Here is a 288,358-nt window from a genome sequence, read left to right as displayed (position 1 = left end):
CATGATCATCCATGGATCTAAGTGTCTCAATACTGGATCCCCATCCATGTCATACACCTATGTCCAAACTAAGATACCAAAAGAGAAAACATCGATAATATGCACTTAACCAAAATCAGTCTTTATCATAAACATGTAGCAACAGTGTGACCTAAACCAGGTCTATATCATATAAAAATATACATAAGTCTAACATACCAAAATCAGTCTTTATCATAAACATGTAGCAACCATGTGACCTAAACCAGGTCTATAACATACAATGTTAGACTTGTGTACATGTTTGTATGTTATAGACCTGGTTTAGGTCACACGGTTGCTACATGTTTATGATAAAGATTAATTTTGGTTAAGTGCATATTATCGATGTTTTCTCTTTTGGTATCTTAGTTTGGACATAGGTGTATGACATGGATGGTGATCTAGTATTGAGACACATAGATCCATGGATGATCATGGTTATGTGGAACATATGGTTACTTGTGATTTATGGATGATGCATGATTTGTATGATTATATATGCTTAATCTTGTATTGAGCAAGATGTGGCAAGGGGCCTGGTTATTTGCAAACATGGATGCTCAATTTATAAATGATTGTAGAAGTCATGTGGAAGTAATGATACATGATTTGTATGATTATATATGCTCAATATTGTATTGAGGAGGATGTGGCAGGGGACATGGTTATTTGCAAACAAGGATGCTCAAATTATAAATGATTGTGGAAGTCATTTCTTCAAAACCAAAATGACTACGAAAGTCATGCACAATTCTTGGTCTTGGAACAAGACCTTATCAACGAACCATTAGGTGGGTATGAGCACATAATTAATACCTTAAGGTGAAGCATAGAGTTTCAAAGCAGAGTTTATGAGAAGCCCTGGAAATTAGGGTGCAGAGTCCTAAAGCCATGAAAGATAAAGATGTGGAGTCTTGGATCTATAATAAAAGGATTAGGGTGGAGAGTCTTGAATATTTAAATGATCAAGATGTGAAATCTTGGATCCTTGGAGTAGATCAGGGCGCAGAGTCCTCAATCTACTAAGGCATGAAGAGGCATGCGATAAGCATGTGGAATCACTATTCTTTGGAATAAAAATATCACTCATGGGCAGCTCGGGGATGAATTTCCTTAATAAAATAGCATTTCTGACAATTCTGGAGTGACTTTCTAAAAATAGAGAGTCATGTCTAACATATCAAGTATGACTTTCCAAAAATAGTAAATCACCTTGCATAAATTGTAATTAAGTGTAATTGAAGGAAAATCACTTAACTTATCATTAATCAATCCTAATATTTCAATCTCGACTTAATCCTCAATATTATTATTATTATTGTTATCTTTTATGGGACTATGATATTATTATTAAAACAGGGAATTATAAGTCATCTTCATCTCCTCAATCACTTCACACCTCTCTCCTTGATGATTCTCATGGCTCTATGTAACTCTCTCTCTCTTTTAATAATACATCGCACTCTCTTTTATGCACTCATCAAAGAATGGCATATTCCTCTTACACTCATTAAAGACATGTCATAAAAGATTCCTCTTACATTGTCTTTAATGCATATGTTACACTCTCCTTAACTAAGGCATGCATACCTCTCGTTAATGGCACGAGTTACACTCCTCTAAATGGAGTAAAAGGCATGCATAATACTCCTCCTTTATGACAAGAATTGGTTGCTCCTCCTATATATGTGTCTCATGTATTCTCACTTGGGAAGGAGGTGCATTATGATACCAAGAGTTGGAAAAAAAAAAAAAAAATATATATATATATATATATATATATATATATATATATATATATGAGAGGGAGATACTTGGAGAGTAGTCAATTGCTTTCGAAATGAGTTTGAAATTCCTAAACTAAATTACTAAGTAGCTCTACCTAGTGGAGCTTACCATGACTGGTAATGGGAGAAAGTGAAATTTATCTTCCTCGACTTTCCTTGTATATCTCTCTACTACTATATTTTGGTACTTCTTATGAGCTTATAGAACTCATGGGTTCCAAGGGAAGAAGTTCTTCTTGGATATGGTTGGGAGGAAAACCGAATGGTTCAAATGAGTTGGTTAAAGAATCAGACATGGATCATATTATCAGCGATTGGAGTTGAATATCTTATCAGGTATAATTTTAATTATTCTAAAACTGTGGTATAGCATTAGCATAAAATAAAAAATTTAAATTTAAATTGTTGTAAGCATCTAATTTTGGTTTAAGCTTATGTTATCTAAAATCTTATTGGCTAGTTGAAAATGAAGACTAAGAGCAGTCTATATGTATGGATGTTTAGATCTCAAGTTTGGAATTATTATTGGTGTAGTTTATGGTACTAACCTTGTATTGTAGCATTTGGGAAAGGAAAACCAAATATCGCTAAATTAATTATAATGAAGAATTGCGAAATAGGTTTGGTAAGACTTTCATGACTTATGGTTTTGTGTTGTTTTAATTGAAATAGGTAATTAGATGCATTTTAGAAAATATTTCAGGGTATGTTTGCAAAGTGTTTGACAAAATCCCTAAATGATTAATGCTATCAATTTATTTATGCATGAATAAGTGCTAACTTGTAGCTTGCAAGAGAAGTAAGAAAATGGGCATGCACCCAAAATATACCTGGAGGAATTACGGAATCAACCCTTAAAAGAAAATGCAAAAATAATGGTAGCTAAAATATGGTTTGGAAGATCAAAGGATTAAGGTAGGTTTGAAGTAAATTTGAGTTAAGGATTATGTTTGATATTCTTATCAATAATTCAATGTTTTGTGATTCAAGATTTTGTTGTAGTACTATTAGAATTTTGACAGAAAGCCTAAATGGATGTAGCATTCAGGGTTGCCATGTGTTTTTCAAATTGTAGCAATGGCTGCAATAAGCTTGTCAAATTATGTCAAAGGAATTAGCTTGCGGGTTGTAAAATGTTTCAATAACTCATATGGTGGATTTAGAAATGTGTGAATTCAATTAACATATCTTAGTAGCATAACTCTAGGTTGTCTTTCCTCATGTAGAGTTGTAGATAAAAGTTTGTATTCCATGTGTTTGACAAAAGTGGTAAATGAGACATTAAGGATCTAAATTTTGTTGTGTTAAAGAATCACATCCCTGGGCAGTTTGGATATGATTCAGCCCAACATCCGGGGGTATCCTTGCCGTTTGGACCCGTAACCCCCCATTTGATTCTAAAAAACCACCTTCCATAATCCAGATCGTAAATCTGGGCGATTTTGTTAATTACTGCTACCAACTTTGTGTGTATGTTCTTGAGTTTTTGGTGAAGGATTAAGATGATTTAGTTTCTGTTGTAATATGTCAATATTTGAAGTTTTAATTTATGAATTTTATGAGTTAAATAGGTTGAGTAATAATCTTATATTCATGTTGCTAATTGTTGTCAAAATTGTCTTAAGACATGATGGTTGCCAAGTGTTTGACAAAATGCCTCAATGGTTGTATATTGTCTGCTTACAAATTGTTTGTCATAATGCGTCAATGGTTATAGCTATTTACATTTATGAATTGTCTATCAAAAATGCCTAAGTGAAATTAGGATTTGTAACCAAGATGTTTCTAGAATGTCTTAATGAATATCCGTGATAATCTCATTGAGTTAAAAATTCATGCTGATAAAGTCAAATTTGGGTAAGTGAATTTTTGTAATGTCAGATGACATATGAATTCATAATTATTGGATATCACTCCTATCGAATCTGAATTCTCCTAAATCAAATCAAATCATTCACTCTTGAACACATTTAATTGCAACAGGAGTAACAATTAGCTTGTTGGAAATTGTGGCTCGTAAAGTTTGATATTTATTCATCCCACTAACTACTCATTCTTTTAAATATATTTTTTTAAGCTTGAGGATCAAGTGATGGTTTCCGTTTGGTAGTTTGGCTTTGGGGTTTGAGTGAGACGTTAGCTTTGGGCTTGTCTTGGGATTTGGAAACAAAAACAAACAAACAAAAATATCACATTTTGAGTCTTAGTGTTCAATATTTCTCTATAATATTGATGGTTGGTAAGGTGGGACCTTACATATGGTATCAGAGCTAGCTACAACACCAGGACCTAATGGGCCAACGTGCTTGCTTATAGGTTAATGATGTATGAATATTGATTTTGCATGCATGCTAAATTATTGTGTATGTTGACTTGGAAGCATATTGGTTGCATAAGGGATATAATAATTGTTATGTCATTTAGAAACTCGTGAAAGAAAAAAATGCTTTCTTATATTCCTTTATATTTTTGTTAAGAAAAATTATTGGAAATACCTTAAAGGACTTAAATACATGTTGGGAAAGGATGAGCTTGAGAAGTTGGGGTTAATTTGGATATTTTTTATTCAGATCATCCACATTATTACGAGCATCTTGTCGACGTTTCGAATCCCAAAGGGGGTTTAACCCAAGCATGTGAATGGCTTGATTTCCAATGGGTGAGTGAGATATTTGGAGTGCATGCATGGTTGCATATATGTTTAATGCATCATTATCAATGTGATATGGACCTACTAGCCATCTTTACTAGCTGAAATTGTATCTACCAAGAAATTATTTTGCCTAATCGAAACTATAGTATGATGACCTTGGTGTGTATGCTTTGGGAATGTGTAACAAGTGTAAAGCTGAGATTCAATTAACGTGATGATAGAGTTCATCATGTTAATTTTGACTCTTTTCTTATCTACATTAATGGAAACTTAACAAAAGCGACCTTGAAGGATGTCACTTTTAACTGTGAATGTAGATTCACAATTAATGTATGTGCATTAATTTGATGTGTTAAAACATGATTTGGGAATACATTCTTAACGATCGAGAATGGAATTCCTATGATTTCCTTGACACAATTTTGTGTAGTTTGGGTTGACATTATGCATCAAATAACTTGAAATCACTCAAATATCGGGTTGTGGTATGACCTTCCTAATAAACAAAAGGCTTAAATGACTGCTGCATGTAGGGTTGTGGAAGCCATTTTAAGGAACACTTGAAGGTTATGTTTTCATTAAGTTATGTATGGGTGTGGAATCCATACTATCTTATATCTATGAGCTAATGTATGGGTGTGGAATCCATACTATCATATATCTATCAGGTAAGTTATGGGTGTGGAATTCATACTAACATATATCTATGAGCTAAATAATTCTTTTGGCTAGAATGAACAAATTATTTTGTTGAAATATCATAGACATGATTAAGGAGGATTGATTATGAGTAATTAAAGTTAAATGGATAGAGGTTCGTAACATGAATTTGTTTGAGATTTAAATCCATTATTTTCATATTATTACAAATGAAGATACCAATATTGGTATAGTGAACACCATTAGGTGGTTTAGGATGTTTGGAATAATTGATTTTGATATATGTAGTCAAGTGTGAACTAGGTATCTATCCTCTAGTATTGTAATTCTTTTGTATGTGTTGGATTTAAGTAGAATTAAATTGATTTTCAAATTCTTGAAATGTAGAAAAAGATTATTGTGATAATTTGATGAAATATCTTTTCTATTGGCTTAAGATAAACTAGATCTAGGAAACCCATTTAATAGTCACCTTAATGATTTTATCAATTGCATATTGGTTTAATTATATCTAAACTAAATTAGTTAGAGAAATTATGAGGATTGAACTCATGAACTACTCTAAACTATTGTTAGTTAGGCGATCGAGTCAAAATTCATATTGTTTATGAACTTGACAAACTTCTTTCTTGAAATTTGACTAACTTGTAAATTGTTAAGAGAATAAAATGTTTATAAGATAAACATGTTTCGTGGTGAGAACTTTGTTTTATTTGAACTTAAAGGAAAAAGGTATGTGATTAATGAAAACCTTATTTAAGTTCTTGTTTTACAAGAATATGTGTTTGTGTCATTTTTTTAGGGAGAAATTGAAGGAGAGTGAGATCACATTTTGATGCTTTGGAATTGTTGCATGATTTAAAAACCTAAGATGATTGTATTGTATGTGGAATGGAAGAGATTATTGGAATTAGTAATTTGTGCTTGGATGTATAGTTGTATGAGTAGTTATTAGTCCTAAAAAAGGTTATAATCTTTTGAGAGGGTGGTAATTCTCCTTAAAAAAAAAAAGGCTCGACTTTAGGCTAGAAATTCCCTTGTGATAGTCTAAATCTTATTTAAATTCAACAAGATTCTTCATGTGTTTAAGAAATGTATGGTTTTCATAGCTTGTTTTTGCATATGTATTAATAGTAAGGAATAAGACCCAAAACCAAATGAATTGATTAATTAATGAATAGAAATCATGAGTGATTTTATAGTTGGAAAATAAATTGACTTACAGTTATCAAGGTAGATTCAACCGTATTTGCATAATTACGGGAGTTGTTCTTGATTACAAGCTGCTTTCAAAAAAAATCCTTAATTTGGTTTCAGAATGAAGATATTCTAATATAATCATTCATAATTGATTCTCAAGTAAGAGAAGTGAATAATAATGAATATTATGGGAACTAAAGGAATGGTCTATAATACATAAGTGGGTCAATGAGGATTGTATGGAACCTTAGCTTGTTAGTAAAAAAAAAAAGAAAAAGAAAAATGGCATATTGAACCTCAAATTGTGATTTTTCCTAAAGAGTAAACATTTAGTAAAAGCTATAGGTAGATCCTAAATATTTTGATTGCAAGGATGTATTATGGAGTGGAAAGGGGAAACTTGGATTGAGAAGACATAAATCAAGTGGGATGTAAGAGTGGATCTTATATATGACATCATGTTTTATTGTGTAGTTTCATTGGCAATTGCATGTGGATGATTTTATGCTTCTTGTATGCAAATTTGATTGTGAGATGGGATGGACCATCATGTTGTGTATACAACCAATGTATGAGCTATTTATAGCTTGGAAAGCTCAACATACTATAAAACCAAGAAGATGACACATGTATGATTCATGCAGACTATGAGAAAGAAAAACATGTAGAATATCAAAATATTTTAGATAACTTAAGTAGACGTCATATCAATTACATAAAATAGTATTTGGATATGGTACTATAAATTCTATGTCTGGTTTTGATATAGAAATCTTTGGCATTTTATATCAAATATGGCATGGATATATTTTCTACCTCATTAAGAATGGTATGTTTTGGTTTTCATGGAGTTGCTTCCAATTTAGCAAACATTAAAGTATGGATTGGCATGAAGAAAAATAAATTAAATAAATATACTTAATATTAACACCTTATTGATAAGAGAATCGAAAAGAACTAAGTATCTTATGACTGTAGGAAAAACTTCGGGGCAAGTTTAGCCCAAGAGGGTGAGTATGTAGTGCTCCTTCTTGGTGAGATAACTTTGATGACACTTGGAGATGATGATTTTGATGTAGTGATATAAAGATTATGCATGTTAGACTTATGTATATTCTTGTATGCTATAGACTTGGTTTAGGTCACACGCTTGCTACATGCTTATGATAAAGAATGACGTTGGTAAGACTGATTTTGGTTAAGTGCATATCATCAATGTTTTCTCTTTCGGTATCCTAGTTTGGACATAGGTGTATGACATGGATGGTGATCCAATATTGAGACACATAGATCCGTGGGTGATCATGGTTATGTGGAACATATGGTTAATTATGATTTATGGATGATACATGATTTGTATGATTATATATGCTTAATCTTGTACTAAGCAAGATGTGGCAGGGGGCCTAGTTATTTGCAAGCAGGGATGCTCAAATTATAAATGATTGTAGAAGTCATGTGGAAGTAATGATACATGATCTGTATGATTATATATGCTCAATCTTGTACTAAGTAGGATGTGGCATGGGACGTGATTATTTTCCAACAAGGATGTTCAAATTATAAATGATTGTGGAAGTCATTTATTCAAAACCAAAATGACTATGGAAATCATGCACAATTCTTGGTCTTGGAACAAGACCTTACCAACAGACCATTAGGTGGGTATGAGCTCACAATCAGTACCTGAAGGTGAAGCGCGAAGTTTCAAAGCAGAGTAGATGAGAAACCATGGAAATTAGGGCGTGGAGTCCTAAAGCCATGAAAGATAAAGAGGAGTCTTGGATCTATAATAAAAGGATTAGGGTGCAGAGTCCTGAATATTTAAATGATCAAGATGTGGAATCTTGGATCATTGGGGTAGATCAGGGCGCAGAGTCCTCAATCTACTAAGGCATGAAGATGCATGTGATAGCCATGTGGAATCCCTATTCTCCGGAAGAAAAATACCACTCATGGGCAACTCGGGGACGATTTTCCTTAATAAAATCACATTTCTGACAATTCTGGAGTGAATTTCTAAAAATAGAAAGTCATGTCTATCGTCTCAAGTATGACTTTCCAAAAATAGTAATTCACCTTGCATAAATTGGTAATTAAGTGTAGTTGAAGGAAAACCACTTATCATTAATCAATCCTAATAGTTCAATCTCGACTTAATCCTCAATATTATTATTATTATTATTTATGAAACTATGATATTATTATTAAAAATGGAATTATAAGTCATCTTCATCTCCTTAATCAATTCACACTTCTCTCCTCGATGATTCTCATGGCTCTATGTAACTCTCTCTCTCTCTTAATAATACATTACACTCTCTTTTATGCACTCATCAAAGAATGACATATTCATCTTACACTCATTAAAGACATGTCATAAAAGATTCCTCTTATGCTCTCTTTAATGCATATGTTACACTCCCCTTAACTAAGGCATGCATACCTCTTGTTAATGGCATGAGTTACACTCCTCTAAATGGAATACAAGGCATGCATATTACTCCTCCTATATATGTGTCTCATGTATTCTTACTTGGGAGGAAGGTGCATTGTGATACCAGGAGTTGGAGAGATTTAAAAAAAGAAAAAAGAAAAAAAATATTATGAGAGGGAGATACTTGGAGAGTAGCCAATTGCTTTCGAAATGAATTTGAAATTCCTAAACTAAATTATTAAGTAACTCTACCTGGTGGAGCTGACCATGAGAAGTACTGGGAGGAAGTGAAACTTATCTTCCTCATCTTTCCTTGTATATCTCTCTACTAATATATTTTGGTACTACTTGTGAGCTTATACAACTCAAGGGTTCCAGGGGGAGAAGTTCTTCCTGGATATGGTTGGGAGGAAAATCGGATGGTTCAAATGAGTTGGTTAAAGAATCAGAGATGGATCATATTCTCAACTATTGGAGTTGAATATCTTATCAGGTATAATTTTAATTATTCTAAAATTGTAGTATAGCATTAGCATAAAAGAAAAAGTAGAAATTTAAATTGTTGTAAGCATCTAATTTTGGTTTAAGCTTATGTTATCTAAAATCTTATTGGCTAGTTGAAAATGAAGACTAAGAGCAGTCTATATGTATGGATGTTTAGATCTCAAGATTGGAATTATTATTGGTGTAGTTTATGGTACTAACCTTGGTATTGTAGCATTTGAGAAAGGAAAGTCAAATATTGCTAAATGTAATTATAATGAAGAATCACGAAAGAGGTTGGGTAAGAGTTTCATGACTATGGTTTTGTGTTGTTTTAATTGAAATAGATAATTAGATGCATTTTAGAAAAGATTTCAGGTTATGTTTGCAAAGTGTTTGACAAAATCCCTGATTGAGTAATGATATCAATTTACTTATGCATGAATAAGTGCTAACTTGCAGCTTGCAAGAGAAGTAAGAAAATGGGCATGCACCCAAAATATACCTGGAGGAATTGCAAAATCAACTCTTAAAAGAAAATGCAAAAATAATGGCAATTAAAATATGGTTTGGAAGATCAAAGGCTTGAGGTAAGTTTGAGGTAAATTTCAGTTATGGCTTATGTTTGCTATTCTTATCAATATTTCAATGTTTTGTGATTCAAATTTTTGGTATAGTACTATTAGAATTTTGACAGAAAGCCTTAATGGTTGTAGCATTCATGGTTGCCATGTGTTTGCCAAATTGTAGCAATGGCTGCAATAAATTTGTCAAATTATGTCAAAGGAATTAGCTTGCAGTTGTAAAATGTTTCAAGAACTCATATGGTGGATTTAGAAATGTGTGAATTGAATTAACATATCTTAGTAGCATAGCTCTCAGTTGTCTTTCCTCATGTAGAGTTGTAGATGAAAGTTTGTATTCCATGTGTTTGACAAAAGTGGTAAATGAGACATTAAGGATCTAAATTTTGTTGTGTTAAATAATCGCATCCCTGGAAGTTTTGGATATGATTCAGCGCAACATCCGGGGGTATCCGTGCCAAATGGTCCTGTAACCCCTTTTGATTCTAAAAAACCACTTTTCATATTCCAGATCGTAAATCTGGGTGATTTTGCAAATTACTGTTGCCAACTATGTGTATGTTCTCGAGTTTTTGGTGAAGGATTAAGATGATTTAATTTATGTTTTAATATGCCAATACTTGAAGTTTTAATTTATGAATTTTATGAGTTAAATAGGTTGAGTAATAATCTTATATTCATGTTGCTAATTGTTGTCAAAATTGTCTTAAGAGATGATGGCCGCCAAGTGTTTGACAAAATGCCTCAATGATTGTATATTGTATGCTTGCAAATTGTTTGTCATAATACTTCAATGGTTGTAGCTATTTACATTTATGAATTGTCTATCAAAAATGCCTAAGCGAAATTAGGGTTTGTAACCAAGACGTTTTTGGAATGTCTTAATGAATATGCGTGATAATCCCATTGAGTTAAAAATTCATGCTAGTAAAGACAAATTTGGGTAAGTGAATTGTTGTAATGTCAGATTACATATGAATTCATAATTATTGGTTACCACTCCTATAGAAGTTGAATTCTCCTTTTAAGTAAAGAATTCATAAGCATGTTATTTAAAATAAAATTAATCAGTCACTCTTGAACACATTTAATTGCAACAGAAGTAACAATTAACTTGTTGGAAATTGTGGCTCGTAAAGTTTGATATTTATTCATCCCACTAACGACTCTTTATTTTAAATATGATTTTTGAGCTTGAGGATCAAGTGATGGTTTCCGTTTGGTAGTTTGGCTTTGGGGTTTGAGTGAGACATTAGCTTTGGGCTTGTCTCAGGATTTGGAAAAAAAAAAAAAAAATAGATATATATATATATATAGATAACGCATTTTGAGTCTTAGTGTTCAATATTTCTCTATAATACTAATGGTTGGTAAGGTGGGACCTTAACATGTACAACATTTTATTACTCAAATTAAAATAGTTTTTTTTTATTATTAATATATTTTTAAGTATATGTCAATATTAATTGATATTAAAATATAACTCTCAGTTGTCTTTCCTCATGTAGAGTTATAGATGAAAGTTTGCATTCCATGTGTTTGACAAAAGTGGTAAATGAGACTTTAAGGATCTAAATTTTGTTGTGTTAAAGAATCACATCCCTGAGAGTTTTGGACATGATTCATCCCAACATCAGGGGTATCCGTGCCATATGAGCATGTAGCCCCCCATTTGATTCCAAAAAAACCACTTTTCAAAATCTAGATTGTAAATCTGGGCGATTTTTCAAATTACTGCTGCCAATTGTGTGTGTTTGTTCTCCAGTTTTTGGTGAAGGATTAAGATGGTATAATTTCAGTTTTAATATGCCAATATTTGAAGTTTTAATTTATGAATTTTATTAGTTAAATAGGTTGAGTAATAATATCATATTCATGTTGCTAATTGTTGTCAAAATTGTCTTAAGAGATGATGGCCGCCAAGTGTTTGAAAAAATGCCTCAATGATTGTATATTGTATGCTTGCAAATTGTTTGTCATAATGCTTCAATGGTTGTAGCTATTTACATTTATGAATTGTCTATCAAAAATGCCTAAGTGAAATTATGATTTGTAACCAAGATGCTTCTGGAATGCCTTAATGAATATGCGTGATAATTCCATTGAGTTAAAAATTCATGCTAATAAATTCAAATTTGGGTAAGTGAATTGTTATAATGTCAGATTACATATGAATTCATAATTATTGGATATCACTCCTATAGAAGTTGAATTCTCCTTTTAAGTAAAGAATTCATAAGCATGTTATTTAAAATAAAATAAAATCAGTCACTCTTGAACACATTTAATTCCAACAGAAGTAACAATTAACTTGTTGGAAATTGTGTCTCGTAAAGTTTGATATTTATTCATCCCACTAACGACTCTTTATTTTAAATATGATTTTTGAGCTTGATGATCAAGTGATGGTTTCCGTTTGGTAGTATGGCTTTGGAGTTTGAGTGAGACGTTGGCTTTGGGCTTATCTTGGGATTTGGAAATATATATATATATATCACATTTGAGTCTTAATGTTCAATATTTCTCTATAATACTAATGGTTGGTAAGGTGGGACCTTAACATGTACAACATTTTATGACTCAAATTAAATGGTTTTAATTATTATTAATATATTTTTAAGTGTATGTCAATATTAACTGATATTAAAATATAGCTCTCGGTTGTATTTCCTCACATAGAGTTGTAGATGAAAGTTTGTATTCCGTGTGTTTGACAAAAGTGGTAAATGAGACATTAAGGATCTAAATTTTGTTGTGTTAAAGAATCACATCCCTGGTCGTTTTGGATATGATGCAGCCCAACATCTGGGGGTATCCGTGCCATATGGCCCTGTAACCCCCCATTTGATTCCAAAAACCACTTTTCAGAATCCATGTCGTAAATCTGGGTGATTTTGCAAATTACTGCTGCCAATTGTGTGTCTTTGTTGTCGAGTTTTTGGTGAAGGATTAAGATGATTTAATTTTTGTTTTAATATGCGAATATTTGGAGTTTTAATTTATGAATTTTATGAATTAAATAGGTTGAGTAATAATCTTATATTCATGTTGCTAATTGTTGTCAAAATTGTCTTAAGAGATGATGGCCGCCAAGTGTTTGACAAAATGCCTCAATGGTTGTATATTGTATGCTTGCAAATTGTTTCTCATAATACTTCAATGGTTGTAGCTATTTACATTTATGATTTGTCTGTCAAAAATGCCTAAGTGAAATTAGGATTTGTAACAAAGATGTTTCTCGAATGTCTTAATGAATATGTGTGATAATCCCATTGAGTTAAAAATTCATGATGATAAATTCAAATTTGGGTAAGTGAATTGTTGTAATGTCAGATTACATATTAATTCATAATTATTGGATACCACTCTTATAGAAGCTGAATTCTCCTTTAAAGTAAAGAATCCATAAGCATGTTATTTAAAATAAACTAAAATCAGTCACTCTTGAACACATTTAATTGCAACAGAAGTAACATTTAACTTGTTGGAAATTGTGGCTCGTAAAGTTTGATATTTATTCATCCCACTAACAACTCTTTCTTTATGAGTGATTGGAGACTTCCACAATGAATCATATTGTTAGGGATTTCCCGACTAACATTGTGTAATGAGTGTAATATGTCCAACGTTTCAAATGGTGGCTCCATCCAACCACATATATGATTTTTGAGCTTGAGGATCAAGTGATGGTTTCCATTTGGTAGTTTGGCTTTGGGGTTTAAGTGAGACGTTGGCTTTGGGCTTGTCTTGGGATTTGGAAAAAAAATAATATTGCATTTTGAGTCTTAGTGTTCAATATTTCTTTATAATATTGATGGTTGGGAAGGTGAGGCCTTAACATGTACAACATTTTATGACTCAAATTAAAATGGTTTTTTTATTATGAATGTATTTTTAAGTATATGTCAATATTAATTGATATTAAAATATTTTATTTAAACAATTTTTTTCTATATATAGATATATACGAAGTTCATGTGGACATAAATTAGTTAACATAGATCTTCAAATACTTTATTTAAATATTTTTTGAAAAGTATAAGATTTTAACATCTTACTCATACATTTTTTTACTTCTAATTAATTTAGAACATATTCAATTTTTTATTATAATGAACATTTTTTTTTCTATTTAGAACATAATTATAAATTTTTATTTTTATTTTAAAGGGGAACGGACAGACTTACACCACCCCCTTCATACTGGGTTGTAGAATGAGCCTCTAGGCTCAATAACCAATGAATGTAACAATTTAATAAATAGATAAAAAAATATTACTTTGTTATTGTGCCGAGAGGCACTCTAAAGCTCAGTATGGGTGTAGATACGTAAAAACGTAAACGTGAATGTAATGTTTAGCATTTAACATTTATAACTTAATGTCAGCCCTGTTTAAAAATCAATCTAATTATTGTTATGTATAAACGCTATAAATTTAAAATATAAAGAGTTTTACGAACACTCAAAGGGAGGTATGGTAAATAAATAAAAATATAAATAAACAAGAGGTATGGTATATATATATATATATATATATATATATTCTCTAGAGATATGGTAAATAAATAAAAATATATCAAATAGGATTAGAAATCAACATCTAATTATATACTATTCTAGATCCATCTTAACTCTGGATCTATTAAGCGCTGAGAGGGATCAAGTCTCTCGAGGTGCAAACCTATTTTTTGAGTGCAAAACTTGAGGAAAGGTTTGCACCTCGAGAGATTTGATCCCTCTCGGTGCTTAATAGATTTAGAGTTAAGATGGATCTAGGCTGGTTCCAGTGGTGCAAAGTCACACAAAATTTGTTGAATATCTAAGTAATATGATCATTTTTCATTTTATTTTAAGATGAATTAGTTACCTTAGTATATTAAGAAAATATAGAGTATTAATAAGTAAAATGATGAAAAATGATGAAATAAAAATTTTCAATGGAAAGAACCATGTAACAATTTTGATTAATAGAAATCATGAATAATAAGAATGTAATCAATTACAAATAGTTTACATTGTGATCAATCTCAATCTATCTTCTTCTGCTTTTCTTATAGCTACGCCTGATACTTTTGCCATCTTTTCATATCGGTCATATGAAAAGGGAGGTTGAAATCGTAGATCGTTCAAATCTTTAACTCGAGATATTGTAGTAAACATCATACCCTGTCTCTCTTGCTTCCCAATATTAATAGTAGCTTTCTGCAATGTCAATCCTTGTGACTTATGGATTGTTAAGCCCCAAGCAAGTTTCAAAGGAAGTTGTTTTATGTTACCTTTTTCAATATGTGTAATAGGAACTGTTTGAGGGAATGAATCATCCCATGGAACTCCCACATAATTATCAAATCGTACTAAAACATATGTAGGTGGTTTTGGAGGTAAAATTCCAGGGTTATACACAATTTTTTCTATAACTCCAAGAGCACCATTAACGAGTCCTACATTATTCCATATGTTTGATGTAAGCATGACCCGAGCTCCAACTGAAATAAGTAACTCAAGTTCCATGTCTTCCTCATATTCTTCCATGGATTTGTTGTCTTTTCCTCTTCTCGCAACACTATTTGCAATGAGGCCGTTCAAGTTTTGTAAACAACGCTTATTATGATTTTTTACATCATCATTTGTTGCAAACAAATGTATTTCCTTATCAAAAGACTCTTTTGTGGAAGAATCCAAGGAACTATTTGTATGAGCCATGAGTAACTTCCAATCTTCCATATTTGGATTTGCATCTCTAACATTCATCAACAAATTACGAAAACATTTTTGCTCATTGCTCTGTCCATCTTGTCGAAACATAGTGTCAAGGAATAAATTCCATAATTCTTTTGCGAGACCTTCAAATTCATATACAGGTTTATCTATAACAAGTGGTAACTGTCCCAAATCACCAACCAATATAATTGACCTCCCACCAAAAAAAGTGTTAGCATTTTCTAGGAAAGCTTGGCGAAGACTAGAGTCAATGTTTGTTAGCAAATTTCTTCCAATGAAACTCATTTCATCTATTAGGATATATTTGACATGCTTCAATTCATCTTGCAAGGTCATTAAATGTGGTCCTCGAAGACGTGTTACCTCTTTGATTGGGATTTGAAGTGCAAAATGAATTGTTGTTCCAGATATGTTAAAAGTTGCAACCCCTGTAGGAGCTAAAAGAAGCAGTGGGCTCTTCTCGGGAAGAGCCTCAATCTCAAGGGCCTTTTTAATAGCTCCAATCAAATAAGACTTTCTTGTACCTGCAGTTCCTTGGATTATCATAAGTAAAGGATCAACCCCTGATCTATAATGGTCAAGGATAATATCAAATGCTATTCTTTGTTTAACTCCCAAACATTCAAAGGAATAAGACTTCGAATGTTGGTTAGTATGAATCATATTCGACTTTTTATTTTGAGATATGAAATGAATAGCACAATTAGAAGTTTCCTCATCCACAAAATTTTCACTCTAGTTATGCATAACATCACGATCCTTATGTCCAAGCATCTCAATCTCATTATAATTTATAAATTTATTCTTATATAATCCACAAATGATCTCCCACTCATTTTGCCTAGAATCTGTAGGTGGATTTGGAACTTCTTCTTCATCAAATTCAACTATTTGAACTGGAGGTAATGGATTACGATCAACATACCATGGATTGTATCGAAAGTTTTCCCAGTTATGCACTATTTCATCACTTGTGACCTATATCTCTACGGAGATCACGAAAGGTCTTTTATAATATCAACTTCGACCAACAAAATTCTACAAACTTGTCATCTTCATGATTAGGAATCGAATTATAACGAGGAAACACTTGTACAATAGCTGCATTCTTTCGTTCTCTCCATTTATCCCCACGTCGACGTTTGTCGTATGACTAGGATTTTGCCACATCTATCAATGGAAGGTGCTCAATATGGGTAGCTCGTTTAGTATATGCATCAATAAGAGAATTATCATTGTCAGTGTATCAACACACACTTGTTTGAAAACCTTCAAATGAACATTCAGAACCACAAATTGACGACTACATTCAGAAAGAGGAAGCTCTAAAAGCAAATGACATGTCTCCTGTGCACCTATATCTCTGTCAACAATGGATTCACATAACAAACTCCTATATGCACATGTTGCTGGTTCATTTGGATTTTGAATAGAGGAAACACACATCAACATATCATGAAATGTTTTTGATCCTTTTTCAGACTTTGCAGCATATTTTTCTATGTAATTAATGACCACACACTTTGAAAGAACAGGTTGCCAATCTATATTAGCCCTCCACATCATTAATGTTTCACGATTATGTGTATTCAATCTATCATCATTTCTTCTTGGTTCATACTTTTTTTCTCCATTCTCATCAACATAAAGTTTTGAATGATCGCATAAATCCCATGGTGCCTTATATCGACACACCAATCTTCTTGCCTTCTTGTGTAGGCAAGATTTCTCATTGCAAGTGATGTGACGCTCAACACAATTCAGAAGTTCTTCATAATCAATCATAGGATCATATTGAAATATTTGTTGTGTGTCCTTTAAGCAAGGGTGGTCATCAACATTGAGCCTAACCTGAATATTTCTTTGATGTCGATCACGTGGATTCATTACATGTACACATCTATCAAAATATTCTTTAGCAAGCCTAACCTGTGTAGGATCATCCCAATTCAAAGTGTCCATGTTAGGAGCATTTTTTAACCATAGAAATCCATGCACGTGTGGAGATCCATGATGTTGCCATTCATAGCGACACCAAAAATTTGTAGCTTGATGAAAACGCTCAAAAATTTCATCTCAGAACATTGTATCCCTTAAATGCATATATTGTGCTACAATATGAGGATTATCAATGAAATTTTGACGTCTCCATTTCCTTGCTTCCCCTGGATCTACAAGACTTTTACGGGCATTAATTTATGCAAATATGGCCATTGCATATCTGTTGCACTTAATGTGAAGAATATTGTTGGACATCTAATCTGTTGAATCAAGTCAAATAGATCAGCATAACATTTGCTCCAATATGAACGTGTACCTCTTAGTACAGTTCCAAATCGCATTAACCTTTCTACAAGTCGTGATTCTAGAAGATTTTGTAGATGCTCTCGTAACTCCTCCATTGTTGTCAGTAGATCTATCATATTCTTCTTTACAAAAACTGCAGAAGAAGCTTGAGCACGATGTCTCATAATGATATTAAGTAAGAAGTATCTAAAGCATGGGTCCTTCCAAACCTATTGTAGTGATATATAAGAAGATGTTTTGCATACTCGTGAAGATGGACATTTCTCCTTCATGGTTGCAACCAATCTGCCTCACCTGTTGGGAACAATGTTGGAAATGCCATGTCAAATAATCCTTCGGTGTTATACTCATTGATTGGTGATGAGCCAATTCTAGGCCAATTAAGAACTTCAGGAAATCCACCATTCGTGTCATGTTCCTCTACATTAGGGTTATTTTCCCAAGCTCGAATAAGTTCAATCTCTCATGGTAGATTCAGAAGCTTTGTTGCAAAAGAAGATGTATTTAAGCCTTCTAATACATCATCAATCCCAGATGTTCCCTCCAACACTGCAAATTCAGTGTCATTGTCTATCTTTGGTAAAGTAACAAAATTAATCATATTTGATACATTTGTTGCAATTTCAGGTAACTCATCCAGAGCATTATAATCAACTTGAACATCGCGATAATATGGATCATTTTTAATCTTATATAATAATGCATCCAATACTCTTTGTTTTCTAACTGTAAAATCATAACTTGATCCTTGTTGACCTTTTTTCTGCACAACAATCATTAAATCTAATTCTTGAATATGTCGAGGTAATGTGTGGGCAACATCTTTAATTTATTGTGGGAAAATAATGGTGTGTCCTCTATATTTGCATTGTCCACCTATTAAATGAATAACTTGCAAAATTGGACTTGCATGTGCTATTAACATCTCTTCAACTTGTGTGGGCACTTTAAGGAATTGAGGTTGCTCTCCTGGATCCATATGATTCTCAAATGAAAATCTATGATGGTTTCCCTCTCTTCGGCATCACATACATATTTGACTTGTATTTGTATTGAACACTTGAATTCCATCATATGGCTCCTCACACACATGACAAATTTTAACATCATCCAATCAATCAATACTATCACGAAATATTGATATCTTCAAATGTATCAGATGTATCATGCATTTGAATTTCTTCAGGTGGCTCTATGTCCATATTTATTGCATCATTTTTTTTCACTTAGAGCTACTCTTCTTTTCTTCACAGGAATTTCTCTCTTTGCATCATTTTTATTCATCAGAGATAGACTTATTTTTCTCACTGAGTTTTCTTTTTCGTCAAGTTCCAAATTTTGTTTTCCTTGTTCTTAATGTTGCTCAGTTATCATCTACTGTTCCTTTGTTTCTCGACATACCCTTTGTCGTGCAGAATTTTGATTTTTTTGTTCTTGATGTTGTGCATTTGTCATATGTTGTGTCTTTCTTTGTTGATACGCTCTTTGTCGTTCAACATTTTTTTGTCTTTGTATTTGTTGTTGTGCAATTGTCACTTGTTGTGACATTCTTTGTCGATATGCTCTTTGTCGTTCAACATTTTTTTGTCCATATTCCTTTAGTTGGTCAAGTGGCACCTTCACCAATTGTATTTCTCATCGCGCTCTTTGTTCTCCAATATTATGTTTTGTCCCATTTTCCATTATGCCCATATATAACAAAATTAAATGCAATCCATTGATATATATTCAAATCATAGCAATCCAATAGTATTCACTGAAATCAATGCAAACAATTAATTCGTTCACGCTTAAACTAATGCATCCAATAATATACACTGAAATCAATGTAAATAGTTAATTAAAACATGATTTAACTAATGCCTATAATAGTATTCATTGAAATCAATGCAATCAATTAATTCAATCGCACTTAAACTAATACAATCCAATAGTATTCACTAAAATCAATGCAATGAATTAATTTTCCAAAAACAACAACAAATACATATTGTGAGAAAAATTCTTTCTATAATTATCATAGAAAAAAATACAAATACCTATATATATAATATAAGTATAAATAAATATAATATGAATATACTTATTTCAAAAAAAAACAAACAAACAAACCACTTTATAACTTTGAATTTTAAAATGGAAAATTTAAATTTATTTGAAAAAAAATTAACTAAAACTAATTCAAATTTTAAAATTTAAAATATAATTATTTGCTATATTATATATTATTATAATATATAATATAATCAACTCTTTAAGAAAAGAATTTATAATTATGTCGCTTTTAAATTTATTCAAAAAAAATTAACTAAAAACTAATTCAAATTTTAAAACTATAAATATAACTATTTATTATATTATATATTATTATAATATATAATATAATAAACTCTTTATGAAATATACTCAACTCTTAAATAATCGTAGTAAATTATATTCAATTACAATAATAAAGGGTGATCAATGAACGATTATTAATTGGATATAGTATGAATATACATTTATATCCATAAAGTATTAATAAGTAAAATATACTCAACTCTTAAATCTATTTTCAATCTCTCAACTCTTCTCTTTTCTTAGGAAAAAAACGTAATTTTCATTAAATAAGTTTAAGAAAATTACATGTTGCAAACCAGCGTGTATGAAATGCTTTCACTACTAAAGAAAACAGTGTAAGACCATAAAAAATTTACATAACACGCTGATCAAACAAATAAACAGAGGTTGCAGAAGCCATAAAGTCCAAAAATCAGTCCATCTCATAAACTAGAAACTGCAAAAAGCAAAAAAGAATGATCCTCATGATCATTCTAAGAGGTTTTCCTCCCCTTCTATGAAAGGGCGATGAAAAAACTGGAAGAAAGCCCCTTCCCTGTACTCCTGAATCAACTAGTGACCTCTAATCAACTGTGCAGCCTCTTTGGATAGAAGATCAACGACTTCATTCCTTTCCCTGTATATATGAGAGCAGACAAAAACTCAAACTGAGATTTTAAAGATAAAGCATCCTCCAGTAAGTCCCTGAGTGTGTGCAAGTGACAGAGATAAACCCCATTTATCCAATTTATGATAAGCTGTGAGTCCCCGAAAATCTGAATCCTATGGCAATTTTGTTCCCGGGCGAAAAAGAGGAGGTGTCTAAGGTTGTTTAACTCTGCAAAGTTGTTTGTGCCTCTCCCTAAACCCACTTTAATTTTGAAACAAATAGAGTCATTTATATGAAGGACTACCCCCCCCCCCCAAAACATCCTTCTACTTGCACCGAGCCATCGAAATAAGCCCAAGGAAAGCTTTTGTCTATAACTTCAGGACTGATGACCCTAATACTTTGCCGAACCAGTTCCTCAGGAATCAAGTTGTAAATAGCCAGCATGTGATTACAAGAGATAGCCCATTGAATTGGCAACTCCAGAAAAATCAAGTGATTTCTAAACAGCCAAATACCCCAGCAAACAATGAGGGGCAGATTTCTGACTTTCTGGGAGGCTGTAGCCAACCACCACCGATGTCAGACATCATTTACGTTTTAGCCTTCCCATTGATTATCAATATTGAGAGTTGTTGTAATGAAATACCAAACCTCAGTCGAAACCGGGCAATGTAGAAATAGGTGATCCGTATCCTCAGCTTCCGCTTTACAAAGATAGCAGCGGGAGGGATCCTGAACCATACGCTTGCTCAACTTTGCTTAAGTAGGAAATTTATTAGTGAGGATGCACCACATGAAGAGCCGAGACTTGTGGGGGGATTTCAATTTCCATAAATGATGCCACCACCAACAACCCTCGCCCAAGACCCGAGCCTCCATGATCGCAACGAAGCCTTCTTTTGGGGTGTACCTACCAGATGGGGCCTTTGCCCAAATGAACTCATCTACCCTATCATAAATTTTGATGTTGGCTTCCTCCAAAGCCCCCACAAAATCAAACGAGACCCTGCTCCATCTTTCCTCTAAACCCAAGTTCTCGAAATCCAACCATTGCATCCTCGGCCAATCAGGACGACCCACTACCGAAATGTGAGCTAACTGAGTGAATCCTATCGCTAACAAGTCCTGGCGCATTTCCCTTGGAAGGATATGCGCATTCCCACTACTAGCCCAAGCATCCGTGCCAATTCTATCCTCACCCCACCGCCAATCCTCCAGGCCAATCCATTCTTGATAATGCTAAAGGATTGAGCTATGGCTTTTCATATGATCGAGGCACCTAGAATATTTTGACAGGGGCTCCTAATCTATTCAATGCCAGATAGGGGGTAGATGTACTTGTTGTAAATCACCTCCTTCTAGAGGTTGTCTGAGTTTATAATTTGCCACCCCATCTTTGCCCCCAGAGCTTTTGCAAAATCTTGGGGTTCCTTCAGTCCCCACCCACCCCACTTTTTTGGTTTTGCAATTTTGTCCCAGCTGACCCATGCAAAGGTGCACCCCAAATTTTGTCCCCTCCAAAGGAAACGACAACAAATCTGTTGAATCTTGCGAATAATTCCTTTTGGGATCTAGGCTAGGGACATCCAATATACTGGGATAGCCTCCAGCACAGTTTTAATCAGAGTGAGCCTACCCGCTCTTGAGAGCCATCTTTGTTGCTAGATGTTGATGCGAATTTCAATTTTTTCTACCAGCCACGACCAATCAGCAATACGGTATCCATTCGGCTTCAACCTGAATCCTAAATACTTGAGACCAGAATCCAGCTCCTGCCTGACGAAAGAAAAATGTTGGGCAACAAATCTTTGCTCATTTTGCAAACATGAATTGAATATGATGGTAGATTTGTCATAATTCGGCTCCATACCTGTCACTTTACAAAACAAAGATAGGATGGTCTTGAAACAAGAGGAATCACGGTATGAGCCATTTAAGAAAATAAGTACATCATCTACAAACAAAAGATGTGAGAGGACAATCCTGTCTGTGATCGAGACCCCTCCCAGATCTCCAGCTGAGCGAGCATTTTTTAACAACCTACTTAAACCTTCCATTATTAGAAGAAAAAGCAAAGGGGAAAGAGGGAAGCCCTGTCTTATCCCTCTTTCAGCATGGAAGAACCCCGATGCCTCCCCATTAATTAGGACACTAAACAAAACTGAGGTGAAACAACACATAATCCAATTGATAAAAGTATGAGGGAAACCAATGTGAGTAAGAATGAGCTGAATGTAGGACCAACTCACCCAATCAAATGCTTTGGACAGGTCAATCTTGAGGATAACAACCTTTTTGGAAAGGGATTTGATCAAGTGAAGGCCTTCTTGAACAGTAACTATGGCTTCATGGATCTGCTAGTGTCGGAGGAAGGAAAATTGTTCCTTTGAAATCATCCTGGATAGAATAGGCTTAATACGAAGAGCTATGATTTTTGAAATGATCTTGTAGACACAATTGCAGAGGGATATGGGCCTAAAATCATCAAAAGTTAGGGGCTTGTCAACCTTTGGGATGAGGGCCAGGAAAGTTGAGTTGAAACCTTCAAACATCCTTCCTGAAGTTCTGCACTCCTCAATGGCCAACAGAAGGTCTTGTCCGATGAGGTCAAAGAAGAAAATGTAGAATTCCATGGGCCAACCATCCAGCCCCGGGATCTTATCCTTGTTGAAGCATTTCAAAGCAGCTTCCAATTCCCCCATTGAAACCGGCAAGTTTAAAGCCTCCACTTCATCCTCCTCAACAAAACTAGGCATGACCTCTGCAACACGGAGAATCTCAATGATGGAGGTCCCCCTCGGAGCCTTGTAAATGTTAGATAAATGTCAAATTCCCATGTCAGCAAGTTGAATGAAAGAATTGGCCTCCCTACCCGAATGATCCTTTAGCTCCCAGATCGTATTAATAGATTTTCTACCTCTGGAAAACTACTGGAAAAATTTTGTGTTCTCGTCACTCGCCTTTAACCATAGCACTCTGCTTTTCAAACACCAAGATTCCTCCTTTTGACGCAACAGCCTGATCTTCTCTCTCACCAATTTTATTAATTGGTCCTTTTCTTCCAGAGATGCATAGTTAGTCAGCCATGAATCTTCTAACTGTTTGAAGATCCCTTCAATCCCTTTTAACTCCTCTCCATCATTTTCCTGCTTTGACATAGCCCACCTAATTGTTTGCACTTTTAAGTGGGCTAGGTTGTTTGCTATAACCACCACCGGTGAGGGACCAATATCCATGCTGCAGTGAATCCAATTATTCCTGACGATATCATGGAAATCAACCTCATCCAACCAAGTTGCATTGAATTTGAATGACGAGCTTGGTTTGACATTATAATCCTCAATTTCTAAGAAAATCGGGGAATGATCAGAGTAGCCCCCCGAACCCACCCATTGTTGAATTCGGTCTAAACGGGTCAGCAGGGGAGCCTTGATTAGGAATCGATCCAACCTTCTAGCCAATGCATCCACCCTCGTCCTGCGATTCCTCCATGTCGGCAAGATTCGTGCCATGTCAATGTTAATCAGGTTGTGATCATCCAATAGACCTTCAAAGAAACCTGTTAAACTTTCTATCTGTGCTCTGTGCCCCCAAGATTCTACTAGCCCAAGAGAGAAATTGAGGTCACCACCAATAATTAGATTCTCATCTTTCATAAAATCAGTTTGGAGTAGGTTCTCCCAATAAATCTCCCTATTTTGACGAGGCCCATAGATATTTATGATCCGCATAGGGATATTAAGAACAAAATAGGAGATGTCCACCCCCAAAAAACCTTCTCCACCCCAAGCATTTGCTACCTTTATCGTTCTCATGTTAAAACCCATTGCACAACCCCCCGATCTCCCTCTTACATCCAGAAAAAAGAAATCCCAATCCAGCAGGAACTTCTTGAGGACTTTGTTGATAAGGTACCCATCACCTAGGGTTTCTTGCAGAAAAAGGACATCCAATCTCTCCGACAAGCACAATCTATGAAGCGCCAATTTCTTGTCCAAGATGGCCACGCCCCTATAATTAAAGGATATGCACTTCATGGGACAACCTTTGCAGGGCTCCCCTTTGCTCTAAGGACCTGATCTATAGGAGACTGAATATCGGAAGCAACTTTAATGCTATCCCTTTTAATAGCTTTTGACAAGTGGGATTGTCTACCCCGGGGGCCTTTGCAGGTAAGGATGGATGAGGATCCTCATCCAAGCTGAAAGAGTGCAGGGAGGGGGGTAATGAATGCAGGTTATACCCATGAGAAGCGCTAGAGGCCGAGGTTTCCCTGGAATCCAGAGAGTGAACCTCCTGTTCACAGGCGATAGGAGTACAAAGGGAGGGCGAAGGAGCAGAAGCCATAAGACAGATCAAGGGACTTAGCTTGTTGACCTCTAAAACGAGACCCGACAAACACACAGATGATGAAGCAACAGAAAACTTACAATCGTTTGTAAACAGAGGAGGGGGAGGAGAAGTACCCGAAAAAAGGTTGAATCTTTGGAGCATGCTTTGGTGATTGGTGCAGTAGAGGTCCAGGTGCCCGTCCTGGGCCGTGCCTCTCCAACAAACCCCTGATATTGCACTGCTTCGATCGAGTGAGCAACTTGCACAAAATCCACCATCTTCTCAGTTTGGGTGCTCGCTGTGGCAAAGGATTTCGATGGACTCGACCTCCTACTGATTATCAAAGGGCAAGTTTTGTACAGGTGGCCAACCTCATGGCAACGCCGACATCTGAAAGGGATACCTTCGTAGTCCAACTCCTTCCATCTGATAATCTCCCCCATTTGAAAATGGTAGCTCTCCACAAGACCTTCACGAGTATCCAAATGCACAAGAATTCTAGCCATTGCCAGGCAATCGGTGTCCTGGTAAGATCTATCATGGTCCAGGTAAATCCCCAAGTCATCCCCAATGCATCTGAAGATGTCCTCTGCCCAGAACTGAAGCAGAAGCCCCAGGAGGCGAACCCAAATCGGCCCAGCCCCCAAATTTTCCTTTTCTGGATCAAAGAGAGGCAACCAGTGCTTTAGCAAGACGGGAGTCATTTCTAAATGCCAATATTGCGTCAACACCCAGTCCACCTACTCTGGCTCCGAAAAAATAAGGGCAAACCAACCCCTAGACATTGTTAAAACAGCTGGAAGTTGCTCCATAACATTACCCCACACCTCCACTGTCCATTTTTTCAACCGCCCCAGGGAGTAATTCCTACCATGGACCCTACCCACCAGCACCGTGCTCTCTGTCAGGGCCGCTTTGTCCATACCTATTCCTTCCCCAAAGACCAACAAATGACCCCTCTCTCTTGTTTTCCACAATTTTGATTTCTTGCCGACCTTAGCACTTGAACCCTGGGTTGCACTTTTCTGAGGTTCGTCCCCCTGCGGATTTTCATCCGAGTCTGAGGCTCTTGTCTCTTTTGCCTCTGACTCCGTTCTCGTAATTCTGTCAAAGAAACCCGAGGGATGAGGATTCCTTGTAGAAACCATGGTTGGAAAGCCTTCTGTGAAATACTCCTGACCGCTGTCAGGAATGTTCACTGGGTCATTTAGGCCGTGCACCATACCACTTGATCCTTCCAACGAAACCCCCACACTTCGCAAAAACTCCTTGGCACGCTGATTTTGGGGTTTCCAAGTCTGAAGATCCAACGATGATGGGGTAGAAAGGAAAGGCGAGCTCATGCCCTCTCCCAAATGTACAAACCCTTCAAACATCGCCTCAGCCAATTGAGAAAGACCCAAACCCTGCAAAGACACCTCCATGTCATCCATTACTGACTCAATAGTATCCACTTGTGCTTCTGGTAAGGGCGGTGTCTCCAGTTTTTGCCTAGCGCTCGACATGGGTCGGTCTTCCACCCAGATGTCCAAAGGGGTTAAAATATCTGAGGAATAATCTAATAATTCCTCCTCCATACATCAACACACTAAACTGCAAACGATGTTAAGGTCTTGGGAGGTTCCAATAAAATTGGGTTTCTTGAATAATAACTTTGAACCACTGCAATGTTAGGATATTCCGACACATAGGATATAGTTAAGTTCAACTTGGTCTAGCATAGAGTTAGGTTAGAGTTAGGTAAAGTGTGTTTCTTTACCGTTGTACATTTTGTAACTTACAATCCGACGGTCACGATATGTAGTGATCCGACGGTTCACTCTCACCTCGGTATTACCGACACTTGATCCGTGGCTTGACACCCGATTGGTCCATGAGTTCTATTTAAAGCGCATGGAGGGTCATTGTTCGGGTAATCCGTGCATGAGAGAAGCTTATGTAAATTTTCATTCTTTGATTAATAAATTGTCTGTACCCACGTTGGGACAGGCCGTGGACTGTTTCCCTCCTTGCACTCTGAGGGTTTTAACCACGTCAAAAATACTGGTGTATTGATTTGAGATCTGGTTGTGAGCGGTGTCCTTTTGGTATTCTTTCTGAGGAACTTACCCTGTAAATTCCTACATGGTATCAGAGCTATTTGAGGGCCGCGTCCGTTGGTGATCCAAATCTGAAGCCGGTAGAACTGCATGCGGCTGTCGTTTCCTAGATCTGCTGTTTCTGACTGCTTTCGGGCCGAGAGGACTGCTCTGTTGCGTTCGGAGCATCTGTTTCAGTGAGGAACCCCTTTCGTTTCACGTGAAAAGGTTTCCGGTAGCCCTAGCTGCGTCATTTTTCAGATCGGGAGGTATACAGTGTTTTTTTTTGCAGTTTACTGTCATTTTCTCTCTGCTTATTTCGGTTTCGGTTTATTTAGCCTTTTTTTTTCCCCGGATCTATACCTTTCATTTCTGCGTATGCTCTTTGCCCTGCGACTCTGTGCGATCTGGGCAAATCAGAAACAGAAAGAAAGGATTTTTCTCATGCGTATGCTCTTTTCCCTGCACCTTAGTGTGATCTTGGAAAATCAGAAACATTGAGAAAAATATTTAGTTTTTCGGTTAAAAGCTAACTTTGAGATTTTTTTTAAAATTCTAGTTTTTTGGCTAAAGCTAACTTTGAGCCGTAAGGTTCGTTTTTCTTTGCATATTCGTGTTGGGTTTTGTGTTTTGTGTTTTGTAGGGGAAAAGAGCCTTCCCAAGGCAAGCACGCAAATCGAGGCCCCCCCCTCTCTCTCTCTCTCTCTCTCTCTCTCTCTCTCTCTCTCTCTCTCAAATATTTTGTATAGATCAATTGGTTCAAAGACTTTTTAAGAGAGTAGAGGTCTTGGGTTCAAGTCTCCATTTTGTGGGGGCGGATTTTTTCATTCCCGCACATTCGCGCACTTTGCCGGCAACGTCAACAATTTTTTTTTCAAAAAGCCATAACTTCTTCATCCGGAAGCCTTTTTCAGAGCCGTTTTTTTTAAAACCGCCTATTTTTTCGAGATCTATCCATTGGACCACTTACTCTCAGCATCTTCAGCTTCAGTTTTTTTTTCAAAAAATGGAAAGTCCATGCCAAGTCATTCTTGACAGCACTAACTACTTCCAATGGGTAGCCTACATGGGAGATTTACTTAGAAGTAAAGGTCTCTTCAGAATAGCCACAGACCAAGAGAAGAAACCCAAAGATGAAGACAAGGCCGAAAAATGGGAAAATAGACAAGATCAAGCACGTGGTTTGATAGGAATGTCTGTTTCTCCTGATCTTAGATTCCACATTGCAGAAATTGAAACTCCTCATGAAGCATTAGAAAAACTTGCTAAAGTTTTTGGGATTAAAAATGAAATTAGAACCCATCAACTTGAGAATGAGTTGCTTACTTTGGATCCTAATAATTTTTCTTGCATTGAAGATTTCTTGTCCAAATTCAAGACCCTTAGATATCTCTTGGAAGGTGTTAAAGTTAAGAAAGAAGATGGTAACCTTATTTATTCCATCCTTACTAAGTTGGGACCAGCCTACTCTGTATTTGTTTCCACTTTCCATTCTACAAGGGAAGCTTTCATTTGTCAAGGCAAAGACTACAAACCCCCTTCCTTTGACTCCTTTTGTGATTCCTTAATAAGAGAACAAGAAAAACTCTTACACCTTGGTCTTCTTAATCTTGGAAACTCTTCCTCGAAAGCGTTAGCCGCCCAGCAGCAACCAAATTCAAAGAATCCTAAGAAGTCTTATCCTCAAAGGAATGGTCCTAAACCAACTCAGCCTCAAGATGAAAGATCTTTTCAGCAAAATGACAAGACCAATAAAAACAAATGGAAGAGGACTGACAGACATTGTAACTTTTGTAATCGAGATGGCCACTTAGAATCTAAATGCTTTAAGAAGATGGAAGCCTTGGAAGCCGCAATGAAGAAACATAACATCCATCTGGAGCCTACTTCAACTTCAACTTCCGGAACGGCACTTTCTGCATGTCATCGTCAATCATCTCAGTCTGGTTATGCATTAAATGTATCTTCTTCTTCTTCTCATTCTCATGAGTGGCTCATTGATTCTGGAGCCTCTTGTCACATGGCCAAAAACCAAGCCATGTTTTCTTCTTTAAATGATTGTAACACCAAAAATATATATGTTGGTGATGATAGATCTCTTAATGTTGTAGGGACTGGAACTGTTCATCTAGACAATGGTCAGTTCAATGATGTATTATGTGTTCCAAACTTATCCTGCAACCTTCTATCTGTCTATCAGATAACTCATTCAGGTGAAGGTAAAATTGTTGAATTTTCACCTCATGATGTTGTAATCAAGGATCTAAAAGATCCTAAACAGATTCTAGCTACTGGTCTTGCTGATGATTCCAAAAGGTTGTATAAGTTTCACAACTTTGGGTCATCCCATCTTCCCTCAGTGTTTGTTGCTCATAATGATGAAGTGAGCAAACTTTGGCATGAGCGGTTTGGTCACTTAAACTATCGCTCCCTTCAGCATCTATGTAAAGAAAATATGGTGACAGGTCTTCCTATGGTATCTTGCAAAGATGGTGTTTGTTCCGGATGTGTACTCGGAAAACATCATCGGGACAGTTTTGACAAACGTGCCTCTTGGCACGCCTCAGCCCCTTTACAGCTTGTGCACAGTGATTTATGTGGTCCTCTTCCTGTTGCTTCATTCTCTGGCTGCAAGTACTTCTTAACTTTCATTGATGATTTCTCTAGACGCACTTGGGTATACTTCTTAAAACTCAAGAGCGAAGTATTTAGCACTTTTTTGGCCTTCAAAGCATTTGTTGAAAAACAATCTGGACATCAAATTCTTAAGCTAAGAACTGATAATGGTGGAGAATATGTTAAAAACGCATTCATCAACTTTTGCACCGAAAATGGAATTCAAATGCAACATACTGTTCCATACACTCCACAACAAAATGGTGTAGCTGAAAGGAAAAATCGCACCTTAAAGGAAATGGCTAATTGTATGCTGCAATCTAAAGGACTCAGTCTTAGTTTTTGGGCCGAAGCAATTAATTGTGCAAATTATATAATCAATCGCACTCCTACTAAGGTTCTAGAGAATATCACTCCAGAAGAAGCTTGGAGTTCCATTAAACCAGATGTAAGTCACTTTCGTGTGTTTGGAAGTGAAGCATGGGCCCATATTCCAGATGAAAAGCATAAAGCTTTAGAACCTAAGAGTGAGAAATGTACTTTTGTTGGATATTCTGAAGATGTAAAAGGTTATAGACTTATTCCATTTAAGTCCAAAAATGTTATCATTAGAAGAGATGTAAAATTTGATGAAAATAAATCGGCCTGCGAGCCTAGTCCGGCGGATGTGCCACCTCTTCCTATCTCTTCTATCTTTGAAAACATTTCTTCTTCTGATGATGAAAGCGAGGATGATAATCCTCCCCCACCTTCTCAGGATCCTCAACTTCCAAGATGGGTCCGTGCTACTCGGGATGCAGCAGGTGATCTTGCCGGTGATCCTACAGATCAGCGACGTACACGTTCTCAGTTTGAAAGAGCCTCTTCTTTACTGGCTCAAGCTCCAGTAAATCCTGATCCTGACACTTTTGCAGAAGCTTCAGGCCATCCACATTGGGAAGCAGCTATGAATGAAGAATATCATTCATTAATGACAAATGATACATGGGATCTTGTTCCTCTACCAAAGGGACGCAAACTTGTTAGATGCAAATGGGTTTACAGAACCAAGTATGGACCAGATGGGAAAGTTGATAAACATAAGGCTCGTCTAGTTGCTAAGGGCTTTTCACAGGTTGAAGGCATTGACTACACTGAAACCTTCTCTCCAGTTGCCAAAATGAACTCTATCTGCCTTGTTCTTTCCCTTGCTGCCTCTTTAAAATGGGAAGTCCATCAAATGGATGTTAAATCTGCCTTCTTGCATGGGGACTTGCAGGAAGAAATCTATATGGAACAACCCATTGGCTTCATACAAACAGACTCCAGCCTCGTTTGTCGACTTAAGAAATCCCTTTATGGCCTCAAACAAGCTCCTCGGGCTTGGTATGCCAAAATGGATAGCTTTCTTTTAGAATCTGGCTTTTCTAGGTGTCATTCTGACAATACTGTCTACACCAAGAAAGTGGGCAACTCTCTTATCATCCTTGTTCTTTATGTTGATGATCTTATTCTTACTGGTAGTGATCCCAACCTTATAAACCATGTGAAGTCCAGCCTTAAAAAGAAATTTGAAATGACAGACTTAGGACACTTACACTATTTTCTCGGTCTTCAAGTCTTGCAATCCCAAGAAGGTATTTTCCTTTCCCAGTCCAAGTATGCTTGTGATATTCTTCGTCATTTTCACATGGAAGACTGTAAGCCAGCCCCCTCTCCCTTTCAGTCTGGAGTCAAACTTTCAGTCTCTTGTACTTCTCCTGAAGTTGATGCTACCTTATACCGTCAACTTGTCGGAAAACTCTTGTATTTAACCCATACTCGTCCTGATCTTTCCTTTGCTGTTGGCCTTGTTGCTCGTTTTATGCAAAACCCCCGTGAAAGTCATTGGAAAGCAGCTAAAAGAATACTTCGTTATGTTCGAGGTACAGTACAGTTTGGGATTCATTACAGTGCCAAAGCAGCTCCTCTGTTAGTTGGTTTCACTGATTCTGATTGGGCTGGTGACCTTGATGATCGGAAGTCTACTGCCGGTTATGTCTTCACTCTTGGTTCAGGACCTATTACATGGGCTTGTAAGAAACAGGCTGCCATTTCTCTTTCGTCAGCAGAAGCAGAGTATCGTGGTGCCGTGGAAGCTAGTAAGGAAGCCTTGTGGCTTCGTCAGATCCTATCAGAATTTGGCTTTGAGCAGCAGCATCCAACCACACTTTGGTGTGATAATCAAAGTGCCATTCAGCTATGCAAAGATCCAGTCCAGCATCAGCGCAGCAAACACATTGAACTACACATGCACTTCATCAGAAATCTCATTCATGACCATGTTCTTGAAGTGCAATATTGTCCAACGGATGATCAGGTTGCAGACATCTTCACAAAGGCTCTCACAGAGGCGAAGTTCACTAAACTTCGATATATGCTTGGAGTTCAGGAAGTTGTCACTAAGGGGGGATAGGCTCTAGTGCCTCCTTCCTTCTCCTATTGTGTCATATTTGTAAATCCTTCAATCCTATCCCAAGTTGTTCTTAAGGGGGGATGTTAGGATATTCCGACACATAGGATATAGTTAAGTTCAACTTGGTCTAGCATAGAGTTAGGTTAGAGTTAGGTAAAGTGTGTTTCTTTACCGTTGTACATTTTGTAACTTACAATCCGACGGTCACGATATGTAGTGATCCGACGGTTCACTCTCACCTCGGTATTACCGACACTTGATCCGTGGCTTGACACCCGATTGGTCCATGAGTTCTATTTAAAGCGCATGGAGGGTCATTGTTCGGGTAATCCGTGCATGAGAGAAGCTTATGTAAATTTTCATTCTTTGATTAATAAATTGTCTGTACCCACGTTGGGACAGGCCGTGGACTGTTTCCCTCCTTTCACTCTGAGGGTTTTAACCACGTCAAAAATACTGGTGTATTGATTTGAGATCTGGTTGTGAGCGGTGTCCTTTTGGTATTCTTTCTGAGGAACTTACCCTGTAAATTCCTACATGCAACACCTCCATTACATCCATCGAAACCGCCACCGGAAAACATGGAGACCCCAAGACAATGTGATGAGGTTCGCGCCAACCGTTACCAAAGCCAAGACTAGAAATAAACAATGCCAACTGCCATTCGCAATAAACAAGTTTGGACTATAATTTAATACGCCTCACGGCTGCCTCAAGAGACCCCATGTGAGCGCAGAGACCATGGCCTTCTCCCCATGGAGACCCCTAGCCCAGGCGTTAAACTGTTAAGCTAAAGTTGGAAACCCTAGTTCCGACATTGAAACCCTTTGCCTAATTTAAAAAAAAAAATCGTCGGAGCAGGTTTTCCCAGTCGCTCTTCATAATGTCCAATCTCTTAACTCTTAAATTAAAGTAATTAGAGTTTATCAATTTTTCGCTCTTAAATTCGTTTCATTAATGGGTTGGATAATTTATAATATGTTCACTTCTAACAAAGCAAAACTAAAAAAAGCACATAAAACTATGCCTTTTAAATAATATTTACCATCATATTACAAATAAATTAAATATTTAATGAATATGAATATCCATACTTAATTTTACCAATATAAAATGTATATAGCGAATTATAATTATAACTAGATGATAATCACTTTGTTACAACTCACACATAAAAATAATACTCCCTAAAAGTGCATTTAAACATTACATTTTTCACAAGTAAAAATAAAACTGACTTTATTTATGAGACGACAGAAAGCAAGTGATGAAATCTACAGTTTGTATGTATGGCCCATGGGTAATATAAGCCTATAATATAATGCGTAAGGATAAGTAAATAGGTGAACACAGTAGAGATACGTGCATGCAGGATGATCTGAGAAGAAAAAAAGGCGATAAAGACCGGTTTTCTAAAGCTTTTTGGTGTAGTTTGTGATAAATGGATATAGTGAATTAACGTTGTATTATAGTTGCATAACCGGTATAGTAAAAAGTAAATAATTTTAAAATTAAACAGAAATCACACAATTGAAAATCTAAATGCAATGAAATATAATTTTACCTGATTATTATTATTACAGAAATCACACAATCGAAAACATGAAAGCCACAAAATATAAATTTACCGGGTTATTATTATTACAGAAATCACACAACCAAAAACCTAAACGCCACGAAATTTACCTGGTTATTATTACAGGAAATGCCCAATTGAATTCTCTGCTTCCTTTACTTCGACAAATAAGTTAATCGATCTCTTTTTAAATTCTGTATATATCATTTTCAAAATTGAGTTTGTTAATATTAGCCAACACACTTTTTTCATTTTAATTAATTTATTTAATTTTTGCTTTTAAGTAATGTTACACATATCTTCAGCATATACAATATATATTAGAGAACACATATATATTTTTTTAATATTTTTTAATGTAACGTTGCGTGACAACATCTCCCTCATACACCGTGTTGTAGAGCGGCGCAACCAAGCCTATGGGCCAAATACCATGGTAAATAAAAGATATATGATAAATAAAAATATAAATGAACCATGGTAAATAAATAAAACCTCTTTTTATATTTACTCCATGAACCTATTTATACTTACTAACACTCAAAAAAGAGGTTTTATTTAGGTGAAACCTATGGGCGAAATTATTATCAATACCATGCAAAAAAATTATTGATCCTAATATTAATATTAGAAGATTACTATTATTATTATTATTAAATCTAATATTCATATTAATATATTATAATATCAATATTATTAAAATTAATAAATTTGGATTAATATAATATTAAATTTGTTATATTATAATATATATTAATATATCATGATATATATTAACTCTAGATATATATGAGAGGGAAGAACAAAGACATAGAGTGATAGAGGTGGAGAGATATGGGGAGTGACAAAGGAGAGATGGACATACACTGAAGGAGAGGGGAGAGGAGGAATGAAGAGAGAGAGAGGGAGAGGGAGAGGAGTGAGAGAGGTAGAGAAGGGTAAGAGAGGGAGAGGGAGACACAAAGATGGAGGGGGGGAGAGTTAAGTAGAGAGGGAGGGAGATAGTGAGAGGATTGGAGGGCGGAGAGAGAAAGAGAGAGATGGGAGAAGAAAGAGGAAGGTAGGACAGAAAGGGGGAGGGAGGAAGGATGAGAGAGAGGACTTGCAAGAGAGGAGGAGTTAGGGAGGGATAAAGAGATGGAGTTGGAGGGGGAGAGAGGGAGAGAAGAAGAAAGACAGAGAGATTGAGAAGTTGAGAGAGAGAGGGAGTGACAAAGGAGAGATAAAGATAGAGTGTGTATGTTTAGGGGTGGAATAATGAGACAAAGAATGAGAGATAGAGAGAAGGGGGGAGAGAAGGAGAGAGGGAGGGATATAGTAACATAATTGGAGACAGAGAGAGAGGATCAGAGGGAAGAGAGAGAGAGAGTGATGGGGGAAGAGAGAGGGGGGTAGGAGAGAAAGGGGGAGAGAGGAATAATGAGAGACGAGATTTGAGAGAGAGGAGGAGAGTGATGGGGAAGAGAGAGGATTGGAGGGTAGAGAGAGAGAGATAGAGAGAGAAGGTATGAGAGAGCGGACTTGAGAGAGATGAGGAGAGAGGGAGGCAAGAATAAATACATAGAGAGTGAGAAGTGGAGAGAGAGAGGGAGTGGAAAGGGAGAGATGGAGAGAGAGTGTGTATCTTTGGGGGTGAGAAAAATACACAAAGAAGGAGAGAGGAGAGATAGAGGGATATAATAACAAAGTTGGAGGGTGAAGAGAGAGAGAGAGAGAGAGAGAGATAGGTGAGAGAGAAATGGAGAGAGAAGAAGGAAGAGAGAGAAGGTGTGAGAGAGCAGAGAGGCGGAGTTGGAGGGGGAGAGAGAGGAAGATAAGAAGAAATAAAGAGAGAGGGGGGGGAGTGATAAGGAAGATGGAGAGAGAGGGAGAGAGGACAATAGGAGGGAAGAGAGATAGAAGTGGGGGAGAGGGATAGAGAGAGAGAGGAGGACAGAGGGATAGATAGATAGATTGGAGAAAGAGAGTGTATGTTTTGGGGACGATATAGAGAGACAAAGGGAGATAGAGATATAGATGGAAAGTGAAGAGAGGGAAGAAGAGAGAGATGGCGAGTAGAAGGGAGGGACAGAGAGATTGATAGATATGGAGTGAGAGACCGTGTGTGTTTGGGGGATTGAGATAGAGAGACAAAGAATGAGAGACGGAGTGTGATATGGATATAGATGGAGGGGGAGATAGGGAAGAAGATTTCTTGCACTAGATCATTGATTTCAATGTAGATGGTGATTTATAATCCTATTTGATTACTTGCACTAGATGCATTTATTTTAGTGTAGATGTTGATTTATAATGATATTTGATTGCTTGCACTAAATGCATTGATTTCGTTGTAGATGGTGATTTCTAATCCTATTTGATTGCTTGCACTAAATGCATTGATTTCAATGTAGATGATTTCTAATCCCATTTGATTGTTTGCACTAAATGCATTGATTTCAGTGTAGATGGTGATTTTTAATCTTATTGCTTGCACTAGATGCATTGGTTTCAATGTAGATGTTGGTTTATAATCCTATTTTCTTACTTGCACTAGATGCATTGATTTTAGTGTAAATGTTGATTTATAATCCTATTTGCTTACTTGCACTAGATGCATTGATTTTAGTGTAAATATTGATTTATAATCCTATTTGATTGCTTGCATTAGATGCATTGATTCGAGTGTAAATGTTGTTTTCTAATCTTATTTGATTGCTTGCATTAGATGCATTGATTTTAGTGTAGATGTTGATTTCTGATTTGATGTAATTGGATGTATGATGGTACATTAATTTTAAAGTGATTGGATTAACATTGTGCATTAATTTTAGTGTAAGCACAAAAAATTCTTGACAATGTACATTGATTTTTGTGTTATAGTAATTCAACCTATTAATATTGGAGAGAGAGACACAAGGTGTGATGTTTACTACAATAGCTCGAGCTAAAGATTTAAATGGTTTACGATTTAACCTCTCCTTTTCATATAATCGATATGAAAAGATGACAATCGATATGAAAAGATGACAAAAGTTACAAGGGTGGCAATAAGAATAGCAGAAGAAAATAGTTTGAGGTTAATCACAATGAAGACTACTTGTAATTGATATTCTTATCATTCACATTTTCTATCATTCAACACTTTTACATTCGCACTTTACATTCAAAATTTGTATTTCATCATTAAAGTTATTAACAATATTTATCATCTCAACAAACTGAGTTCTAAGCAAATTTAAAATTAAAATGACCAGATTAATCCGAGACATATTTAGCATATTTAAAATGATTATATTAATATTAGACGAATTTACATATTATTGATAAAATTAATCATATGTTCATTAGATTTTCTTTGGTGGCACACGACTGAAATCGGCCTAGATCCATCTTAACTCCGGATATATCAAGCACCGAGAGGGATCAAATCTCTCGAGGTACAAACGTTTCCTCAAGTTTTGCACTCAAAAAAGAGGTTTGCGCCTCGAGAGATTTAATCCCTCTCGGCGCTTGATAGATCCAGAGTTAAGATGGATCTAGGTTGGTTAAAAAGAAACAAATATCACCTTGTTAAACACTTTTTGTGTTAAGAGGCACTCTCCATTTTAGTATGGTAGAGATATTGTAATGTAAATGTAATGTCGTGTAAACATTTTTATTAGGTTAACGTAAAATACAACATAACCCTACCTTAGATGTTTTTACTTGGTCAAAATAAAATAAAATTAAAAATAACACTACATTAAAATAAAATTAACTTTAAACTAAAATAATGAGGAACCCATGATATTCATGTACTATAGCCTATTTAAAGGATGAAATTAAACAAGTCTAGATCTATCTTAACTCCGGATCTACCAAGTGCTGAGAGGGGTCAAGAGATTTGATCCTTCTTAGCTCTTGGTAAATCTGGATTTAAGATGGATCTAGGCTGGTTTATTATATAGTGAACGATCACTAAGTATTAATATACCAACTTAGATCCATCTTAACTTCAAATCTACCAAGAGTAGAGAGGGATCAAATTTCTTGAGATGAAAACCTCTTTTAGAGTGAAAATATATTTGATCTCTCAGGGTTGGTAGATTCAGAGTTAAGATGGATCTAGGATGATTTAATTATTATCTTTTAAACAAACTACGTTAGAGAAGAATACCATGGGAAAAACCATGGGTTGGAGTTGAAAAATGTTAAACAAGAAATTACAACATCTCTACCATATTGGGTTGGAGAATTTTATGTTTTTTGTTTTATTTTATTTTGACCAAGTCAAAATGTTAAACCTTACGACACCTCTACCATACTAAACTAGATAACGCCTCTAGACCTAAAAATATGTAATAAGTATTTTAACTTTTATTTTATTATTCTAAAATATAAGTTCACATTTATGTTTTTCTATTTTTTAATTAATTAAAAAAAAAATATGATATTAAACAAATATTGCATGTCTCGTTAGTTTGGAGAATTTAAAATATATATAATGAATACTTAAATTTATTGGGGCTATGTACACAATCATGTTCTTTGTTAAAAAATAATTAAAAATATAAAATAAATAAATTTATTTTTTCATAGAATCTGTTTTTTAAGGAAAACAAAAAAGGTTGGAGTTATATATTCATATGATTTAGAAAGAAAAAATAAATATTCTATCTTAAAAGCGAAAAATATATATATATTCTAAAAAGCAATTTCAATGAGTGATAATTGTAAATTAGGTATCAATACCATCATAACATAATATATTCATACCCTATCATATATTAGTTTTTAATAGTATGTATACTAGCATTTGCACCAGATGTTGCAAAGGAAACGCCGTAAGGCATAAATTGAAGAACACAAATACAACAAAAGAATACTTTGATAAAGAATACAAATATATTGAACGCTCAAATCAATGCCCCATTAACTGGAACCACTTAGTAGACATATCTATCAACATTAGGATTATACACAATGATCAAGAAATTTCCCATATACAAACAACACCTTCCACAACAACCTTTTGTCACATCCACATTTTAAAAAATGCCTTGGAATGTGATTGGAATCTCCCATATTGCCTTTTTCTTTATGCAGATAAATCTTCCATATTGCTATTTTCATCATGAATATTGTTAGTTCATTGTTGTAAAGTGTTAGTGTGTTAAATTCAATAATATAAGTTCGACAAGCGAAAAACATTCCTCAATTAGCATAATATGCATTTTTCTCTCACCGTGTATTTTTCAGTCAAAGAGCACAAGTAACAGATTAACATGTATTTTCCCTTCATTATTTTCATAGAGCCAAGCAATCTATGCCTTATCTATAAAGTAACAAAAACATTTTGGAATAAGTTTAATATTTCAAGCCAGTGTGTAACCTATAAAGTAACAAAAACTTTTTGAAACAAATTTAATATTTTAAGCAATTGACTAACCTAATTTGATAATTGAAAAATTCTCAAAGATGAATTATACTCTATAATAAGAGAGCCAACATTGGAGCCCATACTTTCACTAAAACCATAAGAAACACAACCACTTGTTAAGAAGAAATTCAAGCAATAATAATAAAACAAAAATAATAAACATTAAAGTATAAAATGGTAGTTCCAACACACAGGTATAAATATACATGCTCTATGTCCATTCTTAGATTAAATGGGTGTGGAGAAAATTAGTAGAGAACCCATAATTGTATTTCTAATTAGGAGGGGTGGAGAAATGCTTTAAATGCAGGTTGTTGTATAAAATGGTATTTCCAACGCACAGGTATAAATATACATGTTCTATGTCCATTGTTAGATTAAATGGGTGTGGAGAAAATTAGTAGAGAACCCAAAATTGTATTTCTAATTAGGAGAGGGGTGGAGAAATGCTTTAAATGCGGGTTGTTGTCATTCTAATTATGAGACAGATAAACATGAAGGCCAACACCACTACATTACAGTTCTAACTTGATAGTGCCATAATACTTCAAGTCTACTTTCTTGCTGCATTATTCCTATTACCAAAATTAGCAGCAGCTTTGGCTGCCCTGTCAAGAACCCCAACAACCATCAGTGCTCCTGTTGCAAAATAACTGTTGTTGACAGGTGTTGTTCCTGCGTTGCAAGCTGCATGCCCAGCTGTAATCAAAGTTGCTTTTGATATCTCTCCAAAGAATTTGCCAAAATTTGCCACCTTTGTTGCAGCAGTGTCCATCACTTGATACTTCTCGTCTAACTCTTTGGCTTTGCTTAAAGTATCTTTTCCTAGGGTATAACCTTTTGAAAGCATTGTTGTAACCACTTTTACTGCCTGGTCAGCAAAATGGAACAAAAAATCTCAGTTGCTTATCAAGGACTTCAAACTGTCCAATAACAACAATGTTAATATCCTCAGAATATCATAGGCTAATTGAGAAAATCATTTTTCAGTCTAAGAAGTATGACTTTCTAAATTTTGATGTAATATCTAAATTTTACTTTTCTCCATTGGTAAGGTAGGTGGCCTTTTTAAGCTACTTCTATTCTACAAAACTACAGGAATAAGTAGAATTTAAAGGGTAGGATCTTCCTTCTCTGCAAATAGTTATTTATAGACAGTTTGTAAAGCAAGATTACATTTAAGACTTTTTCTTACAAAATAGTCAAAATAAATGAAATTTGTTTTTCATTATTTTCCTTTCTTTTCACAAGTAAAATCTTATTCTAGGTTACTCTGAATATCCTTGACCAAAATGGCCTTTGAGGTAATCTACATGATCCAATCTTGATCTTGGAACTATACAACAGGAAAAAAGTATTGTCGTTTACCCATGAATGGTACTCATTTATCAAAGACCTTGAAACAAAATTGAAAGATCAGACATTTAAACACATACGCAGAGACCACAAAATTGATTTGATACAAGAACGACTATGGCAGGGTAAGCAAGGTCTAGATCTAAGTGCAGTATTAATGCTATTTTGAGGAAATAGGTTTCTTCTTAAATTTATTTGAACATTGTTCCTCCACATATAAAAATAAATAAAAAATATAAAAGAGTAAAAATAAGTAAATTAAAATACTCCTAATGCGTTGCCCTCTTCATGAAATTTTATCATTTGCTTTTCCCATTGATTAACTGCCTCCTCTGATCCTCCCCATGGCACTATATACACCTCCTAATTTAGGATTGTTGCTCCCTGGTTCAAAAACGCCAAAAACATCAGAAACCTACAATTTTTTTCACTTTTTGTATTTTTACCAAAAAACCAAAACTATATTCAGAATGCCATGTCAATCTGAATGTGACTATCAGTAAAGTTACATCTTGAATTCCATCTCTTTATAGCAAATTCAAATCCCAACCAAAATCCACTTGTAACAAAATCACAACAGAGAATTTACCCTTTAAACCTTACAATTGCAAACACTGATAAACTAAGAAAATCATACTTACACTAAGAAGGATAGTAGTTTCTAAAGCATAGGGCTCCTTGATAGTCACTAAAGCAACTTGTGTCCACTGCCCCGTCCTATCACCACCCAAAAAATATAATCAGGCACTGGTTTTGGCCAGTTAAGGTCTGCTGTTACATAGACCTTAAGTATGTATATCAATGCAAATCCTCTAGTTTATCAGGAAAAATATACACCAGGGCTACTGCCTGGCTTGATATTTCCTGACTCATTGATGTCAAGTCTTACTACATCCAACAAGTTCTCCATGAATCACTTCTCTAATTTTGATAACACAAAAATAATATTGTGACTACACTCTATTTCTCAACCAATTCTTAATAGAACACTTCTCTGCAACTCTGATAAAACACAAGTTGACAACTATTATGCTCGATAGATATTACAACACAAAAATTATATTGTGACTGCACTCTATTTCTCAACATATTCTTAATAGAACACTTCTCTGCAACTCTGATAATACACAAGTTGACAACTATTATGCTCAATAGATATTGCAGAAATTGGAAATCAACACTTTTGCATAAAACTCAGTCAAGAAACACATATACAGAGACCATAAAATTGATTTGATACAAGAACGACTATGGCAAGGTAAGCAAGGTCTAGATCTAAGTGCAATATTAATGCCATTTTGAGGAAACAAATTTCTTCTTAAATTTATTTGAACATTGTTCCTCCACATATAAAACTAAATAAAAAAAATATAAAAGAGTAAAAATAAGTAAATGAAAATACTCCTAATGCGTTGCCCTCTTCATGAAATTTTATCATTTGCTTTTCCCATTGATTAACTGCCTCCTCTGATCCTCCCCATGGCACTATATACACCTCCTAATTTAGGATTGTTGCTCCCTGGTTCAAAAACGCCAAAAACATCAGAAACCTACAATTTTTTTCACTTTTTGTATTTTTACCAGAAAACCAAAACTATATTCAGAATGCCATGTCAATCTGAATTTTTTCACGGAAACCGTTTTGTTCACCTTCGAGCATTGTCTGTCGGACCCGCTTGGTCAGATTCTCACCAACGATTTCCCAGAAGGAATGTTGCACCATATTGAAAACGAGGGCGTCAAACGATATCCCTATCAGAACGAAGCAGTATTTCTTGATTTCATTTTTTATGTATAATGGATCAGGGTTGTAATAGATGCTCATCACAGCACTCAGGATGTAAGCTAAGAGTGCGCTTATGGAACCGCAGACCATGGACCCTACGGATCCTAGTAGGGCATAGGCCCATTCTAGGGAATTCATCTTGACTAGTCTCCAGAATGACCCTGCCTGCTCTATGAAGGGTACTTTCTCTGTTTTGTGTGTTGAGTTGACATCGACAAATGTGCTGAAATCAGAAGTTGAGAAGTCTGAAAGCCTTCTGGAATAGGGAGATCAGCCATAAGAAGAATTTCTTCCAATTATGGGCGAGCTCACAGAATTCCTTGCACTAGAGGGCCTGGAAATGGGCAAGCAAACAAAAAATCAAAACGAGAATACAAATCTATGTTCATTCTACTTCCCCTTTCTTCCCGGGATCATTCAGACTAATAAATACTGAGAATTTATGGAAGGTACAGAACAAGTTTCCTTTCTATCTTGGTGATGAATGAGTGGGTCATTCAGAATGTGACAAAATGTAAAAGTCCATAAACTTCTACAGAGCAACATCTAAAGTACCAATAAACACTATAAGGGTTAATGGGAGGAGCAAAACAACTAGAATTTAAGAAAAAAGATTTATCTCTAGACCAAACAAAACCATTATAATTTGAGGAAAAAAAAAATGAAGGATTGTATGAGAAGGCATCCAAACAATTTGGTGGAAAATCTTTCACTGTAATAAAACCAGAAAAACTTGGCAACTGCTAAATAATTTTCCAAAGAAAACCCCAAGGATCTATAGACAAACAAAATAATTATAATTTCACAAACTGCTAATCTAAGGACGAACAAAACAAGTATAATTTTATGAAGAAGAAGTTGAGGATAAGCATTATAATTACAGTTTTACAGAGAAGGCCCCAAGGATTTATGGGACTACAAAAAAATTACAATTTTATGAAGAAGGCGAGAGGATTTATGGGAGAAACAAAACAATTCCAATTCTATAGACTTTCAGTGAGAAAACTATTGCATAGGTTAACCACAATGTGCCATTATTGAATTAACATAGTGGGATAAAACCTTTACCTGGCACTATTCTTTCTTGCATTGTTACCAAGCGCATGGGCAGTTTCTTGGAGTTTGATCAATGTTGAATAAGCCCCGTCATCCCCTTTTCAGATAAGGTCATCGTGAGTCCCCATCTCCAAAATGCTCCCCTGCTGAACAACTGCCACCAGATCAGCCTTCCTAATGGTTGAGAGATGATGTGCCACAACTACTATTGTTCTTCCTATCATGAACTTGTTAAGGGCTTCCTGAAAAAGTTTTTATGATTCAGAGTCAAGAGCATTGGTTGCTTCATCCAAAAGTAGTATGGCCGGGTTCTTCAACATCGCTTTGGCTATTGCAATGCGTTGCTTTTGTCCGCCTGATAGTTGGCCACCTCTTTCACCAACATGGAGTTGCAAACCCAACTTAGTACAAATCATAACCATGGCTACTATCAACTCTGACATATAGAAAAGGAACAATGAGATGGAAGAAAAATGTTATAAACCATAGATATATAGTTCAACTCCTGGGGATTTGGGTTAGAAGGGGAAGGGAAGGAGACTTGATAGTGGGAGAAGGTATTCCAGGATGACAAGGTAAACATATTAGATTGTTGTTATTCACACACACAAGTCATAAAGAGCGAATGGAAGACTGAGCAAGGAAACAAGCATAATCACCAAACAACTAATCAACCATCTCTGCAACAAACAATCAACTGACAACTAATCAATTATCTCTGCAACAAAGAATTTTCAGTTATTACAGCTAGTAGCACATACCTGAGTTTCATATCCTTCGGGGAGCTTTGTGATAAAAGAGTGTGCATTTGCAACTCTGGCTGCCTCCTCCATTTCCAACTGGGTTGCATCCTCTCTTCCCAATAGCATGTTTTCCTTAATGCTTGTTGCAAACAATGCCGGTTCCTGACTCACAAGCCCTATCTGCTGTCTAAGCCATTTCAACTGTAGAGTTTTGATGTTAAACCCATCAAGTAGCACTTGACCTTCATTCACAGAAATTAAAAACAGTACTTTTGAGAAGCAATTCATTAAACTAAAAACCGGAGTTCAGGGTATGAAAATGCCATGTAAAATCATGTATTGGATACCTTCAATGGGGTCATAGAAGCGCTCGACCAGAGCAACTACAGTACTCTTTCCCGACCCACTTCGACCAACCATAGCTACAGTTTTTCCTGCGGGAATGTTCAATGAGAAACAACTGAGAACGGGTATCTCTGGTCTACAGGGATATGAAAAACTCACATTTCGCAGCTGGACATGGCCTGTGACTGCAGGCAGAGTAATTCCATCAGAGTAGTTTCGATCAATCTTGGGCCTGTGATCAATAGTTCGAAATATATTCACAGCAGCAGATTTTGCCTTTGCAAATGCTGTCATGCTGGGAGTTGCTTGCCCCAATGTTCTGCAACAACAGATTCAAATTGTAAAATCACTTCCTACAAATCAAATTGTGGAGAAACAGGAGAAAACATGCAATTGGGTATACTACATACAATCCACCGATCATGACCGAAAACATAGTAGATATGGCCAATCCTCCATTTGTATCATGGTGCGTCACAAGCCATCCTCCATACCACAGAAGTAGAGCATAACAGCAAAATATCACACAATAAGTTGACCCCAGCCCAAATCGGTTTACCAGACCACTCTTATATCTAATCTTCTGAGCCACACTCAGAGACGCAGAATACGCTTTCAGCGCTTTCTCCTCGCCTACGAATGAGAAAACCATGCGAATTTGTGCCAAGGCCTACAAGTTGAATTGAATTAAATTTAGCCCCATTAAAAACAATTCAATTCCTCACTAGAAAAGGGAGTCGATTATATCAAACAATTCAGCACCTATTCTACAATGTTACCAGCCTCTGCATATGCATCCTGACTCTTAGAGGAAAGCTTGGTTATCGTTATGGTATGAACGACTCCAAACAAGGCTATCCATGGCACCACTGCAAGAGTCAGCAGAGCCAACTTCCACACTGTGATGAACCCCCCCACAAATCCAGCCACAAATGTCGCCATGTAATGGATGAAATTGCCTAGCTGCGAACCAAATTACATCAAAGTTAATGAAATTTCCAGAATCTAATCTCAAGAGGAGATTTATAAGCAATTTCAAAAGGCCCCAAAGAGAGGAGTAGCAGGGGAATGGAAGGGTGTTCATGAGTTCTTCAAGACCAGTCGTAGACTATAATGATAAAAGGAAAAGGTCAAGCAAACAAACATACACTGAGTAATCAATTAACCATTAATAAGACACACCAGTTCATTTTGGCTATCTCCATTGACATAAATTGAAACCGTTGAGAACATAGAAAAAGATTAATTGACCTTCTCACTGATAGCATCCTGAACAGCCACAATGTCGCTGCGGATAGTATTGATGATGTCGCCCGTCCGTGCATCAATGTCGAAGTATTCCACATCTTGATTCAGAGTGGCCTCCAGATACTTGATCCGGAGCCTGGTCGACTGCCTCTCCCCTTTCTTCCACCGGATAAGCGGAGATAAGGCCACTAGATTTTTGCTTCGAAAACATTACCAATGTAGGAATTTGGAAAGACCGCTGATGTTCCTCGACGTGAAAATATCTTCATTTAGGGTGCCATAAACTCCACGAACTCTCTCGGAAGCTTGGCACACAGTTGTCAAGTGGAGGGTAAAACGTTGGTGATGAGGACCAGATTGAAGTACGAATGACCATTAATGGTGAAATGAATTCCGCCCTTTCTTTGACAGGGTACCCTGAATCAAGAAACCAACACCAATTCAAACCCCATATCAAGAAACTCAAAACAACTTTTTAACAGAGCACCGCCTCTAGTTCAAAACCCACATCAAGAAACTCTAAACAACGCTAAAGCTAGCAGATACAGACAAAATCCACAAACCTTCTATATTGAACAGGGACGATTCCAGCCTGAAACTTAGCAATGTGCTCAAAAACGGGCTCCGAGAGATCAAAGTGCTCCAGAGGAGGATTGCACCAACCACTTCAATTGATGACCCGAAGCCGAAACCAGAAGCGAAGCAAAAACTGTTATGGAGGATCAAATTTGCGTTGGTCAGGGGATTAGGGAAGAAGATTTTGAATTCATTTGTGATGAGGTTAATTCCATTAAATGCCTATTGACGGATGCGAGAGCCACCAGAACTTCCAATTCTAGTTCAGTGACCAATTGGCTTAACAGACTTGAGGATTTTCTCACTGATGCTGTCGACATAGTGGAGGAATGCGAGCAGGGAAAGCTTATTTTCATCAACATAATTTTCCGCTATCGAATGGGCAGGAGCATTAGAAAACTGAAGGAAAGAATCACAAAGATACACACGGGTGCTAAATATCTCAAATATCTGACCTCCCTCAATGCTACTGTTGGTGTTCAAGCACTCAATGCATATATTGAATCTTCAGAAGAAGATAAAAGAAGAAAATCTTGTGCTCTTCTATCTCAATTTCAAGCGGTGGGATTAAAGGAAGATACTGAAAAGGTCAGTCGGTGGATATTGGAAAATGGATTCAGAGTGATTGCTATTGTGGGTATGGGAGGACAGGGCAAAACCCTTCTGGTGCAAGAGGTATTCAACAACCAAAAGGTTCGAGACAGTTTCGACCAATTTGTGTGGCTTACAGTATCAAATTTGCGCTGGTCCACGCGGTTAGGGAGTTGTAACTACCTCAGCATAATCGAATGACTCAACATGGCTCAATCGTCTAACATATCATCTAATGGTGCAAATTAATGACACGTAGGCAGAGAGCAAAGTTTATTTCAGAGGGAACGCCTTACGACGTAATTAGTTTTTTTTATTAGGTCAACACTTTTGATATGATTAAATATATTTTGACGTATAATATATATTTTGAACAATATTTCACTATGTAGATAAAGGATATAAGATGTGAACACTTTTGATTAATAAAAAAATGTTGTTTTTTTCTTTTTTTATGGAAACAAATATTGTATATGTGGTAGAAGGTAAAATAAATATATATCATATATTATACATTAATAATAAGTATATATAATATTATTATATTTTAGATTTTAGGCTCTTGTGATTCATATTGTTAAAGATATTATTTTTCAGATTAATCACATGATTGAGTTTTGGTCGACCTTTCGAACCAATTAATGTGGTTCATCCTCAAGATAAAGATGAAAAAATCAGTCTTCCCAACTGTTTAAATAGCAAAGATGCATCCTGGCATGAACTTAGCCGTTATGAGAAGATTAATATGAGCGAAAACCGGTACAACGGATGCATCTGTGGTTCGAAATGTTTACCAAAACTCAATAATGTGATTAATCTGAAAGACAATTTCTTTATTGCGCTGAGAGGCACTCTACAACCCAATGTATGAGGGAGATGTTGTCACGTAACATTACATTAAAAATTATTAAAAAAATGTAACGTTACATTTAAAAATATATGTGTCCGCTAATATATATTGTATATGCTGAAGATATGTGTAACGTTACTTAAAAAGAAAAATTAAAATAATTAATTAAAATAAAAAAATGTGTTGGCTAATATTAACAAACTCAATTTTGAAAACGATATATATACAATTTAAAAAGAGATCAATTAGCTTATTCATCGAATAACAAAGAAAATTAGGTAAAGGAAGCGGAGGACTCAATTAGGCATATCCTATAATAATAATCAGGTAAATTTCGTGGCATTTAGGTTTTTGGTTGTGTGATTTCTGTAATAATAATAACCCAATAAATTTATATTTCATGGCGTTCAGGTTTTCAGTTGTGTGATTTCCGTAATAATAATAATCAAGTAAATTTATATTTTGTTACATTCACATTTTCAATTGTGTGATTTCTGTTTAATTTTAAAATTATTTACTTTTTACTATGTCAATTATACAAGTATAATATAGTGTTAATTCACTATATCCATTTATCATAGACACACCAAAAAGCTTCAGAAAACCGATCTTTATCGCCTTTTTTTCTTCTCAGATCATCCTGCACGCACATATCTCTATTGTGTCCACCTATTTACTTATCCTTACGCATTATATTACAGGCTTATATTACCCATGGGCCATACATACAAACTTTAGATTTCATCACTTGTTTTCTGTCGTCTCAAAAATAAAGTCAATTTTATTTTTACTTGTGAAAAATGTAATGTTTAAATGCACTTTTAGGGAGTGTTATTTTTATGTGTGAGTTGTAAGAAAGTGATTATCATCCAGTTATAATTCGTTGTATACATTTTATAATATAAAATTAAGTATGGATATTTATATTCATTAAATATTTAATTTATTTATAATACGATGGTAAATATTATTTAAAAGGCATAGTTTTATGTGCTTTCTTTAGTTTTGTTTTGTTAAAAATAAACAAATTATAAATTATTCCAATCCATGAAAAGAATTCAAGAGCGAAAATTTTATAAACTCCAATTACTTTAATTTAAGAGTTAAGTATATTTTACTTATTAATATTTTATAGATATAAATGTATATTCAAGAGATTTTGTGAGAAGAGAATGGTGGAGAGAGCCGAGTGGAGAGCACCGTGGACCGACCTATCAGGTAAGTTTCTGTCCCTATAAGACAAAAGTGCAGTCTCGAGCTTCGTCTGAAACCTATAGTATTCCATGAGGGCAGACGGATGCATGTAAGATACGTGTCCGAAATCTTCACACATCCTTTTGGTCATAGAACATGTTGAAGGTTGGGCTTCCCTCCACAGTCATTTTCCACAACCTTTTAATCTATTAGTGCAACTATTGCCAGTTTCACTCTCATTTTTGCCATCGCGCTAGAGGACGGGTGATCTATGATGTTTGGAGTTTTCAGAACACTATGTCTGATCCTCTACCTCACCTGGGAACAGGTTGACGCCTGTTTCTCCTAAACTTTCTACCTCCCCAGAGGTATTTTGTACCTGTCTCCTCACTTTTGCGAACGCTCTGGGTTTTACTCTTAGTCCTACCTCATATACAGTAAGGTGGTAGCCTCTGACTTTAATTTCTTTAGTGGAGAAACCTTATATGCATGGGAGCTGGTCAATCTGCGGTGAAATCATACATTATGGTTAGTGAGGATCTCTGCAATCGGCCCCACGGTGCTCTTCGCTCGGAAAGGGCTCTTCTCTACAGAGGTCAGTTAATATTCTAACAAAGCCATTTTAGTTAAATATGTTTATTTTTTTCTGATAAAATCTAATGGCTAAAGTTTTTGATGAGGAATATTTTATCCATGTTTTGAGAAGAGAACAATGGCATTGTTGTTTTAAAAGTCTGAATATTGGTCTGCCTATAAACATCCCTCCCCGAAGTATTGCCTATGCCGCTTTCAAGCTTACATGTCAGGGTCTGTAATTTCCAGTGTTTTATGGGTATACTTTTACAAATTGAAGAATTACTTTGTTATATATAAACCATGCTCAAATATCCGCTTTAAAATAGGATCTTGGTGGTGTATTTATGAAATATACTGCTGTTGTATAGCATGCCCGGATGCATCATCTTGAAACACAATCTGTAGAACAAGGAATGACTCTGTGAGCTCCCTTTAGACGTCATTTATATGAGTCGAATTTTCTCTGTCTGATTAGGGTGGTCATATGATATGGACTACTTGCACAACCCTCTAGTCTACCCATGCTGATGGCGCTCATATTATCTGGAGGAACGGTAGTTTCTCCTAGCTATAGACTGTAGGATTTTCCTACAAAGCTTGCCTCTTGGCTTTTCCGGGCTGGAAAATTCAACCTCACAGGACTGGAAAATTTCAATTCCCGAGCCCGGCGTCTAAAAGCCTGCAGAGAAAGGAGATTCAAATCTCATAGGTTTTTGGGATGACAATACTTTAGGTGATGTGATCTGTACTTTTGGGAATATAGAATTTAGATCTACCCTTCACCCGTCCTATGATTCATTAGGCATGTCATTCACCTTTATTACCTCAGGGCAGCTAGCTACATGAGAACCCATTTCTCCCTCGAAAAGTGAGATCCTCTTTCTCGAGGCTTCCTTTTGCCAGTTCTCACGTCAGGAAAGTCTTATCTTCCCTCTTTTGGCCTTATTCTATCCGGGTAATATGTTCAGAGGAGGGCGGATTCTATTTATTACTTAATTAAATTCTCGATCCGGGAAATCCTGTCAGGACATCAAAGTACTTCAGCAAAGTCAGGGGGAGGGTTTCGGTGACTTATGGATTGTGCGTCAAACACATCGGTCACGGAGGCCATTATTCGTGCTGCAATACAGGCCGAAGCTGGACGAGAGGGCACCATATTATCATGTGGCTCACAGTCTACTCTAGATGACGTGGTAATCCAACCATCGCTGCCAGTTGCTAACATGGATGGTGAAGGCCAACAAAGAGTACAAACTTTTTGGGAGGACAACCAAAAAAATGCTTTTCAACATAAGGAAAAGTTAACTTGTGAACATGCGAATCGCTATAATAAGAACCAGAATCCTGTTAAAACCACTCCTCCGCCAATTGCGATAAATCTGGACAGTATCTACTTGACCGAGCGCATAGCAAACCTACAGGAACTCGCTCTGGTGGGCCGATGGCACTTTCCAGAGATGGATGATGCTATGATGTGAAAGTGGCTTGAGATTCAGTGGAAACCATTGATCGGATATATACCCATGATAGTTAAACTTATGAAAGAATGGTATTGCTTTCATTTTCTGAGTGCCAGTGATCTAGACACCATTCAGAAATGTCCATGGGTACATAGAAGGAGTTTCCTTGCCCTTTACAAGTGGTACATTGGGTACAACCCACTAAAGAACACCCCATCAAATAATTTAATATGGGTCAAACTCCCTGGCCTTCCTCTGGAGTTGTGGTCGAAGGAAACTCTAACTCAAATAGGAAACGCCATAGGAAGATGTGTCTATGTTGACCCAAGATGTCTCGAGGAAAAAGACAAACGAATAGCATGGATACTTATAGAAAAAGCTTAAAGGGGAGGGTTTCCTGACCACATAGAGATATCTTGGAGAGATTTAAAAATAAATCAGAGATTGGATTTTTGGGGAATACCCTTCAGATGCTCAGCATGTCATAGGACAGTACACTTAATCAAAAACTGCCCTCGGCGCCCTGTTCAAAAAAACAGATTGCAACAGGAAAAAATCCAGGCAGATACAAACAAATATAAGATGAAACTACAGTCTCTTGAAACGATGAAGAGATCTTCTACAATTAGTTTATCTCCGTCAGAACTTGATGTTTTGCAAGGAATTACAAATATGGAGAAAAACATTAGTCAATCTCCTTCTCCCCTTCAAAAGTATTATTCTCAGGATATTTCCCATCCATCAATATTGTCTCAGAGTCAGTGTACCCTGACTGAAAGCTCGAGAAGGTTAGCCACCACTCCTGATAAAAATACTCAAGCTCTTCTTTGTATGCCCCCCCCCAAGAACCAAATGATGAAAAAGAAGTCCTTCCTCCTCCACCGATCCTCTAGCCTTTCAAAGATTTTACTGTGGGCTCCCAAGATATTTTTATTTCATCATCCTCCCCATCACCAAAAAAGGGAATTACTCCATCTGTGAAAGGAAAAGAGCCTATGGTGTCAGCTACCCCTCTAAACTCCCCCCTCTCATCCCCAACTAATCCACTTGATAGTGACTTAGACTATCTTCTAAGCAAGAAATCACTCGAACTTAAGCCCCTAACCATTCATAAACCAAGAAAGCCATCACCTCCACTTATAAGCCCAAACTCTACAAGAAATATTACGGTGAGAAGAAAAAGCAACAGAGGCAGTAGACAGTTCAGGGGGAGGGGTGATGGAGCAGACAGAGGAGTAAGGAACCTTTCACTTATTGATGTACCCATCATCGATATGTCAGAGAACCGGCCCCTTAGAGCAAGCGCAACTGAAGAAACCCATAAATGACTTTCATCATATCTATGAACATAAGGGGTCTGGGAGCAGACCAAAAAATTTTGGCGCTAAAGAATCTTTTTTACTCAGCTTAGCCAAAAATCATCTTAATCCAAGAAACTATGCATAGCAATCCTGTATCCATCTCCTATTTTAGGAAAATGTTTCCTACTTGGCACTTGGTTGCTTCGAAAGCCAAAGGCCTTTCTGGGGGGCTGGCAGTTTTATGGGACCCTGTTTGGATTAGAGCAAAAGCATATAAATGTTTTGCGGGCATCCTCATCTCGACCTCCATCAGAGGAAAAGACTGTCCCATTAATATCTTGAATATCTATGCCCCTTACAAGAACAGGCTCCCGTTTTGGGAAAAATTATTTGCATCAGAAATTTTTGATATTGAATCTTTGATGATTGCAGGTGATCTAAATGTAACTCTAAATTCGGATGAAACATGGGGGAAATGCAGGAAAAAAGACTCGCTGGCAGACCGTATCAGATATGAGCTTCTGCACAGGAATCTTGTAGACATAAATCCTTCTAAAATGATGCCAACATGGGACAATGGAAGGACAGAAGAGGCTTATATTGCAAAAAGAATTGATCGATTTATTGTACATGTCAACATTATTGATAGAATGGGTATGCCTTTCTCCTCCATTGGAAATGCCTTCATATCAGACCATAGGCCGATATATCTTGTTATCACCCCAAGAAACTCTCCTAGGTTGTAGTTCGGAGATGCTCGGGAACATTACAAACTCAACTTAATGTTGGAAATGGATGAATATGCTTGTTCAAGCCAGATAACCACTTCTACTATGCTTAACTCTAGACATGCGTGAACACCCCCAGACTACAAGGCTTTAGACCACCAATTACTCATAGTTTAAGGATTGGGTGAATATGGAGAATACTGACCACACCAGTAGATGCACTGGACCCTGTGATGGCCGGCTGCAACCACTAAAGAGGTCTGCAAATCTAATTCCCTAGTGCACAGACAAGATGACAGCTCTCTGTCACTAAGTGAAAAGAAACCTGATTAACACATTCACTGATACATGCAAGATTCAAACACAGAGGTAGGATGACAACTCCTCTAATGCTATACATCAAGAATTCAGGAAGACTGCGTATCAGACACAGCCTGGAACATAATAGAAATGGAAAGTGAGCAACTAACTGTAAAAGAAGCTTGTATTAGCTGAAAATGAAGACGAGATGCTGCAAGTATCAAAGCAGTTACAGTCTCTAGAAGTTGAACCTTACATAAAAAAAACAACCATCAACCCTGATTACATCTTGTTTCTGGGCATATATAGAGTCTGAATACAAAGGCACTCAGTCATTCTAAGTATGAGGTGGTCATAATTGACCACCAACCGCTTTAACTGCCTAATGGAGTCTCTGGTGCAATTTGCTTGCTTCAGTGAACAAATCCGATCTTCTCAGGTGCTCTGTTGTCCTTCTCGGGCAGGTGGAGTGTCTTATGGGATGAAATCCCATAACTGCTAAATGCATTTACCTGATCGAGCTTTGTACCTTTTCTTCTCGGCCTTACTGTCTCTTGAATGCGGTTATTGAGGAGGAAATTCACCTGGTACTGAAAATTTGTCACCTTCGTCCTTTCAGGAGCATGGAACGGTTAAGGTACGTGGACTGTGCAGTGGGTGGAATAGTCGAATGGAGGAGCGAGACTGGTTGTCAGACTAAGGGGATAGACGGCGGGGATGAGCCCACGGGGATATCGGAAGAAGTGGGAGCGGAATGAGTGTGGGCCATTGGATCTTGGCGGAGCTAATTGGACAGCGAAGGGATGATTGGGCGAGTCGCTTTATTGGGCACGAAGGGAGTCGTCGAATCAAGTTTTTGGATCTCGGGCCTTTATGCATGGCGACGTGCGATTGCGATCGAATCGCATCGCAATATCGCATCAACAGAAGCAAAGGGGCGTAGCCTTTATACACACATGGATGCGATTTGCGATCAGATCGCATCGCAATATCGCATCGGCGGAAGCCAAAGGGGCGCAACCTTTATACATACACGAATGCGATTTGCGATAACGATTAAACCCGAACCTGATAAAGGAACTAATCATTTTTTGGGACTAATGAAGGGATTGAGCGGTGCAAGGGAAGGAGAAGATGACCATTGTGAGTCTCTTTTGAGCATGACCTAGGACCAAGCTCATTTCTGACCTTCAAAAACCGAAGCTATGTAGCGACGCTAACATATCTCACCTGGAGAGAAAAGGGTTTTAGGAAAGGATACCCGTTTAAATTCAACAGGTTATGGTTAGAGGAACCAGAATTTAATGAAGTCATAACAAGAACCTGGAAGGATCTATTAGCAAAAGATAAGATCCCCCCTTTTATGACCTTTAGGGACAAGCTATCGTCTATGAGAAAGGTTGTAAAAGAATGGCAGTTTAAGAAAAGACAATTGAACATAATGGCTCTTCGGGAAATACAAATGGAACTAGATAGTATCTCCGGAGTTTTGGCTGCTAATACACTTCCATTTAATATGAGATGCCGCATAAAAGAGCTTGAAAGGAAAAAACAAAAAATTATGAAGCAGGAAGAAGCTTTATGGAGACTAAAGAGCAGGGCGATTTGGCTCAAGGAAGGAGACAAAAACACAAAATTTTTCCATAGGTATGCAAATTCCAGGCATGAGAAAAATTCCATATGGAAAATAAGTGATGGTCAGGGGGGCTTCCTATTCTCTCAACAAGACATCTCGAAGGAAGCTGTGAGATATTTTGAAAACCAATATAAAAGAATGGATGTTTGCAGGTTTCAGGATATTTTATGGGGCATTGATCCATTCCCACAAATGTTTGATGATGAACAAAATGAATGCCTTTTCCAGCCCATAAGAGAGGAAGAACTGTTAGGAGTTATGAAGTATTTCAAGAAGGATAAATGCCTTGGCCCGGATGGCTGGACGATAGAATTCTTCATCCACTTCTTTGATCTCATTAAACAAGATTTGCTAAGGATGGTCGAAGCTGTGAGAATCTCAAGCAACATACATCAGATAACTTCCTCCACTCAAATAGCACTTATTCCAAAGAAAATGGAAGTTGAATCTTTTCAAGACTTTAGGCCGATTTCCCTCTGCAATATAGTTTTCAAAATCATTTCAAAAATTATTGCTGAAAGGATAAAAGCTACCTTATCTAGTTTTTTAACAAAGGATCATCATGCTTTTTTAAAGGGAAGGAATATATTGGATGTTGTCGCCAATACACAAGAAAGCTTGTTCTCCATGCTTTCTAAAAAAAGTGAAGCTGCCATATTTAAAATTGATCTACAAAAGGCATATGATTGTTTAGATTGGGGCTTTATTAGATGCTTACTTGCAAAGATCGGCCTAAAATCTAATATAATAAACTGGATCATGGCATGTGTGGAGAAAGTAAACTATGCCGTCATCATAAATGGCATTCCTTCCTCTTATTTTCTAGCAGAAAGAGGACTGCGTCAAGGCTATCCCCTATCTCCTCTTTTGTTTATCTTGGCAATGAATTCATTAAGTCTTCATATTAACAAAGCAGTTAGTGAAAACAGGTTTCGGCCTTTGAAGATATGCAGAAACAACTACATCTCACATAACTTATTTGTAGATGATGTGCTCATATTTGGAATGTTATGTAGACTCACTTGGATATGTTTTCATGACATCCTAAAAAGATTCCAAAATGCCACTGGATTTCAAAATCTATCCTTTTCCATAATGATGTCGATATCGAAACAGTTGAATGGATATCTGTGATGTTCGAGATAGAGGCGCGGTCCATCAAGAATGGAATAAAATACCTTGGATTTCAGCTAAAAGCAAAGGGATACACTAAAGTGGACTGGAAATGGATAATAGACAGGTACTATAAAAAGATATCAGCTTGGGAATATAAATGCCTATCATTGGCAGGAAGAATTGTTCTTACCCAAGCAGTATTAACACAACTTGTTATATACTGGGCACACTTATTCTACCTCCCTGCAAGTATCATCCAGAAAATGAACAAGATAACTGCAAACTTTATATGGGGCGGCCAATCAGAAAGAAGAAAATATCACCTTTCTAGAATGGCAAAGATCTCTATGCCGAAGGGTTCAGGTGGATGGGGACTATTGGACTTGAGGACTTTTGAGAAGGCACTCTTGTGCAAATCACTGTGGAGAGCGATTTATGGAGAGGGTCCTTGGAGCTCCACAATAAAGAAGAAATATAAGGGCGGCAAAGATATTGCACACTGGTACAGAGTAGGAAGGATCGGAGCCACGTATGGATCAGCAATATGGTTAAGCTTTCGTAAGATTGAACATTATTTTCTAAGGAATTTGTTATGGAGCTTCCAATCTGGCAGCAAAATTCTCATTGGAATAGACCCTTTCGTGTGCGGACGAGAGAAGATAATTCTACCTGAAAGACTCCTAAATTTCTTCCATAGGAAAGGTTTTTTCACCTGGGATAAACTCATAGAAGTATGGCAGGGCCCTATCCCTCTTTGGAAAGATGCTGACAGTATGGGGATGTCTGATTCATTGGCAAGGCAATGGAACATAATCAGAGATGGCTTGAGAAGCTGTGGCATACATCGTTCTATGGCAGAAGATGTTCTTATATGGAAAGTGTCAAAAGAAAGTGCTCAGGTACGTGTAAAAGACATTTACACAAACTTGATTGGATTAAAGACTGCTCAAACCAACCTAATTTTTCCATCAATTTATTGGAAAATTGGATGCCCTCCCAAATTGATATATTTCTCATGGTTAGTCTTCCACAATAAAAACCTGTCTTGGGAAAATCTGAAAAAGAGAAATTGGCACGGGCCGGGCTTCTGCTTAATGTGCGAATCAGCTGAGGAAAGCAACTATCACATGTTCTTCCACTGCCAAAAAACTCTACAACTATGGCATGAACTGGCAGTTTTATTTGGTTTCCCTCATGTGTCTCATGCATCCACACAAGAAGCTTTCATTTGGTGGAGTGGGCAAAAAGATTCATGGAGGCCAATAATTATCATAGTCCTTTGGTGCGTATGGAAATGGAGAAACAACATAATTTTCAAGGCTAGGAAAGAGCCTCTTATGGCAACTCTACAAAATATTGTATCCTTCTATGATACCTTGCCGGCAAAGCAACACAAACGGAAAAATGCTAATCGAAAAGAGCAAGAAGATAATCACTCAAGGTTTCCAAGAGCGTATTTTGACGGTGCTGCTCAGCAAAACTCTTGTGGTTGCGGGGTCCACATCATTTTGGACGAGAATCTTCAATATCTCATTTCATGGAATGGGGGAAAGGGCTCTAACTGCAAGGCTGAGGCGATGGACCTAGCGGGTCTTCTTGCCTTTTGCCTCTTCTTTGATATTCAGTTCGTTACAATTTTAGGGGATTCCAAAATCATGGTTGATCATGTTCTGGGAAAGTGCCACATCAGGAACCCTCACCTTGCAGGTTGGATGGACAGAATCATGTATCTTTGGGGACTCGTGAAAGGATGCTCCATTCAACACATTTATAGATCCCAGAACCAGCAAGCAGACTTTTTATCAAAGGAAGGTCTTCTATCAAAAACAGGTATCTGGAACATGAAGGTAATATCTGACGAGGAAACCTTCTCCATCCAGGAGTTCTCCATCCCTGGTACTTAATTTACTTTTTGCTACTCTCCAGGTATGCATTGTTATTTTGTCCTTTTGCTTTATCTCCTCGAATATGTATGGTTTATGAATGGTCGAACTATCTTTGGAACAAGATTATATTTCAGAAAATCCTATTTTCATGTGCTGTGTAAAAAGTTTTGTATATGTTAGCTGTGTGATAGCTCAAAACGCCATCACTCTGGATGGACAACTCATCTAGTCTAGTTTTTGTGTTTTGACTCAGATTTCTCCAGCTTTTTAAAGCTTTATGATGTACTATCTGTTTTTATTATATTGTCTCAATATAATACAATCATGCTTTTTTCGTTCTGAAAAAATATAAATGTATATTCATACTATATCCAATTAATAATCATTCATTTATCAGTCTTTATTATTGTAATGGGATATAATTTACTACAAGTATTTAAGAGTTAAGTATATTTCATAAAGAGTTTATTATATGATATATTATAATAATATATAATATAATAAATAGCTATATTTATAATTTTAAAATTTGAATTAGTTTTTAGTTAATTTTTTTAAAAATAAATTTAAAAGTGAAGGAATTTTAAATTCTTTTCGCAAAGAGTTTATTATATTATATATTATAATAATATATAATATAGCAAATAATTATATTTTAAATTTTAAAATTTGAATTAGTTTTAGTTAATTTCCTTTCAAATAAATTTAAATTTTCCATTTTAAAATTCAAAGTTATATAGTGGATTTTTTTTAGAAATAGGTATATTCATACTATATATATAGGTATTTGTATTTTTTTTTTCTATGATAATTATAGAAAGAATTTTTCCTGCAATATGTATTTGTTGTTGTTGAGGTATTTGTTTTCGTTTTTGGAAAATTAATTGATTGCATTGATTTCAATGAATATTATTATAGGCATTAGTTAAATCACGATTTAGTTAACTATTTGCATTGACTTGAGTGTATATTATTGGATGCGTTAGTTTAAGCGCGAATGAATTAATTGTTTGCATTGATTTCAGTGAATACTATTGGATTGATTTGATTTGAATATATATCAATGTATTGCATTTAATTTTGTTATATACGGGCATAATGGAAAATGAGACAAAACATAATATTGGAGAACAAAGAGCATGACCAGAAATACAATTGGTGAAAGTGCCACTTGATCAGCTAAAGGAATATGGACAAAAAAATGTTGAACGACAAAGAGCATATCAACAAAGAATGTCACAACAAATGACAATTGAACAACAACAAATACAAAGACAAAAAATTGTTGAACGACAAAGAGCATATCGACAAAGAAAGGCACAACAGATGATAAATGCACAACATCAAGAACAAAAAAATCAAAATTTTGCATGACAAAGGGCATGTCGAGAAACAAAGGAACAACAGATGATAACTGAGCAACATCAAGAACAAGGAAAACAAAATTTGGAACTTGACGAAAAAGAAAATTCTGTGAGAAAAAGAAGTCTATCTCCGATGAATAAAAATAATGCAAAGAGAGAAAATCCTATGAAGAAAAGAAGAGTAGCTCTAAGTGAAAAAAATGATGCAATAAATATGGACATAGAGCCACCTGAAGAAATTCAAATTGAGCATGATACATCTGATACATTTGAAGATATGAATATTGTACATCGAAGATTTCGTGATAGGATTGATCGATTGGATGATGTTCAAATTTGTCATGTGTGTGAGGAGTCATATGCTGGAATTCAAGTGTTCAATACAAATACAAGTCAAATATGTATGAGATGTAGAAGAGAGGGAAATCATCATAGATTTTCATTTGAGAATCATATGGATCCAGGAGAGCAACCTCAAGTCCTTAAAGTGCTCACACAAGTTGAAGAGATGTTAATAGCACGTGCAAGTCCAATTTTGCAAGTTATGCATTCAATAGGTGGACAATACAAATATAGAGGACACACCATTAGTTTCCCACAAGAAATTAAAGATGTTGCCCACACATTACCTCAACATATTCAAGACTTAGATTTAATGATTGTTGTGCTGAAAAAAGATCAACAAGGATCAAGTTATGATTTTACAGTCAGAAAACAGAGAGTATTGGATGCATTATTATATAAGATTCAAAATGATCCATATTATCGCGATGTTCAAGTTGATTATAATGCGCTAGATGAGTTACCTGAAATTGCAACAAATGTATCAAATATGATTAATTTTGTTACTTTACCAGAGATAGACATTGACACTGAATTTGCAGTGTTGGAGGGAACATTTGGGATTGATGATGTATTAGAAGGCTTAAATACATCTTATTTTGCGGCAAAGCTTCCGAATCTACCACGAGAGATTGAACTTATTCGAGCTTGGGCAAATAACCCTAATGTAGAGGAACATGACACGAATGGTGGATTTCATGAAGTTCTTAATTGGCCTAGAATTGGCTCATCACCAATCAATGAGTATAACACCGAAGGATTATTTGACATGGAATTTCCAACATTGTTCCTAACAGGTGAGGCAGATTGGTTGCAACCACGAAGGAGAAATGTCCATCTTCACGAGTATGCAAAACATCTTCTTAGATATCACGACAATAGGTTTGGAAGGCACCCACACTTTAGATACTTCTTACTTAATATCATTATGAGACATCGTGCTCAAGCTTCTTCTGCAGTTTTTGTAAAGAAGAATATGACAGATCTACCGACAACAATGGAGGAGTTACGAGAGCATCTACAAAATCTTCCAGAATCATGACTTGCAGAAAGGTTAATGCGATTTGGAACTGTACTAAGAGGTACACGTGCATATTGGAGAAAATGTCATGCTGAGCTATCTGACTTGATTCAACAGATTGGATGTCCAACAATATTCTTCACATTAAGTGTAGCAGATATGCAATGGCCAGATTTGCATAAATTAATGCCCGGTAAAAGTCCTGTAGATCTAGGGGAAGCAAGGAAATGGAGACGTCAAAATGTCATTGATAATCCTCATATTGTAGCACAATATATGCATTTAAGGCATACAATGTTCCGAGATGAAATTTTTGAGCATTTTCATCAAGCTACAAAGTTTTGGTGTTGCTATGAATGGCAACATCGTGAATCTCCACATGTGCATGAATTTCTATGGTTAAAAAATGCTTCTAACATGGACACTTTGAATTGGGATGATCCTACACAGGTTAGGCTTGCTAAAAAATATTTTGATAGATGTGTACATGCAATGAATCCACGTGATCGACATCAAAGAAATATTCAGGTTATGCTCAATGTTGATGAAAGACACACAACAAATATTTCAATATGATCCTATGATTAATTATGAAAATTTTATGAATTGTGTTGAGCGTCACATCACTTGCAATGAGAAATCTTGCCTACACAAGAAGGCGGGAAGATTGGTGTGTCGATATAAGGCACCATGGGATTTATGCGATCATTCAAAACTTTATGTTGATGAGAATGGAGAAAAAAAGTATGAACCAAGAAGGAATGATGATAGATTGAATACACATAATCGTGAAACATTAATGATGTGGAGGGCTAATATAGATTGGCAACCTGATCTTTCAAAGCATGTGGTCATTAATTACATAACAAAATATGTTGCAAAGTCTGAAAAAGGATCAGAAACATTTCATGATATGTTGATGCGTGTTTCCTCTATTCAAAATCCAAATGAACCAACAGCATGCGCATATAGGAGTTTGTTATGTGAATCCATTGTTGACAAAGATATAGGTGCACAAGGGACATGCCATTTGCTTTTAGAGCTTCCTCTTTCTAAATGTAGTCATCGATTTGTGGTTCTAAATGTTGGTTTGAAGGTTTTCAAACAAGTGTGTGTTGATACATATGACACTGACAATGATAATTCTCTTATTGATGCATATACTAAGGGACCTACCCATCTTGAACACCTTCCATTGATAGATGTGGCAAAATCCTGGTCATACGACAAACGTCGACGTGGGGATAAATGGAGAGAACGAAAGAATGCAGCTATTGTATGAGTGTTTCCTCGTTATAATTCAATTCCTAATCATGAAGATGACAAGTTTGTAGAATTTTGTTGGTCGAAGTTGGTATTATACAAAACCTTTCGTGATCTTCGTAGAGATATAGGTCACACAAGTGATGAAATAGTGCATAACTGGGAAAACTTTCGATACAATCCATGGCATGTTGATCGTAATCCATTACCTCCAATTCAAACAGTTGAATTTGATGAAGAAGAAGTTCCAAATCCACCTACAAATTCTAGGAAAAATGAGTGGGAGATCATTTGTGGATTATATAAGAATAAATTTATAAATTATAATGAGATTGAGATGCTTGGACATAAGGATCGTGATGTTATGCATAACTGGAGCGAAAAATTTGTGGATGAGGAAACTTCTAATCGTGCTATTCATTTCATATCTCAAAAGAAAAAGTTGAATACGATTCATACTAACCAACATTCGAAGTCTTATTCGTTTGAATGTTTGGGAGTTAAAAAAAGAATAGCATTTGATATTATCCTTGACCATTATAGATCAGGGGTTGATCCTTTACTTATGATAATCCAAGGAACTTCAGGTACATGAAAGTCTTATTTGATTGGAGCTATTAAAAAGGCCCTTGAGATTGAGGCTCTTCCCAAGAAGAGCCCACTGCTTCTTTTAGCTCCTACAGGGGTTGCAGCTTTTAACATATCTGGAACAACAATTCATTTTGCACTTCAAATCCCAATCAAAGAGGTAACACGTCTTCGGGGACCACATTTAATGACCTTGCAAGATGAATTGAAGCATGTCAAATATATCCTAATAAATGAAATGAGTTTCATTGGAAGAAATTTGCTAAAAAACATTGACTCTAGACTTCAGCAAGCTTTCCCAGAAAATGCTAACACTTTTTTTGGTGGGAGGTCAGTTATATTGGTTGGTGATTTGGGACAGTTACCACCTATTATTGATAAACCTATATATGCATCTGAAGGTCTCGTAAAAGAATTATGGAATTCATTCACAAAAGTTGTGACCCTTGACACTGTGTTTCGACAAGATGGACAGAGCAATGAGAAAAAATGTTTTCGTAATTTGTTGATGAATGTTAGAGATGCAAATCCAACTGTGGAAGATTGGAAGTTACTCATGACTCATACAAATAGTTCCTTGGATTCTTCCACAAAAGAGTCTTTTGATAAGGAAATACATTTGTTTGCAACAAATGATGATGTAAAAAATCATAATAAGCATTGTTTACAAAACTTGAATTGTCTCATTGCAACTAGTGTTGCGATAAGAGGAATAGACAACAAATCCATGGAAGAAGAGGAGGAAGACATGGAACTTGAGTTATTTCAGTTGGAGCTTGGGTCATGCTTACATCAAACATATGGATTGATGTAGGATTAATTAATGTTGTTGCTCTTGGAGTTATAGAAAAAATTGTATATAACCTTGGAATTTTACCTCCAAAACCACCTACATATGTTTTAGTACAATTTGATAATTATGTGGGAGTTCCATGGGATGATTCATTCCCTCAAATCGTTCCTATTACACCTATTGAAAAAGGTAACATAAAACAACTTCCTTTGAAACTTGCTTGGGGCTTAATAATCCACAAGTCACAAGGATTGACATTGCAGAAAGATACTATTAATATTAGGAAGCAAGAGAGATAGGGTATGATGTTTACTGCAATATCTCGAGTTAAAAATTTGAATGGTCGACGATTTCAACCTCCCTTTTCATATGACCGATATGAAAAGATGACAAAAGTATCAGGCGTAGCTATAAGAAAAGCAGAAGAAGATAGGTTGAGATTGATCACAATGTAAACTATTTGTAATTGATTACATTCTCATTATTAATGATTTCTATTAACCAAAATTGTTGCATGGTTTCTTTCCATTGAAAATTTTTATTTTATCATTTTTCATAATTTTACTTATTAATTCATCTTAAAATAAAATGAAAAATGATCATATTATTTAGATATTCAACAAATTTTGTGTGACTCCGCACAACTAGAACCAACCTAGATCCATCTTAACTCCGGATCTATTAAGCATCGAGAGGGATCAAATCTCTTGAGGTGCAAACCTTTCTTCAAGTTTTGCACTCAAAAAATAAGTTTGCACCTTTGCTTAATAGATCCAGAATTAAGATGGATCTAGGCTTTTATAAATAAATATATATATATATATATTATTTGATATATAATGTTAAACTTTTCATAAAATTATGAATTTCTAATAAAAAAACAATTAAAATAACTTTTTATCTTTTTCATTACACATAATTTGTTTTTGTCCTTTTCTTTTCAATTTATTATCTTTTAATTTTGACTTTTCTAATTTTACTATTTTTCTTTCCTAAGATTCCAATTCTTTTTACCAATAAAATAATAAAAAAAATTTAATATATTAAAATTTTATTAATATTTATAATCAACACATATTTAACACAAAATCAACAATAAATTCATTACTATAACTTTTATAATCAATAAAAAATGTTTTAATATATAATTATTACTTAAAAAAAAGGCGTCGTTTATTGAGGCTGAGGAATTCCCGGAAGGCCAGAGGTGATCGGAATTCGGGTAAAAAAATTTCAGAAAGTTTTACAGTAGCAATGTTTGAATCATGTTTTTGATAGTGGAAATAGATTCAACACCATCAAAAACTTCTAGGGCACCCAAAATCTTGAAGTTTGACAACATAACATGGATTTACAAAAATCCCTGCCGAATTTTATCAAAATATAGCCAAAATTTCCATGATTTTTAGTACAAAAAAACAGTATGATTAAACCAAGGGAAAAAATATAAATGTCTAACAATGCATTTTTATTTGGAGTTGTCTTTAATGCGACTTTTTGAAGTTTCCGGTGGATTTTCTGGGTGAAATCCGACGGAAAAATTGGAGGTGAAATCTTGATTTTTGTTATTTAAACTGGTTGTTTGACTACATATATGGATTCAGAAAAATCCCTAGAACACTTCGATTGTGTAAATTTTACTCATCAAACTTATAATTTCAATAAATTCCTAAAATAAATTAAATAATTTTTTTTTTTTTTTTAAATCACATTAAAAACAACTTATTTAAACTTATTTATTTTTATCTTGCTGCCATCAAGTAACAGATTTGTGTGAAATTAATAAATGAAAGCTAAAACGTCACGTTCATTATTGTTCTCATAAGGTGCACAATAAACAAGAAGGCAAGCTCCAAAGATTAAAATGTTCCGATTAAAATACTCTTTTGTGGTAATAATGACAAAATCTCACCGAGCTCATTCTTGAACTGGAACGTATCACATCATCATCTACACGAAAAGTACTGGGAGAACCGAGTAGGGTCGTTGGTCACACCAGGTCCACCATGGAACCTTGGCAGGGACGAGATAAAGAAGCCTCACAGAGTATACTTTCCCATTCCATTCCATGTGTAAACATATGGATATCAAGAGAAGCGGACTGTTCATACGACCATCCAACTTATAAACAGGTTCTTCGGTCCGTACAGCGTAGCAGATCGCTCAAGGGCTTCCTGTTCGCTGGTCCAAAGCACAGTTTCCTTCTTTTTGGTGAATACCACTCTTTAGGATTTTGCCCAATTCATACAAAAGTATCTCCATCATCTATCTTCCTACGGACAGGAAACTCAGCATAGGGAAGGAGATGATGGGGGAACAGGGTGCCAGACATGCCCTACAAAAGAATTCTGATTCTTTATCTGCAGACGAGAATGACATTGCTGCTCCAAGTAATTCCTCTGAACAGGTCATTACTTTTAGCCAAATCAAATATAAACGTTCTTCTGCTTCTTTTCGAATGTCTGTCAGAATTTTGCCTAATGGGGTCATTGAAGAAACCAGTAATAGGGACTTTAAGGATTCCAAAGATCACCACTTGCCAGAATTACAGAAATTAAGCTCATGTTTTTGTTGCTGCAGCTGCATCATCGCTCTGTAGCTTACTAGGGAGTGATACTGCCAGCATAACAGTTGCTTGAACGAAGTTTCTTAGATATACTGTGTTGATGGCTCTTTGTATGGTTGGTTGGTATATGTGTAGCTATGTGCAGAATGGTATTTGATATCATTGGTAGCATTTTCAATATGAGTTGAATCCTAACTGCTTAGCGGACCGGGACAGTTGAAAATATATACGTTATCAGTACACAGTGCACACCTCTTAAATCACAGTGAGAATGTGGTTGCCTGATAAGTATGGATTTACTCTTGTCCACTTCCAAATTAAAACTAAAAATATAATTGAGATCAAAACTAAAAACGTAATTCACAAACAGAATGTTGGACTAATATAAATCCATCTCTCTGGATAATAAAAGAAAAATGAGGTGCAAACTTTTGTTTTTTAAGTAGTATTAGTGAGTAGAGAGGCTTATTCTACCGTCATTATGAGAGATGTGTAAGTATGTCCGTGTTTAACTTGGAGTTGACATGTATCTTTAAAAAAATACAAAAACAAAACAAAGTATATATGTATTTGGTTTGTTTAATTAAAAGTATAATAAAACATCACTAATCTTACTCCTGTTGTCAAAATTTTGCACTCTTGACAAGTTTTCACCTCAAGATTTGATATCTCTCAACTGCTAGATCCATGATTAATTAAGATGAATCTATACTGGTTAGATAGCCCCATCTCTGACCATTTTGGTCGGAATCCAGTAAACAGGAAAAATCCTTCCATCTGATCCAAAATGCTATTCTGAGAATCTAAGTTGATTCAAAGACCATAAAAAATGCTTAGATTGCACTTTTGAGTTGATGAAGTTGCAGTTTTGTGATTATTGCCATTTATTTCAGCTGCTGGGTTGATTCAAAGACCATAAAAAATGCTTAGATTGCAGTTTTGAGTTGAAGTTGCAGTTTTGTCATTATTGCCATTTATTTCAGCAGCTGGATTTAGGCCAAAATCATGCCTGGAAAGAGCTGAAAATGAAGCAATTTAGGTAATGATTAGCCCACGCTTTTTTTTTGTCTTGACATGGGAATTAGGTCAGTCTAAGAGAAAGTGGAAGAGCCGTAGCAGCTCCTAGATCTAAGCTAACAACAGTGGGAGTGCTGTTGCTGTTCCTAGTAGAATGCTCTATTCAAATATGATATTACAAAGTTATATATATATATATAATTTTTATTTTTTAATTTTATAGATATTGTTTACGTAATATCTTTGACTAAGCTGCCTTGTATCTATGCCATCAAATTTATCAAAAACTTGCACATGGCCTCATTTGGGTCACCTTGCTGCTTTCCACTAGACCAAACTCCTGCGTATTCTTTCGTACAGGAATTTTCATGTTCATGCCTTTGCCTTTGGCTTGTGGATTTTGTTTTGTGTCCTTTGGATACCTTATCCCACCTTGGTATGCTCCCTCTCATGATGCGGCAATGTATTACTAATTCCACTCTACTCTTTCGTAGCGTGTAAGTGAATCTGTTTGGTTCGTGTCTTGCAATGCGGGTACATTTGTGCAGTTTGGGTATTCAATCCCTTATTGGAATGATCCCTTGCAGATTGTTGTTATTATGCTGCTATGTTTAAAATTATGCCACTATATTTTATTTGGGCGCATGTGCATCCCTTTTCTCGCAGGTTTGTGTGAATGTAATGCTTTGTGGATGTCCAATTCAACGTTTGGAATGATCATTACCATATGAAAAATTTACACTGCTTTATCTTATTCTACTGTTAAGTGGATCTCTTTGGTTCGTTATGTAGGATCTGCTTTGCAGTTTGGGTACCAGTATTCATTCTCAAAATTGTGGATCTCTTTGGTTCGTTATGTAGGATCTTTTTTGCAGTGTGGGTACCAGTATTCATTCTCAAAATTACCATGGTCTATTTAGTGCAATTGCAAAGAATATATATTTTTTCATTTGGGGCCACTTTTCTTTTTCATACCTAGGGCTCTTGTATCTTTTGGGGGTTTTGTTGATGGCCTGAACCATATCATACCAATAAGGGGAGCGAGGAACATTGGATGGTATACTACATGCATAGAGAAACTGCACCACTTTTGTATCTGCCTCATCTGTATCACCAATATTAAGGAATCTTCTATTGTTCTCTAGATCCATCCCATACATATCTTGAGATTCCACTAACATGAGGGGATATAGATGTGTTGCCACCAAATCTAGACGATATGTCAAATTAAACTTTTTTTAGAATGCATTCTTTGTGCAGCTTCATCTATCTTGATTCATTTTTGTCTACCTTCATTTGATACCTTAGGTACCTTAGGGCAAATTGAGATCCGAATGGCCCCTTTATTATGTCACTCTCCAACGCTCCATTAAGATGTCCTATCGCATGGCCATATTAACTAGTATAATTTTTTCCTCGATGACAATCATATTTACATAAAAATGTAGTGGTTCCACACCTTTCTCCCCTCAAGTTTTGTCACAAAATTCCACAAGTTTGTTAATGAAGTTTTTCCACCTTCGTTGCCACCTTCATCCCCTTCCAAATCTTCATCATTTTCTTCATATAATGGGTCACTATGAGAATGACCACTATCCTCTTCTTCCCTCACATGCCTATTCCTCACCAACGGCATGAGAAAAAAAGAAGAAGCATAAATCACAAGAAGGTCATTTTACTCAAGTCTTAGATGAACAACTTGCAACGAAATAAGGGAGAAGGAAAGGGATAGAACAGGAGAAGAGGAAAAATCTACAAACAAACAACATAAGGATTTATAAAAATATACAAAGAATGGGCTTTCCGATTCCCTCTTTTATCTCCCTAACTATTTGCAGCAGTAGATGGCAGCCTTCGTTCCCTCCTCCAGGCTTTCAGAAATTTACCTTACTCAAAACCAGCAAAAAGACCAACCTGCCCACTCCAAGTTCAAGCACACAAAGATGAATGTAATGAGGAAAATAGTGAGGAAGAAGTGCTTTTGTTTCTCTCTTGAGTTTGCCCTAAACCCTAAACCTCCCCGTCCCACCTTTAAGAGAAAAATTAAAAAAAAGGAAAACTCGTTTTTTCCTTTTTTTTTTTTTTTTTTTTGGTAGGGGTGCCTAGGTGAGCTAAGGAGTGTGTGGGGAGCATCTAGGGATCACGCTCTTGGGTCTGGAAGTGTCCAAGGGAGCACCATGGTCTTGACAGTGGTAGAAAGTGTGTCAAAGAGAGGCCCGGAGCATGAGCATGTTCCTAATTTTAAGGAGCATACTCCTGCATGCTCCCAGATCCAAGAGAGCACCATGCTCTTGACAGTGGTAGAGAGCGTGTCAAAGAGGCCCGGAGCATGCTCCCACTTTGAGCACGGTTTGGTGTGGGGGGCACATTCCACATACTCTTGCTTACCTGTCGGATCATCCATTTGTCCCAAACATGAACCCAGTGATTTCCAATGATTACTTTAGGCATATGCGGCTGTTGAGGAAATATGATAATCCATCTTTGTGCTTGACATGAAACATGTTTTTTTCTTTTAATGTAGGATTGTTATTTTAATATTTTGCATCGAGTTTCACATTAACGTTGTTCAAGGTGCATGCAGGCATATGAACAAAGTGCAACCTTTTTATACGAAGAAAACAGTTCTGTCTGTCATGTTGGAGTGAATCGGCCCAAGCTTTCAGTTGAAATACCTCCAAGATTCATGAGTAATGGCAGTACCAGCTCTGTCAAACCATACCTACTACCAACACCAAGTTCATTGAAGAACAAAACTCCTGTTAGAGGTTTTCCACCTCGGCCAAGCTTCAAGAACAGGGCATCTGCTTCAGAGGCTGAAAAGACTGTTTTGCTGACACATGGTGCATCATCAAAATCAATGCCATCTCCAGGAACAGAGGCCAAACTTTCTTTTTTAAAATCATATTCATTGAAGAAGGTACTGGCAACCTTTTCTGGGAACAAGAGTTCATCACTGCCAGTGACTCCCATTGCAAAATTGTCTCCTTCAACTTCTGAATCACCTTATGGAGTAAAAGTTGTGGACCAGTCTTCTCTTATTGTAAGTGTTCACTCCTTTTTTATTTTCTTTATCCTCTATTTGCTGATTTTCTTTATAAGATTGGAGTTCAATTTGGATAGGAATGGCAAAGACATAATTAACATAAACCCTTATGTTGCAAGAATATTAATATTTCTTCTTGAATATTCAAACATTTTGAAATGCTTCTAGAGTAGCTTCAACTAAAATCTTGAATGCAAATTGATATGCTTGAATTTGGCTTCTAGACATAACATGATTAGCCACGATTATGTTTTAACTATCAAGAGCTTAGAATTCTGCTTTAAACAAAATTGATAAGTTTGAATTTGGTTCCACAACCAGAAAGATGAAATTCTACGTGAATTCATTACTAGCCCTGATTTGTGCACGTGGCATTTAACCTGGGTGCATATGTGGCACATTAATTTGATATATGATACTGTCTGGATTCTGAACTTTGAAGTTCCTCATCGGCCTTGGTTCATGTATTGATTGCTGTCTCATTTTGATAGAGTACAACACTTTTAAGGCCCTGTAGATTGTCTGGATTCCGAATGCACTTATATTTTTTGGATTCTGTCTTTGGTGCTTTGGCATGCTTGCTCAGATACTGTACTCAGCTCTCCATGTACTCTTATGAACATTTTAGTAGAAGAGCGTTATAAAAATAAATTCGATTGAACATACCAAAACTATGCGAAGCATACGTTCTGATTGCAAAAAAAAAAAACTTAAATCAACATGCCAGATTATGCCATGTATGCATACGATGATAGGATCAAGTGATGAGACAAGAATTAACTCAATCTATATTGGATTTTATAATGGCAGATAAAACCAGAGTTCTTGAAGAGCAGGTTCCTCAAGTTTGGAATCATAGCTTGAATTTGGAGAGTTCAAGTTGAAATTAAGAGCATGCCATTTTCCAAAGTCATTGATTGTTTCTTATTGAAAGCCATTTATGAAAAAAGGAAATCCAAATGCGCAAGCTCTGTTGCTTCTACTATATCTGTGGCATTTTCAATCCATTTTATTTTTAAATTCAAATAAAACCCAAAGATCTTATTATCCAAGCTTAACAATAATGATATAATCTACGTATGGCTCCAATACAGAACAATGACCCTTGTGACTCTGGAAAAATTTAACTTATAACTCCTGTAAAAAATTGCTTATAACTAAAGTATTTTGCAGTGTATAACTTTCAGAGGATTTGTAAACAGAGTTGCCAGTTGTGGAACAGAATTTTCAGTTTGACAATAAAATATTTCAGTTTGCAAAGGTTTTAAAACAGTGTTTCAGTTTGCAGATAGTTTGAAACAAAGAGGAATCTCTTAGAAAAAACAAAATGCAAATCACTGACACTTCTTGTATCTTCATATATTTGTGATTTGAGAATTCAATACCAAAAATTGGTGTACCTTCTCGCTTTTCCTTTTGTATATGTCTCTTTCTCCAAACATGTGTATCAACTTTTGACTTCACATGATTCTCTGCAAATGCTCAATGCCACGTTCACTGGTGTGGCTCTGATACCATGTCAAACTAAAATATGGAGAATATGTAAAGAGATGAATGAGACAGAATTAGAGATATTGTATTATATCATTGTTCTTAGAAATGACATAGAGGGTTGTTGTACAATGTATATATATCGAACAAGTCTACTTATACTCATTAGGAACCCCTCATCTAATCTCATTAACATTAACTTAAATGTCATTTATTAATTAAGTTGCATGATCTCGGGAAATGATATGTATTTTAGAAATGGGTAGACAGTGGAAAGACGACCCCATAATTTTTGGAAATGGGAAAATGCGATATTATGTGTGTATGTGATGTGCTATCTTATAAATAGCACATCATATTGAAACTTTGTATAAGCATTATGAATAACAAATGAGCAAGAACATTTAAATTGCAGGCATATTAAAGACAAGTTACATTGACCAGCATAGGACAACAAGGTACAGGAGGTTTATGATAGACAAATAAGCCAATGATGGATGGGTATAGAAGGGTGAAGGTTTGCTTGGAGAATATTTGGAAAGGCATATTAGAGTTGAGTTACGCTAACCAACATGGGACAACAAGCTACAGGAGGTTTATGACAGACAAATAAACAAGTGGCAGGTGGGTACAGGAGCATAAAAGTTTCTTGGGAGAATTTTTGAAAAGGCATTTTAAAGATGAGTTTCACTCACCAGTACGGAACAAAAGCTACAGAAGGTTTATGATAGACAAATAAGCCAGTGACAGATGGGTATAGAAGGGAAAAGGTTCACTTGGAGAATTTATCTACTTTCCTTCAAAAATTCTCCATATGAACTTTTGCCCTCGTACCCATCTGTCACGGGCTTATTTGTCTGTCATAAACCTCCTGTAGCTTGCTGTCCCATGTTGGTTAGTGTAACTTGTCTTTAATATGTATCCACTGCTCGTCTTTAATTAGCCTTGTACTATGGTTTACATCAATGTTCTACCAAAGACTCTGGGACAGGTGAACACGGGTCCATGTGTGGAGACGCACAGGGGGGATGTGTGGGAGTACCCTCAAATTTTAGGGTAATTTAGGGGGGACGGGGAGATGTCAGGGTATATATATATACGCTTTATATTCAATAATGAAAGCGTAAATATATTGGTCCATACATAATTGAATTAAATAATGAAATACACTAATCCATATTCATCGTTCGTACTGATACATACATCATTCATCCATACACCACAAGATTCAATAATGAAATACATTAATTCATATTCATCATTCTAGAATCTACATTGATTTGAAAATTAAATTTATCATTCATCATTATAGAATGTAAATTGTTTTAAAATTTAAATTTATCATTCATCATTCTATAATCTAATTATTATTAAGCAAAATAGACTATAGTAGATACCAATGTTATCAAAGGACTAAACCGGTGATCAAATGGGAAAACCCTTTAAACGAGAACCGGTCGGAACTAGACCGGAATCAATAAAATAAAAATAAAAAACTGGTCAACCAAAAACACCTAAAATATTCAAATTTTAAAGAAAAACATATATATTCATGTGCATCCATATGAATCCAAACCATTTATACACAAATAAACAAAAATTCTCATTTATATAGCATGTAAGGGTGCACATAACCAAAATAGCACTGAGTGCAATCCATCTTTGAACCGAAAATACATCAACAAACAGGGTTTAGATGGCCTCTAGCATCTAAAAAAAATCATGCTACAACAAATACCTACATATCATCAAAATCATTACCTATATTGGGATCTTCATCATCAATATCACCCTCTAAGCATTAAAATAAGATAGAAAAAACATAGCATGTCAAGTCAAGATTTTGTTTGAGTGATGGGTACATTTTTAGTAGGGTCATGATAGAGGAGTTCGACAACCAATGCCACTAACATCAAGGTACATAGAGGGCTTGGTGCTCTTGATTAAATACCAGTGCTATACCATCGTACATGACAAAATCCAATGGGAAAGTTGCAATCCCCCTGATTATGAAATCCTGAAAAAATGTTAAGTCTACTGGATTTGAGTGAGATCTAAAATTCTACTTTCTCCATATGAAATCCAATGAGGTTGGAACCACTCTCAAACATCTTGAGGCATTTCATGGCAATGTTAAAAATTTAAGTAAAAGTGACATTTTCCTTTATCTTTCATTTTCTTTCTTTTACTTTAATAATTTAACATTACCATGAATTGCATAATAATAATAGAGCCACAAGCTTGAATATTAGACTTCCCCACACAAAAGTTCTTGAAACTCAAAAGGGGGGCTTTTGGGTGTCCTCCTTTTGAGGGGGTGTGCCCAGAAGCACCCCCTTTGGGGAGATGGAAACGTTTCCCCCTGCGCCTCCCCACGTCTCCCCAAAAGGGGGACATGGGGAAATGTTTCTCTAGGTGCCCCCCCCATCCCAGGTGCGTGGGAAGCGTGTGGTGCGTGCACCCCACCCTGGGGGACATGTCCTTGTGGAACACTACAAAATTTATCAGGTCTTGTGAGGGGAGCTCACAAGACAAAAAACAGACCAAGGAACAACAATGAGGTGTAACCCACTGTCACCGCAAACACTACCTTTTGCTCTTTTGTGGATTTTCACCAATAGGGAGGCTTCTCTATAATAGGTGACCTAAGAGAGATATGCTAAGTCCAGGGGATAATGTAACAAGATAGGCTTATAGAGGATAACTCTTCTTAAGGACAAGGCTCAACAAGCAAGATAGGACAATCTGCATCCTCCAACACATATTTTTTAGGGCACAGATGATCTAAGGCTTGATGAATAGCACGCCTAATGGATTGACCTAGAATCACAAAGACAAGAAAGGGATTCTAAGCAATGAATACTAACAAGCAATGGAACAAGAAGACTTCAACAAGCCCCAAGTTGAAGCCTAGGGCAAACTAGGGCTTTTCAAGGGTAGGATCTACCTTGAGAAGAATAATTTTTCTTGAGATGGATGGATTAGCCACTAAAAGGGGGTATTTTGAGGAAACCAACACTCCTTCCAATGTTGAATCCTTCCACAAACCAATGACTTGAACCGTAGGCCAATTTTGTGCCCTAGCCCTAGCTAGCGATTATCCTTAAAGGGTTGAAAATCAATTTAGGAGAGAGAAAGTGAAGTTTAAGTTAAATTTTGTGGGTGATCAACAAAGTGACAAGGCTAGTGCCTAGTCTTTGGGATGATGGAGTCTATGGGACTGTAAAATATGCTAAGTCTTGGCGAGGAGTAAGGGAATGATGAACCCTAGGTCTCAAAACCACAACACTAAAAGGGGGTATTTTGAGGAAACCAACACTCCTTCCAATGTTGAATCCTTCCACAAACCAATGACTTGAACCGTAGGCCAATTTTGTGCCCTAGCCCTAGCTAGCGATTATCCTTAAAGGGTTGAAAATCAATTTAGGAGAGAGAAAGTGAAGTTTAAGTTAAATTTTGTGGGTGATCAACAAAGTGACAAGGCTAGTGCCTAGTCTTTGGGATGATGGAGTCTATGGGACTGTAAAATATGCTAAGTCTTGGCAAGGAGTAAGGGAATGATGAACCCTAGGTCTCAAAACCACAACTATTAGTTTTGTGAGGGAGCAAAATCAATTGGGTGAGCTAGTTTAAAGGTTCACCAATGGGATTGCCATTCACATTCTACTAGTGAGTAATGCATACAGTGTTATCATCTAGATTCCAAACAATGATTTTCAACAATAACTAGCAAAATATAAAGCCTAGATAATTGACCATTCTATACATTAGACACAAAAATAGTGATTATCAAATCCAAGGCACACTTACAAGATAGAATGCATGTACAAACCTTTATTGCTACAAAGTAACATCTCCAAGACCAAAGAAATAGCTCCAACTAGCAAAGTACACCATAGAGTCACATCTCCACAGGAAAACAAGAAGGCACAAATTCTCCAAGAGGGCCGAAATAGTCACAAGTGATGATGATCCAAAACAATGAGTCTATCCTCTATTTATATGAGGATTAAGACTAATGATTTGTTGAAGAAAATGTAACTAGGTTCGGTCTTCATAATGCCATGATCTTTGTAAACGATGTAATAAAAGGAAATAAATTATTTTTGTATGCCTTGCTACATGGGTTTCATGAACAAGAAGTGTCACTAGGTGAAAGACTTATTCTTGATGTCTTTAGGATTTATTTATATGTCAAAAGAGTCATGTCATATGTATAGAAACTCTTTATGAGTTTATGGAAAGGTATTCAAGTCTACAAAGTTGTGAAAAAGCCCTCCAAAGACCAAGCATAATCCTTCAAGCAGTCTGCAAGCGAAAACAATGAAGAGGTCTTCATGTCAGCTCCAAATATGAATTAAAATGAATAAATATAAGTCATGTCGGCTCAAGGAATAGACACATCCGTTCATACTCATGTCGACTCAATATAGGTTGCTCAACACTATAAATACACCGTCAAGGGATCCTCCAAACGCAGATAAGAACTTCGCATTTTTCCTCTCTAAAATTTCGGGTGAAGGAGCCGCAGTCAAAGCATAAGGTATCCGCAGTTGAAGTGAATTGAACTTTGGTTTTATCTCTGAATCTTCGTGTGAACATGGGTACAGGGATCCACAATCAAAGATGATAGATTTGGCATTATCTCTCTCTGAATTTTTTCACATTAAGGAGCAGTAGATCCGCATTGAATTAAGGCCTTCTTGTCTAAGGGCTTGACTGCACCTCGGATAGGTATAAGGTGCAGTCAAGCTAGATCCCAGATTGATGGAGCAGCAAGGTCACCAAATAGATAGTCTTAGCATAGAGATTTCCCTGAGGTATAGTCGTGACCAGATCTCGGAGGTGTGATGAGGACGCAGTGTTGACCAAAGTTCTAGGCAAAATACACACTCGGCATACCTATGACTTGAAGTAGAGAAGAGCTCGGACGAGGGTACAGTATTGTCTTGGCATATAAACCTCGGTGGCATTCCTGTAGCAGCCCAGGCACAATGAACAACAGTGATAGATCTACTCTCTCGGCTCAAAGAAGATTCTGTTAGATGTTGTTTCAATCTCCTATATATATATATATTATAGTCTTGGCATAACTCTGATGACGAAATAAGTTTTGGTGATGATCAAGAGATCCTTGGCATACTTGTGAAAGGAGACAATATTCAGATCTAGTATGATGCAGTCTTGACGTGCTACTAGGAGCAATAATAATCATGATGATCACATCCTTGATACAATGATGATAACAAGGCGCAGACACAAGATATGATCTTGTACTTGAAGATCATGTTCTCGATGAAGGTATAGAGATTACATCGGTGGTAATCTCTGGAGCAGTCATGATGCAGTAATAATGCAGAAGCAGTAAGGGTCTCAATAATGCAGCAGTGAAGGATTTCGTGGTCTTAGAGAGGTAGAATGTGTCAAGGGTCTTGGTCTTGGTATTTGTTAATGGAATCTCTATAAGAAGAATTTTGCGTGGGTTTTCCTCTCCAGGAGGGAGAGGTTTTGGCCCTGGCAAAAAGCCAAATATTTGTGTTCTTGTCTCTTTTGTTTTGATAGCAGTTTGATGAAGCTAACATACACAATATAATAATGAAAGAAACATCTAGCTAAGAGAAATTGTATAAAATACTTCACAAACTGTTATCATGTAACGAAGAATCATTCTAATTTATGTGTGCCCTAGATTCTTCAACATGGTATAAGAGGGAATTGGTTCAGCAGTCAAGAAAAGGGGCAGAAAAGAGACATTCAGAGGTCAAGGCATCAAATTAGCTGAAGGATCTACAATCAAAGAACAAGACCTAGATCTAAGGGGCAATCTACATCATCAAGTCTACAACAAAGGGTTTTGAAAGACATCAATCAGAGGATGAAATAGTCAGATCTCAAGATGCATAGTAGCAGCCTTGGTGACTCCCACAATCCACATCATGGCATGACCTCAACATTACAATGATTGATCCTTTCAATAAAGAACAACTCGGATTCCTACTCAAAGAAGCAGATCATCTACAACATGAATTGTATGGACAGTACTCGATGTAGAATGAAGGTGTTCGTTGCCACAATCATAATAACACTAATTGATGGATCTCTACATCATGGCAAGCAACCTCAAGTCAATGCTGCAAGGATCAGATATTCAAGTCAATTAATTTGAAGACTTGAAGATAAGCCTCAACAAGGATCCTATCCGGAGGAAGCATCAAATGATCAAGGTGAAGATCTCATCTTCACATATCAAGTAAGTATCTTTTCATTCTATAATCAAGTTTGGTTCATTGACTTCATCATTGCAAGAAGATCTATGGGTTAGATGGGTCATCAAAAGTTCTTGCAGTAGGATTGACAGAATCCTTATAAAGAAGTGAAGTCAGTACATTAAGGTCTCCTTTGAAGTCATGAGAACTCTTAAGGTTCTATAAAGTAAGAAAGGAGACATAAGATATACTATCTACAATACAGTAAAGAAGAATGAAGATATATCTTCATGAGATCTCTGTTACGAGATCTGGGAAAAATGATGAGAAAATAAAATTGATATTGATATTGATAAGCAAAGTAACATATGTCTATGAACAAGAAGGTTACCTCGATCAATAGTTTATGGTCTCTATGTCAGATAGAGAAAGACAAGTGGATAAGACTCAAATAAGTGCAGGAAGGTTGACAAGACAAAATTGTACTATGGAAGAGGAGCTCATATCGTCAGAAGGGGGGAAGAAGCTGAAGAAAGGGATCAGGGAAAGAGGGAATAATAGATATCCATTATGATGGGGTCCCTCTCAAAAGAATCCTATCAGAAGTCCTTACAGATATGATCATGGTAAGAAGATGCATCGTGGCATCATGAAAACAAGAGCTCGTATGAATCATGAAGGATATAGCTCTTGGGAATCTCATTGTACATTGAAGGAAAGGAAGAAGTCATCCAGGTCAAAGGGAACATTTGCTAGATGGGGATATACTAGATTTTGAAGAGTCTCTCAGTGGAGGATCCCCTAGTTTGAGAAGGCATCAAGAGTTTCATTAGGATTTCCAACTTATGGAAATCATGAGATGAAGGACTAATGACATGATGAAGTAGATCAAGGGATTGAAGATCCGTTCAATCAAGAAAGCTGTTGAAAGTAGCCTGAAGGAAAAATGAGGCATGTATACTTGTATATGTATTTGTATTTGATATTGTAATGTCATGATATATGGTTGCAGGTAAAATGAATCGAGCATGATCAAAAGGGAAAGGATCTCCTCCTTTAAAAGGATGTAGAAAGACATAAGTCAAACTAGATGAATTCAACATAAATATGTCCTCATAATGAAGTATGAGGTAGTTGATTACAATTGAAGAACTCTGAGAGCTCCTGGGAATGAAAGACATGAGGATGGAAGAGATCGTGAAACATGCAACCATGATGAAGGCAATCAACATCTAGAGGATCAGGAAGACTTGACCAAGAAATTTCCCGGAAAGATGTGAAGACTCTAATGGAAGTCTGGAAAGATGAAGACCCTTGACAACTAATATTGTTGGGAGATATGTCGAAATGCATGCAGGATGTTGATACCTACAAAAAGATGTCACTGGTAAAAGGCCATCACCAAAAGGTAATATATGTGATTTGTTTTTAGTGTCTGACCTCTTGAAAAATTCTGGGTATTGTGCAGGGTCAAGGTAAGGAGAGTTGTGAAGGATGTCACAACTATGTACCTTGTGATCCAGAGCAATCACTGTTCAAGGAAAGTGAAGACAAATGAGCTTATGAAGGAAGCCCTAGATGTAAAGCCAAGGAGGATACTTTTCGGGAAAGAAGGAATGACATGATGGAGGAAAGTGATGGATGGCTGAACCGTACATGTGAAGAAATTGATGATATCAAAGTCTTGGATCATCAATTAACTAGAAGACCCTATAAAGCACTGATGATAGAGTCCCTGGGTGAGAGGGAGCTCTGGGAGGTTCCTATGATTTAAGGAACTCGAGTAAGTTTCTGAGGAAAGAGAAACTTGGAACTCGTCCCTGGTTAAGAGGGAGAGTTAGACACGACATTCTTGTCTTCAGTTTGGAAGAAAGAATGGAGGATTATGTAATCATCTGGCATCTGACACCCTTTGAGGATGTGGTAAGGCATCCAAGACAAGAGTGGGCAAGAGGACCAATATTTTTGAGGGTTGGGAACCCAAGATGAGAATAGTCCTAGTAGGGCATACTCGGAGAACACCCGGGTGGGTATGACCCTAAGAGAGACAATGATGATGTGTGTCTATCATTCATTGGTCTCGCCAACATTATGCTATGATCTAAGAGAGAGATGGAGTTGTTAGTCAAGGCCTTGCTAAACGGAAACAATGTTGGTTGAAATGATGCCATAACATATGGATTGCAAATCCGATTCTTCTTATGAGAAATTCTTCAGATTGAGAATGACCAAGTACCATTATGAATACCTCCCTAGTTAAGAGGGAGTGTTGAAGAAAATGTAACTAGGTTCAGTCTTCATAATGACATGATCTTTGTAAACGATGTAATAAAAGGAAATAAATTATTTTTGTATGCCTTGCTACATGGGTTTCATGAGCAAGAAGTGTCACTAGGTGAAAGACTTCTTCTTGATGTCTTTAGGATTTACTTATATGTCAAAAGAGTCATGTCATATGTATAGAAACTCTTTATGAGTTTATGTAAATGTATTCAAGTCTACAAAGTTGTGAAAAAGCCCTCCAAGGACCAAGCATAATCCTTCAAGAAGTCTGTAAGCGAAAACAACGAAGAGGTCTTCATGTCGGCTCAAGGAATAGACACATCCGTTCATACTCATGTAAGCTCAATATAGGTTGCTCACCACTATAAATACCTCATCAAGGTATCCTCCAAACACAGATAAGAACTTCGCATTTTTCCTCTCTGAAATTTCGGGTGAAGGAGTTGTAGTCAAAGCATAAGGTATCCGCAGTTGAAGTGAATTGAAATTGGGTTTTATCTCTGAATCTTCGCGTGAACATGGGTACAGGGATTCGCAATCAAAGATGATAGATCTCGCATTATCTCCCTCTGAATTTTTCGCATTAAGGAGCATTAGATCTGCATCGAATTAAGGCCTCCTTGTCTAAGGGCTTGACTGCATCTTGGATAGGTATAAGGTGCAGTCAAGCTGGATCCCAGATTGATGGAGCAGCAAGGTCACCAAATAGACAGTCTCAGCATAGAGATGTCTCTGAGGTACAGTCGTGACCAGATCTCGGAGGTGTGATGAGGACGCAGTGTTGACCAAAGTTCTGGGAAAAATACACTTTCGGCATGCCTATGACTTGAAGTAGAGAAGAGATCGGACGAGGGTACAATATTGTCTTGGCATATAAACCTCGGTGGCATTCCTGTGGCAGCCTAGACATAATGAACAACAGTGATAGATCTACTCTCTCGACTCAAAGAAGATTATGTTAGATGTTGTCTCAATCTCCTATATATATATATATATTACAGTCTTGGCATAACTTTGATGACGAAATAAGTTTTGGTGATGATCAAAAGATCCTTGGCATACTTGTGAAAGGAGACAATATTCAGATCTAGTATGATGCAGTCTTGACGTGCTACTAGGAGCAATAATAATCATGATGATCACATCCTTTGATACAATGATGATAACAAGGTGCAGACACAAGATATGATCTTGTACTTGAAGATCATGTTCTCGATGAAGGTATAGAGATTACATCGGTGGTAATCTCTGGAGCAGTCATGATGCAGTAATAATGCAGAAGCAGTAAGGGTCTCAATAATGCAGCAGTGAAGGATTGATGTCTTGGTCTTGGAGAGGCAGAATGTGTCAAGGGTCTTGGTCTTTGTATTCGCCAATGGAATCTCTATAAGAAGAATTTTGCGTGGGTTTTCCTCTCCAAGAGGGAGAGGTTTTGGCGGCCTTGGAAGAAAGCCAAATATTTGTGTTCTTGTCTCTTTTGTTTTGATAGCAGTTTGATGAAGCTAACATACACACTATAATAATGAAAGAAACATCTAGCTAAGAGAAATTGTATAAATACTTCACAAATTGTTATCATGTAAGGAAGAATCATTCTAATTTGTGTGCCCTAGATTCTTCAACATGATTCGCGTACAAAAGCCCCTAAAACAAGTTTGATGCAAAGATGTACTTGGGTTACAAGCCAACCCATTGTCTTTGTCATAATATGCTCTAATTAGCCCACATGTGTGAGCCGTAAGCTCTCTCACGCTGACGTCATCAATAATAAATGTTGCAAATTCCATGTCCAACAGTGATGAGGTGTCCAAAAAAGTGTAGATCCCTTTGAAGTCCATGATTTGAGGGTTGGCCCTCAAATTCACCTCATTATCTCATGTGGGGTCTCAAGATCTAGTCGAGGTGCCACAAAGTGGTCTCCATGGGTCTCTCATTGCTAAACAAGGCCTCCTTTACTCCAACATTAGGGGGTTCGTAGGTGCAACAAGCCCGCCCTAGTCTCTTAATTATGAGACCATCCCCATCTGGTCTTTGAATTAGTTGCTGCCCATCAAGTTGTGTCAAGGCCAACTTGGGGGCATGTTGGTTCCAAATGTGTCATCTTGAAGAACCATCAAATCTGGGTCGAAGTCAACCAACCTCCTAGGTGATGGAGGTGCTCCGAGACATGTGTCATCCAATGATGCTGTTGGGAGGCTCAGAACTCTCAACGCTTCACTTGTTTGTGCCAATGTACTTCTCTGAAGGGCTTGGGTACCTATGGAGTAGGTGCCCAAGAGTTGGGTTGTTAAATCACTTGACAAGAACAACATGGATTCTAGTGAAAGCAACCAATCATCAGGGGTCAAGATCAATAATGCATCTAAGTGAACCAAACTTGAATGTTAAGGGCAATTTAATACTTCAAACAAGGATCCCCTTCCAAAATCAAGACCCCAATCTCGCAAAGATGTTTTCCTAGGTAGGGGTGGCTAAAGGTCAACTCTATTAGGTGCGTCCAACGCCTAAGGGAGATTAACATTTCCCTGGTACATCCTTCAATTGATAGGTGATAATGAGTAGTAATGATGGTAATGGAGGGGAAAAGACTTCATGGCCAAGTGCCATGGTCAAAGGGACCAACGGATGGGGGTGTCCACATCCTGAGTGTATAAATGTGAGGAGGGAGCATTCATGGATGCATGAGATACTAGCTCGGCCTTTGTTTTTCCACCCTTGTTGTGCGCCCTTTACTTCTTGATTTTCCCTTATATTATTGCTTATAGCTCAAGTATTAAAGCTTGCTTTGTATGATGTAGCAATTTTATTACCCCTTTAGGATGAGTCAGTTTATTGGTCATTGCGGTTAGGAAATGCAAGGGTTCCTTCTTTTGATGTAATGGAGCAATATGTGCTCAATAACCGAGTGATGGCCATATGAGTGAGGTAGAGCTCATGCTAGGCTTTTGCTCACTTGCTAATCTTTATGTCATTGCCCATCTCATGCATTTTGACTTTATTTCTTTTATTTTGTTGTGGCCATGATATGCTCTTTTTGTTTCATTTAGCTGCATCAACCTCCTAGGGATAAGTTTTCGAGCCCTACTCAAGGCATGTGAACATATGAGTACCAAATCACTAAGAACCAATGGCAAGTTAACCTGAAGAATGGAGGTGAGATATGAGCTTGTAATATAAGATGGAACGTGTTAATTATGACATATGGGAAGATGGTAATACGCTATCTCAATCAAGGCTTCCCAAATAGTGCCCCTTGTTAGTTTTTTGTTGCTTAGACAAGTGTTCAGTCTCAGATGGTGTCTATGAGGCTAGGAGCATAGGTGTGTTGACCACTACGTGTCAACGACCCATAGCAGTACACCCCCTTTTTCGCAAAAGGGATAGCTCCTGATCGATGTGTTCCTGCCATCCGGCTATCATCATCAGCCTGAGGATTATCTTATAATGTAAACCCAGTCTGCATGTGTATAATGTAAATAATTTCAGCAGATCCGTGTCATGTATGTAATCACCTAGGTAAACCTACTTTTCTGGTGACGATCTACATTCCGGGAGGTTTTTTGTCTCACCGATCCATTCTCGGATGGTCGGCAGAGTGTTTCTTCAGCCTTACCCCAAAGCCGGAGTGGATTTTGTCACTGGGATTTTAGGGGAGTCCTAGTGTTCTAGATCGAGTCTATGTAAAAGTGATTTGCGAGTAATCCTAACTATTTGGTTAGGTTATTTTATTACAAATTGTTTGATCTGCTAGATTATATTTGTGTCACAGATCTAGGTAGTCTGTGAGGGTCCTTTTCAGATGGGTGTTCCCCTTTGAGATGTAAAAAATGTAAAATCATGATGTAAAGTGTCTTGAGGGTTAGAAAAATAATTTATCCCCTCATAGGTCCTAGGTCCTAGGTAAATTTAAATTTTCCAGAGGTTCTTTAAAAAATTAAATCTTAACAGGTCCAGGGACTAAGGTTAATTGATTATTTTGCTAAATTTTATGCCTTGGGTCCCTGGGGTTAAGTCAAAGTCAAAATTTTGAGGAAATTAATGCAAAATTTTAATTTTTGAATTTATTAAAATGCATTTAATTGAAAAATTCGAAATTTCCTCAATATTTAAAATTTCGACGGATGAGATTAAAAGAAATTTTGATCCTCATCAACAGTCGAGATCACTTTGACAAGGATCACTCGAACTAGCCGTTGGAAGATTTATCTTTAAATAGGAGGTCATTTGTCAGTTGAGATCATCCGATCTTTTGATCGTGTACTAAGCGAAAAGCTCTCTTGTAATCTTTTTTATGAGCAATAAAGAAAGACTTTGGGGTTAATTTCTGCTGGTGTTACTCTTCATGGAAATGCTGTAAGATGTATTATTTTCGTGCGTAATTTCTTTTTTTCCATTAATAATAGTTTCTGAAGAGCGATTTGAGTACAGGTATCTTGCTCAGTCGCTGGGGTTTGAATGATAATTTAAGTTTTGAATATAATAGCAGGTATCTCTATTAGATTTGAATTTTATTATTGTTTTCTCGCTCTATGTTGACGGCTGAATTGAGTTTTGCAGGAAATCTTTGATTATTAGATCATCGGGCGTTTGGGGAAGTTCTCGGCTGAACCAGCCAATTCCCGATCCGTGTTTTCTAAAGAGCTCAGTTTGAATTTGATCCCGGGCTTATCATAAGATATTTTTATGGGTGATGCATGAGGGTTTTGAGCTCAGTACCTCCTTTAAAAATTCAAAAATTATTTTTTTTTGTGCTAAATCATTAGATCTGGCTGTTGAGAGCCTCAGATCATCAGATTTGGGAGCGGAGTCGGACTCACACTCCTTAGATTTGATAGATCTGCCATTTATGTACATAGATCTGTAAATAATTTTAGTTTTCTGACTTTGGTTTTCAGCGTTTTAGTGTTTTTTGGGTCATTGTATATATCGTTTGGGTGTTTTTTTTGTATTGCAGCTACAAATCTGAAGCTGAAAGTTGTGCAGAGTCCAGATCTAGGCCCTGGAGGGTAAGATCTGGATTTCTGGTTTTCATCAGCATCATTTTTTGCAGGGAATTTATTTATTTTCAGATCTAGAAAATTTTGTGAGGGTTTCATTAGGCAAATCCGAAGTAGAAGGATTTAAAATCTTAATTAAGGATTCTGGGAATTTTTTTTTAAAAGGGGTTTCTGGGCTACCATTTTGCAGATTTGTTTGGGTTCAGTGTTCAAATTTCGAATTTTTTTTAGGGACCCTCTCGGACTACCCTCTGTTATATGCGTTTTCCATCTGCATTTAAAGCTTCTCACGCATCCATTCCTCACCGCAGCAAACCATTCCCCCTACGCTGCCTTTCTCCCTCAATCCGTAGCTGCCTTACAACGCCATCCGTTTGCTGCATGCATAACTATTGAACCCCATCTGCTCCCTTGACCTGCGTTTTCTACCCATTTCCATCTGCTGTCCCTTGCTACAGCTCCCCATCCGCACATCCAAACCAGCCATCCTCATCACCTGCACACTGCGAGCGCATTCTTTAAAACCCTTGGCCTCCTCTATGTTGCTATCAAACCCAGTGTTGATAATATCGGTATCGGGAAAATATCGGCGAGGCTCCAGAAAATATCTTATCGGCAATATCGGCGAAAATATCGGCAAGCATAAAAAATGCATAATATATTCATTTTTTCAGATTTTTAAACATATAAAGCAATAACAACATGAAATAAACACATTGGCACATAAATATGAAGAAAACACTGATATATATGATGTCAAATAGAAATGATACATCAAAGGCGATACCAATTCCTGTTGATCCCTGATAATTGTCCATTCACGGACTCAAATGTGGAGAACCAATACAAAATAACATCACATATATAAAAGTATCTCATCATCATGAGTTATATGTAGCATAACAAATAAAACTAGCAGCTATCTATCTGAAATCACTGCCCTCTCCCCCTTTTAGGGGAAAACATGATGGGCTGTTTGCCAGGCCTGCCCCTAGTAGTAGGAGGCCCTGACCCTGCCTCTGCACCTAATGTCAAATAATGAGTGCTAGGTATGGGGCTATGCTCTCCTATATCTATAGCAGATGGTGTTGATGCTGATGCTCCCATAGTGTCCTCCTCCTACTCCTCCTCTGAGTGCTGCTGCTCCTCTGACTCCGAGTCCTCCTCTTGCTGCCCCTGCTCTAATGGATCATCTGCCACTGGCTCTAACCATGAAGGTGAGTCCTCCAAGAGGGGCTCCTCAGACTCCACCCTCCACGGAGACAATACATCAATATTGTCTAAGCTAAGTCACATGACACGAGGACACGAGACACGGAGGACACGTAAATACGAGTATTCCATACGAAACGCAACGACCTGGAAACAAGACATGGGGGACACGTTTTATATATATTTATATATACCGAAATATAGTTTTTTATCCATATTAAATTGCAGGTTGCAGCTTATCTAATCAAATTAAAATATAATTACTTCTCAAAGTTCATAGTTCACTTTAAAAAAAAAAAAAAAATCAAAATTTACTATTTAGAAATTAGAATGTGATATGCTTGGTCTTGATTCTTGAATATTCAATGTTCATTGTTCATGTACAACTTACAAGCACATAAGAAAATAACTAAAGTTTAATCCTATTGATTTCCTCTGCCCCTCTTGCGAGAAAATGCCACAGCTTTCCCTTTCCCTCTAGATGTAGATGCTGGTGCTGGTGGAGTTGGCAGTGGAGTTTGCTATGCTCTAGAAGCTAAAGAACTAGAAGTAGGAGCTATAGGAGGTAGACCACGTCCTCTACTGGTGGCAGGGGTAGCCTGGGCAGGTGGTGTCACCTGGAAACATTACAATCTCCCAATCCTGAAATCCTAAAAAACTGATAAGTCTGCTGCATTTTGAATGAAATCTAAAATTCTACTTTCTCCATATGAAATCCAATGAGGCCGGAACCACTCTCAAACATCCTGAGTCATTTCATGGTAATGTTAAAAATTTAAGTAAAAGGATGAAAATGAAGATTAAGGAGAATGTCACTTTTACTTTAAGAATTTAACATTACCATGAATAGCATATCAATACTAGGGCCTAGAACGCTCAAACCCTCCTTGGCAGCAACCACATAGCTCTCCCCTTCCTTCGAAAATGATATGAAAAAAAACCAAAATCGGATTTTTATAGGCCATGCGGAAATTTTTTACAGTCACCGGGCGATATTTTCGATCATCGCGCGATATTTTCGGAAATATCGGCGATATTTCGGAAATATCGCGATATAAAATATCACCAAAAATATCGCGATATTTTGTCGGCGATATTTCGGCTCGCCGAAAATATCGCGATATTTCCGAATATCGCCGATATTTCGGCGATATTATCAACACTGATCAAACCTGCCTTGCTCCTTGTCCGCTGCCATACCTCTCCACCCTGCCAGAACATCGCTCCATCTCTGGTCTCGGCTATCCCTGTCCGTGCTTCCCTTCATCACTGTTATCATTTTCGCAACCTCCATCCGCGTGCTATCTCCTTGGCTGCGTGTCCATTCCCTGCCGTAGCCCTCAGCCCTCTCAAGCTGCTCCATTCTCACGTTTCTCTCTCCCACGTGCTGTCCCTAACCTGCATCCGCATTTCATCCTCACGTTTTTCTCCTCTCCCTTTGCACTACTCTACATCCTTCAACCTGCAATGAATATGCCCACAGATCCGCGGCTCCTCCAGCCTTCTCTGCCGGCGTCCATGCTCCTCATGCGAACCTGCAACTCAAAACCATAAGAACATTCGACTTCCTTTTTCATTGTATATATGCGTTGGTTTAGTTTTAACTAGGGTGTATTTTTATTTTATTTTCATTAAGTTTCAAAAAATGAAAAATTTCGATTTGGGTTTTTTATTTTGATATTTGATTTCATTCCCTTTTTTTTTTTTACTTTAATTTTGATTTGAAAAACTTCAATTTTTTTTTTAAACATTTAAAAATTTCTCAAATTCCTAAAAAAATTATAATTTTAAAACATTTCTAAAATCTTAAAAAATTAAAAATAAATAAATAGAAAAGTGAATTAGATTTGGATTTTATTTTATTTTTGTTTCCTTTATTTTGTTATATTTTGATTTAAAAAAAAAAAAATCTAAAAATATATATATATATATTTTACTTTTAATCTTTTACAAAATATTAAAAAAAAACATTAAAAAAGTTCTAAACATTAAAAAAAAAAAGAATTTCAAAAAGGGCTTTGGTGGCTAGGGAGTTTGAAGTAAAATAAGGGATTTGCGCTTTAAAGTTAAAAAATTTTAAATGTGGCCTATGGCCCATTAAATTTTTTTAAGCCTTTTGATTCATTTTTCCGTCAAAAGATTTTAATTTCTTCAGTTACCATAAAAAATTATTGCCTAAGGAATAATTAAAAAAATTTAACCTAAAGTTCCTTAGTGTCATTTGGTCATAAAATGCATTTTTTATGATGGTCAAAGTGCGATAAATGTTTTAAGTTATATTGACTGTTGGAGAAAACTAATTGAATCTAGATCTTGGTCATTAACGATAATCGTCTTAAATCTGGAATATCTTGCGTGATACAGTGTTGGGCATTTTTGTGGATTATTTATGATTGTCACTTTTCGTCACATATTGAAAATCGTTCTGGATAACTTGTTTTATTGATGGTTAATTCAAATATCGAAGGCACTGGTCTATAATTGTTTCTATCTTGTGGTCGTGTCTTGTTTACGTTGGCGTTTAATCTATTCATCTGATTTAATCGAGATTCATTTAGATTCATCAAGTTGTCTATCATTAAAATCTCCTAGAGTCTATTTTTCATAGGCTATCCTCATCCATTTACCTAGGGACTACCCCCCTTGACTTGTCTAGGAGAGAGTCTAAACGGAGTGAGTAAGGATTTAAGAGTGACAACCCTTACTCTGAGTGTTGTCGCGCTGCCTAGACACTTTGTGCGACAACATTTTTTGGCGCCGTTGCTGGGGATAGAGTTTTTCTGTCCTTGGTCCTCACGACATTCATCTTTCATCATTTCAATCATTTCATCTTTTCCGCCATTCATTAGCTGGTCAAGCGACACAACATTTCCTGGCGTCATTTGATCTTTTCATCACTCTATCTTTCGTCATCTCATTTATTATTTCATCTGCACTTTTAGCACCTACACATTTCGGTTCGTTTCTTGTTTGGGTGCCAACTCCACTTTTTCCATTTATTGTTTCTCAGATAAGAAGCTCTCCCTTATATCCAGTTGTTGTTTCCCTTTGGATCCTAGAGTTAGATTCATGTTCAAGTGGCGACTCCACTTCTTTCATTTCTACAAGAATTTCTACTAAAAGCTCCCTTCTTGTGGATCTCTTGATTTTCTTGAGCAAAGGTCTCTCTCTATCATCCATTTGGTCCGTCATCATTCATCATGGATTATTCGTTTACCCCGATGATATTCCGGAAGTGGCCATTCATAAATTGTCTTTGTTCTCGGGTGGTGATTAAGACGCTATTAGAAAGCATTTATGCAAGTTTACTTGTATAATGCTCATATATTGTAGTTCTCCCCAGTTTGATCATGAAGATGTCAAAATGCGTCTATTTGCCTTTTCTTTAGAGGGTGATGCTTTGAATTGGTTTAATAATTGTCCTGAAGATTCTTTCGCTTCTTTACAAGACATCGTCAATGCTTTTAAAGATAGATATGGTTATCAAGGTAGCTCGCCTTGTGCCCCTAAAATTATGCAACAGAATGAAAGTGATTTTGTGAAGGATCCAGCTATCGATGAAAGATTTCAAGACAATTCTCCATATCAGAATGTGCCATCCACATGTACCGTTGCAGATCAAATCCATGATAGTAGGAAACAAGGGACAAGTTATCAAAATGGTGTCAACAATGAAAGGGAAAATCATAAGCAAATTATAGAAGAACTAATGCGGTTGGTAAAAAATATGGAGCTTAATCAAGAAAAATTTGTAATTGATTACGTCAAGGATATTAGAACTTTATACACCCACCTAGAAAAGCGAGATAAGGAGATGGAAACCATGAAAGCTAATCATGACAGGGAAATTAATTCTATGCAAAACAAATTATTAACTATGGATGAAGAAATGACCATCATGACATTCGATTATAATAATCAGTTGGCTACCATGCAAGCAAATCATAAGAAAGAGATAAACTATATGCAAAATTGTTTCATGGGCATGAAAGAAGAGAATGAAAAAGTAACAAAAGATGTGGAAGCTGGTCAGATATGTTTTCAGAATAAGTTATTGACCATGGAGGAAAACCATGCCAAGGAAGTCAGTGCTATGAAGCTTGAACACTCTAGCCAGATGGATGCCATAACAATACAGGTACAGAAACTTTAGCATCAGTCAGAGGATGAAAAAAACAAGGAGACGTCAATAGATCATAAGTCTCCTTATTTGCTGCAGCAAACTCCATCTTATTATGAGGAGGTCATTTGCTCCATTGAAAAGTGGCTAATTGAAGGTGACTCGGATAAAACAGAAATTGATAAGAATCAAATGCAGAATGAAGAAAGACATGTCATGCATACCCTACATACTTCATCTGAGAGTTTTGAAACAGAATGTTCCACGTCATCAGTGATACACCCTGCCACAAAGAAAAGGCGCAAGAGAAATAGAATGAGAAAGCGATTTGATGCATCAGATGGCCGTGAGCAGCTTGATTTTCGGATAGGAAAAAGTCCTACCGTATGCAGGATTGGACATGGCACATCCGAGAAACAGTCGACAGATTTGCCTAAAAGCAAGCAAATGCTCAGTATGCACTATATTGAACACATCTGATGCCATGGGGCATCTTTGTATTGTATTTCTAACCTTATGCCCTGTTATTTCAGTATTTCATTTTGTAGTTAGATTTGTGTTTTTCATGTTATTAGACTAGTTAATAAATGAAGAGCTTATATATTTCATGTGCTTAACGTTACATGATGATTTTTGGATGGACGCTACTTATGTTTTGTTGTGTGTTGCATGGATGCAGATTCTGGATTCTCACATTCCTCCAATGTAGCAACGTGTCCCCAAGTAGAGCCAGATGTTGACCATTACGTGTCAACGACCCATAGCAGTACACCCTTTTTTTTCGCAAAAGGGATAGCGCCTGATCGATGTGTTCCTGCCATCCAGCTATCATCATCAACCTGAGGATCATCTTATAATGTAAACCCAGTCTGCATGTGTATAATGTAAATAATTTTAGCAAATCCATGTCGTGTATGTAATCACCTAGGTAAACCTACTTTTCTGGTGACGATCTACATTCCGAGAGGTTTTTTGTCTCACCGATCCATTCTCGGATAGTCGACAGAGTTTTCCTTCAGCCTTACCCCAAAGCCGGAGTGGATTTTGTCACTGAGATCTTAAGGGAGTCCTAGTGTTCTAGATCGAGTCTATGTAAAAGTGATTTGGAAATAATCCTAATTATTTGGTTAGGTTATTTTATTACAAATTGCTTGATCTGCTAGATTACATTTGTGTCGCAGATCTGGGTAGTCTGTGAGGGTCCTTTTCAGATGGGTGTTCTCCCTTGAGATGTAAAAAATGTAAATTTATGATGTAAAGTGTCTTGAGGGTTAGAAAAATAATTTATCCCCACATAGGTTCTAGGTCCTAGGTAAATTTAGATTTTCCAGAGGTAAAATTCGTGGGTTCTTTAAAAAATTAAATCTTAGCAGGTCCAGGGACTAGGGTTAATTGATTATTTTGCTAAATTTTATGCCTTGGGTCCCTGCGGTTAAGTCAAAGTCAAAATTTTGAGGAAATTAATGCAAAATTTTAATTTTTGAATTTATTAAAATGCATTTAATTGAAAAATTTGAAATTTCCTCAATATTTAAAATTTCGACGGATGAGATTAAAAGAAATTTTGATCCTCATCAACAGTCGAGATCACTTTGACAAGGATCACTCGAACTAGCCGTTGGAAGATTTATCTTTAAATAAGAGGTCATTTGTCAGTTGAGATCATCCGATCTTTTGATCGTGTACTAAGCGAAAAGCTCTCTTGTAATCTTTTTTATGAGCAATAAAGAAAGACTTTGGGGTTAATTTCTGCTGGTGTTACTCTTCATGGAAATGCTGTAAGATGTATTATTTTCGTGCGTAATTTCTTTTTTGCCATTAATAATAGCTTTTGAAAAGCGATTTGAGGACAGGTATCTTGCTTAGTCGCTGGGGTTTGAATGATAATTTAAGTTTTGAATATAATAGCACGTATCTCTATTTGATCTGAATTTTATTATTGTTTTCTCGCTCTATGTTGACGGCTGTATTCAGTTTTGCAGGAAAATCCTTGATTATTAGATCATCGGGCGTTCGGGGAAGTTCTCGGCTCAACCAACCAATTCCCGATCCGTGTTTTCTGAAGAGCTCAGTTTGAATTTGATCTCGGGCTTATCATAAGGTATTTTTATGGGTGATGCATGAGGGTTTTGAGCTCAGTACCTCCTTTAAAAATTCAAGAACTTAATTTTTTTTTTGTGCTAAATCGTTAGATCTCGCTGTTGAGAGCCTTGGATCATCAGATCTGGGAGCGGAGTTGGACTCACACTCCCTAGATCTGATAGATATGCCATTTATGTACATAGATCTGTAAATAATTTTAGTTTTCTGACTTTGGTTTTCAAGGTTTTAGTGTTTTTTAGGTCATTGTGTATATTGTTTGGGTGTTTTTTTTGTATTGCAGCTACAGATCTGAAGCTGAAAGTTGTGCAGAGTCCAGATCTAGGCCCTGGAGGGTAAGATCTGGATTTCTGGTTTTCATCAGCATCATTTTTGCAAGGAATTTATTTATTTTCAGATCTGGAAAATTTTGTGAGGGTTTCATTAGGCAAATCTGAAGCAGAAGGATTTAAAATCTTAATTAAGATTTCTGGGATTTTTTTTTTAAAAGGGGTTTCTGGGCTACCATTTTGCAGATTTGTTTGGGTTCAGTGTTCAAATTTCGAATTCTTTTTAGGGACTGTCTCAGACTACCCTCTATTATATGCGTTTTCCATCTGCATTTAAAGCCTCTCACACATCCATTCCTCACCGCAGCAAACCATTCCCCTTATGCTGCCTTTCTCCCTCAATTCGTAGCTGCCTTACAACGCCATCCGTTTGCTGCATCGCTAACTATCGAACCCCATCTGCTCCCTTGACCTGCGTCTTCTAACCATTTCCATTCACTGCCCCTTACTACAGCTCCCCATCCGCACATCCGAACCAGCCATCCTCATCACCTGCACGCTGCCAGTGCATTCTTTAAAACCCTTGGCCTCCTCTACGTTGCTATCAAACCTGCCTTGCTTCTTGTCCGCTGCCATACCTCTCCACCTTGCCAGAACATCTCTCCATATCTGCTTTCGGCTATCCCTGTCCGCGCTTCCCTTCATCGCTGTTATCATTTCCGCAGCCTCCATTCGCGTGCTATCTCCTTGGCTGCGTGTCCATTCCCTGCCGTAGCCCTCAGCCCTCTCACGTTTCTCTCTCCCATGCGTTGCCCCTAACCTGCATCCGCATTTCATCCTCACGTTTTTCTCCTCTCCCTTTGCACTACTCTACATCCTTCAACCTGCAACGAATATGCCCACAGATCCGCGGCTCCTCCAGCCTTCTCTGCCAGCGTCCATGCTCCTCACGCGACCCTGCAGCTCAAAACCATAAGAACATTCGACTTGCTTTTTCATTGTATATATGCATTGGTTTAGTTTTAGCTAGGGTGTATTTTTATTTATTTATTTATTTATTTTTTTAAAGTTTCAAAAAATGAAAAATTTCGATTTGGGTTTTTTATTTTGATATTTGATTTCATTCCCTTTTTTTTTACGTTAATTTTGATTCGAAAAACTTCGAAAAAAAAATAAAATTTAAAACATTAAATTTTTTCTCAAATTCTTAAAAAAATTAAAATTTTAAAACATTTCTAAAATCTTAAAAAACCTTAAAAAATTTAAAAATAAATAAATAGAAAAGGGAATTAAATTTGGATTTTATTTTATTTTTGTTTCCTTTATTTTTTTATATTTTGATTAAAAAATAAAAAATCTATTTTTTTTTTTTACCTTTAATCTTTTACAAAATATATAAAAAAAACATTAAAAAAGTTCTAAACATTTGAAAAAAAAAAAAAATTTTCAAAAAGGGCTTTGGTGGCTAGGGAGTTTGAAGTAAAATAAGGGATTTGTGCTTTAAAGTTAAAATTTTTAAATGTGGCCTATGGCTCATTAAATTTTTTTAAGCCTTTTGATTCATTTTTCCGTCAAAAGATTTTAATTTCTTCAGTTACCATAAAAAATTATTGCCTAAGGAATAATTAAAAAATTTTAACTTAAAGTTCCTTGGTGTCATTTGGTCATAAAATGCATTTTTTATGATGGTCAAAGTGCGATAAATGTTTTAAGTTATATTGATTAGCAGGTGGAGTTCTTCCTAGTTGAGAGGGAGTGTTAAAGTTGGCAACTAGGGCCAAACTCCACATGTGTCATCTTATTTATGACAGTTGATATTTTTCTTGGATTCCTCTCTCCGAGAGGTGTAGGATTGATCTAAAGATCATCCCATTCTAACATGTACAAATGAAGTTATGAATTTATTTTGATTATGGACAAATTGTCAAGGTCAGCCAACAAACTCATGTAGGCTCAGAAGCCCAATAGTCACGTCTATTCATCCTCAATGTTAGCCTATAAATACATGATGCCTCATCCTCATTTGGACACACACTCACTTCTCACGCATCTCTCTCCTCACATGATTGGGTACGAATTTCTGGGCAACTCTCCACATGTGCGAAGAAGGATTGTACTTTTCTGTTCTAGCCGTTGACCAACGTTGACCGAATTTGTAGGAGGTTGTTTTGACTGCATTGACTAAACATTGACCTGTTTTTGGTGCGATTTGGGTGGAGGAATTATGTCCTAGCAAACTGCAGATCTGGGCACAAGAACTAAGACAATCTAACCTCCTGTTTGACCAGCGTTGACTGTACTAGCACTGGCCGCAGGGTTGACTTTTGTTGACCAGTTTTGACTGGACTTTTTCGGATTGTTTTGGGCTTATTAGACTTGTTGTTGGAGGCCGAAGTTGACTAGGTTTGACCAAGCTGAATTGAGGAAGAAATCTGCCCTATTGACCAGCGTTGACTTTTCTGGTTAGGGCTCTTTTGCTGTTGTTATAAATTATCAGAATTTGTAAATTGTACTATCTCTCTCTGCTGAACTATTGAAGACTAAAAGAAGATTTGATCAAGGGTTTCCCCACATTAGGGTTTGTCCCTGGCTAGTGCCACATCTTGTTTCCTCTTGTCTTAGCTTGTCTTCTACTGTTTATGTTTATGTTTTAACAGCATTTTACTTACATGTTTATGTGATTGCTAAACTGAAATTGATATTGGGCTCATAAAGAAATTGAAGTAAAATTGCTCTAAAGCATAGAACATACCATTGTTGCCTAAAATTAACATTCTCTCAGTAGTGGTGGGTGGAGCATCATGCTCCTCTACCTGATGTTGCTGCTCCACCTAATGTGAACTCTCCTCTGCACCTGTACCTGCTCCTGTACTAGTCATTGTACTCGTACTAGTGCCCTAAAACTGAGAACCCTATTCATCCCTTGGAGCTTTTGTTAGCTCACTCTAATCAATGGCTGGCAACTCGCGAGATCTCCTGAAGGCTTCCTCCTCCTGGAAATTCAAATTCCATCTCACGATAATCTTCCTACTGCCTAGAATATAGATCCTATATGCCTTGGACATTTCCTTGTAGCCAACGAAATAGCCCTTCTTTGCAGTTGAATCCAACTTGGTGCGTTTGTCATTTGGAACTTGAAACTAAGCTATGATGCCAAAAACCCTAAAGTGTCTGACTTTTGGCTTCTTTCCTATAAATGCCTCCTTAGGTGTCATTTTCCCCAACACCTTGAGGAACCTTGTTATGAATGTATATTGTTGTACTGCATGCCATTGCCCAGAGATATCTAGGCATGTCTTGGTCATATAGCATCGCCCTCGCTGCTCCAACTATCATCTTATTCTTCCTCTCAGTGACCCCATTATATTGTGGGTTATATGGAGTTGTCCACTCCCTTTGGATGCCCTCTTTCGCACATAACTCCTTGAAGGTCTTCTCAACGTACTCTCCTCCATTATCTGCATGAAGCACCTTTATCTTCTTTCCTGTCATGTCCTCCACAAGAGCCTTAAACTCTTGGAAGCGACTAAAGACTCCGTCCCTTGTCTTCAAGAAGTATATCCAGGGCTTCCTGGCAAAGTCATTAATAAATGTTTCGAAATAATCATAACCCCTAAGAGATTTCGTAGACAATGGACCACATATCAGAATGTATACAATCTAGCACATCCTTGGCTCCATTGTCACTCCTTGTAAATGTTTCTTTTGCAAACTTCCCAAGCACACACCCTCTGCACACATCACCGTGTTCCGTGTTTATTTCTAGAACTCTTGTCATGGTCTCCCTGAGCAATTTGAGTGCTCCATGATGGATATGTCCCATCCTCCTATGCCATAATTCTCCCATGTCTCTACTACTACTACTGCTCACTAGTGCCTTTGGAGCGTCCAACTACAACCTGTATAACTTGTTGCTCCTTACCCCAATCCTTTTTGATGATTTCCAACTCTAGTGTTTTATATACACCTTCGACCCTCGAAAGTAGACATCATATCCCTTATCCTGAAGAGTTGAAACTAAAATCAAGTTCATACCTAAACTTGGCACATGTAGTACTTCTGTAACATTAGTGCTCCTACCTAACGCCCTCTAAAAGGTAAATTGTCGCTCTCCCAACTGGAGTACACTTGGACTTATTGCCCAACTGAATCCGAAAGCCCACTTCTTCCTGGTAACTGGAAAAATATTCTTTAACTCCTATCATATGACATGATGCTCCATTGTCAATATACCAAACACCTGTGGATGTGGAGCTAGAGAGGCAAGCTATGAGAGCGAACGCATCCTCTAGCCTAGAAGATAGCCCATCAATGTTTGTTGAAGTTGTTGTATGCTTTCCTTTCTTCTTCTTGTCGCCCTTCTTCCTGTTCAGACACTGATTGACATAGTGACCATTCTGACCGCAAGCAAAGCACTTGATTTTGTTGAAGTCATTTTTCTTCTCTCCTTCCTTGGACCCTTTGCTAGAGCCCTTCTTGGCCTTGCCTTTTCTTGGTAGGGCTACATTTTAATCATCCTCATGCTTCTGGGGCTTACTACTACTGCTGCAATTGACAAGACTTGGTCTAAGCTCCTCCTGAGTGAAATTGCTCCACAGTCGATCCCAACTCAGAAGTGTATCTCGTCCATTGATCACCTAAATGAACACATTCCACTGCTTTGAGAACCCATTCAAGGTCATTCTCACAAGTTCATCATCAGTTAATTGATCTCTGACAGCTACTAACTCGTCCTTGACAAGTCTAAGTCTGGTTCTTCACCCTTATTCATCCATGTATTTCACAGCTTCTCCCTGAGAATCAGCTTCTTGTTCACAGTAGCATTCTGGTACAAATTTAATACAACATCTCACATCTTCTTCACTATATCCAAATCTACAATATGATACTTGACCCCATCAATGATTATTCTTCTCTCCTTGGAATCTTCCTTCTTGTATGCAATGAGCTGTGTTGGATCTATTAGTATAGCTACAACACTAGTCACATATTCTTTGAGACTCTTCTAGCAACAAAGAAATTTTGGCTTTCCAAACACCAAAGTTTGAAGCTCCATCCAATCTGTCTTGATCTCTCAATCTAGTTGAAGCCATTTCTGAAAACCCTTGGAAAATAGACATAACCCAAATAAATATAGAGAAGTTCGAATTGGGTTTTATGAACCCTCAATTTCTCTTCTTGTGTCCTGTGTTGAGACTCTTCTGCCCTCAAATTTGCACTTCAATGAGTTGCTCTGATACCATGTGAAAATTCTATTGTTGTTACTGGTTATTAATCTTTATAACTTTGCAAATTATTTGGCTTTTGTAAATTACTTACGAAAAATACTAAATAAAAACACAATTGCAATTTCACAAATAAATAATCACAGGAATTGAGAAAATATCTCACATGTAAAAATTGACACCAGTGTTTTTGGACAAATTGTCTCTGGAAAAACCCTGAAGGGAAACCAGTTCTACATGAGGGTTTTATTATTTCTTCAGCGAATCAAGGATTACATCAACTGCTTTCCTAACACTGGCAAAGCTCCTGCAAATTATTTTCTCCACTTCCACTGACCAAATCGAACTAGGATATCAAGAGTTTCCCTTCGTAAACAAACTCAACCTCTCCTAAGCAATTCGCTCTTCCTCCTGCAACTCGCACTAGCTATCTAGAAAATACGATCTGACCTCCAGAAACTCGCACTATCTCTCGAACTACCTCGTGTGTAAATTATGCCTCCAGTAACTCGATAAGCCAACTCGCACTGCCTCTAGGGAACTCTACCAGCAACTGGCAACTAAAACGAGCCTTTGGTAATTCGCATTGGATATGTTGATTTGGGGTAGCATCGGGTGTGCTCTAGCCATGAAAATTGGTGGAGAGGCTAAAGCACATGAGATCTCCAAGGCCCAGAAATGGTTTGGGTAGGTTCTAACCGGTTTGGGAGATATTAATTTAATTAATTAATATTTTAATGGAGTCCTAAGTCTAAACTTAGGAAAAATAAAATATTAATGGGTATTAATATAAAACTAGGTTAGAATGTTCCAAAAGTCTTGGATCAAGCCAAATCTAATCTTAGCCGTTGATTAGAGATTTAATCTAAGTCATTGAAGGACCAACGAGAAAAGTATAAGAGGAGGCTTGAGGGTCAGTTGGAGAATACACCAGAGTGATCAATCATTCTATTCTCTAGAGCGGGGTTTGCTAAGAGAGATAGAATCAGTGATCAGCAGTGAGGGGCAGTGAATACATAGCAGAGAGGCAGAGTTGGTACCAGAGAGACAACGCAGAGCCCGGAGAGGTTGACGCAGAGGCAGCTGGGTGCTACGCAGAGGCAGCCAGGAGCTGCGTAGAGCCAGGAGAGGCCAGCGTGTGAGACGCAGAGGGTCTAGGGGCTGACGCAGAAGCTCCATACGCTGACGCAGAGGCTAGCAGAGTTGACCCAGGGCAAGAAGCAGCACTGGAAGGATTTCGTGGGACAGACTGGGTGTTGGTGAGCCGGATAGGGTGATGCAGTCCCTATCAAAGTGACGCAGTCCAGTGGGCGCTGCAATTGTTGTTGTGGGATCATCTGGTGATTATTCAGTCGGAATATATATCTCCGAGGAGAGGTACTACTGCCGAGGGCATTCTCTGTTGGGTGAGCCATTTCTAGCACCGTAGTTGTATTCTGACAACTGCATAATAATAAAACCCTTTGAATAGCTGCACCGGTTTTCCCGCATTGGGTTTTTTTGGGGACATTGGTCCAAAAATAACAGTGTCACTTGTGTGCTTGTTTTCTTTCAGTTGATGATCTGTAGATGTTGATACTGTACTTGTGTTTATTTTCAGTATTTACATGGTAAATAACTTGTTAAGTAATTAAACAAGTAGGAAGAAATAAACTAGATAGTACAGGAAGAATTTCTAACGAGTTAAACTTAGAAATTCCAACATGGTATCAGAGCGTGGTTGCAGATCACAGGATAACTGAAGGCATCAGCTAGCAGAGCAGTAGCAGCAGATTCAGCTGTCCCGAGTGACAAAGTTGATCCGTGCAGAAGGCGACAGAGGAAGGAGTGACGCAGAGAGACTGCATCATCATTCTGGGCCAGAGAAAGGCAGCGCAGAGGCTAAGGGAGGCAGAATCAGGCTCACGCAGAGCCACGCAGAGGCCAAGAGGGCTGACGCAGTTGGCTAGGGGAGCTGATTTGCCAGTGCCAGGATTGCGCAGAGCCAAGTGGCTCAATCCTTCAGTTGCTGGGGTATAGGAGGTTGCGGGTAATTTGCGGAGCGAAGCTGGTGGGGTACTGTGGTCAGAACAGTACCTTACAGGGCAATACCAAGGAGGAGGGATTTCTAGAAGGGAAATTGAGACTCAGAGGGAGTCAAACAGAGAACTTCTAGACGAGAAGTTGAGAGACTCAATAGGAGTCGAATAGAGGACTTCCAGGAGGGAAGTAGAAAGACTCGGAGGAGTCGGAAGAAGAACAGGATAATGGTTGTGAATGGACTGAGAGATCAGGATAGGTTGGACGAAGCATCCAACTTCATGGTCTGGAAGGCCAGGATCTTGTCCATTCTAGACAGATATCGCATCAAGGACTTCGCCTTGAAAACAATAGTGATCCCAGTTGACCCAGCTGAAAATGAGAAGTACGAGGAGGAAATGGCCAGGGCGAAGTGCATCATCCTTGATGGGGTCAAGGATCATGTGGTGTCACATATTGCCGAGAAGGACACGACAAATGAGATGTGGGATGCCCTGAAGAAATTGTACCAGCATACTTCTGTGCAGAGGAAGATGTTACTTGAAAATTAGTTGCGGTCATACCAGATGCAGAAGGGAGAGCAGATAGATGTCTTCCTCGGTCGATTGAAGGAGATCCGTGACCAGTTAACTTCCATAGGGGCCATGCCGGATCAGGAATTGATGGTGAGGACCGCATTGAACGCAGTGTTAGAGGATTGGGAGGTATTTGTTCGGAGCATACTTGATAGGTCGAGCCTTCCAGATTGGGAGGAACTATGGGCGGCTCTTCGTCAAGAAGAGATCATACAGGTGACCAAGGCGGGGAGCAGCGGAAAATGGGTCAGAATCTAGAAGGAGGAAGAAGAGGATGCGACTCTAGCATTTGCGAGAAAGCCGGAGAAGAGAAAGAAGAAGGACCTCTCCAAGGTCAAATGCTTCCATTGTGGGGAACTGGGTCATTTTGCGAACCAGTGTCCTAGGAAGAAGAGTAAAGAAGAGGCTTTTGAGACCAAGGCAGCGCCAGTGAGGAGGAGAAAGAAGTCGAGGAGGATGACGATTGTGCCATGAGTGCTCATGTGCCACTTGAGAAGAAGTGGGGAGACATTGAGCTGTAGTCAGACGGACTGCAAGCGATGAGGGGCAAGCTCCTCGAGGTACCCAACCTCTTGAATTATACCTTGCTACGGGAGCCCCAAAGAGGAGTAGCAGCACTGGCGGATGTCAGTAGAGATGGATGCGGATGGAGTGGCAGAGAGTGCTACAGTGCAGGAGTCCCGGGACAGCGCAAGGCTAGCGGGCTGCAACAGTGCGAGAGGCACAGGAGTGTTGCAACGGTGCAGGATGGCACAGAGAGGTTTGCAATGGTGCGAGATGTAAGGAGTTGTTGCAGCAGTGCAGAGGTCAGTAGAGGGAGCACTTGTTAGCGGCAAATGGAGCTTTAGCATCGGGAGTGTCTCTAGCCTGACAGGGATGTCAGAATTGGGTGGATCAGTTACTTAATTCTCAGTAACTGAGTTGCAGTGTAGCAGTTAGCAGTGACAGTGCTATGGGCAACATGATGCAACATAATGAGAGGGGATGCAGTGCAGATGCAGTGTTGGGAGGATGGATCAGCAGCAACACGGATGCAGAGGGAGTTTCCGTACAGATACAGTAGTGGCAGTGGTCGGGCCATGGGCAGCAATACAAGATGCAGCAGTGCAGAGGATGTTGGGCGGAGAGGCCTAGCATCACCACATGGACCGATGCTGGATAATCAGGGTGATGCTCAGTGTGGAGTATTATTAGAGCACAGTCCTCGCAAAGAGGGAGTGTTGATTTGGAGTAGCATCAGATGTGTTATAGCCATGAAAATTGGTTGAGAGGCTAAAGCACATGAGATCTTCAAGACCCAGAAATGGTTTGGGCAGATTCTCACTGGTTTGGGAGATATTAAAATAATTAATATTTTTAATGGAGTTCTTAAGTCTAAACTTAGGAAAAATAAAATATTAATGGGTATTAATATAAAATTGGGTTAGAATGTTCCAAAAGTCATGGATCAAGCCAAATCTAATCTTAACCGTTGATTAGAGATTTAATCTCGGCCATTGATGGACCAACGAGAAAAGTATAAGAGGAGGCTTGAGGGTTAGTTGGAGAATACACCAGAGCGATTAATCATTCTATTCTCTAGAGCGGGGTTTGCTAAGAGAGATAGAATCAGTGATCAGCAGCGAGGGGCAGTGAATACATAACAAAGAGACAAAGTTGGTACCAGAGAGACAGCGCAGAGCCCGGAGAGGTTGACTTAGAGGCAACTGGGTGCTACGCAGAGGCGGCCAGGAGTTGCACAGAGCCAAGAGAGGCTAGCGTGTGAGACACAGAGGGTCTAGGGGTTGACACATAAGCTCTAGAAGCTGACGCAAAGGCTAACAGAGTTGACGCAGGGCCAAGAGGCAGCGTTGGAAGGATTTTGTGGGACAAACTGGGTGCTGGTGAGCCGGATAGGGTGACACAGTCCCTATCAGAGTGACGCAGAGCAGTGGGAGCTGCAATTGTTGTTGTGGGATCGTTCATCCAATGATTATTTAGCCAGAATATCTGTCTCTGAGGAGAGGTACTACTGTCGAGGGCATTCTCTGTTGGGTGAGCCATTTCTAGCACCCTAATTGTATTCTGAAAATTGCATAATAATAAAACCCTCTGAATAGTTGCACCGGTTTTCCCACATTGGGTTTTTTCCGGGGACATTGGTCCAAAAATAACGGTGTCACTTGTGTGCTTGTTTTCTTTCAGTTGATGATCTTTAGATGTTGATACTGTACTTGTGTTTATTTTCAGTATTTACATGGTAAATAGCTTGTTAAGTAATTAAACAAGTAGGAAGAAATAAACCAAATAGTACAGGAAGAATTTCTAACGAGTTAAACTTAGAAATTCCAACAGGATAAACTAGCTACTCACACTACCTATTTCGGCCTTCCTTCTACAGAATAATTCAACCTATTCCTTGGTCTCGAAAAATTGGAATCACTGTGAAGAATTTATCCGGAAATTCTCTCCTCAATTTATCCTATTGAAACACTACTACTGGTGTCTTCCACGCTATCACTGCACCCTTATTGTTACTGCATCGAATGATCTCCAAAGGTCCCATCAATCTGCTCTTATAATCTTACATTGATGAATCAACAACCACGATCTAACTCCAATCGATGGCTAAGATCATATCAACTTGTAAAAATCACTTTTCTATAAGTCTCTAAAGTAAAATCGATTTGTCTCAATTAATCTCGACTAATTAACCTATTTCCCTAACTTAGACTTAGGAAAATAATTGAAACTGGCCAATTAATTTAATTAAGACAATTTCACTTAGAAACTTTTTTTTGGGTATTGGAGATAATTAATCCACCTTGTTGTCGCACAAAGTGTCTAGGCAGTGCGACAACGCTCAAAGTAAGGGTTGTCACTCTTAAATCCTTACTCACTCCGTTTAGACTCTCTCCTAGACAAGTCAAAGGGCGTAGCCCCTAGGTAAATGGATGAGGATAACCTGTGAAAAATGGACTCTAGGAGATTTTAATGATGGACAACTTGATGAATCTAAATGAATCTCAATTAAATCAGACGAATAGATTAAATGCCAACGTAAACAAGACACGACCACAAGATAGAAACAATTATAGACCAGTGCCTTCGATATTTGAATTAACCATCAATAAAACAAGTTACCCAGAACGATTTTCAATATGTGACGAAAAGTGACAATCATAAATAATCCACAAAAATGCCCAACACTGTATCACGCAAGATATTCCAGATTTAAGACGATTATCGTTAATGACCAAGATCTAGATTCAATTAGTTTTCTCCAACCCATCTGCCAATTTGTACCATCTCTGCCATCCATGCACTGCTCTGCACTGCTATGTTTTGCTCTGCTGAACTATGAAGAAGAAGAAGTGATCGAGAATGTATCATACCATTCTCTACTGACCCGAAGTCAGTTCCAATCAAAAGAGAGTATCTCATACCACTCTTACTGACCCAAAGTCAGTTCCCATTGATCTCAGATCAATATCGAACATCCTAGCATAGGGAGTACGGTAGTACATGATGCGTCCATCGGTAGTACTATGGTCCCTATCCTCATTTCCCTACTCATTGGCCAGATGAGAGGTACTTCCCATGAGTCTCAGACTGCATGGGTAGGATGTCTCGACAAGAGAAGGATGAACCACTCGTCCTGCTCACATGTCGCCAAGGGGTATCACAGGGGAAGGATGAACCACTCACCCTGTACACAACAAACCACTAGGGGAAGGTTGAACCACTCACCCTATGGTTGCTCATTGCTCCAAGAAGTACCCCAAGCCCGTCGGAGCTCCTAGAGCACAATCTCCATCTCATACAGGACCCTCATAGGAGAGTCTCTCCACGACTCCAAGTCATTCTCGAAAGGCCAAGAATTTGACCTTCCCCAGGGGCTTTGTCAGAATATCGGCGACCTGCTCATCAGTCCCAATGTGATGGAGCCTTATTGCTCCTCGTTGTACCATATCCCAGATAAAGTGGTACCTGATATCTATATGCTTGGAGCGATCATGAAACACGAGATTCTCTGATAATCGGATCCCACTCTGGTTGTCGCAGAAGATCACAGTGGTATCCAACACATGTCCAAATAGCTCATTGAAGAGCTTCCTCAACCAGATAGCGTCACAGGAGGCCATACTAGCAGCTATGTATTCGGCCTCGGCAGTGCTCAAGGCAACCGATTTCTGCTTCCTTCTCATCCAAGATATCGAAGCAGAACCCAAAGAAAAACAACATCCAGAAGTGCTCTTGCGATCCACCACACTGCCAACCCAATCAACATCAGAATAACCATGCAGCCTCACATTTCCGGCAGTGTATCTCAATCCATGAGTGATTGTGCCCCGAAGATATCTCAAAATATTCTTGGTGGCAATCCAATGTATATAATGAGGCTCAACCATGAATTGGCTCAATGTGTTAACGATAAAACATATGTTTGGACCAGAGTTCACCAAGAACATTAGTGTTCCTATGAGTTGACGATACTCAAAAGCATTTCCCAATTCAGGTCCAGCAGCACTACCGCTGAACTTCTTAAAGTTAAGTTCCATCAGAATAGTCACAGGCTTGCAGTCCACCATCCCAAATCTTTCCAATATCTTCACAACATATTTTCCTTGAGAGAGGAAAATTTCACCTGGCTTTTGCCAGACCTCCAACCCTAGGAAATAGTGCATCGGTCCTAGGTCCTTCATCTCAAATTCAGAAGCCAACTCCCTCTTACATTTGTGAATGAGAGGGTCTGCACTTGTCAGAAAGAGGTCATCCACATAAAGTACCAGAATGAGAGGTTTATCATTTTCAACCTTAAAGTAAAGGTTTGGATCGGCTTCACTTCTAGTGAATCCCAGCTTCATCAGATAGCTATCAATCCTCTCATACCAAGCCTGGGGTGCTTGCTTCAATCCATAGAGAGCTTTCTTCAACCTGCATACATGAGATTCCCGATCATGAACTTCAAACCCCTCGGGTTGTTCCACATAGACTTCCTCTTTGATTGAACCATGCAAGAAGGCGGTCTTGACATCCATTTGATGTAGGTTCCATCCTTGCGAGGCAACAAGGGCTATGATCGAGCGGATGGTGGTGTATCGGGCAACAGGTGCAAATATCTCATCATAATCTACACCTTCCTTTTGAGAGAAGCCTCGAGCAACAAAGCAAGCCTTGAACTTTTCTACACTTCCATCAGCTCCATTCTTGATTTTGTGGAGCCACTTAGAAGTGATGATCGAATTGCCTTGGGGTCTAGGGACCACATCCTAGACATCATTCTTCATGATTGACTCATATTCTTCATTCATAACATCCTTCCATACTTGTTGCTTCACAACTTCTTCGAATGATAAAGGCTCATTTTGAATGATAGTGTTCATGGTGGTCAAATGTCCTTGGTACCTGTTTGGCTTCTTGCTTTCACGGAAAGTCCCCCTTGGTGCAATGTGCCTCTCAGCATCTTCGAGAGTCTCCTCTTGGAGGAGAAAGGCTAATGAGGGAGTGGATCCATAGGTTCATCAACATCAGGGATCGTTTCGTCCTCTTTTTCACCCTGATTTCTAGTGTCAGCTTCTTTGTCTTTCCTTAGGATAGGAAGGTTGTTGATCTTCCTTGAGGGCCATATCTTCGTCGAAGGTGACATCATGACTTATCTCAACTTCCTTTTGACCAGCCACATAAATTCTATAACCTTTAGAATATTCACCATAGCCCACAAAGATTCCTTTCTTCCCAGATGCTGCACCCAATTTGTTTCTTTTCTCTTTCGGCACATGAAAATATACGGGGCTTCCATAAATTCTAAAATGAGAGACATTGGGTTTCTTACTAGTGAACATTTCTTCGGGAGCCTTGGAGTCCAATGCTTGATGAGGGCATCGGTTTTGAACATACATGACAATATTTGCAGCTTCACCCCATAGAAACTTTGGAAGGCCTTAATCATGAAGCATGGCACAAAAAACTTCTACAATAGAGCGATTCTTCCTTTCAGCGACACCATTCTGCTCGGCAGCTAATGCGTTGTAGTCACCCTCTTAATGCCAATTTCTCTGCAATAATCTTGGAATTCATTGGATTCATACTCGGTCCCATTATCAATCCTCAATATCTTGATTTTCTTCCCGGATTGGTTTTCGATCAAGGCTTTGAAATGTTAGAACTAGGTGAACACTTCATCCTTCTTCTTCAAGAAGTAGATCCAAGTCTTGCGAGAATAATCATCCACAAAGGTGAGATAATATAAGTTTCCTCCCAAGGAGTTTACGGGCATCATATCAGATATGTCGGAGTGGATCAATTGCAATATGTTTGTGGTCTTGCTATTACTTGAGGGGAATGGTCCCCTTGTAAGTTTTCCTTCGGTACATCCTGGACATACGCCTTCATGCTCTACTTTGAATTTGGGCAATACCTGTCACCATTTGTCTCACATCGGGTAGGGCCTTATAGTGAAGATGGGCAAACCTCTTGTGCCATAGTTCAGATTGTAGAGATGTGTCGCAAGACATGGCTCCCAATGGACTTCTTCCAACTTGATACAAAGTGTCAACCCTGAACCCAAGAGTAAAAGCATCCTTGAAATTTCTTTTCCAAACATGTACCTTTCCATCAATAAAAGCCACCTTGAATCCTTTATCTTCCATTGCTGAAATGGACACCAGGTTCTTCTTGAGATCGGGTACATATAGTACTTCTTGCAAATGAATAGTGTTACCTTGATTCAGTTGAAGGGTAACATTACCTACTCCCTTCACGGGATAGGTGGCTTCGTCTCCAAGGATGATCTCCAAGTTTGTCTCCTTTTCTAACAGATTAGAGAGGGCTTCCTTGTATTCAGTGAAGTGCCTTGAGGCACCACTATCAATAAACCAATTTCCCAAAGTGTCTGGAGGAGAGGCAATGGAGGGCTGATATAAGATAGTACTCTTTTTATTGTTAACAACATTGGATTCATCATACATGGAGTTCCTTGATTTCTTGGAGGGTTGACCATTTCCGTGATGTCCCGCATTCCTTTTTCCTTTGCCATTGGACTTGCCATTCCTTTGATCGTTGTTGTTGTTGTTGAAGTTGCCCCTGGAGTTGTTATGATAGTCATCATCTCGAGGTGTATCCCTTTTATTAGGACACTCCCTTGCATAGTGGCCAAACTTATTGCAAACAAAGCACCTGCCCTTCCTTCCTCCCTTAGATCGAGGCTTTCCATGGAAATGACCTTTAGACCCTGCATTATTCCTCCTTTTGGCATGAGTGGAGAATGTAGTGGGGTTGCTTCTATTTGAAGGCATTTCTTGCTCCACCATTCTTGTTTCTTCTTGAATGCATCTCAACATCAATCCTTCAAACCTTGGAATTCGATCATTGTTGGGTATGGTGGTTCTAAATACATACCACTCAGGTGGGAGTCCTCCAAGGGTGGTGAGAGTAAGTTCCTTGTTAAGAATGACTTCTCCAATCGAGAGTAGATCATTTTTGATCTCAATAATCCTTAAGAAATAGGATTGAATGTCCTCGTCCTTGCCCTTCTTAATATCCTTCAACTTATTCTTGAGAAAGAGAATTTGATTAGCATTACTAACCTTGAACATGCCAACCAACCTGTCGTATATCTCCTTGGAGGTCTTCAATTCGGAGATATAGGCCACCAGATGCTTGTCAATGGAATCCCTGATAATCTTCTTCGCTTTGACTTCAACCTTATTGTACTTGGTCTTCGCAGCAGCTGGTGCATTTGAAGGAGGCTCAAGGATTTTACCCTGCACATAATCCATCACTTCCTTCTCTTCCAAGGTCAAATCAAGAGACATCTTCCATCCATGATAGTCAGATTTATCATGGAGCTTGTCTTCAGCCGGGAAGTAGGATGAGGAACCCATTGAGTCTTTTGTCCTTGTCCAACTGCCTTTGGTGATTGCTCTTTCACTCTTGCTTGGGCTTTGTCTTCACCTCAACTTTGATACCATGTTAATTTTAGGCAACAATGATATGTTCTACACTTTAGAGCAATTGTACTTCAATTTCTTTATGAGCCCAATATTTTTAGTTTAGCAATCACATAAACATGTAAGTAAAATGCTGATAAAACATAAATATAAATAGTAGAAGACAAGCCAAGACAAGAGGACACAAGATGTGGCACCAGCCAAGGACAAACCCCAACGTGGGGAAACCCTTGATCAAATCTTCTTTTAGTCTTCAATAGTTCAGCAGAGAGAGTTAGTACAATTTACAAATTCTGATAATTTATAACAACAGTAAAAGAGCCTTAACTAGAAAAGTCAACGCTGGTCAACAGGGCAGATCTCTTCCTCAATTCAGCTTGGTCAAACCCAGTCAACTTCAGCCTCCAACAACAAGTCTAATCAGCCCAAAACAGTTTGAAAAAGTCCAGTCAAAATTGGTCAACAAAAGTCAACCCTAGTGCAGTGAACGCTGGTCAAACAAGAGGTCAGATTGCCTCGGTTCTTGTGCCTAGATCTGTGGCCTACTAAGACATAATTCCTCCACCCAAAATCGCACCAAAAACAAGTCAATGCTTGGTCAACGCAGTCATAACAACCTCCTGCAAATTCGGTCAACGCTGGTCAACGACTGGAACATAAAAGTATAGTCCTTCGCACGTGTGGAGAGCTGCCCAAAAATCCGTACCCAATCATGTGAGGAGAGAGAGATGTGTGAGAAGTGAGTGTGTGTCCAAATGAGGATGAGGCATCATGTATTTATAGGCTAATGTTGAGGATGAATAGTCATGACTATTGGGCCTCTGAGCCTACATGAGTTTGCTGCCCAACCTTGACAATTTGTCCATAATCAAAATAAATTCATAGCTTCATTTGTGCATGTCAGAATGGGATGATCTTTAGATCAATCCTACACCTCTCGGAGAGAGGAATCCAAGAAAAATATCAGCTGTCATAAATAAGATGACCCATGTGGAGTTTGGCCCTAGTTGCCAATTTTAACAGAGAAGAAATAGAGAGGTGCTTCAGACATTGAGACATGCGCAAGAGTTTGTTGGAGCTTCTAAATTAAGCATTAGGGATAGGAGACCACCAGAAAGGTATTCAGGGTACAAGGCGTTGATGAGCAAGCTCATTGACAGTAAGCCTTCTAGTTATCAAGAGGCAACACAACATCAAGTGTGGCAAGATACGATGGTGGAGAACTCAAGAGTACAACTCCATCATGTTGAATGACATGTGGGAGGTTGTCCCTAGACCATTGGATAGGGCAATGGTTGGTTCTTGTTGGATCTACAAAATCAAACACACTATAGATGACAGTGTGGGAAAGTACAAGGCTAGGTCCATGGCCAAGGAATTTGCTAAGAAGGAGGGCATAGACTATGAGGAGACTTTTGCTCCAGTGGCCAGATATACTTCCATCAGGGCTGTGATCTCTCTAGCAACATAGATGGGATGGCAGATTCATTAGATGGATGTTAAGACGACTTTTCTGAACGGAGTAATAGAAGAGGAGGTTACATTGAACAACCAGAGGGATTTGGGATGCATGGGAGGGATACTCATGTATGTAGGTTAAAGAGAGCACTATATGGACTCAAGCAAGCTCCTAGAGCATGGTATGGTTGGATCGACAGTTACTTACAACAAATGGGCTTCGTGAAGTGTGAGGTAGATTCAGACCTCTACTATTTGATGGTAGGAGGTGAGCCTCTCATTCTCGTGTTAAATGTGGATGATCTATTTCTGACAGGGTCACCAGGGTTCATAGAGGACTGTAAGAGAGGCTTGGCAATAAAGTTCGAGATAAAGGATTTGGGGTTTATGCATTATTTTCTAGGTTTGGAGGTATGACAGACAGATGGAGAGATCTTCCTTGATCAAGGGAGATATGCTATGGAGATCCTGAAGAAATTTAGGATGCTAGACTATAGACCCATGTCTACTCCTATGATTAGCAATTGGAAGAAGATAGATGCATGAGAGTAGGAGGCAGTGAACCATGCCTTGTATAGCAGTTTATTGGCTCTCTTATGTACTTGGTCAACAAAAGGCCAAGCATTTACTTTGCAGTCAACACGCTCAGTCAGTTCATGGTTGAACCTAAGAGGGTACACTGGACAACAACGAAGCATGTGCTGCGATATCTACAAGGTACAATCGAGTATGGTTTGTGATATAATTGAGGTGATGGTGTCAGGTTGATGGGGTATACAGATGCACACTGGGCAGGTAGTGCAGTGGATCGGAAAAACACTTTAGGGTGTTGCTTCAACATTGGATCAGGGGTTGTCTTTTGGTACAATAGGAAGCAGAAGTTAGTTGGCACTAAGTTTTGCAGAAGCAGAATACATGGCAGCAATCATGGCTACATGTGAGGCCATATGGCTTCAAAAGCTGCTAATGGCACTATTTGGTTAGAGGTTGGAGTCGACCAATATCTATTGTGATAATCATAGTTGCATCAAGCTCTTTGAGAATCCAGTGTTTAATGATAGGTCGAAACACATCGACATCAAATATCACTTCATTAGAAATTGTGTACAACGTGGATTAGTTTGGCTATAATATGTTTCCACAGATCAACAGGTTGCAAATATTCTGACGAAGGCCTTGGGTAAAGCAAAGTTTATTTTTTTTCAGGGATAAGTTGGGATTCGTGGAGAACACCTTCCTCGCTAAGAGGGAGTGTTAGTTTTTTGTAGCTTGGATGAGTGTTCAGTCTCAAATGGTGGCTATGAGGCTAGGAGCACAGGTGGATTAATTATCTCCAATACCCAGAAAACGTTTCCAAGTGAAATTGTCTTCATTAAATTAATTAGTTAGTTTTAATAATTTTCCAAAGTCTAACATAGGGAAATTGGTTAATTAATCAGGATTAATTGAGACAAACCAATTTTACTCTAGAGACTTCTAGAAAAGTGATTTTTAGAAGTCGATATGATCTTAGCCATCGATTGGAGTTAGATCATGGTCGCCGATTCATCAATGAGAGATTATAAGAGGAGATTGATGGGACCTTTGGAGATCATTCGATACAGTAACAACAAGGGCGTAGTGACAACATGGGAGACACCAACAACAGGGTTTCAACAGGAGAAATCGAGGAGAGAATTTTCGGAGAAATTATTCACAGTGAATTCTTGTTTTCCGAGAGTAAGGAAGAGGCCAAATTATTATACAGAAGGAAGGCCGAAACAAGAAGTGCGAGTAGCTAGTTCATCCATTGCGAATTGCCAGTGGCTCATTTCAGTTGCCAGTTGCCAATACAGTTCCCCAGAGGCAATGTGAGTTGGTTTATCGAGTTACTGGAGGCAAAATTTACTCACGAGATCGATTTCTGGAGACAATGCGAGTTGCTGGAGGATAGATCGTATTTTCTAGATAGCCAGTGTGAGTTGCAGGAGGAAGTGAAAATTTCCTAAGAGAGGCCGAGTTTGTTTGCAAAGGGAAACTCTTGATTTCCCAGTTCGATTTGGTTAGTGGAAGTGGAGAAAATAATTTGTCGGAGCTTTGCCAGTGTCAGGCAAGCAGTTGATGTAATCCTTGATTTGCTGAAGAAATAATAAAACCCTCATCTGCAAAACTGGTTTTCCCTTTGGGGTTTTTCCAGGGACAATTTGTCCAAAAATATCGGTGTCAAATTTTGTGTGATATTTTCTCAATTCCTATGATTATTTATTTGTGAAATTGCAATTGTGTTTTTATTCAATATTTGTCATAAGTAATTTACAGAGGACAAATAATTTGCAAAGATAGAATATTAATAACTAGTAACTGCAATAGAGTTTTCACACCCCTCCTATACAGAAAGGGCCTTAAGGGAGGGTCTCACTGTACTAGGATCAAAGATTAACCCCCCAAGTAAGGTGATAGAACAAGATCACGGTCAAGGTCTGTCAGTGTTCCAGATAACCTCATAATCCATACTAAATGCCCAAAGACAAACAAGTATATGCACTCAATTGCAAAATGATCAAAGCACCTTTTGAATCGCAACCCACCTTCATCCAAGTGCTAATGCTGGATGGGTGAGAAGCACAAGGTTGATGCAAGTGGCGGATATATATGGTATATCATCATCTAATTGTCGCTGGTAGGGGCTGTTGGCTGTTTCGCTGTTAAATGTAGGAGAAAAGTTTTCTCCCATAGGGTTACCCATTTTGGTGGGTGACAAGTCCTTCCTTTACCATGGTTATAAATCCATGGTTTTACCCATCAAAAGTCTTCTTGACTGTATCGATAAACCTTTGGCTGTTTTCTCCATATAACCAAATACTGAATTTGAGGACTAGTCCTGTTGTTCCTTTAGTGTCGGATGCCAAGCCCTTGGCTCCTTGCGACCTGTAACTGAGACCATGTCCGTAATCCTTTATAGCATATTCGGGGCTCTGGAGATCTGGGCTAAAAATAAACAATTGACTACGTTCTTCGTTGAATGGGTGGATAGGCGCATAATGCCTCTGTGCTAAGTTCTGAATCTAGGAGATTCGACATCCAAAGCCTTCTTCCCTTCGCACTTGTCTATGGCATCAAATGGTCGGATGGCATATGACATTTTAAACCTCGGTAAGTAAAGGATCCATATTATCTGGTATTTGGGCTATTGATAAGTGATCCAATAACATGCAGGGCCCAATGCACAGATGACTGGATGGCCTTTTTTCCTTTGGACACTGAAAATACAAAAAAATTTGAAATAATTTAACATGAAGAAGCCTTGCAAAACAGCCTCTTGGCTCGAATCTCAAGGCTTGCCATATCATCTGCCATGTCATTGCCATATCATCTCTCTACTTGTCATGCCACATCATTTCTTTGCCACCTGTCATGACACATCACTACCAGATCATGGTCACATCATTTTTTTGCCACTTATCATGCAACATCACCGCCACATCACTGCCACGTGTCACTTGAAAAGGGGCCACTTGGCCACCCAAAAATGCCAAATCTACCTGCTGTGTCATGACCACAGAGTGCCACGTCATCATTCGTGCCACATCAATCCCACTTGATGCCCCCTGTACTGCCATCTAGATTCCATGTGTCCTATCCACCTGCTGCCGTGTCATCAACCTACTTGCTATGTCACTGCCACTTGTATGCCATGACACCTTGCCATGTCAGCATAATGCCATGTGTCCTACCCTTAGGGTGCCACATCATCAACCTACCATCTATATCTGCCATGTCATACAGGGTTCGACCTTTGTTTGTTGTTGGGAATTCCAAGATCCGATAGATTTCGCTGTGCATTGCATGTTGAACTTCTGTCACTCGGATGTCTGGATGGCCTCTAAAAGCTTGGATTTATCTAGCATCCGCCCATTCGGCCTTCCGTTTTAGTAAGAACAGCTTTCTTGTCTCGAATGCCAGATGATTGGATGCATGGAAGCCATCCCTACTTACTAACGCAACCTTCACTTCAAAAAGATTTTTCTCCTCATTCCTTAGGAATTTGACCGAGTGCCATATATCAATGGAAAACTCTTTGAGAGAGCTATCTAGCCAAACACTTTGCATGTTCTTTTGATCAAGATAAATATAGGCAAAATATCTGCTAAACTAGGCTATCCAACTAGTCCGCATTCATGACTTCAAGGCAAGCAATCTGCAACATATACTCAGTGATCAATACACTATACACCTTAAGCAACAATGACTTTACTAGCATCATGAATACTCAACAAGCTCCCCCTGAGCTTAACATTACTTGACATCAATGGCAACAACAAACTGCCAATACTTTGTACCATATCATTTTATGTTTAGTGAAGTCGCCAGATGAGATCCTGCAAGTTAGTCCTTAAACAAATATCTCATCAAGTACAAATGCAAAATGAAAACTTATCAAGTGTGTTGTCGTGTGCAACTAGAGTTAAATGACCTTCTCCCCAACAATGACGCCAATAAATGTTACTGATCAAATCCGCAGTGTTGCTAAGGTCCTGACAACTTACTAGATTGACACACGGGGCAGGGACCCACTGTCACCTCAGCCCAAGCCCTTGCTATTTAGGCCTAACACCCCCTAAAATGCCAAGGGAGGGGTCTCTAAAGTTACTCTAAATAACTCTGGTGCAAGACCAACGCCTTATATGGAGACACTTAAGGTGGAGGTGTTCACTTCGACTTGCTACCTACCTACTGTGAAAATGTCACTGAAGTAGCAAAAACCTAAACATCAAATATTAGTAGCCAAAATTCAATGTGACATGTAACCTATGGATTTTGGTCTACACTAAAAATCCTAACCAGAAATATAATTATCTTTCAGTTTGAGTCACTGATTAAGAAGGCATGGCTGTGAAAATCTCACTGAATTAGCAAAAATCTAAACATCAAATATTAGTAGCCAAAATTCAATGTGACATGTAACCTATGGATTTTGGTCTACACTAAATATCCTAACCAGAAATATAATTATTTTTCAGTTTGAGTCACTGATTAAGAAGGGATGGCTCAAAACAATTTGCTGTCCTATGTGATAGACTGTGAAGTATGCATAAAATACAAGGACAACAATCTAATTTGATTGTAAAAGTTACCTTACAGGTGCCCTAGCACTTCTAGATTGTTAGTCTAGGGGTGGAGAAGAGATAAGGGTGAGTATAGAGGCTTTTGGCGCCTCCACTAAACTCAATAATGGCTGAGGAGTGATTTTTCAACAAGCTGGAAATTACTTTTCAGATTTCTGCATGGAAACTTTATGTATTTACACATCCATAAATTTCTATATTTAGATTTATCAATTAATCATGGCTGGAAATTAATGAAATTTAATCTAAATTATGAATAACATTTTTTAAATATTCTATAGTAAATGGCAAGGTTCTAGGTTGGTTTTACTTGGAAAGCAGTAGACCTTGCTGTAATTTGCAGATGCCGCTTAAAACAACGTTGAAAAGACTCAGATCTGCAATGCCAATGGCTAGATACAAGTGTAAAAATAGCATGTAATGAAACTTGTATCCTATCTTTGGTATGATCTATCAATTAAGTCAATTATCCACAAGATTTTAGCTTGCTAAAAAGATGAAAACATGAAAAACCAACAAGTTGATATCCTAATCTAACTGCAGAAAAATAAAATAATTTTTTGGATTTTTGAGAATAGGTGGTCGTTGTGATATACATGTGCCCTTTTGGGTCTCACCTTTTGCTGGAATGTGAAGTCAATACCCCTCTAAGTCGATATAGATGGCTTGTTTCAAGGGAGTGAGTTTGATCCAAAATGAAAATCATCCTCATTGTTGTTTAACCTTCATGGTGACTTTGAAATCTTCCTACTAACGACCTCTCCTTGAAGTGGCATCTCCAACCTTCGATCCTTGTGTGCTGTAGAATACAAAATCCTGAAGACAAATTGAAGCTCCCTCACAAGAAAGCTTAAGTGGGGTTGCCCCCTAATTGATTCTCTCCATGTGACTAGGTGGTCCCTCAATGGCAAAAATCTTTAGTCTTGAAATAGTTTTGTTAATCACCAAAATAAATTATAATAATTATGCATGAACCATATAACAAAAAGAAAAATAAAAACAAAAACCATTCCACCAATGTAGAAAATAAATTACACAAGGGTTTCCAGAATATGAGCTCTTTATTATAATAACGCTTGTCTCAATTGACAACAACTTTACAAATGAGAAGAGCCTACCTTTTATAGAAAAAATTCTAACAACTAGTGGGATTCTCCCTCAAGAAAATATTATTAGTCATCGACAAGTTGGAGACTTGGATTTTTTTTTTTTTTGGTATCCAAGAGGAACCCAACAGCTCGCCTGACACCTAACTACTAGTAAGCCTCTAGGGGTCTACGACTTGTCCTCCTCTCTGTAAACTGGGTCACAACTGGGGGGATTTGAACCTTGGATCTCTTAGTTTTCATAGATTTCACATTACTTCGATCACCGATTGAACTGCCCCCCTGGGACGAGACTTAGTAATATTTTAATTCATGGGATATTACAAAATTTAATTTTGCCCACAAAGGGGTCGACTTGGACTAATTTCCTTGAGTAGGCCCACACATTCCCTTTACAAGTGGTCTTCAATGGTCAAGAGTTAAAATAGTACCCTTAGACAGTGTTGCAGGAACCGCTCCCCCCCCCCAAGGATTTGGAGGCAAAAATGTGTCCCATACGGATCCACCACCGATCCTTTGGCGGAACCGTGGATCCGAAAATCCGATCCGCAGTTCCACCTATTTTTGGCGATTCCTGGCAAATTGGATCCGTGGGGGCCCGATCTGCGGTTCTTGCCGCCCGATCAGCAGATCCGGAAAGGATCGGGTGCAGATCTGTGGAGGTTCGGGCATGTATCCACCGCGGATCGCGAGCGGATCTGAGAGAAGGTGGACGGTTCACATGGTTCCGCGAGGCTTTTTTTATTTTTATTTTTGGAAATTTCGAACTGTTATGTGAGGAACTACACTTTCCAAATACTCCCAAGGTGCCCCTTGATGCTCCCTAGACGCTTCCTAGATGCTCCCTAATGGTAATGTTAAATTCTTAAAATAAAAGTGACATTCTCCTTTATCTTTCATTTCCATCCTTTTACTTAAATTTTTAACATTACCATGAAATGACTCAGGATGTTTGAGAGTGGTTCCAACCTCATCAGACTTCATATGGAGAAAATAGAATTTCATATCCCATTCAAAATTCAGCAGACTTAACAATTTTCAGGATCAATGGGATTGTGGCGTTTCATTGGATTATATCATGTATGAGGGCATGTGATTGGCATTTAATCAAGAGCACCAAGCCCTATATGTACCCCAATGTTGGTGTTGTTGATTGTTGAACTCCTTTGTCATGGCCTTAGCAATTATGTACCCTTCACTCAAGTCAAAATCATTGATCAGGCATGTTAAGCTTTCTCTACCATATTATAAGGCTTGGATTAAGCTGTTTGATCAAAATTAGGCAATGTTGACTAATATCCCTATAGAATTGAAGTAGAGGCAAAGGCTAGACAAGAGAAGAGGAATCTAGATTCTAGATGGTTGATGCTGGGAGAATTAATCATTGATGCACAATGGATGCCATATCTATCTTGATTTATGTAAAAATATGCATGTTTTCATGTCTTCTACAACTAATTTGGTATTTTGGATGTTTTTTTAAATATAAATGCAAAAAAATATATATATATATATATATATATATATATATATATATATATATAATATACGCTTCGCTTCCTAGATTTTTGGGAAATGACGCTTCTGCGTCCCTGCTTCCAAAAAAACGTCCTCGCCTCGTCCCCACTTTGTGCAACGCTGCTCTTAGATGCTTTAGTGTCCCACTAGAATGGTCCATGACAAATTCGACTTGGATAGACTTGGTCCCTTGAAGAGCTCGACTTGGTTGGAGAATTCGACTTGGATAGACTTGGTCTCTTGAAGAGCTCGACTTGGTTGGAGAATTTGACTTGGATAGACTTGGTCCCTTGAAGAGCTTGACTTGGTTATTTGGTGGAGAAATTCATGTTGCAACAACTACTTTCTTGGTCCAATCTTCAACTTCCCAGTCCATCTTTCTTCTAACAACTAGTTGACTCATCCCAATGGCTAGTTCAACTTTTCTCCTTGACTAATACGACTTAGCCACCCCTTTGCTGGATCTCTAACGTCCTTGCTGACTTGGAAATTTTAGAACTTGGCTTTTACTCTGCATGTCCTGATCTGTACTGGATATATCTTTGTTTTGGCACATTACCCAGGGCATTACCAAATCATCACCCTGTATGCCACGTCATGATGCCCTTGTGCTATATCTGTAATGCCTTAATTGCTTTCCAAAATCTGACACCTGGGTATTCTTCGTCTCTTTGTGTTGATCAATTCTGATGTAATGCATGCAAAAGTCAACCCAATTTTCTGCTTGAAATGTCCACTAGAAACTTTCCTGACCTGTTGACCAAGTTTGACCAAGCTGTAACTAGCCATTGGATGCTTGGATCTTTAAAATTCCATGTGATATGGAATCCTCTCATCACACTCTATAATCTGAGATTGGGTTGACATTTTGACCACTGTGACCACTTTGCCTTGGGAACTGTGAACTACCTCAAGAAACATGAATGTTGTCAAAAGAGACTACTATGCTCTGAGAGCTATCATGAAGAATATTGCACTAAGGCCAATGTCACGTACATACTCAATAGACTCTAACCATGTGGAATGGCATAGTTCCACCTTGATGCAAACTAGACTGGCCCATACATCGGTGATCACCCCTACAAATGTAGGCTCCCATAAAGCCATGAGTCCATAAGAGAGTTCTCCTAAAGTCCTCCAATTTGATTAGGGATGAAAGAGACATTAAGTGGAACTTTAAGGGACAAGACATGGTTCGACTAAAGAACTGAATAAAGACTGTTAAAATTGGCAACTAGGGCCAAATTCCACTTTGGGACAAATCATTTGATGGAAATGATGATTGCATTAAATTCCTCTTTTCGAGAGGACCAAAATTGATATAAAGATCATCTCATTTGGACAAGCGGAAGTGTGATTTTGAATTTATGCCCACACATGTGCAAATTGTTCAGGTCGGCCACATCAACATGTAGGCTCAAGAAGCCCAATGGACGTGTCTCTTCACCCACAATGAATTGTATAAATACAAGTGACCTCACACCTCATTTGGCATCTTCATCACTCACACATTCTTCTCTCTCCTTCTCTCATTGGTTCGTACAGCTATTGGGCAGCTCCTCTCTCTCACACGTGTGGCAAGAAGGACGAATGTGACCGGGGAAGACCAAGCTGTTTTGAGGATGATTTATTGCTTATTTGACCAATGTTGACTTTCTGGTTAGGGCTGAAGTTTGACTGCAGTTGATTGCAGAAATTTACAGGGCTGTTTTGGCTTTGAATTGGGCAAGTCAATTTGACTTTTGTGCTCTCTCTCTCTATTGAACATTTTGATATAATAATAAGAAGAATTGATCAAAGGGTTTTCCCCACATTGGGGTTTTTCCTTGGCATCCACCAAATCTGGTGTCCTCTTGTCTTGGCTTGTCTTCTGCATTTTGTTTCATGTTCTATCTACTTTTACTGTCAATGTGATTAATGGTTAATGTGATTGCTACTGGAAATCTAAATTGGAAATTGCTATTGGGCTGCTTAAGGAACATTGAAGTAATTGTGCTAAGCATAGAACATAACATTGTTAACTAAATTTAACAAGACTCAATGACAAAGACACAAGTACAGGATGCCTAATTGTCATTTTCCTTTCCAATTGATCATTAAAAGAGAGAAAAAGGGGAACCATGGTATTCATATGACCCATGGTATTTCCAATGACCGATGGTAATTGCCCATGGTATTTAGATGACCCATGGTATTCGCCAATGGTGTTCGGGTGACACATGGTATTTGCCCATGGTATTCTGATAGCTCATGACTTGAAGGGAAGACTAAAGCTCTCTCATGAACATGAATGGATGTTGATTTTGTTAATAGATCTGAGAGCTTGTGGGACTTGAAGGTTGGTGCAAACTTGTGTGAAGGGTAGTTTCGGTGGTGTGAGATCCACCTTAGATGATCTAGTCAGATTGGTTTCGGTGTTTCATCGATACACCCTAGCCAGTTGTCAAGGAGGGATCACTTCAGATCACTCACTTGTGTTTCAGGTTGTAGGAGAAGGAGGGATCAAATTAGATTCGCTCACTAGTGCTTAACGTGGAGATAACAAGGAGAGATCAATTGGATCTCGCACAAGTGCAAACGTTTGGAGAAGCAAGACTTAGAGGCCGAATTCAGTGCTTGCTGCATACATCCTTGGGGCATAGCATTAGCTTATTATCCAGCCAAGCATGCCAAATCTTGGAACTTATCTTTAGGTCAAAGGAGTCTCTTATGAGTAGATCAAAATTATATTTCGTTTGCAGGTTGTAGTAGTAAGTTGGAGGGGTCAAGATCTGTTCTTCTAGGGGCCAAATCTATCTTGTCCGCAGGCCGAGTTCCATGAACAAATCTGGAGGATGAGTTGGCTGTGGAAGGAGTCAAATTATAGCTTTGAAACTGAGTTCTTGTAGAAGCAACTTAAATTGTGCAAATCGAATACATCTCTTTGAGACCAAGTTGAAGGGTTTATATATGTCGCTGCATATACCTAGTGTTATGTGAAGGGCAGGCTGAGTATTCAGTATTCTAAATGCCCAGATCTATACAAAGGCAGGTTGAATAGCCAAATTAGATGGAGGATTGAGTTGACTGACATAGCGATTCAAATCAAGCTGAGATCTGACCTTCAAACAGGTTGAGTTGGTGTTCTTGAGCAGCCCATTTCAAGGTATAGTTGTCAACCTTTAGAAGCCGAATTAGAATAGGATAGAGGGCCGAGTTTTGGGTCACAAAACAGACCTCAGCATCCTCATTGGCAGCAGGATGTATCTCTCCAAAACAGGGCCGAGTTCCCTCTACAATAGGATAAAGCTAATCCCTACAACAAGAAGATAAAGTAACAACAGCCAAGATCTGTCTTTTGGTGGCTGAGTTTGATTGTCTTGCGCAGGAAGAATTCCCTCCTCATTTCCCAAGCCAATTTCTTTAATTCTGAGGATGAGTTCAATCATCTATTATAGCAGAAGAAATGTTGTAACAATCCGTGGCCAAGGGACGAATTTCCAGTGAGGATTTATTGAGGAATAGTTGACTAAGTTGCTGTAGCAGATTGGTGCATTTCAGGGATTGATTGGTGGACCAATGACCCTCTTTGGAGGTAGTATAATTCCATATCCAACACCATCAGTTCCAGCCATTGAAATAGCCAAACAGTGTCAAGTTCTAATAAAATAATTTGCTTGTACTGATCTGTTCTATATTAATACAAATTTGTTTGTGTTTTGCACTGCTCATTTGGAATTATATAAGTTATTTATCAAGTAATGGGTTTGTGCCATGTTTGCAGTCAAAATGTATTTTTTATAATGATGATGATGATGATGGTGGTTAACGTCCACTGAGACCCAAGGTTGGTTGAGTCTCATGGCATTTGTTTTCCAAGTAAGAATTTAACAAAAATATCCCTACATATACCTGTGTCCTAGTTTGCACATCATTGTCTGACGAAATGACTCAACAACAAAGGGATTCTTTGTCTTACATCCTAGGTGTTTAAGGAAATGTCTGCATGAAGGGTGTTTGGTGTTTGTAAAAAGGTGTTCTGAGAATTATTGGCAGAATCTTAGTTAGGGACATTACGGTGGTATTAGAGCTATGCATCCTGCCAGCCTGATGGGATTAACTGTGAATGATGGAGTTTTATTAAGCGATCAACACTTACCCTGGATCCATACAACGGTACGCAAATTGGTTCCTTGACAATAATATTTTCATGGAGAAAAGAACAAAGTAGAACAACAGACCTTTCTGAAAAGCATGCTACTCTTCAGCACAAGCAACTGAGGAATCTACGAAAAGCAAAGGAAGTGGGAAATTGGCTCTTCGTACTTGGATTGGATTTGAAGTTTATGAAGTCAGGAGATGTCCTCTCTAAATTGGAGGAGTTAGACTCATGTTTGTCTGAGGTAGACCAATCTGATTGGAAAATTTTAAGTTGGGCTTTGAAGCCATCGGTGCTTTTAATTCTTGATCCAACGCAGGTTTTTGGAACACTCATGTGAAGAGGTAAGACTTGTAGTTGCTTCTTGCTTCAGTGAGATCATAAGGATAACTACTCTTGTACCCCACTACAATGATGACATTTTATGAAAGGTTGTACAATTGATTGTAGAGAGCTTTCATGGTTTGCATGATATCGAGGGCCCTACCTTTGGTAAGAGGCTTGAGGTCTTTAGAAATTATGGCAAGAATGAGATTGTGTGCCATTATGCTTGATCTAGAGTGCAATGGTTTGTTTCTTCAAATATTCCAATGCTTCTTCACCGACATTAGAGAGCATCACCTAGACATTGTTAAAACCAACATGCAAAATATTGTCTTTAATTTTAGGTGAAGATGATGCCATTTGCAAGTGGCTGCAATCAAAGTTGTTGGCTATTTGGAGGAAGGAGCAGGTTGTTTTGCCCACTGCTCATGAATTCTTAAAAAAATTGGTTGAGCAGATCATAAAAAAGGTTCAAAAAACAATAGACTGCAAAAAAAAGTAATTTCAATGGGGTTATAGGTCACAAGGTGTTCCAACAAGGGTAAGAACCAAATAAGAAGGAAACAAAATTGTCCATCATGTCAGGAAACATGGACAATTGATCACTTTGGTGGAGTTAGTGAGGGAAAGGATCTATTGCAGCCAAACGATGTTGAGGACGAAGGAGCAATTGTGACTATGGAGCATGGAAGCAATGCCTTCAAAAAGAGAATAGGTTAGTTGATGAAGATTGGTAGAAAAAGAAAGAGTTGGTGAAGCACATTCCTTGTCATCTACAAATGCCATAACACAGGAGGACGACAGTAGCATTGACACTCGAATTGATGGGTGAGCTTCTTATGATGATCAGGTATGAAAAATCTTTGGATTTGGTCGGTCTTGAGGAGAGGTATAGTTTGCATCATAAGAATCATGAATCACCTCTTCTGGAGAACTCATTAAAGGCTCAAACCAAGGTTACTTGGGAGTGGGAACGATAGCGACATTTTCAGAAGCTCCCGGTTTGGGAGTGATTATATATATATATCTTTTTTTTTAATATATATATTTTGATGCATATACATCAACAAAAACATGTAGAATGATGAATTAGATATAAAAAACATAAAAAACATAGATTGAACCATAGAACAACAATCATCTAGAAGTTATAATCTTCAACAACCACGTCCACAAGTTAGTAACATAGTAACATACAACATATTGAGTCTCATGATTCATCAATCTTAAAGTTTCAAGCTTTCAAGATTCAATATATAACATTTATCATCATTGATCACCAAAGTTGTACTTGTAAACTAAGTGTAACCATTACAACAAATAATATCTAACATGAAATGAAATGTTATAAAATGAAATGAAATGAATCAACTTTCAACTTTCACGAAACATCATATTCATAATTCATTACTAATGAGTTATAATTGCCAACTTTAAAACTTAAATTGTCATATATTGTTTACAAAATATATCATAATAAATATGTAAGAGTCAATAGTTATAAAAACTACTAGAAACTAGAAAAGACAAGTAAATCTATTATCTATTGCTAATGCTAGGGCCTCTTGCCACCACGAGAAATGTCTAATTTTTTAGTCTTCTTGGAAAATCAGGGTCTTTGTCATTAATATCACCCTCTAAGCATTAACATAAGATAGAAAAAACATAGCATGTCAAGTCAAGATTTTGTTTGAGTGATGTGTAAATTTTTAGGAGGGTCATGATAGAGGAGTTCAACAACCAATGTTACTAACATCAAGGTACATAGAGGGATTGGTGCTCTTGTTTAAATACGAGTTCCATGCCCTAATACATGACAAAATTCAATGGAAACATTGCAATCCCCCGAATCCTGAAATCCTGAAAAACTAATAAGTTTGCTAGATTTTGAATGAGATCTAAAATTCTACTTTCTCCATATGAAATCCAATGAGGTTGGAACCACTTTCAAACATCCCGAGTCATTTCATGGTAATGTTAAAAATTTAAGGATGAAAATGAAGATCAAGGAGAATGTCACTTTTACTTTAAGAATTTAACATTACCATGAATCGCATATCAATACTAGGGGCATAGGCTTGATCATTGGGTTGCTCCACTAAAAAATTATTTGTTTCTTTGAAAAAAATTTGTATTTGGAATGTTACTACAATTTTTTGTTGTTGCAAAAAAGACTAAACGCTCCCGAAAAACTAGGGAGCGTTTTTTTTGCAGGGAGCGAGCTTCCGACTAGCTCCCGAAGCGCTCCCGACTGAAGCGCGAATTCGAAGTGGGGGCATGAGGGGAGGGGCGCTCCCCCACAACCCTAGCTCAAACAACAATATTGGATGAGATGGTCAAGCATTCACATTATGGACCAACCATCAATGAAGTGCAAGCGGGTATGATGACATCCATCGTGGCTATAGGGCTTGCAAATGATAGTAACCAGGAACATACTCAAGAAAAGATTAATAATCTTACAAAAGGCCTCTTAGCAACGAAGGAAAAATTGAGGAGGCTAAAAGGCACAATATTAAAGAAGGACAATGAGCTTGAGGTGTGTGGAATCATGTGTGCTAGGACAATTGCCAAGCTTTCTAGTATTGAGGAGCAGTTAAAATTCCTGATGGGGTAGCAACAAAAACATGCTCTTGAGTTGCATTTAGCAAGAGTAAGAGGTGGGATGTACAACAACCCTCTTCAGAAGTACATAGACAAGGCTTGCAACACCTTGAGTCCACATTTGCATATGAGTGGATACGTGATTAATGAGCAACCTTGCACATTATTATTTAACCCACATAGAGAGAGGGTGATGACACATAAGCATGGGATGGAGGGTTGGTATAAGGTGTTTCCTTCTATGGAGAAAGGAGTCGAGCCTCGCAAGTCTCTTAGGTTATTTCTACAGAATAGATATTTTATGGGGATGTAGGGAAAAGAGATAGAACTCCAACATATTGGTATTCCACAAGTCATTAGAGTAACATAGTGGAAGCATGTTGAATTACCAAGTTGGAAATGGGATCTAGGTGGAGTACAACCATGGGAGGAAGACTTTAATGTCCTTCCCTTGGTTGGCTTACTCAAATATGCTTACCACCTTTGTGATATATGATGATACCATGTTTTGGGATACATGGATTTTTATGATCGATGATTTGTTGCACCATGGGAAAGAGTACGCAGGAGGTATTGGGAACAATAATATCTTATTGATGCAGTGATAGTTTAATGAAGCCTTCTTCAGATTCACGTGGGATCCAAAAATTGGTCCTGGCATACCAAATCTAGATTTAATTTTATTGATGTAGCAGGAATTCTTCATATTCATTTAGGATCCTGGTATTTATGTGCAGACTTCGGAATTGCTTGAGGACAAGCAATCTCGGGAAGGGAGGATTGTTGTGTCCCATTCCAAGTGATCATCAAAAGGGAAAAAAGGGGACCCATGGTATTTTGGATGACCCATGGTATTCAGATAACCCATGGTATTTGGATGACCCATGGTAATCGCCCATAGTATTCGGATGACCCATGGTACTCAGATGGACAATGGTATTTTCCCATGTTATTCTGATAGCTCATGGATTTAAAGGGAAGACTAGAGCTCTCTCATGAAAATGAATGAATGTTGATTTGGATATTGATTTTGTCAATTGATTTTAGAGCTCGTGGAGTTTGAAGGTTGGGTGCAAATCTGTGTGGAGGGTAGTTTCAGTGGTGCGAGATCCACCTTAGCTGATCCAACCAGATTGGTTTCGATGTTGCAACGATACACATTCGTCAAGGAGGGATCACTTCAGATCACTCACTTGTGCTTCATGTTGAACGAGGAGGGATCAAATTAGATCCACTCACTAAGGCTTAATGTGGAGATCACGAGGAGAGATCAATCAGATCTCTCACAGGTGCATAATGCTCATAGAAGTAGGATTTAAGAGGCTGAATTCGCTGCTCCCTGCATACATCCTTGGAGGCCATAACATCAATTTATTATCCAACCAAGCATGCCAAATCTTGGGACTTATCTTCAGGGCGAAAGAGTCTCTTACGAGTAGATCAAAATTATATTTTGTTTGCAGGTTGTAGTAGTCAGTTGGAGGGGTAGTGATCTATTCTTCTAGGGGCCAAATCTATCTTGTCTGCAAGCCGAGTTCCATGAACAAATTTGGAGGACGAGTTGTCTGTGGAAGGATTTGAATTGTAGCTATGAAACCAAGTTCCTGTTGCAACAACTTAAATTGTGAAGATTGAATACATCTCTTTGAGACCAAGTGGAAGGGTTTATATATGTTGCTACATACACTTAGTGTTATTATGTGAAGTGGAGGTCGATTATTCAATCCTCTAGATGCCCATATCTATACACAAGGAGTTGAATAGCGAAATTGGAAGGATTATCGTGTTGATTGCCATAACAACCCAAATCAAGCTGAGATCTGATCTTCAAACAAACTGAGTTGGTGCTCATGAGCAACCCATTTCAGGGTATAATTGTCACCCTTTAGAAGCTGAATTTGAGTAGGATAGAGGGTCGAGTTTTGGGTCACAAAACAAACCTGAACATCCTCATTGGCAACAAGCCATATCTCTCCAAATTGTTAAAATCTGAAAATTCTATGCAGAAACTTAAAAATTCTTTGCAAAACTTGAAAGTTCTATGCAAAAAACTGAATGCACTTTGCGAAAGCTGAATGTACTTTGCAAAACATTGAATGTACTTTGCAGAAAACTGAATGTTCTATATTGGGACTTGAAAGTATTTTGCAGAAAACTGAATGTTCTATGTTGTTACAATTACTTAAAATGCAGATTTCTTCTTCAAAACTTTTCAGATCAACAATTGTAGATAGAACATAAACTTAAGGATCATTTGAAGATAGCCAAGCACAAATATGAGATGCTAAGATTTAGGTCCAATGACCAGGGAAAAACCCCTCAAGGGGGAAAACCCAAATGATTCGTCTTCTATTAGATTTTTTCAATTGTTCAGCAGAGTACAAAGAGAGAGAAAATGAGAATGAATAAAGTCACCGATGTCTGATCAACTTGCAGCTGAATTGCTCTTTCTCTTTGCTTGAAGATCTCCTCTTACACTTGTTCCAGCTCTTCCCTTGCTCTTGCTCTTCACTTGTTCTCACACTTCTTTTGCACACACTCAACACTTGCTCTCCTTTTTCACAATGAACATGTTACTCTCAACTCTCATTTTCTTTTGCTTAAATAGATGAGAAAGGAGAGGAGTTACAAAATGAATTCATGTCTTGAGCCAACTATAGGAGAATCTCATTCCTTGAGGGAGGACTTACTTGAGAAGAAGTGTAAGTCATCCCAAGAATAGAGAGAGGTGCACTTGTCTTGAGGAGTTACAATTCAAAATAGGGAGAGAGAGAGAGTTACACTTATACATGAGAGAATATTTGGTGAGAGTTATAAATTGAATTTGAGTGAGGGAGTTACAAGTGCATTTAATGAGCAGGAGTTACACTTTTGCCATACATCGAATTAGTGAGGGAGAATTACATTCTCTTAAGTGTGGAGTTACTATTTTATTCCAAGAGAGAGGTTTGATTTGCCAAGTAAGAGATTCTCACTTTAATTGACTTATTCCATGAAACTATTGAGAATTCGTTTTTATTAATCCATTAAAGGTGAATGACTTTAGATTATTTTATAAATAGTAGTATCATATTAATAATAATACTAACAAGGATAAAATATTAATTACTTGACTTGTATAATCATGATTGATTTGATTTTAAAGTGGATTCCATATGTTGTGATCATCCTTGATCATTTTAAACATGATTTTCTATTTTTGGAAAGTCACTTCCAAATTGAGACGTGACTTACTATTTTTGGAAAGTCATATTAGAACTGTTAGTAATGAAATTTTATTATAAATGGTTCAAACATAACTGAGAGATATGCTTTCTTCTAGGAGAAATTCGTCCCTGAGCTGCCAAATTTTAACACTCCCTCTTAGCTAGGGAGGAATTTCTTTTTACATCAAATATCTCTACTTCCTCTGTTCTCTTTCATTCATCTCAGTTCAACTTTGCTCTGTAACATCTTGTAACAATGGAGTCGCAATCTGGAGAACGATCATCCATTTGACACAAATTTGGAAAGGAAAGGATCATCACATGCCCCATCGACAAGGATTACACTCAACCAATTTTCATCTCAAAGATTAAGTGATAAAACACATGCATCACATAGACAAGACTCAAACAATTCACACAGACAAGAATCAAACACAACCAAGTTTCAGTAAACGTCAAGTGGTGGAACATTTGCATCCTAGACAAGTCACACAGACAAGTCTCACTACACCTATTGGCCAGATAGGTAGCTCTTCCCATGTCCTAGACTGTGGGTTAGATGCATACTAAGGCCTACTCTTGTGATACACACTACACAAGAGGTCCCTCATCCTCAAGAGCTTTCCATCATCATTCGCTAATCCTGTGAGCTCTGACAGGGGGGAAGGGCAGCTCAGTGTTCTCGATCAACTGTGACCGCTTCCCAGAAGGGTAGTGTCCATAAGTCCAAGCTGCTCTGTAAGAACCAAGAACTTTCTTTTTAGTAAAGGCTTGGTAAGAATGTTAGCTATCTGATCATCAATGGAGATGTGATGGAGCCTCACTGCTCTTCTCTGCACCATATCCCGAATATAGTGATACTTGATCTCAATATGTTTGGACTTGTCATGAAACAAAAGATTTTTTGCAAGATGAATCCCACTCTTATTGTCACAATATATAACTGTTGTGTCTAGAACTTGCTCAAATAGTTTCCCAAAAAGCTTTCTTAGCCAAACTGCGCCACAGCTAGCCATGATAGCAGCAATGTACTCAGTTTCAGCTATACCCAGTGCAACAAACTTCTGCTTTCTGCTCATCCAAGAGATCATGGCAGATCGCAAGCTAAAACAGCACCCATAAATGCTCTTTCTATCAGCAGAGTTACTAGCCCAATCAACATCAGAGTATCCATGAAGTCTTACATTTTTAGCAGTGTATTTCAATCCTAGATTGATAGTTCCAAGCAAGTATCTGAGTACATGTTTTGCAGTAATCCAATGGGCGTGAAAGGGATCAATCATATGTTGACTTAAAGTGTTTACAACAAAGCATATGTCAGACCTAGTGTTTACCAAAAACATCAAAGCACCAATGAGTTGTCTATACTCTGTGGGATTTTCCAGATTAGGTCCTGCAACTTTGCCACATAATTTCTTAAATTTCATTTCCATAGGAGTATGGATGGACTTACATTCTACCATAACAAATATTTCAAGAAGTTTAACAACATATTTTCCTTGAGAAAGATAAATTTCACCAGGTCTTTGCCAGACCTCTAGACCTAGAAAGTAATGCATCAAACCAAGGTCTTTCATTTCAAATTCAGAAGCTAACTCCTTTTTACATTGGAGGATAAGAGGTTCTCTTCCTGTCAAGAATAAATCATCAACATACAATACCAAAATCAAAGGTATACCTTGGACAACCTTGAAGTAGAGATTTGGGTCTGCACTGCTTCTGGTGAAACCAGGCTTCATTAGGTAGATATCAATGCGAGCATACCAAGCTCTTGGAGCTTGCTTCAGCCCATATAAGGCTTTCTTCAGTCTGCATACATAAGTTTCCCTATCATCCTCTTCAAAGCCTTGTGGCTGTTCCACAAATACCTCTTCCTTGAGGAAGCCATGCAAGAAAGCAATTTTCATGTCCATTTGGTGAAGAGTCCATCCCTGGCTAGCAGCTAAGGCAACAACAGATCAAATAATAGCATATCGAGCTACAGGTGCAAAATTCTCATCGTAATCTATTCCCTCTTTTTGAGAGAAACCTATAGCTAGAAATCTAGTCTTATATTTTTCAATACTACCATATGCATGATGTTTAATCTTAAACAACCATTTGTAAGTGACAATAGATTTACCTTGAAGTTTAGGAACCACTTCCCAAAGATCATTCTGGATGATGGACTCGTATTCTTCAGTCATGGCATCTTTCCAGACTTGTTTTTTTGCAGTTTCTTCGAAGGTGCATGGTTCTGCTTGAATGTTGTTGCTCATGGCAACAACATGCCCTTGAAATCAACTTGGCTTCTTACTTTCTCTAAAAGTTCCTCTTGGGGCAACATGTTGCTCAACATCTTGCAAGGTATCTCGCAACCATAGTGGTTTCTTTCTGGTAGGAGGATCATGTGGTGGAGGATCTAGAAGATCCATGGAACCCATGGGATTATTAGCAAGCTCATTCTCAGGTTTCGGTTCAGACTCAGATGCAGACTCTTTTTCATTAACAACTTGTCTTTCAACAATGGCAGGAGGAGGAGAGTCTTTTGCTTTTCCAAGAGTTGCATCTTCATCAAATGTTACGTCTTTGCTAAACTCTATAGTTCTTTGAACAGGTACATAAATTCTATAAGCTTTTGAATTATCACAATAACCAACAAATGTACCTTTCTTACTTGAAGCTTCCAGTTTGTTCCTTTTCTCTTTCAGCACATGGAAGTACATATGACAACCAAAGATTCTTAAATGACTGACCTCAGGGCGTTCACTAGTTAAGACTTCTTTAGGAATCTTATTGTCTAAGGCCCGATGAGGAGTTTTGTTTTGCACATAAACAACAGTATTTGCAGCTTCTTCCCATAGAAACTTTGGTAGCTTTTGATCATGCAACATGGCTCTAACCGCTTCCATAATGGTTCTGTTCTTCCTCTCAGCCACACCATTTTGTTATGGATTGTATGACACAATGGTTTCTTTCTTTATTCCAACGTCTTTGCAAAGGTCATTAAAATCATTAGAGGTGAACTCTCCTCCATTATCAGATCTGAAAGCTTTGATCAACTTTCTAGTTTGATTTTCAATCAGAGCCTTGAAATCTTTGAACATGTCAAATGCTTCCCCTTTCTTTTTCAAAAAGAATATCCATGATTTGTGAGAAAAATCATCAACAAAAATCATGAAATACAAGTAGCCACCAAGAGAAGCAACAAACATAGGTCCACTTAAATCAGAATGTATGCGCTGAGAATTTGGCTAGTTTTTGTTCTGCTTGAAGGGAATGGTCCCTTTACATGCTTTCCACTTGCACATCCTGGGCAAACTCCTTCATGATCCATTCTGATCTCAAGCATTCTAGAAACCATCTTCCTTACATGAGGTAAGGCTTTGTAGTGTAGGTGAGCGAATCTTCTGTGCCATAGCTCACACTGAAGATTGGTATCATGGACCAGTGCATGAATGGGTTTACCATTGACTTTGTAAAACCCTTCACATCTTGATCCAAGAGTGAAGGCTTCTCTCATATTTGAGTTCAAAGGCCAGGTTAGAACTTTTCCATTAATAAAAACAACTTTCATTCCTTTATCTTCTAGAGCAGATATGGATACAAGATTCTTTTTCAAACCAGGTATAGACAAAAGTTCTTGCTGAAAAACAGATTTGCCATCATCTAACTGAAATGAAACAGAACCATAACCTTTAACTTGGTGAGTAGAATTATCTCCAAAGATAACATTTAAATTAGTCTCCCTCTCAACTATATTAGAGAGTGTTTCTTTGTAACCAATAAAATGTTTGGAAGCACCACTATCAACTAACCAACTAGCAAATGAATCAGCAGAAAAACTGGAAAGAGCACAAACAAGAAAATACTGATTGCGTTTCCGCTGCATTATTTCTATAACTTTGATTTCTTGTTTTCTTAAGATGGCATTTTCTTTGATTTTTAGAAGTGTTTTTTCTATAATCAGATTTGTTTTTGAATCTTGGTGCTCTTCCTTTTTCTCTATAGTCACAAGTAAAGTGACCTTGCTTTTGACAGTTAAAGCATCTAACTTTTGATTTGTTTAGATTCTCTTAAAAGAAATCATTTGATTTTAAAGCAAATTTCTTTGAAAAATGATAAGAGCTTTTATTAGCTTTCTTTCTCTTGTCATAGGTTGAAAATGCAGTAGGTTCTTCTTCTTCATGATGAGAAATCCTCTTTCTGGAGATCATTCTGGCCTCCTCTTAAATACATTTTCCCAGGAGCTCATCAAATGTGGGAATAGTGTTGACATTGCCGATTGTGGTGATAAAATTCTCCCAAACAGGAGAAAGGCCTCCAAGTGCAGTCAACATCACTTCTTTGTTGGGTACAAGTTACAACTTCACCAACTATTGAAAGTTGATTCATGATTTTGGTCATTCTCAAGAAGTATGCTTGAATCGTCTCTCCTTTGTTCATCTTGATGTCCTTAAGCTGATTCTTCAAGGCAATAATCTAGTTCACTTTACTAATTGCAAATATGCCAATTAATTTGTCATACATTTCTTTAGCTTTCTTCAAACTAGAAACATAAGTAATGATATGATCACTAAGAGAATCAAAGATAATTTTTCTAGCTTTGATTTCACCTTTTTTATGTTTGGATTTGATAGTAGCACTTGTATTCTCTGGTGGATCAGCTACTGTGCCTTTAACATACTCCATAAATTCGTGTTCTTCAAGAGTGATATCTAGCCTTGCTTTCCATGGACCAAAGTTTGAAGCATCATTTAGTTTCTCCTCTACTTTGAAGTAGGACGAAGTCATCTTGATCAAAAAACTTTGACATCAAGTGGGGTTTCTTTAGGTGATCTGTAACAACTTCCTTCCACATTTACCCAAACTAATCGGTCCACTGGGGTAAACGTGTGACGAAGAGTTACTATGATATGATTCAACTCCCCAAGTACAATGAAGGAAGTGGAATTGACATGACAAGACCAAACTAACTTTCCTTAGAAGCTACAAAACCTTCAGGAGCTAACCAACCCCTGAGAGAACGTGCTTTTTCACTGCCCTAGAGCCTCAACCGCTCCCATGACAGGGTGCATGCGTCTGGGACCCTCCAGTCGCTCCCACAACAAGGCATCCACGCGACTGTGGCCTTTTTCAGGCAGTTCTGTGCCTGCAACCCCAGATTCTATGCCACTTTTTCAAGGCTAAGACTCGGGCCACTGCCCAAAACTTCATGAAACTTCTAGAAATGATAAATAACATAGAAACAAGGGTACTAATGCAAACACTTGAACAATTACTTGACTTGACCCCTACTAGCCATGACAAACATTTCGTCAAACATATCACAAACATGTAATCTACAGGTCACAACAACAGATCTGAGCATAGGGATCTCATACTTATCTGAGAATCGTCAAAGAGGACTGATATCTCCTCACAATAACTGCATTGTTATCTATTAGGTCATTCATTCACTAACATTTCATATACTAACCAAAACATGATAAGAGCCATACATCATAATTGTCATAAAACATACTTATAACTAGCAAGTAACCAAAGATATATCAATGAGGAAACAACCATTATAGCCACATAATATCAAGCACATTACTCAAGAAAGTACCAAGGAAAAGGAGCCCCTATTAACATAGGAAAATCCAATCAAGTCAAGGACTTCCATGTACCACTCGACCATAGATTGGACTGAACCAAACCTCTCTTTCAGCCAATAACCCCTGCGCCATATTCCAAGCATGAATGTGGGATTTCATGAAACAAATCAAACTAAACCAAACTAGGGCTCCTAGAGGCCAAACCACCTCAACCCTCAACTAGTGATTCCACTTTACGGTCAGACATGACTAACCATCACCAGATCGGTCTCTACCCAAGCTGTCCAGGGCTCCAGAGCGTTTGTTCCAACTAAGGCTTCCAGGACTAATAACCTAACCTACAATGGCTGTTGGACTCCAAAGTGTTTGTTCAACCAGGGCTTATAGGACTAATAACTCAACCCACCAAGGGCTCCAGAGCGTTTGTTCAACCAAGGCTTCTAGGACTAGTAACTCAATCCAAGCTGTTATAGGGCTTCCAAAGCATTTGTCCAACTAAGGCTCCATGAACTAGTAACCCAACCCACAACCAAAGGAACATGAGAATGAACTAGAAAACAAAAGGAAAGAAACCCACAACACCATGGCTATCCAAGAAATGGCAAGGTTAGGCCAAACCATTGTCAATCCAGGCAATCCTCCATGCCAATGACAGATTATGACTAAGAAATCACATGCATGTGCCATGCATGCCAAAACTAGCAAGGAAATCATATATGCAACTCGGTACCTGCAAGCAAAACCCGCTATAGCCGCTGATCTCGATGTCCTCTTGCACTTTCTTGCTCTTTCTTTGCCTTCTTGCTCCAAATCCCAAGTATGCCACACTCCTCCAAGAGTGCTCCAAGAAAACTTTGTGTCCAAGAGTATGAGAGAGAGAGAGTAGAAAGTGAGAGCTCCAAAATTGATCTGACAAAAAGCTACAAACTAATCCGCAGAAGCCTTTTTATTAATGAGGCCTCTATTTTCTTCAATTTTCCATTATTTTTCCTTCATTTTTCTCCTCACATGCAACCTGTGACCTTTCACCTCCCTTTTCTCCTATTTTCCATTATTTTCATAAATAAAATGCCAATTAATGCCACTTTGTTTTTCCAAAGCTTTTGCCATTGCCTTTGCCAATTTCCATAGGTATTAATTAATCACAAGTGATTCCCATCACTATGTTTTTTGCCCAACATTCAGCTTGGAATACGTGTCCCATGACATTGTTTATTATTTTGCCTTTATTAACTTTATTACATGGATTTTTGACCAAGGTTGTTACAGAACCCTCCCCCTTAGGGGAACACCGTCCTCAGTGTTCAATGATACCTACAATCAACAAGACCGCTGAAAAACAAAACATACTGCCCATGGAGCTTTATAACTTAGCTCGTTGCAGTATTTACAATAATCATCCTGCTGAGAAGCAAACCAACATGAGAAACATAACAACATGACAACCATAACGACATGACACCCATACCACTTATTGGAGCTTTATAACACAACTCATGGCGGTATTTACATCCATATACATATATACATATACCAAAACATCACACCAAAACATATGCCAAAAACATTCGCTCAACCAGCGAATAGAGAAGGATACATAGCCCGCATTTGATCCGCCATCTCCCATGTAGCTTCATCGGGCCCAAAGTGCTTCCATTGCACTTTAACCTGCTCGATTGCTTGGTTCTAGAGCATGAGCATCTTTCTCTGCAAAATGCACTGAGGTTTTGGCTGAAATTCTCCTTCTGGTTCCACTTGCAATACAAACTAGTCAATCACATGATCAACGTCTTTAACATACTTCTTAAGCAATGACACATGGAAAACATCACGGACTCACTGTCGGAGGTAATGCAAGTCGGTAGGCCACTGGTCCAATCCTCTCATGAATCTTGAAAGGTCCACAAAACCGAGGTGCTAGCTTAGCACTTGATCCAATCCTCAAGGAGCTCTTCTTGGGCTTGATGCGCAAGTACACATGTTCCCCAACCTGAAACTCCTTAAACACCTTGTTCTGATCTGCATAAAATTTCTGTTTATCTTGTGCTGCCTTCAGATTCTTCTTGATTACCTGCATTTCCTATTCAATCTCTGCTAACATGTTCGGTCCAATCAACACCATGTTCACTGGATAACTCCAACTAATGGGAGTATTACAACTTAGCCCATACAATGCCTCAAATGGATTCATCCTCAAGGATTTCTGGTATCGATTGTTGTAAGCAAACTCAACCAGTGGAAGATACTCTTCCCACCTCCATTGCTGCTGCATCACATACATCCTCAACATGTCCTCCAATATCTTGTTGACCTTCTATGTCTGTCCATCTGTTTGCGGATGATAAGTTGTACTGAAGGCCAACTTTGGTGAAGTAAAATTCTAAGTGTGGACACAAACAATTCCTCTAGCTCGATAGTGGGTTTAGCCACAAACAAGACATTCTATGGAAGATTTCCTTAGGTTAGAACCAATTAAGAGGGCCTACCTCTTAGTACGCTTATCTCATTTGGTGATGACCTTACTTGCTCACTCCAGCTATCTCCCGTTTCCTTCTTCGAGCACCTGAAACAAGTAAACAACAAAAAACAACAATCGTGATAATAGACAAATTGTATTCAACCTACTTAATAGGTCAAGAAACATTAAGCCATAAACATGTGAGATGACATATTATGTAGGAAATCAATCGATAGTTGCATATATATTAAGTCAAGAAGAGATTACAACCGTTGTCTTGACGTTTCTGTTCTCCTCCGACAAATCCGAGTTCCCACACACTTCCGTTAGCATTCCATGACGGCCTCAACAATGGTAGTTTTAAGGCTCTTCCCTTTAGTCTTTACACTAAACTAAATTCACACTTCTACCTCACACACAACTAGAGAGATACAACTATGAATAACTTGTTGATTACTCCACAATCGAAACTTCAACCAGAGCCTAATTAGAACTAACTTGTGCTTGGGAAGAAGGGAGGTTTATATAGCATGGATGGAAGGGAGATGGTTCCTCTTCTCATGGGAGAAGGTTTTATCTCTTGAGGTAGTTCCATCCTAATGGGGGAAAGGAGCCCAAACTGATCTGCTTGACTCCATCCGGCCTAACCATTTACCAGACTTCCGTTACGAAGCTTTTAGAGCTGCAAGCTTCGGCTCCTTGTTTAAAAACTTTCTAAAAAAGGATCAACGCGACTGGAACAAGGCTCAGTTGCTCCGGTCAACGCTAGGGACAGTTATAATCCCTGCATATCGGCGCGAGGAGGACACGGGTCATTAGCGCCGGTCTTGTAAACTGGGAAAAACATAAGATCTTTGGGAAATGATGCAAAAGGGAATTGTTCTGCTCATGAAGAGGGACACAATGGGAGTTTCTTCATGAAGGGAAAGTATGTAGGGTTCACTGTAGAGGTCCTCTAGGATTGTGGAACAGGGAGTACAGGGACAGTGACAAAATGCTGTGTAACAGATGCCCTCTAAAGCGTGAAGGCTGAACTAGAGTGGGGTGAAATGCTTCATGAATCAGTGCGGGGAATCGGAGTCTGTCTTCGGAAAATCTGCAAGCAAGTACAGATACATATACATTACTGAAAACTCTGTCAAGTGATACATGAATCGTGGTATGGACGCAGCCATCCAGAGAATGATCATGTAAATGGATCCAGGCATGGGTGGAACCATCCGATAAAGAGGATCATATCGAAACCAAGGTATGGTCGCATCCATCCAGTAATGAGAAGGATCACATATGACAATTCATGGTATGGTCGTAGCCATTCATCTGAAAGAGACATGTATATCAACATAATCATGCCACACCGCCTTGCAACCTGGACATGTGTAAGTTGAGCCCAGGGTCTTGCGCTCCAACACGACCCAATCAAAGTACAAATTCTAACATGTGAATAGATGTGTTGATGTCGAACATGCTAGAAAATCACTTGATTAGTAGCCGATGACGTAAACTTTTAACAAGCGTGAGAGAAACCACCAATAGTGACAATGGTCCTCATGGTACTATTAACACAATTCATGGAATGTGAATAAAAGAACTGAAGTCGAACACTCGTGAAATCACCCGATCGAAAGCCAATGATGTGAACTTGTCGTTGAGTGCGAAGAACTTTCCATTAGGGCATGCAAGCTCTAAGGTACTAGAAGGGAGTCTCTCGGTCAACTTCCTGGATAATGAGCTGAAGTCGATAGGAAGTGACCATGTCGAAGGAGGGCCATAATGTATCCCACATCATCGACACGAGACAAAAGGATGCAAAATGATTTTGGATGATACAGAGAATCAGAGGTAAGTGTAACTGCAAAAGGACAACTCTTGAACATATCGGCGACACGACTGGAAGTTTGGCAGCTTTTGGATCCATAGGATCGGTGGTCATGATGACGTGGCAGAGATCAAATGGAAGGCAAAAATAAACGGCCCAACCCAGGAAGGTCAATGATGAAAAAGAGGATATCCCAACCTGACACGAAGCAGAAAGTGTCATGTTCAAGAGTGAGCTGCCGACACAACTGATTGAATTTCCAAATTTTCCCCCACCATTTCTGGTAGGTACCCCAATTATTTTTTAATCGCAAGCTTGAAGGGGATAACATATGCTTGCATTGTAAGTCCATCCTTCGGATGAATCCGACCTAGTAAGTTTAATGAGCCCTAGGAAGGAGAAGCTCATGTTCGTCATGGTGACGAATCCGATGTCGTTTAATATTTTAATGAGTCCAACAAAGGTGTAACTCGGTATCTTTTTCATGTTTAGAGAGTTTGAAAAAGACACGGAAAGAAAACTCCACATGGTCCCTTTTCGTACATTTGTCTCTCGAGCCCGAAAAGGTAGAAAATGATACTGGAGAGAACCGCTTGACCATTTCAGTCAAGGAGTACCTTTTTCATAAATAGTGCATCCCAGCCTGAAAAAGTAGTAAACATGTACTGGGCGCACAACGTTTCACATCTGTTAACGAGTTCAAAATGATAAGAGCTCAGTAATCTTTTCGTGTTTAAAGGGTCGGAAAAGAGCTTGAAAGCAGACCCCCGATTTTAGTCTCTTTAACGAGTCAAAAGGGGTAAAATACTCGGCAATCTTTTCATTTTTTTACGAGTCAAAAAAGAGCTTAAAGGTGACTCGTCCTGGAGGAACGAGTGGTATAAAGGGTAGCAACTGGTTCTGGCAATGATGGAACTGCTCAAAACATGTAATGGTCAAGAGGCTGGCTAACAAAACCACTCATCGCTGCGGTCTCTCAGGAAGGGAAAAGACAACCAAGTGAAAGCATATGATCGGCCAAAGAGATGGTGGCGATGGAATAAAACAACCAAGGCTCATCAAGCAGAAATCAACTGAGTAAAACGACAATCACGAGATGTAAATCGGGCATGGGTTCATTTTTACACAAGCTTGAACCATGGAGAACTCTGCTTGGATTTAGTTTCATGTTTACACAAGCTTGAAACGAAAAACTATGTTTGCTGTAAGTTCGCATGCCCCCGACATAATGATTGAATTCGAGGTACATGCCCCCCCCAAGCTTCATTTCATTCATCTAGGTGGATGGAATGAAGGTTCATGTTCAAGATCTAGGAAAGACTCTATTGGGATTTTACGAGATCTTAATCAAAAACTCGATTTGGAAAAGGGAGTTGTTTCATTTTTTAATGAGGTTGACACAGTAAAAGAACTATCCTCGAGACACTTGTTTCATTTTTTAACGAGGTTGACACAAGACAAAGAACTATGCTCACACCCTTTGTTTCATTTTTAACGAGGTTGATACAGGAACAAACTATCCTCGGACATCTTGATTCATTTTTTAATGAGCTTGCCGCAAGACAAGGAACTATGCTCATCCCTTGTTTCATTTTTTAACGAGGTTAACACAAGACTAGGAAGTATCTTCATGACTCCTGTTCATGAACCATACGAGAACATGGCTCCCAAGAGGTCTTCACTAGACGGAAGAACCACACTCTAGGAGGAATACATGTCAATTGGTACCATAGACAGATCGGGTTCCAATGCCCCCAGTACATAATGTACTATACCATCTGTGTGATCATCAGTAGATGCAGAGACGGAACAGGTAGCCACATAATTGACCTGTGATGGGAGGGTACTGTTTGCAAACAAGAGCTGATAGGGGACGATGGTTGCAAAGGAGGCGCCTGGTGACCAATGAACGACAATTGATCAATGGTCATTATTCTCCCTTCATGCGGAAAACAAACCACATGGAAAAGTGAAGAAATAAGAGCTCCCATGACATAAACATAGTCGTGTCCAAGGAGAAGATTGAAATCTAACGGACCTTGGACTACCATCACGTCTACATAGACAATCTTTCCTCCCAAAGTAATAGGGAACTTTGGAAGGATCCCTAAGGGCCAACTGGTTCCTCCATTGAAGGCCAACAGATTCTGAGTGACAGGCACAAGCTGTGGGGAACCCAAAGCTTGCCAAGTAGTAGAAGACATGATGCTAACAGACGCGCCTTCATCTAATAGAGTGCCATGTACTACCATATTATAGGCTTGTACTGTGATCTGGAAAGGCACATAAGATGGAAGGCGGAAAGCAGTCAATTTACTCCAATCAAAAGAAACGACAGAACTACTTGGTGGGGGTATCATATGATTGCCCCCATGCCCTGCAGAAGAAGGAGAAGGACTCTCCTGAACAACTAGGATGGGAGGGTCACTCTTCGATTCATGAGAATCTGAGGAGACGAGAAGAACATGAGCAGTATGATCACTACTCTCTTCGGGAACAGAGTGAACAACTGAAGGCGGAGCCAAGTCGACACTCTTTTTGACCAATGGTTGGTCGGGAACAGACATAAGAGAGTCTCGCTCAGGAAGAGCAGGACGGGCAAGAGATGAATCCAAGTCAATCTCTTTACCAACCGGGAGAGGGTCAGAAGAAAGCCTCTGATAACCAACAAGAAGTTGGGGTTGAGGAGCTGTAAGGTTTTCCAAAACTTTGGAAGCTTTATCCATAAGAGGACAAAGGTGAAGAAGATGCTCTCCTTCACATAACCTACAGGGGAATCTAATCTTCCCTTTCTTCTTACCATCGTTAGCTGAAGGTGTAGCATCGACATGATCTCCAAAGGTCGACGGGGATGGTTGATTTAGGTTTTGAGACCATACCTCTAAGACTCTGGGAATGCCAGGGTAGTCTCGAAGGAGATGGTCACCCTTACACAAGTTGCAAGGTAATTTGACCTTCCGTGGAGGATCAGAAGGTTTGTCTACAGGGGGTGCATTTGGAGTAATAGCTGCACAGTTGGCCTCTCGCTTATCTGACTTCTTCTTCTTCATCATCTTCTTCTTCTTCTTAGCCTCTTGGTTACTGGATTTCAAGCTTTCACCAAGGGAAGTAGAAGAGGAAGAGGAAGAAACATGGGAAGAAGGGGAGAGGTAAACCTTAAAATCAACGTGATGTGATTCAAATGAAGAAGATGGCGGGGCAGGAGATGGGACACTTGGGATCACCGAGGTCGAAAACAACCAGATAGGTAAACCAATGGTTAACCCAGGGAGGGACAACCTTGCCATATAAGGAGCACTGACATTTCCAAAAGAAGGAAAAGGACCAGGATTCCCATTTGAGGGGAACCCTTGACTGGTAGACTCTAGGAATGTTGCCATTAGAATCGACTTTTAAAGAAACATTAAGGAAGATAACTTTAACCAGGAATATTTCGTGGGCAGTTAATTTTAAGACACTGAAAGAAAACTTTGCCTTTTCATATTTTAAGAGTCAAGAAAAGGATGTAAGGTGACTCTAGCCGCTTTCGAAATTAACGAGTTTGAAAGGACAAGTGCTCGATGATCTTTCCAAATTTAAAAAGTCTCAGGGTACTCTAGGCATAAAGGATTACCAGGTAACTGTGAATTGCAGAATACTTCCCGGCGATTCGAGAAGTATGGGCAGACAATCTCCCCGAATGCTGTGTTCGGTGTATCACGTTTACAAGGCGGCAGACTTGGCTTCCAACTGATAAAGGATCACAAACTTAATGGGGTCTCCCTTTATATACACGATGGTACGGGGAGCACAAGTCCGTACTAGCATTGTCTAATGCCAAAGCAAACGACAACTGCTAGGTTTAAAGACGTCGGAACACGTCTCTAGCCTAGACCACTAAATGTAAGCGTTAAGTTTCAATGCTTCCTTAGGTTAATTCAATAAATTTTAATAGTTGATCTCGAATTAGGTCTCAATTTCAAGGCCCTACTGCTGTCATCTGAAAAAACTCCTACATGTAGCTATACGAGAAAATAGATCTTTCTTCGGTGAAAGTTAACACTAATTGAGGGATAGAGACCACACAATCAATGCAACAATCAAAGAATGAAAACTTTCACTAATACATGTCCTAAATGCACTTAATCTTCCCTTAACAACAAAAGAAGTTTCATTTCATTTCCAATGCTTATGATGATGCAATTCTAGCTTCTCAATGACGCTACTAATACAATATTTTTGTTTAAGTAAACTAGAATGATGTTCTTCTTTTCATAAAATGCAAAATGAATCTTTCACATAAAGCACTTTAATGAAAACTTTCACAATTCCGAACAAACAAGCATCGATCAAACCCAAAGCATGATAAATGAAACTAAAAGCAACTTCTTCCCTGAATCGAATAAACCATACACACAAATGCTTCAATTGACAAACCAAGAAATGTAATCTATGCGCGGAATGAGAAAAGAGACACTCGAAATAAGAGAACAAACGAGACTCTTTCACTCATTCAATTGAAAATGAAGCAAACAAAGCATCCTAGTCACTTCTGGGCGGAAGAAGAGAGTCTGAGGGTCAAGACACACTGGCATTGGAATGGGAGAAATTCTGATTTTTTCTTAACTCAGAGACCGAAGCGACTGCCTAACTGACAACTAGCGCCGATAGGCATGACCGACATGACTGACCAGTACTACAACTAGTGCTAATGGCCTGATCAACGCGATTGCCTAACTGACAAATAGCGCTAATCGAGGGATTCAAAGAAAAATAAAAAAAACTTCACACAAGGCCAGACTTAACACATCAGAGGGTGGGCTAAACCAAGCAAGCACACAAACCAAGCTAAATGAAGCTTTCTAGTCAGGGAGAACACAGTCAGAACAAGCTAAGAGGTAGAAATCAAGAGAGCAAGACACACTGGTCGAGATCTGGGGTGAACCCTAATCTTCACCTACAGGCATCAGCGCGACTGCCTAATTGACAACAAGCGCCAGAAGGGGGTTGGCGCAACTATTTCTGAGTATATCGCGCTGATCGGCGCGACTGTCAGCGAAATAAGCGCGCTGACCGAGGATGCAAGGAAAAAATAAAAAAATTTCAAAGGCTGAGACCAGACTTGCTACTGTAAATTTCAGACCCAGAGTAGTGAACAAGGCAAAGCAGACAGAACTAAAGGGAAATGGTGATACTAGAAATGTTCACACAAATCCATGAAATTACAAGCAAGCAAACAGAATGATTGGCTCCCCAGTGGAGTCGCCAATTTGTGGTGAAGTAAGATTCTAAGTGCGGACACAAACAATTCTTCTAGCCTGATAGCGGGTCTAGCCACAAACAAGACATTATATGGAAGATCTCCTTAGGTTAGAACCAATTAAGAGGGCCTACCTCTTAGTACACTTATCCCGTTTGGTGATGACCTTGTTTGCTCGCTCCAACGATCTCCCGTTTCCTTCTTCGAGCACCTGAAACAAGTAAACAACAACAAACAACAACCGTGATAATAGACAAATTGTATTCAACCTACTTAATAGGTCGAGAAACATTAAACCATAAACATGTGAGATGACATATTATGTAGGAAATCATTCGATAGTTGCATATATATTAAATCAAGAAGAGATTACAACCGTTGTCTTGATGTTTCTGTTCTCCTTCGACAATCCAGGTTCCCACACACTTCCGTTAGCATTCCATGATGGCTTCAACAATGGTAGTTTTAAGGCTCTTCCCTTTAGTCTTTACACTAAACCAAATTCACACTTCTCCCTAACACACAACTAGAGAGCTACAACTATGAATAACTTGTTGATTACTCCACAATCAAAACTTCAACCAGAGCCTAATTAGAACTAGCTTGTGCTTGGGAAGAAGGGAGGTTTATATAGCATGGATGGAAGGGAGATGGTTCCTCTTCTCATGAGAGAAGATCTTATCTCTTGAGGTAGTTCCATCCTAATAAGGGAAAGGAGCCCAAACTGATCACTTCGACTCCATCCAACCTAACCATTTATTAGACTTCTGTTACGAAGCTTCTAGAGCTGGAAGCTTCGGCTCCTTATTTAAATTTAAAAACTTTCCGAAAGAGGATCGACGCGACTGGAACAAGGCTCAATCACTCTGATTGGTGCTAAGGACAGTTATAATCCCTACATATCGGCGCGAGGAGGACACGAGTCATTAACGCCAGTCTTGTAAACTAGGAAAAACAAAAGATTTTTGGGAAATGATGCAAAAGGGAATTGTTCTGCTCATGAAGAGGGACATAATGGGAGTTTCTTCATGAAGGGAAAGCATGTAGGGTTCACTGTGGAGGTCCTCCAGGATCGTGGAACGGGGAGTACAGGGACAGTGACAAATTGCTGTGTAACACCAACTCTGTGCCCAAACCGACAAATAACTCTTTCCAGAATCTAGAAGTGAACTTGGCATCCCTGTCTGACACAATCTTCTTCGGTACACCACGCAACCTCACTACATCTCTGATGAAGACCTGTGTTATATCATTAGCTGAATATGTAGACTTCACTGGAATGAAGTGCACTACCTTTGTCAACCTGTCAACCACAACTATAATAGAATCACGATGTCTAGATGTCCTCGACAAACCCGTAATGAAGTCCATGGAAATGACCTCCCATTTCCACTCTGGATTCAGAATCGGCAACAATAAACCACTTGGATGTTCACTCTGCCTTTACCTGCTGACAATTCAAACATTTCGCAACAAACTCAACCACCTCTTTCTTCAAGTTTGGCCAATAGTAGAACTTTTTCATTGCTATCAATGTCTTCTGATATTTGGGTGGCTTGAATATGATTTAGCATGAAATTCCCTCAAGATAAGCTTCTTGAGCTCACTGTTGTCTGACACATATATCCTGTCTCTAAATTTGACCAAGCCATCTGTCGTGAGATGATAGTCCACATCCTAATCACCTGTGCCCTACTGTAACCTGTGCATAAGCTCCATATACTTGTCATCCCGTTGTCCTACTTGTAAGATCTGATCCTGTAGATCTGTTCCATAGGAGCTCATAGCTGCTATATGATTTACTTGTATCTTCCTGCTAAGAGCATCTGCAACCCTGTTCTCTTTACCTTTAATGTATTTAATTCCGAAGTCAAACTCACTGATCGTGGCCAACCATTTAACTTTCATGACATTCAGATTCGGTTGGTCAAACAAGTATCTCAATCCACTGTGATCATTCATCAAGATGAATCGCCCGTTGAGAAGATAGTGCCTCCACATCTTCAAAGCATGGATGATCGCTGCCAACTCAAGATCATGTGTTGTTTAATTCTGCTTGTGCTCATTAAGTTTCCTTGATTCATCGCATACTACCTGTCCTTCTTGCATAAGGACTACACCAAGCTCTCTCTTGCAAGCATCTGTATGTACCACAAACTCTTTGTCCGGATCTGAAATCTTTAGAACTGGAGCATTTGTCAACAACTGCTTCAAATTGCTCAAAACTGGCTGCACATTCCTCTGTCCATTCAAATTTCTTACCTTTCCTTTGCAACAACGTAATAGGATAAACATTCCGTGAGAAGTTCCTGATGAACCTCCTGTAATAACCCGCTAACCCAATGAATGATCTTACCTCATCCACATTTCTAGGAGTTGCCCACTCCATGATTTCCCTTATCTTTTGTGGATCCATTGCTATGCCTTCCTTGGAAACCACATGTCCCAAGTAATGTACCTTTGTCTGAAAGAAGCTGCATTTACTGAGCTTAGCATATAACTGATGCTTTCTCAACAATCTCAATACTGTTGCTAAATGTTCAACACGTTCTTCCTCATTCTTAGAATATACCAATATATCATCAATGAATACAATAAAAAACTTGTCTAGATAAGGACGCAATACACTATTCATTAAATACACAAAAGTAGCTGGAGCATTAGTTAAACCAAATGAAACTACAACAAACTCATAATGCCCATACCTGGTCCGGAAAGCAGTGTTGTAAATGTCCTATTCCTTAATGCGTACCTGATGTTATCCTGATCTTAGTTCAATCTTTGAGAACATTGCTGCTCCCTTTAACTGATCAAACAAGTCATCAATCCTGGACAATGGATACTTGTTCTTGATGGTCACTTTATTCAACTCCCTGTAATCAATGCATAACCTGAGAGTACCATCATTTTTCTTCACAAACAACACTGGTGCACCCCAAGGCGACACACTTGGCCTAATGTATCTCTCGTTAAACATTTCCTTTAACTGCAACTTTAGCTCTATTAACTCTGGTGTGCTCATCCTGTATGGTGCCTTTGATGCTGGTGCTACCCCTGGTACCAACTCAATAGAAAAGTCCACTTCCCTGTGAGGTGGCAACTCTGAAATATCTGCCAGAAACACATCCTGAAACTGCTGTAAAACTGGGTACCTGCTCAAGACATTCGCATCCTCAACTTCCTTATCTTTGTCACTAGAAATATGCACTGCGAATAACACACCCTCTCCTACGGTTGCGCCTTGCCTGCATAGCTGTCACCATTCTAATTGTTGTTGCCTTCTTCTTACCCTGCAAGACTCTTTGTTCCCAATTGTCATCCAAACACCCAATAGCTTTGTCATAACAATCCACCTTGGCTCTATGAAGATACAACTAGTCCATACCCAACAACATACTGTATGATCTCAATGGAAGTGCATTCAAATGTGCTGAAGTAGACATACCATTCAATTCAAATGCACAAACTTTTACCTAGTGATGAACTCTCTTGTTTGTACCTATAGCCAACTGCACTAACCAATGCATGCACTTCTTTATTCAAACCACACTTATCCACCAGGTTAGGATTAACATAACTATAATTAGATCCAGGGTCAATTAAAATAGAAACAACTTGATCACAAAGCTTATTGTCCATCTCGATAATAGACGCCTGGTGATCTGTCTGTCTGTTCTCCAATGTTGCATAGATCCGTGGAATATTTTGTCCAACATCCCCCACTATCTGCGGTCTCTTGCACACTGTAGATCTGTGGTCTACCACCTTGATGCTGTGGACAATCTCTCCTACGATGCTCTCCACCACAAGTCCAACACTGTAAAGGTTTCCTATCATCACCCTTGTTTTGCTCCTCAGATCGAAATCCCTACCCTCTATTAGATGCATTGAACTTCTTTGGTAGTGCTGTATTCTCTTTGTTACCTGTGCCATGAGGTATTGTTCGCTTCTTATCCCATTTCCCTTTATACTTATTACTTATCATTACCTTTCCAGTCCTGCTTAGTCTCTGATCTGCGCTTCGATTGCTCATAACAATGCTTTAGCTTTCGGATGGCATCCTCCAATGATCTAGGCTCATCAAACTCAATCCCATCTTTGAATGCTATTGGCAACCCACTGATTGATCTCTAAATGTTGGCCTTCTCCTTTTTGAGGTAAGGCACATATCTTAATAACTCCAAAAAATTTGATAGTGTACTCCTCATTGGTCATAGATCTCATCTTTAACTCATATAATTCCTTTTCCCTGTCATCATAGTATCGCTCCGATAGATACTTCTTCTTGAATAGTCTTTCGAACTCACTCCAAGTCAACTCCTCGTCATGAATACCTCTGACATTATTTACATCTTCCCACCAGATATTTGCTTTACCTTTAAGACTAAATGTAGCTATTCTACCCTTCATGTTCGCCGAGTAATCATGCAACCTAAAGAACTTATTCATCCCAAGCAACCATGCTTTGGCATCCTGTGACTGCTTCATTTCCCCCATCAAATGTTGGTGGCTTTGCTTTCTTGAACTCATCTGACAAATATCCTCTATCGCTCCTCCTGTAAGGATGATAACGATGATAACCATGATACCTATCCGAAATAGAACTAGAGTAGAGTCCATGTCCACTTCCTCGTCTATCAGGTGTATCCAAGAATATGCCATCTCTAACCGTGTGATCTCTATCCAACTTGTGCCCACCATGTGACCTACTACCATATGTTCCATTAGTCTTATCCTCCTGCACATGATTTTTTGTAAGCGGTCCTTGTCTCTGCAAGCCTGACAAGCTCTGAAGAATCACCGCATTGACCTCTGCTTGTTTTTCTTGTGCCCTAGCAAGTCTCACTTTTTGATTGAATGATTCAGTCATTATCTTCTTTGCAACTCTTTATTTTTGCCTTCAAACTTTTCAAAGTGTCTGCTATGTCAGGAGAATATCCCTCACCACGCAGCTCATCTGATCTATAGGGAGAATCTCATGAGCTTTAGTCTACCATCTTGCTAGTCATCTTTGATCTTTCTCTTCCTGTAAGGTATATCATGTCAGCTAAACCAAATCATAAACAAACCAACGTACCTCAGTGTAGTTCAAGGAAGGATATATTGTCTGCAAGATCAACCAGATTAGCATAACACATGTATAAACCAATGTTGTTAAAAGCGCGAGCGGGATTTAATCGGCGCCGGGAAAAAAGCGGAAAAAATCGACAAAAGCGGGAAAAAAGCGGAAAAAAGCGGGAAAAAAGCGTTTGGCACAAAAATATTCATTTTTTTTCAATTTTTTTAATATCTAAACCATCTACAACATAAAATAAATACATTGACACATAAATATGATAAAAAAACTAATATATAAGATGTTTAATATCATTTCTAGCGCTAAAATCACACATAACATTGAATCATGTCCTGAATAGTAAGTCCTGAGTCCCAACTCAGCCTCAAAATATCAACAAAAAATATGATAATGTATCTCATCATGTCATAATGTCATATACAATAAAATGAAAGTCTAATCCTATTGATTTCCTCTGCCCCTCTTGCGAGAAAATGGCACAACTTTCTCTTTCCCTCTAGATGTAGAAGCTGGTGCCTGTGCTGGTGGAAATGGCAGTGGAGTCTGACGTGCTCTAGAAGCTGAAGAACTAGTAGTAGCAGCTACAGGAGGCTGAGGTAGACGGAGACCACGTCCTCTACTGGTGGTAGTGGTAGCCCGGGTAGGCAGTGTCACCTCCTCCTCCTGCTCCTCCTCCTCCACCTGCTCCTCCTCCTGCTCCTGCTCCTGCTCCTCCTGCTCCTCCTCCTCCCCCTCATCCTGCACTAACCAATCATCAGTGGGATCCATGAGAGGCCTCTCGGTCTCAACCCTCCATTCAGCAGTGGTGTCAATCCCATCCAATGAGATGGCTTTCGTATCAGGTGTCTTCTCTAGTTGTCTCACCCACAATCGAAGATTGTAGTAGACATAGACCATGTCATTAAGTCTATGGGACTCCAACCTGTACAAAGTTCATGAAATAATAATTAATAATTAATATTATAAAAAAAATATTGTTTAAAACTTTAATGAATTCAAAAATTTATTTGGAAATTTGCAATATTTTAAATGTTTAAGTGTTAACCTATTGCGCTTCTTGTTGTGTATTTTTTCAAATACACTCCAATTGCGCTCACATCCCGAGGAGCTGCATGTTTGGCTGAGGATGCGTACGGCAAGCTTTTGCAAAAGGGGTACTCTGACACCATACATCTTCCACCATGCGTCTACAACAAAATTACAAATAAAATTTTAAATAAACATAAGAAAAAAATGGAATTTGAAGAGACAATGAAATTTGAAACAAAGTTACAAAGTACAAACTAAAAAATACCTGGCATTTTAATCGTCCTATCAGTGACAGCCATCTCAAAGCCAAATGTGCCACCTGACATCTTATATGTCTCAATTTGTCTAGAGATCTCTATACGTTCTTCTGGAGATCTCACCATCTTCTGGACACAGGTTAATAATCCTTCCACGACCTCAACATCAAAATCAAACCCACATGCATAAGAAAATGCAGGGTTCAGGAAAAGCCCAGCAGCATGAATGGGACGATGGAGTGTGTTGTTCCATCGCTCATCAATGACTTCCAATAGAAGGAGTTGTCTCTGAAACCCATCATCTCCCTTATCATCATAGTAGGACCGAATGGCTTCTTTGGCCCTGTCCATGGCTTCATACAAATAGCCCATTGCGGGCTTCTCACCATCAACCAACCGAAGAACCTTTACCAAAGGTTCAGTAACAGCGCACACCTCCTGCACTCTCGCCCAGAAGTCTTCCTGGTATGAAACTAGTCTGCACACGGCCTCTCCTTCTGGTTTGCGGCTCATTGACGAAGCACGCCACTCCTCTGAAAGAAACATTCTCTTCAAATCCCACATAGAATTCAAGAGGGATTGAAGAGATATGAAACTCGTCGCAAACCGTGTAATGGCGGGGCGCACCAACTCTTTGTTGTTGGTGCATTTTCTCATCAAGCTAAGCACAGATGTGTGATTGTAAATAAATTTTGTGATGCTTTTTGATGAGTCAACAATCTCTTTGACAAAGGGAATTTTCCCTATGTCCTCTAACATCAAATCAATACAATGGGCAGCACAAGGTGTCCAAAATAAAGTAGGATGCCTATCCATAAGCATTCTACCAGCAGCAACATAATTTGCAGCATTGTCCGTTATGACTTGGACAACATTTTCTGCACCCACCTCCAAAATAAACACATCCAGCAAATCACATAAAGTTCTTGCATCTTTGATTTGATGAGTTGCATCAATAGATTTGATAAACATAGTCCCCTTGGGACAACTAACCAAGAAGTTTATAAGGGTTCTCCCCGTTTGGTCAGTCCAACCATCTGACATAACAGTGCATCCTGTTTGTGCCCATGATGCCCTAAAATCCTCCAATCTTTGGGTGCAGTCACGCTTTTCATTTTGAAGAAGCCGGCCTCTGAAATCATGAAGAGAAGGGATTTTGTACCCCGGGCCAACACTGGCAATAGCATCAACAGTAGGTTGGAAAAATGGATTATTCCTTACAATGCTGAAAGGAATATCACTCCAGAGGAGAAATTTTGTCATCAACCTGTCAGCTTGTTCTTTTTCAGTTCTTTTTAGCATTGAACCGATAGTTGGTTGTGAACCAGGTGTGGTTCGAGGAACAAAATATGATGATGCAGCTACCGGATTGACTGACGCTGCAGTAGAACCAGTGCCACTTGGCCCACTTCCTTCAGCTGACCTTTTTAGTTGCCTTTTGAGTTCTTCTTTGGCCTCTCTAGTGTGCTCTAATTCTCCCAATGCTCTCATGGCTCTTTGGATAATTTCAGGATTTGTATTTAGACAGGGCCCCACATCATGTCCAGGGATTTGTGCAAGGTGGAACTTCAACCTGTACACCCCCCCGAATATCTCCTTTCCACACAACTTGCAATACAAGTTTTGTCTATCATTCGGAGTTTTAGGTTCACCATATTCCCAGAAAGGATCCAATTTCCTTGGCATGTTTGTTTTTGAATTTTGAATTTGCAAACCTATGGAAAAATAAGGATTAGGAAATAGGAATTTAGGATTACATAATACAAATTACAATTTAGCATTTACAAAATTACAAGTTAATTATTTCCAAAATCCCAATTTCCAAACCCAAGTTACCCAACCAAATGCCAATGGCAAATGCCAAAAAACAATGAAAATTCAAAAAAAATAAACAATGTTTAAAAAAAATGAGAAAATAAAAATAAAAAATTGGTTCTCATAGTCATAACAAATTACCCATCCCAAATCAATGAAAAATTACAAAAAATTCTTTAAAAACAATGTAAAACAAAGTTTTTATAGAAGCAAAACAAAAAAAAATTAATCTACATACCTTTTTTATGGACAAATTGGTGATCTTGTCTTGGATTTCTCCTAAAACCACTTGGATTCGCTCCCAAATTCGACGGAAACCCTTCAGCTCCTCTCCCTCACCTCTTCTCCTCCTCCTCCGCGCGCAGACAGCATAATGACATAAAAAAAATCGTTTTTGCCTATTAAAAGCCCGCTGCCCCGACCCTCTGCGATTTTTATGGAAAAAATCGCGATTTTTTCCGAAAAAATCAGTATAAAAAAAAGGCCGCGATTTTTTGGTATAAAAATCGCGATTTAAGCGGGTAGGGGATAAAATCGCGATTTTCCGAAAAAATCGCGATTTTAACAACACTGGTATAAACATAACCATCACAGTATATAGACATCATCTCAATTAACATCGAGTTACCACGCATGATGCCACAACTACAACACCAACCAGACACAATGCATGCATAACAACATATGTATGACACACATGCGTACACAATACATACAAACACTAAAATGCATTCACGACGAATATATTTCGACAACATCACCATCAACTTTTGCATGACATCACAACGACAACCATGACCACCACCATGCATACACAACAAGCACATAGACCACAAGCATAAGGACACATATGACAACACATTCATCCAAGGAGAACGAAAACCAGACATCACCCAAGGAGAACAAAACCATTCTCTGATACAACTTTGTAACACCCTCCTTCCACATTTACCCAAGTTAACCAGTCCACCGGGGTAAAGATGTGATGAAAAGTTACTATGATATGATTCAACTCCCCAGGTAGAGTTAAGGAAGTGGAACCGACATGACAAGACCAAAATGTTGATTTGAATTTTTGGGTAGCATTGGATGTGCTCTAGTCATGAAAATTGGCGGAGAGGCTAAAGCACATGAGATCTCCAATACCCAGAAATGGTTTGGGCAGATTCTAAACAGTTTGGAAGATATTAAAATAATTAATATTTTTAATGGAGTCCCTAAGTCTAAACTTAAGGAAAATAAAATATTAATGTGTATTGATATAAAACTGTGTTAGAAGGGTCCAAAAGTCATGGATCAAGCTAGAGTTAATCTTAGCCATTGATTAGGAACTTAATCTCAGCCATTGATTTGTCAATGAGAAAAGTATATAAGGAGGCTTGAGGGTCACTTGGAGAATACACCAGAGTGATCAGTCATTCTATTCTCTAGAGCGAGGTTTGCTAAAAGAGATAGAATCAGTGATCAACAGCGAGGGGCAGTGAATACAAAAGCAGGGAGGGTACCGAGAGAATCAGCGCAGAGGCCAGGAGAGAGAGACGTAGAGCTAACTAGAGGCCACGCAAAGTCAGCTAGGGCCCACACAGAGGCAGCCAAGAGCTGTGCAGTGCCTCAGAGAGGCAACGTGGGTGACGCAGAGGCTCTAGAGGCAGACGCAACAGTTATTGCACTGACGTTGGGCTGGCGCAGGGCCAGGAAGGGCTAACGTAGTCCCTAGAGGCAGACGTTGGGGTTTTCGTGGGGTAGATTGGAGCTGGGAGCTGTCAGAGTGTTTATCCGGGGTTTTAGCCGGAATATCTGCGTCCGAGTAGAGAGGTACTATTGCCGAGATTATTCTCTGTTGGGTGAGCGGGTTTTGGCACCTAGATTGTATTCAGAAAATGCATAATAATAAAACCCTCAGATAGATGCACCGGTTTTCTCGCATTGGGTTTTTCCGGGGACATTGGTCCAAAAACAACGGTGTCACTTGTGTGCTTGTTTTGTTTCCTTCAGTTGATGATCTGTAATGCGTTGAGCATGTACTCGTATTTATTTTCAGTATTTACATGGTAAATAACTTGTTAATTAATCAGAACAAATAGACAAAAATAAATCAAAAATTACATGAAGGGTTTCTAATGGGTTAGACTTAGAAATTTCAACATGGTATCAGAGGGAGGTTGCAGATCATAGGAGAACTGAGGACATCACCCGAGCAGAGCAGTGGCAGCATAAAACAATTGTCTTGAGTGACAAAAGCTGTTCCTAGCAGAGTAGCAGCAAGGAAGGGGTGATGCAGTGCTTGCATCATCAAGATTGAGCCAGGAAGAGGCCAACGCAGATACTGAGGAGGGCAGAAAAGGCTCACGCAGAGCCACGCAGGGACCGGGAGGGTTGACACAGTTGGCTAGGTGAGCATTTCAGCGAGTCCCTGATTGCGCAGAGCCGAGGAGCTCTAACCTTCAATTTGCTGGGGTTTAGGAGGCTGTGGGTAAGTTGCAAAGTGGAGCTAGTGGGGTATTGTAGTCAGCACAATATTTAACAGGGCAAGGCCAAGGAGAAGGGAGTTGCTACTGAGGATTTCTAGCTGAGAAATCCAGATTAGTGGTGCAGCTGCACTAACGATCAGAGTTGGGGCATCTCAACATTGGAAGAAGGGTTTCCAGGAGGGAAATCGAGGCTCAGAGGGAGTCACACCAAGAACTTCCAGGAGGGAAGTAGAGGAGCAATGAGATGGCAGTGAACGGGGTAAGAGACCAAGATAGACTGGACGAAGCCTCAAACTTTGTAGTTTGGAAGGCCAAAATCTTATCCGTTCTAGACAAGAACCGTCTCAAGCAATTCGCCTTGAGGACAATAGCAGTCCCAGTTGACCTGGTTGATAACGATAAGTACGAGGATGCAATGGCGAGGGCTAAGAGCATCATCCTTGAGGGGTCAAGGACCATGTAGTACCACACATTGCGGAGAAGAATACGACAAATGAGATGTGGGAGGCCCTAAAGAAGTTGTATTAGCGTACTTCCGTGCAGAGGAAGATGCTACTAGAAAATCAGCTGCGGTCATACCAGATGCAGAAGGGAGAACAGATCGACCCCTTCCTCAGTCGATTGAAGGAGATCCGGGATCAACTGACTTCCATAGGAGCCACGCTAGATCAAGAATTGATGGTGAGAACAGCCCTGAACACAGTCTTAGAAGACTGGGAGGTGTTTGTCCAGAGCATACTGGGTAGGGCGACCCTTCCAGATTGGGAGGAAATGTGGGCAACTCTTCGCCAAGAAGAGATCAGAAGGCTAAGCAAGGCGGGAAGCAGTGGCAAGGGGATCAGAATCAAGGAGGAGGAAGAGGAGGATGCTGCCCTAGCATCTAAGGGAAAGCAAAAGAAATGGAAGAAGAAGGACCTCTCCAAGGTCAAATGCTTCAACTGTGGGGAATTGGGTCACTATGCGAGCCAGTGCCCGAGGAAGAAGTGCAAGGGAGAGGCTTTCGAGACCAAGGTTGCGCTAGCAAGGGCGGAGAAAGAATTGGAGATAGATGATCACTATGCCATGAGTGCTTACATGCCACTTGAGCGGAAGTGGGGAGACATCGAGCTGTAGTCAGACGGACTACAGGCGACGAGGGGCAAGATCCTTGAGGTACCCAACTTCTTGGATTATACCTTGCTACGAGAACCCGAAGAGGAGTAGCAGGACTAGCAGATGTCAGTAGAGACGGATGCGGATGGACCGACAGAGGGAGCTACAGTGCAGGATTCCTAGGACAACGCGAGGCTAGCAGGCTGCAACAATGCGAGAAGCAAGGGAGTATTGCACCAATGCAGGATGGCACAGAAAGGTGTGCAACGATGCGAGATGCACAGAGTTGTTGCAGTAGCGCAGAGGTCAGAGAGGGAGCACTTGTCAGTGACAGAGGGAGCTTCAACATCAAGAGTGTTTCTAGCTTGATGGAGATGTCAGAGTTGGGAGATCAGTTACTTACTTCTTAGTAATTGAGTTGCAGTGCAACAGTTAGCAGTGGCAGTGCTATGGGCAGCGCGATGCAACATGATGAGAGGGGTTGTAGTGCAGATGCAACAATGGCAGTGGCAGGGCCATGGGCAGCAACACAGTTGCAGGAGTTGTCATACAAATGCAGCAGTGGCAGTGGTAGGCCATGGGTAGCAGTACATGATGTAGCAGTGCAGAGGATGTTGGGCAGCAGGCCTAGCATCAGCATAGGGACTGATGTCAGAGGATTGGGGTGATGCTTAGTGAGGAGTATTACTAGAGCACAATCCTCGTTAAGAGGGAGTTTTGATATGAATTTTGGGTAGCATCGGATGTGCTCTAGCCACGAAAATTGGTGGAGAGGCTAAAGCACATGAGATCTCCAACACCCAGAAATGGTTTGGGCAGATTTTAAACAGTTTGAGAGATATTAAAGTAATTAATATTTTTAATGGAGTCCCTAAGTCTAAACTTGGGGAAAATAAAATATTAATGTGTATTAATATAAAATTGTGTTAGAAGGGTCCAAATTCATGGATCAAGCCAGAGTTAATCTTAGCCATTGATTAGGGACTTAATCTCGGCCATTGATTTGTCAACGAGAAAAGTATATAAGGAGGCTTGAGGGTCACTTGGAGAATGCACCAGAGTGATCAATCATTCTATTCTCTAGAGCGGGGTTTGCTAAGAGAGATAGAATCAGTGATCAATAGTGAGGGGAAATTAATACAGAAGCAGAGAGGCAGAAAGGGTATCGGGAGAATCAACGTAGAAGCCTGGAGAGAGGGACGCAGAGCCAGCTAGAGGCCACGCAGAGCCAGCTAGGGCCCACGCAGAGGCAACCAGGAGCTGCGCAGTGCCTCAAAGAGCTAGCGTGGGTGACACAGAGGCTCTAGAGGCTGATGCAGTGCCTCCAAATGCCGACACAGGGGTTATTGGGTTGACGCAGGGCCAAGAAGGGCTAACACAGTCCCTAGAGGCAGACACTGGGGTTTTCGTGGGGCAGATTGGAGCTGGGAGCTGTTGGAGTGTTTATCCGGGGTTTCAGCCGTAATATCTACTTCCAAGTAGAGAGGTACTACTGCCGAGATTATTCTCTATTGGGTGAGCCGGTTCTGGCACCCAAATTGTATTCAGAAACTGCATAATAATAAAACCCTCAGATAGCTGCACTGATTTTCCCGCATTGGGTTTTTCCGAGGACATTGGTCCAAAAACAATAGTGTCACTTGTGTGCTTGTTTTGTTTCCTTCAATTGATGCTCTGTAATGTGTTGAGCATGTACTTGTATTTATTTTCAGTATTTACATGGTAAATAACTTGTTAATTAATCAAAAAAAGTAGGTAGAAATAAATCAGAAAGTACATGAAGGGTTTCTAATGGGTTAGAGTTAGAAATTTCAACACAAACTGACCTTCCTCAAAAGCTACAGAACCTTCAGGAGCCAACCAACTCCTTTAGGTGTCCAACCCCGAAGAGAACTTGTTTTTCCACTGCTATAGAGCTTCAGCTGCTCCCGTGACAAGGCATGCATGCAATTGGGGCCCTTCAATTGCTCCCACAGCAAGGCATCCATGCGACTGTGGCCTTTTTTAGGCAATTTTGTGCCAACGACCTCGGATTTTGTGCCACTTTTTTAGGGCCAGGACTTAGGCCATTGTCCAGAACCTCTTGAAACTTTCAGAAATGATAAATAACATAGAAACAAGGGTACTAATGCAAACACTTGAACAAGTACTTGACCTAACCCCTACTAGCCATGACAAACATTTCGTCAAACATATCACAAACATGTAATCTACATGTCACAACAACAAATCTGAGTATAGTGGTCTCATACTTATTTGAGAATCGTCAACGAGGACTGATATCTCCTCATAATAGCTGCATTGTTATCTATTAGGTCATTCATTCACTAACATTTCATATACTAACCAAAACATGATAAGAGCCATACATCATAACTATCATAAAACATACTTATAACCAACAAATAACCAGAGATATATCAATGAGGAAACAACCATTAAAGCCACATAATATCAAGCACATTTACTCATGAAAGTACTAAGGAAAAAAACTCTTATTAACATATGCAAATCCAACCAAGTCAGGGACTTCCACGTACCACTCGACCATAGATTGGGCTGAACCAAATCTCTCTTTCAACCAATCACCCCCGCGCCATATTCCAAGCATGAATGTGGGATCTCATGAAACAAATCAAACAAAACCAAACCAGGGCTTCTATAGGCCAAACCACCTCAACCCTCAACCAGTGATTCCACCTCATGGTTAGACATCACTAACCATCACCAAATCGGTCTCTACCCAAGCTATCTAGGGCTCTAGAGCGTTTGTTCTAGCCAAGGCTTCCAAGACTAGTAACTCAACCCACAGCTGTTGCTGGTCTCTAGAGTGTTTGTCCAACCAGGGCTTCCAAGACTAATAACTCGACCCACCAAGGGCTCCAGAGTGTTTGTCCAACCAAGGCTTCCAGGACTAGTAACTCAACCCAAGCTGTTACAGGGCTTCCAGAGCGTTTGTCCAACCAAGGCTTTAGGAACTAGTAACTCAACCCATGTTAGGTTCCTATAATGCTAGTGTATACCCCTTATTGTTTTTGTTGTGCCCATGTGCCCCCCATATTGTTATTGTTGTGCCCCATAGAAGCCCACTATTGTTATTGTTGTGCCCTTACATTATTATTATTATGTAGGCGTTGATTATATTATGACCCCTTAGACTCCTATATTTACAAATTAGGTCTTGTCATTTGTATGATCCAAGAATTGTTCATTTATGTAATGTAAATGAGGTTTCCCCCTCAAAGAGGCTAATTTTTAAGTCGTTGATCTATCTATTTGTGAGCTGGTTGCATAACATTTGGTATCAGAGCTTTGGATTCTAGGGTTTCGCTTCTTCAAACAGGTCATCTTGGCATTTTCTCTATAACTTTTTTTCTACGAGGCTTAAGAAACTAAAACTTTTACCACGTGGAGCCGAAATCTCAAAGAACTTCGTGTTCCGAGTAAGTTAGGGTTTTTGCGGGGCTTCAGAATTCTGTCTCAAACATGTGACCTAGGGAAAATCGTCATAACTTTCGTTTCAGACATTGGATTTGAATTCTGTAAAATGTGGTTGAAAGTGCACAGATTGTAGTTTTTTGTGTAGCAATTTTAGGCCCGAAGGTTGAAACAATAACACGTGGCATCCCGTACAATGTCGCTCTACTGAATCAGTCCATAATCAGGTCATTGTGGGAGATTTGACATAACTCTTTATTGAGGAATCCAATCTCGATTAGACTTGTGGGGTTGGAAAGAGGACTCAGAGAGCTACCACAGGAAGAAATTTCAGATCTTGGAGATTCACAATTACAGAGATACGACAATTGCAATATTGATCTCCTAAAACACAAGAAAAAGGTGTGTATTTTTTGCATAACTTTTGTTTGAAAAATTAGTTTGAAGTGATTCAAGGGGCATATTGAAGCATAGATATCATTGTTTGATTCCAAAATGCCTCGAAACAAAAAAATGGACACACCTAGTAAGCAACCAAAAAGCTCTTCTATGACGCATGAAGAAGAGGAAGAAATGTAGCATGATATAGCAAATTTACGAGACCAAGTGCAACAAATTTCGCTCTCGCAAAAAGTAACAAAAAATGAATTGGAAGCCATGATGAATGTTAAGATAGATGGTATAAAAAGGGACATGGGAGTTAAGATAGATGGTATGAAAAGGGACGTGGGAGTTTTGAATGATGGGTTAAAAGCAGACATGGAAGCAATGATGAATGTGAAGATAGAGGGGTTGAAGGAAGATTTGACAAAGTTGCTAGAAGAAAGCCTTCCCAATGGTGACAAGGCAATCCATGAAAATCATGATGAAGACAAAAAGAATATGAATTATGATTTTAGAGACTCCAATGTGGGGTTTAAGAACCACCACATTCCAAAGATAGATATGAGGAAGTTTGATGGCAAGGATCCGGTAACTTGGATACTACAGATGGAGCAATATTTTGATCTATATGATGTGCAACCTTTACAAAAGGTATGTATTGCATCTCCATATTTAGAACCCAATCAGTTTGTATGGTATAGATGGCTTTGTTCTCGTAAATCACTTCTCACTTGGTCAATTTTTACAGAGGAAATGATAGCATATTATGAAGATACAAAGAGCAACACCTTCTTTAGCCAATTGATAAATCTCAAACAAAAGGGTTCAATGACGGAGCACATTGAAGACTTCCAAAAATTGAATATTAGGGTAACTGATATTCCAGAGGAGCATAGGATTGATGTCTTCATAGGGACTTTAAAAGATAACATCCAACATGAGGTTGACCTTTGGGAACCTGACTCATTGAAAAAGGCATTCAAGGTGGCAAGAAAAGTTGAAAGCAAAATTATGGCAACAAGGAAGTCTACCACTCGCAACTGTAAAGATGGAAGTGTTGCTGCTCCTAGTCTTCCACAACCTACGTGGTTGACACCACAACAATTGGAGAGAAAAAGAGCAAAAGGGCTTTGTTACAGTGGTGATAACAAATAAACTAAAGGTCATAAGTGTGCTGAGAAGAAATTATTTTACATAGATTATGAAGAGGAGGAAGAAAAGGAACAAGAAACATCAAAAGAGAATGATATATACCAGGAACCAACCCCAGAGAAAGAAGAAATGAATCTGACCATATCTTGTAGTGCATTGGCAAGAATTACCACGTTTCAAATTCTCAAGATAGAAGGATATATTAAGAAGAAAAAGGTAATAGTGTTGATTGATTCGGGTAGTACCCATAATTTTATTCATTGTAAGATAGCCAAGGAATTGAATTGCTTCCTATATCCAGCACCAGAGTGTCAAGTGATGGTTGCAAATGGAGGAACTATAAATTGCTATGGAAAGTGCCATAATATCAAGCTAACCATGGGGGAATATGTATTGAATAGTTCAATGCTTTCCATTCCAATGGGTGGTGCTGATGTTGTATTAGGAGTCCAATGGTTACAATCTTTGGGGATGATAGCTTTCAATTTTCAAGAACTTTTCTTGAATTTTTTTTGGGAAGGAAAGGAAGTTGAATTAAGGGGTATCATAGGGAAACCAAGAAAGATAATCAACTCTAATGGCATGACAAAGCTTCTGAAGAAATAACAACGGGGCGTAATTGCACAATTATGCTCACTAGGGGTTCAAACATTGAAATCATCTATTTCTCCAGATCTCCAAAAAGTCTTGGACAATCATTCCAAGGTGTTTGAGACTCCCAAAGGCCTCCCACCTATTCGTGATCATGATCATGCAATTCATTTGATTCTAGGAAGTGTTCCTCCAAACATTAGACCTTACAGATATCCTTATGCCCAAAAGAGTGAAATTGAATGTATGGTTGCAGAGATGCTAGAGACTGGTATAATTCAACCTTGTCAAAGTTCTTTCTCTGCTCCAGTGGTTATTGTGCACAATAAGGATGGATTATGGCGTATGTGTCCAGATTATAGGGAACTCAACAAGCTCACTATTAAAGATAAATTTCCCATTCCTATCATTGATGGATTGTTGGATGAATTACATGGAACAATTTACTTCACCATGCTGGATATTTGTTTAGGATATCATCAAATTAGAATGAAGACTGAAGACATTCCGAAAACAACATTCATAACTCATGAGGGTCATTATGAATTTTTGGTCATGCCTTTTGGCCTTACTAATGCACCTTCCACATTTCAAGGTTTGATGAATTTCATTTTCAAACCCTTACTTAGAAAATTTGTGTTAGTATTTTTTGATGATATACTAATCTACAAGAAGTCTTGGAAGGATCACGTTCAACATGTTGATAGGGTGATCAAACTATTGGCGAAGAAACAATTATATGCAAAAACCTCCAAATGTTTCTTTGGAGTACAAGAGGTGGAATATCTCGGTCATATTGTATCTCATGAAGGTGTTAAGGTAGACCCTAACAAAATTACAACCATTAAGGAATGGAAAATTCCCACAACCATAAAGCATCTTCGAGGATTTCTCGGGTTGACAGGGTATTATCACAAGTTTGTTAAGAATTATGGGAGAATAACGACACCTCTAGCATCATTACTGAAGAAAGATGCATTTTCTTGGACTCCAAAAGCAACGAAGGCCTTTGAACATCTTAAAGAGGCAATGTGTCAAACACCAGTCTTAGCTACACCAGACTTAACAAAAATTTTTACTGTGAAATATGATGTTTCAGGAAATGGAATTGGTGCTGTTTTAATGCAAGAAGGAAGACCCATTGCTTTTGAAAGTCGTCCAATCAAAGGAAAGTATTTACACAAACCTATTTATGAGAAGGAAATGTTGGAAATACTACATGCACTAAAGCAATGACGACCTTACCTAATGGGAATACACTTCAAGGTAAAAACAGATCATGATAGTCTTAAATACTTTTTGGAACAAAGATTATCTTCAGAAGAACAACAAAAATGGGTGACAAAGATGTTGGATTATGACTTTGAAATCATCTACAAAAAAGGGAAGCAAAATGTTGTTGTAGATGCACTCTCAAGAAAGGATGAGGATGTGGAAGCATTGCTTTGTGCCATTTCTATTATCCAACCTGAGTGGATAACCGAAGCAAGGGATGAATGGAAGAATGATGAAGAGGTGTGGTCACTCATTCAAAAGTTGCAGCAAGATCCGAGTACATCTGATACATTTAGTTGGAAAAATGATTCATTATGGTACAAAGATCGCTTATATCTTTGTAAGAATTCCCAACTCAAACAAAAGATTCTTTTGGAATTGCACACCTCTCCCTTAGGAGGACACTAAGGATTTTAAAAACTTACCATAGGGTCAAGAAGGAATTTTTTTAGGATGGTCTTAAATCTGATATTCAGAAATTTGTGGTAGAATGTTTGGTTTGCCAACAAAATAAAGTTGAGACAGTTAAGATCCCGGGTCTGCTACAAACTTTAACCATTCCAAGTCAGAGTTGGGAGGAGGTGTTAATGAATTTTATCACGGATTTACCCAAGTTTGAAGGAAAGAGTGTCATCATGGTGGTAGTTGATAGACTTACCAAGTATGCACACTTTTGTGTATTATCTCATCCTTTTAAAGCCAAAACAGTTGCTACTGCATTTATGGAAACAATTCAAAAGCTTTATGGAAATCCAAAGATTATAGTAAGTGACAGAGATCCCATTTTCACTGGAAATTTTTGGACGGAATTATTTTCTTGTCTTGGTACTCAATTAGCTCATAGCTCATCTTATCATCCTCAATCTGATGGACAAACTGAGAGTGAACAAATGTTTGGAAGGATATCTTCGTTGCTTTGTATCTGACAAACAAACACAATGGGTCAAGTGGTTACCTCTAGCTGAATGGTGGTATAACACTTCCTACCATACTGCAGCAAAAATGACCCCATATATGGCACTTTATGGATATCATCCATCATCCATCACATCATCTTTAAGAGAAAATTCTAAGGTTCAAGCAGTGGAAGATCACACTGAGCATCAACAAGAAGTTCTCGAACTCTTAAAGGATAACCTCACTCTGGCACGAAATCGGATGAAACAAAGGCATATCAACATCGTAGTGAAAGAAGTTTTGATGTAGGTGACCGGGTATTTTTACAACTACAACCATACAAACAAATGTAGCAAGCTAAAAAGGATAATAAATTATCATCCAAGTACTACGGTCCTTACAAGGTATTGCAAAAGATTGGTACTATGGCATACAAATTGGAGCTGCCTGCATCTTCTCGAGTACACCCTGTTTTCCATGTTTCATGCTTAAAGAAGGTTATAGGTGACAAGCTTCCAGTTCAAACAATGTTGCCAGAACTTGAAGAAGGAAGATAAATCACATGTGAGCTTGAAACAGTCACAAAAACAAGAACCTGACAGCTATGGAATCGATCAATTTCAAAGTATCTCATTAAGTGGAAGAATTTACCCACTGAAGATTCCACATTGGAGGATGAGAATTTTATACAGAAACATCCAGAACTACTCAAGGGTTGAGGACAAAACTTTTTTGAAAGAGGGGCATGTTAGGTCCTTATAATACTAGTGTATCCCCCTTATTGTTATTGTTGGGCCCATGTAGCCCCCATATTGTTATTGTTGTGCTCTAGAGAAGCCTACTATTGTTATTCTTTTGCCCTTACATTATTATTGTTATGTAGGCTCTGATTATATTGTGACCCCTTAGACTCCTATATATACAAAGGAGGTCTTGTCATTTGTATGATCCAAGAATTGTTCATTTATGTAATGTAAAGGAGGTTTCCCCCTTGAAGAGGATAATTTTTAAGTCGTTGATCTATCTATTTGTGAGTTGGTTGCATAACAACCCACAGCGAAAGTAACATGAGAACCAACCATAAAACAAAAGGAAAGAAACCCACAACACCATGGTTATCCAAGAAATGGCGAGGCTCGGAAAAACTACTGTCAATCCAAACAATCCTCCATGTCAATGACACATCATGGCCAAGAAACCACATGCATGTGCCATGAATGCCAAAACTAGCAAGGAAATCATACATGCAACTCGGTATCTGCAAGAAAAACCCGCTGTAGCTGCTGATTCCGATGTCCTTTTGCGCTTTCATGCTCTTCCTTTGCCTTCTTGATTCAAATCCCAAGTATGCCACACTCCTTCAAGAGTACTCCAAGAAAACTGTAAGTGTCTAAGAGTATGAGAGAGAGAGAGTAGAAAGTGAGAGCTCCAAAACTGAACTGACAAAAAGCTACAAACTGATCCTCAGAAGCCTTTTTATTAATGAGGCCTCTATTTTCTTTAATTTTCCATTATTTTTCCTTCATTTTCCTCTTCACATGCAACCTATGACCTTTCACCTCCCTTTTCTCCTATTTTCCATTATTTTCATAAATAAAACGCTAATTAATGCCACTTTGCCTTTTCAAAGCCTTTGCCAATTTTCATAGCCATTAATTAATCATAAGTGATCCCCATCGCTATGCTTTTTGCCCAACTTTTAGCTTGGAATATGTGTCTCATGACATTGGTTATTATTTTTCCTTTATTAACTTTATTACATGGATTTTTGACAAGGGCTGTTACATGATCTCTGGTCTCCTTGGACTTGTTTTCACCGAGGCTTTGATACCATGTTAAAATCTGAAAGTTCTATGCAGAAACTTAATTTTTTTTTGCAAAAACTTGAAATTTCTATGCAGAAAACAAAATGTAATTTGTAGAAAGATGAACGTACTTTGTATAAAACTGAATGTACTTTGCAGAAAATTGAATGTTCTATGCTGAGACTTGAAAGTACTTTGCAAAAAACTAAATGTTCTATGCTATACAATTACTTAGAATGGAGATTACTTCTTCAAAACTTTTCATATCAACAGTTGTAGATAGAACATAAACTTAAAGATCATATGAAGACAACCAAACACAAATATGAGACATTGAGATTTAGGTCCAATGACCAAGGCAAAATCCATCAAGGGGGAAAACCCAAATGATTCCTCTTCTATTAGATTTCTTCAGTTGTTCAGCAAAGTACACAGAGAGAGAACGAGAATGAATAAAGTCACGAATGTCTGATCAACTTGCAGCTGAAGTGCTCTTGCTCTTTGCTTGAAGATCTCCTCCTACATTTGCTTCAACTCTTCCCTTTCTCTTACTCTTCACTTGCTCTCACGCTTCTCTTGCACACGCTCAACACTTACTCTCCTTCTTCACAATGAACATGCTACTCTCAACTCTCATTTTCTCTTGCTTAAATAGATGATAAAGGAGAGGAGTTACAAAATGAATTCATGCCTTGAATCAATAATAGGAGAATCAAATTCTATGAGGGAGGACTTACTTGAAAAGAAGTGTAAGTCATCCCAAGAATAGAGAGAGTTGTACACTTGTCTTGAAGAGTTACACTTCAAAATAGGGAGAGAGAGAGTTGCACTTAGACATGAGAGAATATTTGGTGAGAGTTTCAAATTGAATTGAGTGAGGGAGTTATAAGTGCATTTAATGAGGAGGAGTTACACTTTTGCCATACATCGAATTAGTGAGAGAGAGTTACATTCTCTTAAGTGTGGAGTTACTATTTTATTCCAAGAGAGAGGTTCGATTTGCTAAGTAAGAGATTCTCAATTTAATTGACTTATTCCATGAGACTATTGAGAATTCTTTTTTATTAATCCATTAAAGGTGAATGACTTTATACTATTTTATAAATAATAATATAATAATAATAATAATAATAATAATAATACTAGTAAGGATAAAATATTAATTCTTGACTTGTATAATTATGATTGATTTGATTTTAAAGTGGATTCCATATGTTGAGATCATCTTTAATCATTTAGACATGACTTTCTATTTTTGGAAAGTCACTTCCAAATTGAAATGTGACTTACTATTTTTGGAAATTCATATTAGAATTGTTAGAAATGAATTTTTATTATAGGTGGTTCAAACAAAACTAAAAGATATGATTTCGTCTAGGAGAAATTCATCCCGAAGCTACCAAATTTTAACACAAATAGGGCTGAGTTCCTCTATAATAGGATCAAGTTAATGCCCTACAACAAGAAAATAAAGTAATACCAATTGAGATCCGTCTTCTAGTGGATGAGTTTGATTGTCTTGCATATGGATAATTCCCTCCTCATGTCCCAGGCCAATTTCTTTATCAATCATCTATTATAGCAGAAGTGCTTTAACAATTTGTGGCCAAGGGATGAATTCCTTGTAAGGATTTATTGAGGAACAATTGACTATGTCGTTGTAGCAGATTGGTGCATTTCAAGGATCAATTGGTGGACCAAGAAATCCTCTTTGGAGGTAGTATATTTCCATCTCCAGCACCATCACTTCCAACCACTGAAATAGTCAAACAATGCCAAGTTCTAATAAAATAATTGGCATGTACCGATCTGTTCTATGTTAATACAAAATTGGCTACGTTTTTCATTGCTTGTTTGGAAGTATTAGAGTTATTTATCAAGTAATGGGTTTATGCCAAGTTTGCAAAAAAAATTGTATGTTATATAAGAAAAGGTTGGCTGAGTCTCATGGCATTTGTTTGCTGAGTAAGAATTTAACAAAAATATCCTTGCATATACATGAGTCCTAGTTTGCACATCCACCGTTTGATGAAATGACTCAACAACAAAAGGGTTCTTTGTCTTACATCCTAAGTGTTTAACAAAATGTCTGCATTAAAGGTGTTTGTAAAAAGGTGCCATGAGAACTGTTGATGGAATCTTAGTTAGGGACATTATACTAATATAGGGCCTCACATGGTTTTTATATGGCTTTTGACTTGTGACCTTGGGCTTACAATGGTGATGTACGCTGCATTGAAAAGTGTATGTACCCTTGCTAACAGACAGGGTAACAGAGCCATCTTCTCTTACATGTTGTAATGACCTAATTAGCCATTTGTAGATAAAAGGTTGTGAAGATAAGAAATGATAGGTAAGGTATTGCACTTATATAATTAACATATGTATACCACAAATTGCAATGTATTCAACTTAACATACACAATCTAAAATATATGGCATAATAGATTATTAAATAAATAGTATGGTGCTCATATTTAAGACTTGTGTGCTTCTACACATGTGTTTTTTAATTATGTGGTATGTTTAGGCTTTCCCCCCGTCCTATAGTAGACACATTATTCATCTGATCCACAAATTAGGGAGCAGTTATGATTTAAACGACTACGCACTATCATGGTGGGTCTTACATTCTCCAAGCTTTATGCCATTACACTAGTGGCTTTCTAAGGAGTTGGAGAGTCGTCATCTCGGGCCTAGAGGACAAGCAAATTTCTACCCCAACTACTAGATGATTGATCGCATCATCACACTCCGAGCTATTATTGAGGAGGTTCATCATCGCTCTTCAAAGGTTTACAGTTGTTTGGTAGAATTTTAGAAAGCGTTAGACACAATCTTGAGGGAGGCATTATTCTGGAGACTCGGTGGCATTAACATATTTGAGACCTATTGGTAGCCATCACGAGATTGTATGAGTTGGGACGCCTCATGTTGAAACACGGTCTTTTTGACTTCATCCAAAGTACCATCGAGGTAAAACAGGGGTGCCCCCTCTCAACGACCCTCATTGGGATCTATATCATTAAGCTAGAGTCCTTCTTCCATGAGCATACCCACAAGGGGAATGGCTGTCTTCTACATTAGGTTTTGTCCCTACTCCTATTCATCGATGACTTGGTCTTGCTGGTCTCTACTCTTAAGGTTCTACAAAGACAAATCGATATATTGGCAGTTTTTGTGACCTTTGACAATTGACAATCAACTTGGGTAACACTAAGGTTTTGATCTTCAACGCATTGAAGATCTCTCTTATAGATTTACATTTCTACTAGTGGGGGACATAGATTGAGACCACCACAATTTGCACTTATTGGGGAGTACAATTTATAGTGCCTTGTTTTGGTTTGTGGCAAGCTCTCTAGCCTCGACTTTGTAAACGATATGGTTCCTTGGCCCTCATCAAAACACAATGCTTGTAGGGGCTATTTCAGGACATCTGTACCAAACTCGATCTCTTGGAGGTGATTATCAGACTCACAATTCTCTATGGCTCTGAGATTTAGGTATTGAGCTTCTCGTAGATAGATTAGACTAGGTTAGAGAGAGTACAAACCTTGCGTCTTAGGTGCTTCATCCCTTGTGAGTGGACAATTTTATAGCCACCATTCAGGCAGAGTTTGGTGTCCACCCTTTTTGCTTGAAGGTCATTTTCCGCTTGGTCTCTTTCCTTCATATAGTTCAATCTCTCATAAAATCTGCCACTAGGAGAGAGAGTTACCTCTACTTTGCAGTTTGCTCATCGAAGGCTCTTGCTTTAGATCCTCCCTTAGGCTATGCATGAGGTTGGTTCTTAGAGGCATCTCAACTTCTCAAGTCTATTACTATTTCCCTAGGGTACCTTACCCTGTTTAGATTCTCCCTTGATGCGTCAAGCCATCTCTTTTTGACTGGACAAGTACTAGATCAGGTTGTTAGAGAGGATATCTACAAATTGTACATACAGGGCACCTGTACCTTAATTTTGACATGCCTGGGCTTGAAGATGTCCTTCTTCCTAGAGCACTTTTTGGAGTTGTAGGATGGCATTATTGTTTGCCCCTTTATACATGTGGGCATTGGATGTACTCGCTCAAGATCTCTTTGGGACAACTTTGGGTCAACTCCCATTGACTTCGGATAGAGATGGATCACCATATACCACGATTTGATAGGATTTTCAAGGTGTGCCACCTTTTGGAGATGTAGTTAGAGATGCACCTAATTTTTAGGTGTCCCACATACTATGAGATTAGAGGATGCTATCATTGCCTCCATAGGGACTCGAGGAGTTCCCTTTCTACTTTCTATCAGTACTAGGACCATAGATGCTTAGCTCTCTTCTTTAGGGAGATCTTCAGCTATAAATCTTAACTCTTGCATGCCATGTCATGCCCTGGGATGGTTAGCATGATCATCTCATACGTCCTTGTTGATCTGTTAGATCCAAGAAACAAGTAGTGGGCAAAGTTCCAGAGTTCACGAGACAAAAGCATGGGGAGACCTTGGATTTCTTGTCAGCCTCCCCCTCAGAGAGACCAATTGATATTATTGAGACTGTTTTGGAGGTGCCCAACCATACATTAGGCCACATGTTCTCAAAGTGTTAGAGAGATCAGCTCTAGATGGATCCAATGTAGAGTACCTCCCGCCCATTAGACTACCTCAACGTTCCAAAAGAGCAGCTAGAGATCCATTTGGAGTTTCCGTCATACGACTTTAGATGCTAAGAGTATCCCTCGCTCGTACATCCCCCCTAGGATGGTTCTTCCGACCCCATTGACGGTTCAAGAGGACTTGGGCAATGAGCCAATGTCTAGTTTGCCCCCTTTACCTTCGGGCATTAGACTCAAGAGACCTTGACATCATCAGCGTCATCGTCTGATCTCTCTAAATCTCTCTCTCTCGATAGTTTTTGAGTTGTCCACCTTTCCAGTCTTGGACGAACTCATTTAGTCTTTTGTATCACTATACCTTTGTCACGGTTTTATACATATAATCTGATGTTATACTTATGTAGATTCCTTTCTTTATATTTGTTTTGGCATTTTGTAGGAGTTGCACTTGCATTCCCACATTATATTCATATTGGTTGTGTCCTTTAATCCCATTGACCTATTTTCATGATCATTTGTTAGACTTTAATAAAATTATTTTATCTTATCTAATGATTATATCATCATTGGAGGATGAATTTTACTGTAAACTATGCATGGGAATTAATAGGGTGTTGCTTATGTAAATTATATACCATAGCTTATGCATGGGGTCTCCACATATTCAACCTGTATCATAGCTCCTATGTTCATGGGACATTTAAAGAATACCCCCAATCTCATTAGATATTGATAAAGCCTCCAAAAATACTTTTGTTGAACCCCCCTCTCCCCCCCGCCAGCCCAATACATCTTTCTAATTAAAAGTAATCCCTATTTTTAATAGATATCCCATATTTTTACAGAATACCACTTTTTATGCCCCCCAATACCTATAAACCACCCCTATCCCACACCCACCTCCCCCCAAAAACTATAATATTGACTCTATTTTTTACAATTAAAAACCTCCTCCATGATTGAATGTTGTAAGATATTGATCAACAAGGTGAAGCTCCAGTGGGCTTATGTAGTATAGTATTTTTTTTTTTTTTTTTATTGTATTTTCTGTTTGTTCTTGACGGAATTTTCAAGATGTAGTAGAGGCGTTTACCTCAGCCAACTCTTGCATAACTGTGTATCCAGAATGCTAGGATTGACTTTTATTCTGTCTGTATGCTATTTTTTCAGCTTAATTAATTTTGAGCGAAAGATTCTATTCATTTCAGTTTTAGAAATACTTTCCACTTCCAGTGAAAGACCACTCTTGCCTCTAATAATCCAATGCAGTGTTGATAATATCACCGAGATATCGGCGATATTCGAAAATATCGCGATATTTTCGGCGAGCCGATATATCGCCGACAAAATATCGCGATATTTTCGGCTTTTGAAAATATCGCGCGATTTCCGAAATATCGCCGATATTTTGGAAAATATTGCGCGACAATCGAAAATATCGCCCGGTGCGTGTAAAAAATTTCTGCACGGCCTATAAAAATCCGATTTTGGTTTTTTTTCATATCATTTTCATTTCTGATTACTGGAGAAGGAAGGGGAGAGCTATGTGGTTGCTGCCAAGGAGGGTTTGAGCGTTCTAGGCCCTAGTATTGATATGCTATTCATGGTAATGTTAAATTCTTAAAGTAAAAGTGACATTCTCCTTAATCTTCATTTTCATCCTTTTACTTAAATTTTTAACATTACCATGAAATGACTCAGGATGTTTGAGAGTGGTTCCGGCCTCATTGTATTTCATATGGAGAAAGTAGAATTTTAGATTTCATTCAAAATGCAGCAGACTTATCAGTTTTTTAGGATTTTAGGATTGGGAGATTGTAATGTTTCCAGGTGACACCACCTGCCCGGGCTACCCCTGCCACCAGTAGAGGACGTGGTCTACCTCCTATAGCTCCTACTTCTAGTTCTTCAACTTCTAGAGCATAGCAAACTCCATTGCCAACTCCACCAGCACCAACATCTACATCTAGAGGGAAAGGGAAAGCTGTGGCATTTTCTCGCTAGAGGGGCAGAGGAAATCAATAGGATTAGGCTTTAGTTATTTTCTTATGTGCTTGTAAGTTGTACATGAATCTTGAACATTGAATATTCAAGAATCAAGACCAAGCATATCACATTCTAATTTCTAAATAGTAAATTTTGATTCTATTTATTTTTTTAAAGTGAACTATGAACTTTGAGAAGTAACTATATTTTAATTTGATTAGATAAGCTGCAACCTGCAATTTAATATGGATAAAAAACTATATTTTGGTGTATATATATATATAGAGAGAGAGATAAAACGTGTCCCCCGTGTCTTGTTTCCAGGTCGTTGTGTTTCATATTGAATATTCGTATTTACGTGTCCTCCGTGTCTCGTGTCCTCGTGTCATGTGACTTAGCTTAGACAATATTGATGTCTGTCTCCGTGGAGGGTGGAGTCTGGGGAGCCCCTCTTGGAGGAGTCACCTTCATGGTTAGAGCCAGTGGCAAATAATCTATTAGAGCAGGGGCAACAAGAGGAGGACTCGGAGTCAGAGGAGCAGCAGCACTCAGAGGAGGAGCAGGAGGAGGAGGAGGAGGACACTGTGGGAGCATCAGCATCAACACCATCTGCTATAGATATAGGAGAGCATAGCCCCATACCTAACACTCATTATTTGACATTAGGTGCAGAGGCAGGCTCAGGGCCTCCTACTACTAGGGGCAGGCTTGGCAAACAGCCCATCATGTTTTCCCGTAAAAGGGGGAGAGGGCAGTGATTTCAGATAGATAGCTGCTAGTTTTATTTGTTGTGCTACATATAACTCATGATGATGAGATACTTTTATATATGTGATGTTATTTTGTATTGGTTCTCCACATTTGAGTCCTTGAATGGACAATTATCAGGGATCAGCAGGATTTGGCATTGCCTTTGATGTATCATTTCTATTTGACATCATATATATCAGTGTTTTCTTCATATTTATGTGCCAATGTGTTTATTTCATGTTGTTATTGCTTTATATGTTTAAAAATCTGAAAAAAATGAATATATTATGCATTTTTTATGCTTGCCGATATTTGCCGATATATTGCCGATATTTTTGCCGATATTGCCGATAAGATATTTTCTGGACCCTCGCCGATATTTTCCCGATACCGATATTATCAACACTGATCCAATGTGACTATGTTAACCAAGCTTATTACTTGACAGAAACAGCATGCGAGAGGAAATTTTTATCGTTCATTGTCAGCACCCTTAAACAATAAAGTAAGCAGCTTGAGGAGAACAAACACCACAGGTGCTGTCATGCTGGTCAAACCCAATACTCCTCGTGTCATGGAGGGTAGAAATGTTGCTAGCCCAAAGGAAATTTCAGCAGAAGATTCTGGTTCATCTCTTTCATCGTAGCTTGGCTTTTACAATTGCAATGTTTTAAAGTTTTAAATTGGTTATATGCTGCAGTTTTACTGAGTATTTCAGATTATTTGAATATACAAAGTTAATTTTTGTTAAAAAGCTTTAGTTTGGGAAGTATTTCCTAATATTACCAACACACAGGCAATGAAGATGGCAGTGAGGAAATTCCTGAAGAAGAAGCAGTTTGTAGAATTTGCTTGGATGCTCTTTGTGAAGGAGGCGAGACTCTTAAAATGGAATGCAGTTGCAAAGGTGAACTTGCACTTGCACATGAGCAATGTGCAGTGAAATGGTTTACCATAAAGGGGAACAAAATATGTGATGTCTGCAGTCAAGAGGTTCAAAACCTACCTGTAACATTGTTGAGAGTGGAGAGTTCTCAAGCCGTTAGCAGATGGTCAGCAAGAACACCCCAAAACCAACAAGTGGACCGCTTCAGGTGCTTTCTATGTTCTTATGATTTTTCTAGATGTTGAATGGGATTTTCCAGGAGTTAAAGCACTATAATTGAGCAGATTGAGAGAGATGGCTATCAAATTGGGTTATTTAAGTTCATTATTACAGTGAAACAGCCACTGAACTAAATTTATGGTCAACTTTTTCTGATTGAGGTCCATCATACTTTTACAGTGCTAGGTATATTCTCTTGATATCCCTTAACAGGGATTTTGAGTTGGTGAACACTTTGAAATTAGAAGTTTCCAAGGAAACTTTTATTTCATGGAATTCATTCTCTAGATCTTAAAATTTAGAAAGGTTGAGTCATGTTAAGTCATAATACAAATTTGCATGATTTGTTGGAAATTAGGACACCGGCCTCTTAGGGATCTCATCAGTTTCATTTTCCTTTTTTGCATTCCACTTACTGTACCCATCTCTCTGGAAAATATTAGTCTTGAATCTGCTGTTGTAATTCTAGATGAGTAGTATTAAAATCATTCTCAAATCTGAGAATATTCCCGTCTTTCCTGTCACCCTTCACTTCTCTTGCGATTACTTTTCTATCTTTGTTCATGTAGGCACAGGACAGCCTTGTGCATCCTGTGCACAGTTTTCCTATAATAGTGGATAGCCTCTAATATCTTGAAGGTATTTGATAAATCAGGCTTCCTTGCTACTCTTTGGTTAGGTTGCAAAGAATTATCCTTCAATGAAAATGCTAATTTCTATATGACACAGAGTTGAGGACATATCTTTGGCTAGTAGTCATTGCAACTGAGTATGGTTTACATAATTTGTTATCTGGTAATCTTTTCCTCAACCAAGTTATTTGATCCAATTCAGAAATATGCAGGATTGCTAGGCCGATTTTCACTCAGGCTGAAAGATACAACTATATCTTGCTTTTCAATCTTCCATGCAGCTTGCTAATCAAGGGGTTGGTACTACTTCATATGCTAGAGCTTCATCACTCTTTCAGTAAATAATTATAGATATTGAGAGATCCCCCCTTATGAGTTGTCCATCAATGTCCTTTCCTTCCTAAAGATAGATCATAGATCAGTACAGAGATCTATGAGCTTAAAGTATACTTCAAAGCTACATGGATTGACCCAAAAATGTGGTAAAGGTTCTTCCTGTAAGCCTTTGCAATACATGGAAGTAGATTCCAAATGATTGCCACCAATAAATTGCAATAAGTCAAACAAATTATAAATTTTAGTTTAGGATTTTAGATTATAGAATCTAGAATTGAATATATATCTTAAAGTTGAATATTAAAATCTTAAATTGCATTAATGAGCGGCTTTATGTTCATTGTCAAATAGCGAATTGTCTGCCAGAAGAACCAGAACCTGTCCCATAGTCCTACAATTAGGAGTGTATCATGCCTTGTTCATTAGGATTGGGGATTGTTACCTACCCATGTGGGTAAAACCTAGGTGAATTTTTTTCTCATATTGTTCAGCTTGCCAGCCAACAGCCCTATGATGATCCATAGATAGCTAGCCTCAGATGCCTCTCATCCATGCTTCAGTCAGTGCTTTCTTTACATATAGCCTGCTCATCTGATGAAGGTAGGTCATCAAGTATGATGCACATCAACCATTTTTGTATTCAATTGCTTTCATTTAACCTGTAAGGGCATTCTTGTATGGCTCACAGATTGAATTGGATGATAGACTGCTTTTGGTTGTACTATTGTTCCCATGCTTCACCTTGGTGGTTATCACCTGCCCCTACTCCAGTGTAACCTTCCTTGAGGCCTTTCTTTCATTGTTTAGGAGGTGCAAAAATAGGAGGCTCTAATTGATGTTGTGTGTCCATGGTAATCCATACTTAGCACCTTCCATTTCTCTCTTAAATGCACATCCCATCTTCGAGTTGATGTTAGCTATCACCAGTATTGGTTCCCTGTTTTTCTCATTCCCGAGTAGGGGCTTGGAAAGTTTTCCACAAGAGGTTGATTCAGTAGAAAGAAAGGAAGGAGCACGAGCCATAATGTTAAAATGCAAAAGATTGGCAGGGTTAAATGAAAGTGTGTGGACAAAAGCCTAGTTAGCTCTACCCCTCTCATTAGCCCTCACCTAGTTTCTGGGTAATGCATGAAATATCTAAATAAAATGAACTTTGATTATCCGAACCCCGATGAACAATGAAACACTTCATCTTTAAGGGGTCAATGATGGATTAGTGAAAGCGTGTAGCCCAAGCTATAACCATAATTGCAAAAGAAAATCAATGAAGGAAAAGGCACAAAAGAGGGGTGGTAAAAATAGGTTGAGGAAAGGGGTAAATCAAGTCCCACGATTGCTCCCCCTCCACATCAAAACACTCAAGGATGTTGGAATTTCATAGCTGGTACAAGATTGTGGCATCCTCCATGAAGTAAATCCCATGGTACACAACCCCATCACTTTGGGTACAAAGCCCACACGCTCATAACATCACACTTTATGAGCGTTTCTCTCTCACAAGCCTAGCACCAAGGGCATGTGAGAGTGCATCCTAATGCTACCCAATTTCAACACTCCCTCTTAGCAAGGGAGGTACTTTCATTCCTTGTGTTGTCGCGCGAAATGACACGACAACGCTCAGACCAGGGGCTGTCACTCTGATCCCCGGTCTCTCCGTTTAAGCCTGTCTCCCACGGCTAAGGGGGGTAGACCCTGAGGAAAAATAAAGGCCAACTGCCAAAACAGCTGAGCCGGGAGAAGAGATGCACTAAAATGGTTTTATTGATTTGATAGACCAGTGCCTAAAAGGTGATTACTTGTTAGCTGATATAGAATATAAAACCATGAAAAACGATCACTTATCATCAAATAGCCTGAAAAATGCTTAAATATTCAGTAAACCACAAAGATCATGGAACTCAACAATGATGTCCAGCCACTAAGAGAAATAAATTGCCTTAAATGACAGTGACACCAGATACTTCTTTCATATTCAGACTTCAGCACGAAAGATATATAATGACAAGCAACTGAAGGTGACCAAAGCAATTCCCCACAATTTTTTTTTTTTTTATGCTTTTCGATTTATTTAAATTTTTTTTTTTTTTTTTTTTAAAAATAAAAATCTAAACTATGAAAACTTTAAAACTAAATCTAAAATCTAAAGGACCATTTATTTATTTATTTATTTTTTTTTTTTTTTTTATATTTTAAAACAAAAATAAAACTAAAATCTAAAAATCTATTTAAAATCTAATCTAATAAAAACCAAAGTTTGACTAGATTTTAATCTAAGAACTAAAAAAAAAAAAAAAAAAAAACTATTTTAAATATAGACAAAACTAAAATCTAAAGTGAAAACAAAAAATACTAACTCCTAACTATTGCTAACCTACCCTTAACCCCTTTTTTTTTTTTTTTTTATTTCATTTAAACTACAATTTTTGAAATCTAAATGAACTAAGGTCGAAACTTAATAAAACTAAACCCTAACTATGCTACCACCTACGCATAACCAAAGCGGATGAAATGAATTCGAAAATGACCAAAACGAGGGTGCAGCGATACGGCTCAGTGCTTGGACGGCGGGGGTAACACGCAAAGGATGGCAGCCAGAAGAGACGCAAACTCAGACTCAACGAAAGAGAAAGCAAAACGACTGACAGGCTTCAGGATTCGCTGCTCTGAGGAAATAAATCGAAACGAAATTTTGATGAAAACGAAAACAAAGACTGCAGGCGTGCCCAAAACCTGGAAACGAGAAATCAAATGAAATGCGGCCTCAATGGAGTCTGAGAAAACCGATGAGCAAGCGGGCACCAGATGCTGGGCAATGTAACCCTGTGTTTAACGCCAAAGGAAAGATGCCAAACAAAAAGACGCAGATGACTGCGATGGGGTGACACTCGGCCTCCAAAACGCGAAAGACTATGCCGCAGATGCTTAAATGCATGAACGTATAATCACCAAAAGACAAAACGAGCATTCAAATTCGAAGCTATACCCGGAACAGAAATCGAAAAAATTTTATGCCATTGACTGCGTTTTTAGAAAGGAAAACTCGACCCTAACCCATAAATGAAGTGCGGAAAACGTACTGCGTAAGCAAGGTGACTTACCAGCTTCCGGCGGGAGTAAATCTAAAACACGACGGCAGCAATAAATTGTTTCAAAGCAGCTGCACACAGATTTTCCTTAGATTTCCCAATAAAATACTGAGTTTTGGTTGGACTTGTCACTGGTGTGTTTTGTCAATTAATTCTATGGCACCTTTCTGTAGGTGTAACTTGTGATGTTTTGTCTCAAGTGTACATACAGTGCCAAAAATGTAAACCAGAACAATCATTTCATATTTATTGACAGAGGCTACAGCAGTAAGGAAACAATGGAACCTGGTATGCAAGACAGCGCAGTAAACTTCAATACAATGACCAGCTCCTTGTACGATATCCGTAGTGTAGTTTACTGGTGTTGTCCCCTTCAAAATTCAGTGTTTAACCCCTGCTACAGCCACACAACGATATATGCGAGAGTTTAAAGTGAAACCCTTCAAAACTAACCTCAAATCAAAATTTTAAAGCTCTGGAACAGCCAGATTTAACCATAATGACAGTAATGTTCTTGAAATATCAGAAGAAAATTCACTGTGAACTTCACTGTAAATCAGAAAAATTTCTCAATGTAAAACATGGAATGAACTTGAAATAATTAACCCAGGGCACAATCAGCTGGGCTCTGCACAGAACAGCCTGTGGGAGTCGGCTGGTTCAGCCCAGAACTTCCCCAAACGCCCACAAATAACCTTCACCTAAAAGTTTCCTGCACACCTCAAGCAAGCATCAGCAAAAAAAAGGGCAAGAGATGTTGCTAGATTTCAAGAGAAAATGGAGATACCTGCCATTTTCCAGAAACCCTACAACATTCAGACCCTAGCACGTGAGCAAGATACCTGTACTCACAATGCTCTGAAAAAAATCAGCTATTTTAACTGTTGAAAACTGAAATATGCAGAAAAGCAAACACCTCACAGCAATTCCAGAGAGTAACACCAGCCAGCTTGAACCCCAAAGTCTTTTTATTAATCAGAAATCAGTTTACAAGAGAGCTTTCAGTACAGACTCACAGATCAGAATGATTTGAAATGACCCCCTAAGACCCTATATAAAGGAAATGATCCTAACGGCTAGTTCAAGTGATCCATGTAGAAATGATCTCGACCGTTGATGAGGATCAAGACATCTCTTGATCTCATCCGTTGATTTATTAACATTAAAATATTATTATTTTATTAGTTAGGGTTTTTGCTTGATTTTTTAATTTTTTTTATTATTTTTCATTATTTTATTATTTTTATTCATTTTTTAATTTTTTAATTCATTTTAAAATGGATCACTGAACTAAACCTTCGGAAACATCACCTAGGACCTAGGACTTAGGACTCATGAGGGGATTTAAAACATTTCTCGACCCTCAGGACACATTATATCATGACTTTTACAAAATTACATCTTAAGGGACAAACCCATTTAATACAGACCCTCACAAAACACCCAGCTCTGCGACACAACGATAATCTAGCAGATCAACACACTAGGATTCCTAAAGTTCTAATGACAAAATCAATCCCGGCTTTGGGGTCAGGTTTGAAGGAAAACTCTGCCGATCCGTGGATCGGTGAGACAAAAAACCTTCCGGGACGTAGATTATCATCAGAAAGTTAGGTCCACCTAGGCAAATTACATACATGACTTCATGTCTGCTAAGATTATTTACAGTTAATACATGCAGACTGGGTTTACAAACAAAAAGATCAAACTGCTGATGATGGCAGGATGGCACGGACATGCTGATCAGGTGCTGCTTCTTTCTGTCAAGAAAAAACGGGGTGCACTACATGGGTAGTTGACCAGTAGGGGTCAGCATCTGGCTCTACTTGGGGACACGTTGCTGCTTGCAGGAATGTGAGAATCCAGAATCTGCATCCATACAACACAAAAATAAGTAGCGTCCATCCCAAAAAAATCAACATATACATTAAGCACAGGAAAGATTAAAAGCTCTTCATTTATTAACTATCTAATAACATGAAAAGTAAATCTAATCCTAAAACAGAAATGAAATGCTGAAAAGACAAGGAGTAGAGTTAGAAATACAATACAAAAAATACCTCACGGCATCAGATGTGTTCAATATAGTGCATACTGAGCATTTGCCTGCTTTCAGGCAAATCTGTCGGCTGCTTGTCGGATGTGCCACGTCCAATTTTGCATATGGTAGGACTCCTTCCTATCCGAAAATCAAGCTGCTCACGGCCGTCTGATGCATCAAATCTTCGTCTAATCTTCTTCCTCTTGCGCTTTTTCTTTCTGGCAGGATCGATTACTGATGATCTGGAACTTTCTGTTTCGAAACTATCAGATGAAGTGTGTAAGATATGCATGCTAATTCCGTTTGTGTCTTGCATCTGATTTTTATCGTTTTTAAGCTTATCTGGATCATCTTCAATTATCCACCTAATGACCTCCTCATAGTAAGATGGAACTTGTTGCGGCAAATGAGAAGGCTCCTGGTTTCTCTTATCATCTGACCATTGTTGAATCTTTTGAACTTGTATTCTAATGGCATCAATCTGACTAGAGCATTCATCCCTTATAGCGCTAATTTGCATGGCATGGTTTTCTTGCATGTGTTTTATTACCTTATCATTCTTTTCCTCTATGTCCATCAAGCAATGTTGCATGAATTTTATCTCTTCTTTATGATTCGCTTGCATGTCAGCCAACTGATTGTTATGATTGAATGTCATAGAGTCAATTTCCCTATCATGATCAACTTTCATGGTCACCATATTTTCCTCTAAGACTGACATCTTGCTTTGCATGCTTCTAATTTCTGTTTCATATTTAATTTTCATGGCCTCAATTTCCTTAGCATGCTGATTTTGCGTGTCTTCAATGTCCTTATTACGTTTTTCCAGATGGGTGCGTAAAGTTTTAACATCATTGATAAGATTAGTTTGGTTACTTTCCAGATTTTTCACCAGCATCTTTAAATCTTGTATTATTTGCTTTTGCTCCTCCTTTTCATTGTCATTTATCCCTGATTTTTCACTATGATGATCTGCAATATTTCCGGTGGATGACACATTCTGTCCTTGAAATCTTTCTTCAACAGCTAAATTACTTTCTTTCTGTTCAACAATTTTAGAAGTAGAAGGCAAGTTGTTTGGACTATCATATCTATCTTTAAAAGCATTGAGAATGTCTTGTAAAGAAGTGAAAAAATCATCAGGAAAGTTATTAAACCAATTCAAGGCCTCACCCTCTAAAGAACGGACAAATAGACGCATTTTGAAATCTTCATTATTATATTGAGGGAATCTACAATATAAGATCATTACACAAGTAAACATGTTTAAATGCCTTTTAACAGCGACCGAATCATCACCCGAGAACTTAAGTAATTTACCAATGGCCTCTTTCGGAAGATCATGAAGATTATCAGTAAAATGACATGGCTTATATGAATAATCCATGATGAACAGTAAGGGATGATAGAACTAGATCTTTGCTCAAGAAAATCAAAAGATGAAAGAAGTGGAGTCGCCACTTGAACAACAAATCTGATTCTAAGATCCGAGAAGCAATCAACAAACAGATATGCGGTAGGCTTCTTGTCTGGGAAAAATAAGAAAAATGGAGTCGCCACCCAAACAAGAAACACACCGAAGAGATGCTGCTGATATGTGATGAAAAGATGCCAAAATATTGAATCTGCCAGCTCAAGTGAGAGATGAGAAGATGAGAAGATGCATGAAAAGTCGTTGAAACGCCGAGAACAAAGTGTCCCCGGCAACGGCGCCAAAAAATGTTGTCGCGCGAAATGACACGACAACGCTCAGACCAGGGGCTGTCACTCTGATCCCCGGTCTCTCCGTTTAAGCCTGTCTCCCACGGCTAAGGGGGGTAGACCCTGAGGAAAAATAAAGGCCAACTGCCACAACAGCTGAGCCGGGAGAAGAGATGCACTAAAATGGTTTTATTGATTTGATAGACCAGTGCCTAAAAGGTGATTACTTGTTAGCTGATATAGAATATAAAACCATGAAAAACGATCACTTATCATCAAATAGCCTGAAAAATGCTTAAATATTCAGTAAACCACAAAGATCATGGAACTCAACAATGATGTCCAGCCACTAAGAGAAATAAATTGCCTTAAATGACAGTGACACCAGATACTTCTTTCATATTCAGACTTCAGCACGAAAGATATATAATGACAAGCAACTGAAGGTGACCAAAGCAATTCCCCACAAATTTTTTTTTTTTTTATGCTTTTCGATTTATTTAAATTTTTTTTTTTTTTTTTTTTTTAAAAATAAAAATCTAAACTATGAAAACTTTAAAACTAAATCTAAAATCTAAAGGACCATTTATTTATTTATTTTTATTTTTTTTATATTTTAAAACAAAAATAAAACTAAAATCTAAAAATCTATTTAAAATCTAATCTAATAAAAACCAAAGTTTGACTAGATTTTAATCTAAGAACTAAACATTAAAAAAAAAAAAAAAACTATTTTAAATATAGACAAAACTAAAATCTAAAGTGAAAACAAAAAATACTAACTCCTAACTATTGCTAACCTACCCTTAACCCCTTTTTTATTTTTATTTTTATTTCATTTAAACTACAATTTTTAAAATCTAAATGAACTAAGGTCGAAACTTAATAAAACTGAACCCTAACTATGCTACCACCTACGCATAACCAAAGCGGATGAAATGAATTCGAAAATGACCAAAACGAGGGTGCAGCGATACGGCTCAGTGCTTGGACGGCGGGGGTAACACGCAAAGGATGGCAGCCAGAAGAGACGCAAACTCAGACTCAACGAAAGAGAAAGCAAAACGACTGACAGGCTTCAGGATTCGCTGCTCTGAGGAAATAAATCGAAACGAAATTTTGATGAAAACGAAGACAATGACTGCAGGCGTGCCCAAAACCTGGAAACGAGAAATCAAATGAAATGCGGCCTCAATGGAGTCTGAGAAAACCGATGAGCAAGCGGACACCAGATGCTGGGCAATGTAACCCTGTGTTTAACGCCAAAGGAAAGATGCCAAACAAAAAAAAGACGCAGATGACTGCGATGGGATGACACTCGGCCTCCAAAACGCGAAAGACTATGCCGCAGATGCTTAAATGCATGAACGTATAATCACCAAAAGACAAAACGAGCATTCAAATTCGAAGCTATACCCGGAACAGAATTCGAAAATTTTTATGCCATTGACTGCGTTTTTTAGAAAGGAAAACTCGACCCTAACCCAGAAATGAAGTGCGGAAAACGTACTGCGTAAGCAAGGTGACTTAGCAGCTTCCGGCGGGAGTAAATCTAAAACACGACGGCAGCAATAAATTGTTTCAAAGCAGCTGCACACAGATTTTCCTTAGACTTCCCAATAAAATACTGAGTTTTGGTTGGACTTGTCACTGGTGTGTTTTGTCAATTAATTCTATGGCACCTTTCTGTAGGTGTAGCTTGTGATGTTTTGTCTCAAGTGTACATACAGTGCCAAGAATGTAAACCAGAACAATCATTTCATATTTATTGACAGAGGCTACAGCAGTAAGGAAACAATGGAACCTGGTATGCAAGACAGCGCAGTAAACTTCAATACAATGACCAGCTCCTTGTACGATATCCGTAGTGTAGTTTACTGGTGTTGTCCCCTTCAAAATTCAGTGTTTAACCCCTGCTACAGCCACACAACGATATATGCGAGAGTTTAAAGTGAAACCCTTCAAAACTAACCTCAAATCAAAATTTTAAAGCTCTGGAACAGCCAGATTTAACCATAATGACAGTAATGTTCTTGAAATATCAGAAGAAAATTCACTGTGAACTTCACTGTAAATCAGAAAAATTTCTCAATGTAAAACATGAAATGAACTTGAAATAATTAACCCAGGGCACAATCAGCTGGGCTCTGCACAGAACAGCCTGTGGGAGTCGGCTGGTTCAGCCCAGAACTTCCCCAAACGCCCACAAATAACCTTCACCTAAAAGTTTCCTGCACACCTCAAGCAAGCATCAGCAAAAAAAAGGGCAAGAGATGCTGCTAGATTTCAAGAGAAAATGGAGATACCTGCCATTTTCCAGAAACCCTACAACATTCAGACCCTAGCACGTGAGCAAGATACCTGTACTCACAATGCTCTGAAAAAAATCAGCTATTTTAACTGTTGAAAACTGAAATATGCAGAAAAGCAAACACCTCACAGCAATTCCAGAGAGTAACACCAGCCAGCTTGAACCCCAAAGTCTTTTTATTAATCAGAAATCAGTTTACAAGAGAGCTTTCAGTACAGACTCACAGATCAGAATGATTTGAAATGACCCCCTAAGACCCTATATAAAGGAAATGATCCTAACGGCTAGTTCAAGTGATCCATGTAGAAATGATCTCGACCGTTGATGAGGATCAAGACATCTCTTGATCTCATCCGTTGATTTATTAACATTAAAATATTATTATTTTATTAGTTAGGGTTTTTGCTTGATTTTTTAATTTTTTTATTATTTTTCATTATTTTATTATTTTTATTCATTTTTTAATTTTTTAATTCATTTTAAAATGGATCACTGAACTAAACCTTCGGAAACATCACCTAGGACCTAGGACTTAGGACTCATGAGGGGATTTAAAACATTTCTCGACCCTCAGGACACATTATATCATGACTTTTACAAAATTACATCTTAAGGGACAAACCCATTTAATACAGACCCTCACAAAACACCCAGCTCTGCGACACAACGATAATCTAGCAGATCAACACACTAGGATTCCTAAAGTTCTAATGACAAAATCAATCCCGGCTTTGGGGTCAGGTTTGAAGGAAAACTCTGCCGATCCGTGGATCGGTGAGACAAAAAACCTTCCGGGACGTAGATTATCATCAGAAAGTTAGGTCCACCTAGGCAAATTACATACATGACTTCATGTCTGCTAAGATTATTTACAGTTAATACATGCAGACTGGGTTTACAAACAAAAAGATCAAACTGCTGATGATGGCAGGATGGCACGGACATGCTGATCAGGTGCTGCTTCTTTCTGTCAAGAAAAAACGGGGTGCACTACATGGGTAGTTGACCAGTAGGGGTCAGCATCTGGCTCTACTTGGGGACACGTTGCTGCTTGCAGGAATGTGAGAATCCAGAATCTGCATCCATACAACACAAAAATAAGTAGCGTCCATCCCAAAAAAATCAACATATACATTAAGCACAGGAAAGATTAAAAGCTCTTCATTTATTAACTATCTAATAACATGAAAAGTAAATCTAATCCTAAAACAGAAATGAAATGCTGAAAAGACAAGGAGTAGAGTTAGAAATACAATACAAAAAATACCTCACGGCATCAGATGTGTTCAATATAGTGCATACTGAGCATTTGCCTGCTTTCAGGCAAATCTGTCGGCTGCTTGTCGGATGTGCCACGTCCAATTTTGCATATGGTAGGACTCCTTCCTATCCGAAAATCAAGCTGCTCACGGCCGTCTGATGCATCAAATCTTCGTCTAATCTTCTTCCTCTTGCGCTTTTTCTTTCTGGCAGGATCGATTACTGATGATCTGGAACTTTCTGTTTCGAAACTATCAGATGAAGTGTGTAAGATATGCATGCTAATTCCGTTTGTGTCTTGCATCTGATTTTTATCGTTTTTAAGCTTATCTGGATCATCTTCAATTATCCACCTAATGACCTCCTCATAGTAAGATGGAACTTGTTGCGGCAAATGAGAAGGCTCTTGGTTTCTCTTATCATCTGACCATTGTTGAATCTTTTGAACTTGTATTCTAATGGCATCAATCTGACTAGAGCATTCATCCCTTATAGCGCTAATTTGCATGGCATGGTTTTCTTGCATGTGTTTTATTACCTTATCATTCTTTTCCTCTATGTCCATCAAGCAATGTTGCATGAATTTTATCTCTTCTTTATGATTCGCTTGCATGTCAGCCAACTGATTGTTATGATTGAATGTCATAGAGTCAATTTCCCTATCATGATCAACTTTCATGGTCACCATATTTTCCTCTAAGACTGACATCTTGCTTTGCATGCTTCTAATTTCTGTTTCATATTTAATTTTCATGGCCTCAATTTCCTTAGCATGCTGATTTTGCGTGTCTTCAATGTCCTTATTACGTTTTTCCAGATGGGTGCGTAAAGTTTTAACATCATTGATAAGATTAGTTTGGTTACTTTCCAGATTTTTCACCAGCATCTTTAAATCTTGTATTATTTGCTTTTGCTCCTCCTTTTCATTGTCATTTATCCCTGATTTTTCACTATGATGATCTGCAATATTTCCGGTGGATGACACATTCTGTCCTTGAAATCTTTCTTCAACAGCTAAATTACTTTCTTTCTGTTCAACAATTTTTGAAATGACCCCCTAAGACCCTATATAAAGGAAATGATCCTAACGGCTAGTTCAAGTGATCCATGTAGAAATGATCTCGACCGTTGATGAGGATCAAGACATCTCTTGATCTCATCCGTTGATTTATTAACATTAAAATATTATTATTTTATTAGTTAGGGTTTTTGCTTGATTTTTTAATTTTTTTATTATTTTTCATTATTTTATTATTTTTATTCATTTTTTAATTTTTTAATTCATTTTAAAATGGATCACTGAACTAAACCTTCGGAAACATCACCTAGGACCTAGGACTTAGGACTCATGAGGGGATTTAAAACATTTCTCGACCCTCAGGACACATTATATCATGACTCTTACAAAATTACATCTTAAGGGACAAACCCATTTAATACAGACCCTCACAAAACACCCAGCTCTGCGACACAACGATAATCTAGCAGATCAACACACTAGGATTCCTAAAGTTCTAATGACAAAATCAATCCCGGCTTTGGGGTCAGGTTTGAAGGAAAACTCTGCCGATCCGTGGATCGGTGAGACAAAAAACCTTCCGGGACGTAGATTATCATCAGAAAGTTAGGTCCACCTAGGCAAATTACATACATGACTTCATGTCTGCTAAGATTATTTATAGTTAATACATGCAGACTGGGTTTACAAACAAAAAGATCAAACTGCTGATGATGGCAGGATGGCACGGACATGCTGATCAGGTGCTGCTTCTTTCTGTCAAGAAAAAACGAGGTGCACTACATGGGTAGTTGACCAGTAGGCGTCAACACCTTGGAAGTCCCTCTGTTTCCCACATTGGAACAAAATCCTCTTCCACAGTTGCTCTCCAACATTCATCATAAGCTTAATCTTTTGTCACAAAAGCAAAACCTGCTGCAAGAACAAAACCCTTCTTGGAAGTTTCCTTGCTACTAGAAGCCTCCTGCTTCTTTTATTGATAGGCCTTTAAACCAGTAGTCCATGGCTCCTTCTTGTCAGTTATGGAAGTCTCCTTTCTTGTCTCTGACGATGCACCCTTTTGGGTTGCTAACTCTCCCTTTAAATCGCTGAACTCCCTTTGGAACTTGACTCTCGCTGAGTCTCTGTAACCTTCTTCTTTCCTTGGTCAATAGGCTTGCCCTTTAGCCTGTACAAACCATTCTCTTTGACTCCATTCTCTAAGCTAGAGTTAGATCCACTGGGCTTGAGCATCACTTTTCCATCTCGGAGTAAAACATTGAACCCTTTTGACTCAATTCCTGAGATTGAAAGCATGCTACATCTGAGCCTCGGTACCCAATGTACATCCTGGGCTCACAATAATCCATCTGATCCCATCTTGAATGGTATAGTCTCGGTTCCTCTGACTGCATGTTGACTTTTATCACTAATCTTCACATGTAGATCAGAGTCCCAATCGGTTAGGCTCTCAAACACTTCTCATATTCTCTCATATGCTTCGAAGCCCCGCTATCTAGGAACCAAGCATCCTCATGAATGGTGCTCTCAAAGAAATGAGAGATAAGAGAAAATTCCTCGTTGAATCTCCTAGTGAAATCATCCTCGTCGATTGTAGCTGAAGTGACCATTGCTATCTCAAGCTTCTTCTCTTTCCCTCCTTTCTTCTTATGCGAACACTCACTCGCATAATGACTAAACTCTTCACATGTAAACCATTTCACTCTGCTCAAGTCCTTCTTCTTATTCCCATTGTTGAACTTCCCTTTGCCCTTTTCTAGCTTACTAGCGAGGGCAACGTTCTCCTCATTAGGACTCGTGTGCTGAAGATCATCGTCCCGAAGTTCCTCCTGGGGGAAATCATTCCACAACCTGTTCCAATCTGGAAGATTCTCCCGTGATACTACGCCTTTGATGAATGGCTTTCACTACTCTAAGAAAACTTTGAATGCAGTCCTTACCAACTATGATTCTTTTACTGTCTCCCTTATTACCACAAAATCTAGTAGGCCTTGAAGAGTGAAACCCTACAAGACAAAACGATAGACTAAGTGCTAACAATGGGGCAATGGCCCACTGTCACCACAACCGAGGCCCTTTGCTCTTTACACATTTTCACCCATGGGAGTGTTGAAAAAGCTACCAAGGAGGTGTTGGAAATACTGATAGGGGGGTAAATCAGTATTCCTTAGCAATTAGCACTTTTAAATCTTTTTATAGCATTAGTTAATCTTCAATTATTATTAATGTTTATGTAGTAATAACGGTAAATAAAAGAACACAGTAGACACAAGAATCTTAGGTGGAAAACCCCCTCCGGGTCAAAAATCACCGAACGCTTTTCTAATAAGTTCTTTAATCTTCAGCCCCAACTGAAATGAAAGCAACAACTACTTAGAATTCTAGAAAAGCATTCTTCTCCAGCTCCCACTGGAAGGACACCCCAACGCCCTGGTTTCTTCAGTAGTCAACTAAATGGATGCCCCAGCATCCTAGACCAACTTACCACCCTGAAGTGTTCACAGGCTCCAACCTGTAGGCAACTCCATGCACCAACCTAGCACCTCCCTGCCACACTATAATGACTGAAATGAGACAAGAGTGTGGATTCCCGTACCAGTGACAACGATCCACGATACAATATGATTTACAATGATTTTGACCGAACACCCAATCACACTATGACCTGCAACCCAACCATGACATCATCCCAACAAAGACTCCTATACCTCCCAATAATGCCTTTTCGACTCTAGGTAGATTGACTCTTTTACAATAATGAATCTTCCAATGATGACACTTTTACAAATGACTCTTTTACAACTTTACAATGATGACTCTTGGCCTTGACACTTCTTCACAATATACGGATGGCTGTCATGTCTTCAAAGGATGTCCCGCTGCAATGATTCCTTTGATTTGATACTTCTGCTCTTGAATTCTTGCTTGAAGTTGTACTTGAATCTTCTTCTACCTGCATGCAAAATTTGCTCGACGAAACCAATCCCAAAACAAAACAAAATACCCTTCAACTTACCTCTGCCTGCAAAACACATGTAAGTGCATAATAATGAATAAATACAAATTAAAATTACAATGCGTACCTGAAGTGTGCTTGTCACTTTTGTTGTTGACTTGTTGCAGTAGTAGACAAAGACTCTCACTCTTGATATAGGCCTGGACTCTATGCAAGACTATATCCAAAACTGACCTAAAGATATATACAATAAAAACTAATGACATACCCTAGACTTGTGATGGACCAAGTTCTAAGTACAACAACAGAGACCATTCTATCAATTATGACAAGACAAGTAACATGAACATACAACATCATATAGATTTAGCAGACTTGTTGTAGCATCAAGAATATGTAGCATCAAATGTGTAGTATCAAGAATAGGACATCCGAAATGTGGTATCAAAACTAATTGTGACATATAGAGACATAGAGATATAACCGAGACCCTGTATGTACTTACGTTGTCCTGCAAAAACATATGTCAGAGATGATACTCATATTTCAAATGTAAACACTAATCATACATACCTTGCTGTAGGAGACTTACCCTTGATTGTTGATGTGTGGTCCTTACTACAGTGATCCTTGAATGCATGCTTTTTCTTGCCTTCTAGGAGCTCGATATTGAATCTGTTGTATCTATGTAATTTCGGATCTTCAGGGTTTGAAATTTCGTCCTGTGGTAGCCCTCTGAGTCCTTTTTCCAACCCCACAGGTTTGATCAAGATTGGATTCTTCAAGAAAGAGTTATGCCCAACGTCCAATGATGACCTGATTATACTCTGGTTCAGTAGAGCGAACTTTTACAAAGTGCCATGTGTCACTGTTACGACCTTCGGCCTTGAAAATGCTACTTAACAAACTACAGTCCGTCCTCTTTCTATGACTATTTATGAAATTTGAATCCAATGCTCAGAGAGAAAGTTATGACGATTTTCCCAACGTCACCTATTTGACATGGAATTCGGGAGCCTGCAAAAACCCTAACTTCCTTGTATCATATCTCCGAAAATATAGTGAACCAAGATTTGAAATTCGGTCACAAGGTTCATCAAGATTTTTGCTCAAATGGGTTTTAATTTCAACTTCTGAAGCTTCGCAGAAAACAAGTTATAGCGAAAATGCCACGATGACTTGTTTGAAGCCACAAAATCCCTAATACAGGAGGATATGAGGGTCATTATTTATATGAATGTCTTAAGTTGAGAGGGTCCTCAACAAGTGCATGTTGGAGGGATTTTAGGAGCAAAAAAAACATTATTAATTATTGACTATTCAATGACCACAACCAATTATGAGTGGCATGCCACAACCCCATAGGGTTTTAGCCCATTGATTGGGCTTACTAACTTAAAACATGAATATCTCTCAAACTGTGAAGAATTACTTGGCGTGCCATATATCAACAGAAACATCTCGACGAGTAGAATCCATCTTGAAGATCCTTGACTCAGAATAGAGTAAGTTTTCTAGTCAAAATGCCCATGCAATATCAGGGTAGCCCCTGGTGCTGCTTGGGTTGACATCAATGACAACCACTGATCAACAGGAGGTGTTTCCCAATCCTTTTTGCCGTGGCCTAGGAAAACATGTGAACCCACTTTTTTAGTGTCTTTATCTGGTTATTAATGTCATGTGACTTTTTAGTCACTTTATGAGGTCTTAAAAGTACATTGTACTTTATAATATTAAAGTGACTTTATGAGAAAAAGGTACATCGTACAAAAAGTTATTAAAGTGACTATGGAGGCTCATTAATGAAGGGGGAGACATAAGAGGGGGTCAATGGGAGATTAGATCTCCACCATTGATCAAGAGAAGTTGAAATCTAATCTCAGCCCTTGATCTTGGGGATAGGGCTTCTCATCATTTTGAGACTAAAAGGGAGGAAGAAGGCAAAGAGTGTAACAATCCTTCCTGAATTTTGGACAGAATAAGAGTATTAGCATGTGTACAAGGCATGCATACGATAGCTACATATGCATGCATCGCATGCATTGCACTAGTATACTTATTAATTGATTATGAATGATGTCTAAATAAACGATAAACAAATTAATTATTTAAAGAAAAATATACTAGATTGAATACTTAAACCATTAAGAAGGTAGATCTTGTCCTAGACATGACACTCTAAAAAAAATAGTAAATATCTCTTTATTATTTTAGTTTAATACTTATCAATTTGATGCTAAATTATTCTTATTAATAACCCATGCCATTAATGTGCATAAATTATTGTTTAAAATAATCATATAATTAACCAAAAGCTTATTTAAATGATATTTTAATTTAATGAAAATTAATTAATTAATTCATCCATATGTTAAAATAAAGCAATTTAAAAAGAAAATAAAACAAATTAATTAAAATAGAAATGTGATAAAATAAAATATTGCTAATTCGTAAATCTATAAAAGAACCATTCAGAGCTTCATTTAAAAAGAAGAATATAACCGCCTCTAGCCAAACAATAAAAAAATAATAAGGAAAGGTCCAGAATGTATGAGGATGGCAACGGAAGGAAGCATGAGTCAGTGGAAGGGGGGAGGAGGCCGACAGCAAGGTGGTTGGAAGGCGGTGGATTTAAACATATAAGGAACGAAGGAGGGCTGAAGAAAAACACCATTTTTTGTTTCAAACTGTGGGAAATTCGTTTTGAGTTGGAAAGAGACAGAGGAGGAAGTTCTAACAGAGTCACAGACATTGAGCTTCATTATTCTTGGGTTTTGGGCACGGGGGCTAGAAAACTTGTCTTCTGGATTTGGGGACTGTATAGGTAGACCCCAGATAGGCTGGGAGGAAAATGGCGGTTTGGTAATTGCAGCAGCGAGAACAACACTCAAAAACATCTTCAACTGATTTCCAGCGAGAGCATAAGTCGCGACAGAGCAGACATGTTGGTACTCAATAGAAGAATGGATAAATTTTGTATTAAAATTTCATATTTGTGAGTAGAAATATTGTTAAACTCTGTTAAATTTCGAATTTAAGGCTTCACAGTTTTTTTGAACATGAATTTGCTAGACCATGTTAAATTCTGAATTTAGGGCCCTTACAAAGAGGAGGCTCGTTCTTCAAGTGTAGAGTTGGAGAAGTGAAGAGGAGGAGAAGGAGAAGAGGTGAAGAAGCTAAGATAGAATTTCTTGAAGGAGAGAATGCACAACAACAAGGTACAGGCACGCGTTTCCAAGCTGGTATTAGAATAATCCTATTTAGTATTTAAGTATTTAATGCTCATTCTTTTTGCTGTTGCTAATTTCTATTCTTTTAGCAGTTTCTTAGATGAAACTGTTTGTTTCCATTATCTAAATAGAAACTTGATGTTTCTATTTTTGTAAATATCTCTGTATTATTATTGAGCTTGTGCTTGCTCATTGATTAATGAATTTCATTGAAATCTACATGCGTGTTTCACACTGTTTTATGGTATCAGATCAGTGAACATCTGCATTGAAATTTGTGCCCTTCTTTATTATTTTTTGTGTCTTGGGAAACGTGCAAATGGCTTCGCTAACCAATCTGATGTTGGAAGGCAATCAACGCTTTAATGGCAGCAATTATAACATCTGGAAACAAAGAATGTTGACCATTTTTGGATACAGACGTCTTGATCAGCTTGTTTTGGGCAAAGAGCTTCGTCCAGGTACAACGGGTACCGATCAAGATAAGTTTGATGATCGAAATCGAGAGGCTGTTATGCTTCTCAAGCTCTCTGTAGCTGATGATCAGTTACCGCAGATTCCTTCTGGCAAGACAGCTGCCGAGATCTGGCAACAGTTGAAAGAATTACACGAGACATCTGACAAGAGCAGAGCTTTCTTTCTCAAAAATCAGTTGTTCTCCATCATGATGGACGAACATATGTCTTTACAGGAACATCTCAACAAGATTAAAGACATTCGTGAGCAGCTCGAAGCCATTGGCCGCACCATGGAGGAAGAAGATATGGTAGTCATCACTCTGAAAAGTCTACCAAAATCTTATGAGCACTTCATAGAAACACTCAACATTACCGCCACTAATGTTGATCTGAAGTTTCCAGAGTTATGCACCAAACTCATGCAGCAGGATCGTTGGAAACAACAATTTGGGAGTGGTACAACATCAGCCTCCTCAGAAAATGCTTTTGCTGCCAAATATCAGTCCTCTCAGTCCTTTCAGCAAAAAGGTTCTTCTCAGCCTTTTGATCCTACTAGGAAGAAAAATGTGCAGTGTAATTACTGTCACAAGTTCGGCCACATAAAGAAAGATTGTCGACAGAGGATTGCCTCTGAACAGAAGAAACAGGGAGGGCTTCATCAGACAGCAAATGTTGCAGAACATTCCGAACAGACAGATTCTGCCTTTTACGCCTTTATGGCTAAAAGGTCTTCAGATCATGTTCCGTCCTCTGCCTGGTATATTGATTCTGGTGCATCACGCCATTTTTCTCACAGGCGTGACTGGTTTATTGACTTCTCACTTTTCAGTGATTCCGTGGTATTTGGCGGAGGTGAAAAGTACACAGTAGTTGGCAGAGGTACAGTTCAAATCCAGTCTGGTGGGCGCACACTCATCTTTCTGAATGTATACTATGTTCCTGGTATGGAAATTAATCTGCTGTCTGTCAGCCAGATTATGAGAAATTCTCCTCAGCTTGATGTAGTGTTCAGTGCGCGGGAGACTAGTCTTACAGTTGCTGTTGGCCTAGAGGACCATGGTCTATACAGGCTACTTGACACCGGTGACTCTTCAGAAGTGGCTCTAGCAGCGCGTGTCTCTTCCATCAGCACTCTATGGCATCAGCGATATGGGCATCTAAATATGCAGTATCTCTCTCAGCTCTCTCGGGAGGGACTTGTGTCAGGATTACCTGATATTCAAACTCAGCAGTTGGGGGTATGCGGCGCCTGTCAAGCGGGAAAGCAACATCGGTCTTCATTCAAGGATGGAGAATCTTGGCGCGCATCTAAGGTACTCCAGTTACTTCATGCTGATATTTGTGGTCCTATGAATACAGCTTCTATCACTGCTTGCAAATATTTTTTACTTCTTGTAGATGATTTCAGTAGAAAGATGTGGGTGTATTTTCTAAAAAATAAATCTGATGCTCTTAGTACTTTTCAGAAGTTTAAAACCTTAGTTGAAAAAGAGTCTGGCTGTAACATCATGACTCTTAGGACCGACAACGGGGGGGAATTTTGTTCTTCAGCTTTTGCCAACTTCTGTGATATTCATGGCATCAAACGTCAGTTAACCACCCCCTACACTCCTCAGCAGAACAGTGTTGTCGAGCGTCGCAACCGCACGGTTGTTGAAATGGCTCGTTCCATGTTACAACACAGGAGTGTTCCAAACAAATTCTGGGCTGAAGCAGTATTTACTGCTGTTTATCTTCTTAACCGATCACCCACTCAGGCTGTTAAAGGGAAGACTCCCGAAGAGGTTTGGTCTGGCCGTAAGCCTAAGATCAGTCACCTCAAAGTATTTGGCTCAGTTGCATATGTTTGGATTCCAGCTGCTAAGCGCTCTAAGTTGGATTCCAAAAGCCAGAAACTCATGATGACAGGGTATAGTGATCATCACAAGGCTTATAGGCTGATAGATATAGCCACTGGTCGTCTTAGCTTCAGTCGGGATGTAGTATTTGATGAAGGCAGAGGATTCTTTCAGTCTTCTTCTTCTGAGCAGTGTTCTGAGGATCAGCCTCACAGTGTTCTTCTTCCGGTCGGTCCACCTGATGGGAGGGATGATGTAGCATCAGCATTTGATAATACTCTCTCTAAGCTTCCTCCAGAAAATAACCCTCCTCTTGCTGCCCCTATTGCTCTTGAGTCTTCTCCACCTCCTCCTGATATTGGTTCCTCTACTCTTCGGCCTAAATGGTGGGCTAAAACCATTGGTGATCTCCGGGATGATGAGCTCCTTGAAGGTAGAACTTCTAGACATAAGAACAAACAACAGTCAACAGTCAATTTTGCTCTTATGGCTAACCTACACAGTATTTTTGAGCCTCAAACCTATTTAGAGGCTAAGGGTACATCTGAGTGGGAACAGGCTATGGAAGCCGAATTCCAGAGTCTTCAGAAGAATCACACATGGACCCTTTCTGATCTTCCTGCAGAAAAAAAACCCATAGGCTGCAAATGGGTGTATAAAGTGAAATACAAAGCTGATGGAACCATAGACAAGTATAAAGCTCGTCTTGTGGCTCGAGGGTTCTCACAGAAGGAAGGCATCGACTATGAAGAGACTTTTGCTCCTACAGCCAAGATGAGTACCATAAGGCTTGTCCTTGCCCTAGCAGCTCAGTTCAATTGGAAAGTTCATCAGATGGATGTAAAGAGTGCTTTCCTAAATGGTGATCTCCAAGAAGAAGTCTACATGACACAGCCTCCAGGATTCAAGGTTGTTGGTCAAGAACAGAAAGTGTGTCGATTAGCTAAAGCACTCTATGGATTGAAACAAGCTCCTCGGGCTTGGTACATGAAAATTGATCAGTACCTGACAGATCAGGGTTTTCAGCGAAGCCCATCTGATGCAAACCTGTATATCAAGCATACTGGTGATGATATCTTGTTTGTGGTTGTCTATGTGGATGACCTTATCATTACTGGCAGCTCTGCACATTTGATCCATGGGATCAAACAAGATTTATGCAGAACCTTTGAGATGACAGACTTGGGACTTCTTCATTATTGTCTGGGGGTTGAAGTTTGGCAGACTGAAAATCATATCTTTCTCTCTCAGTCCAAGTATGCCAAAAATCTTGTGGACAGGTTCAGAATGCAGGATTGCAAACCGACCACGACTCCTATGGAACCAGGGCTCAAACTTTCAGCACAGTCATCCTCTCCCCTTGTGGATGAAACTTTATTCAGGCAATTAGTGGGCAGTCTCATCTATCTTACTGCCACCAGACCTGACATCAGTTTTGCAGTAAGCTACATTTCCCGCTTCATGTCAGTTCCTAAAGCTGATCATTGGATAGCCGCAAAGCGTGTGCTACGATATGTGCGTGGCACCTCTGATTATGGACTCCTCTACACTCGCAGTTCCGATCCTATACTCAGTGGTTACACAGATTCTGACTGGGCTGGTTCGGTCGATGACCGTAAATCTACAGCTGGGTATGTGTTTAGTCTAGGATCCGGTGCTGTTACTTGGACTAGTAAGAAGCAATAGGCAGTGGCTCTCTCCTCAACAGAAGCAGAGTATCGGGGAGCAGTTAAGGCATCCTGTGAGGCAGTTTGGCTTCGACGTATGCTTGCAGATATGCATGTTTCCCAGACAGGGCCTACTTCTTTGTTTTGTGATAATCAGGGAGTGCTCAAACTTGCCAAGAATCCAGTCTTTCATGAACGAACAAAGCATGTGGAAACTCATTGCCACTACATTCGCCAGCTTGTTGAAGACGGATCAGTTCAGTTGCAATATGTTCCCACAACAGAGCAGCCCGCAGACATCTTCACCAAACCTCTTGGTCCTGATAAATTTGTAAAATTCAGAGGGTCTATTGGTGTTGTAAATAGATTGAGCATTAAGGGAGGGTATTAGAATAATCCTATTTAGTATTTAAGTATTTAATGCTCATTCTTTTTGCTGTTGCTAATTTCTATTCTTTTAGCAGTTTCTTAGATGAAACTGTTTGTTTCCATTATCTAGATTCTAAATAGAAACTTGATGTTTCTATTTTCTGTAAATATCTCTGTATTATTATTGAGCTTGTGCTTGCTCATTGATTAATGAATTTCATTGAAATCTACATGCGTGTTTCGCACTGTTTTAGCTGGGACAGTGGCACACATACCAAGGAGAAGGCAGAGGTTCCAACACTAATTTCGAGGTAGCTTCAACGTACTTTCAAAGTCTTGATAGGCCCGAAAATCTAGGAAATTGAGGCAGGGACAACAGTCAACTCAATGTTGAAATCGAGGAGATTCAATGCATTAAATGCTCGGTTGATTGACATGAATTTTTAGGCATAAATTCTGAGTCTATGGCTTGAAATTCGAGGAGCGATTTCTTGATTAGTGGCACAAATTTTAGGGTTTTGCATGCTAATCAGTGGCATGAAAATCGAGGGCTAAAGTGTTGGTTGTGGCTCGAATTCCAAGGAAAAGTTTCCAAAACAGTGGCACGAGTTTCTAGGAAGCTATCCTGAGTTTCTGAAAGGGAGATAAGTATCCCGTGGTGTATTTAATGCTGTAAAAATTCTCTAAGATAAGCAAAATAAAATCCTCCAAACTGGTTGTCCCTTCAGGGTTTTTCCAGGGCCGTGTTGACCAAAAATATCAATGTCCAATTTTTTTTGTGTATGCTTGTGAAAAATTAACAGCTGAAAGTAAAAAGTAGTGGTAGTCTCATGTGTTTTAATTGAATTTAATATTCATGTTTAAATCAACAATTAACCATGGGATTGTGGGTGTGAAACATGATGTGTAAAACAAATTGACACTGAGTGGGACTACAGGACACAAAATTTCTATAGGGAGGAGTCCTAGTAGGATAGGATCACCTATGAAAGGTACTGTAAGGTTAAAATATAAGGTGATGGGCTAGAATCTCTTAAGAAAGACTCAAATTTCAGGAATAAGGCTTCACTAAGAAACAATGTGCTTTCTATGAGAGATCTAGAAAGAAAATGCACAAACCCTAGTGTTTGTTGATGTTGCTTGAGTATTGGAGTTCCCAAGGTCAAGGCAATGGAAAGAAAAGGCTTCTTAAGATATACTTCAACAAGTACAAATCTCATACAACCTTCAAGGAAGCCCTCGAGTTAAGGAAGAGAAAGTTAGGGTTTCCCTCTTAGGGCAATACCTAGGGCAAGAGATTTTATGTAGGAAATTTAAGTGGATGCCCACCAAGTTTATAGGTCAAGTACCCAAGACCTTCCACTTGATGTTTAGGCTCTCAAGCCTCCACAAGACCTCTCCTATAGAATTTCACTCTAAGCCCTAGTTTTGTTGTCCTATCCTTATAGATGAGATGAGATGTGAGAATGATCACTAAGGACTTGGACAAGTGCCTTGTCCTTTGGGCATATGGAGTCAAGGATGCGTTAGATAGGCTAAATTTGTTTCCAAGGAGGTCGAAAAGTGATGCCCTAGGGATCGATTTTAAGCAATTACCCACTTCCAAGGAAAATGGAGTTTGATGGAGAGTTATAAGGATTCCTCCACTAGGAACATTCATTACATGATGAGTACAATATGCAATTCTCAACTAGATAGCCTTTAAAATTTATTTTCAACAAATTAGGGCATAAACAAGCATAATCTAGAAGTAACAATTCCATACATTAGACAATTCAAAATAATCTTCAACAATAGGCACTTACAAGATAACATGTAGTACATCCATGCATTCACCAAAGAAATAGCTCCTAAGACAATCCAAAATAGCTTCCAAACATCAAAATGCATCCAAGATAATCTAATAGCCAAAGAAGCAACAAATGCGCGTTCCTCTAAAGAGGCCGAAAATCCCAAGTGTGATGATCATGAGAGATGAAATGATATCTCTCCAATATATACATGTCCTTCTAAATTGAATTTGGCCTAAATCCCCCTAAAATCATAGAATAATGTGTGAAACATACTCTAGGTCATAGGCCGACCTAGCAACCAATGTGCAAACAAGATAAATCACCCACAAAGAGGCCAAAATGATGATGTCATCCATGCGTAGGCCTCTTTGAGGCATGTGTTGGGCCCCTATAGTGCCAAAATGAGTGTAGAGGAATCCAAAAATCATGATCTAGGGGTTGGCCCCTAGATCTCCATGCAAATCATTGTGTGGACCCCTGTTTTGTGTTTGGGGCACAAAATGGGTCTCATCTGTCTCATGGTGATAGAATAGCATGATTCTGCTCCAACATTGAGGGCTTTGAGCATGGTGCTAGCCCTCCCTTGTCTTAGAGGGCGAGACAAACCTCATCCGAGCCTTAGATCAACTGCCAAACCATGTGCACACTGCTAAGCCGACTAGGGCATGCTTGTCCAAGTGCATCATCTCATGAATACTGTGGGGCAAAGTGCAGACTGTTGGGGGTGCTGTAGGTGCCTATGGAATGGAATGATGCTTTGAAAGTGATAGGAGTCCCATGGTTTTCAACACTTACCTGTAGGGTGTCATAATGCTCCTCTAGTGGACTTTGGCCCCAGTTAAGTTGCTTATCCCATGATGAAAACCATCTACCAATCACACACAATGTCCAGTGTTGCATCTTCACCATTATGTACAATTATCATTAATGCATCTAAGTGGACTAAGCTTGCTAGTCAAGGGCAAATTGACACTTCATATGGGGCTTTCATTCCAAATTTGGGGCTTTGATCATGTAATAGTGTTACCTCCCTAGGTAGGAGTGGCTAATTGACAATCCTATTAGGTGTTCCCAGCCCCTAAGGGGAAAGATAGGTCCCTGGTACATCCCTTAATCAATAGGTGTCATGCAAATAATGATGTAGTGAAGGGGAGAAGGTCTCAGAGCCATATGCCATGGTCAAAAGGGGTAGCAATGATGAGGAAATCCATATTCTAGGCATATAGATGTGAGGAGGGAGCAATTTTGGATGCATGAGTTACCTCGATCTTTGTTTTTCCACCCCTCTTATTGCCTTTTCTTAATTTTTTCTTTGTATTATTGCTCAAAGCTCTATGAAATGAGAGCATGCTGTGAAGATGTGTCACAGTGGATCACTCCCTTAAAGGTGGGGGCAATTTATCGCCCACTAGGGGTTGGGACATGCAAGGATTCCTTTTATGATGTGGCAGGGCAACATTGGCCTTAGGAACCAGTGACGACCATAATGATAAGGGTTAGAGCTCATGCTTGGTTTTTTCCCATGTGCTAATGTTAATGACCCAACCATATTTTGCATTTTAGAATCTTCTTTTTCTTTTGTTTCTTGCTTGTGGCCATGATATGCTTTTTACTTTTCTTTTCGCTGCATCACCCTCCCGTGGCAACATTTCATGGCTGGGCCCAGACATGTGGACAAGGGGAGGGTGGTCTGCTAGAACCCAGTGGACCCAGAGACGGGACGTTGAGTATAGGGCTCGTAATGTACGAAGGGAAGTGATAAGTTTGGAATGGAAAATCGGAACCACGCTATCTCAATCAGGGTTTCCCAAGTAGTGCCTTTCCTAAAGCCATGGGCCATTAAGGGAGGTCCCACTGGACTGGAATTGAAGATTAACCCCCCATTTAAGGTGAGGGAACAAAACCACAGTCAAAACCCCCACTTTTTCCAAGTCACTCAATAATCCATGCCCAATGCCCAAATGAAAAACAACCAAAAGCACCCGATTGCACAATGAATAATATATCTTTTGGATTAGATTGCCCACCTTCTAACATGTGCTCTTGACAAATGAGCAAGGAAACATATGGCTGATGCAGGTGGCAGAGATAAAATGGCACATCTTGGTTACAAGGTGGCTGTTAGGGGCTGCTAGTCGTCGACTGGAAGAAGATGATTAGGAGAAAAATTCTCCTAGGGGTACTCACTTTTGGTGGGTTACATCGGAGCTCATGGGAACTCCAACAATTTCCTGGGATGTAGACCTATATCCTACACGTCATAATACAACTTTTGGGAGCATGTGCACTGGGCGTACTTTTATCGCCCATGTTGTTCATCAAGTAATAAATCCATACAGAAAAGTAAATCTATTCTAAGTGCAATACTAATCTACAATGCAATCTAATCTAGCATGAGAACATAATATGATGATAGTAGCTATGCAAAAGGAAACATGCAATGCATCTTACACTACCGTGCATAAAATGTAATGTCATGTACCCTCAGGATGGTACTCCTTTAGGAGTTGGCCATTCACAGGGAGGGGGATTGATTCTCCTTCAAGGGTTTCGAGGTGATATGAATTAATGGCTTCTATATCTGAGATCCTATAGGGACCAATCCATAGGTTATCCAACTTCTTATGCATACTAGGCTTTTCCCTTCTTTTGTCCCACAAGAGGACAAGGGTTCCAGGTCCCATATTTCTCACTCTGGCATGTTTATCGAATGCATCTTTCATCTTTTCTGAGCTTCGACCCAACTGGTCAATAACCTTCCTACGAACTTCATCGGCCTCAATGATTTGATCAATTTTAACTTGTATGGCATTTTGTTGGTTAGGGAAGGCCTTCAAACATTCCATTACTGGCGATTTTAATTGAACGGGCAACCTTCCCTCAGTTCCATAGACCAATTGAAACGAGCTATATCCGGTGGAGGCTTTCATGGTGGTATGATCGACCTAGAAGGCATACTTGATTTTACTATCCTAGTTTCGTTTATTTTGCCCCACTGTTCTTTTGATAATGTTTGTGAGGTTCTAATAACTAGACTTAGCCTGGTCGTTTCCTTGAGGATAGTAATTAGACGAGTGTGCCGGCATAATTCCATAGTTATAACACATAGAAGCCAATGCCATAGAATCAAATGCTTTAGCATTGTCAATCACAATTTTAGTCGGGATAACACACCTTGTAATGATTTTCTCCTCTAGGAATTCCATGACCACCTGGTCAGTGGCTCTCTTTGTGGGTATTGCTTCCGCCCACTTTGTAAAGTGATTCGTAGCAGTGAGGATCCATTTGTGCCCATTACTCGAGTTATCTTTGAATTCTCTGATGAAGTCGAGGCCCCATTGTTGAAAAGGTGCTTCCACAATAACATTCTTAAGGGGCAATGTTGGGAATTGTTGCTTACCCATGAATAGTTGGCATGGTTGGCATTTCTTGACAAAATCTAAGGTATCAACAAATATGGTGGGCCAATAGTATCTTGCCCTCAATATTTTATGCACGGTGGTCTTAGCGACACAATGTCCCACACAAAACCCAACATGAAATTCTTTGACCAAGTCCTTGGATTCTTCTTTGCTAACACATCAGAGAATAACCCCATCAGGGCTCATCCATCCTAGGCCGTCTTGAGTTAGGCAATATTCAGTGGCCAACCTAATGACCCTCCTCTTATGATCCACTAATCCTAGGGGAGTAGTCAGACTTTGTAAGTAATATATAATGTCATAATGCATTCATCATTCTCAAGTTCAATAGCTATGGCACAAACTTGCTCACCCTCACTCCCTTCTATAGCCTCACTATTATTTTTAGTTAACATTTCAGCCAACACCTGCTCCTTGATAATCTTCTTGGGACAGATCTCTAGATCACCCTCTTGGATTTTCGACACCCATTTTCCCCTCGATTCGATACAATCAACTTGTGATAATACATCTTTCATTACATGATAGGGGACAAAGGCGTGTATCTTGTTGTACCCCACATAGGCCCAAAAATACTTAAGCGACTTGACAAGGGCGTATGTTTATTTCTCAGTGACTGTACCTTGTCCTTGCATCTCTCAGTGGCTTGCTCATAAATGCTATGGGTTGCTCGTTTCCTTCATCATCCTTTTGCATTAGTATTCCTGCAATTGTGTCCTTCGAGGCGAAGATATAAATGATGAAATCCTTGGAGTAATTAGGACTAGTGAGGGCGGGAGCCAAAGCAATCCTACTCTTAATATCTTCAAAATATGTATATTTGTTGCTATCCCATACTTACATTACATCCTTTTTTAGCAAGTCATTCATTGGTTTGACAATCTCAGTGAAATTTGGGACAAATCTCCTTTCAAAATTGATCTTACCGAAGAACAACCTCAAAGCTCCTTTGTCCTTTAGGGCAGAGAGATTTTTAATAGCTTCTATGTTTTTAGGGTTGGTGCTAATCCCATTCTTGGAAACAATATGACCAAGCAATTTCCTATGATGTACCCTAAATATATATTTCTTAGCGTTGAGAGAAATATTATACTATCTACATTTCTCAAATACCTTTCTCAAATGTTTACAATGATCATATCATTCTTTGGAAGCAACAATAAGATCGTCTTGATATACCTCCATAATCTTCCCTATCCATTCCTGGAAAACAAAGTCCATGGCCCTTTGAAAAGTAGATCCAACATTTAATAACCCAAAAAGCATCCTAACAAATTTATAACTTCCCCAAGGAGTGGTAAACGTTGTCTTTAGTTGATTTTCCTCCTTGACCACTACTTGATTATACCCAAAGAAACCATCAAGGAATGACATTAACTTAGATCTGGTTATGTGTTGTAATAAATTCTCCATATTTGGTAATGGGTAGTTATCCTTTAGTCATACTTTGTTTAGATCCTTGAAATCGATACACATCCTAATATTACCAGTTTTATTTAAGGTAACAACAAGATTAGAGATCCATGAGGAATGCCTAATGGGAGCTATTACACTGACGTCTACCATCTTTTGGAGCTCTTCCCTAACAACAGGGGCCAATTTTGGATTCATTCTTCTTAACTTTTGCTTGACAGACTTAGCCCCCTCTTGAAGAGGGATGGTGTGTTGTATAATTTCAGGGCTATAAGCTTTGAAATCTTGATAAGACCAAGCAAATACAACCTTGAATTCTCTCAACAACTTTTCGAGTTCATTTCTCTCTTTCTTGGACAAACCTCTGCCTATTTTAATCATTTGAGGAGATGAAGAGGAGCCCAAATTGAGTTCAACGAAGTTGGATGATTCTTGGACTTCATTGTTGGTTCGGGTTTTGTCGTCTCTATCAAATTGCTTTTCCTCAAGCACATTGCCTTTCCTAACATTGGTCTCTGTTACCGCTCAAACTAGCAGGGGTCCTAGGAGGGGATCCTATAGAGTAACTACTAGGTCAAGGGGCAATAAGGGAGCGATAACGCATTGTCACCTCAATTAAGGCTCCCTGCTCTTTACGGACTTTCACCGATGGGAGGAGACCCGATATAAGAGGAATCACAATAATGAATATGTCAATGAAAAGATGAAGGGTGATTCCCAAGGCCTATTCACAAGAGAGACTCAATTATATGGCTTTCTTGCTCAAAAAGCAAGGTGATAGGCTCTCTAGGAAGGGCTAAGAGGATCTTTGAGGCTAGGGTTTGGGAATATGTCTTGTCAAGAGGGTTCCTAGACCCAAGAATCCTTATGAAGAAATGGTCTTTATGTGATCTTTGTGGAATTAGAGTTGTAAGGTTGTGGGACCACACGGGACCAAGTGGACCCAAAATTAGGTCAAGGATGTGGAGTTGATCAACCAAGGAGGGGCTTGACCTAATTATGGAAGAGAAGAGGATCAAAGGACAAATCTTCTTTCTAGAATTGAATGCAATGATCCAAATGAGGACACTAGCCAAGGGAAACCTAGGGCAAGAAACGATCCTTGAGCTAGGGCTTGCTATATCTCAAGATCCCACTGTCAGAATTTCTTGAAATTTGGAGGGCCTCTAGAGAAAACCCTAGCGTAGTTATGGATAAGAGGTCGAAGTTTTTTGATGGTTACAATGGGAGAAAAATGATGCCCTAGACGGCCTATGGAGGCTAGGCCTAGAAAGAGGAGAGGTGAGAGAAATATTTTTAACAGTGATCACCTATGGAAGGATTAGTGCCTTATCCTCTGGGAGAGATGGAGTCAAAGAGAATTTGTGATTTGGAGAGTCCAAACCCAATCAAGGAGACCTCTAGACAACTTCGCATGGCAATTAGCGCATCAGATTAGCTGCCAGAAGATTGTATACTTCAATATGCAATAATTGATGACTTATCAAGGTATTTTTCAACAAGGATAACCTCTAGGAACATTCGCCTATTCATACACGATACATGCAATGATGCAACGCTTCAAAATACCAAAATTTCCACAATTTCGTATAGAATAGCAGTAAATTTCAGATCTATATAGTGAAATTGCTAGCAACATTCATGTGACAAAGTACATAAAAAGAATAAGCATGAAAAATATCACCTACATGTACAAATGAGTATATCCAATCATCATATTATGCCAATAATGAAGCTCTAGGACCAAGAGAAATAGATCCAAACATCAAAATTCATTCCATGAAACCAAACTCGTCTTCCAAAAAGGAATGCAAAATTCTCACAAGAGCTAATAACCCAATCCAAGTGATGAGGAGAGAAATGAATCATCCTCTCATCTATTTATACAATCCAATAGGGGATTCAAATAGCCTAATTTGTCTTATTTAGCCCCAAATAATAGACTAATGCTCAATAATGGCATGACTTGGTGACAAGCCCACCAAGATAGCTCATTAACATAAAAATAAGCCTCTTAAGAGGGCAAAATGATCAATATAATGAGTTGTTGGGCCTTTGAGGAGGTCTAATGAAGTCCAAAGTGTGTCATGGTGAGAAAATGGACTCCAAACATAGTGGACAAGGGGTTGGCCCCTCGTTTTCCAAGTAAGTCACTGTAGTGCTCCCAAGTGGGTGTGGGGGCACAAGGACATCTTCATGGGTCTCCAAGTAGATAAAACATGCCCGTAAACCATCTGTGAAGGCTAGGATGATGACATAAGCCCTCCCTTTGTCTCTTGCAGTGAGACACATCCTCATCTAGACCCTGTAACATCTGCCAAGTGTATGGTGCAAGTGTGGAGCCGACTGGGCATGGTGAACCAAGTGCATCATCCTCATCCAAAAGGTGGAGTACGAATAATCCATGAGTGGTACTGGGGATCCATGAAGTACTCTCTGCTATGATGGATGCCCATGGCTCTCAATGCTCACCCTACAAGTGCCAATGTGGCCCTCTGGAGGGCTAGGACCCCATATAGGAAGACCAAGCTCCAAATGGAGACCCACCTATAATCCTGCATAAGATCCAATGCGTCCCCTTGCCCTCCAATAGAACAAATCATTAGAATAGCCAAGTAAAAGAGCTTACAAGCCATATGTCATGCTACAAGGGTAGCTATGATGAGGGAAGCCCACACTTTGGGTATATGAGTGTAGGAGGGAGCAAATCATGGTACATGAGTTACCTTGACCTTTGTTTTTCCACCCTTCTTCATATGACTTTTGCCTTTAATTGGTTTTTCTTTATAACTACTCGGGGCTCCAGGGGATGAGCATGATGTGTAGGATATAGCAGTAGGTACCCCCTTATAAGGTGGGGCATTTCATTGCCCACCAGGGGTTGGGAAAAACATGGGTTCCTTTATGTGGAGGGGGGCTCATCTAGTGTCCATAGGAACCAGGGTGATGGCCATAAATAAGGGGTAGAGCTCATGTTTGGCTTTTGCGTACCCCCTTTTAAGGTGGGTTATTTCATTGCCCACCAGGGGTTGGGACAAACATGGGTTCCTTTATGTGGAGAGGGGCTCATCTAGTATCCATAGGAACCAGGGTGATGGCCATAAATAAGGGGTAGAGCTCATGTTTGGCTTTTGTGTACCCCCTTTTAAGGTGGGGCATTTCATTGCCCACCAGGGGTTGGGAAAAACATGGGTTCCTTTATGTGGAGGGGGGTTCATCTAGTGTCCATAGGAACCAGGGTGATGGCCATAATTAAGGGGTAGAGCTCATGTTTGGCTTTTGCCCACGTGCTAAATTTGTATGCCCCGACCATATTTTTCATTTTGTGGTACATTTCCTATTGAGAGTGGCCAAATTATGCTTTTTCTTTTGTTTTTAACCTTCGGAGCATCGTTCCAGGCTCGACCCAAAGTGCAGACAAGGGGAGGGGGAGGCTAACCCTATGTGGACCCAGTGGACACATGTGGACCTAGATGGGAAAAGAGATGAATGGGGCTAAAATGAGTGGAAGGGGGTGATGTATATGGTGTCGGGAAGCGGGACCATGCAACCAAAATCAGGATTTCCCATGTAGTGCCAACCCTAAAGCTAATGGCCAGTTAAGAAAATCCCACGAGACTAGGATGTAAGGCTAACCACGAAATCAGGCAGTGGAGGCAAGAGTACAAACCTAGCTCACTCTTTTTGCTTAATCACCCCACCAATCCATGCACAAAAGTGCCCATGATAGGTAAGGAAGTGTACTCAACTATACCAATGAAAAGCCATACCTTCGAGGTTGGGAGGTCCACCTTCAAACATACAATCATAACTAATGGGCAAGGGACCAAATGGCTGGCTCAGGGGGCGGAGATAATGGCACATCGAGCTATCTGGCAGCTGCAAGGGGCTGTTGGTTGCCTGCTGAGGACCATCTAGGAGATTTTTTTCTCTTATATGTACTACCCACAGGTGGTGGGTAACAGTGTCTTCATCACCTTGTAGAAAACATGTTATCTCTTTATCATCCTAAAAAACGGGCCAATGCTTGGAATAATCAGGAACCGTGGGTCGGTTTATGGTATCCACCATGCACCTTCCATGCTTGGATATTTCTTCATTGAGGATTTGGTCACTCCAGGTTGCCACAACAAGGGCATTGGCAAGGCAATTATTGTTCGTGGGAAATGCCTTTATGCCAAAGATTTCAAACTCTTTTATGGTGTTGGATGCTCGTTCTTTGTATGGTATCGATTTCTTGCTTTTTGTGTTGAAAGAACCTTTAGCTTGAGAAATAATCAAATCAGAATCCCCAATGGCTATCAACTTGCAGATCTGTTTAGAAATGGCAGTGTCTAGTCCTAGAATCAAAGCTTCATATTCGGCCACGTTGATAGTACAATTAAACTCAAGTTTTAAGGGAAACAATGTGTGCTTCATTGATGGAGATATTAGGACAATGCCTGCCCTAGAACCTGTCTTTGAGCAAGCCCCATCAAAATACAACTTCCAAGTCCCTTCGAGTTCAGGGTTAGGGTTAGGTTCCCTCACATATACCCTCCATTCTCCAAATTCATGATTCTCTTCAAGCAATTCATCATCCGAATCACAATGGCGTACTATCAAGGGTCTAGTGGAGCTCTCTTCCATGGGGATCTTGACGTAAAATTTGTCTTCTTGGAAAATAACAGCCAATTTTTCCACCAATATTTTTGAGAGGAGGATTCCCCATTCAACAGGGATGTCCACAACTACTATTTCAATTCTCATTTCTCGCTCGGGGTACCCCTCTAAGGACACTTTTGGTGTTTCTATCATCCCATGGACCTCTACTTTCTCAGAACCAATGGTGCATGTATTATCATATCCTTTGGTTATGTGCAGACTTAAGCCATTCATTATCCCGAGGGGCATAATATTGGTCATCAATTCAAAACGTAGCACACAACCCTTTTAAGTTTTAGACCTTATTGTCGAACCTAAGTGCTATGTAAAATAGAGAAGGCCCTATTTGGATGGGGTACACAACAATTGGGGGATCCATACTTGGCTTGCTAGGTGACCTTTGTGTGTCTCGTTCTTCCTTAATCTTGTCAATTTGGGAACATATGACACTATAATTATGAGACAAAACAAGGGTTTGGTCTTTGATTTCTCTTAGAACGTTGAAAAGGAGTCATCATGATCCACAACAACCATTTGTATGGACTCAACCTCTTGCATGACTCTACTAAGTTTGAGGGCTATATCTTGAGCATGGAGGAGATTAGTAGGTACATTAGTTCTAATTGAATATGCTATCCCTCCATCAAAGGCTTGAAAGTAAGTTGCAATGACCACTTTATTTGGAGGCTTAAGCTTTTAAGAGATGAGCTTGACTAAAGTGTTGAATCTTTGGTTGAATTCTTCAACTGGTTCATTCTCTTCCCTTTTAATTGAAAGGAGGTTTTTGTACAATTCAGCCACATCTTTTTCTTTGACCAACCTCATAGTGGATATGTTCAAGAAACTATCCCAAGATTGCAAATATTTATTGTAGAAATTGCAAGAAATTTGCTACTGCTAATGAAATCGAATTGAAATCAAGAGACACAAATTTCTTCTACTATTCTACGGAAAGGAAAACACACGATAGAAATGCATGCAATGATGTGCAACCATCAAAACACAAAGAACACAATGATTTTACAGGGGAACCCAACTGGGAAACACCCATCCGCTGCTTTGCATTAATTCAAGTGAGAAAGAGAAATAGTTACCATGTCTTGCTTCAACTCTAAAGCACACCTTGCACTGTAAAACTGTTCTCTTGCTTCATGACCTACTTTGGCCAACACTTAGCCAATTCAAGCCTCAACCAACCTCCTATTTCCTTGCGCAATCTTGGAGGAATTAAGCTCCTAAAAGATAGGGAAATTTCCTATTTGCTTGCGCTAATGCAAAGGGAATTGATCACCTGCTCAATGCAAAAGCACTGTACACTCAACAATATACAATTATAAATACAAATGTTCCTTTTCCATCCACTCAACTAGGCAATTCGAATTCCATGCATGACTGGGTCTATTTTTAGTTGATTGACTAGTTAACTGAGAGATCAGTGAGTTAACAACAATCATAACTACTCAACTGACCTTCAACTGACTTAACTAATGACTAGAGCTCAGTGAACTGAGCTCAACTAACAATAACTCAACTAGATTGCTAGATCTTAGCAATCAACTCATTCACAACTCTACTTCTAGCCTACAAACTTGAACTTACTGACTTAACTAGTAGACAAGGCCACGTCACTCTAGCTCTCTACAATCCAAGTCATCCGGCTAATGTGGAAATTCAAATTTCTCCTTTTGAGTAAGGCATTAGTCAAATGAAGCCTTTTCTTGCTACATTCTAACAATCCCTCTTAGCAAGGAAACTGTTCCGCACAATCTCAATCCTGCTCCAGTGGAATGTACTGTAGCACAAATAACACTACCTCTCACAGTTGCTATTGCTACTGCAACAATTGCAATTGAGAAGCATCCAAAAAACTGAATCAACTATGTCTCTGAGCATCTGATTGCTGCTAGTCTCTGCACTGTCTACTGGGAAATTTGTGTTGCTACTCACTTTGCTATTGAGCCTCCTGCTCTGCTGTCAACACTGCTCTGTGCTCCTCAGTATCTGACTGCCCCAACTGACACTGATCCTCCTACCACTGAATACTGTGGGCCCCTGTAGCAAGGGTAATGATCCATGAGAAGAGTATACTGCAGCTACCACTGCTCTTCTATGGACATTGCCCAATTCATTGCAACTCTGGGACTAAGGCTCTACATCGCCCCACCTCACTACTGGAGGTATAACTGCGTGCATGGCGAAATCTACCTCTAGATTGTAGAGATTCTTAAATCGAAGAACAATTTGTTTTACTTGTATGGCAACAACATGCTTTAGATAAGCTTTCCCCTTACTGAACATCACATCATATCCGTTGTCTTCAAGTACAACTACAAAAACTAGATTTTTCTTCAGACTAGGCACATACATTACATTCTTTAGGTGAAGATGGGAGCCCGGCTCCCTCTTCAAGGTGACAATACCAATTCCTTTGGTACCATACCTCCCATCATCTCCAAATTCTATGTGTAATTTCAGATCCTTCTCCTCTAGGCTATTGAAGAATTCCTTGTTTCTTGTCATATGATATGAGGCACTAGAATCTAGGTACCACTCACTCCCTCTTACTGTGCTTGCCATGCAAGCAAAGAGGGTGAAATCCAACTTGAATTGAGTTGCCAGAGCATCTCCTGCTGCAGTCTCCTTTATGGATTTCTTGTGCGGACACTTGGTTGCATAGTGTCCATATTGATGACAGTGAAAACATTTTATTTTGTTGAGGTCCTTCTTCTTGCCATTATTCTGGCTGGATTTTGCCTCGCCTTGGGCCTTCATACCTTTGGCCTTCTTTCCTTTGCCAACTAGAGCACAATCTTCTTCCTCATTTGCAATGGATGCGACTCCATCTCTAGTGTTTCTTCTGGTCTCCTCTTGCACCAAATCAGACCAAAGTCTCTCCTAATCTGGTAGCTTGTCTCTTCCATCAACTGAATCTTGATAACTATGCAAGGATTTCAGAAGGCCAAGGAGTGCTTAGCTCACAAGCTCAAATGATGGCACATTTTCTCCTACTCCTCCAAGTTCATCTCGAACCTGAGTGAATTTGGATAGGTATTGAAAAATGGTTTCATTTTTCTGCTTTCAAATGCTCTTGAGTTTATCTCTCAATGCCAATTTCCTGGAATCATTGCTGCTCTGTAATAGATCTGTGAGAGTTTTCCACATTGCAAAAGGAGTCTCCTTTCCATGCAAGTTCGAAACCACATTATCTTTGACACCCTCTAGAAATCGTCATGGCTCTTGCTGTGTCTTTCTTCCACTAAACAGGTGCTTGTGCATCTGATTATGCTGGTTTTGGAATATTAGTTTGTGTATATTCCCATACTCCATTATGAGCCAGGACAATGTCCATCCTGTCTTTCCAAGCACAAAAATTCGAGGTGCCCTCTAATGCATACTCCAGCCTCAATCCATTGAAAGACATTTTTCCTACACTGAAGAGAATTTGTACCAAAACCTCTGCAAATTGAAATTTCTTTGAGAAAAGATCTAGAACAAGGTTTCTATGTAGTCTTCCGAGGCTCTGATACCATGTAGAAATTGCAAGAAATTTGCTACTGCTAATGAAATCGAATTGAAATCAAGAGACACAAATTTCTTCTACTATTCCGTGAAAAGGAAAACACATGATAGAAACACCTGCAATGACATGCAACCATCAAACCACAAGGAACATGATGATTTTACAAGGGAACCCATTTGGGAAAAACCCCTCCGTTGCTTTGCATTAATTTAGATGAGAAAGAGAAATAATTACAATGTCTTCTTTCAGCTCTGAAGCACACCCTGCATTGTAAAACTGTTCTCCCGCTTCCTGACCTGCTCTGACCAATACCTAGCCAATTCAAGTCTCAACCAACCTCCTATTTCCTTGTGCAATCTTGGAGGAATTAAGCTCTTAAAAGATAGGGAAATTCCCTATTTCCTTGCGCAAATCCAGAGGGAATTAATCACCTGCTTAGTACAAAAGCACTATACACTCAACAATATACAATTATAAATACAAATGTGGCTTTTCCATCCACTCAACCAGGCAATTCAAATTCCATGCATGACTGGGTCTATTTTTAGTTGATTGACTAGTTAATTGAGAGATAAGTGAGTTAGCAGCAATCATATCTACTCAACTGACCTTCAACTGACTCAACTATTGACTAGAGCTCAGTTAACTGAGTTGAACTAACAATAACTAATCTATATTGCTAGATCTTAGCAATCAACTCATGCACAACCCTACTTCTAGCCTACAAACTCGAATTTATTGACTTAGCTAGTAGACAAGGTCATGTCACTCTAGCTAACTACAATCCAAGTCATCCAGCTGATGTGGAAATTTGAATTTCTCCATTTGACTAAGGCACCAATCAAATGAAGCCTTTTCTTGCTACATTCTAACAACTCAACTGACCTTGAACTGACTCAACTAATGACTAGAGCTCAGTTAACTAAGTTTAACTAACAATAACTAATCTATATTGCTAGATCCTAGCAATCAACTCATGCACAACCCTATTTCTAGCCTGCAAACTCGAATTTATTGACTTAACTAGTAGACAAGGTCATGCCACTCTAGCTAGCTACAATCCAAGTCATCCTACGGATGTGGAAATTTGAATTTCTCCATTTGACTAAGGCACCAGTCAAATGAAGCCTTTTCTTGCTACATTCTAACAACTCAATTGACCTTGAACTGACTCAACTAATGACTAGAGCTCAGTTAACTGAGTTGAACTAACAATAACTAATCTATATTGCTAGATCTTAGCAATCAACTCATGCACAACCCTACTTCTAGCCTACAAACTCGAATTTATTGACTTAACTAGTAGACAAGGTCATGTCTCTAGCTAACTACAATCCAAGTTATCCTGCTGATGTGGAAATTTGAATTTCTTCATTTGACTAAGGCACCAGTCAAATGAAGCCTTTTCTTTCTACATTCTAACACTCCCTCTTAGCATGAAAATTCTTCCGCACAATACCAATCCGGCTCCAGTGGAATGTACTGTAGCACAAATAACACTAGCTCTCACAGTTGCTGTTGCTACTGCAATAACTGCAACTAAGAAGCATCCAAAACACTGAATCAATTGTGTCTGAGTATCTGACTGCTACTAGTCTTTGCACTGTCTACTGGGAAAACTGCGCTGCTGCTGACTCTTCCACTGAGCCTCCTGCTCCGCTATCAACATTGCTTTGTGCTCCTCAGTATCTGATTGCTCCAACTGACACTGATCCTCCTCCCATTGAATATCGTGGGCCCCTATAGCAAGGGTAATGATCCCTGAGAATGTTGAAGAATGTTACTAGTTTCGGTCTTGATAATTGTACTTGTCAATTTTTTTTATTATTATTAAAGAACATGACTTTATTAAAACATGGGTTTCATGCTTGGGTCAATGTTTTCTAGGTCAAAGTCCACATTAAAGACTTCTAGGTTTTGCCTTGAGTCATTAGAGTCATTATCATTATTATTAGACCCTTCTTGGACTTTTGTATCATGTAAAAAAAATTATTTTCAAGTCAAAAGGGTAATTTGTCACCTCCACACCAAGTCAGCCCTAGCCTCAACAAGTCGGATTGGATTAGGGAAATTCAACCTCAGAAGAAGCCTATCTATGTTGCATGGGTTCCCGAACCCGGGGGTGGGGTTCTCGTCCCCAAGTACCGGATTCGGGTTCGGGTGCTTCTGAGAAGAACCCATAAGAACCGGGTTCTTCATTAAAAAAAATTAGGTTCTTTTGTCTTGACGGGTACAGAGAACCCTGATGATGGGTACTTGGAATCCCAAAATCAAGTTCTTTTGGGTTCTTTGGGGTTCATTTTAGTTTTTATATTTTATTTTTTAATTAATTTAATGGGCTTCCCCTAATATTCTAGGTAGCTAGTTCTTCATCTTGCGAGAGGAATTGGAATACTTATGCCTTTATCCATTTAGTAAAGAGAAATATGTTAGGCTCAAAGAAGGCAGAGAACTTAGTGTACATTCATAGCACACTTCGTCTCATATCTCAAAAAGACCCCGGATACGAGAGTCCTTTCAAGAGATGGGACCAATACACAAACGATGCTATGTGTGTGGATGAGGAGATACAACCAGATGGCCTTATTGAGCTACCCCCAATTGCTATGGATGAGCAAGAGCCTCAAGATGAGAGTGATCCCTACCTGGAGAGCATGCTAACTGAAGATCTGAGTGATGTTGATGACATCGCTTGAGGAAGCCATTGTTCACTATTAGATACTTTTATTTTAGTATTTTAAAATTTCTCAGTTCTTGTTTGGAGATGCCTTAAGACAAATTTTGAATGTAGTATGACGATGGACATATATCATGATTCTTATTAATATGTAAACTCCAATTTGCACTTGATATCTAACTAGAAATTTTGAAATTTCATTGTGAATGTTGAATGTTCAATGATGTGCATGTTTAAATATTTAAAGTTTAAATCATAAATATTTTAGTTTTCTTGTTTAAAGTTGAAAATATACAAATTCATATATATTATAATTTATAAAATATAATATTTATATTATATATATATATACCCCCGACGAACCCACGCACCCTATTTCAAAAAATGACGTACCTGTCCCCGTCCCCAAGCCCACATTTCCTGGCAACATAGAAGCCTATATATTGAGTAGTTCGACTTCATTTGGAAAGCATCATCAACAAGTTTGATATCTAAGAAAGAGTGGCTGGAAAAGAGTGCGAAGTTGCAGGAGAAGAAGGAGAGAAGCTGAAAAGAGGAAAATCGATATTTTGGGCCACCTTTCTCTCACACGTGTGAAGATATTGAGCTGAAGCTGGGGCCAAAATTCTGTCTCTATTCTAGGATCAAAGTTCTGAAGATGGGGGCTGAAAATTTGTTGTTGGGGCCGAAATTCTGATCTGAAGCTGCACTTTGAAGAGCTGTCACTTGGAAGGCTGAGTAAAGGACATCTACAAGGAGGAAGGGCTGACTTGGTTGTTGGAGGTGTTGATTTGGGGTAGCATCGGATATGCTCTAAGCCTCGAATTTTGTAGGGAGACTTGGGCACAAGTATTACAAAGAACCTAGAAAGCGTTTTGGGAAATTCAACCCAGAAGTGATTTATTAAAATAATTAATATTTTTAATGGGGTTCCTAAGTCCAAACTTAGGAAAATTAAAATATTAATGGGTATTAATCAATGTTACCAGACGTAGAATCACAATAAATTGGCGAGGCAAAAGAGGGAAGAGTTTTAATCGGATCGGCAAAAAATCGCTGAATTCATTAAATAAAAATATACACATATATTGAATTAAAAAAAAAACATTTTTCATTAATATACGGTAAAGGCATGTCCAAACAATGCATAATATCAATAGATGTCCAAAATATCATGAATGAATAAGTATCTCATATATGTTATGAGTCTAAACATGATCCAAAGCACTGAGTCTTGAGTCTTGACTCCTGAGTCCTGTTGTCGCGCAAATTAACACGACAACGCTCAGACCGGGTGCTGTCACTCTGATCCTCGATCCCTCCGTTTAAGCCTGTCTCCCGCAGCTAAGGGGGGTAGACCCTGTGAGATGATGAAGACCAACTGTCAACCAGTTGGTTGGGGGACACGAGACACGAAAAAGCACTAGATGGATTTGATTAATTTAGCAGACTAGTGCCTTAAGAGATTGTGGTTAAAACGATTACTTGTTAGATGATATAGAAACATAAACTGTGAACAACGATCATTTGTCATCAGCTAAATCACAATGCTCTTAGAATGACCAAGACAATATCCAGCAACTGGGAATTTTGAAAAGATAAATGCTTTAAACCACCACGAGAGTCATAAATTATTAACCAGATATCATATTTCGTATCTCGATAAAAATTTAGATCTCAGCATGAAAGATATAACATGATAGTTCCTAAAAATAACCGAATCCGACAAAACAGAGAATTTTCCAAATTTTTTTTATTTTTTTATTTTTATTTATTTTTATTTTAAAAAAAATGAAACTAATTTTTTATTTTATTTTTTTTATTTTTAAAGAAAATGAAACTAATTTTTTTTTTTTTTTAAATAAACTATTTAATCAAAAGTTAATTCCTAAATTAAAAATTAAATTTCCTAAAACCTAAATCTAAAATCTAACTATATATAAAAAAATAAAACTAAGGCTAACACATTAAAAACTAACTAAAACAAATCTAAATCAAAAAATTTAACCTTTTTATATTTTATATTTTGTTTATTCACATCAAAAGCCCAAATGATAACTTAACAAAAATTCATTCCTAAACTATGCAAAAAGTTAAAAATGGAATTACTTTCAAACTAAATCTAAAAAAATATAAATCAAAATCGAAAGAATCAAAATCGTGACTGTCCTAGCGTAACTGCGTGAACACTGAGCCGTCAACACTAATGCTAACCTAAACGTAACTAGACCCAAACCGCTGAACGAAATCAAGACGCAAATGCATATAAAATGACCCACTGAGTGTAATCGATATACTATGAAATCTGCTTGAGAAATCGTAACCCTGGACAGAAGTTTAACTGCATATTGCATATACGGTGATAAAGAGCCGAATTGAATCGAAACCCCTGTCAAATACTCAGGACTTCATTCACGCTAAAGACCCCAGACGAAAACGCAGGCAGGGAACAAAAATTCGATCGATGATTTAAACTTACCATAACCACATACCTGACAATACGTTTGATGTGTGAAGCTAGCTGCAAATACCCTGACGGCGGCACGTTCAGATCGATTTTTTTGATGTGCAGATGATGATGCGCTGAACTGAGCGTGATTTTCCTTCACCTAGACGTATTGATAGTAGACGGCAGAGGAATAAAACGCGAATCAGTTGTGATTTCAACGATAATACGCAGCAGAGATGAAGACGCTGGATGGATTGCAGTCGTTGAAGATCGTTTTGAAACTGGGATCAGATACTCTGGCGATATAATCCTGATATGCGGCTTTGAATCGATTTTGCAGACAGGCGTATCAGAAATGTGTAAACGTGGCTGAAGATGCTGCTTGATTAACAAAGGAATTTCAACAGCGATCTGAGGCCCACGAAAAAGTTTTGCAATGGCTGTTATAAGCTACGTCCCCCAACAATGCCACTGATCACATGTGTTTTGATTGAAGCTTGACGTGGCATTTAAAGGGAAACACGATGGGCGATCATATGAGTCAAATGTGATGCGCTGAATTTATAACGCAGGTGGCTCGGATCTGTTGGCTGAGCAGCTGCAAAACAAATAAAAAAGGAAAAGGAATAAAACCCTAATCTTAAATCTGCATAAAGCAAAAATTTGAAACCCTAGATCAGCTGATTAATGTACAGATTTTTGGCCCCTTCACAGCCAGATTCATCAATGAGCACAGAAATATTTTAAAGAAATAAAGATTTCAGATTTTCACTGTGAAGAACTTCAGAAAATCTCTCATGCAAATTAGAAAAATAAACCGAATGATAGACCCAGGATCAAATCCAACTGGGCTCAGCAAAAAATGCTTGTGGGAGTTGGCTGGTTCAGCCGAGAACTTCCCCAAACGCCCACAAATCTTCTTCGATAAGGGTTTTCTGCACAGCTCAGAAACAACCATCAGTAAAGAGGGCAAAAATGCTGCTAGATCTCAAAAAGTAATGGAGATACCTGCCATTACTTCAGAAACCCTAACAACACTCAAACCCTAGCAAGTGAACAAGATACCTGTGCTCACAATACTCTACAAAAAACTATTATTAATGGCTGAAAATAAAATATGCAAAAAATGAAACAATCTCACAGCATTTCAAGAGAGTAACACCAGCAAGATATGGACCCCAAAGTCTTCTTTTATTAACCAGAAACAGATTTACAAGAGAGCTTCTTCAGTACCAGACTCACAGATCTTATTTTCTCTGAACTGACCCCTAGCACCCTACTTAAAGGAAATGACTCCAACGACTAGTTCGAGTGATCCATGTCGAAATGATCTCGACCGTCGATGAGGATCAAGACATCTCTTAATCTCATCCGTCGATTTATTAAAAATAATATTTTGCATTCATTCACTTAAAATATTATTATTTTATTAGTTAGGGTTTTCGCTCTATTTTTTAATTTTTTTTAATTATTTTTTTAATTTTTTAATTTTTATTTGTTTTATTATTATTTTATTATTTTTATTTATTTTCTCACATGGATCATCGAACTAAGCCTTCGGAAACATCATCTAGGACCTAGGACTTAGGACTCATGAGGGGATTTAAAACATTTTTCAACCCTCAAGACACATTACATCATGACTTTTACAATTTACATCTTAAGGGGACAAACCCACTTAATATAGACCCTCATAAACCACCCAGTTCTGCGACACAACTATAATCTAGTAGATTAACACACTAGGATTCTCCTAAAGTTCTAATGACAAAATCAATCCCGGCTTTGGGGTCAGGTTTGAAGGAAAACTCTGCCGATCATGGATCGGTGAGACGAAAAACCTTCCGGGACGTAGATTACCATTAGAAAGTTAGGTCCACCTAGGCAATTTACATACACGACTCATATCTGCTAAGATTATTTACAATTCATACATGCAGACTGGGTTTACAATTAGATTGATCAAGCTGCTGATGACTGCAGGATGGCACGGACACGCTGATCAGGTGCTGCCCCTTCTTGCAAAGAAGAGGGGGTGTACTGCATGGGTAGTTGACCAGTAGTGGTCAACATCTGGCTCTACTTGGGGACACGTCGCTGCTTGCAGGAATGTGAGAATCCAGAATCTGCATCCATACAACACAAAAATAAGTAGCGTCCATCCAAAAAATCATCATATACATTAAGCACAGGAAAGATAAAAGCTCTTCATTTATTAACTATCTAGAAAAGTAAATCTAATCCTAAAACATAAATGAAAATGCGGAAAAAACAAGAAGGGTTAGAAATACGATACAAAGGATGCCCCATGGCATCAGATGTGTTCAATAAAGTGCATACTGAGCATTTGCCTGCTTTCAGGCAAATCTGTCGGCTGCTTGTCGGATGTGCCATGTCCAATTTTGCATATGGTAGGACTTTTTCCTATTCGAAAATCAAGCTGCTCGCGGCCATCTGATGCGTCAAATCTTCTTCTCATTTTCTTTCTGGCTGGTTGTATGACTGATGACACAGAACTTTCTGTTTCAAAACTATCAGATGAAGTATGTAAGATATGCGTGCTATGTCTTTCTTCATCTTGCATCTGATCTTTATCATTTTTAAGTCTATCTGGATCTCCTTCAATTAACCATCTTTCAATCGAATCAATAACCTTTTCATAATAAGATGGAACTTGTTGTAACAAATGAGAAGGCTCTGGATCTGTTGATGTTCCCTGGTTTCTCTTATCTTCCAATTGCTGAAACCTTTGAACTTGTATTCTAATGGCATCGATCTGACTAGAGTGTTGAACCTTTATATCACTGATCTGTCTGGCATGATGTTCTTCCATGTCTTTTATTACTTTATCATTCTTTTCCTTTATGTCCATCAAGCAATGCTGCATGGAGTTTATTTCTGCTCTATGATTTGCTTGCATGTGGCCAACTGATTATTATGATCGAATGTCATGATAATCATTTCTTCGTCCATAGTTAACAACTTGTTTTGCATAGAATCGATTTCCCTATCATGATCAGCTTTCATGGTCATCATATTTTCTTCTAAGCCTGACATCTTGCTTTGCATGCTTCTAATTTCTGTTTCATATTTAGTTTTTATGGCCTCAATTTCTTTAGCATGCTGATTTTGCGTGACCTCCATCTCCCTATTACGTTTCTCCAGATGGGTGCATAAAGTTCTTACATCATTGATATAACTAGTTTGATTGCTTTCCATATTTTTCACTAGCATCATTAGATCTCGTATAATTTGCTTTTGTTCTTCCTTTTCATTGTCATTTATCCCTGATTTTTCACTATCATGAACTTGATCTACAATATTTCCGGTGGATGACACATTCTGACATGAAGAATCGTCTTGGGATCTTTCAGCTGGACCTCTTATCAAATTCTGTTGCACAATTTTAGAGGCAGAAGGCAAGCTGTCCGGATAACCATATCTATCTTCAAAAGCATTGATAATGTCTTCCAAAGAAGTGAAAGAATCCTTAGGAAAATTGTTAAACCAATTCAAAGCATCATCTTCTAAAGAAAGGATAAATAGACGCATTTTGATATCTTCATGATTAAACTGAGGGGGTCTGCAATATATGATCATGATGCGAATAAACAAGTCTAGATGCCTTTTAACAGCGATTGGATCACCACCTGAAAAAATAGGTAATTCAGGAATGGCCTCCTCCGGAAAATCATGGAGACGGTGAGTAAAACGACATGGTTTAAATGAATAATCCATGATGAACAATAAGGGATCAAATGGATGATAGAACTAGATCTCTGCTCAAGAAAATCAAAAGATGAAAGAAGTGGAGTCGCCACTTGAACAATGAATCTGATTCTAAGATCCAAAAAGGTACCAACAAGCAGATATGAGGAAGGCTTCTTGTCTGGGAAAAATGAGAAAATGGAGTCGCCACCCAAACAAGAAACAAAACCGAAGAGATGCTGCTGATATGGCGAAAAAAATAAAGCAATAAAAGATCCAAATGAAAACCCAAAAGTTTGAATCTGCCAGCTCAAATGAGAGATGAGAAAGATGAGAAGATGAATGAAAAGTCGTTGAAACACCGAGAACAAAGTATCCCCGGCAACGGCGCCAAAAAATGTTGTCGCGCAAATTAACACGACAACGCTCAGACCTGGGGCTGTCACTCTGATCCTCGATCCCTCCGTTTAAGCCTGTCTCCTGCGGCTAAGGGGGTAGACCCTGTGAGATGATGAAGACCAACTGTCAACCAGTTGGTTGGGAGACACGAGACACGAAAAAGCACTAGATGGATTTGATTAATTTAGTAGATCAGTGCCTTAAGAGATTGTGGTTAAAACGATTACTTGTTAGATGATATAGAAACATACACTGTGAACAGCAATCATTTGTCATCAGCTAAATCACAATGCTCTTAGAATGACCAAGACGATATCCAGCAACTGGGAATTTTGAAAAGATAAATGCTTTAAACCACCACGAAAGTCATAAATTATTAACCAGATATCATATTTCGTATCTCGATTTGAAAATTTAGATCTCAGCATGAAAGATATAACATGATAGTTCCTGAAAATAACCGAATCCGACAAAACAGAGAATTTTCCAATTTTTTTTTTATTTTTTTTTATTTTTTATTTTTTTTTTAAAGAAAATGAAACTAAAATTCTTTTTTTTTTTTTTAAATAAACTATTTAATCAAAAGTTAATTCCTAAATTAAAAATTAAATTTCCTAAAACCTAAATCTAAAATCTAACTATATATAAAAAAATAAAACTAAGGCTAACACATTAAAAACTAACTAAAACAAATCTAAATAAAAAAATTTAACCTTTTTATATTTTATATTTTGTTTATTCACATCAAAAGCCCAAATGATAACTTAACAAAAATTCATTCCTAAACTATGCAAAAAGTTATAAGTGGAATTACTTTCAAACTAAATCTAAAAAAATATAAATCAAAATCGAAAAAATCAAAATCGTGACTGTCCTAGCGTAACTGCGTGAACACTGAGCCGTCAACACTAATGCTAACCTAAACGTAACTAGACCCAAACCGCTGAACGAAATCAAGACGCAAATGCATATAAAATGACCCACTGAGTGTAATCGATATACTATGAAATCTGCTTGAGAAATCGTAACCCTGGACAGAAGTTTAACTGCATATTGCATATACGGTGATAAAGAGCCGAGTTGAATCGAAACCCCTGTCAAATACTCAGGACTTCATTCACGCTAAAGACCCCAGATGAAAACGCAGGCAGGGAACAAAAATTCGATCGATGATTTAAACTTACCATAACCACATACCTGACAATACGTTTGATGCGTGAAGCCAGCTGCAAATACCCTGACGGCGGCACGTTCAGATCGATTTTTTTGATGTGCAGATGATGATGCGCTGAACTGAGCGTGATTTTCCTTCACCTAGACGTATTGATAGTAGACGGTAGAGGAATAAAACGCGAATCAGTTGTGATTTCAACGATAATACGCAGCAGAGATGAAGACGCTGGATGGATTGCAGTCGTTGAAGATTGTTTTGAAACTGGGATCAGATACTCTGGCGATATAATCCTGATATGCGGCTTTGAATCGATTTTGCAGATAGGCGTATCAGAAATGTGTAAACGTGGCTGAAGATGCTGCTTGATTAACAAAGGAATTTCAACAGCGATCTGAGGCCCACGAAAAAGTTTTGCAATGGCTGTTATAAGCTACGTCCCCCAACATTGCCACTGATCGCATGTGTTTTGATTGAAGCTTGACGTGGCATTTAAAGGGAAACACGATGGGCGATCATATGAGTCAAATGTGATGCGCTGAATTTATAACGCAGGTGGCTCGGATCTGCTGGTTGAGCAGCTGCAAAACAAATAAAAAAGGAAAAGGAATAAAACCCTAATCTTAAATCTGCAAAAAGCAAAAATTTGAAACCCTAGATCAGCTGATTAATGTACAGATTTTTGGCCCCTTCACAGCCAGATTCATCAATGAGCACAGAAATATTTTAAAGAAATAAAGATTTCATATTTTCACTGTGAAGAACTTCAGAAAATCTCTCATGCAAATTAGAAAAATAAACCGAATGATAGACCCAGGATCAAATCCAACTGGGATCAGCAAAAAATGCTTGTGGGAGTTGGCTGGTTCAGCCGAGAACTTCCCCAAACGCCCACAAATCTTCTTCGATAAGGGTTTTCTGCACAGCTCAGAAACAACCATCAGTAAAGAGGGCAAAAATGCTGCTAGATCTCAAAAAGTAATGGAGATACCTGCCATTACTTCAGAAACCCTAACAACACTCAAACCCTAGCAAGTGAACAAGATACCTGTGCTCACAATACTCTACAAAAAGCTATTATTAATGGCTGAAAATAAAATATGCAGAAAATGAAACAATCTCACAGCATTTCAAGAGAGTAACACCAGCAAGATATGGACCCCAAAGTCTTCTTTTATTAACCAGAAACAGATTTACAAGAGAGCTTCTTCAGTACCAGACTCACAGATCTTATTTTCTCTGAACTGACCCCTAGCACCCTACTTAAAGGAAATGACTCCAACGGCTAGTTCGAGTGATCCATGTCGAAATGATCTCGACTGTCGATGAGGATCAAGACATCTCTTAATCTCATCCGTCGATTTATTAAAAATAATATTTTGCATTCATTCACTTAAAATATTATTATTTTATTAGTTAGGGTTTTTGCTCTATTTTTTAATTTTTTTTTTTTTTATTATTTTTTTCATTTTTTAATTTTTATTTGTTTTATTATTATTTTATTATTTTTATTTATTTTTTCACATGGATCATCGAACTAAGCCTTCGGAAACATCATCTAGGACCTAGGACTTAGGACTCATGAGGGGATTTAAAACATTTTTCAACCCTCAAGACACATTACATCATGACTTTTACAATTTACATCTTAAGGGGACAAACCCACTTAATATAGACCCTCATAAACCACCCAGTTCTGCGACACAACTATAATCTAGCAGATTAACACACTAGGATTATCCTAAAGTTCTAATGACAAAATCAATCCCGGCTTTGGGGTCAGGTTTGAAAGAAAACTCTACCGATCATGGATCGGTGAGACGAAAAACCTTCCGGGACGTAGATTACCATTAGAAAGTTAGGTCCACCTAGGCAATTTACATACACGACTCATATCTGCTAAGATTATTTACAATTCATACATGCAGACTGGGTTTACAATTAGATTGATCAAGCTGCTGATGACTGCAGGATGGCACGGACACGCTGATCAGGTGCTGCCCCTTCTTGCAAAGAAGAGGGGGTGTACTGCATGGGTAGTTGACCGGTAGTGGTCAACAAGTCCTAAGCTCTAACCAGTGACTACATTAGTACATAGTACATAGAACCAGAACTTAGAAGCATATGCTTCTAAAAGTTTACAAAAAACTGCATACTAATCAGAAAAAAATCAGCAACTAAGAGTCTAAGACTCTTAAGAGTGAGAACTAGAAGCGATTCCTTCCACTCCTTTGCTTGCTTGACTCTCAAAGTTCTCCAAGTCATGAAGGCTTAAAAGAGGAGGCTCATCTAATTGGACCCAGTCTGCTGCATTTGTAGTTTGCAAATCTATCTCTTCAAGGTCGACTGGTGAATGATCCATACCTGTCATTATCATGAGACATTGAAATGTGAATTAAGGTTTCACTTTGAAGTTTGAAGTTTGAACTTTAAAGTACGAACTAGATTATGAAACATTGAAATTCAAGCTCTCGAGTCTCACCTAGTATTTGTTTGTTGCGAAGTCATAGATTGTAATGGACAAATACAAGGTCATTCAAGTGTTTTTGTGTCAATTGGTTGCGCTTCTTAGAATGTATTTTCTCAAACATGCTCCAATTGCGTTCACAACCTGAAGCACTGCATGCTTGGTTTAAGATTCGAATGGCAAATCTCTTCAAATGTGGCGTATCACTACCAAAGTTTTGCCACCAAAGACCTAGCAAGTGGTAAGGGTTTGTGAGTAGAAGTACTAAATAGTAAAAACTTAAAAAGAAAAGAAAATTTAATAAAACATTTAACATACAAAATAAAGTTTAAACAAATTTAATGAATTGATGAAGCCTTCACGCTGGGTACCTGGCAACATCTTAGACCTTTCTCTTATAGCACTGGTATAGGCAAACAATTTAGATGGCACCCTATAATCTTGTAGTTGGGAAAAGACACGACTTTGATGTTCTGGATCAGGGAAGCACCTTTCCATGCATGTCATAAGTCCTCTACCAACCTCCCCATCCTCATTAAATTTGCTCTTATCATAAAAATATTGTGGGTTTAAGAAGTACCCAGCAGCATGTAAGGGGGAATGCAATTGCCTATCCTAACGTGCATCTATAATGTCCCAAAGAGGCATATACTTTGTCTCATCATCCCCATATCTTCTTTTGATGGCCTCCTTTGTGAGATCCATTGCCTCATAAATGTAACCCATAGCGGGTTTGTGACCATCAACCATCCTGAAAGTTCAAGCATTCAAATTTAAAGAAATATGAAACATTGTAAATAAAAAGAAGCTTGAAAATGAAATTTAAAAAATGAAAAAGTTAAAAGACTTGAAGTAACTGAGAACTCTAACAAGGGACTTCGTCATAGCAATAATCTCTTCGGCATCTTTCTAGAAACCATCATTAAACACAAGTGCAGCGATTTCGATGCCTTCAAGGGTCTTGGAATGTTTAGATGCCATCCACTCAGGTCCCAAGAACATCCTCTTCAGATTTATCTTTTGCTCAACCACAGATTGCAAAGATATGAAATTTGTTGCAAATCTAGTCACTGCAGGTCGAACAATTTCTTTACCTTCAATGTATTTTATCACCGTGTTTACGACAATAGTGTGGTTGTATAGGTATTTGGTTATGGATTTTGCCTTCTCCACAACCTCATGTATCCAATGAAGCTTACCAATGTCCTCAAGCATTAAATCTATGCAATGGGCAACATAAGAGGTCCAAAAAATAGTGGGGTGCCTAATCTCAAAAAGTCTACCAACAGCCATATAATTAGCTGCATTATCGGTGACAATTTGTACAACATGTTCTTCTTCCACTTCTTGAACGACTTCCTCCATCATTTCACAGATAAGTTGCGCAGTCTTAACCTTGTCTGAAGCATCCACTGATTTGAGAAACATTGTGCCTGCGGGACAAGATACAAGGAAATTTATTAAAGTTCTATTCCTCTGATCTGTCCATCCATCACTCATGATGGTGCACCCTGTTTCTGCCCATGATGCACGAAACTCAGCTAGCACAAGCATGACATCTTCAACACTCTCTAACAACATATCTGTCCTAAGGTTCTCTGATGTAGGGGCTTTGAACCCTGGACCTGCAATAGCAATTGCATCAATCATAGCTTGCCAATAAGGACTTCTGGCATAGTGGAAAGGTATGTCAGAATAGTACCAAAAGTTACTCATGGCCTTCCTTGCCTGACTATGGATATTTTTTTTCCAACCAGTGGCATCCAAGGTAGGTTGGGAACCGGGTTTTGTGCAGGGAGCAAAAAAGGTGTTTATGTTTCCACCTCCAGTGTTGAAGGAAGGACTCATTTGGCCTTGAGTTTGACTTGGCCTTGGAGGCATGTGTGGGAAACTTGGGAACGACATTGAAGATTCAACAGAGTGAGGTGACATGGGGCTAGTGGTAGAAAAACCATCAACTCCAAGAATTCCTATTTCAGTATTTTGCTTTGCTTTCTTGGCATTATGTTGACTCAACATATCAAGGGCCAAGGTTGCTTGGTGTTTGACATTATCGTCAACCTTGCTGCAAAGACCTATATCATGGCCAGGTATTTGTGCAAGGTGGAACTTGAATCTATAAATGCCTCCACTACATTTCGATTTGCAAAATTTACAAAGGAGCCTGTGGTCTCCGGGAATCTTGTCACAATAAGCCCAAGCAAAGTCCTTCTCCCTCGGCATTGTTGTTGCTTTGAACTTGTGTTTAATTTGTGGCTCTTGTGAAAGACAATAAAAAATCAAATTTAAAAATGATCCAAAAATTTAAAATATGCTAGAAATCTAAAAAATTAAATGAAGACAGATGTCAGTAAACAACTAAACATATATATTATAGAGACTATGCAAAAGGCGAGTGAGGATCACTGTTATGGAGCAGTATTCTAATGTACTAGGAGTCTAGGAGATAGATAGGTGTGACTCTGTGAGGATCACTGTTATAAGTTATAACTTATAACTTATGGAGCAGTATTGGGGATCACTGTTATTCTAAAAATTTAAAAAAATAGAAATGTCATCTTTTCACCAGAGTCATGAACCAAAGCATCTATTCTTGTTAAATCTTCAGCCTATATTCGGAAGAGTTAGTGAAGTATTGTGACAAGGTTTTGAACAGACCAGGAAGAGTCATTTGACCAACAGTAAAGTCAGAATTTTATTCATAACTTGGGGCTTATGTTCAAAGTTGCATAAATCTTGTTTTGAATAAAGTCAAAGTGACAAAAGTGCTGCCATAAAGGCTTGAGCAATGTGCTTTACATGCTGCTGATGAGTATTTTCTTGCACACAGAATGTAGTACACGCTGCCTGAGCTAGTGTTTGAAATTTGAACGACTGGGTATGGGTCTAGAGTTGACAGAATTGTATGGATGAGCGAGAGATGTTGCTAAGTATAATTGTGTAGTGACCAGACTATGGTAACAATGGAGCAACTCTGAAAAATGATGGGGTTGCTACTAGATACAACCTAGACTTCGAGATAGCGAGTCAACAATCAGCATTTGGGATATCGAGTCAGCAATTAGCATTATCACGCTTTCTGTAGGAAACTGTCACGCATTATCGAGTCAGCAATCAACATTATCAGAGTTGTGAAAGACTGTGTTGTGGTCCGTGGAGTCATGGACAATCGTTCCCTAAAGGCTGAAGCTTCGATGTGTCTGCGACTCTGCCCTTCGCAGGAAATTAATGAGGTAAGAATTCCTATTCTGATTAATCTCTGCAATTCCCGTTTGCTTCTTTGCGAGTCTGCGGCGTCGTGGACGGTGGAAGCTCTGCGGCGTCGACGGTGGAAGCTCTGCGTCGTCGACGGTGGAAGCTTTGCGGGGTCGAAGGTGGAATGGCTCTGCGCGTCGACGGTGGTCCAATAAAGCCACAATCCAAACCCCAATAAACCCTAAACCGAAAACTGGCGGGACTTGGCAAAATCGGCAAACTCACGTAAATCGGAAAAATTGGTAGACTCGCGAGTCAAATTCGGTTAACGCGAATTGACTCGCAGAGTTTCGGATCGGAACTTTTCACTGGCGAGCAGATTGGGAATCGCGAGTACTCGCCGATTCCTGTTACACTGGTATTAATCTAATCAGGGGTGAATCTTCTAGAAAAAACCACGGATCAAGCCAAAACGATCCGAGCCTTTGACTAAGATTTAATCTAGGCTATTGGTTGCCCAACATGAAGATATATGAAGGGCCTTGAGGGTCATTTGGAAAATGCACCAGGCAGATACTCAGTTGCCTAAGAGAAATCGATTTTCTCATTGGTCGAAGTTCGGCAAGAGAAAATCAATTCAAAGGGAGAGTTGCAGGTGGAGGAGAGACAAAGAGGGTTCAACATCAAGTCAAGGAGATAGGGACGAAGACACAGAGTAATAGAAGGAACAACGCTAGGCAGATTGATGTTGGGAGAGGCAGCGCTGGCCTGAGTGATGCAGGCATTACGTAGGGCAGTCCAGAGGCCAGAGAAAGTGAGACTGGGCAAGCCAGAGAGACGGGAGGGTGAAGGAACCTCTATGTCGGGTCAGATACTTGTTCAAGAACATCTGTAAATATTTCTTAGAAAGCCTTGTTCTATACTGCTGGGTGAAATTTTGTACATGTTGCTTTTGCTGAAGAATAATAAAACCCTCATCTGCTGCACCGGTTTTCCCACATTGGGTTTTTCCGGGGACAATTGTCCAAAAAATCATTGTGTCATTGTGTTTGTATATGTGCCCTCATTTTACTTACATTTAATTTCTACAATGTTTTAACTGTGAAGGCTGCAGTAGAATATGTTTCGATGTTTGCCATAAGAAAACAATAGATAACCTATCTCTGAAGTAATAAGTAGAAGAAGTCATATTAATTACTGCAGTAGGATTTCCATTTTAGAAATTTTCACATGGTATTAGAGCTATAGGGAAGCAAAAGAGAAAAGCTGGAAGATCCAATGCTGAGAAAAGAAGGGAATTCGAAATCCTTGCAAGGGCAGAAATTCGAATCTCCTAGAGGATTGCGCAGTTCAAACCAAAGAGATTGGATTTTGTGGGAAAACTCTCTCTGAGTGAGCTGACAAAGAGGTAAGTGTTTTCCAGTCGAAATTCATCAGTGGTAGAAGGAACAACGCAACAAAAGATTCAACAAGGAGGATTAATTCAGGTGGGACGCAATTTTTCCTATAGCAGTTGCTGGGATAGGTTAGCATCAAAAATTGGCACAATATGGATACTCAAAATGTCCCAAATTTATCTACCATATTAGATGAAGAATTCACATGCTTAGCTAATTCAACATCAATAGATGTTTGGTACATTGATAGCGGGGCTTCAGCTCATATGAATGGAGTACGAGAACATTTCTCGAGCTATCAAGAAGAACAAATGGACTTCCAAATAACTATTGGAAATAGAACGAAATGTACTCTAGTAGGGAGAGGCACCATAGCTTTTCAAATGGAAGCAGGGACCAACATCCGAGCCACCAATGTTCTGCATGTGCCAGTATTAGGAATGAATTTAATTTCAGTGTCCCAGTTACAGGACAAGGGATATGATGTACACTTCATTGGAAAGAAAGTATATGTTAAGCATCTAGGCTAGAAGAGGAAAAAGAAAATTGGGTTTCGAAGCAATAAGTTGTATAGGTTGCAGCTAGAATTGCTAATGGCACTGATAAGCAGCAACTATAATGGTGATGAGGAGCGAAATGAATTATGGCACATGCGAATGGGGCACTTACACCATGCAGCGTTGAGAATGCTCAGAGACACTGTTACAAGGCTACCAGTCCTAAGCAGTGAACATGATGACTTACGCAGAGGATGTGTACTAGGAAAGTATGCTAAAACAACTCTTCCCAAAAGTAACAATAGAGCAAAGGATGTATTAGGATTAATACACTCAGATATCTGCGGTCTTATGTCCACAAGGGCTCTTAATGGTGGCGAATACCTCGTCACTTTTATCGATGATCACTCCAAAAAAACCTGGATCTATTTCTTAAAGACCAAGGATGAGGTCTTTGATTGTTTCCGAGAATTCAAGGCTCTTGTTGAAAATATGACAGGGAAAAAGATAAAGGTATTGCATTCAGATAATAGTGGAGAATATACAAACAAGGATTTCACTGATTTCTTGCAAAGGAGGGCATCGAAAGAGAGTGGACAACTCCATATAATTCGGAGCAAAATGGAGTGGTAGAACAGAAGAACCGAACTATTGTTGGGGCAGCCAAGGCCATGTTGTATGATCAGGATCTACCTAAGTATCTATGGGCAGAAGCTTGCAACACAACAATATATATCCAGAATAGAACTCCTCATAAAGCATTGGGGAAGAGAACGCCTGAAGGAGTATTCACAGGGAAGAAGCCGGAAGTCAATCATCTCAGGATATTCGGAAGTGTGGCTTATTGCCACATTCCAAACAAGAAGCGCAACAAACTGGATCAAACTACAGAGAAGGGGTATCTCGTAGGATACAACGAGACCTCAAAGGCATATAGAATCTACATTCCAGGCAGCAGGAAGATTGTAGTAAGATGGGATGCAAAGTTCATGGAAGATAGAGCTTTTAGGAAATCTCGTGAAATTGTTGCAGAAGATCAGTCAGGAGATGTTCCATTAGTCCAAGAGTAGCAGGGGCAACAAGAAGGACATGCAGGAGAGCATACACCTAGGTTAAGTACAGTGACAAGTACCAGTATTTCCTCAGAGGGAGGAAATGCAGATGCTTCTCAACAGATGGAACAACAAGATCAGGAGGAAGAATTGGTTGAGCCTCCCACCACCAGTGGTAGAACGAGCAGAGAAGTGCGGAAGACACTGAGGGATGCAGAGGAGTTTGTTGGAGCTCCTAAAGCCGAGAAGAGGCAGCACAGACAACGAGATAGATACCAAGCATTGGTAGCTCAAGTTGGAGAACCCTCTAGCTTTCAGGAAGCTGTTCAACACCAAGTATGGGTGGATGCCATGGTGGAAGAGTACAACTCCATCATGACGAATGATGTCTGGGAAGTAGTACCTAGACTAGAAAATAGATCAGTTGTAGGATCACGATGGATCTACAAGATCAAGTATGCTGCAGATGGCAACATAGAGAAGTACAAGGCAAGGTTTGTGGCAAAGGGGTATGCTCAGAAAGAAGGGATAGACTATGAAGAGACCTTCGCCCCAGTGGCTCGTCACACCTCTATCAAATCTGTTATATCCCTAGCAGCTCAAATGGGATGGGAGATTCACTAGATGGACGTCAAGACATCATTCTTGAATGGAGCGATAGAAGAAGAAGTGTATATAGAACAACTTGAAGGATTCGAAACTCGTGAGAAGAAGTCTCATGTTTGTAGGTTAAAGAAAACCCTGTACGGGCTTGAACAGGCACCTAGAGCATGGTATGGTCAAATTGATAGTTACTTGCAGCAGTTGGGATTTGTCAAGAGTGATGTTGATCCCAATCTCTACTATTTACTGGTAGAGAATGAGCCACTTATTCTGGTACTATATGTAGATGCCCTGTTTCTAATTGGATCATTTAGGCTCATCCAGGACTGCAAGAAGAATCTTGAAGTCGAATTCAACATGAAGGACTTGGGATTGATGCATTATTTTCTGGGATTGGAAGTTTGGTAGAAGAATGAGGAGATCCTCCTTGGTCAAGGAAGGTATGCTACAAAGATTCTAAAGAGATTCAAAATGCAGGATTACTGACCCAGGGCTACTCCCATGATCACCAACTGGAAGAAAATAGATGCATCAGAGGATAAAGAAGTACATCCCACCTTGTACAGACAACTCATTGGGTCGCTTATGTGTCTGGTCAACACTAGGCCAAACATTTGTTTTGTTGTCAACCCTCTTAGTCAGTTCATGGTGGAACCAAAAAGTGTGCATTAGGCAGTAGCAAGACACATACTTAGGTATGTACGAGGAACAGTCGGATATGGGTTGAAGTACTCTAGAGGGGAGGCTATCAGCTTGAATGGGTTCATCGATGTAGATTGGGTAGGTAATTTAGTAGACATAAAAAGTACCTCTGGGTACTGCTTCAGTGTTGGATCAGGGATGATATCTTGGTGCAGCAGCAAGCAAAAATCGGTAGCACTGAGTTCAGTAGAAGTAAAATATATGGCAGCCAACACAACTACATGTGAAGCCATATGGCTCAGAAAATTGCTTGTGAGCCTATTCGGAAAAAGGATGGAGGCGACCAAGGTTTACTGCGATAATGAGAGTTGCATCAAACTCTTTGAGAATTCAGTATTTCATGATCGGTCGAAACATATAGATATTCGTTCACTTTATCAGAGACTGTGTTCAGCGTGGGGCAGTACAACTACAGTATGTTCCCATAGGAGAGCAGGTGACCAATATACTCACAAAGGCTCTCGGTAGAGCTAAGTTTACTCAGTTCAGAGAGCAGTTGGGTATGGTTGAAAATATGTTTCAGTAGCAGCAACATGGTGCAGTGCAGAGATGGTTGGCAGAAGTAGTGCCAACAACAACAAAGATGCAACAATTTAGAGGGAGCTGTAGTACAGATGTAGCATTGGTAGTGGCAGTGTCAAAGGCAGTAGTATAGTTGCAGCAACAACGCAGTAGTTGGTGGACAATATTTTAGACATCAACAACGCAAAGGACGATGCTTTAGAGTCAGAGCAGTATGCAGTAGCAGTGTATTGCTAGAGCACATTCCTCGCTAAGAGGCAGTGTTGATTTGGGGTAGCATCGGATGTGCTCTAAGCCTCGAATTTTGTAGGGAGGCTTGGGCACGAGTATTCCAAAGAACCCATAAAGCGTTTTGGGAAATTCCACCCAGAAGTGATTTTATTAAAATAATTAATATTTTTAATGGGGTTCCTAAGTCCAAATTTAGGAAAATTAAAATATTAATGGGTATTAATCTAATTAGGGGTGAATCTTCTAGAAAAAGCCATGGATTAAGCCAAAACGATCTGAGCCTTTGATTAAGATTTAATCTAGGTCGTTGGTTGCCCAACGAGAAGATATAAGAAGGGGTTTGAGGGTCATTTGGAAAATGCACCAGGCAGATACTCAGTTGCCCAAGAGAAACGATTTCTCACTAGTTGAAGTTCGGCAAGAGAAAATTGATTCAGAGGGAGAGTTGCAGGTGGAGGAGAGACAGAGAGGGTTCAACATCAGTCAGGGAGACAGGGACAAAGACACAAAGTAGCAGAAGGAACAACGTTGGGCAGATTGATGCTGGGAGAGGTAGCGCTGGCCTAAGTGACGCAGGCATTGTGCAGGCCAGTCCAGAGGCCAGAGAAAGTGACGTTGGGCAAGCCAGAGAGACGCAGGTGAAGGAAGCTCTATCTTGGGTCAAATACTTGTTCAGGGACGCCTGTAAATATTTCTCAGAAAGCCTTGTTGTATACCTGCTGGTGAAATTTTGTACATGTTGATTTTGCTGAAGAATAATAAAACCCTCATCTGCTGCACCGGTTTTCCCACATTGGGTTTTTCCAAGGACAATTGTCCAAAAATAACTTTCATTGTGTTTGTATATGTGCCCGCATTTTACTTACATTTAATTTCTGCAATGTTTTAATTGTGAACGCTACAGTAGAATATGTTTCGATATTTGTCGTAAGAATACATTAGATAACTTATCTATGAAGTAATAAGTATAAGAAGTCATATTAATCACTGCAGTAGGATTTCCATTTTAGAAATTTTCACAGGAGGAGGTCTTTGTATAGGTCTAAGAAGTCTGGAAGTGTCTCATCTTGAATTGAATTAGTGAAGGAAGAGTTCTTCACTGGGTTTTCCCCTTATAGGGGTTTTGCCCTGGCTGTGCGCCTACATCTTGTGTCTCTTGTTCTTGTGATCTTCACACATACATAATTTGGTAATTGCTTGATGAAAGATAATCTAATAAAGAAGTAAAAGAGGCCAACATAATTCACAAGTAATTATCAAGAAAGAGGAATCAAACCCTAATATCTACTAGCATTGATTTCTCAACATGGTATCAGAGCTAAGGTCAAAGAAGGTTGGAGATCACTTTGTTGGCTTGGAAGAAAAGGTTACTCCCTCTATGACAAGTTACTTGAAGATGGGGTTCAATATCATAAGAATTGTAGGAAGCTGGATTGGAAAGATCATCTACAACTTATCTAAGAAAGTCAAAAGCGAAGGGTTCTTGGCTGCACTTACAGGTACTCTTGATGATGACAATGCATGGATCATTGATAGTGGAGCATCAAGACATATGACAGGAGAAAGCAGACAACTTCATACTCTATCAAAGGAACAATCATCTCATGTAGTGGAGCTAGGAGACAACAACAATTATGCAGTCAAGGGCCTTGGATCTACATCTTTGAAGCTAGAAAATGGAGCAAAGCTACACCTCAACAATATACTCTATGTTCCAGGTTTGAAAAAGAATTTACTTTCAATTTCTTGTTTAGAAGATAAAGGAGATAGGGTTGCCTTTGTAGATGGTAAAGTTTTGGTTTGGGGAAAGGATTCAAGCATTGAAAAAGCGAAGGTTATTGGAGAAGGAAGATTATAAAGAGTTATAACACCATCTCCTCAAGCCTCAGTTCACATGGAAATCAATCCTATCAAAGTATGGGATAGAAGATATGGGCATATACATTACAAGATCATTCCCTCTCTCAATCAAATGGTAAATGGCGTCCCTAACATCAAGGAAGATCATGAAGGAGTTTGTAAGGGATGTGCTTTGGGAAAGAATACAAGGAAGCCTTTCACAAGCATTGATACAAGGTCTAAGGAAATATTAGACCTCATTCATTCCGATGTGTGTGGGCCTATGTCTAACAAATCACTTGGAGGCCATCTTTATTATGTGACCTTCATTGATGATCACTCTAGGAAGACATGGCTCTACCTTCTCAAGATAAAGGACAAAGTATTTGAAAAGTTCAAGGAGTTTAGATCTGAAGTGGAAACCTTAACCGAAAGAAAGATAAAAACTCTGAGATCCAACAATGGTGGGGAATACACTTCAAAATAAATAGTTGCATATTGTAAAGAAGCAGGTATTAAGAGGGAGCTCATTGTTCCCTACAATCTCGAGCAGAATGGAGTTGCAGAAAGGAAAAATAGAACAATTGAAGAATGTATATGAACTATGATATTTGATCAAGATCTACCAAAGTTTCTATGGGGTGAAGCAGCAATGACAACAATATATATACAAAATAGAAGTCCTCATAGAATCCTAGAGAATATGACACCTGAAGAAGCCTTCACAGGAAAGAAGCCATGTGTGGATCATCTCCGAATCTTTGGGTGTCCCGCATGTTGAAGACTGGAGGGCAATGGTGTTTATTAATATTCTTCACACTTTATAACAATTTGTGATGCACTTTGACAATTTATCTTCTTCTTCTTCTTATTAGTGTGTGTGTTTCATCAAATTGCAACCAAAACAAAATAACAAGAACACAAAGTTTGGCTCTCTGCCAGGGACAAAACCTCTCCACTCTTGAGAGGAAAACCCTCAGTAAGTTTTCTCTTATTGAAGCTTCTTATTTGAACAACTGCCAAACCCTAGACCCTTGACTAGGATATCCTCCAAGCATAAGTCAAATCCTTCCTCTTTCTGCACTATAACTTCCGGCACATGGACCTCTTTCTTCTGGCACTTTGCTCCTCAGCACTTCGTCCTTCTTCTGTTTCTTGTCTAAGTTAGACTCTCTTCTTCTTAGGAGAAACCCTAGAAAATTAGGGCTTCTTTACTTCGCTTTAGAGAGAACCTTCTTCGCTTTCCTTAGGAGACCTTGTAGACCTAGTTACACATCCGAATGAGGCTTCTAAATGTGCTGCCTTCAACTGTTGTCAAATCTGCAAAAAGTACACTGTTGAAATCTTCGCACGTGTGGACAAAAACCCTAAAATAGTCCCCTTATCTTCGCTGTCTTTTCCTTCCTTCTTCGCTCCCTTAGAAGCAGCTACAGGATAGGCAGCAGAAGTGGATCAGCAAGATCCAAGCATATGACTTTGTGTCAAGGGTAAGAACAACGTGGTAGCAGATGCTCTTTCACGTAGACTAGCCATGTTGTCTCTTATGAGCTTGGACACAGACTGGAGGGCTCGAATCTTAGTAGAGTACTCCAAGGACAGGTTTGCATGTGAGGTTTTGGATGGGCAGGTGGCGGATGACAGGTACAGGGTGGTCGATGAGATCATCTACTACAGGGATTGGATCTTCTTGACTGAGGGATCTCAGCTCAAGAAGAAGATACTCTAGGCATCACATGATTCACCATTGGCCGGCCATTAGGGGTTTACCAAAACCTACAGGGCCATTAGAGAGAGGTTCTCATGGAAGGGCCTCAAGGAGGACGTACTCCAACATATCCGGGAGTGCGACGTTTGCCAAAGGAACAAGGGGGAGATGAGCCATCTCGCGGGTTCATTGCAGCCTCTTCCCATTCCGGAGGGGAAATGGGAGAGTATTTCGATGGACTTCATCATAGGGTTGCCCATGGTACAGGGCAAGGATTGTATCTTTGTCGTCGTTGACCTACTGACGAAGTACGCACATTTCTTTGCCATATCCGCACACTACACAGCAGCACAAGTGGCCAAGCTGTTCTTCAGAGAGGTCTTCAGGCTACATGGTCTTCCTAAGACCATCGTCAGTGACAGGGACAACCGTTTCATGGGCAGGTTTTGGCAAGAGCTTTTTTGACTAGTGGGGACGGAGTTGACACCGAGCACCAATTATCACCCACAGACAGACAGATAGACAGAGATAGTTAACAAGTGGCTGGAGGGCTACTTGCGTAACTATGTCAGTGGGCAGCAGAGAGCATGGCTAAAGTGGCTGCATCTAGGGGAGTACTGCTACAACACTACACATCACATGTCCATTGGTATGTCACCATTCTATGCTTTGTATGGGTATCATCCTTTATCTTTTGTTGACATGATGTTTGGTGATAGCAAGGCTCCGAGAGCCAAGATTTGGATCCAAGAGAGTCAGGATATCCTCCGAGCTCTCAAGGATAACATGGATACAACGCAGAACCAACAGAAGCTGTATACTGATAGGGGTTGGGTGGAGAGACAGTTTGAGGTAGGGGACATGGTCTACCTACGATTACAGCGATACCGACAGTCGTCACTGAAGCAGAATGGGGCTAAGAAGCTCAAGCCCCGCTTTTATGGGTCATACAGGGTGATACGCAGGATTGGACAGGTTGCATATGAGTTGGAGCTGCCCCAAGGCAGCAAGATTCATAACATTTTTCATGTATCATGCCTGAAGAAGGCATTGGGGCAGCAGGTGACAGTGAAAGATGAGCTACCACCCATGGATGATGAGGGGCATTTGGTGTTGCAGCCAGAGGCTATTATTGATACCAGGGAGAGGCAGCTGCGGAGCAGGACGGTCCGGGAATTCTTGGTGAGGTGGAAGAATTTGCCGAATGAGGATGCCACTTGGGAGAGTGAGAAAATCTTGCAGCATCCATCACTTCAGTTGCTTGAGGACAAGCAACATTTTGCCGGGGGAGACTGTAATATTCCTAATTAGCCATGGCTAATTGGAATATTCGATTTTGTTTATTTTTGCCTTCTATAGTTATTTATGAATAAAAAGGTGAGGGAAAGGGGACATGACTCACTTTTAGAATAAAAGTCACTTCCTAGTAGCACAACGTTGTGACTTAAAGGGGAGCCAAGGGGGCCAAAGGGGGACGCAGAGATGGAGCCCACGCAGACACTTGGAGGGACTGCGCAGAATGGAAGGAACACATGGCAAGAGAGGAATCACGCTGGAGAAGGTGGGCCTTGGGATTGAGAGAGGCAAAGGCTATAAAGGAGAGAGGAGCTTCCTCATTTTGGCATCCGATTATGTGCATTTGAGCTAGTCACTTCGACTTAGAGCACGCTGGTTATTTAGCTAGTCTAAAGCACTGTTTAGTGCATCGAGTGTCTCCGTTCGGAGATCTCACCCTTAGCCCCAGGGGACTTCGAGTGCCTGCTCGGGCAAGGTATTTCCATTAGTATTTTTGCAGTAGTTTCAGTAGCATTTTGGGCAGGGGGATTGAGCATCTTGGATGATTGCGCAGCACTGAGAGGGATGATGCAGTTCTTTCTGGCAGGAGTTTTGGATTGGGGTTTTGCAGGAGGATTTGTGCTCAGTGATTGAGCAGGGGACCAGCCCTTGCATATTGGAGGATTTTGGGCAGAGTTTCAGGCAGAGTTTTGGAGGGGTTTCTTCAGCGGCAGCGCAGAGCATTGAGGAACTCCGTAGATCCCAAAGGGGGTGATTTTTGGAGGTCAGCCATTTCAGAAAATCTTTCTGGGTTTTTCTGGGTTTCTTGAGTAGAGTCCGATTCCAGAGTTTCAACCTTTTCTGAGGAGGGGAACAGCCCCAAACCTTCATTTGATTTTCAGTAGCAGCAACATCACGACAGTTTTCCAGCAGCCGGGACGCAGTTCAGAGAGAAGCCATTCTTTTGCTATTCTGAGTGTATTTCTTCACTTGCCTTGTGCAAGTTGAGGTGCCATCTTCCTGATCACCTCTTGTACTTATTCTTCTACTCAGCATAATAAAATGGCTTAGTATTTCTCGCTGCATTTCTCGAGTATCTGTTTATATTTCATATATACATTATTGTTGTTGCACTGCTGTTATTATATCTCTGTGTTTTTCTCGGCTACTATACCACTTGAACGTTTTGCTGGTTGAGATTTTGCTGGGGTTTGAGGAATATTCCGAGTTGGGGATATTACACATTTTGACTTTGACTCTCTAGAAGCACTTTAAAATGTGCTTGACCTATTTTCAATGAGCAAGAAACTCATTGACAAATAATATAAAAATAATTTCTCTTTTCTTGAATAAATACAAATATCAAAATTTTATTTATGAAGACCTAGCCTAGTTACATTTTCTTTAACACTCCCTCTTAACTAGGGAGGTATTCATAAACCATTACAAGGTGTTTGGCAATTTTCAATCTTGAAGAATTCACATAAGAGAAACCATATTTGCAATTCATCTGTTATAGCATCATATCCATTAGCATTGTCATAGTGCAAGGCCTTGACTAACAGCTCCATCTCATCATGAGATCATGAGCTACAATGCTGGCGAGACCAATGATTTATAGACACCTTCATCATTGTCTCTCAAGGTACATACCCACCCGGGTGTTCATTGAGTATGACCTTTTAGGACTATTCTTATCTTGGGTTCCCAGCCCTCAAAGAATATCGGTCCTCTTTCCTACTCTTGTCTTGGATGCCCTACACATCCTCAAAGAGTATCGGATGCCAGATGATTATGTAATCCTCCCATTCTTTCTTCCAAAGTGAAGACAAGAATGTAGTGTCTATGTTGTGTCTACATTTCCATTTATGGCCTTCATCTAGACTTACGACTGTTAGTCCTGGTCTAGTGCATGACCCATGAAATGGAAAACACAATTGTCACTCCTTTGTAATTAGGGGTGATTCAAAACTCCTTCTTGATCAGGGACTTGTCAGAGCTCCCCCTTAACTAGGGACTCTTTCATTCATCAACAACTTCTTCTTTGTGGTTCTTCAGCTGGTTGATCTCCTTCCTTGCTTAATGTCATGAAGTCTTTGTTCGGACTTCTTCTAGGTAGGGTACCATCTATCGATCACTTTCCTCCCTAGTTTGTTATGTCATTGCTTCCTTTGTGGAAAGTGTCTTTCTTGCCATTCATCAGGTTTTCTCATCATCTTGGCTACTTCTTTGTCATCTTGTTCATGCTTCGGAATATTCCTCATGAATGCTTCGTTGTATTTGCTTGTTTACATGTTTTGACTTAGTAGCCCAATATGATTTCATCCTAATGTTGCTTCAACATTGCTTTTTCTTTTGCTGGATGGCTTATTCATCACGACATCTTTGTAGAGTAGAATCAATTATCTTCATCTTTCATATATCCTAGGCCTTCATAGGTGTCAAGGGTCCTTTCTTTCTTTGTTAGAGTTGTCCTGCCTTCCTTTGGGAGATATCTTCAAAGCATTTTGTCAGATAGTGATTCTTGGTGATCATGGTGTTCTTCACATGCTTGATCTCTTTCTTCATTTGCTTCTTCTCAGATAGATAGGTCAACCATCTAATGCTTCTTGTGAGAGCATTCCTTCATTGCTTGCTTTCTGGACTTGTTAGCATTTCTTCTTGCTTCTTAGTCAGCAATCTTATGCTCCTTATGTGAGCATATTCTTTTGTTTGACCTTCATTGCAATGTAGTGCATGCCTTCGAGCATGTCTATGGTGAAGGAGATTCTTTCATATTTGATCATGTTATAGAGCTATACCCATGACTCAATAATATACAAAGGATAACATGACTAAACTTTGATGCATACATACCTCATCTTGATTCTCCTTTGATCATCTTAGCTTCATTTGGTTTTCCTTGGTGTGGCCCTTCTTGCTTCTTCTTAGCTTGCCTGCATATCATCCATTTCTTGAATCCCATGAATGGGATTCCCAAGGAGACATCTGCTTTGGTCCATGAACCTTCTTTTGAAGATTCCATCATAGGATCTTAAAGACCCTTGTCTTGCAAATGTTTCCTTTCTTTTGATGATGGAGGTCTTCTAAGATTCTCAATCATGATCAATTTATCGTGGATGAGGTCCTATACTAGGTATGCTTCTTCTACATGAATATCTTGAGCTATATCTGCCATGCTCCTATATTCTAGAAGATATTTCTACTCATGCATTTTTGCTCTTATCATAAATGCTACATCTTCATGAGTATCTAGATCTCTATGTACATCATGCTTCTAGATTCTAGAGGATGTTTCTAGCCATGCAATTTTTAATCTATTTCTACATGCTCCTATACTACTCAAAACTTTGAAAGAAGACTAGAAGTAAATAGTTTGACTTAGTCATGGTAGAGATATGGAGGATCTTCCTTCTTTTGCTTCTTTCCTTCTTCTTTCACCTCTTGAGTTATGTGAGCTTCTTCCCTCTTTCTTTTGTTGTTGTTATCCTTCTTAAGCTTAGGACAATTCCTTTTGTAGTGTCCATATTCTTGACATCCAAAACATTGGATTTTGGACATGTCTTTGTTGTTTGTTTTTCGTGGACCAAACTTGCGAATTTACCCTTTCTCTTGGCCCTGGTAGCAAATGCTTGCTCCTTTGATCCCACATCTTCCTTTTCCTTAAGTCTGGTTTCCTCTGTTCTGCATAGAGACTACATTTCACTGAGAGTGGTTGCTTCCTTCTTGGCATATATGCTTGATGTGAAGTTTCCCCATTCCTCAGGTAGAGCATTGAGTACTACAATTGTCATTTCTCTGTCAGACATGACTTCCCCAAGCTCTTGAAGTTCATCTCTCATTTCAGATATTTTCATGAAGTAGGGAGCTATTCCTTCCTTTGTTATCTTCATCTTGTATAATTCATTCCTTAGAGATATTACTTCTCCGGTTGTGGATACCGAGAATAGCTCTACTAGCTTATCATAAATTTCTTTTGATGTCTCAAACTTGGAGACATAGGGAATGAGAGAGTCTTTGATTGATTCTATCAAAATCCTTTGAGCTCTTGTCTCATCCTTATTGTACTTGGCTAAGGCTTGAGTTTGTTCCTTAACAGGGATAGTGATATTCCCTTTGACATGTTCTAGGAGTTCATTCTCCTTGAGAAGTAGATCAGTCCTCTTCTTCCATGCAAGAAAGTTATTGGTACCTACCAATTTATTGCTTTCCTTGCAAAAAGACATTGATGTATATTCAGAAGGGGACATGTACTTACTTGGTAGATTTTTAGATGTAGTGGATTTGATTCCTCTTTGAAGACTTGATGGCTTGCCTTCCTAGGATCTTGATGTTCTTCAAGTTGCCTTCTTCAAGTGGACTTGCTTGATGACTTGTAGATTGATGTAGGTCCTGCTTCAATCTGCTCTTCTTTGTAGGTGCTTTTATGTAAGGCTCTTCTACTAGCTTTGTAGACCTCCTTGATGAATGATGGATTGTAGACCCTTCTTGTCTTTGAAGTGATCGAGACTTCTAGGCTTGATGCTTCGACTTTGTAGATGCTTCTCCTTGATGAGTGTTCTTGAGTTGCCCTTTCCTTGATTTGTCAACTTAGCTCTGATACCATGTTGAAGAATTGAGGGCAATGGTGTTTATGAATATTCTTCACACTTGATAACAATTTGTGATGCACTTTGACAATTTATCTTCTTCTTCTTATTAGTGTGTGTGTTTCATCAAACTACTACCAAAACAAAATAACAAGAACACAAAGTTTGGCTCTCTGCTAGGGACAAAACCTCTCCACTCTTGAGAGGAAAACCCTTGGTAAGTTTTCTCTTATTGAAGCTTCTTATTTGAACAACTGCCAAACCCTAGACCCTTGACTAGGATATCCTCCAAGCATAAGTCAAATCCTTCCTCTTTCTGCACTATAACTTCCGGCACATGGACCTCTTTCTTCCGACACTTTGCTCCTCAACACTTCGTCCTTCTTCTGTTGCTTGTCTAAGTTAGACTTTCTTCTTCTTAGGAGAAACCCTAGAAAATTAGGGCTTCTTTACTTCGCTTTAGAGAGAACCTTCTTTGCTTTCCTTAGGAGACCTTGTAGACCTAGTTACACATCCGAATGAGGCTTCTAAATGTGCTGCCTTCAACTGCTGTCAAATCCGCAAAAAATACACTGCTGAAATCTTTGCACATGTGGACAAAAACCCTAAAACAATCCCCTTATCTTCGCTGTCTTTTCCTTCCTTCTTTGCTGCCTTAGAAGGCTCCTTTTTATCGACTTCTGCTTCTATTCTCGGCTAGTTTTTGGCTCCTTTTTTGCGCTAAAAGAGAGATATGATTGATGATCAAATGAGGAGTGGACAACCTCTATAAATAGAGGTTTGTCCCTCCTTTTCATGCCGACTTGACTGTTTCATCATAATTCATCTTTTATTTATTATTTGGCTGCTTGGAGACTTTGTTGAAGCTAGGAGAGGATTTGGCTTGCCTTGGAGGTGTTCCCATGACCTTGTACATTGACATACATGATGTAACATGCCCTCAAAGGGTCTCATCATAATTACATTTTGACTTTGACTCTCTAGAAGCACTTTAAAATGTGCTTGACCTATTTTCAATGAGCAAGAAACTCATTGACAAATAATATAAAAATAATTCTCTTTTCTTGAATAAATACAAATATCAAAATTACATTTATGAAGACCTAGTCTAGTTACATTTTCTTCAACATTGCATACATCCATGTTCCAAAGGACAAGCGAAAGAAACTAGATTCTGCAAGCATTAAAGGGATCTTCGTTGGCTACACTATTTCTTCAAAACAGTGTTACTTGGGAGCGGGAGCGGGAGCGGAAGCGGGAGCGGGAGCGACCATTTTCAGAAGCTCCCGGTTTGGGAGCGAATCCCGGAGCGATTTTTTAAAAATATATATATTTTTTATATTTTTTAATTTTTGATACATATATGTCAACAAAAACATGTAGAATGATGAAATAGACATAAAAAACATAAAAAAAACATAAATTGATCATTGAACCATATCACATCAATCATCTAGAAATTATAATCGTCATCAACCTTAGTAAAATAATAAATTAAAATAACATTCAATTCAATAACATTTATCATCATTGATCACCAAAGTAACAAGTTGTACTTGTAAGCCAAGTTTAACCATTACAAGAAGTAATATCGAAGATATTTCTAAGTCCTAACTTCTAACTATTAACATGATATGAAATGTTAAAAATTTATAAAATGAAACATGAATAATGAGATGAAATGAAACAACTTTAGTCTTTCACAAAGCATCATATTCATAATTCACAATCATTACCAATGAGTTATAATTGCCAAGGCCCAACTTCAAACTTCAAATTTTCATTGTCACAGTGATATAATGTTTACAAAAAATATCATAATGTCATAATGATATGAAAGAGTCAAGAGTCAAGAGTCAAGGACTCAAAACTCAACACTGAACAGTTATGAAAACTAAAGTGACAAGTCTAATAGAAACTAAAAAAGACAAGTAAACTGTAAATCTACAAGTGGCCCTTGCCACGAGAGTCTCCAGGAGTATAAGTAGGTCTTGGCGGTCTTCTAGGAGTCTCCCGCCCAGACCGACGACCAGAACTAGAGCCTCCACGCGAGGGTGTCGATGGAGGTGGCGACAGCAATGGAACAAGACTCGGGCCCCGAGAACTGCTACTGGATGGTGGAGTTGGAGGTGGCATGGCTGCTGCAGCTGCTTCAGCTTCATCCCGTACAAGCTCATCTTCTAGTTCTTCCATATGTACAATGCCATCCTCCAAATTGTCGTCCTCAGGGTGATTGTCCCAAATTTTATATGTGGGATCTTCATTAGCCCGATCACAGTAATGGCTCAACAACCTCAAATTGTAGTGCACATAAACCAAGCTTTCTGCTCGGTTTTCGTTGAGCCTGTTTCTTTTCACATTATGTATATAACTGTAGGTGCTCCAACACCTCTCTGCAGAAGAAGAATTTACAACCTGTGCAAGAACTTTCAATGCCAATTTTCGCAAAAGTCCGTCGCCGCCATATGTTTCCCACCATGTGAGAGAATCAAATTTATCTTTGTCGTCCATTGCATGGAAGTTACCATACAAACCACTGCCAGTGAAGTATCTGCCTATTTCAAGGCGCACAGCTGCACATTCCTCCCTGTCAGGCACCAACTTTTCTAATGCATCCAGATATCCTTTAGTTACCTCTCGATCTAAATGGGGTTTGGTCCTAACACCACCCCCTGCTGCAGGTTTGCCCAACCAAGAATCTGAGTAGTATTTTGGCGTAAGGATATACGCCAAGCAATGTAGTGGAAGGTTAAGCCTTTTCCACCGTTCACACACACAATCGTGAATCAGATTGTACAAGTCGGGATCTCAGTTATTAACAATGTCTTTTATTTCCCCCAACATGGTATCCATTTGCTCATACACCTCGCCAATCACTGGTTTGTCTGTATCTGCAAACCAAATCATGTTATAAATTGGCTTGGTGAAATCCAATACCTGTCTCACAGTTGTCCAAAACTGCCCATCAAGAGCGGCCTCCTCCACCGTTTCAAAACCTGCAATGTCAGCTACATTTGTAGCCCTTTCCTTTAACACCTGCCAATTTGGACTTGATACCATGCTAGCTAAACCCTCTCTTACCTTCAAAAGGCGCCTGAAGGTGAGGTAATAGCTACCAAATCTAGTCCTCGCAATCTTCAGCAACTCCAATCTCGAGTGACTGCGGAAAAAGCCATGGGTATTGCTATGATTTGTAATAAATTTTATCATTTTTTTTCCTCTCTTGTACAAATCACCAATCCATTGGTATTGTTCATTTTTGTTTTTGACAATATCATGCAACAGAAGGTTCAATGTGTGAACCAAACATCCAGACCAAAATATGTTCGGGTATCTATCCTCAATAATTGCTCCCGCTGCCTTACAATTAGGAGCATTATCAGTGATGACTTGGATGACATTGTATGGGCCAATACGCTCAATTGTTTCAAGCAATGCTTCTGCAATGTTGATAGCGGTCTTGAACTTGTCTGAGTAATCAGGTGCAGCTAGAAAAATGGGACCACTTCGGGACACAGCGAGAACACTTATCAATGGCTTGCCTTTTACATTTGTCCATCCATCAGATACAATGGACACCCCATTGTCAGTCCAAGAACTTGTCATTTTATTCAAAGAATGTGATATTTTTGCTTTTTCATGATCAAGGCCAACTGTTCTTGCCTTGTCATACCCAGGGCTCTTGTATCCTTTAGGGGCATCATTTATGGCAGAAACCATTTCGTGCCAATAAGGTGAGCGTAGAACATTGAATGGTATCCCATTTGCATAGAGGAACCTGTAAATTTTTGAATCCACATCATTCCTACACCCCTCATCAAGGAAATCTGATATGGTTCTACGGCGTAAAGATGATGACCCTGAGCCTCCATGTCCATATCCACTACCTTGGGAGGATGCTGAAGGAGTTCTTTGTGAGCTTTCAAAGAAACCCCTTGATCTTTTTGCTTTGTATTGGGCGTCCTCCTCTTCCTTTATGTATTTGGCTCTATCTGCTGTTGACACCGCGTCGCAAGTTCTGATTCCTATTTGTTTCTCTCCATCCCATGCCCTTTTCCCGCAAAGGTGTCTTCTCAAACAGGTGTATGAGCCTGTGAAATCAGTGTTGCAATGGGGGCAATGAAATTTAGTGGTTCCACCCCCTCTCCCTGTTTCAGGCCTCTGAACATATTTCCACAATGGAGTTTGGTCTTGTTTAGTTTTTTGACCCTCATGTTCACCCTCCTCCACATCCTCCTCACTGGGGTTTTCACCTATTTGACTTCCTCCGGCTTCTTCATCCACCTCTTCAGTTTCAGGCCCCCTCCGTTTCCTACTCTCCACCACCATAATAACCTGAAAAGGGACCAGGAAGAGGAAAATGCCAATAAAAATCCCCAGGTCCATCGTGTTTGATGTTTGTAGGGTTTGAGTCTTGAATCTGCAAATTAATTTAGTTTATTGGGATTAATTCATTTAATTTATTAATTTAATTTAAATTAATGATCTTTAAACTCAAACAGGTAAATTAAACTAACCAAACTAACCACCTAACCAGCTAAACTAACTAAATGATTAAGTTACTTACCTCTGCAAGCTTGCTCCTCGCTCCTTGGCACTTGCTCCTCGCTCCTCAGCTCTGGCTCCTTGCTCCTCAGCTCTTGCTCCTTGCTCCTTTGCTCTCAAACTCAAGCTCAATCTCATTGAAATGATTTTGTTTTGGCCCATTGGGCTTATAAACCCAAAAAAATTAGTTAAATTTTTTGTTTTTTTCGGGTCCGCGGAATTTTTTTCCGCCGAACCGCTCCCGGTTCACTAAAATTCGCTCCCGGAGCGTTTTTTAATGCCCGGGAGCGATCAGGGAGCGATCGCTCCCCGATCGCTCCCGGGCATTAAAAAGCGCTCCGGGAGCGCGGGAGCGATCGCTCCCTGAAGCGCTCCCTCACAGACCAGGGAGCGCAAATTTTTTTACGGGAGCGATTTGGGGAGCGCGCTCCCGACCCGCTCCCGAGCCGCTCCCGCCCGGAGCGCGCTTCGGGAGCGGGTTCGAAGGGGGGGGGGGGGCGCTCCCCCGCATCACTGCTTCAAAAGCATATAGAATATACATTAAGGAAGACAAATTGAAGTAAGCAGGAATGTTATATTTGATGAAAATCATGCCTACAAAAGATCGAAGGATATTCCAATTGATTTCGATGATGAAGATACACCACTATTTGAAGAAGAAATGCATCATGATAAGATAACTACAAACCAAGAAGAAAAAGACGAAGGACCAAGTGTGGCGATTAAACCTACGATCATACCTGAAACAAGGAAAAGGCCAAATTGGTTAAAAGCTACTATTGAAGATGATGAAGGACATGGAACTGCTAAAGGGACTTTTAGAGAAAGAAAAAGACCAAAAAGATATTCAGGATATGCAACATATATGAAAAAATTAACAGAAGCTGAACCAACTACATTTGAAGAAGCTGCTCATCAAGAAGAATGGAAGAAGGCGATGTGTTAGGGTCCAACCCTAACCCCCTTATTTATGTAATAGGGTCGAGTCATAGTTATAGTTAGTTAAAGAGTCAATAAAGCCCCTATTAATAATTATAAGTGGTTGACCCGCATTTAAAGAAAGGGACCACAGTTAGTTGCAAATGGGCCATGGTATTAGATAGATGGTATTAATAGAACCATGGTACTGACCCATGGTATTGCATGTATGAATCCTATATAAAGGATAGAGACTCCCCATTGAGGAGCGTCGTGTCTTATTTTGTAATAGAGCCCTGCTCTATTGGAGGTTTCCCCCTCGAAGAGGCAAGTGAACATTTCTTTCATCTCTGAATAATAAAATACATGTTGTTGACCACTACCAGTCAACTGCTCATGTAGTACACCCCATTTTCTTTGGAAAAAGGGTAGCGCTTCATTGACAGGTCCATGCCATTCTGCAGTCATCGACAGCTTGATCAATCTATGTTGTAAACCCAGTCTGCATGTATAAATTGTAAATAATCTTAGCAGATATGAGTCATGTCTGTAAATTGCCTAGGTGGACCTAATTTTCTAAGTGATAATCTACGTCCCGGAAGGTTTTTCGTCTCACCGATCCATGATCGGCAGAGTTTTCCTTCAACCTAACCCCAAAGTCAGGATGGATTTTGTCATTAGAATCTTAAGAGAATCCTAGTGTGTTAATCTGCTAGATTATAGTTGTGTCGCAGAACTGGGTGGTTTATGAGGGTCTATGTTAAATGGGTTTTCCCCCTTAAGATGTAAAGTTGTAAAAGTCATGATGTAAAGTGTCTTGAGGGTTAGAAAATGTTTTAATCCCTTCATAAGTCTTAAGTCCTAGGTCCTAGGTGATTTTTCCAAAGGCTAAGTTCGAGGATCCATTTAAAAATAAATTAAAAATTAAAAAATTAAAAAAATAAATAACTGAAAAATAAAATAATAAATAAAAAAATAAAATAAAAAATAAAAAATAATAATAAAAATTATAAAATAAAGCAAAAACCCTAAAAAATAATAAAATAATAATATTTTTGAGTAAATAAATGCAGAATAATATTTTAATGAATCAATAAATTCGACGGATGAGATTAAGAGATGTCTTGATCCTCATCGACGGTCGAGATCATTTCGACATGGATCACTCGAACTAGCCGTTGGGGATTTTTCCTTTAAATAGGATGCTAGGGGTTATTTGAGATAGATTGGATCTGTGAGTCTTGTGCTGAAGAAACTCTCTTGTAGTTCATTTTTTGTGCAATAAAGAAGACTTTGGGGTTAAAAATCTTGCTGGTATTACTCTTCTGAAAATGCTGTTAGATTGTTCTATTTGTTCTGCATAATTTTATTTTCAGCCATTAATGATAGCTTAATAAAGATTGATCTAGGCACAGGTATCTTGTCTGATCTTTGGGGTTTGAATGATAGTTTAGATTCTGAAATATAGTGGCAGGTATCTCCATTTGATCGGGGTTTCACTATTGTTTTCTCCTTCTATGTTGATGGTTGATTTTAAGCTGTGCAGGAAATCCTTTTTTCAGATTACCGGGCGTTAGGGGAAGTTCTCGGCTGAACCAGCCAACTCCCTGGTTGTGTTTTCTGAAAGAGCCCAGCCAGTTCTTGATCCCGGGCTTATCATTCGAAATATATTTTTTATGAATGCATGCAGGTTTTTCTGAAGCATTTTACATTTAAATTAAATTCTGATAATATTACTGTGATTATTGATAAATCTGGCTACTAAAGAGCCTTAGATCTGTAAATACTGTAATTATTTAGTTGGCTTTAGGGTTTTGTCTCTAGCATATTTTATTTCTGGGTTTTCTGTTATTGTAGGTTGCAGGTACAATTTTTTTGAAAGTTTTGCAGGGTCACTGTTTCGCTGTCCAGGGGTTTTTCAGATCTGGAAAAATTTTCACATCAGTTTCATTTGATAATCAGCTCCTGAGTTCTCATTGTCAGATCATCATTCAGCAAACTCAAACCAGCGCAGCTGAGCCTCTCTACCAGGCTGCCAACTGCCTCACGTCTGTCCCATTTGCTGCAAAATTTGCCATTCAAATCCTCTCTCTCTCCAGCTCAGCCATCCATAAACGGTTCTATCGATTCCCTCTGCCCAATAATTACGCCAATCTACAAGGGAAGACGCAGTGAAATAAATCGTTGGTTGCAGGAGCAGCTCAACAGGCTCTACGTAACTGAGGATTTCTTTCCTTTCTCTGTCAAAAAAAAAAAAAGGGTCCCTGTTATCAAGCTGAAGCCCTCATCGTTTTGATCTGAGAAGTCGCCCCAACGCAATCCTGTTCAAATTCGATCAGCACAGCTGCATTAAAATACTCGATTTGTCCTTGGGGTTTCTCAGAGCTGCGTCCTAATTCATGGTTTGTCAACGCAAATACGCCTTTCTCCACCCGTAATCCCACTGCATAGCTTTCTTTTCTCTGCTGGCGGAGGAAACTGCTGAGTAAATGGTGTTACGGCTGAGGCATTTCGTTTTGCCTCTGGTCACGTCTGCAATTCTTCCCTTTCGCAATTGATCTCTATCGCCGCTGTCCAGATCTCCGTCTCCCTTCCGTGCGGCTGCATAATCTCCTCGTTCTGCAGCAAATTCATTACTACCTGTGCACTGCTCGCCCATCCGCATCCTTTCAGTTCGCCGTCGAAGAAGCAAAAGCCGTCCAAAGCAGAGAAATCGTGGAAATTCTCAGAGCGTAGCTGCAAATCAGTTTTCAAAAAAGGCTGCGTGCGTGGGTGATAACATCTGTTGCTGCCGACAAAGCATGCTGCGACCATCCGTTGATTTCTCTGCATACAAACAAGGATAAACAAGTGACCTGTAAGCTATCGCACGCCAATATGCCTGTTTCTGTTTCAGCGTAAGGACACTCGTGAGATCTCCTCTCTGTCTGTGCACGAAGAGTCGTTCTCGGCTTTCAAACGTGACTGCGTTTTAGTTTTCGAATCTCCAGGTATGCGATATGGTAAGTGTAGGGTTTAGCGTAGATTTCCATTTTTTTAAAGAGTGTTATTCATAAGTCATTAAAATTGTTGGTTTTCGTTTAAATTTCACTCCTTTTTTTTTAGCTTAGATGTAATTTTTTGTAGTTTAGCTCACGTTTCTTTATATGAAGGTTTACATTTAAAATTTCACATCGTAGCTTTTTGGTATATGTAAAAAATCAAAAATAAAAATAAGTTTCGATTTTCCTCTTTTTATATTTTTTTTATTTACTTAGATTTTAGTTGTTGTATATTTAGATTTAGATTTAGATTTTAGGGTTTGTTTAGTTTTTTTTGGATTTAGTTTTGTTTGACAAAAAAAAAAAAGGGTCAAAGGTTCTTTTTTTTATTTAGACTTTAAATTTAGAATAAAACTTTTAAATTTTAGATTTTAATAGTTTTGTTTTAGTCTAGGAATTAAATTTTTTAATTTAGCTTAGTTTGATAGTTTAATTAATTTTTAAAGCTTTAGATTTAGTTTATATAGTTTTTCTTAGATTTTATTAATTACAATCATAAAAGCACATAAAAAAAAAAAATTGTGGAACTTTTTTTGCCAGATTCAGTTTTGGTCTCGGGAACTTATCACGTCATATTTTTCGCGTTGAGATTCAAATTTATTGATGTGGAATGAACGTTTTAGACAAGTCTGCACATGAATGATCATCTTAAAGATTAGCTGCATATGATATCTGGTTAATGATTCATAATTGCGTGGTTGTTCAAAGCATTGATCGAAATTTTCTTAATTGCTGGATATCGTTATTGAGATTTGGTCATTACAAGAACTTTGTGGTTTTAACAGATATCTTGCCCTGTTCTAGTTGTTTGATGACAAAAGATTGCTGTTCATGGTTTATATTTTTACATCATCTAACAAGTAATCGTTTAAACATCAATCTCATAAGGCACTGGTCCGCTAAATTAATAAAATCATTTTAGTGCTTTGTGTCTCCCAAACCAACTGTTCGACAGTTGGTCTCCTTCACCTCGTAGGGTCTACCCCCCTTAGCCGCGGGAGACAGGCTTAAACAGAGAGATCGGGGATCAGAGTGACAGCCCCCGGTCTGAGCGTTGTCGTGTCAATCTGTGCGACAACATTTTTTGGCGCCGTTGCCGGGGATAGAGTTTTTTTTTCTGTCCTTGGTTTATTCGACATTCATCTTCTCATTTTTCATCATCTTTCATCTTTCTCATCTCTCATTTGGGCTGGCAGATTCAACATTTTTTGGCATCATTTGGATCTTATCTTTCGTCATATCAACAACTTCTCTTCGATTTGTTTCTTGTTTGGGTGGCGACTCCATTTTCTTATTTTTCCCAGACAAGAAACCTCCCTCACATCTACTTGTTGGTTGCTTTTTGGATCTTAGAATTAGATTCATTGTTCAAGTGGCGACTCCAGTTCTTTCATCTATTAATTTTCTTGAGCAGAGATCTCTTTCTATCATCCATTTGATCCCTTATTATTCATCATGGATTATTCATTTAAACCATGTCATTTTACTGACCGTCTCCATGATTTTCCGGAGGAGGCCATTTCCAAATTACCTGTGTTCTCGGGTGGTGATTCAATCGTTGTTAAAAGGCATCTAGGCTTGTTTGCTCGTATCGTGATCATATATTGTAGACCCCCTCAGTTTAATCATGAAGATATCAAAATGCGTCTTTTTGTCTTTTCTTTAGAGGGTGATGCTTTGAATTGGTTTAACAATTTTCCTAAGGATTCTTTCACTTCTTTACAAGACATTGTCAATGCTTTTAAAGATAGATATGGTAATCCAAACAGCTTGCCTTCTGCCCCTAAAATTGTGCAACAGAATGAAAGTAATTTGATAAAAGGTCCAGCTGTCGGTGAAAGATTCCAAGACGATTCTTCATATCAGAATGTGTTGTCCACCTGTACTATTTCAGATCAAGTCCAGGATAGTGGAAAAGCAGGGACAAATGACAACGAAAAGGAAGATCAAAAGCAAATTATACAAGAACTAATGCTGCTGGTAAAAAATATGGAGATTAATCAAACTAATTACGTCAATGATGTGAGAACTTTATGCACCCACCTTGAAAAACGTAATAGGGAGATAGAGATTATGCAAAATCAGCATGCTAAAGAAATTGAGGCCATGAAGACTAATCATGACACAGAAATTAGTTTCATGCAAAGCAAAATGTCAGGCTTAGAGGAAAATATGATGACCATGAAAGCTGATCATGATAGGGAAATTAATTCTATGCAAAACAAGTTATTAACTATGGATGAAGAAATGACTATCATGACGTTTGATCATAATAATCAGTTGGCTACCATGCAAGCAAATCATAAAGAAGAAATAAACTCCATGCAGTATTGCTTGATGAACATAAAGGAAAAGAACGATAAAGTAATAAAAGATATGGAAGAAGACCATGCCAGGCAAATCAGTGCTATAAAGGTTGAAAACTCTAGTCAGATGGATGCCATTAAAATACAGGTTCAAAAGTTTCAACAATGGTCAAAGGATGAGAGAAACCAGGGGACATCAACAGATCAGGAGCCTTCTCATTTGTTGCAAAAAGCTCCATCTTATTATGAGGAGGTCATTGGTTCGATTGAAAGATGGTTAATTGAAGGTGATCCAGATAGACTTAAAAATGATAAAGATCAGATGCAGGATAAAGAAAGACATGTCACGCATATCTTACATACTTCATCTGATAGCTTTGAAACAGAAAGTTCCATGTCATCAGTAATACAGCCTGCCACAAAGAAAAAGCGCAAGAGAAAGAGAATGAGAAGAAGATTTGATGCATCAGACGGCCACGAGCAACTTGATTTTCGGATAGGAAAAAGTCCTACCATATGCAGAATTGGACATGGCACATCCGACAAGCAGCCGACAGATTTGCCTGAAAGCAGGCAAATGCTCAGTATACACTATATTGAACACATCTGATGCCATGGGGCATCCTTTGTATTGTATTTCTAACCCTACTCCTGGTTTTTTTTCCGCATTTTCATTTCTGTTTTAGGATTAGATTTACTTTTCTAGATAGTTAATAAATGAAGAGCTTTTATTTTTCCTGTGCTTAATGTATATGATGATTTTTTGGATGGACGCTACTTATTTTTATCTGTGTGTTGCGTGGATGCAGATTCTGGATTCTCACATTCCTGCAGTGCAGCAACGTGTCCCCAAGTAGAGCTAGATGTTGACCACTACCGGTCAACTGCCCATGTAGTACACCCCCTTTTCTTTGCAAAAAGGGTAGCGCTTGATCGACAGGTCCGTGCCATTCTGCAGTCATCGACAGCTTGATCAATCTATGTTGTAAACCCAGTCTGCATGTATAAATTGTAAATAATCTTAGCAGATATGAGTCATGTCTGTAAATTGCCTAGGTGGACCTAATTTTCTAAGTGATAATCTACGTCCCGGAAGGTTTTTCGTCTCACCGATCCATAATCGGCAAAGTTTTCCTTCAACCTAACCCCAAAGCCGGGATGGATTTTGTCATTAGAATCTTAGGAGAATCCTAGTGTGTTAATCTGCTAGATTATAGTTGTGTCGCAGAACTGGGTGGTTTATGAGGGTCTATGTTAAATGGGTTTTCCCCCTTAAGATGTAAAGTTGTAAAAGTCATGATGTAAAGTGTCTTGAGGGTCAGAAAATGTTTTAATCCCCTCATAAGTCTTAAGTCCTAGGTCCTAGGTGTTTTTTCCAAAGGCTAAGTTTCGAGGATTCATTTAAAAATAAATTAAAAATTAAAAAATTAAAAAAATAAATAAATAAATAACTGAAAAATAAAATAAAAAATAAAAAAATAAAATAAAAAATAAAAAATAATAAAAAAAATTATAAAATAAAGCAAAAACCGTAAAAAATAATAAAATAATAATATTTTTGAGTAAATAAATGCAGAATAATATTTTAATGAATTAATAAATTCGACGGATGAGATTAAAAGATGTCTCGATCCTCATCGACGGTCGAGATCATTTCGACATGGATCACTCGAACTAGCCGTTGGGGATTTTTCTTTTAAATAGGATGCTAGGGGTCATTTGAGATAGATTGGATCTGTGAGTCTTGCGCTGAAGAAGCTCTCTTGTAGTTCATTTTTTGTGCAATAAAGAAGACTTTGGGGTTAAAAATCTTTCTGGTGTTACTCTTCTGAAAATGCTGTAAGATTGTTCTATTTGTTCTGCATAATTTTATTTTCAGCCATTAATGATAGCTTAATGAAGATTGATCTAGGCACAGGTATCTTGTCTGATCTTTGGGGTTTGAATGATAGTTTAGATTCTGAAATATAGTGGCAGGTATCTCCATTTGGTCGGGGTTTCACTATTGTTTTCTCCTTCTATGTTGATGGTTGATTTTAAGCTGTGCAGGAAATCCTTTTTTCAGATTACCGGGCGTTAGGGGAAGTTCTCGGCTGAACCAGCCAACTCCCTGGTTGTGTTTTCTGAAAGAGCCCATCCAGTTCTTGATCCCGGGCTTATCATTCGAAATATATTTTTTATGAATGCATGCAGGGTTTTCTGAAGCATTTTGCATTTAAATTAAATTCTGATAATATTACTGTGATTATTGATAAATCTGGCTACTAAAGAGCCTTAGATCTGCAAAAGCTGTAATTATTTAGTTGGCTTTAGGGTTTTGTCTCTAGCATATTTTATTTCTGGGTTTTCTGTTATTGTAGGTTGCAGGTACAAGTTTTGAAAGTTTTGCAGGGTCACTGTTTCGCTGTCCAGGGGTTTTTCAGATCTGGAAAAATTTTCACATCAGTTTCATTTGATAATCAGCTCCTGAGTTCTCACTGTCAGATCATCATTCAGCAAACTCAAACCAGCGCAGCTGAGCCTCTCTACCAGGCTGCCAACTGCCTCACGTCTATCCCATTTGCTGCAAAATCTGCCATTCAAATCCTCTCTCTCTCCAGCTCAGCCATCCATAAACGGTTCTATCGATTCCCTCTGCCCAATAATTACGCCAATCTACAAGGGAAGACGCAGTGAAATAAATCGTTGGTTGCAGGAGCAGCTCAACAGGCTCTACGTAACTGAGGAATTCTTTCCTTTCTCTGTCAAAAAAAAAAAAAAGGTCCCTGTTATCAAGCTGAAGCCCTCATCGTTTTGATCTGAGAAGTCGCCCCAACGCAATCCTGTTCAAATTCGATTAGCACAGCTGCATTAAAATATTCGATTTGTCCTTAGGGTTTCTCAGAGCTGCGTCCTAATTCATGGTTTATCAACACAAATACGCCTTTCTCCACTCGTAATCCCACTGCATAGCTTTCTTTTCTCTGCTGGCAGAGGAAACTGTTGAGTAAATGGTGTTACGGCTGAGGCATTTCGTTTTGCCTTTGGTCACGTCTGCAATTCTTCCCTTCCGCAATTGATCTCTATCACCGCTGTCCAGATCTCCGTCTCCCTTCCATGCGGCTGCATAATATCCTCGTTGTGCAGCAAATTCATTACTACCTGTGCACTGCTCGCCCATCCGCATCCTTTCAGTCCGCCGTCGAAGAAGCAAAAGCCGTCCAAAGCAGAGAAATCGTGGAAATTCTCAGAGCGTAGCTGCAAATTAGTTTTCAAAAAAGGCTGCGTGCGTGGGTGATAACATCTGTTGCTGCCGACAAAGCATGCTGTGACCATCCGTTGATTTCTCTGCATACAAACAAGGATAAACAAGTGACCTGTAAGCTATCGCACGCCAATATGCCTGTTTCTGTTTCAGCGTAAGGACACTTGTGAGATCTCCTCTTTGTCTGCGCACGAAGAGTCGTTCTCGGCTTTCAAACGTGACTGCGTTTTAGTTTTCGAATCTCCAGGTATGCGATATGGTAAGTGTAGGGTTTAGCGTAGATTTCCATTTTTTTTAAATAGTGTTATTCATAAGTCATTAAATCGTTGGTTTTCGTTTAAATTTCACTCCTTTTTTTTTTAGCTTAGATGTAATTTTTTGTAGTTTAGCTCACGTTTCTTTATATGAAGGTTTACATTTAAAATTTCACATCGTAGCTTTTTGGTATATGTAAAAAATCAAAAATAAAAATAAGTTTCGATTTTCCTCTTTTATATTTTTTTTATTTACTTAGATTTTAGTTGTTGTATATTTTGATTTAGATTTTAATTTTAGGGTTTGTTTAGTTTTTTTTGGATTTAGTTTTGTTTGACAAAAAAAAAAAAATGGGAAAAAGGTTCTTTTTTTTTATTTAGACTTTAAATTTAGAATAAAACTTTTAAATTTTAGATTTTAATAGTTTTGTTTTAGTCTAGGAATTAAATTTTTTAATTTAGCTTAGTTTGATAGTTTAATTAATTTTTGAAGCTTTAGATTTAGTTTAAATAGTTTTTCTTAGATTTTATTAATTACAATGATAAAAGCACATAAAAAAAAAAATTTGTGGAATTTTTTTTGCCAGATTCAGTTTTGGTCTCGGGAACTTATCACTTCATATTTTTTGCGCTGAGATTCAAATTTATTGATGTGGAATGAACGTTTTAGACAAGTCTGCACATGAATGATCATCTTAAAGATTAGCTGCATATGATATCTGGTTAATGATTCATAATTGCGTGGTTGTTCAAACTTCAAAGCATTGATCGAAATTTTCTTAATTTGTGGATATCGTTATTGAGATTTGGTCATTACAAGAACTTTGTGGTTTAACAGATATCTTGCCCTGTTCTAGTTGTTTGATGACAAAAGATTGCTGCTCATGGTTTATATTTTTACATCATCTAACAAGTAATCGTGTAAACATCAATCTCATAAGGCACTGGTCCGCTAAATTAATAAAATCATTTTAGTGCTTCGTGTCTCCCAAACCAACTGCTCGACAGTTGGTCTCCTTCACCTCGTAGGGTCTACCCCCCTTAGCTGCGGGAGACAAGCTTAAACGGAGAGATCGGGGATCAGAGTGACAGCTCCCGGTCTGAGCGTTGTCGTGTCAATCTGTGCGACAACACATGCTATTATTTCTCATTTTGTTCTGTGTTCTGGGTTGTATTTCTTTGCATATTTGGTATTCTAGCATCTTCTCGCAGGTCAAGAGCATAACAAGTGGTATCAGAGCACTTTCCAAGGCTGGTGGTATCTCCATTTGTAGCAGATTTTTTTTTTGGCTAGAGACGTGTTGCGACGTCTTTAAACCACGAGATCTGTCGTTGAGCGCATAAGCTTGTGGATTTGGGGAGGCATGCACGCAGGAAATACAAGAGGTGGTCATGCTTGTTGGACTCCCTTGTAACCCTTTTTTGTACCCCTTCAAGTAGTAGCGCATTAGACAGAACCGTGCACGGATTGTCTTCCATGTACCCTCTGGGTATAGCGGAAGCCCCCTAGGCTCACCTGAAACCTCTCCGTAGATAAACCATCGGCCGTCTTGCTGCAGTACACCGAGAACAGAGCTCGGGGAGATTACTTGCGCATACGATAGGGGAGTCGGGTAGTACGGCTAAGGGTACGGTTGATCCTCCTTAGTTAGTGCCCTGAAAGATTGGGCCGAGTACTACTGTTGGACCCTTATGTATATTGCGATCTATAGCACCTGACACTCCTTGAGACCATAGTTCCCTTGTCTCTCTGAAGATCGCCCATCATCTTCTTTGCCAGATCAGATCTAGTAGCGAGGGTTCGGTCGCTGCCGCATTCCTATCTAGTAGCGGGGGTTCGGTCGCTGTCGCATTCCTACTCACACTCTGCAATTGAGGTTTTCGCAAACAGATCTGACCATTTGTGCAGGGAGGCTTGTGGCTCCTATACCTTGGGGTGATTCTCGCAGGACATTGGGTAGGATTAACTTTTCTGGGAATTGGCTACTGCAGTATTGATAAGCGGGGAGTAAAACTCCTTTCGGAGTAAAAAGTCTGAGGCCCTCCCGGGACGCTTATAAGAGACTTAGCCCATAAGAATCAGGACGACGGGCTGAGCGAGGTGGTACCATTCACTTGTCAGCTTCAATTTTCAGGTGGTCCCAAATTTTTTCACAGTGACGACAAGTGAACCGGATTTGTGTATGGTAGAAACCAGAGCTCAAGCTATGGCCAATGAGAAGATGGAATCCCTTGAAAAAAGGTTGGATGAATTATCGAGGCAGATCCAGACATTGAACGACACATTCATAAAGGGCAAGTCGGTGATACGATCGAAGGCATAAGCTTTTAATGAAGACCATGAAGGAGAATCTAGCCATTCTCTTCACTTCCATGGAAACCACCAACATGCACACCCTAGACCACCCAAGCTGGAAATGTGCAAATTTGATGGCTCTAATCCGGCAATATGGCTATCACAAATGGACCAATACTTCACGCTGAATCACATCGAAGATGATGAGACTAAGCTACGTGTGGGAGGCCTTTACTTGGACCAAGAAAGATGGCAATGGTGGCAGTGGCATCAAAAATGCTATGTAAGGCCAATTACTTGGCAGGCGTTCTCAAAATCCCTTTGTGACCGCTTTGAATGTGAATCCAATTTTTTGGGTTGTCTTACTAAGCTCAGACAGACAGGCACAATACACGACTATATTATAGCCTTTGAGGCATTAGCCTTCCGCACAAGAGGTCTGGCAGATGAATTCTACTTGGAATGTTTTATCAGTGGTCTCAAAGACACCATCCAAGCTCACGTCCGGATGCACCACCCACCCACATGGCTGGAAGCTTGCACAACGACTCGCGAAGTGGAACGCGTGTTAGCGGCCCAGTCGCCTCGTCCAAATTTCATAGCCAAGGGACGCCCCACCCAGGCTCCGGGCACTACCCAAACACTTAAGGTTCAAAAGGTGTCACCAGCAGAAATGGCGGAAAGAAGAAAGCAAGGATTGTGTTACTACTGTGATGACAAATACTCCCCGGGGCATAAATGCAAGGAACCCAAATTCTTTCAAATTGATGCTACTGATCATAGTTCATCTGAGGAAGCCCCATCCTTTGAGGGACCAGAGGAGGAAGATGAGGACAACCAGCAGGACAATGAGCTCCCAGCTACACCAGAAGAACCAGTTATCTCACTCCATGCTTTGGCAGGCATTTCTTCTCCCCAAACTCTCAAAATCAGAGGTTTTATTAAACATCGCCCTGTAGTAGTCTTGATTGATAGTGGCAGCACACATAACTTTATCCATTAGAGAGTCGTAGAAGCTGTGCATTGTTTTGTCAGAGCAGTCTCTAATTTCCAGGTACAGATTGCTGATGGGGGGACAATGAAATGTGACGGCCGTTGTGAAAATATCAAACTTCAGATGGGAGATTACCACCTAAAGACCCACATGTTTGCCATCAACATGGGTGGGTGTGACATTGTCTTGGGTGCTAAATGGCTCCGCACACTCGGCCCAATCACAATGGATTTCCAGGAGTTATATATGAGCTTTAAGCAGAATGACCACACGCATACCCTTCGCGGACTCCAAGCAGGTACTCCTTCTATCATCAGCTCGCATTGGATGGAAAAGTTGTTAAAAAAGGGCCACCATGGAGTTATCGCCCAATTTAATGCCATTCAGGCCTTCGAGCCCCCTACTCTTCATATTCATCTTGAGATGCAACAGGTCTTAAACAACCATCTACAGGTCTTTGACAAACCTCATGAGCTTCCACCATCGAGAGGGGAACATGATCATAGCATTACTTTGGTCCCAGGGGCACAACCACCGAATGTGCGCCCATATAGATACCCTTTTGCCCAAAAGAATGAAATTGAAAAAATCATCAAGGAACTCATGGAAGCCGGTGTCATTCGTCCTAGCATTAGTCCTTATTCATTGCCTGTGGTCATGGTGCTCAAGAAAGATGGGGAATGGCGTATGTGTCCAGACTTCAGGGCCCTCAACAAGTTGACGGTCAAAGATAAATTCCCCATCCCAGTTGTTGATGATTTGCTGGATGAACTGAATGGGGCTCAATTCTTTACTAAGCTAGACCTTCGCTCAGGCTATCACCAAATTCGCATGAAAGAAGTAGACATTTCGAAGACTGCTTTCCGAACTCATGAAGGCCATTATGAATTCCTGGTCATGCCATTTGGTCTCTGTAATGCCCCATCCACTTTTCAGAGCCTCATGAATCACCTTCTCAAACCATATCTCAGAAAATTTGTCCTTGTTTTCTTTGATGACATTCTCATCTACAGCCTCACCTGGGAAAAACATCTTCAGCATGTAGACCTGCTCTTGCAATTGCTCGGGAAGCATAAATTATTTGTCAAATTGTCCAAGTGCTCTTTTGGCATGAAAGAAGTCGAGTATTTGGGCCACATTGTGGGGCGTGAAGGTTGATCCCAAAAAGATCCAAGCAATGCAGGATTGGCCCCAACCAAAGACCTTGAAGAGTTTGAGAGGATTCTTGGGTCTCACCGGCTACTATCACAAATTTGTCCACAATTATGGTCGCATTGCTAGACCCCTCACTCACCTTCTCAAGAAAAATTCATTCCTCTGGAATGATGAAGCACAACAGGCGTTTATAGCTCTCAAACATGCCATGTGTTCCACTCCTGTATTGGCACTACCTGACTTCACCAAATCTTTTGTGATTGAATGTGATGCTTCAGGTACGGGTATTGGGGCTGTCTTAATGCAGGAAGGTCGACCCTTGGCCTTCACTAGCCAACAACTAAGTGGGAAACATCTGGGACAATCTACCTATGAGAAGGAGATGATGGCCATCTTACATGCAGTGGATACCTGGCGACCATACTTATTGGGGCGGCGTTTCCAAATCCGCACAGACCATCAAATCCTTAAATATTTTTTGGAGCAACGCCTATCCTCGCCACAGCAGAATAAATGGCTACCCAAAATGTTGGGATATGATTACAAGATCATTTACAAGAAAGGGTGCGAAAATGTCGTAGCGGATGCTTTATCACGCCAATTTGAGGAGGACAACACCCTGCTAGCAATCTCTCTTCCCATTCCAGAGTGGATTGAAGAAGCTCGCAAGGAATGGTTTTCACATCCTTCGCTCTCCCAACTCATTCATAACTTGCAAGCAGATCCAAATTCCATAGCGGGCTACTCTTGGAAGGATGAGATTCTTCGCTACAAGGACAAAGTAGTGATATCACCAACGTCCACCCTCAAAAGACGCATTTTGGCAGAGTTGTACTCATCTCCCATTGCAGGCCATTCAAGCTTTCACAAGATTTATGCTCGCACTCGTCGTTCCTTCTTTTGGACAGACATGAAAAAGGACATTCTTACTTTTGTAGCTGAATGTGATGTGTGTCAGTGCCACAAAGGAGAAACAGTCAAGTCCCCAGGCACTTTACAACCATTGCCCATACCTGCCTCAATCTGGACGGATGTTTCTATGGATTTCATTATTGGTCTTCCGAAGTCAAGCAACAAGTCAGTCATCATGGTGGTTGTGGACAAACTTTCTAAGTATGCTCATTTTTGTGCCCTACCCCACCCTTTAACACCCACTTTGGTGGCTCAATCTTTCATGGACCAGATCTTCAAATTGCATTGCGTGCCCACTTCCATTGTGTCTGATCATGACTCAATCTTTACCAGTAACTTTTCAAGCTACAAGGCACCCAACTCCAACTCAGTACTTCCTATCATCCCCAAACTGATGGACAAACTGAAGCAGTCAACAAATGTCTGGAGACCTACCTTAGGTGTTTCACTTCAGAAAAGCAACATCTATGGGTACAGTGGTTACCTCTAGTCGAATGGTGGTATAATACTAACTATCATGCTGCCACCAAAATGACTCCATATGAAGCAGTTTATGGCCAACTCCCCCCTTCACCTACTTCTTATATCCCTGGATGCTCTAAGGTACAAGCAGTGGATCACCTCTTATAGAACCGTGCAACCATGCTCGCCCACCTCAAAGATAATCTCCATTAAGATCAGAATCGCATGAAGCAACAGGTAGATCAACATCGTTTACAGCACACATTTCAAGAAGGGGATTAGGTATTCTTGAGGCTGCTACCATACAAGAAAACATCACTCAAAGACAAGGGTCGTCAGAAATTATCTCCAAAATTCTATGGACTGTATCAAATACTTCAGCACATTGGAGAAGTAGCCTACAAGCTAGCCTTGCCACCCACTGCAAAAATCCATCCCGTCTTCCATGTCTCATGCCTCAAGAAAGTGGTAGGGAAAAATTGCAGAATTCAAACCAGTCTACCGGAATTGGATGAAGAAGGTTCAATCTGGCTCCAACCTGAATAGGTTCTTGACATGCGAGAATGGTACTTGCGCGGCCGCACGATCAAGGAAGTCCTCGTCAAGTGGAAAGACACCTCTCCAGAAGATTCAAACTGGGAACCAACCACTATTCTTCAGCAGTTTCCGTAGCTTCAGCCTTGAGGACAAGGCTTTTTTTATGGGGGAGGGCATGTTAGGGTCCAACCCTAACCCCCTTATTTATGTAATAGGGTCGAGTCATAGTTATAGTTAGTTAAAGAGTCAATAAAGCCCATATTAATAATTGTAAGTGGTTGACCCGAATTTAAAGAAAGGGACCACAATTAGTTGCAAATTGGCCATGGTATTAGATAGATGGTATTAATAAAACCATGGTACTGACTCATGGTATTGCATGTATGATCCTATATAAAGGATAGAGACTCCCCATTGAGGAGCGTCGTGTCTTATTTTGTAATCGAGCCCTGCTTTATCGGAGGTTGTCCCCTCGAAGAGGCAAGTGAACATTTCTTTCATCTCTGAATAATAAAATACATGTTGTTATTTCTCATTTTGTTCTGTGTTCTGGGTTGTATTTCTTCGCATATTTGGTATTCTGGCATCTTCTCGCATGTCAAGAGCATAACACGATGCAAGAAGAATATAAATCTATCATGAAGAATGGGGTTTGGGAAATCATTCCTAGACCTAGTGACAAATCAGTTGTCACTTCAAAATGGATTTACAAAATCAAACATGCTATTGATGGAAGTATTGACAAATACAAAGCTAGATTTGTTGCAAGGGTTTTTTCTCAAAAGGAAGGTATAGACTATGAAGAAACCTTTGCACCTACTGCAAGATATACTACTATAAGATCTTTGGTTTCACTGGCTGCTACAATGGGATGGAATATTCATCAAATGGACGTAAAAACAACATTTCTGAATGGAACCATCGATGAAGAAGTATACATTGAACAACTGAAAGGCTTTGAGATAAATAGTAAGGACACACATGTTTGCAGACTCAAGAAATCCCTATATGGCTTGAAGCAAGCTCCTAGGGCATGGTATGCAAGAATGGATGCATATCTCTTAAGAATTGGGTTCGTCAAAAGTTCTGCAGATCCAAACCTCTACATCAAGGTGGTGAACAATGAACCAATCATTATTCTACTATATGTGGATGATTTGTTTATTACAGGTGTAGAGCACAAAATACAAGAATGCAAGAAGATGCTGGCAGCCGAATTTGAAATGAAAGATCTGGGACTTATGCATTATTACTTGGGTTTGGAAGTCTGGCAGAAACCTGGAGAAATATATCTGGGTCAAGGGAAATACATAATCGAGATATTGCAGAGATTCAGTATGATGGATTCCAAACCTATGACTACTCCCATGATCACTAATCTCAAGAAGTTGAGAAGCTCTGACTCTAGTCTCGTCGATCCTACTAGCTATCGTAAGTTGGTGGGTTCTCTGATGTACCTGGTAAATACAAGACCTGATATATGTTTTGCCGTGAATGTTCTTAGTCAATTTCAGTTGGAGCCTCGTCATGACCATTGGATAATTGCCAAGCATATTTTGAGATATCTACGTGGCACTATACATCACTGCCTAAAGTATGATGGAAAGGAAGTCAAGTTAACAGGTTTTACTGATTCTGATTGAGGTGGGAGTGAGTCTAATGGAAGAAGCACTATAGGTGGATGTTTTAGCTTGGGATTTGCTATGATTTCGTGGATGAGTAGAAAACAAGATCTTGTTGCATTAAGTAGTGCCGAAGCAAAATACGTTGCTACATGTGAAGTAGGAAAGGAAGCCGCGTGATTAAGAAAATGTTTGTCAGATTTGTTGAGGAAAGCCTTTGGATCCTACTATGATAAATTGTGATAGTCAAAGTAGCATCAAGATGTCTGAATATCCTATATTCCATGCAAGGACAAAGCATATCAACAACAAGTACGACTACATTAGGATCCTAGTACAAGATGGGTTCGTAACGCTACAATATATTTCGACAAATGAACAGGTAGCTGATGTACTTACGAAGTCTCTTCCAAATAAGAAGTTTGAATACTTTAGAAGCATGCTTGGGTGGGTCGACATTACATATTTAGTTGATAGGGAGAGATGAAGCATCTAATGGCGGATGCTTGGGAGGACATTTTGTTGGCATGTGTATTGATGTCTAGATCCCAAAGAGGGAGGGTGGCGTTGGTCTTGGAGCTCTAACCTTGGATACGTACCTAGATCCCTGGGTTGATGGTTAGTTAGTAAGTGTGATGGTACCTAGACTAGCTGAAAGCTTTAGTCCATCTTAGTACCATCTGGATAGACTACCTTGGTCAGGAATCTAGTTTGTAGCATTGAGCGTACTAGAACTCTTCGTAGTTCATGTCATTTTGAAACCTTCCATGTACTTGTTTCTATGTGTAAAATGTAATTATGAATACCTCCCTAGTTAAGAGGGAGTGTTGAAGAATGTAACTAGTTTCGGTCTTCATAATTGTACTTGTCAAAATAAAATTTTATTATTAAAGAAAATGACTTATTAAAGCATGGGTTTCATGCTTGGGTCAATGCTTTCTAGGTTAAAGTCCCCATTGAGGAGTTCTAGGTTTTGCCTCGAGTCATTAGAGTCATTATCATTATTATTAGACCCTTCTTGGGCTTTTGTATCATGTAAAAATAATTATTTTTAAGTCAAAAGGGTGATTTGTAACCTCCACACCAAGTTGGCCCTACCCTCAACTAGTCGGCTTGGATTAGGGCAATTTGACCTCACAAGAAGGCTATATATTTAACAATTCGACTTCATTTGGAGAGCATCATCAAGAAGTTCGATCTCGAAGAAGCAGTAGCTGGAAAAGAGTGCGAAGTTGCAGGAGAAGGAGAGAAGTTGGAAAGAGGAAAATCAAGTTTTTGGGCTACCTTCCTCTCACACGTGCGAAGATATTGAGTTGAAGCTGGGGCCGAAATTTTGTCTTTGTTGCAAGATCAAAGTTCTGAAGCTGGGGGCCGAAAATCCACTGTTGGGGCCGAAATTCTAATCTGAAGTTGCACTTTGAAGAACTATCACTTGGAAGGCTATGTAAAGGACATCTATATGGAGGAAGGGCTGAATTGGTGGTTGGAGGAGGTCTTTGTCTAGGTCTAAGAAGTCTGGAAGTGTCTCATCTTGAATTGAATTAATGAAGAAAGAATTCTTGACTGGTTTTTCCCTTATAGGAGTTTTGCCTTGCCTGTGCGCCTACATCTTGTGTCTCTTGTTCTTGTGATCTTCACACATACATAATTTGGTAATTGCTTGATGAAAGATAATCTAATATAGAAGTAAAAGAGGCCAACATAATTCACAAGTAATTATCAAGAAAGAGGAATCAAACCCTAATATCTACTAGCATTGATTTCTCAACAAAGAAGAGTATACTACAACTGCTATTGCTATCCTATGGACTTCGCCCAATTCTTTGCAGCTCTGGGACTAAGGCTTAACGTTGCCCCACCTCACTCCTGGAGGTATAGCTGCATGCATGGTGAAATCTACCTCTAGCTTGTAGAGATTTTTAAATCGGACAAGTCTAGTAGCAACATGCTTTAGATAAGATTTCCCCTTGCTAAACATCACATCATATCCTCTGTCTTCAAGTAAAACTACATAAACTAGATTTTTCTTCAGACTAGGCACATACATTACATTCTTTAGGTGAATATGGGAGTCTGAATCCCGCTTAAAGGTGACAGTATCAATGCCTTTGGTACTATACATCCCATCATCTCCAAATTCTATGTGCAATTTGAGATCCTTCTCTTCTAGACTATTGAAAAATTCCTTATTTCCTGTCATATGATATAAGGCTCTAGAATCTAGGTATCACTCACTCCCTCTTACTGTGCTTGACATGCAAGCAAAGAGGGTGAAACCTAACTCAAATTGAGATGCTAGAGCATTTACTGTTGCAGTCTCCTTGCTGGATTTCTTGTGCAGACACTTGGTTGCATAGTGTCCATATTCATGGCAGTGAAAACATTTAATTTTGCTGAGGTACTTCTTGCCATTGTTCTGGTTGGATTCTGCCTTGCCTTGGGCCTTCATGCCTTTGGCCTTCTTTCCTTTGCCAACTAGAGCACAATCTTCTTCCTCATCTGCAATGGATGTGACACCATCTCTAGTGTTTCTTCTGATCTCCTCCTGCACCAAATCAGACCAAAGTCTCTCCCAATCTGGTAGCTTGTCTCTTCCATTAATTGAATCTTGATAGCTATGCTAGGACTTTGGAAGGCCAAGGAGTGCTAAGCTCACAAGCCTAGATGATGGCAAATTTTCTCCTACTCCTAGTTCATCTCGAACCTGAGTGAATTTGGATAAGTATTGAGGAATGGTTTCATTTTTTTGCATTCGAATGCTCTTGAATTTATCTCTCAATGCCAATTTCCTAGCATCACTGCTGCTCTGGAATAGATCTGTGATATTTTTCCACATTGCAAAAGGAGTCTCCTTTCCATGCAAGTTCAAAACCACATTATCTCTGACACCCTCCAGAATAACCCTCTCGGCTCTTGATGTGTCTTTCTTCCACTTAGCAAGTGCTTGTGCATTTGATGGCGCTAGTTTTCGAATATCCATTTGTGTATATTCCCATACTCCATTATCAACTAGGACATCGTCCATCCTGTATTTCCATGCACAAAAATTCGAGGTGCCCTCCAATGCATACTCCAGCCTCAATCCGTTGAAAGACATTTTTCCTGCACTGCAGCGAATTTGTACCAAAATCTCTACAAATCAAAATTTCTCTGAGAGAATATCTGGAACAAGGTTTCTATGTAATCTTCCGAGGCTCTGATACCATGTAAAAATTGCAAGAAATTTTCTACTGCTAATGAAATTGAACTGAAATCAAGAGACAGATTTCTTCTACTATTATGGGGAAAGGAAAATGCATGATAGACACACATGCAATGACATGCAACCATCAAAACACAAGGAACAAAATGATTTTACAGGGGAACCCAATTGGGAAAAACCCCTCCGCTGCTTTACATTAATTTAGATGAGAAAGAGAATCAACTTCAACTCTGAAGCACACCCTACACTGTAAAATTGTTCTCTTGCTTCCTGACCTACTCTGGCTAACACTTAGCCAATTCAAGCCTCAACCAACCTCCTATTTCCTTGTGCAATCCTGGATGAATTAAGCTCTTAAAAGATAGGGAAATTCCCTATTTCCTTGCGCAAATCCAAACGGAATTAATCACTTGCTCAGTGCAAAAGCATTGTACACTCAACAATATACAATTATAAATACAAATGTGCCTTTTCCATCCACTCAACTAGGCAATTTGAATTCCATGCGTGACTAGGTCTAGTTTTAGCTGATTGGCTAGTTAATCGAGAGATCAGTGAGTTAGCAATAGCCATAACTACTAAACTGGCCTTCAACTAACTCAATTAATTACTAGAGCTCAGTTAATTGAGTCCAACTGACAATAACTCAACTAAATTTCTAAATCTTAGCAGTCAACTCATGCACAACTCTACTTCTTGCCTACAACCTTGAATTTACTGACTTGACTAGTAGACAAGACCATGTCACTCTAGATAACTGAAATCCAAGTCATCCTGCTGATGTGGAAATTCGATTTCTCCATTTGATTAAGGTACTAGTTAGATGAAGCCTTTTCTTGCTACATTCTAACACTCCCTCTTAGCAAGAAAATGGTTTCGCACAATACCAGTCCTGCTCCAGTGGAATGTACTGTAGCACAAATAACACTACCTCTCATAGTTGTTGTTGCTACTGCAACAACTGCAACTGAGAGGCATCCGAAATACTGAATCAACTGTGTCTCTGAGCATCTGACTGCTGCTAGTCTCTACATTGTCTACTGGGAAATCTCTGTTGTTGCTGACTCTGCTATTGAGACTACTGCTCTACTATTAACACTGCTCTGTGTTCCTCAATATCAGACTGCTCCAACTGACACTAATACTCGTACCACTGAATACTGTGGGCCCCTGTAGCAAGGGTAATGATCCCTTGTAGCAAGGGCAATGATCCATGAGAATAGTATACTGCCACTGCTACTGCTCTCCTATGGACCCTGCCCAATTCTTTGCAACTGTGGGACTAAGGCTCTACATTGCCCCACCTCACTCCTGGAGGTATAACTGCATGCATGGCGAATTATACCTCTAGCTTGTAGAGATTTTTAAATCGAATACCAATTTGTTTTACTTGTCTAGTAGCAACATGCTTTAGATAAGTTTTCCCCTGATTGAACATCACATCATATCCTCTGTTTTCAAGTACAACTACAAAAACTAGATTTTTCTTCAGACCAGGCACATACATTACATTCTTTAGGTGAAGATGGGAGCCCGACTCCCTCTTAAAGGCAACAATACCAATTCCTTTGGTACTATACCTCCCATCATCTCCAAATTCTATGTGCAATTTGAGATCCTTCTCTTCTAGGCTACTGAAGAATTCCTTATTTCCTATCATATGATATGAGGCACCATAATCTAGGTACCACTCACTCCCTCTTTCTGTTCTTGCCATGCAAGCAAAGAGGTTGAAATCTAACTCGAATTAAGATGCCAAAGCATGTCCCTCCTGTAGTCTCCTTGCTGGATTTCTTGTGCAGACACTTGGTTGCATAGTGTCCATATTCATGACAGTGAAAGCATTTTATTTTGTTGAGGTCCTTCTTCTTGCCATTGTTCTGGCTAGATTTTGCCTCACCTTGGACCATTTTTCCTTTGCCAACTAGAGCACGGTCTTCTTCCTCATCCGCAATGGACGTGCCACCATCTCTAGTGTTTCTTATGATCTCCTCTTGCACCAAAACAGACCAGAGTCTCTCCCAATCTGGTAGTTTGTCTCTTCCATTAATTGAATCTTGATGGTTGTGCTAGGATTTCGAAAGGCCAAGGATTGCTAAGCTCACAAGCCCAGATGATGGCACATTTTCTCCTACTCCAAGTTCATCTCGAACCTGAGTGAATCTGGATAGGTATTGAGGAATGGTTTCATTTTTCTGCATTCGAATGCTATTGAATTTCTCTCAATGCCAATTTTCTGGCATCATTGTTGCTCTGGAATAGATCTGTGAGAGTTTTCCACATTGAAAATGAGTCTCTTTTCCATGCAAGTTTGAAACCACATTATCTTTGACACCCTCTAGAATCATCCTCCTGGCTCTTGCTGTGTCTTTCTACCACTAAGCAAGTGCTTGTGCATCTGATGCTGCTAGTTTTGGAATATTAGTTTGTGTATATTCCCATACTCCATTATCAGACAGGACAATGTCCATCCTGTCTTTCCAAGCACAAAAATTCGAGGTGCCCTCCAATGCATAGTCCAGCCTCAATCCGTTGAAAAGATTTTTCCTACACTGAAGAGAATATGTACCAAAAACTTTGCAAATCAAAATTTCTCTGAGAGAAGATCTGGAACAAGGTTCCTATCCAGTCTTCCGAGACTCTGATACCATGTAGAAATTGCAAGAAATTTGCTACTGCTAATGAAATCGAACTGAAATCAAGAGACACAAATTTCTTCTACTATTCTGCAGAGAGGAAAATACACGATAGAAACACATGCATTGACATGCAACCATCAAAACACAAGGAACACAATGATTTTACAAGGGAACCCAACTGGGAAAAGCCCCTCTGCCACTTTTCATTAATTTAGATGAGAAAGAGAAACAATTACAATGTCTTGCTTGAGCTCTGAAGCACACCATGCTCTATAAAACTATTCTCCTGCTTCCTGGCCTACTCTGGCCAACACTTAGCCAATTCAAGCATCAACCAACCTCCTATTTCCTTGTGCAATCCTGGAGGAATTAAGCTCCTAAAAGATAGGGAAATTCCCTATTTCCTTGTGCAAATCCAAAGGGAATTAATCACCTGCTTAGTGCAAAAGCACTATACACTCAACAATATACAATTATAACTACAAATGTGGATTTTCCATCCACTCAACTAGGCAATTCGGATTCCATGCATCACTGGGTCTATTTTTAGCTGATTGACTAGTTAATTAAGAGATCAGTGAGTTAACAACAATCATAACTGTGTAGATCATCTTCCGGATTCATCACATTAGGTTAATTAAAACAACAAAATATAAAGTAAAACAATTAAAATAATAGAATATAAATTCAATAATTCAATAATAAATTAATAATCCCTAATATCTGTCGGCAATGCATCTCTTACATCTATTTATTAAAAGGAATAATAAGACCAGTTTTCCACTAATCTTTCACATCCTGAAGATGAACCACCGTTGCTGGTTCGAAACGTCGATCAAAACAAGTAACCTAATGCGATGAATCCGGAAGATGATCTACACAATTATGAAGATCGCAGAAACCTAAAAGATAAAAAAACAATCATACCTACTCAACTGACCTTCAACTGACTCGACTAATGACTAGAGCTTAGTTAACTGAGTTCAACCAACAATAACTCAATTAGATTGCTAGATTTTAACTATCAACTCATGCACAACTCTACTTCTAGCCTACAAACTCGAATTCACTGACTTATCTAGTAGACAAGTCCATGTCACTCTAGCTAACTGCAATCCAAGTCATCCTGTTGATGTGGAAATTCAAATTCCTTTTCTTGCTACATTCTAACACTCCCTCTTAGCAAGAAAAGGGTTCCGCACAATACCAATCCTACTCTAGTGGAATGTAGTGTAGCACAAATAATAGTACCTCTCACAGTTGTTGTTGCCATTGCAACAACTGCAACTGAGAAGCATCCGAAATACTGAATCAACTTTCTCTCTGAGCATTTGACTGCTACTAGCCTCAGCACCGTCTACTGTGAAATCCGCGCTGGTACTGACTCTGCTACTGAGCCTCCTGCTCTGCTATCAACACTGCTCTGTGCTCCTTAGTATTTGACTGCTCCAACTGACACTGATCCTCCTACCACTGAATACTGTGGGCCCCTGTAGCAAGGGTAATGATCCATGAGAAGAGTATACTACAACTGCACTGCCCACCTATGGACCCTGCCCAATTCTTTGCAACTTTGGGACTGAGGCTCTACATCACCCCACCTCACTCCTGGAGGTATAGTTGCATGCATGGCGAATTCTACCTCTAGCTTGTAGAGATTTTTAAATCGAACACCAATTTGTTTTACTTGTCTGGTAGCAACATGCTTTGGATAAGCTTTCTTATTATTGAACATCACATCATATCTTTTGTCTTCAAGTATAGCTATAGAAACTAGATTTTTCTTTAGACCAGGCACATACACTACATTCTTTAGGTGAAGATGGGAGCCTGACTCCCTCTTAAAGGTGACAGTACCAATTCCTCTGTTACTATACATCCCATCATCTCCAAATTCTATATGCAATTTGAGATTCTTCTCTTCTAGGCTACTGAAGAATTCCTTATTTCCTGTCATATGATATGAGGCACCAGAATCTAGGTACCACTCACTCCCTCTTACTGTGCTTGCCATGCAAGCAAAGAGGGTGAAATCTAACTCGAATTGAGATGCCAGAGCATCTCTTGCTGCAGTCTCCTTGCTGGATTTCTTGTGCGGACACTTGGTCGCATAGTGTCCATATTGATGACAATGAAAACATTTTATTTTGCTGAGGTCCTTCTTCTTGCCATTTTTCTGGCTGGATTCTACCTCGCTTTGGGCCTTCATGCCTTTGGCCTTCTTTCCTTTGCCAACCAGAGCACAATCTTCTTCCTCATTTGCAATGGATGTGACACCATCTCTAGTGTTTCCTCTGATCTCCTCTTACAACAAATCAAACCAAAGTCTCTTCCAATCTGGTAGCTTGTCTCTTCCATTAATTGAATGTTGATAGTTGTGCTAAGATTTCAGAAGGCCAAGGAGTGCTAAGCTCACAAGCCCAAATGATGGCACAGTTTCTCCTACTCCAAGTTCATCTCGAACCTGAGTGAATCCAGATAGGTATTGAGGAATGGTTTCATTTTTCTGCATTCAAATGCTGCTGAGTTTATCTCTTAATGCCAATTTGCTGGCATCACTGCGGCTCTAGAATAGATCTGTGAGAGTTTTCCACGTTCCAATAGGAGTCTCCTTTCCTTGCAAGTTCGAAACCACATTATCTTTGATACCCTCCAGAATAATCCTCTTGGCTCTTGCTGTGTCTTTCTTCCACTGAGCAAGTGCTTGTGCATCTGATGCTGCTGGTTTTGGAATATCAATTTGTGTATATTCCCATACTCCATTATCAGCCAGGACAACTTCCATCCTGTCTTTCCAAGCACAAAAATTCGAGGTGCCCTCCAATGCATGCTCCAACCATAATCCGTTGAAAGACATTTTTCTTGCACTGAAGAGAATATATACCAAAAACTTTGCAAATCGAAATTTCTCTGAGAGAAGATCTGGAACAAGGTTTCTATGTAGTCTTTCGAGGCTCTGATACCATGTAGAAATTGCAAGAAATTTGCTACTGCTAATGAAATCGAACTGAAATCAAGAGACAAATTTCTTCTATTATTTTGCGGAAAGGAAAACACATGATAGAAACACATGCAATGACATGCAACCATCAAAACACAAGGAACACAATGATTTTACAGGGGAACCCAACTGGGAAAAACCCCTCCGCTGCTTTGCATTAATTCAGATGAGAAAGAGAAACAATTACAATGTCTTGCTTCAACTTTGAAGCACACTTTGCACTGTAAAACTGTTCTCCTGCTTCCTGACCTGCTCTTGCCAACACTTAGCCAATTCAAGCCTCAACCAATCTCCTGTTTCCTTGCGCAATCCTGGAGGAATTAATCTCCCAAAAGATGGGGAAATTCCCTATTGCCTTGCGCATATCGAAAGGAAATTGATCACTTGCTCAGTGCAAATGCACTGTACACTCAACAATATACAATTATAAATACAAATGTGGATTTTCCATCCACTCAACTAGGCAATTCGAATTCCATGCATGACTAGGTCTATTTTTAGCTAATTGACTAGTTAATTGAGGGATCAATCAGTTAACAACAATCATAACTACTCAACTGGCCTTCAACTAACTGAACTAATGACTAGCTCAGTTAACTGAGTTCAACTAACAATAACTCAGCTAGATTGCTAGATTTTAGCAATCAACTCATGCACAACTCTACTTCTAGCCTACAAACTTGAATTTACTAACTTAACTAGTAGATAATGCCATGTCACTCTAGCTAATTGCTATCCGAGTCATCCTATTGATGTGGAAATTCAAATTTCTCCTTTTGACTAAGGCACTAGTCAAATGAAGCCTTTTCTTGCTACATTCTAACATTTAGAAGCGATATATAGGAACCATTCTCGGGCATAGTCCTTGAATGAAGAATCAAATAGGGTCATAACCACATCTTCGTCAAATGTTCCCCTAGTTAAGAACTTGAAAAATGAATCCAAGTATTCCTTAGGATCTTCACTCCCTCTTGCACTGAAGCTTGGAAAATCACCATATTGTTGGGGAAAATGATAAGGGGCTTTGAGGATGCTCCCAAAGTCTAGAGAATTGAGAGCACATTGCACCGACAAGGATGTCTTTCGTCTCAAGCCGACCTTGTCGAAGAAAGGAGTATTTGGGGGCCCTTAGTCCCTCCTATGATAACAAAGTTTGGGTACAAACATCCATGGGCAAAATTTATTGTAGTTGCTAGAAGAGCACCTATTTTGTCGTCAAAGAAATCACTTCTTTACATAATTCAATCAAGGGAAGGTAGACAAGCTTCCTCCTCAACAATGGCGCCAAAAATGTTACCACAAAATCTAGTAGGCCTTGAAGTGGGAAACCCTACAAGACAAAAAGCTAAACTAAGTGCTAACAATGGGGCAATGGCCCACTGTCACCAAAGCGAAAGCCCCCTGCTCTTTACGGATTTTCACTGATGGGAGGAGTCTCAGTAGGATAGGATCACCTATGAAAGGTATTCTAAGGTTAAGGTATAAGGTGATAGGCTAGAATCTCTTAAGAAAGACTCAAATTTCAAGTATAAGGCTTCACTAAGAAGCAATGTGCTTTCTATGAGAGATCTAGAAAGAAAATGCACAAAACCTAGGGTTTGTTGATTTTGCTTGAGTATTGGAGTTCCCAAGGTCAAGGAAAAGGCTTCTTAAGATATACTTCAACAAGTACAAAGCTCATACAACCTTCAAGGAAGCCCTCAAGTTGAGGAAGAGAAAGCTAGGGTTTCCCTCTTAGGGCAACACCTAGGGCAAGAGATTTTATGGAGGAAACTTAAGTGGATGCCCACCAAATTTATAGGTCAAGTAGCCAAGACCCTCCACTTGATGTTTAGGCTCTCAAGCCTCCACAAGACCTCTCCCCTAGAATTTTGTTCTAAGCCCTAGTTTTGCTGTCCTAGCCTTAAAAGGGCCAAAATTTCAAGAGAAGAATTTATGGATGAGATGTGAGAATGATCACCAAGGACTTGGACAAGTGCCTTGTCCTTTGGGCATATGGAGTCAAGGATGTGTTAGATAGGCTAAATTTGTTTCCAAGGAGGTCGAAACTTGATGCCCTAGGGATCGATTTTCAGCAATTACCCACTTCCAAGGAAAATGGAGTTTGATGGAGAGTTATAAGGGTTCCTCCACTAGGAACATTCATTACATGATGAGTACGATATTCAATTCTCAACTAGATAGCCCTTAAAATTTATTTTCAACAAATTAGGGCATAAACAAGCATAATCTAGGAGTAACAATTCCATACATTAGACAATTCAAAATAATCTTCAACAATAGGCACTTACAAGATAACATGTAGTACATCCATGCATTCACCAAAGAAATAGCTCCTAAGACAATCCAAAATAGCTTCCAAACATCAAAATGCATCCAAGATAATCTAATAGCCAAAGAAGCAACAAATGCGCGTTACTCTAAGGAGGCCGAAAATCCCAAGTGTGATGATCATGAGAGATGAAATGACATCTCTCCAATATATACATGTCCTTCTAAATCGAATTAGGCCTAAATCCCCCTAAAATCATAGAATATTGTGTGAAACATACTCTAGGTCACAGGCCGACCTAGCAACCAATGTGCAAACAAGATAAATCACCCACAAAGAGGCCAAAATGATGATGCCATCCATGCGTAGGCCTCTTTGAGGCATGTGTTGGGCCCCTCTAGTGCCAAAATGAGTGTAGAGGGATCCAAAAATCATGATCTAGGGGTTGGCCCCTAGATCTCCATGCAAATCATTGTGTGGACCCTTGTTTTGTGTTTGGGGGACAATATGGGTCTCATGGATCAACTGGTGATTGAATAGCCTGATTCTGCTGCAACGTTGAGGGCTCTGAGGATGGTGCTAGCCCTTGCATGTCTCAAAGGGTGAGACAAACCTCATCTGGGCCTCAGATCAACTACCAAACCATGTGTACACTGCTAAGCTGGATGGGTTATGCCAAGCCAAGTGCATCGTCCATGAATAATGTGGGGCAAAGTGCAGACTTCTGGGGATGCTGTAGGTGCCCATGGAATGGAATGATGCTCTGCAAGTGATAGGAGTCCCATGGCTCTCAACGCTTCACCTGTACGGTGTCATAATGATCCTCTGGTGGACTTGGGCCCTAGTTAAGTTTCCCAGCCCATGATGAAAACCATCTGCCAGTCACACACAATGTCCAGTGCTGCATCTTCACCATTAGGTACAATAATCATTAATGCATCTAAGTGGACTAAGCTTGCTAGTCAAGGGCAAATTGACACTTCATACGGGGCTTCCCTTCCAAATTTGGGGCTTTGATCATGTAATAGTGTTACCTTCCTACGTGGGAGTGACTAATTGACAATCCTATTAGGTGTTTCGAGCCCCTGCGGGGAAAGATAGGTCCCTGGTACTTCCTTCAATCAGTAGGTGTCATGTGAATAATGATGGAACGAACTGAGCGAGGGGTCTCAGGACCATATGCCATGGTCAAAAGGGGTAGCAATGACGAGGAAATCCACATTTTGGGCGTACAGATGTGAGGAGGGAGCAATCGTGGACCCATGAGTTACCCCGACCTTTGTTTTTCCAACCCTCTTATTGCCTTTTGCCTTTTTATTTTTATTTTTTCTTTGTATTACTACTCAAAGCTCTAGGAAATGAGAGCATGCTATGAATGATGTGTAGCTGTGGATCACCCCCTTAAAGGTGGGGTAGAGCTCATGCTTGGCTTTAGCCCACGTGCTAATGTTAATGTCTTGACCATCTTTTACATTTTATAATCTTCTTTTTCTTTTGTTTCTTGCTTGTGGCCATGATATGCTTTTTACTTTTCTTTTAGCTGCATCAACCTCCCAGGGCAACATTTCAAGGCCCAACCCAAACATGTGGACAAGGGGAGGGGAGTGTGCTAGAACCCAGTGGACCCATGGTTATGTGGACCTAGAAATAGGAGGCGGTCTATAGCAGTCGTAATGTACGGAGGGAAGTGATAAGTGTTGGATGGGAAAGCGGGACCACACTATCTCAATCGAGGTTTCCCAAGTAGTGCCCTTTCTAAAGCCATGGTCCATTAGGGGAGGTTCCATTGGACTAGAATTGAAGATTAAACCCCCATTTAAGGTGAGGGAACAAAACCACGGTCAAAACCACCTCCTTTGTCCAAGTCACCCAATAATCCATGCCCAATGCCCAAATGAAAAACAAGCAAAAGAACCCGATTGCACAATGAATAATATACCTTTTGGATCAGATTGCCCTTTCTAACATGTGCTCTTGACAAATGGACGAGGAAACATATGGCTGATGCAGGTTGCAGAGATAAAATGGTACATCAGATCGACTACAAGGTGTTTGTTGTCGACTGGAAGAAGATGATTAGGAGACAAATTCTTGTAGGGGTACCCAGTTTTGGTGGGTTACATCCCCTATAGCTACAAGCTCATCAATAACTTGTGAAATCCTTGTAATATAGGAAGTCACGTTCTCTAAGCCTGTCATCTTGATGTTCATGAGTCTCTCTCTCAATTCCATCTTCTAATTTTAGTTCTTGTTCTAAAACAACGCTTTTAGAGCTTCCCACATATGCCATGGAGTGTCTTTTCTGGCAAGATGAAGTATCAAATGATCCTTGACTCCATCAAGAATGATCAACTTGGCCTTCACATCAGCTTTGTTATACAAAGCCAAAGCTGCCACATTAGTTGGTTCTTTGATCTGGGTGTTGGCATTTTTACCCACCAAAAATGGGTACTCTTAGGAGAACTTTTCTCCTAATCATCTTCTTCTAGCTGGCAGCCAGCAGCCCCTGACCACCTTGTAACCGATGTGATGTACCACTCTATCTCTGCTACTTGCATCAATTGTATGTTTCCTTGCCCATTTGTCAAGAGCACATATTAGAAGGTGGGAAATCCGACCCAAAAGGTATGTTATTCATTGCACAATTGAGTGCTTATGCCTGTTTTTCATTTGGGCATTTGGCATGGATTATTGGGTGACTTGGAAGAAGTAAGGGTTTAGACCATGGTTTTATTACATCACCTTAAATGGGGGGTTAATCTTCAACCCTAGTCTAGTGGGACCTCCCCTAATGGCCCATGGCTTTAGGAAGTGCACTACTTGGGAAACTTAGATTGAAATAGCGTGGTCCCATTTTCCTGTTCCATATTTATTACTTTCCTCCGTACATTATGAACCCTATTCTCCACCTTCCCTCCTTGTGTCTGCATGACCACAGGTCCACTAGTTTTTAGCACTTCCCCTCCCCTTGTCCACATATCTGGGTCGGGCCTGGAAATGTTGCCTTGGAGGTTGATGCAACTAAAAGAAAGTTAAAAGCATATCATGGCCACAAGCAAGAAAGCAAGAAACAAAAGAAAAACAAAACTATAAAATGCAAAAGATGTTTGGGACATTAAAATTAGCACGGGGGCAAAAGCCAAGCATGAGCTCTACCCCTTATCATTATGGCCATCACCTTAGTTCCTGGGGCCAATGATTGCCTCATCATATCATTAGAGGAACCCATGCATGTCCCAACCCCTGGTGGTCAATGAACTGCTCCACCTTTAAGGGGGTAAACCACTGCTATACATCATTCACATCATGCTCTCATTTCCTAGAGCTTCACGCTGTAATACAAAGAAAAATTAAGAAAAAACAAAAGGCAATAAGAGGGGTGGAAAAAACAAAGGCCGGGGTAACTCATGCATCCACGACTGCTCCCTCCTCTCATCCATACACCCAATATGTGGACATCATCATTATTGCTACCCCTTTGACCATGGCATTTGACCCTGATACCCCTGTATCCCCATTTTGTTCCATCATTATTCACATGCCACCTATTAATTGAAGGATGAACCAGAGACCTATCTTTCCTCTTAGGGGCTGGGAACACCTAATAGGGTTGTTTATTAGCTACTCCTACCTAGGGAGGTAACACTATTACGTGATCAAAGCCGCAAATTTGGAAGGAAAGCCCCGTATGAAGTGCCAATTTGCCCTTGATCAACAAGCTTGGTTCATTTAGATGCGCTAATGATTATTGTACCTAATGGTGAAGATGCAGCAGTGGACATTCTGTGATTGGCAGGTGGTTTTCATCATGGGCTAGGAAACTTAATTGGGGCCCAAGTCCACTAGAGGAGCATTGTGACACCCTATAGGTGAAGCGTTGAGAGCGATGGGACTCCTATCACTTGCAGAGCATCATTCCATTCAAGAGCTCTGTCTAAGCTGTATTCTGTCTTATGATTATTAATTCAGCCTCCTAAGGCTGCCCAGAAAGTCTTCAGACATGTCACTGTGCCTGCTATGAATGCTTAAAGTTAACTTTTCCAGAATAATCAGCAAAATGAACATTCAACACTTCTTGTCCCCTTGGTGGGGTAGCGAACATTGTTTGATCTGCCCTTGAATCCCAACAACCTGCAATAAATGGCCCATAGCATATACAGCAATAACATTGAAGGGGACAGGTCAATGGGAAGCCTTGCTTAATCGAACTTTCTAGAACAATGGGATTAATTATCTTCCCATTAACATGTGTGACCACTTCTCTGAACCTTGGGCCAAATCCACATTGACTTATCTGTGAAGTCTCACTTGATTGTCATATGCTTTGTTGAACTTAATCTTCAGAACCAAGACTTCTGGCATGTCTTTGTGGCCCACTCAATAGATTCCCATATAGAGACACAATGCTATCAAGAATAAATCTACTTTTGACAAAGCCAGTCTTCTTTTCACATACAAGCCATGAAGCCACAAGTTCAATTCTCTTGGTGCAGACCTTAGCAAGAACTTTGTATAGAACATTAAGAAGGTTTAACAGTCTCCAGCTGCTGATGGAATCTCTGTCTGGAGGCTTTGGGGATTATAACTTTATTCCATTGCTATTCTCTGGAGGATATTTTATGAATGGGTGAAGCAATTAATTGTGTTAGAATTTTGGGTAGCTTGGAAGGTATCTCTGAGAAGGATACCCACCAAAAGTGTGTTGGTTAGGCAATTTATCCAAAGTTGGGGTTTTGGACCCAAAGCAGTGGGTTTAGGACCAAAAGAAAATAATTGTTTATTCTAAAGGGTTGAGAGGCTAAAATTCTGTCTAGAGGTTTCCTAAATGACCCAACAGAAAATATGAATAAGAGGCCAAAGGAGAGGCCTAGACATAGAAGTGGAGAAGGACTTTCACTTGTGAAGAGAGGGAGGTTAAAGGACCTAGCCGCAGATCTGCCTTAGAGGAGCTGCAGTAACAAGAAGAAAGTCAGATCTCTGATCTGAAGAAGCAGATCTAGCAGATCGAGAGTCTGTAGCAGCATGTAGACAAAGGACAAAAGGAGTTGTTCTGTGTGTTCTTGGAGGCAAAGGACAGCCAGAAGAGCAGTGGACAAGAGGACTAAAAGGACCGAGGACGAAGGACTGCCTTCAGCAAGTCAAGACTTGTCTCTGTATTTTGTTGGGCAGATTGTAGATCTGATGGAATAGATCTCAAGCCCTAATTGTATATTATGTATACTAGTTGTATGATGTATCAAAGATCTGAAGGGCCATGATCCCTCGTACGGGAGCCCTAATGATTCTTTATTAATGGATTAATAAAGGTCAAGATTTGGGCCATATAAATGTGTACTTAATTGATTTCATTGTTGTTATATTTCTGCTGTGCAAAGTACTTTTGTGTTGGGGTTCCTAGTGTGTTTATGTGCTAAGATCTAGTCATAGACCAGATGTAGGGCCCATGAAAAATAAACAACTTGCTCAGAGTTTATTGCTCAACTACTGTTGATCATGATTCCTTTGAAGCATGCTCCTCCTTTTGGACAAGCTTAACGTTACTAGTTTATAACTTTATAAAACCAACCATGAACGAAATATGCAGAAAACTTGCTAATGTCCAACAGAAAATGTTGGAAATCGTAGTTAGGTCATGCTCTGGATGCATGCTATTTCTTAGTTAGATGCTGATTCAGCTCAGCCTACAAAACACTTCGTTTTCCTTAGCAATATGAACTTCCAGGCTGCAATGCATACCATTTTTTGTGTGCTGTTTTCACCATATTTTGAATTCAATTCCCTGAAAATACATGTAAACTGAAAATTCCAATTAAACAGAACAATCCATGGCAGGTTTTGTATCAGAATTGACTTTCAAAAATCACTTTTGTAAAGAAATTTAATAATGTCAGTATGTTCATGATAATAATAAAAAAAAAAATTGAAGATTAGACTGCTATTTATCTTGATTCAAATGAATGATTGGTTTTAATATATCCCCTGTTTGTTTTTATTTTAATGATAATGAAATGGGTTAATGCATACTTCCTGAAATTTTATTACACTGTACTCTTTCACAGGTTTTGGGAGGATATGCCCTCCCTTGTCATGATCAGCATGCTTGCATATTTCTGTTTTCTTGAACAACTTCTGGTAAGAGCACATATATGAGTCTGACATTCTTCAAATGAAGAATTATTTTTCTCAATTGTTTTATTTTTCCTGGTTGACTCAGAGAAGATCGTTTTTATTATTATGATACCATTTGAGCAGGTGGACGACATGAAGGTTCGTGCTCTTGCAATTGCATTGCCTTTTGCGTGTATATTAGGTTTCCTTTCATCAGTCACAGCCTCATCTATGGGTATGGTATGGAGGGGACCCCCTTTCCTGAATTTTTGTTTTAATATCAGGGTATGACATGGAGGTGATACCGGTTCCTGAAAATTGATGATAGATGCTCTTCATCTCTTATGTTGTAAAAGGCTGCTCTTACAACCAAGGCCTTGAAATATGCGTCTAAATATTTCACTTGGCATTTCAAATTCTTTTTTTTGCTATGTGCAGTGACTAAAGAATTTATCTGGGCATATTCTGCATTTCAGTTTGCGGTTGTAATTCTCTGTGCACATATCTTCTATACAGTGGTGAGTGGAAGTAATTTTAGTATTTTTTTTATAGTTATAATTCTCATATAGCATGCTGGTCAGTACTTAGAAATATTCAATTACTTATGTAAACATTAGGTGCGTCCCAGATTTACTCATGAGCTCCATTGGTCGATTGCAAATTGCTTTATTTGCAGCTCCAGTTACAGGCTATTTATGCTATTCTACTTTCAACATTTGCTGGCTCTGGCATAGCGATGAGCATGAATTCGTTCCTTTTAGAATACTTAAGATGGCGAGAAAGGGCTACGAGGAGATCGAACAATTTACAAAATGCTCAGACTGGGCATGGATCTCAAAACCAGTCCAGAGGAGATCCTTGGAATGATATTCAACATCAAGCTACTCCAGACGGTCAACCTGATCTTGAAAGCTCATTGGATAACAACAATAATCCCTTGCTGGGTTCTTAGAGATCGGATGGATTGTAATACTGCCAGTTATTTTTCTGTTAGAAGGAAATAGGTTTTCAAGGCAACTGGCTTGTGATTTATCTCAGGCAGGCAAATTAATGAGTGATATAAATGCAAAGCATCATATAGTTATAACTTATTATACATAGTATAAGTTATTCAATACATGTTCATTTATATATTTAAGGAGTGGTATTCAATCATTCCAAATAGACATGATACGGCTGGGATATGGCAATATGAGAAATTATATATATAATCTAGAGAGTTGGGTCAAAGAGGAGATAAGTGCATAGCTCCATATACCTATTTGGTTTTATTTTATTCAAGCATGAGAGCTGCAAAAATACTTAACAGGGTACAGTCTAACTGTTTTATGTTTGTCTTTTTCATCCGAATCTGGTGATACAATTCTTGGCGAGATTGTAATTTTTCGTTGTTTAAATTGTATTTTTAAATCTATAAATGGATTTAGTGCCCTGAAAAAATCCTGGTGCAGTTGGATTATATGGACTACACGGCTCAAATTTCCAATTTCAATGAATCCTTGCCAGATTTCAAGAAAAATTGACCAAAAAAAATATTTGGAAAGGGCAAAAACATAGAACAGTGAGACTACACTCTTTAATAGACCCCATAAATATGCATACACATACACATTGTCTTTAATAGCCCCCATAAATATGCACATGCACACATACACATTGTATTTATTTGATGAAAAAATCAGCCCACATAGAACAAGATCCTCTAAATAATCTTGTACCGAGTAAAATTGGTGAATAATGAAGAAGATTTTTTATTTTTATTTTGTTTAACTATAATTTTAAGTTTTCAAGGTTATGTATGATATTTTCTTACCAGTCATGTCAAGGCTGTATCTTGTGTCTGTAAACCATATTTTGACATGACTGTATCTTGTATCTGTAAACCATATTTATATTAACATGGTGATCAAGGGTTATGAGGAGATCAAATAATCTACATAATGTTAAGACTGGGCATTGATCCTAATCCAGAGGAGATCCTTGGGACGATATTCAACATCAAGCTGCTCCAGATAATCAAGCTGATCTTGAAAGCTTAGTTGCTCATAACAGTAATCACTTGCTGGGTTCCCAGCTGTGTCACCGGATCCGCTGGGGTTGGAGGTTGTAGTTGTGGATCTACAATTTGGATCCATATACAGATATGGATCCAAATTGTAGATCCACAACTACAACCTCCAACCCCAGCGGATCCACCTAGATCTGTATCGGATCCGCCACTTATCCTTTATGCCTAGAAATGAATCCCGTGCCATCGAAATGAAATCTGTGCCAGCTTGCCCTCATGCACCGGATCCCATGCAAATAACGTTGGAGGTTTAGGCTTTTTCATTTTTTTAAGGATGTTTGCCCCATGCTTGAAACCCTAAGCTGCGGATATTCTATAACAATCCCCTGCGCATTGTTCAGACATTCAACAGAAAGTGAGCGAGCAGTGGCTTTTGACTGAGCACTGAACAATGGATGAACAATAGCATTTAGCACTGAATAGTGATATACTGATATAGAGCAGTGGCTGAAGAAAGAAGCCTGCAAGCCATCAGCCCAAAATAACTACCTTTCACAGGTATTTAAATTTTACCATTATACTGTAATACAGTTCTTCCTTCATGTAGATTCAAGTCTCCATAGTAATGTTTATCAACAGGTTTGACGGATGAGTACTCACATACTTCAGTTTCTAGGCTTTAAGGTTTAAATATGGTTTGCCCAAGGGCAACGACAGGCCTGTAACTTAGCCTACTCCATTAAGACTTTTAGTTTAATAAATTATTATTAATCTGTAGAATGTATGGCTATGTAGGTAAGTTATTGATTACTTGTAGGCTGTGTAGCATATGATAGCGCTAGGAAGGGGTATGAGACATTAAAATTTTAATTTACAGTTTATAATTAATAATTAAATCAGCCTAGATCTATCTTAATTCTGGATCTATCAAGTACATAAAGAGATCAAATCTCTTTAGGTGTAGACGAAACCTCATCTAGATTAAAAAGAAATTTGATCTCTTTAAACCTCTTTAAACCTTTTGATAGATACAGAATTAAAATGGATCTATACTGGTATATATAATAATATATAGTATATACATAGTCTTCAATTTTTTTGAGTGAAAACACAGCGGCTATTTCCTTAATAATTTTATTAGATCAGTCCTATTCAATTCTAAGTGAAGGCTTCTCTTAGAACAATATGATACATAGGGTATAGCATGTCGGTAAACAGAGTACGACATTCATTTATCATCATACCTTGCTAAAAATCTTTAGATTTTAAAACAGATTTCAAGGATGATGACTAGTTGATCATGCTGTAGAGTTGAAATATGTAGATGTTGAGGAATTAGACCCAGGATGTGTAATTTACTAATTATTGTTCTATCATATAAAATTATTGATGGGACACTCAATTTTGTATTTCTATTATATTTTATTACGAGGCATGATATATTATGATTTCAATGTAGATTGATAAATTATCTAATGATTTCAACTTCAATGTTTTGATTCATGAGTGGTTTTGATTTTCACTTTCAATGTATTTTTTAACATTTAGAGTCAAAAAATTATTATTATGTTTTTTTACATGGAATTTCCTAGCCATATCTGAATTCTGGATTCTGACTTTTCAAAAATCTGGTAGATTTGTATCTAGATCTAAATCTGTGCCTTGTTTAACTTAGGTTACCAGATATTGGATGTATTGTAATGTTACCAGTTATTTTTGTGTTAAGGAAATAGGCTTTCAAAGCAGTATGGCTTGTGATTTTTTCCAAGTAGGCAAATTAACAAGTGATAAAAGTTCGTCCCTACAGTGAAAAAACTAGATTGGCTGCGTCATTCCAATAAAAGTGCTCATATTGGAGATGAAATACCATTTTCTTCTATTTGGGCCATACGTATCTGCTAATTTTAGGGAATGAAAACTACTCTCACATTCCCCCCGTACAAAACACAAACCAACTCCATGCTATCCATTTTTCAGGGGGGGGGGAGTTCATCCCCCTGAAGAAGCAACATATTACATATATACGCCGAAGCGAGCAGATACAACAGCCGAAGCTGCGGAGCGAATCCATCACATCAGCCATAATATACCGTACATTCTCAATGAAGTGCTATAAGCTGCTGCGTAGTGTCACATACAGGAAATCGATCGCTGGTGGGGTGCGAGAAAACCGACTGCCCCAACCATTGACCCGCGCACTCGTGTGCTACTCCACGCTATCCATACGCCTAACCCTATTATCTTTGCCCCATCCAGGGATTCATAAAAGGAGTATGATAACACTACATTCAAACCAATGAAGTATGACTTGAACGATGAGGCAGTGGTGTCAAAGAACATCCTATTTCTTCCAATTCGATATGTATATTTATCCAAAATCACGATAAGCTCAACAATGACTACGCATAGGAAATGCCTCCATTGATCCACTGTGAACCATATCAAAACCAACCTGAGTACTCTACTTTGACCATGCAATCGCTCCCCTCTATAAATATCACCACCTCTAGCAAATTTAACACCACTCTATTATTGGCATATGATCCCCCTTTCCATAGTTCCTAAGATTATGTCCCATCAATGTTTTCACTTACAACAAAAACCAAAAGTGATTGAGAACCAGTGTCCATATTAGGCATGGAGTCAGGGACTTGAGCCTACCCATGATTTATTTTCTCAAACTCAGAAAACTCAGCAAATCCTCTGTTGTAGTTGGCTCCAATTCCATTGTGGCATAGAGAAACCTATATCATGCTTTCTCTACAACACTACCACAAGAAGCAAACAATGCCATAGGACTGTCGATAAAAGAACAATTGTGAGTGATAGCGAGGATGTGAGGATTTGTAGGTGGATCCCCGGTATAATCATTTTCAATTCCATCCATGGGCACGATCACCAACTACCCACCCAATTCATCATTCTGTATTCAAAGATTATGGTCAATAATTGTAGATAACAACCCACGGATCAAATATCTTCTCACTAAATTCCAATTCTTCGTAAGGCACCGGCTTCTCTTCTAGATGCACATAAACAAAACCCTAAAATGAGAGTTTTTCTTAGAAGGAAGCCTCATCTCTCCACTTTCTCTACAATGTCCGGTTCAACAAAGACACAAGATGAGATTCCACAAGAGTTTCTAGACATAAGAGTGGGCATCGACCAAGGAAATGGGCATGTTACCACCAAAATGAGTAACTCTATATGATAATTTTTTTCTCCTATCTTGGACAACCAACTAGCTAGTAGCCTTACACATTGTCATGATGATGATATGCCACATTCCTTTTCCATTTGCATGGGTCATTCACCTCTCAAAATCTAACATTCCTCTTGAATAAAGGTGACCTACCACCAAGCATGAATTTTAACCATTTTACAATCAAGTGCTTTTACTCAATGTTTTGCGCATTTTAACATGGATAAAGGGGTGATTTGGATGATTGAATGATCTTGATATAAACCTGTTTTCTCACTTTACTAGAAGGGTTAGTCTTTAGCCCTAGTCTAGTGGGATCTTCTCTATGGACTTAGGGTCATAAAAGGAACACTACTTGGAAAACTTTGATTGAAGTAGCATGTACATAACCATTCCATAGATAATATCTTTCATCATTCCTTTGATACCACCTCCATCCTTCAGGTTCGTTGTCATTGGTTCATTAGGATTTGGCATTCATACATCCACATCCTTGAGTAGTGCTAGAAAACTTTGCCTTGGAGGTTGATGCAACTACAAAAATGAAAAAAACATAAGATGACCACAAGAAAAGTAAATGAAAAGTTAAAATGCAAAAGATGGCTGGGACATAATTAGCACGCGAGAAAAATCCTAGCATGAGCTCTACACTCCTCATTAGCCAATATCCAATTCTTGAGCATTAGAAGCTCCATTACGTCATAACGAACCCTTGCATGTCCCAACCCTAATGGGCAAGAAACCGACTCATTTTAATGTAGTAGTTTTGACCTGCAAATATATGAAAATAGAAAATAGACCCAGAAATATAAAGATCGATCCAATAATAGAAATATGAATACTTCTTTATTAATATCAAAACCTTTGAGGTAGGGTAACACCATACAATCACTCCTTAAGGAAGAAGATCACTTCACAAGCCATATGTTTCCCAATACAATAATCCTTGACATTTTCAATGGGGAGTCTATAACCTCTATATAGGCTTCATACATACAATACCATGGGTCATTACCATGGGATCTCAATACCATATATCTAATACAATGGACTTATCACATTATTCCTAATTACTTGTGGTCCGTTACATGATGCGGGTTAACCACTTTATTATGAACTATGACCCATCACATTATTACATAATTCCCTTGGGTACCTCCCTCTGTACTCCATAATACCCCCTCTAGGTATACTACATTTGTGTTCTTCTTATGTTTCAGGGACGAAACATGTTTAAGGGGGGTGGAATGTAGTATACCTAGAGGGGATATTATGGGGTACAAAAGGAGGTACCGAAGAGAATTATGTAATAATGTTATGGGCCATAGTTAATAAATAAAGTGATTAACCCGCATCATGTAAGGGACCACAAGTAGTTAGGAGTAATGTGATAAGCCCATTGTATTAGATATATGGTATTGAAAGACCCATGGTAATGAGTCATGATATTGTATGTATGAAGTCTATATAGAGGCTAAAGACTCCCCATTGAGGGATGTCAAAGATGATTGTATTGACAAACATATGGCTTGTGTAGTGATCTCCTTCCTTAAGGAGTGATTGTATGGTGTTACCTTACCTCAAGAGTTTCGATATTAATAAAAAAATATTTCTATTTCTATTGTTGGATCGATCTAAAAATAGAAATAGAAGTACTTCTTTATTAATATCAAAACCCTTGAGGTAGGGTAACACCATATAATCACTCCTTAAGTAAGGAGATCACTCCACAAGCCATAGGATTGCTAATACAATAATCCTTGACATCCTTCAATCGAGAGCCTCTAGCCTCTATATAGGCTTCATACATACAATACCATGGGCATTACCATGGGTTTCTCAATACTATATATCTAATACAATGGGCTTATCACATTATTCCTAACTACTTGTGGTTCCTTACATGATGCGGGTTAACCACTTTATTTATTAACTATGGCCCATCACATTATTACATAATTCTCTTGGGTACCTCCTTCTGTACCCCATAATATCCCCCTTAGGTATATTACACTTAACGGGTAAAATAAATGTTATATCATAGAAAGAAAGCTTGGATCCTTGAACTAAACACCATATAAAAACATTATCAAAAGGAAGTAAAAGGCACATCAGAGGGGTGGAAAAAGCAAATCAAGGAAAGTTATAATTCGTGCCTTCATGATTGCTCCCTCCATTACATCTATGCACTCAGAATGCGGACCTCCATCAGTGGGTTAGTGGGTCCCCTAACCATGAAACTTAGCCATAAAGTCATTCTCCTTCGTTCCCACCTATTGTCACTAACACCTATGAATTGAAGCGTTGACCTTGGAAATGCCACCTCCCCTTAGGGGTTGGAAGCACCTAATAGGATTTATTACCTATCCACCTCTACAAAGATAGGGAACACGTTTATGAGACATGGTCTAGTTGCGCCAAAAGGTGCATTCTACAACCCTGTATGATGGTGATGCATAATTCCATTTGTGCTTAACATGGAGTTGTCAAGGGTCTAATAAAAGAAAAAAAATTAGTAAATACAAATTGATTTCAGCCAAAACAAAAATAACCCTATAAATAAAAAACTAAAAAATAATTAATACAACAATTAAAATACACCTATACATAAAAAAAATGATCATTCATTGTGTTCGTTGAATTAATTGCGTTTGTTGTGTTCAAGTTTGTTATACTTCTTCGCACAATTAAATGAATAACGAATCATTCAAAATGAACTATCAATCCAAGCAAGCACCACATGGAAGAAATTGGTGAGAGAGAGGATATTGTAATAGAGGATGCATTGCCTATTG

At 38.8% G+C, this 288,358-nt stretch overlaps 4 protein-coding genes and 1 pseudogene across 8 annotated transcripts; 3 read left to right on the top strand and 2 right to left on the bottom strand.

Moving 5' to 3' along the window:
* Window positions 1–42,179: 42,179 nt before the first annotated feature.
* LOC149203545 (ABC transporter B family member 1-like) lies at window positions 42,180–46,133 on the bottom strand (annotated as a pseudogene).
* Window positions 46,134–59,549: 13,416 nt separating this feature from the next.
* Window positions 59,550–60,719, top strand: LOC149203544 (uncharacterized). The gene has a single exon (XM_089401906.1). The coding sequence runs from the start codon at window positions 59,550–59,552 to the stop codon at window positions 60,717–60,719; it is 1,170 nt and encodes a 389-aa protein (XP_089258032.1).
* Window positions 60,720–62,736: 2,017 nt separating this feature from the next.
* LOC149203543 (uncharacterized) lies at window positions 62,737–63,363 on the top strand. Its single transcript, XM_089401905.1, has one exon. The coding sequence runs from the start codon at window positions 62,737–62,739 to the stop codon at window positions 63,361–63,363; it is 627 nt and encodes a 208-aa protein (XP_089258031.1).
* A 1,941-nt stretch (window positions 63,364–65,304) lies between these two features.
* Window positions 65,305–281,508, top strand: LOC149203541 (uncharacterized). 5 transcript variants are annotated; one of them, XM_089403490.1, is made up of 8 exons: window positions 65,305–65,732; window positions 69,510–69,968; window positions 172,016–172,193; window positions 172,364–172,661; window positions 280,305–280,377; window positions 280,498–280,588; window positions 280,792–280,871; window positions 281,030–281,508. In XM_089403490.1, the coding sequence occupies exons 1-8, from the start codon at window positions 65,673–65,675 to the stop codon at window positions 281,303–281,305; spliced, it is 1,515 nt and encodes a 504-aa protein (XP_089259616.1). In that variant the 5' UTR covers window positions 65,305–65,672; the 3' UTR covers window positions 281,306–281,508. The 5 variants fall into 5 exon arrangements, 4 of the variants coding, with proteins under 4 accessions (XP_089259616.1, XP_089259614.1, XP_089259615.1 ...); XM_089403488.1 differs by having other exon boundaries at window positions 65,305–65,749; window positions 172,022–172,193; XM_089403489.1 differs by having other exon boundaries at window positions 65,305–65,749; window positions 69,500–69,968.
* LOC149203542 (uncharacterized) lies at window positions 148,238–149,574 on the bottom strand. The gene is made up of 2 exons (XM_089403491.1): window positions 149,076–149,574; window positions 148,238–148,952 (listed from the first exon to the last, which is right to left on the bottom strand). Exons 1-2 carry the CDS (start codon window positions 149,201–149,203, stop codon window positions 148,472–148,474), a joined length of 609 nt encoding a protein of 202 aa, XP_089259617.1. The 5' UTR covers window positions 149,204–149,574; the 3' UTR covers window positions 148,238–148,471.
* Window positions 281,509–288,358: the final 6,850 nt, after the last annotated feature.

Source organism: Pinus tabuliformis, chromosome 2_1, assembly GCF_031772625.1.
Source record: "Pinus tabuliformis cultivar Carrire ecotype Pingquan chromosome 2_1, CPIR1, whole genome shotgun sequence".
Classification (NCBI taxonomy): Eukaryota; Viridiplantae; Streptophyta; class Pinopsida; order Pinales; family Pinaceae; genus Pinus; species Pinus tabuliformis.
The sequence above is the reverse complement of the archived record's forward strand: the minus strand, read 5'-3'. Positions and strand labels throughout refer to the sequence as shown.

Excerpts from the sequence above, each read along its gene's own strand:
- LOC149203544 (XM_089401906.1), top strand. The coding sequence starts at position 59,550 with ATGGACATAGAGCCACCTGAAGAAATTCAAATTGAGCATGATACATCT.
- LOC149203543 (XM_089401905.1), top strand. The coding sequence starts at position 62,737 with ATGACCTTGCAAGATGAATTGAAGCATGTCAAATATATCCTAATAAAT.
- LOC149203542 (XM_089403491.1), bottom strand. The coding sequence starts at position 149,203 with ATGTATGGTGTCAGAGTACCCCTTTTGCAAAAGCTTGCCGTACGCATC. Across the intron at positions 148,953-149,075 it reads CACAACAAGAAGCGCAATAG|GTTGGAGTCCCATAGACTTA; the intron begins GTTAACACTTAA and ends AACTTTGTACAG.
- LOC149203541 (XM_089403487.1), top strand. The coding sequence starts at position 65,648 with ATGATGGGGGAACAGGGTGCCAGACATGCCCTACAAAAGAATTCTGAT. Across the intron at positions 172,194-172,363 it reads AATTTCAGCAGAAGATTCTG|GCAATGAAGATGGCAGTGAG; the intron begins GTTCATCTCTTT and ends ACCAACACACAG. Across the intron at positions 280,872-281,029 it reads CACATATCTTCTATACAGTG|CTCCAGTTACAGGCTATTTA; the intron begins GTGAGTGGAAGT and ends CTTTATTTGCAG.